Below are 288,358 nucleotides of genomic sequence, written 5' to 3'. Positions count from 1 at the left end.
AGGGAAGGAGCGCGGGGTTGATTCTTCTAAGTTTCTGTTTGAAGGGCTTTTGATTTGGCTTTAAGGGAATGGTATGTTGAATAATTGAGGTGTCATAGGACTTCGAGGCCTCATAACTCCAAGCAAAGACATCTTGTAATTCTTTGAACAAATCCACGTACTTGGGCTTTTGATCAAGAGGCAAAGATTGAGATAGTTTGATCATTTTGGGCTTCTCTGTTGTTCCAATGTTGTATTCTTCTATGGCAGTGTTTATAAGCTGCATTTTTGGCTTTTTGGGCACATCATTTGCATCAAACATGTCTTCTAGTGGAGTGAGGCCAGCAGGCAGAAAGTTATCCTTTAAATCAATGATTTCAGTCTCTGTTTTGGCTATTTCCTCCAAATGCATCTGTTTCAGCTCTTCTATGTTTTCTTCATCAAAGATGGTTGGCTGTAGCAATTTTCTAGCCGTTTCAGCTGTTACAGTTTGCTAGATTTGGTTTATTTCTTGCAGTGGATCATCCATGGCATCCATATCAATGTTTAGGCTTGAAAACTCATGCTGTAAGGTAAGAAAATTGTTGATTTGAGCATCATCCTCAAACACTTGCCAATCCTTAACATTGTTAGGGACAGCAGGCCTGTGCTTTATCTCAGCAGTAAAGTGGTGATTGGGCTCAAAAGGAAGCTTGCAAGTGCTAGCAAAAGTAGCTAGGCTGTGAGCATGCATGTTATTGCTTCTAGAAATCTTAGCAAGTTTGGATTCAGTGAAGGTATCAAGTATTGCAGTGGCAGCAGTCCTATAAGCTCTTAGCCTTCTATCATTGGTAACGAAGTTGCCCTTCATTTGTTGTATGATTAAATCGGAGTCACCTAGAATGGACACCTTTGCAGCTCCTAGAGCTTTGAGCAGTTTAAGGCCTAAAAGGAGAGCTTCATACTCTGCCATGTTGTTGGTACATCTAAAGTTAAGTCTGTAAGCATGACCCTCTGCATGGCTATTATGTGTATTGTGAATCCATATTCCTGCCCCTGCTCCTAGCTTATTAACAGAACCATCAAACTCTAAATACCATGTGATTTCTTGCTTGTGGTTAATATTAAGAGTTTCAGTCATTTTAGGATTGGGCAGACCTAGGTTTTGTGCTTCACGTGGTTCTTCTTGTATGCTGGTTGCACTGACTGTTTTGACAGTTTCCTGGGTATGGGCAACCGATTCTTGATTGATGCATGTTTCTTGTTCTAAAGGCAAAGGCCTCTCATTAGTTGGAGGACTTGTTTCATCATTAAACAAAATAAAAGAATCCATATCAGAATGGATTGAATAGATAGGGAAATTCTGGGGCTTTTCCTCACTACTTACCACATACTTCATCAGTGTTTCTCTATACAATCTCTTTGGTTTCCCAAAGACTAAAATAGTGGCATAGGAGAGGTCTAATTGGAGAGATCCTTGGAGTTTCCCCCCCCAAGATCTTGACAACAACATACCATACTTTGGTGGAATGTCAGCAACCACCACATCCATGAGGATTGTCTTGTTTGGGTATTGGACTAAGGAGACACACAAGTCTTTGATGAGGCCTAGACATTTGACTTGACTTGAGTCAAAGGAGAATAGATCTTTGTAGGGTCTTGTTACATCAAGGTTTAGCTTCTCCATTACAGCTTTGGGCATAAGGTTGTGTGAGGCACCTGAGTCAAACATTGCATTATGTAAAACTTTATCATGTATGTGTAGACTGACATAAAAGGGTAGAACAGCTCCATGTGCTGATTTGCCATCAACTTCTGGACCAAAAAGCAATTCAGGTGTATCATCTAAAACATTCACATCATCCCTATTCTCTGGCATTTGCAGTGATCTTTGGATTTGTTGCCTATACACATCATGCTTTGCAAGTTCAGATAAGGGGATGGAAATCTTAAGTTTGCTTATTTCTGCCTCTAAGTTGAATGGTTTCTCCAACGGAGTCTTTGTGTTGGCAATAACAGATTTCCCCTTTTCAAGTGTATTTTCTGCGTTTTCCTCTTGATTATCAGTGTTATGGTGAGTGATACCTTGCGGTATTTCTATTTTGGGAAGGCTTTTAGGAGTGTTATTTACATTTTCCTTTAAGGACGAAGGTAGCAGAGGCTGATCATTAGAGGGCTGCATGTCTGGTGTGTTTGTTATATCCTCTATTGTGACTTCTTTCGAATCTGGGATTGTTTGTTTGGTCGGTTCTGTGGAAACAACTCTATCCTTAATCTTCTTGGGCTGCTTTGATTCCTTCTATTTGATGGGCTCGGTTACATCAATTTTTCTAGTTATCAGTTTATATTGTTTGTGCACTTCATAAACAACTGAATCATAACCTTGTTTGAAGTCAAAAGACTCACTTGACTGGGTCTCAAATTGATTAAAGTCATGCTCATCTTGGTCTTGTTGAGTTAGGAAAATTTGTTGCTCACCCTTCAAATCCACCAAGTTCATGTGAGTGTCCTCTATGGCATCACTAGATGTGGATGCTTCTGTATAGTTTTCTTGGAAAGGAGGTCTTATATCATGGTCTGGGCTAGATCTACCAGCGTTTGAGTTCTGAGTTTTCCTGAAATTTGGGTTCTTTATGGTATTGGGCTGTTGCCCTTCCCATGATGATTTCCTCTCAACACTCTCAACTCTGTCTCCCAGCCTGTGCATGCCAGTGATAATAGCATCCAGCTTTTGGTCTAAGGCTGAGGGTTCTTCTTTGAAGGTGGTTCTTCTCTCAGTTCTAGCTCTGTTTCTTTTGGCAATTAGATTTGCCTCTACGCTTACAGCAACATTTTGCATGTCTGCAAGGCTTTGAGGGGCTCTTTCCCTTAACTGATAAGCCATGTCAGTATCAAAACCATCAGGAAATTTATACAAAGCAAGATCAGGTGGCGGTCTTAAGTTCTGTGGTATTGCATTATAAACATTATTAAATCTTGCACAATAGTCCAAGACAGCCTCCTGAGGGCCTCTTTTGATGGTGTCATATTCAGATAATATGTGCAAGGGGTCTTTCTTTTTCTCCCATCTGTTGATAAATGACTGGTATAAGGCTTCTGGGTCTGCTATGGAATTAGCTGGGAGTGCTCTAAACCAAGTCCTGACATTTCCTGTCAAACTTTGGACAAAAATCTTCATTCTTACACCATCATCGTCAATCTCATAGCTTTCAAAGTAATCTTGCATTTTCTTTGTATGCTGAAGGGCTGTGCAGGCACTTGTGCCATCAAAATATGTGATTTTAGTTTGGTAATCCTGAGGCATAGCCCCGGGATTTGCAGGTAGTTGTAAGGGTGCATATCTATTAGCCATATTAACAGGTATAAGCGGAACAACAGGGATAAATGGAACGACTGGAACAAATGGGATAATAGGAGTAGTAGTGGTAGTATGTGCAGTGAATGGAGGTGTGGAAGGAGTGCTTTGAGACGTGGATGATGAACAAGGGGAACTAGGGGTTGAACGAAATAGAACTTTGACAGGGGTTGGAACACAACATAGGTGAACTGCTTCAGGACTATTATCAGCAAAATCCTCTCTTCGCTCTAGCTTCCTGAGGTTCCTTGGGATTATATTGGGATTTTCAAAAGTTGCTGGGGGATTTGGGTCTGGATTTGACCATGTATATCGTGAATTCTTTTTGGGAGCCAGCTTCTAGCTTGCTTTTTGGGGATTTTTCTAAGAATATATGGGTTAGAAAAAAAAATTTGAAGGTCTGGTTCTTTCCCAGTGGAGCTTTCCAACTTGATTTGTCAAATTATCTGAGGATGTTCCCCAGTGGAGTCTTCTTACCTTCTTTGTGAAACTTTATGAAATTATCTGAGGAAAGTCCCCAACAGAGTTGCCATTATGTTATCACTCAGGTTGTCCTTAAAGCTCCTTAAAGGATACGGCCGAGGTAACCACAAACCAATCTTTGGACTGCAGGTCCTAGCTTACCTGCAATCAGAGAGTGCTATCTCTTTATAATTTAGCTTTGTTTTGGGTTGATTTTAGGCTAGTTATGATTTTCTTGGATTTTGTTTTGATTTTGGTGGGATGGAGGATTCTTTCAAACAAAGTTGGGATGCATAGTGTGAGAAGTTCAAACCATTGGGCATGGAGTCGTGGATTAGGCTTGCTGTTGCGTTTTCTTGGTCACAAGAGGAATACAGAGCAGGATAGCTACACATAAAACAATATCAAGCTAGAATAAGGATGTAATGAAGGTCAGTGAATGAAAGGCAACTAAGTAGCTCTCATTATGCTAACAGAGGGAAGGTGAATGAACATTTATATAGGAGCAATCAAGGATTCCTAAACAACATTCATATATGAAGGAACTAGTGTAAATCTGAGCAAATCAGTATTCATATTTAGGACTAATTCAGAGGAAAACATTGATAAATCACAGAAATTGAGAACAGAATACAACTAAGTGAGCTCTGAACTATTCTTTCTTTCTGTTATTTAGATAGTGAAACAATGATGGCATAAACACATATAAACTGTAAATAGAGATAAGAAATACTTATTGGGCTATGTCGAAGCATTAGGATTCCATAGTCACTCTTCAGTCATTAAAACACAACAGTCAGTTCATCTCCCAAACATTCCAACGATCTTTGATTATAGAGACTCTCAGAAAATACAATGCAAGTCTAGAGAGGAAGTTATCGACCAACCAACCCTTAAAACAGTGCAGAGGGTGGTTTAAATAGAAAATATTTACAAACATCCCTTGAACAGGTGTCAAGGGAGAAAATATCTCAAAATATCTATCAAAACAGAGCCAAAATAGATCTGTGCAATAACTGCTTCTAATGCTAAGTTGTGCTGGAAATAAATGCAATAAAATATCTAAAACAGGTGTTCATGAGGGAGCAGCCTCATCAAAATGGCTCTTTAGGGCTGCGCATGGTCCTGCAGCTTCAAAAATGGACTAAAAGAGTTCCTTGAGCCACGCGCTGTCCTCTGTGTGATAACTGTGCATTTAAGGAAGCAGCGCTGCTCCAAAATATGACTGGGAACAATGTCTTTGCAATAACTCTGCCTTGAAAGCCTTCATCTATGCCTTTATGTGGCTTTAAAGCAAAAAAAAGAAGTGTTGGTGAGCCTTAATGGCTGAATGATGCTTTGTTGACTTTGCTGGGCTTGCTTTGCTTTCATCTGCTTTGAAAAACTGGACTGATACTCTTTGCCGCTTCTGGAGATGCTATGGCACGCCTCTGGGCCCCTCTTGGCTTGAAAAGGCCTTTAACTACTACATCGCCCATCATGGCCGCTGTTCGGCCCCAAAAACTTGCTGTGAAGTCCTCCAGCTGCCTATGGGAGCTTATCGGCCCTTGCCGATCAAAAAACTGCCTTTAATCTGATAAATCGCTGCAAAAATGATGAAAAGGGATCGCCCACAGATTTGCCGAGGCAAAATCATGAATATTGGCACAAATAGAGCCACAAGCGATGTACAATGGGCCGAGCAAATCTGTGCTTGCCTTAGATTTGAGCGGGCGGAGGCGCCGCATAGAAACCTGCATAAACCAACCCTCCCTTTGAAACAGGCAAAATACCTTTAAAACTGCAAATTTTGATAAAAAATGGCACTTAGCGAATCACTGTTCATAACATTAAATGCTGGCCGTTGGATCCGGCGCGGGCCGATCCAACGGCCAGCGCTAAATCGCATCGGGGCGGACCATTGTTCCCAACACATAAAACCTCCAAAAAGCCGCGGACCTGATATACTATATGCTGCGCTTTATTACTTTTCGGCTCCGCTGGTCGGAGCCATATAAGAGTGATGCGATTAGATATGGGCCGTTGATCTCTGGGCCTGAATGTGCGGCTGAGATTAACTCGGCAATTCGCTATCGGCGGGGTCATGGGGTTGCCACATAAAAACGCCAAAAACCCATCGGACCCGATATAGTTTATACAGGCCCTCTTTATTTTATTTCGGGTCCGACCCATCGGCGGAACCCAAATTGGCGGTTTTAATAGAGGAATGGGTCCGCGGACCCCAAAAACCCTTAACAATGCATTTGATAACTCATCGGCTCCACCAAATCGGAGCAGTATATGGGGCGATGTGAAATGGGGGCCGCGCGACAAGATCTGGACCGTCAGGTCTGGGGCCCGATCCAACGGCCCTGGATCTGTCGGCGAATCGGCAGTCGGAGGGACCAAAGGGCGGCACATATGGAATCGCCGAATTGCGCGGACCCGATATGCTATTACCGGTCCACTTTATATGTTTTTGGGTCCGGCCCATCGGCACTATGCCCCATGCCTTGAGACTTAGCCATTTTCGCTTATATATGCCACTGCCCCCTCCCGATAGCGATATCGCATCGGAGGGGGACAAAAAAGACCTCTTTCTCATCGGAGCATGCATTTTATTAAAATGCCAAGGAAAAAAGAATTCGGAGGGGTAGCCTTTGGTGTTTTGGATGGATTCTAAGGCATCGGAAGGGGTCCGATGGCCAAAAAAGGGAGGATTTTTTCATTTGTAGAAGGTTTTTAATGATTTTTGCATGGTTTTTGGCAACTTTCATGCCTTAGAAGGAGTCCAAAGGCATTTAAGAGGAATGTGATGTGTTTTGAGAGGGTTTAGTGGCCAAAAAGAGGGTTTCATGCCTTATAAAGGCAAAACAAGGCCCAAAGATGGTTTTTATACATATGAAGGGAAATTATGCAAAGGAATGAGTCCTTATGCATTTGGAAGATGGTAAGAGGGGTCAATGAGGGTTCTTGCTGAGTTTTAGATAAACTTAGCAATTCCCAAGGATGTATATGGTTACTTTTCAACCAAGGGGAGGGATAAGTATATAGGGGAGTTATAGAGAGAGTTTTAGTAGGGGAAGGGAAAAGAGATAGGGAGTTACATAATAAAGTTAGTAGTTAATATGATAATGATGAGAAAAGCGCTAAAAATGATGTCTTAGGCTATCAATGGGGGAAAATGACTGATAGAAGAAGTGTGAACATTCCTTTAGTGAAGCAGATCTTCACCAAGGTAGATGATATGGAGAATGATGAACTTAAGAGGTGTCAAGCAGATCTTGACCTCTTTTAGGGGAAGTTAATGAGTGATTTGGGGAAAGAGGAGGAAGGGGAAGTTAGACATGCTGTTGTAGCTCTGATACCAATTGTTGTAGATCTAACCCAGAATATTATAGATCAGATATGAAAATATAAGATAATGCAAATAAACCCAGAAATAAGATGAAATGATTCTTTATTGATCAAACCCTTAAGGTAGGGCAACACCATACATTCACTCCTTAAGGAAGGAGAACACTCCACAAGCCATATGCCTGTTCATACAATAATTCTTCACTTCATATCCCTCCATGTGGAGTCTCTAGCCTCTATATAGGCCTCATACATACAATACCATGCATCATTACCATGGTTTCCTCATACCATCAACTAATACCATGGGCCCCTTACATTATTATTAGCTACTTGTGGTCCCTTACATGACATGGGTTAACCACCTTATTTATTACTATGGCCCATCCCATCATTACATTATTACCTTGGGTACCTCCCTTGGTACCCCATATTATCCCCCCTAGGTATATAACATTCCACCCCCCTAAGCATGTTTCGTCCCCGAAACATGGGAAGAACACAAATAATAAGATCTACTCAAAAGAGTAGTCCACTGATACCATGCACGTGCATCTAGCCATCCAAGAGAAAGGTGAACCCTCGATCTTGCTGGTGCCTCGCTCGCTTGAGATGGAAGTTGACCGTGGCAGCTCTTCTGTGTTGATGTGTAGTAGGTGGATCATCTCTCCTTTCTATCCGTCATGTGACTACTTGGTTTCCATCTTGATGGTTGTCTTGCGGGGTGATGTGGGTGATGATATGTTGAAGTTTTAACCCATGATGGCTTTTGCTTGACTTCACCCTGCTGTGGTGCCTGTTGGGGTGTCTTCTTTTTCAATATGACTTCAACCATTGAGCCCTCCTCTGATGTATGATCACCTGTAACCTTTTCTTCTGCAGCCTCTGTTTTTGTTTGATTGTCGATCATCAAAGGCTCATCATCTGATATGTCAGTCCCTTGAACATCTTCTGCTTCAGCCTCCATGTGCTCTACCTGTTTATGGATGGAAATATCCTGTAATGTAATTTTCTTCTTTTTATACCATAGCTTCAGGAATTTCTTCTGCACATTAATATTGATAGTACCCACGGATTCCATCCAAGGATATCCCAAAACAACATTCATATTATCCATCTCTGAAGCATAAAAATCACCATGCAACACATATTTATCCATAGAAATCTTCAAATCCTTGTACACTTGAACATCCTCGTTATCAACCTGTGTATGTTCAATTTGTTTTGCTGGGACTTGCAATTTTTTTGACAAATTAACACTGATAAAATTATGTTTACAACTAGGATTGATAGAAACAATGATCTTCTCTTTTTGAATCAATCCATGAATCTGCAATAAGGATATACCAGTAGGAATTAACCCTTTATGTGTCTCATTCTCCTTTTTCCTAGCCCGAGACCATTTGTCCAAAAAGACTTTTTCAAATTCTGCATCTGAAATTTTGTTCAACCGCTCGTAGTCAAGTAATAAATTCCATTTTTGAGCCTCACCTCTCATATTAGACAGCATTTGAAACTTCCAAAATGTCCCACATGTTGTCCCATATGTGGACTTGTATCTTTGTATGAATTCTTCAATAGTAGGACCATCATCTTTTCCTGTAAAATATAGAGTCGCCATGAAAAATTCACTTACTTGGAGAAAATTTGTAATTGTCACAGTTTCGTCAATATTGCTCAGAATCTCTATTATAACCTGTTTTTGGAAATGGAACAACCATTCTACATCTGTCCATGTGATAGAAATCCTGATTCAGACACTGGAATTTCAGATCTGCGCTGCTACTCTCCCGCTGTCACCCAAAATTTCTGCAAAAAGTGCTGATTTTAATTCAGCGATATCTCCCTCATCCGGACTCTGATTCGACTGATTTTTTTTTGAAATCATGTGTTTTTTCACAAAGATTCCAGATATACAATTAGATTTTTCATATCTGGTGCCAAGAGGTCTAGATCTGCCCTGAAAATTCGCTGCCTCGAAAATTCTCTGCAACCCTACTGATTTTTAAATCAGCGATATCTCCTTCATCCGGACTCCGATTCAACCGATTTTTTTTTTTTTGAAATCGGCTATTTTTTCACCAGGAATACAGATCTGCAATTAGATTTTGCAGATCTTGCACCAAAACGTACAGATATGATCTACAAATTCGCCACCCAAAAAATCCCTGCAAAAAATGAAAAAAAAATTCTCCACGGTTTGCCCAAGAAAGAGCTCTGATACCAATTGTTGTAGCTCTGATACCAATTGTTGTAGATCTAACCCAGAATATTATAGATCAGATATGAAAATATAAGATAATGCAAATAAACCCAGAAATAAGATGAAATGATTCTTTATTGATCAAACCCTTAAGGTAGGGCAACACCATACATTCACTCCTTAAGGAAGGAGAACACTCCACAAGCCATATGCCTGTTCATACAATAATTCTTCACTTCATATCCCTCCATGTGGAGTCTCTAGCCTCTATATAGGCCTCATACATACAATACCATGCATCATTACCATGGTTTCCTCATACCATCAACTAATACCATGGGCCCCTTACATTATTATTAACTACTTGTGGTCCCTTACATGACATGGGTTAACCACCTTATTTATTATTATGGCCCATCCCATTATTACATTATTACCTTGGGTACCTCCCTTGGTACCCCATATTATCCCCCCTAGGTATATAACACATGCCTCGCTTGAAGTCCTTCAAATGGAAAACTGCCTCAACTTGTGATATGATACATATAACACTTGACAATATGAAATGGATCACAAGCCATAATTCTGCAACCACAAAGCTACCTACCCGACCTACTCACCTAGCATTTTCTCTTCTTTTTGTTTTGGGTGCACTTGAACTAGCATACCCAGCTTTTCATTCTTTTCTTCTTGCTGTCCTCCTATCTAAATCCATACTTATTGCATCCAGGGGCTCAGATTAAGCTGTTGAGCACCCTTGTTTCTCTACCTATTTACAGATCTGCCAAGATTAAACAGTTTGGACAGATGTTTATTCTCTATATTCTAAAATAGGAAATTGAAATCTAGGGAGACCAAGATTAAGCTGTTTGGACCTCCCTTAGCTGAAAACTCATCAAAGTGGATCAACCCAAAAAAATGGAACACAACAGTGGCATTTAGACTAGCGCACTCTCATGGATACTTCTCTGGCCATCTGTAGCAAATATGGAGCATTGCAGCAAGCAAAGTATGACATATTTGGCATGTAAAAATGTCGATCATGAAAGATGATTAACCTGCTGCAGCAGGAGGCTAACATGATATTCATGTCCTTCTCTACGAACAACTGCGTGTCTACATAGATGGGCAAGTTCATTGGCACTTGTTCAACCACGTCTCCAGTGCTTCTCTCTATAGTGTCCTTTAATCTAGCTCTCTTGGAAACCATGATGCTTGTACTGTTGAGGGACTGCTCAACAACTAATGTACCTAGAGACAGAGCAGACACTCATGACAAGAAAATGTTAGTTTAAAAACACAATGCACTTCAAGGATCAATCATGCAACAAACCGAGTGACTACTGGGAAAGATTGCAAAATAGTGACTCTCAAGGCTAGGAAATTGTCAACTGGAACTTTGTATTGCATAGTCTCAGCTACCAGTGAGACCTGCTGCTGGCTGGAACTGTGCAAAGCATAGTCCAGGTGGGTTCACCGTGGACTAGAACTATGCCATGCACAATTCAATATGGCTTGACTGCTGGTTGGGATTGCGCATTGCACAATCCCAGTGGGCAAGACTGGGCACTATATTGGATAACTGCAGAGAGCACATTTGGGGGCTAGTGACAAGAAACCTATGCGCAATTCCTGGAGCCAAGATAGAGCCTCAAGTTTAGGAATGCGCAGAGCATGTTGGGGAAAGTAAGATCTGAGCCAAGGCATCCTAGATGTGGCCAAGGGAAACTTGAAAATGAGTAGATTCGAAAGTGTAAGTGAAGGATGGTGCAAACATAAGTGAATGATCATGCATGCAATTAGAACCAATGTAAGAATAAATCAAATAGACAAACAATGAAGTTGGTGGAGAGGGTTGCTGCAACGACGATCGTTAGTGCAAAAACAATTTTATGCATGCAAAACTTAAGAAAGACAATGAAAAGCTTGAAACAACCTTCCACAAGTTAAAACAAACTAAAACACCAATGTTCAATCAATAAAACATGCAAAACAACACTCACACAAGCCAAGGATATAAAACTCACAGAGAAAGCAACAAAAGACTTGAAAATCCAAACTTACCTGGAAAAGTTATGCCTACTGTGACGAAGGTTCCTAGATGCCTTGGGAATGCCAGATCTCCAAGATTGAATGTGTAGAATGAGCTCTAGGGCATCATTTAAATAGATTTGGTAGATTTAGGGTTTATGACGCACATGCCACAAATCTAGGAAAAAGCGACACTTGGCGGGAAGTTTCTAAAATCAACTTGCATGTAACTCCCAGTGCTAAAAATATATCCATATTTTTTAGGGATTGTTTTTTCTTTTTGCTTTTTTTTATTTTTTGGGAAAGGCTTCCATGCATGCATGGGAAGATTATGCAGTTCTGGAGGGAACCGGGCAACTTTCCGGCACATGCATCGGAAAATAGCTAATGGAATGCTTCTGCACAATTCCTGAGCTGAGTGGCTCTAACTATCTTGCATGCTCTGCAGAATTTCCTAGCTAAAGACAAGCTTCCAGCTAGGTCTACACAATTTCTAAGTTGAATCCCAGTGTCAGGATGTTGTGTGCAATTTCTCTGAGCAAGGTTGTCTACCGAACTGCTCTACACATTTCTAGAGAGCAGGGCTGACTGCTGGGCTGTTTTGCTCAATTCCTAAGAGCAAGGCTGGTTTCGCTCTAGGATTGCGCAGTTTTCCAAGACAACGCAAGAGCCAGGTGTGAACCAAGTCACGAGGTTAGCTTGTGGTTGGTCAATGAAAACAAGTTAGTGAACACAAGCCGCAAAGTGAAAGATAAATTGAAATAAAAACACAAGTACCTGAGTAGTGCAAGACATTTTACTAAGACTTTGAGGAGGGAGGCTCCAAAACAAAGCGAAGAAATTTTTTTGGAAGGTGGTTGTAGCCGCTACAACAAAAGGTTATATCAACATTCCAGAATGAGAAGCATATAGAACCAAAGTTTGAGGGTTATGTCCTTGAACCAGATGGACTATTGATATTTCAAGAGGGAATGTACATCCCTAAGGAAGGGGGTATAAGAACCATCCTCAAAGAGTCACATAGAGCACTTTATTGTGCACATCCTAGAGTGAAGAAGATGTATGCAGATATGAAGAAACTCTTCTTTTGGGCATGCATGAAGCACGAAATAGTCCAGTTTTTTGCCAAATTTCTTGAATGTTAACGAGTGAAGGCTGATCATCACCATCCAGCAGGACTCCTAAAACCGCATGACATCCCTATGTCTAAATGGGAGGTCATTTCTGTGGATTTTTTTTGTGGGTTTTCCACTCACTTTACAAGGCACAATTCTATATTGGTTATAGTTGATAAATTGACCAAAACTACCCATTTCATCCTAGTGAGAGACATTTACAATGTTACTGATGTGCCATGAGTTTTTATAAGAGAATTTATTTAACTACAGGGGTTACCCACAAAGATAATTTCTGATAGAGACTCTCGCTTTACATCTAGGTTTTGGACAAGTTTGCAGTCAACACTGGGGACTCAATTGAACATGATCATTTCATATCATCCAGAAATAGATGATGAGCCTTGGTATTGCAATAAGAATGTTGCAACTCCCAAAGTTACCAACTTTAAATATCAACCCGGGGTTCATACAAACTTAAGACGTATTGGCACTATATGTGTAGCATACAATGTGTCCTACCTTTGTTGTCATGATGTAATGGAGTGCATGTACTGAAGTCAAATCCTAAACTAATTGCATAAGGTGAAATGCTTGAAATGGAACTTTAACCTATTGCAAGAAAGAAAGTACAAGGAAAGAGAATGAAATCAAATGCTAAAACACACCATTTTCTAACTAACTCCTAAGAGGCTTTGTTGCAAAAGAATGCTAAGTTAACATGTATGCAATCCTATTATCCTAAGCATGCAGATTCAAACCATCAAACCTTCTACTGCTGTGCATGTAAATGAATAAAATAACTTTGTTTTTCTTTTTGTCTTTTTTCTTAACGAAAATGAGGTGGTATGCTGTAGTTCGACTACGGTTTAGCTTTGTAACCAATCAGCGTGCACAAACAAACTCTGTACGTGGATTTTCACCAAGAGGGCCCCACTTATCTGACTTTATCAAGCACTTCAATCCTTGCCATTGATCTCACTTCACTAGATCTAACAGATATCACGTTTCTCAACTCTTTGACATTATGACTAGATCCCAAATAAATTTAATCCTATTCAAAACTTTATCGCGTCTGAAATCTAGATTAAATCATGTGCAACTTCTAATGTGATTATCGTTGGATCTGACCCATCCGATCCAATGACTATCACGCAACCCACTCGCCAACTAGCAAGGTTGATCTCCACCATCGATGCTACTCGTCCAATTGAACGACCATCACGCAATCTCGTGCGAAATCTTGCACAACTATTAATTCTCTGAAAGCACGTGAGAAAATTTGTTTTCTTATGCTATGTGTCGCCTGCTAAGGGTAATCGCGTGAAATTTATGAATACTGCTTCCCACCTTTAGGGCGCGCGAGATACCACTTACCATCCTTGGAAAATCGCCCATGTGCTCAATACAGAACTTAAGGAAAACACATTTAACTAAGGGTTTAGCACTTAATCTCAGGGTTAACTCTTAACGCTAATCGATACAGAACTTAAAGAAAGATGCTTAACCAGGGGTTTAACGCGAACTCTCAATGTTAACTCTTAACGCTAATCGACTGTGATTTTACCAATAAAACACATACACAGAGAAAAACACCCGATTAAGGTCCAGAATGCCAATACACAGAGACAAATGAATTTATGCACCAGAATAGTGCATCCACACCACACTTCAATCAATTATTCAACAAAAAGGAAATTACAGAGTCTTGGCCCTCTCAGCTCGATTACAACAGTTTGTTTGACCTTTGTTTCAATCTCAAACCCTATCTCTATCACACCTCTCGCTTACTCACTCTATTCTCAATCATCTAAGCTCTTTGTCATTACATTCTTTCCTCTTTTATGAATCAAATCCTATCCTAACTGCATTGACAACTCAATCTCTATTTTTATCACTTAACCATTAAATCAATCCTACAACAAGAAACTAAATGCAGAAATAGAAAGACATAAGAACTAGAGATGCATGTGAATAAGCAATAAAAAGAAGGAAAGACAATGATACAAAAAGGGCTCTGAGGTTCCTGGGATGGCCAAGCCTAAGGAAACTCAAAGACCTATGGAGGAGAACATTATCTAGAAGCTGAACATGACACCAGTCTTCATTATATTCATCAAAAGAATTACATCTCTACCAGAAAATACAATGGAGTTGCAAAACTACAAGCTCTCTATATTATAACACTAATCAAAATCTAAAAGACTGAAGATCCCAAAAAAAAGTCCCCTAGAGGAAAATTTGACTTGGTACTTATACAAAATGATTAGGAATCATTCCCCATGAATGGAAGAAACTTCCCCACCAAAATCCCTTGATTAGTGGATCCAGTCCCTTTGATTAGTGGATCTGGTCCCTTGATTAGTGGAACACATTCCTAGATTTGCTCAATCATTGGAGTTCCACCATTTGTGCCATAATTCCATAATATCTTGTTGACTTATTGTTTATTATTGATCCTACAATAGTAGGGAATGAGTCCATAGATGATCTCCTCCTCCAACTCTTCATCATCTGCCCAATATTCTCATAATATTCCACAAAAAGAAGTAATATTAGGCACAAATATCCAATTATTCATAAACCTTCCTAATGAATATATTAAAGTTAAAAATAAATTATCTAATGAAAAAAGAGAGGTTTAATGTGCTGAAGGATGGTCATAGGCCTTAAGTTATTGTTTAATTTAGAGGCATGGGCCTTAGTTTAGGTCTAATTTAGATGCCCATCAATAGATGGGAAGATTGAAAGAGTAAATTAGATTATGGAATACATGATTAGAAGGTATGTCATGGATAATCAGACTCATTGGGAAAGGTACTTACCCTTGGTAGAGTTTTCATATAATAACAGTTACCACGGTTCAACCAGGATGCCTCCTTATCAAGCTCTATTGGGAGGTCATGTAGGATGCCATTGAGTTGGGAAAAGTTGGAGGATTGAGTAATAGTTGGGCCTAAATTGGTGCAAGAAATGGAGGAATAGGTAAGATAGATTCGACAAAGGTTAAAGGAAGCACAAGATGGATAGAAGAGTTATAATGATGCACATAGGACTGATCGAAATTATGAAGTAGGATACCAAGTTTTTATTCATATCCGACCCAAAAAAGCACCATTCGATTTGGGAAGGGACTAAACTGTCACCTCGGTTTGTAGGACCTTTTCGAATCAAGGAGAAGATTGGAATGATTTCCTTTCATCTTGTACTACCACCCCATTTTCATAAAACCCATAATGTTTTTCATGTATCTATTTTATGACATTATATTTATGATGAATCTCACAAATTGGATTGGAGGGAATTGTAGGTCTTGGACGTGGGAACCGTAATGGTCAAACCATTACACATATTGGACCATAGGGTTCGAAAACTCATACATCACATGGTGGACCAGGTTAAGGTCTAATGGGACAAGTATAGCCCAGGATCTGCTACCTGGGAGGATGAGGGGACTATATGTCGTGACTACCCCTCACTTTTTGAGCATCTATGATGCCCATTTTGACTTAGATAACTACCTATGCTAAGGCTCTATTTGTAGTTCCATGTTATTTTATTTATGAACGCTATGTAATATTGATGCATTTTAGTTGGACAGATGAAACTACTTATATAAATCATTAGATATATTAGGTATTGTTGATTAAAATATTTGATGTATGACTTATTTGATGTATGATTTACCTGATGTACGACTTACTTGGTTATGATTTATCTAGTGTATGACTTATCAAAGTTATTGTTGTTTGATGTATGACTTAAGGGGATATGATTTATCTAATGAATGACTTATCAAAATTATGATTTATCTAATGTAAGATTTATTTCCAGTATGTTGTTATGAAGTACAAAATTGACACGTGGATACTAGACTTAATAACATGATGATTAAGATCACTTATTTATATATATTTTGTTATTATGTATATGAATGAATGAGAACTAACTTGTAGATTGGAAAGAACTATATGATAACCAAGATCTATGCTTTCGATGGAGGAATGTTGAGACATCTAATTAGGAATGGTATGGTGATGATTGATGCTATGTGATCGTTCTCCACATTTCTCAACATGTGTTGCAATGAGTGCTAAGTGAACTATTTCATTTAGTCAACGACTACATGGAAATGTCATATGAATGACACTTATTATGATGCATGCGACTTAAAATGATCTACATTGTTCTATTACATTTTTGAACCTACTTGATATGCACTATTATGACATGGATAAAATGTAAATACACGTGACATGAATGCCCAATGAAATTATGTGATGACAAGTATCCAACCAACGCTATAGTGTGGTCTATATTAGGGTTTTCACCCTATTTTTTAGGAGGGGTGGAGGCATTTCCCACCATGTAACCTCCAAGCCTAGAATTGTGGCAGGGAAGCAATGGACATACTCTCCTAGATATGCGATGATGATTTCCAGTTTCCTACAGGGGAAGTTAGGTCGATATAGTTGACGCTTCCACCATGTTGGTTTTATTAGTGGTTAGATCGGTATAACTGATGCCATAGTATATTGCAACAGAGGATGGATAGGATGGGAGAGGAAGTACGTTAGGAAGGATAAGAGGTTATAGGTTAGTTGGAGACTCTTGATGGGAAGTGGTATCATTGCTTGACTTACTTAATTTGACTACTATATCTCTCTATATTTTGTTATGCCTTATTGTCAAAATTCTTTCAAACTCCTTGTGTCGTTTTCACTCTAACTTTGGGATGATTTTTTATGGAAGAGGGGTGTATGTAATTCCCTACTTAATCCTATCAAGCTAATTTTAATTAGTGTTTAATTAAGCTGCAAATATTGACTTACAATTATTAAGTAATATTGGTATAAACCTATACTTTTGAATTTGTAATTTTATTTTACTAATATGAATTTTATTATTTGTTATTATTCTATTCCCAAGATGTCTTCTCAAGTATACTTTTGGATAAGATATGGTCTTCTCCAATTTATTTCTAAATCAAATATCTATATTTCTATTCCCAAGGTGTCTTCTCAAATCTACTTTTGAATAAGATATGGTCTTTATCCAATTTATTTCTAAATCAAATATCTATATTTCTATTCCCAAAGTGTCTTCTCAAATCTACTTTTAGATAAGATATGGTCTTCTCCAATCTATTTCTAAATTAAATATGCATATTTCTATTCCCAAGGTGTCTTCTCAAATCTACTTTTGGATAAGATATTGTAAGGGAAGTCAAGGATATTAAAATAAAAGGATGAGGGGGTAGTCATGGCATTACTAGTAAGTGGTTGAGGTGGATGAAAGTAAGGGACATAAAGGGAAGGAGGATGAGAGGAGAAGGATGGGGGGTCAGTGGACAAGATCCTTGATCTTTATTTTTGGATTGGAGGATTTTATTTTGGGAGGAGGAATATGGAGAAGGAGAATGGAGAGAAAAATGAGAGAAATCAAACTTGGATCTATTGGAGAGTGTTGGTTTTAACTTGGACACACTACAACTGGTTGGACTTGGGCTCTGAGGGCTAGGAAGCTTATTGAGGTTCCTTAGGTTAGGAAATCATTCATAGTTGATTGGGAGGAAAATTCAGATGGGTATCCAAGAGGAGCATTCCAACAGAGTCAGGAGCATCGCACCCAAGCCACTGGAACATGTATTCTTCTATATGTTGCTTTATTTATATAAATTGTTGCAAATGAAATTTCTTACATGTTTAATATGTTGTTGATTAAATTTTACTTGTATTGTTTTATCAAGTTAATGTGGAGTTATAAACATGTTACATTTTCTGCTTATTGTAATTCAATTAAATGATAAATTTGGTTTAGTTAGAAGACATAGGTAAGGTCTTCACAGGTAGAGCCACGAGCAGAGGGAAAATCAATGGTTCGCTCCAGGTGGGTGTACAAGATCAAGCATGCTATAGATAACAACGTGGAGAAGTTCAAAGCCCATTTGTGGATAAAGGGTTTTCTTAGAATGAAGGACTTGACTATGATGAGACCTTTCCCCCTATAACTAAGTACTCAGCTATCAACATAGTTATCTCTATTCCAGCACAGATGAATTGGAGACCTTGTTAAGCTTCCTTTTTGTCTATTTTTCATATCTTTTTCTCTGGAATCTCGTATGTATTCACTTAGATTTTGTGGTTGTTATCATCAATTTGCATCTTTTTGAGGCTATTATTTTAAAATAGGAGTTTTATAAGGAAATATGTCATTATTTCATGAATTTCTTTGCTTTTAATGATTTAAAAGAACCTATGTCAGAATATTACTAATGATGTCTATGTGGAGTCCATTATTGTGATAGGTGTACAGTTCTTATTCAATTAGTATATTTCTTGTTCTAGCAGCATAGTTCTTGTTCATGTAGTGTAGTTGCTGTTCCTGCCTCCAAGATTATCATATATCCAACTACCATGAGGAGAATTAAGCATATGGTTTTTATGAAGCAAAGGTTCAATATCCTATGGTGTTCCTCTAACTGTGCCCATGTTTCTCGAGCAATGATCCAGACTTATACAGGAACGCACCAAAATACAGATACAAACATAAACACTAAAATATGTTTACATGCAAAATGGAAATAAACTAGCTTGAGTGATGGTAGCTTATCTCTGAGAAGAGATGTAGCAACTACATGCCTTTGAAATGCATTACAATGAGGCTTGATGGCCTTTTTATCATTGAGAAACAATGAGAAACCATAAACATCCAAAACTAACCCTAGGAGATGAAGTGCCAAAAGATGGTGTGCCCTGTTTGGGTAAGTTGGAACATCAACTTCTCGGGTTCGTAACTTTGGCATACGATCTCCATTTGGCTATCATATTACCTCATTTCGAAGATGTCAAAGATGAGGCAGAAAATAAAAAAGATAACTTGTGTAACACTTTCTTGGTCTCTTCGTTTTCTCTAAAAATGTCTTTTAGTCCCTCAAAATGACTCTGGAAGTTTAGGACCCAAAAAATGCGAAAAATAGTAAATTATGCTACAATTTAGGAATTTGAAAAGAAACAACTATGGGGGTCCAAGTGGAATATGTAGGTGGCCACCAATATCCACTGGATCATTCTAGCCCCCTCAGGAAACAATGGTCCCCATTGCATTGAGTGCCTCCATGAGATGGGGAAACTTCTGCTGAACTTGGTCCATGGTGAGCCACTTTCATTGGTGCAGGAACTGGCCAAATTTGACAACTCGATACAATTGGATCTTTTGCTGGAGAGTGTTCTTGATCTGTGTGTTCATGATCTAATCAGTTGTGGCATGTTCAATGCATTCTATGTTTAGCTTTGTTTGTGTGAGTTGTTTTGCAATGTCTGATGTGTCCAATAATGGTAGAAAGTATGGCCAAAGGAGGTCCACATTGAACACTGGGTGCAGGCCAAGGAATGGGGGAATGTTGAGCTCAAAATAAATGCCTCCCACATCCTTAGTGGTGGTGTAAGGCCCATATCAGAGTGGGTGAAGCTTGCAGTTGGCCCCAACGAGATGCTCCTTCTCCAAATGTAACCAAACTTTGTCACTCTCTTGGAACCTGTGTGGGACCTAATGTTGATCATGATGTTGCTTGTACTTAGCATTGAACCTGTCCAATATGTCATGGACCTGCTGGTGGATGTGATCAATGCGCTCAATGAAGTTGTTATCCCTGTCATCTTCAGCCTGGACATGAGTCGAATATACTTGAGTGGTTGCAAACGGTTTGGCCACATCAATGGGACATAGTGGCTGGAATCCCAATCCAACCTGAAAGGGATTGTGGCTAGTTGAGCTATGGAGAGCTCTGTTGTAACTATATTGGACATAGGGGATGCTTTCATCACATGTGCATGGCTTCGAGTTGTACATCCGTAGAATGTGCATGATTATCCTGTTGATGACCTCTATTTGGACATCAGTTTGGGGGTGCAAGGCTGTGGACTTAGTGAGCTTGGTAGCCAACATCGACTGGAGGCTTGAACAAAATGTACTTAGGAACCTACTGTCCCAATCTAAGACAATGGACTGTGGGATCCCAATGTGTACCCACACTCATTCAAAGAAGAGATTGGCAATGGATTATGATGTGATACTTTTCTTGTACATTGCCAAAATGACCATCTTAGAGAATTTGTCGACAATCAAGAAAACACAGTTGTTGTAATGCTTAGTAGAAGGAAGATCCGACATGTAATCCATGTAGATGGATTCCCAAGGCTGACTAGGAGTAGGAAGAGGAGTATCTATGCCTTGCTTCTTGATGGTTGATTTGGAAATGACACTCGCAGTGCAGGATCTGATGTACTTCCTAACATCCTGTCGAAGGTTTGGCTAATAAAAATAATTTTGTAGCATTGCCACTATTTTCTCTACTCTAAAATGTCCAGCGAACCAACTATAATTCACCTCCCAAATCATCTTGGCATGCTCGCTTGAAGGAACATAGAGGTTTCCCAAGTGGCATAATAGCGCACCCTGGAGGTAAAATTAAGAACTTTATTTGCTTTTAGGAGCATCTGATATGTGTTGTCGAATTATGTATCGGTCTTGTAAATATGTGGCCACCCCGAAGTCTCGTGTTCACAAGAGTCGAGCAGAGTGGTCAACGCCATGACCAGTAGTCAGTTAAGGAAGTCTGCAAAATTATTGGTGCTATCCTTATTATACTTAATGTTTAAATGGAACTGTTGCTAGTATGTGGACCATTTCTAATGGTGATCATTCTACAACTTTCCTTATGTCTGTATGAATTGTAGGGGCTAGTGGTCTTTATGGATGACAATTTCCTTCCCCAGAATGTAATGCTTCCATTGTCGGCAAGCCTGCACAATGGAATACATCTCTTTGTCATAGGTGGGATACTTTTAGACTATGTCTAAGAGTGTCTCATTGTGATATGCCATTGGGTGCCCCTACTTAGAGAGAATTGCACCAATAGCATAGTTGGAGGCATCTGTCTCAATCTCAAATGGTTGTTGCAGGTCTGGTAATGTGAGCATTTGTGTAGAGTAGAGACGATGCTTCAACTCGACAAACGTCTTTTGTTGGGATTCAGACCAAAACAATTTTTCTTTCACTCCACCCTTGGTGACTTGACTCAAAGGCCAAGTGATATGAAAGAACCCCAACACGAACATGTGGTAGAAATTAGAAAGACCCAGAAATCTGCAAAGCTCTATTAGAGTGGTTGGGGTTTGCCAGTATCGAATAACTTGTATCTTTCCTGGGTCAACATGCACACCCTGCTCATCAATTATCTACCCCAGATATTGAACTTGGGTCATACCAAAAGTGCATTTATCTAGATTGGCACACAATTTGTGTTATCGTAGGGTTTCAAGAACCAATAGAATATGGTGGGTGTGCTCTTCCCACTCTGGCTGAAGATCAGGATGTCATCAAAATAAAATACCATGAATGAGTTGGTGAAGGGATGAAATATGTCATCCACCAACCTCATGAAGGTTGCAAGGGCATTTGTCAACCCGAAAGGCATGACCAGCCATTCGAACAGGCCCTCCTTGGATTTGAAGGAAATCTTCCACACATCGGAGGGTTCGATTGGTACCTAGTGATAAATGGACTTCAAGTCAATATTGCATAAATATTTAGCCATATTGAGATTGTCCAGAAGGTCATAAATCCATGGGATTGGATACCTATTCTGAATAGTGATCTTATTTAGCACTCTATAGTCAATACAAAGTCTCCAGGTCCCATCCTTCTTCTATACCAACATGATCGTGCTCCCACAGGTTGATGGACTTGGCCTGATGTTGGCTACGTGGGGCTTGACCCAGGTTCAGCAGTGAGTTAGCCAAGCAAATCCCGGTACTACTGGCCCTTTCGGCAACAATCCATGGAGCGCGGATTGAGGTCTCACTCGAGGTAGTATGGGAGGGTACTGGAACCAGGTTTCCACACCCTAGGGATGTCTTGATGAGGGTTCTAGAGGTTCGTGATCCTATTCTGTGCGCTGCACTGCTCCGCGCAACTTTCTATTCTTTACAACTCCTGCGCACCTTCGTATTATTCTGATCTGATCCTTATTGTGCTATTATATTAGGGTTTAACTTAGTTTGTGCAGGCCCAATATTCTTATTACTTATTCAATTTCTAGATTAGCATGAGTACTCAAAAACAATATAAATGCATAAAGATAACTAGAACATAGAAATATAGATCTAAAAAGAAATGCACAATAATTTGAATCAATCTTATCTTTATTAATACTCGAGTTCCGTTTACAGACCCGACTCCGCCCTGTTCACTTAGCTGCAGGGGTCCACGCACTCAGCTACGGACTCTACTAGGCCTCTGCGCACTTAGCTGCAGAGCCTCTACCTACCACTATGACCCAATACACTTCAGATTTACTTCTATCTTCTAACCATGCCTTCGCACCTATCTGTTACTTCCCAAAACTAAGATTGACTTTACACTTAGAGCCTCACTCTATTTATACAATCCCATGGTCCATGGACCATGGGTAGGCCAACACACTTTACATTAAATTACATTATCTTAGGGCAGACAACCCTAGACTCTTGCGCTCTACGCCCGCATTTCGCGGGGTCTTTACATTACACTTGACCAAAATTCAGGCTTCAAGCCCAAAAAACATGCTATGGGGGGATCCGCTGCCCAACAGGCCCCCAACACAATCATCATGACTCATCCCGAGTCACTCGACTGGTGCGGCAATCTTTGCACGAAGTCCATGCAGCAGGTCTCATGCAGCTTGGGTGTCCGTAGCACACTGTTCTATCGCCTATTGTACTTGTTGCACGTGTATCTCTAAACTTTCATGAGTAGGGTCACATTCCTATCCAACCGTATACAGTTACTACATTTGTGCTAGCTTCCCTTCAATGGTAGCTGTGACTGTGAATGCTTCATTGATCCATGGTTGGATGCGTGCTTTAAGCAGGGCTTCCTTTTGGTGCACGACGTCTAATCAGTCCTTCAGTGCCCTTGCTTGTTGTAGTCTAGTGAGTCTTTGAGTAAGGGCAACCATCTGCACAGTGCCCCAGACACTGTCATACTCCTGCTGCAACTCGCGCGCCTCCTGTTTGGTCAATTTAGAGTGTCCTAAATTGCTATATTAATTCTCAATCCGGGAGTCGTAAACTGCTGAAGTGAGGCACACTATATATGCAAGATAACCAATTTCTTACTTTTTGTTGTTTTTGATTTTTAGTTTGCTTTTGGATTTATCTTTGTTGATTCCCTAATGTGAGATGGCAATCCTAAAAGACAAGTATGGATATAAATGTTCAAGGCAATGGTGTCCTTTAAAATGATTTCCAAAACTTCAAACTTTTCAAAAAGGTTTTAAAACATGCAATGATGAAATTAACTCCTAAAAGAAAATGAAACTGTGCCACTATTCTAATTAAACAAACAATGAACTATTGATCATAAAACCCATTATCCTTGCTGCTGTCTAAATACAAAAGAAACTGAACTCAAAGAAATCCAAAAATTGCAAGCAAAGTAAAGCTAAAATCAAATTACATCAACTCATATTCTGACCCCTCACCATTCGTCTCGCTCTGGCTTTCGGAGGTAATCATAAGCAACTTGAGCAATCCGATATCTAATTTGTAGAAAAATAAACTATTATCAAATTACACACTCATACTTCAATCCCTCACCATTAGTCTCGCTATGGCTTTCGGAGGTAACTGATAATGACATGAGGAATTTAATATCTAACTTGCAGAAAAATAAACTAATATCAAACTACACACTCATACTTCAATCCCTCACCATTAGTCTCGCTATGGATTTCGGAGGTAACTAAAAATGACATGAGCAATTCAATAACTAACTTACAGAAAAATAAACTAATATCAAACTACACACTCATACTTCAATCCCTCACCATTAGTCTCGCTATGGCTTTCGGAGGTAACTGATAATGACATGAGTAATTTAATATCTAATCTAACTAATAAAGCAAATGAACAAAACTGAAGTAAATAAAACAGTGCTGGAATTAAAAACTAGGAAAAATAAATCAGCAGAAAGACAAGATTGATTCCGTGTCATTAGTCATTGTAAAACTATGTGAAAATGCCCGGGTTGCCTACTGTAATCTGAAACAAAGACACTGATTAGTTAACAACATTATAAAGCATGAAAAACTATGGACAACAATCAAACGTTAATACCATAGGAAGTGCAATATATACAAGTGAATGATTATGGCATAAGGAATGTAAAGAAATAAAGCAAGAAGCTATACAGCAATAAACAAAACCTCGGTGTGTATAGGGGCCCTCTGCACAACCTCGGGCAATAAGCTATCAACCACGAATTGAGCTTATAAATAGAGTCTTCTCATGTATTCAAAATGTAGTCATAACACAGAAATAATGTCACGGCACAGTGGGCTCGTTAACAGTCAAAATTACATTACAAAGGCTAACTACTATGCGTATGAGAATGCATTATTTATAACAGAAGATGACATAACTAATTTCCTAAAAACTGTGCAGATAAAAGACACGTGAACAACCACGTCCAGGGATCTAGCATCATGGCTGCCGTGAAGATTAAATCTATTGAGGGTGGTTGTTGGATTCGCTTTATGGAGCAGTCCACAGGTGTTGATATGTCCCCTGAGATTTAGGAATGGCCACGCAAGTCTTCACGTGGTGAAAAACGGAGTTCTGTCATCGTAGGACTCTTATGTTGACCACCGCTTGACTACCTTTGACCACGACCTTCTTTGGTGAATTCAACTAAGCCAATAGGACTCGGTCCATGTCTACATCGTTTCCAACTTGCCCATGTGGCTCGATTTGCCTGAAGACACCTGCAATATAGAATTTAACAAAAAGGTTGCGGAAAGTGACAAGATTCCACAGCTCAATGAGCAAAAATCTAATTCAAACAGCAGACACAAAACATAGTTAGGAAACCACTTTATATGCTCTTTTAAACTAATATGAAATGATGTTGACAGCTTAGGAGGTCCAGGTAAATGGAAAATAGTCTAGAAAGGTGTATAGGAAAGATGCAAGTTTGGGACTCAACATACCCCCACTGTGAAGGTGTTGCATGTCCCCATGCAACCAAAATTTTGATCATCCTCCTTTTAGTCCATGTGCTCTGAAGCTTCTGCCAGTACATCCAGTCCTCTTCTCCTCTTCCTTGGTACTACTACCATCCTGGTCTTCCTCATCAAGCATCTGAATTTGAGATTGATTAATTCCCTACTCAACTTCCTGCACTTTTTCTTTAATTTCCTGTTCTTTTTCTGCCACAGTCCCAGATGTAACATAGTGTTGTGATGAATGATCTTGTCCAATCTTCTTTGCTCCTTTAATGTCTCATTTTCATTTTTAATATGTCTATTTAAAACCTCCAATTCAAAGACTTCTTGTTTCAATGATTGGACTAGAGCTTCTTGTGCTGTGTGAGGATGAGTAGATGACGTGCTTGGACCTGCAACTGTCTTTTCTAAGGATTCTATATAATCGTACATCTCCTGCTGATTTGGGTCCACCTCGGGTGTAGCCTTCCTTGGGCTGACCCCAAAACCCTGTTGAGAAGGGCTGATTTCAAACTCTGGCCGAGAAGGACTCATGTCAACATCTGGCTGTGAAATGGAAGTATGGTGTGGGCTACGGTCAGGAGAGGTTGCTGGAGGCTTTTCTGGGGTTTCCTCCCCCAAATCAATAAAGTGGGGCCTTTGGTTTTTACTGTCTTTAATTTCCCTTTAAACCTAGAGCTTCTTCTCACATGCTCTGGACTAGTATCTTCCTCCTTACTCATACTCTGTTTTCCTTTTCGTTTCTTCTTGGCTGCAGCCACTTGTTCTTTAAGATAGGCTAACCTTTCAGACAGTGTTTGGTGATCTTCTTTTTGAGAAGGCTCTGCAGTTTGAGATACAGCTTCTATGTCTTGTTTTCTTTTTTATTTTCTTTGGTTTCTATCCTTTGTTCTTTCCAGCCTCTCTTCTTGATCAACTTCTTTGGTTTTGCTAATAGGAGAATCTTGAGTTCTTACACTTTTCTCCTTTCTCCTACTCTTTCTTGGTGTACTGCTTTCAGGTGCCTCAGATGGCTCTTGAAAATAGTTTCTCACCAAAAACCGTTCCCAGGTATCCCTATTTTTCTTCAATTGGTCCTCAATTAGAATTCTCACAAGCCCATGATGATACAAATGGGGCTCTATGTCTTCTATATTCTTTTGCACTGTTGTGCACATCTTTTTCAAGCTTAGCAATAAAAAGTAGGGCAGATTGAGGGTTTGGTTCTCTAAAAAGTTCATCAATAACCGGGTATGATACATATACATTGCCCCAAAACGGCCTTCACAAGTAATGAAATTTTGAATGGTTAACAGTAAGCTGGCCCACTCCTCTTTTAAAGCATGAACAGGAATTCCTCTTTTGAATATAGTTACGTCCATACCTGGGTTGCGTAATATGACTCTCCAAGCTCTTGTTCTTGAACCAGCGTTCACCTTCCTAGGGAAGTTCTATAGCAGCTGCTATGGATGCCTCGGTGATTGTAAACTTAAGGTCCCCAATTTCCACCACCTGGTCGTTAAAAGACCTCGCAAAAGCCTTTGTAATCTCCTTGTTGTAGCCTTTGAACTTTTGAATAAACTGTAGCCATTTTTCCTTCTTCAGTATATCTTTCATTTGCGGGTGTCCTTCCAAAAATTTGGGCCCTTTTGGTTCTGCCCTCAACAACCAACCCATCCTTCCTTTTGTTCTTAAAATTCGTCTGCTTGAGGAGGGTTTAGCGGAAGTGAGACGACTGGTTATGGGAGTGAACAGAGTCTATGGAAAAAAAAGTGACTGTGAGCGGAAAAATAGAGGACAGGCAGCGGAGGTGAATTCGTAAAATGGGGTGAAGGCTTATGTGAGCACGGTGGAAATGCAGTCGTGATGTTAACAGAACAATAGGGAGAGTACAGTGCAGCCGGCGGAATTTTAAATTGGGTGGCTGCAGAGTAGACGCAAACACGTTCATGAAACGGTTGCGGATTTTGTGTGGCTGAGAAGAGCCGTAGTCAAATCGACCACGTCCTTATGATTACAGGTGGAGTGTTAAAATGCAGCCAACACAAATTAAATCCAAAGGCTAATCATTAGACCGTTTGGAAAATAAATGCATGGTTCATGGAGGAATGTCGTGGAATGGTTATGGAGCTATCACGGCAATCATTGCATATAGTGGAGCTTATGGTTTAATAACCATGCAAAAATGTGTTTTGATCAACTGCTCCTTATTGATGCCTTTAGGTGCTCCATGTCTTCATAATATGTCCTCGGTCATACCTGCATTTTCTTTCATGATTATTGAACTAACATCTTGACTGTCAATTTGAAAAACAAAGTGGTGGCTGCGGAAACTGCTTCTGGCTGCGGAAACTGATTCCAGCTGCGGAAACTGATACAGCAACCACTTGATTGAATGAAGATGGATAGATGATAACAGTCTGAGTGAAAATGGTCATGAAAGAAACTTTTATTGATGAAATGAAATGAAATGGATGAAATGGAGTGGAGTGAAATGAAAATGAAATGGAGTGGAATGAAAATGAGGTGAAGTGAAATGAAAATGGGAGAGAAAGAGATTTTTTTTTGGAAAATATAGGGTGTCAGGTGTTCCTGATTTTCACTCTATATTTTCTGTATAAGACTGCCAATCAGTGATTGGTTTTCAGGCTTATACAAATTTATTTATTATATATATATATATATATATATATATATATATATATATATATATATATATATATTTTAACAGAAAGGAACAACGACTAGGCTGGTGGAGAAGAAGGATTCTTCTTCACCAGCCTTATTGTAGAACTATCTTGAAACATTTTAACAAATTCCTCTTTTGAGAGTGGCTTATGATAGATCTTTAATCTGTGGCCATTCACAATAAGAGGAGTTTGAAATTCATCAATGGTCTTAATTCTTACCGCTCCATTGCTAAAGATTTTGTCAATCTCATATGGCCCAAGCCAATGAGTCTGAAATTTACCTTTGAAATCTTTAAACTTGGAATCAAATAGTAATGCCCAATCTCCCTCTTGAAACTTTTTCTCTTTGATGTATTTGTCATGCCACTTAGCTCTTTGATACTAAACTAGATCAGTTCTTAGGATTGCTTTTTATCTGATCTCATCTAGCTCATTCAACTGCTCCATTCTGTGCTTTTGGGCTTCTGATAGATCCATCCCCAACTGAACTGCCATCTTGAAAGTTTTGACTTGGAACTCAATGGGGAGTAGGACTTCTTTCCCATAAACATGTTCATAGGGAGAATGCCCTGTTGTATTCCTCCATGTAGTTCTGTAGGCCCATAAGGCTTCAGGAAGCCTTTTTGCCCAATCTCTTCTGTGTAGATGAACAGTTTTGGTGATGATGCCTTCAATAACTTTGTTTGTAGACTCCACTTGGCCATTTGCTTGCGGATGGTAAGGAGTAGATTTTCTGTGCTTGATTTTGTATTCTTCCATAAGCTTCTCCACCATGTTGGATGTGAATTGACTTCCCTGATTTGTCACAATTTCTCTTGGGACACCAAAGCGAGTAAAAATATCCTCATAAAAAAAACTAACAACTGAATTTTCAGTAGCAGAAAGTAATGCTTTGGCTTCTACCCATTTAGTGACATAATCAGTACATACCAATATATACTTCTTTTGTTTAGATGGTGGATTAATAGGTCCAATGAAATCTAAAGCCCATTTTTCAAAGGGTTCGATGAGTACCTGCGGTTGCAATGGCATTTCATTTGAAAGAGTCGGTTTCCCTACTCTTTGGCAGCTGTCACACCTTTTGACATATTCTTTTGTATCTCTGAAGAGGGAAGGCCAATGATATCCTAAAGAAAGGATTTTATAGGCTGTCCTTTTGTCAGCAAAGTGTCCACCGCATGGTTCATCATGACATGCCTTGAGGATGTCAGGCATTTCATCTTCCCTAACACATCTTCTGATCACAAGATCTGGCCCTGTTTTAAACAATTCGTTAGAAATCCATGAATATTTTGAACTCTCCTGAATAATCTTTCTTCTTTCACTAGGAAATAGATGTGGAGGTAGTTTCCCTGTAACCAAATAGTTAGCAATATCTGCATACCAAGGAGTCTTAGTAGTTACTGTAAATAAATATTCATCAGGAAACTTATCCTCTACAGGAGAATCTTCTTTAGTATTTTGGATCCTAGACAAGAAATCAGCTACTGTATTTTGTTTCCCTGGTCTATCCAACATAGTAATATTGAATTCCTGTAAAATTAAGAGCCATCTTGTAACTCTACCATTAGTAACATGTTTGTTGATTAGATATCTAATCGCAGAATGATTAGTATGGACAAAAGTTTCATAGCCTATTATATAATGTCTAAACTTATTGATTGCATGAACAACAACTAAGAACTCTTTTTCAGTCACAGTATAGTTCAACTCAGTGGGAGTCAAATTTTTACTGGTATAGTAAATGGCATAAGGAACTAAATCCTTTTGACCCAACACAGCTCCTAGAGCTGTATCTGAAGCATCTGTAGAAATATGGAAAGGAAGTTTCCAATTTGGCCCTCTCAAGATGGGTGCTTCAGATATTCTTGTTTTCAAAGTTTCAAATGCTGATTAACAATCAGGATCCCATTTGAATTCACAGTCTTTTGTAAGCAATTTGAAGAGTGAAGATGCTATTTTGGTGAAGTTCTTTATAAATCTTCTATAGTACCCAGTAAATCCCAAAAAACTTCTAACATCTTTTTGACAATTTGGAATAGGCAACTTGGAGATGACTTCAAATTTTGATCTATCAACTTTAATCCCATCCCCTGAAATGTGATGTCCCAAAACAATACCTTCAGTAAACATCATAGAGCATTTTTTATGACTCAATGAAAGGTTTGTTTCTTTACATCTTATAAGGACTTTTTCCAAACTCTCTAATGCCTCTTCAAATGAATTACCATAAACTGTAAAATCATCCATATAAACCTCTACACAATCATGGATTAGATCAGAAAAGATTCCTAGTACTGCTCTTTGGAATGTTGCGGGTGCATTACATAATCCAAAAGGAAGCATTCAGTAAGCAAAAGTTCCCCATGGACAGGTAAATGTGGTCTTATCTTGATCTTCAGGTGCTACCTGAATTTGATTATAGCCACTAAAACCATCCAAGAATGAAAATCACTTTTTTCATGCTAGAGTATCTAATACCTGATCGATAAAGGGTAAATGAAAGTGATCCTTCAAAGTTGCTTTATTCAATTCCCTGTAATCAATGCATACTCTCCATTTACCATTCTTTTTAGGTACTATAACCAAAGGAGAAACCCATCGACTATCTGAAACTGGATAAATGAAGTTTACATTGAGTAGTTTTTGGAGCTCTTCTTTCACTATATCCCTAAGGTTTGGATTCATCCTTCTATGAGGTTGTCTGATTGGTCTACTGTTTTCCTCGATGTAGATGTGATGAATGCAAGTCTTAGGGTCAATACCTTTCATATCAGTATACTCCCATGCAAATGCAGTAGAATGTTTTTGCAAGATTTTGGTTAGCTCTTCCTGTTGTGATTTTTCCAAGTTTTTGTTGATATTCAATGTTTTACCTAGAAAAATCTTAATGGCGGAACTACCAAATTCTTCCATAGAGTAAAGAGACATTTGTCTAGATGATAGATATTCAATGTCAGAATCTAACTGAAATTGTGTGTGGTCATATTCTGAAGATGTTTCAAAATTTTCTAATGTGTTCAGAATTTGACTATCTTCACTGATTTCAGAAATGGTAAAGACAGGTTGTATGGTGTCCTCATCATCGACCCATTCATTATCTCCTACTTCTGTAATTGCTTTTGCTGGAGGATACAAATTGAATTTCTTTGTCGAATTACCATCAGAAATGTACATATCTCCAGATCTACAACTAATGAAAGCATCAGCTGTGGCTAGCCAAGGTCTTCCTAAGATGAGTGGGTGTCCTCCTAAATTACTCTTGGGAGTCAAAATCATGAAATCTACTGGATATTTCCAAGAATCTAAGGAGACTGAAATATCTTCTAATACACCATCTGGTTTGATAATTGATCGATCTGTAAGTTGCAGTAAAGTAGGTGTAAAAAGAAGATTAGGAAGTTTTCACTGTTCCATAGTCTGTCTACTCATAATGTTGATAGCAGCCCCTAAGTCAATCAAAGTATTTGGAATTTCTACCCCATTTATATGTGTCTTGAGAATTGGACTACCGGGATCTACATACTTCTGCATGGTAATTTTTCCCATCATGATATCTGCAATTTTTCCTACTAGGTGAATTCTTCTTGTATCTCTTGGTTTCCTTCCTAGTATTTTGAGACTCAACTCCTTTATTGTTTTTGCTAGAATAGGAATCTGTCTAATGGCTTGTAGCAAGGGAATCTTGATACAGACATTCTTTAATTCATCTAAGAAATCATAGTCAGGCAGCAAGATTTGTTTTTCCACTCCTTTGTCAATTTGTAATCTTTCAAGGAAAGGAGGTGTGGATGAAGATTCAGGTTGCTCAACTATAGGAGTTGTGGGGGTTGACTCTTTTTCTTTTTCTTTTTGAGTGTTTGGGTTTTGTAGAGATGCTTCAGAACCTTTATTGGCTTCAAGAGAATCTTCCTCAGAAATACTTTGCTTTTGGGCATCTATAGAAGGTTTTTATAAAACTCTACCAAACATGAGTTGTACATAATTGAGAGGAACAATCATATAGGTAGGAAATTGTTGTCCTTCTACCATGTAAGCATTCTGAGGATTTTTATTATTGGGATTTGGCAATGGCTGGGATGGTAGTTGATTTGTCTTTTGTTGGAATGGAAGCAAGAGTTGAGAATTTGGATTTTGTTGAGAAGGTTGTTGTTGTTGTGGAAATGGCAATGAAAGTTGTGGATTTTGATTTGGAAGTTGTGGAGCTTGTTGATTTTGAAAAGATGGAGGATATTGATAGAATTGAGCAAATCTCTCATAAGGATTTTGCATACCTTGTACCCATGATTGATATGGATTTTGTGGTTGGGACCAAGGTTGTTGCCAAGGATTCCAATTTGGTGGGGGTTGAAAGTTCATGGGGTTGTTAAACCCTTGATTTTGTTGCCCCTGCCAAGGTCTCCTTGAAACAAAGCAAAGAGACTCTATTGAATTTGGATCTTCTTGAAAGACGTCTTTGAGCCCAGGAATTGAAGGACAATCCTTGGTCTCATGGCTTTCTGAGCAAATCATACATGTTTCTACAACTTTTGCATCCAAGGGGCATTCTCTTAGAGCATGTTTCTTCCTACATTTTGGACAAAAGATGGCCAAAGCTTCAACTTCTGCTTTCTGCTTGTTTTGTATTTTAAGGGTGTCTAGTTGCTCACTAAGGCTCCCTAAAATATCAGTTTTGAACTCATCAAGCATGTTGCCAATCTCTGCCCTACTTACTGATCCAGTTGCAGATTTGTTTGCTCTAATAAGAGAAGGATCTCTAGGCCCTTTTCCAGTTTTAGATTTTCCCCTTGAGAGATGGACACATAGTTTTGCTATGTCATGAAGTGGAAGTTGAGAAATATCTCCCTTTCCCATCATGTTTAAAATATCTATCCATTCATCTCTAATGGATTTTAATAGAAGGGCTTTCAAGGTCTCCTCATCTAAGTTACTCATTTTTGCTCATTTCAGGTTGTATTGAAATCTTTCAATCCTCCAAGTTTTCATCTTCTTTTTGCACCATTTTGAATACCTCATCCTTATGGTTGGTGGGCATGCAATAGTCCAGGTATCTATCCAAAAATGTTTGTTTCATATCATTCCAAGTCCTAATAGATTGAGTGACTAATCCCATGAACCATTTCAAAGCAGCTCCCTTCAATGTTGAAGGAAACAATTTGAGTTTTTGAGAGTCTTCCATATAATCATAAGTTCGGCACACGACTTCAAACTCAAATAGAAATGTTTCAGGATCCTCACTTCGCAGCCCATAAAAGTTTGGGAATACATATGGTGAGATGTTTTTCATTGTTGTACGAGATTCCTCATCAACTATAGGAAATCCAAACGAGTTATCTCCATCCCTATTTCCCCCATTGTTACCTCTACCTCCTCCATTGTTTCCTCCTCCTCTACCTCTACCTCTACCTCCTCCTCCAAATCCGTTTACTACTTCCTCTATCATGATAGTTTCCTCAGAGATTTTAGAGTCCTTTGGTTCTTCTACTAATGGCGAACGAGGAGGAATTTCTCCCTCTTCTTCTTCAGGTGATTCTACTTCTTTGATTACAATTTGTTCTCCTATAGAAGTAAAGAAAGGTTCTTTTCCTAAGTCAGATTCGGTGGATAGTGTGGGAGAGTCTCCTAATTCAACTACTGCCCCTTGAATTCCAGGAATCCTAAGGCTGGGAGTGTGAGTTGGAGATGATGGAGGTGTATCTTGTCTATGCCTTGAAGTAGATGGAGTTGTAAAAATCGAACTCTTGGCCCTAGCTATAAACCTTCCCCTAGAATCTCTTGCTCTATGCATGTCATTTTTTTATTTTTATCTTCAAGTCGGGCTAATAATTCTCTTTCTAATCTTCCATATCACTCTAGGTGCAAGAAGAGAGCATACTCAAGGAATTATTGAACCAATAACTCTCTTTTCTAATCCTACAGATCACGCTAGGTGCAAGAGGAGAGCATACTTTGAGAAGTTATCAATTTTTACCTTCCTTGAATTTTTTTTTTTCTAAGAAAGTGGCTACCTAGTTACACTTCCCCGGCAATGGCTCCAAAATGTTTGGTCAATTTAGAGTGTCCTAAACTGCTATATTAATTGTCAATCCGGGAGTCGTAAACTACTGAAGTGAGGTGCACTATATATGCAAGATAACCGATTTGTTACTTTTTGTCGTTTTTGATTTTTAGTTTGTTTTTTGGTTTATCTTCGTTGATTCCCTAATGTGAGATGGCAATCCTAAAAGACAAGTATAGATATAAATGTTCAAGGCAATGGTGTCCTTTAAAATGATTTCCAAAACTTCAAACTTTTCAAAAAGGTTTTAAAACATGCAATGATGAAATTAATTCCTAAAAGAAAATGAAACTGTGCCACTATTCTAATTAAACAAACAGTGAACTATTGATCATGAAACCCATTATCCTTGCTGCTGTCTAAATACAAAAGAAACTGAACTCAAAGAAATCCAAAAATTGCAAGCAAAGTAAAGCTAAAATCAAATTACATCAACTCATATTCTGACCCCTCACCATTCGTCTCGCTCTGGCTTTCGGAGGTAATCATAAACAACTTGAGCAATCTGATATCTAATTTGCAGAAAAATAAACTAATATCAAATTACACACTCATACTTCAATCCCTCACCATTAGTCTCGCTATGGCTTTCGGAGATAACTGATAATGACATGAGCAATTTAATATCTAACTTGCAGAAAAATAAACTAATATCAAACACACTCATACTTCAATCCCTCACCATTAGTCTCGCTATGGCTTTCGGAGGTAACTGAAAATGACATGAGCAATTCAATAACTAACTTGCAGAAAAATAAACTAATATCAAACTACACACCCATACTTCAATCCCTCACCATTAGTATCGCTATGGCTTTCAGAGGTAACTGATAATGACATGAGTAATTTAATATCTAATCTAACTAATAAAGCAAATGAACAAAACTGAAGTAAATAAAACAGTGCTGGAATTAAAAACTAGGAAAAATAAATCAGCAGAAAGACAAGATTGATTCCATGTCATTAGTCATTGTAAAACTATGTGCAAATGCCCGGGTTGCCTACTGTAATCTGAAACAAAGACACTGATTAGTTAACAACATTATAAAGCATGAAAAACTATGGATAACAATCAAACGTTAATACCATAAGAAGTGAAATATATACAAGTGAATGATTATGGCATAAGGAACGTAAAAAAATAAAGCAAGAAGCTATACAACAATAAACAAAACCTCAGTGTGTACAGGGGCCCTCTGCACAACCTCGGGCAATCAGCTATCAACCACGAATTGAGCTTATAAACAGAGTCTTATCATGTATTCAAAATGCAGTCATAACACAGAAATAATGTCATGGCACAGTGGGCTCGTTAACAGTCAAAATTACATTACAAAAGCTAACTACTATGCGTATGAGAACGCATTATTTATAACAGAAGATGACATAACTAATTTCCTAAAAGCTGCGCAGATAAAAGACACGTGAACAACCACGTCCAGGGATCTAGCGTCATGGTTGTCGTGAAGATTAAATCTATTGAGGTTGGCTGTTGGAATCGCTTTATGGAGCAGTCCACAGGTGTTGATATGTCCCCTGAGATTTAGGAACGGCCACGCAAGTCTTCACATGGTGAAAAATGGAGTTCTGTCACCTTAGGACTCTTATGTTGACCACCGCTTGACTACCTTTGACCACGACCTTCTTTGGTGAATTCGACTGAGCCAATAGGACTCGGTCCATGTCCACGTCGTTTCCAACTTGCCCATGTGGCTTGATTTGCCTGAAGACACCTGCAATATAGACTTTAACAAAAAGGTTGCGGAAAGTTGAACTAGCTGCGAAAAGTGACAAGATTCCGCAGCTCAATGAGCAAAAATCTAATTCAAACAGCAGACACAAAACATAGTTAGGAAACCACTTTATATGCTCTTTTAAACTAATATGCAATGATGTTGACAGCTTAGGAGGTCCAGGTAAATGGAAAAAAGTCTAGAAAGGTGTATAGGAAAGATGCAAGTTTGGGACTCAACACCTCCGTCTCTAGGCGCTGTAGGTTTGGGTCTTCCTGCAGGTGCGTAAGTATGGTTAGTGCTTGCTCCAACATTCCGATGAATCCCTATGTCACCTGGCCAATTTGTTCCTACCCCATCTGGATAGCATGGGCACGCTGCTCTCTGACTTCTAGGGGTGTGGAGGGCTATGCCTTTAATCGCAGCTCGGCGATTTGCAGGTTTAGCTCCAACTAAACCTTTGCCGTTTCCTCCTGGGCTTCGCGGACTCCGGCTGTCAATCTATGGACTCGCTCTACTGCTGGTAGCTCTGCCAGCACGACCAACTCTGGAACGCTCTTGCATGCATCCTCTATGGCCTGCTTTGATCCGCTAGCCTGTGAAACCAACCCATTCCTCTGGATGCTGAGCTGGTCCATGTTGATTTTCTGCTCATGCAGGACCTGGATGGCTTGACCTTCCTGGGCACAGAGTTCGACGATGACCCCATCCTATAGCTAGTATAGTATTTCACGTGGCAGGGTGGCCAAGTTCAAGCCGATGCCTTTCATGCTGCTCATCATAGCCCGGTCATCCCCACTTGCTGCTGCTAATGTGCCTTCAGGCAGGAGGAAGGTGTTACCCATGTTATAACTCAGGTTGTTCCCTTTGACTCCCAAGGGAATACGGCCGAGGTAACCACAAACCAACTTTGGATTACAGGTTCTAGCCTACCTGCAATCAGAGAGGGCTCTCTCTTTTGATTTAGCTTTGTTTTTAGGATTTTAGGCTAGTTATGAAGTATAAAATTTTTGTTTGAATTTTGGTTGTCATTTGCTGTCTGAAAAAGGGTTTGCAATGATCAAAGATGGTTTATTCCATTGGGCAATTGGAGTCCATGACTGATTATTACTTAGTGCCTGTGATAAAAGAGTGTTACTGCAGAGCCAGATAGGTATCCATGACACAAACCTTTGATTTAAGAAGAAACAATATAGAATCACACCATGAAAGGCAACAAAGATTTCTTTCTTGGTGATACAGAACATAAAAGGCTGAATCTTATTCAAGAGCAAAAGAGAATTTTCGAATAGAGTTTACCATACAATTAGAGTAAACAGGAGCATTTAAGAATTCCATATTTACAGCTAATCTTGAAGAAAACATAGTTAGTAGGAATGATTGAGTTTAGGGTGTCTTACTGGACAAATCCTGAACTATTCATTTTCCTTCCTACTAAGATTATCAAACATATAGCAGAGATGAGTTATGTAAACATATAAAACATAGACATGGTTAGGAAAACACTTATTGCATCATGAGAAAACACGAGAGTTCTGCAACAGCTAACAATCCCATAGCAACACGTCCAAGCATAGCCAAGTTGAGAAAACCAGCAGCTTCTTGTATTATACTTCTCAGAATATACAACCGAGTTCTTCAGAACAAATAAACAACAACCCCCAAATAAGCTAAGCGGGGCGTATATATACAAAACTATCTTTACAAAATATCTCAGAATGAGTCATTGACTCATAACTTTCTCTACCAACTTTCAAAAATAGTGGATACAATAGTTATTGCTATTAAAGCAGATTGATTACAGCTAGTCATTCCTGTCAGAGATCTTTGACTTTTGGAGCGTCTTGGGACGACTGAGCACCTTTGCATTGATTTTGAGAATTCTTGCGTTTATGCTGCCCTGTCATGATGTTGCTGCGTTGGACACATCAATTGCATTATCCAGCTGTACCCAGACACTGTCATTTTCATCTAGCTGTCTTCCACTGTTGCTTTAAGTAGATTTGATACATGAGTCATTCGAAAATGCTGACTTTAGGCCAAAATTAATTTATCAAAGTAAAGTTTCTATCATGTTCCTCCACCATTCTTCAGTGGGAAATTGGTGCCTCTGCATTTTGATTAGAATTTCATCAGCTTCAGTGTATTTGTAATAATTGGGAGGAACTGCAAAAAGGTGCCTGATCTCATGCTCAATAAAAAATAGATTTTCCAGCTTATCATAAAGATCCTGCCCTGATGGGGGCCCTGCTTGCTCTGGAGCACTTACAGATGCTGTCATTTGATTTGTTGCAAAGCTGTTGACCCTTTTGGCATAATGTTCATGTGATAACAATCTTCCTGCACTGGTCACCAAACTGGGGAGGCCCCTGTTATGTAAAACTGTGATTTTTGCAATAAATTCATTCACTTCTGCTTGTATTTCTTGACACTTTCTCTCCAATGTCTGGACATAACTTCTAAGGTAAGCACCCTCTTTATCAGCAAAATAGTATCAGTCCTGTCTCTAATGCCCATTCCTGCTAGCTGAAGGCCAGTCCGATTGTTAAGGATGTTTATCATTCTGTTGGCTATTTCAGGCATACTCCCTAAAGATGCCCTGGCTCTTTGATTTTCAGCTTGAGCTCTGCCCAGAAGATTCATTTTTTCATGAACTGTTTCAATGGACTGCCATTGGTCTGTAATGGATTGGCCAATTTTAGCCCATAGAATTTTCTTCACATCAGCTATAGTTTTGTTCATGGTTAATTCATTTTCCAACTCCTTTATCTTCTTTTCCAGGGTTCTTATTTCTCTTGTCCTTTCAGCCACATTCTGCTTTGATTTATCATATTTCTCTTCCAGTGTAGCCAATTTTTCTTTTGCTACCTTTAGTTCTGCCATCTATGCCTCAAGAGCCTCCAGTTCCTTCTTCATATTCTGCGTGTCAAGGCTGGGTGCCTACTCTGGTGCTGCCACATCTAGTGCTGGTGCTGAAGGGCCTGCTTCTGATGTCCTTTCTGGGGGAGGAATTATTACTTGAGGAGCATCCTCAAGATTTATAACTTGCTGAGGTGGCTGGGTCACCTGTTCTCCTTCCTTTTGCTTTAGGGGCGCCTCCAAGGCACCCTCTCTCTCCACTAGCCTTTTGTGCAAGGCCACCAGCATGGCCGTCACATCCTGATCTCTTCTTTGCTGGGCAACATCTTCAGTCTGAGGGTGAAGGGTTGGTGGTAGTTTTACCAGCCTCTTCAAAGCTGCTATGTCCTCATCTTTCTTCTTCATTAATGCTTGCACTCCCTTAGGGTCATTTGGATCATGCCCCAGTTCTATGATAATTTCTTCCAAGGACTTGATTCTGTTATCCTTGGCTTGAGAGGAAGCTTTCTCTAGCTCCAATTGAGCAGTAGTGTTATTCAGGGAGTTTTGCAACCTATGTGCCAATAGAGTCTTATCAGCCAATGTGGCATAAACCATCTCCCCTGTTTGTTTGTGCAGCTCTATCTGATCCATAGGATGGATGTCCTTGGCAAATACCTCTAGGTTAGTCCTAATATAGTCGGCAGCTGACTGGGGCTGCAGCATGGTGGGCCTAAAATGACTAAGAGTCATTTTTCCCTCTTGGATATCATAGGCCGACATAAGCCTTTCTTGATTGGTTGGCGCCATCTTGAGCAACTGGTTATAGAGTTGGATTCTGATTGGCTCATTTCTTTCTTTAATCTCTATAAACTGCTTCTTGATGCTAGGCTCGGATCTTGTCTGCTGTCCTGATGAACTAACTTCTCCTCCATGATGCATTTCTTGTTCCTGCTGAAAGGAACTGGCTGATGTTTCAATGTTGGGAGGGAGCATGGTATCAGTGGGTCTTTCAGGCATCTCCTCCTCAGAAAAGGGATTCAGCCTTTGTCTTTTCTCACCTTGTTGATCTGTTGAAGTAGTGAGAGGAGTTTCCTCCTGCCTATCTCTCTTCCTGGTTCTTTCTTCATTAGCTGGAGTTTGCAGCACCGAGGTTTCCACTGTTACCTCCTGCCTAGGAGGGACATTTTCCTGAGTTTGCTGCTCTGTATTTGAAGGTGCCTCAGCCATCTCTTCTTGCCGTTCTGCTTGCTGCTCTACATTAGAAAGTGGCTCCTCTTGTTGCATCTCTTTTCTTTTAGCTGTAGTTGCTGCTTGAGTAGTGGCTTGGGCAGATTGCTGGGGAGTAGTAGAAGAGGAAGCAGCTACTCCAAGATGCTTGAGTACTGGGGAGCAAACCTGTCCAAAAAATTCTAAGTCAACTGATTTTTCTAACTGCTTCATTTCTTTTTGTGCCATTTCTTCCCTAGAACATGCCTCCACTAGGGTGCCCTCCTTCCATTCTAACTGATTTGCATATTTTTCAATGTGTGGGATTCTGACATGGTCATAGCTGGCAAGTCTGTATCTGACTCTTCTAAGACTTATAAAATGATTGGGGTCATAGGGTGACCAAAGGAAGCTTGTTTGCAGCTGGAAGCTCTTTAGAATTTTATCTGCTTCTTGCCATGCTTCTTCTCTTTTGTTGAAAATGAATGGGCCCAGTTGGTGTTTGATTTTCAGCTGTGCTTTCTTATTTCTGCTATGAAAATGAATCATGTCTGCATTTCCAAATTGCCGGAAATACTCTAATGCAAAAAGTCTCATGGGGACATACTTTGGCAGTCTGTAAGGGGCTAGCTCACAGCCATATATTCTAATTACTGTGTGGTCTTGGTAGAAGTACCAATCTCCAATGCTATAACTCTTTGAAAGCTGGAGGATCTTCTGCATATCATCGGTGAGTCTAGGAGGAGGAGAACTCTGTAGCAGAGACAAGGCCAGATAGATGAACAGATCAATGAACTCACAATAGCTGTATGGGGAGCAAGAGATATGGTGACAAACTGATGACCAAAATACCACTGACCTCCTGTTTCCTTTTGCATCCAGCTTTCTCAAGGGAACAGGGAAACTATCAGGCTGAAAATATAATATCAAGTGATATATATAGGAAGTGTACTTGAATACCCTTTCCCTATCCAAATTCATGAATTGCTCATGAATCTTGTCAGCAATGAATGTGGCATAATCATACTGGGCAGCAGGAGGCTGCCCTGGAGTGAACATGGATAACATCACCAAGGTTGTATCATCCACAAACTCACTGGTATGGAATCCTAGAATGCAGGATATCATGTCCACTAGCAGTCTCCCTGTATCATTGAACCAAACATGTAGATAAGGAGAAGGTTGCCGGGGCTGATATTCTGGCTTCATGAACAACTGGCCAATCTTTGTGACCTCTGAGCTGGGCAACTTGGCAGCTTCTTGGAGCAGAAAATTCATAGAAAGGGGGACCAGAGGTTTAGTTGGTTTGAAGTTCAGCATCTGATTTATGGATTGAGGAGTGATGTGGAATAAAATATTCCCAGATGGACCCAAAACTGCTCTTTGTGAGGGTTCATAGTGTTCACGACACTGATGGATGAGGTCTGGGAACACATTGACTTGAGGTAGGTAATAAATGGGCAAATTAGACTCCCAGATACCTATGTCATCAGCACCACTCATGTATTTATCCTTCAGCTCACAAACAGTGTGTATGTGATATTTGGTAGTTATCTCAACTGTCTCTTTAATTTGATGATCCCGGTCAGCAAGGGCCAGCCAGTCCAGGTTCCTCTGTGGGGCACTCAGGGGAGTAATGTTCAAGGCCACAGGGGTCTCCATGCTTCACTTATCCTTTGAACTAGATTTATACTTGAATTGTGGATGAATGTGGTGAATTTTGACAGAGAAAGAGATTTTCAGAGAGAAATAGGGTAGCTTTGGCAAAATTGAGGTGAAATGCTGTCAAAGGGGGTGAAACAGGGTGAATTATCTTGCTGTGGCACGCCCTGCGACACGAAAAAACTTTGTAAAGGGTCTGGGTTGAGCACAATGCAGTGAGTGAGGGGATTTGATGAATTTGGGACCTCCAAGGGATACTAGTTCGGTTTTTGAAGGTATAGGAGTTCAGAATGCTGGATAGTGGTTATTTTGTGTTTTTAGCAGAGGAAGACTGAAAAACCAATTCGTGGGAGAAACGAGTAAATACCTGGTTGTCGCGCGACGGAGGAAGATGACCGTGCGGAATTCTGGGCGGCAGCAGCTCAGGGACGAATTTCTGGAGGCTGGCGAAAAAATGACGTAAATGCATGCAATCAACAGAGTGCTCAAACATATGAAAAATACGAAAAACCATGACTTTTGGGCAAAATATGGAAAACTTAGTTTTTTTGGCGCCTTTTTGATGGATGACGTCAGCATGACATCATTGGTGGGGTCGGGTACGGAGGAATGACGTGTCAACTGGTGATTGGGTCGACGTGGACGAGCGACGTGGCGGACAGGTCGGAACAATGGCGGAATGGAAGCTGACGCGACGCTGATACGGCAATGACGTGGTGGTGATGCAGGGATGACGTAAGGCAGAATGGCAATGGTGGTAAGCAGTTTTATTGGACCGCTTTTGGTACGGGTCTGGTTTGTGTCGGAAGCCGCCCGATCCAACAAGAAAGTGACACGTGCCTCAGGCCCTACGTCATCCTCTGACACTTTTCGGGCACTAAAGGACGGTGATCGGGGGTGGTCCGAAGTCGCCGAGGACCGTCGGATGGGAGGGCCCGGATCCGACGGATGACGGGACGCAGAGGTGGCGGAGCAATACGGCGGGGCCCGTTTAATAAACAATTATTATTTGTGGAAAATTGCGCCGGGATAAAACTTTGGATAAATGAAATTGTGGGTTTTTTGAGGTTTTCGGGTAAAAATGGTAAACGATATATCCATTTATAATGTGCGCTTAGGGTTATTAAATCAACCAGATGTTGATTCAATTCCCAAAAATAAAGTATGAACATATATTCCATGGGACTCTGACTTCATCACACTTCCAAACTTTGGGATATATTGCTAGATTGCCCAAGGGGGGAAATATATATATTTCTGGGATTTTTTGCACAATAATGCTATAATAATAGGGAATGGGAGAACTTAGGGAGCTATATAGTAAAATTAGAGGTTAATATGGATTTGAGATGAGAGAGAGGAACTGAATACTAAGTTTAAGGAGTAAACTTAGATTTAGAAGCAGATGAGGGTGAGGAATGATTTTACACAAAAAATGTGGCTTCTTTTTGGAGAAGAAGGTCACAATTTGTCATGAATTTTTTTCAAAGGAGAAATGCAAGGAGGACTATTTAGGGAGATCCTAAAGTCCTCAAGGGGATGTTAGAAAGAGAGTCTCTGGGGAAAACAAGGGAAGTTAGACATGCTTCCATATTTTATCATCAAACTGCTGCATGGATACCTCTGCCAGTGCTAATACGTGCCTTCCTGATCAAGGCCAGCAATATAAAGGAAAACAAGTTTCTGCAACCCCTTTCTACCTACCCATCTTAGTGCCTAGCATTTTTTATTACTTCAAGGAGGGTGCATTTAGACTTGAAAACCCTCAGTTCTTCTTTTTCTTTTCTTTTCCTTTTGAGTTTCTATCTAAAACTACCCTTATCACTTCCAAGGTCCTAGATTAAGCAGTTGGGAACCTTTATTCTCTACCTAATCTACTAATCTGCCAAGATTAGACAGTTTGGACAGATTCTCTTTCTCTATTCTACAACATCAATTTAAACATGGCATGATCCAGATTAGACTGTTGGATCACCCATCCAGAAGTAGGACACTATCCAAACTATATACAGACATGTTCTTCCACAGAAATATGGGATCTTTGCATCATCAAAGTAGATCATATTTGGAATTTCCCCTGCTAATCATGAAAAATGAAACCTATTGGTATAGGAGGCTAACAGTGGCTCCACTTGGGGATGGTTTTTCATATGAAAGACCAAGAACAACAGGTCAGAATGCCTTGGTCCTTAATTTCTTGCCAAAACTGGGAACTTTGCTTTTTGATGATCAACACTGAGGCTTTTTCAAAAAATGAGAAATCTTGTAATTATGGCCTTTCCTTGCCCCCTTTCCAAAATTTGTGAAGCTGTAACACCTTTTATCTGCTGAAAACAAACTACTACAATTAAGTAATAATGTACAAGGCAATGTCAGATTATATACATGGAAAATAGTCAAAATAGTGCTTTAACATCCGGCCATTTATAGGGCCCTCTTGAACTTCAGTGTCATCCAAATTTTTCAAGAAATATGTGTTATTTCCTTGTACTGCTTGAATAACAAAGGGTCCTTTCCAAAGGGAATCAAATTTGCCATGTTTTCCCTTATCTTCTCTTCTTGAGTCCCATTTAAGCACTTTATCACCAATGAAAAAGTCTTCTGCTTTTGTTCTTCTGTCAAAGATTTTCTTTAGCTTCTCTTGTAAAACTTGAACTCTGTTGTATACCTGGTCTCTGGTTTGCTGCAAACAGATTGTTTGGTTGATCCTTCTTTGCATATCATTGGGTTCAGCTTGGGTTTCTTGAAGCAACTTGATGACAGGAATCCCTAGTGATGAAGGAAATTTGGCCTCCATTCCATAAACCAACTCATATGGGCTGATCCCAATAGATCTCTTGGTTGTTAGCCTATCTGCCCATAAGGCATTTGCAAGCTTTTTATGCCAATTTTTCTTATTTTCCTCCAACATCTTCTTGATGATGTTTATAAGGCTCTTATTAGATGATTCAGCTAAACCATTGCCTTGAGGGTAGTATGCTGTGGAATGACCCAAGGTAATATGGAATTTAAGGCAAAAGTTGACCATTTTCTTGGATCTGAAAGCAGCAGCATTATCTGTAATGATTTTTTCAGGACAACCAAATTTGGATAAAATATTAGTTTCAAGGAACTGAATGATAATGGAATCATTCGCTTGTCTGCATGGAACAGCCTCAATCCATTTGGTAAAATAATCCGTGGCTGTTAGGATCCATTTGTGTTGACCTGAAGACGAAGGGTGAATTTCTCCAATGAAATCTAAGCCCCATTGCTGAAAGGGCCTTTCTGTTGAAATAGGTTTCAGAGGTAAGGGCAGTAATTTTCTTTTTCCCTCAAACACCTGACACTTATGACATGAAGTAACAAATCCCTTGACATCTCCAAATAGAGTAGGCCAATAGTAACCTGCCCTCAATATCTTATCCACAGTGGACTTCCAATATAAATGTCCACCACAGTCACCTGCATGAAAATCTTTCATAACATTGTGAGTTTCATTGATTGTTAGACAATTCAGCAATATACCCTCATGATTTTTCCACAGTAAATTACCATCCATAACACAAAATCTTGAGGCTTTCATTTTCAAAAATCTGCTTTTGGTTCTGGACAATCCTGGGGGAGCACACAGGTTTTGCAATATATAACAGATATCAGCATACCAGGGGGATTGTTCAAAGGCTATATTGATCTGTGGAGTCGCCAGCTCCGGTTCATTGTCCAGTTGATTAATATCCAAGGCTTGAAAGTTTGCTTCAGACATAAGTTTAGCCAAACCTTGTCCCTTTATCAGTTTTGTAGGTCTTATTTCAATGTCATACTCCAAAATACTAGCAATCCATTTTCCTCTTTTGCCCTCCAACCCTTCTTGAGTCAATATGTCTTTCACAATGGCATTTGGCACATAAGCAATAACATGAGAATATAGGATATAAATCCTAAAATCTTTGATGGCCTTAACCAGGGCATAAGCCTGCTTTTCCATAATCTGATATTTCAAGGGTGCATCTCTAAGGGCTCTACTAAAGAAGGCAATAGGTTTCTCATTTCCTTGGTCATCCTTCTGTAGTAAAACTGCAGCAATAGTATGTTGGGAGGCAAACGAGAAGACAATGAAATCTCTATCAAATTGAGGACTTGTAAGAACGGGTGTTTGAGTCAAAGAAGTCTTGATGCCCTCAAAGGCCTGTTTGGCCTCTAATGTCCATTTTACTTTGGAATCTTTTTTCAACATGTGGTTTAATAGCCTTATCAATTCTGCTAGATTTGGGATAAATCTTCTTAGAAAGTTGATCTTTCCCAAAAAGGCTTGTAATTCCTTAATGTTTCTTGGTTGTGGGACTTCTAGAATAGCTCGAATTCTGTCAGGGTCAATTCTAATTCCCTCTTTAGAAATGATATGACCTAGCAACTTACCCTCTTCCAGGCCGAACAGAGACTTCTTGGGATTTAAGGAAATACCATATTTCCTACATGTCAGAAACATTTGCCTCAGGTGTCTAAGGTGTTCTTGGTCAGATTTAGAGAAAGGAGTGAGGTCATCAAGATAAACAACTAAAAAGTCATGAATCTCCTTGGCAAAGGCAATGTCCATTGCTCTTTGAAAAGTAGCTCCTGCATTTTTCAGTCCAAAAGGCATTTTGACATATTTAAACGTTCCCCATGGGGTTGTGAATGCTGTTTTATCCTGATCATCAGGATGGACCAAGATTTGATTAAAACCTGAAAATCCATCAAGTAATGAGATTCTAGAAGCCCCCACCACTCTTTGGAGAATGTGATCCATTTTGGGTAAGGGATAATTGTCCTTGAGGGAAACTTGATTCAAGTTTCTAAGGTCAACACAAAGCCTAATCTCACCAGTTTTCTTCCTTGTAGGAACAAGATTGGATATCCATTCTGAAAATCTGATGGGTGCTATGATACCTGCTTCAAACATTTTTTGCACCTCTTTCTCAATTGAAGGGAGAAGTATAGGATTAATTCTACTTAATTTCTGCTTGAAAGGCTTTTGATTTGGTTTGAGAGGAATAGTGTGTTGAATGACTGAAGTATCATAGGATTTTAAATCCTCATAACTCCATGCAAATACATCTTGGAACTCTTTAAAAAGGTCAACATACTTGGGCTTCTGATCAGGGGGCAAAGACTTTGATAGTTTTATTATCTTGGGATTTTCAATTGTTCCAATGTTGCACTCTTCAATGACAGCATTTAGGGGCTGCATCTTTGGTTTCCTAGGAATATCATTTGAGTCAAAAATGTCTTCCAAAGGGGTCAGGCCTGTGGGTAAAAAATTGTCCTTTAGTTGTATGATTTCAGCCTCTGCTCCAGCTATTTTATCAAGATTGATTTGTTTAAGCTCTTGTACATTCTTATTATCAAAGGTTGTTGGGTGAAGTATTTGATTTGCTGTTTTGACTGATATAGTTCTCTGACCTTGGTTGGTCTGTGGTTGGGAGTCTTTTACAACATCAGTATCAACATTTAAGCCCGAAAACTCTTGTTGTAAAGTTAAAAAGTTATTTATCTGTGTGTCATCTTCAAATACTTGCCAGTCTCTGACATTGTTTGGGATGGAAGGTCTGTGTTTTATCTCAGCTGTAAAACAATGGTTGGGTTAAAAGGGTAATTTACAAGTACTAGCAAAGGTAGCTAGACTGTGTGCATGAAGGTTGTGGCTTCTAGATATTTTGGTCAGTTGAAATTCAGTAAAGACATCAAGTATTTCAATAGCAGCAGTTCTGTAAGACCTTAGCCTTTTGTCATTGGTGACGAAATTGCCTTTCATTTGTTGGATAATGAGGTCTGAATCTCCCAAGATTGACACTTTTGTTGCCTGTAAGGATTTGATCAGTTTGAGGCCTAGTAAGAGAGCTTCATATTCTGCCATATTATTAGTACATCTGAAATTTAGCCTATATGCTCGACCCTCTGCATGATTGTTTTGTTTATTGTGGACCCACACTCCTGCTCCTGCCCCTAACTTGTTAACTGATCCATCGAACTCAAGAAACCAAAGGATTTCTTGATTTAGAGCAGAATTAGGAGACTCATTAGGACTTGGAATCGGGAGTTGGAGGTCTTGTTTTTCATCTGATTTGTTTTCTAGAACAGTTTGATCAATTGATTGCATAATTTCAAGACCTTGGGTAGCTGATTGCTCATTTGTATGCATGTTTTGTTCCAGAGTGAAAGGTTTGTTATCAGCTGTAGGACATGTGTTATCATTGAACAGAATGAAGGAATCCATATCAGAATGGACTGCATAGATGGGAAAATTTTGAGGTTTTTCTTCACTGCTCACCATATATTTCATGAGTGTCTCTCTATATAGTCTCTTTGGTTGCCCAAAGACAGAGATAGTGGCATAAGACATATCTAATTGTAGGGACCATTGGAGCTTGGCTCCCCATGATCTTGACAACAACATTCCATATTTAGGTGGGATATCAGCTACCACCACATCCATTAGAATAGTTTTATTTGGATACTGGACAAGGGAAACACACAAATCTTTGATCAGGCCCAGGCATTTGACTTGGCTAGAATCAAATGAGAATAGGTCCTTATACGGCCTTGTGATGTCTAGGTTTAGTCTCTCCATTACAGATTTTGGCATAAGATTATGTGAGGCGCCCGAGTCAAACATTGCATTGTGTAGTATCTTGTCATGAATGTGCAAACTAACATAGAAGGGTAAAACTCCTGTGCTTATTGTCTTCCCATCAACTTCTGGGCCAAAAAGTACCTCTGGTGTATCATCCAGCACATTGACATCATCTTTATTCTGAGTTAATTGGAGGGATTTTTTGATTTGCTGCTTGTACATGTCATGCTTAGCCAGTTCTGAAAGAGGGATGGCTATCTTCAACTTACCAATTTCAGCTTCTAGGTCGAAAGGTTTTTCAGATTGGGTCTTGGCATTGTGGTTAGCAGCTGTTTCTTTCTCAACTGATTTTACAGAGGCACCCTCTTGGCTTTGAGTTTTATCTTGGGGTTTATCTTTTTTACTAACCTTTTGAGGACTATTACTTTGATTGTGCTCTGAAGGAGATGTTACCAGTTGCTGTTGACTTGGGGGGTGTATTTCAGTTACATCCTCCACTGTTACTTCGTTTGAAATAGAGCTGGTTTTGTCAATTGGTTCTGTAAAAGTAACCTTCTCCTTCGACATCTTGGGCTGTTGGTTATCTTTTGTTTTACAGGCTGTGGCACATTTATGGTCCTGCTTCTCAGCTTGTATTGTTTATGAACTTCAAAAACAATTGTGTCATAGCCCTGCTTGAAGTCAAATGACTCACCAGATTTGGTTTGGAACCGATCAACATCATCATCTTCCTGATCTTCTTGACTTAGAAAAACCTGCTGTTCATTATTTAGACCCATCAGATTAATGTGAGTATCATCTATCTGTTCACTAGAGGTGGATGCTTCAGCATAGTTTTCTTGGAAAGGAGGTCTTATGTCTTGTTCTGGGCTGGACCTTCCAGTATTTGGGTTTTGGTTTCTTCTAAAGCCCAGATTTCTGACAGCATTATTTTGTGGTCCCTCCCATGATGATTTCCTTTCAACTGATTCTACTCTATCTCCAAGCCTATGCATACCGGTGATTATTGCATCTAGTTTCTGATCCCAGCCTGAAGGCTCTTCTTTGAAGGTAGTCTTTCTCTCGGTCCTTGCCCTATTTCTCTTGGCTATTAGGTTGGCTTCCACACTGACTGCTATATCTTGCATCTCAGCTAAAGTTTGGGGGGCTCTTTCTCTCAATTGGTATGCCATGTCTGAATCAAACCCATCAGGAAAGGTGTATAAGGCCAGATCAGGTGGAGGCCTCAGATTCTGGGGAATGGCGTTGTATACATTATTAAATCTAGCACAATAGTCCAGGACAGTCTCTTGAGGACCTCTTTTAATAGAATTGTACTCAGATAATATGTGAAGCGGGTCTTTCTTCTTTTCCCATCTGTTTAGGAAAGTTTGGTAGAGGGCTTCTGGATTAGCAATAGAATTTGCTGGAAGAGATCTGAACCAGGACCTTACATCTCCTGTCAAACTTTGAACAAAAATCTTCATTCTAACCCCATCATCATCTATCTCATAATTTTCAAAGTAGTCCTGCATCTTTTTGGTATGTTGCAGGGCTGGATAGGAACTAGTACCATCAAAATATGAGATCTTGGTCTGGTAATCCTGAGGCATAGCCCCTAGATTTGCTGGTAACTGTAAAGGGGCATATCTATTAGCCATGTTTGCTGAGATAACTGGAACAACAGGAACAAATGGAACAAGTGGAGGGAAGTGGATGAGAGGGGTGTGTGTAGTTGATGGGGGAGTTGAACAAGCGCTATGTGAAGTAGATGTAGAACTGGGAGACTGTGAAGTTGTGATATGAGGATGAAAGGAGACTTTAGCAGGTGTAGGAATGTTATTCTGGAATCCTACTTCAGGGCTTGAATCTGGACTAGTTTCTTCTTTTTCTTGTTTCCTAAGAGTCCTCGAAATCAAGTTTGGATTTTCAAATACAGGTGATGGATTTGGATCTGGATTAGATCTGGTGTAGCGTGTCTTCTTATTGGGAGCCAGCTTCTAATTCTCCTGACCTCTTTGAAATTTTGTAGGGAGTATTGTGAATCGGGCAGTGGTTAAGAAATTAGTTCAGGTCCCCAGTGGAGTCGCCAATTATGTTATCACTCAGGTTGTTCCCTTTGACTCCCAAGGGAATACGGCCGAGGTAACCACAAACCAACTTTGGATTACAGGTTCTAGCCTACCTGCAATCAGAGAGGGCTCTCTCTTTTGATTTAGCTTTGTTTTTAGGATTTTAGGCTAGTTATGAAGTATAAAATTTTTGTTTGAATTTTGGTTGTCATTTGCTGTCTGAAAAAGGGTTTGCAATGATCAAAGAGGGTTTATTCCATTGGGAAATTGGAGTCCATGACTGATTATTACTTAGTGCCTGTGATAAAAGAGTGTTACTGCAGAGCCAGATAGGTATCCATGACACAAACCTTTGATTTAAGAAGAAACAGTATAGAATCACACCATGAAAGGCAACAAAGATTTCTTTCTTGGTGATACAGAACATAAAAGGCTGAATCTTATTCAAGAGCAAAAGAGAATTCTCGAATAGAGTTTACCATACAATTAGAGTAAACAGGAGCATTTAAGAATTCCATATTTACAGCTAATCTTGAAGAAAACATAGTTAGCAGGAATGATTGAGTTTAGGGTGTCTTACTGGACAAATCCTGAACTATTCATTTTCCTTCCTACTAAGATTATCAAACATATAGCAGAGATGAGTTATGTAAACATATAAAACATAGACACGGTTAGGAAAACACTTATTGCATCATGAGAAAACACGAGAGTTCTGCAACAGCTAACAATCCCATAGCAACACGTCCAAGCATAGCCAAGTTGAGAAAACCAACAGCTTCTTGTATTATACTTCTCAGAATATACAGCCGAGTTCTTCAGAACAAATAAACAACAACCCCCAAATAAGCTAAGCAGGGCGTATATATACAAAACTATCTTTACAAAATATCTCAGAATGAGTCATTGACTCATAACTTTCTCTACCAACTTTCAAAAATAGTGGATACAATAGTTATTGCTATTAAAGCAGATTGATTACAGCTAGTCATTCCTGTCAGAGATCTTTGACTTTTGGAGCGTCTTGGGACGGCTGAGCACCTTTGCATTGATTTTGAGAATTCTTGCGTTTATGCTGCCCTGTCATGATGTTGCTGCGTTGGACACATCAATTGCATTATCCAGCTGTACCCAGACACTGTCCTTTTCATCTAGCTGTCTTCCACTATTGCTTTAAGTAGATTTGATACATGAGTCATTTGAAAATGCTGACTTTAGGCCAAAATTAATTTATCAAAGTAAAGTTTCTATCATACTCCTCCACCATTCTTCAGTGGGCAATTGGTGCCTCTGCATTTTGATTAGAATTTCATCAGCTTCAGTGTATTTGTAATAATTGGGAGGAACTGCAAAAAGGTGCCTGATCTCATGCTCAATAAAAAATAGATTTTCCAGCTTATCATAAAGATCCTGCCCAGATGGGGGCCCTGCTTGCTCTGGAGCACTTGCAGATGCTGTTATTTGATTTGTTGCAAAGTTGTTGACCCTTTTGGCATAATGTTCATGTGATAACAATCTTCCTGCACTGGTCACCAAACTGGGGAGGCCCCTATTATGTAAAACTGTGATTTTTGCAATAAATTCATTCACTTCTTCTTGTATTTCTTGACACTTTCTCTCCAATGTCTGGACATAACTTCTCAGGGTAAGCACCCTCTTTATCAGCAAAATAGTATCAGTCCTGTCTCTAATGCCCATTCCTACTAGCTGAAGGCCAGTCCGATTGTTAAGGATGTTTATCATTCTGTTGGCTATTTCAGGCATACTCCCTAAAGATGCCCTGGCTCTTTGACTTTCAGCTTGAGCTCTGCCCAGAAGATTCATTTGTTCATGAACTGTTTCAATGGATTGCCATTGGTCTGTAATGGATTGGCCAATTTTAGCCCATAGAATTTTCTTCACATCAGCTATAGTTTTGTTCATGGTTAATTCATTTTCCAGCTCCTTTATCTTCTTTTCCAGGGTTCTTATTTCTCTTGTCCTTTCAGCCACATTCTGCTTTGATTTATCATATTTCTCTTCCAGTGTAGCCAATTTTTCTTTTGCTACCTTTAGTTCTGCCATCTGTGCCTCAAGAGCCTCCAGTTCCTTCTTCATATTCTGCATGTCAAGGCTGGGTGCCTACTCTGGTGCTGCCAAATCTGGTGCTGCCACATCTGGTGCTGGTGCTGAAGGGCCTGCTTCTGATGTCCTTTCTGGGGGAGGAATTATTACTTGAGGAGCATCCTCAAGATTTATAACTTGCTGAGGTGGCTGGGTCACCTGTTCTCCTTCCTTTTGCTTTAGGGTCGCCTCCAAGGCACCCTCTGTCTCCACTAGCCTTTTGTGCAAGGCCACCAGCATGGCCGTCACATCCTGATCTCTTCTTTGCTGGGCAACATCTTCAGTCTGAGGGTGAAGGGTTGGTGGTAGTTTTACCAGCCTCTTCAAAGCTGCTATGTCCTCATCTTTCTTCTTCATTAATGCTTGCACTCCCTTAGGGTCATTTGGATAATGCCCCAGTTCTATGATAATTTCTTCCAAGGACTTGATTCTGTTATCCTTGGCTTGAGAGGAAGCTTTCTCTAGCTCCAATTGAGCAGTAGTGTTATTTAGGGAGTTTTGCAACCTATGTGCCAATAGAGTCTTATCAGCCAATGTGGCATAAACCATCTCCCCTGTTTGTTTGTGCAGCTCTATCTGATCCATAGGATGGATGTCCTTGGCAAAGACCTCTAGGTTAGTCCTAATATAGTCGGCAGCTGACTGGGGCTGCAGCATGGTGGGCCTAAAATGACTAAGAGTCATTTTTCCCTCTTGGATATCATAGGCCGACATAAGCCTTTCTTGATTGGTTGGCGCCATCTTGAGCAACTGGTTATAGAGTTGGATTCTGATTGGCTCATTTCTTGCTTTTATCTCTATAAACTGCTTCTTGATGCTAGGCTCGGATCTTGTCTGCTGTCCTGATGAACTAACTTCTCCTCCATGATGCATTTCTTGTTCCTGCTGAAAGGAACTGGCTGATGTTTCAATGTTGGGAGGGAGCATGGTATCAGTGGGTCTTTCAGGCATCTCCTCCTCAGAAAAGGGATTCAGCCTTTGTCTTTTCTCACCTTGCTGATCTGTTGAAGTAGTGAGAGGAGTTTCCTCCTGCCTATCTCTCTTCCTGGTTCTTTCTTCATTAGCTGGAGTTTGCAGCACCGAGGTTTCCACTGTTACCTCCTGCCTAGGAGGGACTTTTTCCTGAGTTTGCTGCTCTGTATTTGAAGGTGCCTCAGCCATCTCTTCTTGCTGTTCTGCTTGCTGCTCTACATTAGAGAGTGGCTCCTCTTGTTGCATCTCTTTTCCTTTAGCTGTAGTTGCTGCTTGAGTAGTGGCTTGGGCAGATTGCTGGGGAGTAGTAGAAGAGGAAGCAGCTACTCCAAGATGCTTGAGTACTGGGGAGCAAACCTGTCCAAAAAATTCTAAGTCAACTGATTTTTCTAACTGCTTCATTTCTTTTTGTGCCATTTCTTCCCTAGAACATGCCTCCACTAGGGTGCCCTCCTTCCATTCTAACTGATTTGCATATTTTTCAATGTGTGGGATTCTGACATGGTCATAGCTGGCAAGTCTGTATCTGACTCTTCTAAGACTTATAAAATGATTGGGGTCATAGGGTGACCAAAGGAAGCTTGTTTGCAGCTGGAAGCTCTTTAGAATATTGTCTGCTTCTTGCCATGCTTCTTCTCTTTTGTTGAAAATGAATGGGCCCAGTTGGTGTTTGATTTTCAGCTGTGCTTTCTTATTTCTGCTATGAAAATGAATCATGTCTGCATTTCCAAATTGCCGGAAATACTCTAATGCAAATAGTCTCATGGGGACATACTTTGGCAGTCTGTAAGGGGCTAGCTCACAGCCATATATTCTAATTACTGTGTGGTCTTGGTAGAAGTACCAATCTCCAATGCTATAACTCTTTGAAAGCTGGAGGATCTTCTGCATATCGTCGGTGAGTCTAGGAAGAGGAGAACTCTGTAGCAGAGACAAGGCCGGATAGATGAACAGATCAATGAACTCACAATAGCTGTATGGGGAGCAAGAGATATGGTGACAAACTGATGACCAAAATACCACTGACCTCCTGTTTCCTTTTGCATCCAGCTTTCTCAAGGGAACAGGGAAACTATCAGGCTGAAAATATAATATCAAGTGATATATATAGGAAGTGTACTTGAATACCCTTTCCCTATCCAAATTCATGAATTGCTCATGAATCTTGTCAGCAATGAATGTGGCATAATCATACTGGGCAGCAGGAGGCTGCCCTGGAGTGAACATGGATAACATCACCAAGGTTGTATCATCCACAAACTCACTGGTATGGAATCCCAGAATGCAGGATATCATGTCCACTAGCAGTCTCCCTGTATCATTGAACCAAACATGTAGATAAGGAGAAGGTTGCCGGGGCTGATATTCTGGCTTCATGAACAACTGGCCAATCTTTGTGACCTCTGAGCTGGGCAACTTGGCACCTTCTTGGAGAAGAAAATTCATAGAAAGGGGGACCAGAGGTTTAGTTGGTTTGAAGTTCAGCATCTGATTTATGGATTGAGGAGTGATGTGGAATAAAATATTCCCAGATGGACCCAAAACTGCTCTTTGTGAGGGTTCATAGTGTTCACGACACTGATGGATGAGGTCTGGGAACACATTGACTTGAGGTAGGTAATAAATGGGCAAATTAGACTCCCAGATACCTATGTCATCAGCACCACTCATGTATTTATCCTTCAGCTCACAAACAGTGTGTATGTGATATTTGGTAGTTATCTCAACTGTCTCTTTAATTTGATGATCCCGGTCAGCAAGGGCCAGCCAGTCCAGGTTCCTCTGTGGGGCACTCAGGGGAGTAATGTTCAAGGCCACAGGGGTCTCCATGCTTCACTTATCCTTTGGACTAGATTTATACTTGAATTGTGGATGAATGGTGAATTTTGATAGAGAAAGAGATTTTCAGAGAGAAACAGGGTAGCTTTGGCAAAATTGAGGTGAAATGCTGTCAAAGGGGGTGAAACAGAGTGAATTATCTTGCTATGGCACGCCCTGCAACACGAAAAACTTTGTAAAGGGTCTGGGTTGAGCAAAATGCAGTGAATGAGGGGATTTTGATGGATTTGGGACCTCCAAGGGATACTAGTTCAGTTTTTTGAAGGTATAGGAGTGCAGAATGCTGGATAGTGGTTATTTTGTGTTTTTAGCAGAGGAAGACTGAAAAACCAGTTCGTGGGAGAAACGGGTAAATACCTGGTTGTCGCGCGACGGGGGAAGATGACCGTGCGGAATTCTGGGCGGCAGCAGCTCAAGGACGAATTTCTGGAGGCTGGCGAAAAAACGACGTAAATGCATGCAATCAACAGAGTGCTCAAACATATGAAAAATACGAAAAACCATGACTTTTGGGCAAAATATGGAAAAGTTAGTTTTTTTGGCGCCTTTTTGATGGATAACGTCAGCATGACGTCATTGGTGGGGTCGGGTACGGAGGAATGACGTGTCAACTGGTGATTGGGTCGACGTGGACGAGCGATGTGGCGGACAGGTCGGAACAATGGCGGAATGGAAGCTGACGTGACACTGATACGACAATGACGTGGTGGTGATGCAGGGATGACGTAAGGCAGAATGGCAATGGTGGTAAGCAGTTTTATCGGACCGCTTTTGGTACGGGTCTGGTTTGTGTCGGAAGCCGCCCGATCCAACAAGAAAGTGACACATGCCTCAGGCCCTACGTCATCCTCTGACACTTTTCGGGCGCTAAAGGACGGCGATCGGGGGCGGTCCGAAATCGCCGAGGACCGTCGGATGGGAGGGCCCGGATCCGACGGATGACGGGACGCAGAGGTGTCGGAGCAATACGGCGGGGCCCGTTTAATAAACAATTATTATTTGTGGAAAATTGCGCCGGGATAAAACTTTGGATAAATGAAATTGTGGGTTTTTTGAGGTTTTCGGGGATAAATGGTAAACGATATATCCATTTATAAGGTGCGCTTAGGGTTATTAAATCAACCAGATGTTGATTCAATTCCCAAAAATAAAGTATGAACAGATATTCCATGGGACTCCGACTTCATCACACTTCCAAACTTTGGGATATATTGCTAGATTGCCCAAGGGGGGAAATATATATATTTCTGGGATTTTTTGCACAATAATGCTATAATAATAGGGAATGGGAGAACTTAGGGAGCTATATAGTAAAATTAGAGGTTAATATGGATTTGAGATGAGAGAGAGGAACTGAATACTAAGTTTAAGGAGTAAACTTAGATTTAGAAGCAGATGAGGGTGAGGAATGATTTTACACAAAAAATGTGGCTTCTTTTCGGAGAAGAAGGTCACAATTTGTCATGAATTTTTTTCAAAGGAGAAATGCAAGGAGGACTATTTAGGGAGATCCTAAAGTCCTCAAGGGGATGTTAGAAAGAGAGTCTCTGGGGGAAACAAGGGAAGTTAGACATGCTTCCATATTTTATCATCAAACTGCTGCATGGATACCTCTGCCAGTGCTAATACGTGCCTTCCTGATCAAGGCCAGCAATATAAAGGAAAACAAGTTTCTGCAACCCCTTTCTACCTACCCATCTTAGTGCCTAGCATTTTTTATTACTTCAAGGAGGGTGCATTTAGACTTGCAAACCCTCAGTTCTTCTTTTTCTTTTCTTTTCCTTTTGAGTTTCTATCTACAACTACCCTTATCACTTCCAAGGTCCCAGATTAAGCAGTTGGGAACCTTTATTCTCTACCTAATCTACTAATCTGCCAAGATTAGACAGTTTGGACAGATTCTCTTTCTCTATTCTACAACATCAATTTAAACATGGCATGATCCAGATTAGACTGTTGGATCACCCATCCAGAAGTAGGACACTATCCAAACTATATACAGACATGTTCTTCCACAGAAATATGGGATCTTTGCATCATCAAAGTAGAGCATATTTGGAATTTCCCCTGCTAATCATGAAAAATGAAACCTATTGGTATAGGAGGCTAACAACCCATATGGGTGCGCAGCGGCTGTTCAGACTTAGCGGTTCCTGCTACGACAGACTAGGCCATTGTGCCTGTTTGGTGGTGCTATACCTATAACCCTTGTAGCTGCATACTGAGCGCCCCCAACATAGTGCTCTGCTCCATCCACAATCCCTGGAGTGTGTTAAGAAATTTACTACATAACATAAATAAATACTGAGAGGAATAAATATAAAATTAACCAGCAATAACCATAAACACATAAACACACATGTTTATCTCGGAAAACCACAAATATGGGGAAAAACCCAATCATAATGAAATTTCATTATCCTTGGCCAAAACCCTAGCCTATCTGGCCAAGTGAGCCTTCACCACTCACCTCCAAGCCTTTTCATTACAATGAAGTCCTTCCAGCCTTTTATAGGCTCCATTACATATAATACCATAGGCATAATACCATGGGTGCACAATACCATGTGCCCCAAAACCATCACTGTTTACCCTGGTCAACTTTTGACTCTATCCCGAGTCAAGTTTACCTAACAATTCCCCCCTTAAACTTGACTTTGGGTTCCTTGACTAACTCCAGCCAAACCTGCTAAGTGAGCCAATCCTGCTCACTCGAGCTCTTACCCCCCTCAGAGTTTTTACTCGGGGTATTGTTAACCTGACATCTCCTCTATCACCTAGGTATAACCCAGACTTTACCGGTGATCACCGAGGGGTACAAATGCCTTACTAGGTCTTACAGTAGTATGCCCATTTACATGCAATAATTTTGACTTCATTAATTTTTTTTTTTTTTTGTTTCTTTTTGCTGCGATTCTGATCCATCCTCTCTCAATTTGATTTGCTCAAAAACTTATATCAAACCGCTCCAACTGCCAGCCTGATGAGAACCTCGTAGATTCCAGCACCAGTGGCCTCACGTAGCAGAAAACGAACAATTTTTGAAGCTACATGAACCCTGAACTATTCGTCAGAATGTTCCAAACCGGTAAATATCGCAAATGCACTGCGATCCCTAGCGGTTACGACACTATTTTCCGCACATTCTCCTCGAGGTTCTTCTGCGTATGATTGTTCCACCATTATTTTCCAGACCCAGATCTGGAAAAACGCTGGATTGATATCATCAGGCACTATAAACCCCTGGCATCAAAGAATCCCTTTGAAGCCAATATCTGGCTCTGATACCAGTTGTTAAGAAATTTACTACATAACATAAATAAATACTGAGAGGAATAAATATAAAATTAACCAGCAATAACCATAAACACATAAACACATAAACACACATGTTTATTCGGGAAAACCCCAAATCCGGGGAAAAACCCAATCATAATGAAATTTCATTATCTTTGGCCAAAACCCTGGCCAATCCGGCCAAGTGAGCCTTCACCACTCACCTCCAGGCCTTTTCATTACAATGAAGTCCTTGTAGCTTTTTAAAGGCTCCATTACATATAATACCATGGGCATAATACCATGGGTGCACAATACCATGTGCCCCAAAACCATCACTGTTTACCCTGGTGAACTTTTGACTCTATCCCGAGTCAAGTTTACCTAACAGAGCGCATCCTTTGTGACTTCCCAAATTGTTTTGCTGATATCTAATAGATCACCTTCTGTGAGCATGATCAGGTCGATGGATGTCTTCGTGGCTTTCCATTTCTTCCTGGGGGTTGTTGGCTTTGGATCACGTGGCCGCTTGTGTTGTGCTGATGTCGTATTCAAATCCATGCGGCCCTCCTCCCTATCCACTTCCTTGGTATGCTGCCCCGAAGACATCTCCTGGCCTTCCTCAACCTCTCTGGTGGGTGTGGTTGTGGTTTATGCCATCTGTGCTGCTTCTGCTGCATCAGCCGCCCTCTGTCGTGTGGCTACTTCTTGTTCCTGGCACTTCCTCTCAGCTAGCTGTGCGAGGCGTAGCTTGGTGTCCTTCTTCCGTTACTGCGCTGCGATCTTCTCCATTTTTGCTAAGTCTGGGGCATGCCACTCTAGAGGCCATGACTCCATTACTACGAAGATCACATCATCCATTGCAATTAAAGGAAGCTTCACCCATGTTTGGGCTGGATCCTTGTGTGCCCGAATATACAGGTTATGCATATCTGCCTTGAATTTTTCCGCGCTTTGCAAGCTGTTATGAACTGTGGGGGACTAGCGCAACCTATGGTTAATCGATGTTCAGATGCTTGCCTCCATGAACACCTAGAACACCTTTATCTTGTGAATCCTGTTTGCATCTTTTGTAGCCTAGAGTGAGGTGTACCTCGCGGCTTTGGGCAGGTCACCCTTAGTAGTGGGAAACTGACTGTCCGCCGGCAGCTCCCCTGCAACCAACATGATGGATAAGAGAAACCATGCATAGTGGAAGGTCTTACCCTACTCCTGGGCCTCCTTGTAGTTCGTTAAGAATTCGTCACATAGGAGCTACGCCCAGTTGAACTAGACTCCCTTTACGCATTGCTCTGCCAATGCAATCACAGATGTTGGTACTTCGTAGGCGCAACATTTCCTCATTAGCTTGCCAGCCAGTAGCTGGGTGGCTATGCGCACCCCTTGGTCTTTTATACTTTCTATTGTGTACCCTCGCTTCCTCTTTTCTAGTTTATACTTGGCCTTCATAGCTTCTACGAGGGCCAAGTCGCTGCTTTTCCTAGCGATTGCCACAGGGTCATTTCCTTTGACTGGTAGTCGAGAAATTTGGTGAATTAGATTGGCCATGATGGGAATTGGCTCCTCTAGCCAGAGATACCCATCAAGCACCAGGCACAATAGCTATCTGATGAAAAAAATGGTGATGAGCACACGGTGGTAGTGGGGTATCCATTGCAAATGGAGTAACCCAACCTGCTCCACACCACGCAGCCATTTTTTATTTATTAACTTCTCTGCAGCCAACTGTGGGAACTTCTCGTTGTCCACGAGGTCCCAATATTTGAACTTCATAGTTAGTACTCATCCCAATAGCAGACCTCCAAACCTTATATCATCGGGGAGGAGCAGAATCTGGAGTGCACTCTTTGTGGCCTCCAGGTCCTTCAGTACCTTGGCTTTTCCCTTCCATGGGGGAATGTAAGGAGGTAACTTAGTCACAGAATGATTTTGGGAGTATTCCTTCGCTTCATCATCTTGCACCTCGGTTTGGGCGATCAGGGCCTGCAATTCTTCCTCCTCCTCTGTTGTTTCAATGGTGATGGCTTTTCCCTCGTATGTCATTGAAAATTTGTTAAACCATGGGTTTCTTGGGGATACCTGAACTGGCCCCATCATTTACTTGTCTTTTTGTGGCTGCGGTGTGCATGGTGATTTTGGAACTTTTGGCACAGCTGCTGCCTCTTCAGGCTCCTCATGGGCCATACGGGGCTCCGCGGTAACTTCGGCAAATCACACTCTTGTTTTAGCAGCTGTCATTGTGTTTATACTTGAGGATGGTAAGAGTAAGCGGCTCTCAATGCTTTGTACTTGCTCAATTCTCAAACAACCAAATGTTGCCTTGGAGCTAGCCCTAGGGTTTTTATAGCGATCTTTGGATTTGAATTCGACCCTTCCCCCCACTTCTACATCATTAATGCCTTCTTGGTGGTAGATCGTCCCAAATCTCATTCTTAATTCTTTTCTTAATTGCCCACTGCCCACTCCTTTTTGTCTTAAATTGGACCTCTTGTCATAAACAATGACACCAATGGTCACTTGCCAGCCTACCCGCACAGCGGTGCAACCCCTTATGCATGGCCGTGACCGCTGTGATGTCCCAATCCTATTCGCAACCTCAGTCTCGCACATCTCCCATACAGACTCTTTTATAGTCCCGCGCTCTCTTTCAACTGCTTGGAGCGCTGAGACTGTGCTTCCTATGGATAGTCAGGTGGTCACACCACCAGTGTGAGGCTTCAATTTCCCTGCTAGCCTGGGCTGCGGGCACCCCTCAATTACCCTTTCGTCTGTTAGTGTGTTGCATTCTTCCTTGTATGGTGCGCTCCCCTGTTTACTTTTTCTAGTAAGGTGCGGTCGCAGCCATGGTAGCAGGGTCACAACTTCTTCTAATGCAGTAGTATGGCTGGCTAGACCTTGTCCCATCGTGCTTAGTTTTTTGGCACAACATGCTTGCGTGACTTCGGTTTCCAGTTTGTTGATTTCTTCATCCAATGTCATGCTTTTCTTTCTCAGCCATACCTAATCTTCGTCGAGTTCGTGAAGTTTCAAGTTCCCTCGCCGAATGGTTTCCTGTAACTACATAATTCCTTTACCCAGGTCCTCGCGTACTGTCCCAACTTCGAGAACTGTTGTATGGGTATTCTTTTCTGCTCTTATGGTTTCGTCTCTTCTTGTTAGTGTTGGGGTCATTTCCGTGCTCCAGTTTTTGCTTATGGCCCTATAGGCCCATCGAACCACTGGTACATGCAGGTCTTAGTCAGTTCGTCTCGCTTGGTGAACTCTGTTCATGATTCCATATAGCCTTTTGAATGCTCCATCGTGGAATATTTGTGGTGTGTGTCGCCGCTTCTGGTTCTGGTTTTTGATCCTTAGTCTGGGATGTGCTTGCACAACACATGTCTACACCCATCGACACAAGTGGGGGCGCAAGCTGCTTCGTCCTAGCTGCTTGGCTCTAGTTCGACACTGGGGCTTCCAAACCGCAAGTGCATCTGCCTTCTACATTCGTGCCAGTTTACAATGGTCTCCTGATGTGTATTCCACCATCATGTGGGTGTGGCGCACAACGCCCATTCTAGTGCACCGTACAACTACTGTTCCAGTCCTGCACTTTCAAATTTGTCCAGGAATTCATCCACCGCTGTTACTCCATCATATGTTGGCAGTTCTCTTGCCTCTGTCGTCATGAAACATAGTAATCTAATCATCATGTTGCAATTCAACATTGTTACTTCATGCAACTAGTTCTGCCAAAGTTCTACTTCTTCGTCTGAATCCAAAGTACAGGAACTGTTGTGCTCCCATGAGATTCTTCCATCTGCAGTTGGGTTCACCCACTCTTGGTCTTGCATTGTTATTTGGTAAATACAATCGAGCTCATCATCACTTTCATAGTCATGCACTGGTTCAGTGTAGCGTTCTCCTTCTATTGGGTCTAGCAGAACTACTACGCGTAGGGAATTTTTCTCGAATATCATCTTCCGCTTCTTCAGGTTAATGACTCCATTCATATCAGTGGCCCAGTCTATTCCTAGCAATGTGGGATAAGGATTGCTGTCATCAACAATCTCTATTACTTCAAAGTCTGTCTGTGTGCTCGCGCCTTCGATATCAATTGTTACCCCTTGCAACCTCCCCATGGGAAAAATCTTCTGTTGGTTCACCATTTGTAATTGAATAGGGGACCACTATAACGTGGGCCTACCCATGCATTCCCATGTCTACTTTGGTAACACATTCACATCCAAACCCAGGTCTAGGATTACCTGATCCATTTCATACTCGCTAATCTATGCCATCAATCTCATTTCCCTCCCAGTGTGCAATGCATGCTTTCCTAGTTTTCGGACTACGTGCGGTTCCCCTGACCCTGCACACCTAGTGATCAACTCCTGTAGTCCCTTAATTGCCTTATTGTCGCACAAGAATTTCATGCATGTCTCCAAAAAGGTAGTAAGCATAGAAGGATCCATCCTTAGCTTTGGTTGATCCTTACTACCTAAAGCGGAGGCCTCCGCGAAGCTCTTCTTAGCTTCCATGAATGTCTTCTTTGCACGTTCTAAGTCAAACTCAAGTTCCTTTGTAGGAGCCTTGCGAACCCATGTATCTTCCTCGGGCTGCTTCCCCTTATCCTCCCCTATGGTTGTATCGCTTCTGAGCATCATGTTCACATTTGGGTTTTCTTCGCGTGGTTCAGACCTCATCATTTGGATATTCTGAGTCAGAGGAGGCTAGAGTACCCCTTTTTCACGCATCTGTGTGATCAACGTAGGACAATATACAATTTCATGATCAAGCTGAGCATAGTACGAACATGATAGTCTTGTTGGGTTAGTATAATTGCGGGTGTAGTGCCCTGGTCCTCCGCAATTGTAACAAATTAACTGTCCGTGGCCCCTTCCTGGTCCCACTCCTCCTTGTCCTCAACCTCACCCTTGAAATCTAGTGTGCACCATCCCCACTACTGGGTTGAGGGCTCATGTTTCTGTCTGCACTCGATAGGTTGGGGTCTAATCCATCATTAACTCATAGCTATGACAAGTACGCTCGTTGTGGCCCACTGACCTACAAAAATTACAAAACAGCTGTTGTGGAGTCTATGTATACTTCTGCAACAAATGACAATTATCCGTCATGTGCTTTCCTCCTATCTGATAGATTGCGAACCATAATGCAGATGTCATACTCGGCTCTGCCTGTGCCTCTGGTCTCAATGGCATTGCCCCCCCCCCCCCTGCTAAGTAGTTAGTGAATGCTAGACAATGATCCTTGTCATGGCCTTGGCCCTTGCATTTTATGCACCATACTTCCTCGTGCACCTCTAGCCACGGTGCCCTATCTTGCTTCAAGCTTTGTAATTCTAGGTAGATATTCTGTAGTTGTGTGTGGATTTGTTGAACTCCCAGCCCTAGATCTTGTATCGATGTCTCATGTAACCTCATTGCCATTTCCAATGCTTCGACCTGGGTAGAAAGTTTCTGTTGTGACAACGCCGTCCTCAGGTGTGGTGTCAGAGATGCCACAAATCATGCGCGATGCTGTGCATCCATGAGAGTCATATTAGCCTCACGGATCGTACTCTTCAGTTGCTAGTCCAGATCCCAGGGGGTCTCACCTAGAAGCATCGCGATCTCTTTAAATCCGATGATTGACTGTCTCTTTGATTTCAGCCGGCTAAATTATCTGTTCAACACTTTCTAGATCTCCGCTATCCCTGCATTTGGGTGGTCATTAGAGTGCTTTATATACCATGTCAACGTGCGATCCTGCAGCATGCTCACCAATGTAGCCTTCTTAATATTGTCGTCCATGACCCCTTGTGCTTCCCACACTGCTCTTACCACAAACCAAAACTGGTTCGGATCCTCATTCCCTATTCCTCTGAATACGGGTAGCTTGATCATGCTTGCCATGATGAATTGCAGAGTTGGTGGAGGTGGAGTGGGTGGATATGGAGGTGAAGGAGGTGAAATGGGTGGTCGTGTGGGTGGAGGTGGTAACTGGGGGATGTGCTTCCTTATCAAACTGATTGCATTTCTCGGAGAAATCCGAGTGAGCTCTTCCTCGCTCTCTCACGAAGGTGAAATTAAGGGACTGTTTCATAATTCCCCACTACCTTTGTATATTTTTCTTCTCTGCGTCATTCCAAACATTAATGTATTCGCATAACCCACTTTTCACATAACAACATTAGTTAATTCAGGTATTCAAAGATTTAATGTACTTACCTCGTGGTCCCTTGAGAAAACATCATTCTGCTTTGCTGTAGCTCACGATTGTGTCTACCGCGAACTCAATAATAAATCCCCCTATTATATGGTCAAGCTAATGGTCCACATCTTGCGCGATCTTATCTTTTGATGCCTCTAGTCTGCGCACTAATTCTGGATTCCACACTTTCAGTTGGTCAAGCTTACACCTACCCTGGCTTTCAACTAACATCGCGATCCACTCGTACAGTTCAGAAGGAAAGGATACGAAGAATATCTCATAGATTTCCATATACACGTAGCGATACAACCACCTTTTCTTGGATACCTACGGAGTTCTATTTTCCTGTGTCACGAACTCGTGAATCTTCTTGTCCAACCACTCTTCAATTTCCATCTTTGTTGGGTTCTAGTGGCACGACATTAGACATCCCTTAGGCAGATCCCGGTCCTAGCAATGGAACCATTTGTTGGCTACATGGGGCCTGAAAAAGGTTCAACAGTGAGTTGGCCAAGCAAATCCTGGTACTATTGGCCCTTTTGGCAAGAGTCCACGGAGTGTTGATTGAGGTCTCAGCTGAAGTAGTATTGGAGGGTGCTGGAACTAGGTTTCCACACCCTAGGGATGTCTTGATGAGGGTTCTAGAGGTTCACGATCCTATTTTACACGTTGCGCTGCTTCACACAACTTTCTATTCTTTGCAACCCATGCGCACCTTCGTATTATTCTGATCTGATCCTTACTGTGCTATTATATTAGGGCTTAACTTAGTTTGTGCGGGCACAATATTATTATTACTTATTCAACTTCCAGATTAATGTGATTACTTGAAAACAATTAAATGCATAAAGATAACCAGAACATAGAAATATATATCTACAAATAGATGCTCAATCATATGAATCAATATTATCTTTATTAATACTCAAGTTCTGTTTACAGACCCGACTCTACCCTGCACACTCAGCTGCAAGGGTCCGCACACTCACCTGCAGACTCTACTAGGCCTTTGTGCACTTAGCTACAGAGCCTCTACCTACCACTATGACCCAATACACTTCAGATTTACTTCTATCTTCTAACCATGCCTTCGCACCTATTTGTTACTTCCCAAAACTAAGACTAACTTTACACATAGAGCCTTGCTCTATTTATACAATCCCATGGTCCGTGGACCACGGTTAAGACAACACATTTTACATTAAATTACATTATCTTAGGGCAGACAACCCTAGACTCTTGTGCTCTGTGCCTGAATTTCGCGGGGTCTTTACATTACACTTGACCAAAATTTGGGCTTCAAGCCCCAAAAACATGCTATGGGGGGATCCACTGCCCAACAGCTAATGTGCTCTTTCTATAATAGCTCTTGAATCCCCCTCTTGATTTCATCATTCTCCATAATAGAGCATCGATAGATCATCCGATTGGGTAACAATGCTCCCAGGCTCATATTGATGGAGTGCTTGACCTGACAGTGTAGGGGTACCCTTTAGGGTGAGGTGAAGATATCCCTGTACTCCTCCATGACCTTGTCCATCTATTGTTTCCATGCAGAAGAGAACTATCTAGAGGTTGCGGATGTGGCCACAACCTTATTCTTTCCCTGAGGGTGAATCATAAGGAAGACAAATTTCCTAGTATGGGAAATGATTTTACTGTATTGCTTCACAGTGATCAAAGATATGGCAGTAGGCAGTGCTACCTCTGGTATTCTATATAACTTATTTTTAAAAGAAATAATAACAATGAAAGGCATAGACTCATACACAACATGATGCTTCTAAAAGTATGGTTGGCCTAATAATACATCACAAACTTCAAGAGGGGAAACATCACATAGTACCTCATCTGTGAAGGGTTTGATGCTATAGGGAAGGAGGCATTGCTTGCTAATTCAGAGATCTCGTCCTTGGTGAAGCCACCCGATGGTGTATGGCTGGTGTGGTGTGGTCAATATGTCCAACCGCTTCACAACCTCTATTGAAATGCAGTTTTTTTGGCTTTTTTTTGTTGAAAATGAATTGCAATGAAGAAGACTTCACCCACATATGTGAGTGGAAGAGATGATCCCCCTCCTGTGTATCTTTGGGCTCAATATTTCGGAGATTGGTGGTGGCAATAGTGGCACAAGGCTTCGCATTAATAGTCTGTTTCCCTTTGTCAGGTTCTGACTCAAAGTTGGAACATGCATCTAATTCGGGAGCTTTCAGCTCAACGACCAGTGACTTCTTGGTTTGACACCCACTTGTGTTGTGATTGGGGATCTTATTGAACTCACACCATTTCCCTGTGTCCTTTTTTGTCTTCGTGGTGTTGTTCTTTGCTTGCAGCTTCGATGGATTTTCTTGGGTCACCTCTCCTTGGATTTGTCCTTTGTTTCATAGTTTGGGGCACCTTTCCCTTGCTTTGGATTCATAGATCCAAAGTTTCGCTTCTTTTGTTTAAATTTTTTGCTTGATCTTGACAGCGTATTGATATGTGGCACCAAGCAAGTACATGTTTAGGAACTCCATCTCATCAAGGATGTACTTGTGTAGATAACCGTGGTACTTGAGTACCAAATTTAGCTCAAAATCCTTGATACCCAACTTCATGTGAAGCGTATGAAAAATATTTGTGAACTCTGGCACGTCTTGGTCCCTTCCCTACCGTGGCATGGTCCACTTTATGTATTTATCTTCATATCTCCCGACAGGTTAATATTGTTCCTTGATGGATTCTTGAAAATAATTCCAAGTGGGTGTAGCTAAAAATAGAGAGGATTCCCTCTCGTCCTTCAATTCACAGTAGGTTTCCCACTAGTCCTTCACATAGGGGGCGACTTTTAGGAGTGCAAAAGAAATATTTTCACGATTGGAAAAGTCATGAACCAAAAAATATCCTTCCAACAGATTTAACCATCTATCTACGACGTCTACATCTATCTGGCCTTCAAATATGGGAATGTCAAATTTGACTTGTACCTTAAAGGGAGTGGCGCCTCTAGAGTGGCTGCTGGATGAAGATGTGTCACTTGTGGGTAGCTGCTGAAGGATCTGGGAAAAGTTATCCATCATTACGTTCCTCTATCGCTTGAGGGGTTCCTCGAGAAATATTTTGAAAGTATCTCCTACCCCCTCATCTTTCTTTTCTTCTGCCATGGGAGGTTGTTGGGGTTTGTGAGGTTGGTCTTGAAATTTTATAACTAGTTCGACCCCTAACTTCTTATACCTTGACCTTGTTGGGGACATGCAAATAAAAATAGAGAAAGAGTAGACCACTTTAATACAAATGATCCAGAATTATATAGGAATGCAACAAAATACAAATACAAACATAAACACCGAGATGCATTATAAATAAAACTTCATTTCATTAATATCAAAGAATTGAAATATGCTTACATAGAGAATGGAAATAAACTAGCTCAAGAAATGGTAGCTTATCTCTAAGAAGAGATGTGGTAGCTACACTCCTATGAACTGCATTACAATGAGTCTTGGTGGACTTTTTATTATTGAGAAACAATGAGAGACCTTAAACATCCAGAAACCTAATCCTAGGAGATGAAGCACCAAAATCTTATGGGCCCCGTTGGGGTAAGTTGGAACGTCAACTTCGTGGGGTTGTAACTTTGGCATATGATCTACGTTTAGCTATCATAATACCTTTTTTTGAATATCTCAAGGAGGAGGCCGAAAAAAAAGAAAAAAGTTAGATTGGCACTTTTCCGATCTCTCGGTTTTCCCTAAAAACGTCTTTTAGTCCCTCAAAACAACTTAAGAAGTTTAGGACCCGAAAAAATACCAAAAATAGTAAGTTGTGCTAAAATAAAGGAAACTGAAAATAAACAATGGTGGGGGTCCACATGGAATAAGCCGGTGGCCACCGATATCCCCCTGGATCAAGCAAGCATGAAATTTATGGTCAAACATTAGGTCAACTTCCTTCTATGAACAATGGGTCTTCCTATGCATGAACAATATTGATCTTGTTAGTCGATTGTTTTTACCAGATTATTAAAATTAATATCTAGGTTGGGGATGTATCCTTGCATAAAAACCTAGATTAGATTATAATCCTAAAAATGAGCATAGGAATTGGTTAGTGATCCATGAAATCCAATCCATCAGTTTTTTTCATAGATGGGATTTTCATACAAATATGTGGCAAAACTTGTAATGAGGGTTAGTAGACATATTAGTAAGCAATAGAGGGAAGCTAACAAAGAAGTTTTGTTTTTCCAATGGAATGATCCTAGGAGGGGACCACTGAGACCAAGCTCTGTGCTATTTCATGCTCATGTAACAGACTTCAGGAGTTAATACAAGTTGACGCTTGATTCACATTTATTGTGTTTGAGATTTTTGGAATTGTGATTTAATTTTTATAAGGGTAATGAGCTGGGTGGTCTGGGCCTACCATACAACCCACTGTCCCTTTCGTCTTAGGATTTATTCCATTATGTTTTGATAGATGCAGAGTGTGAGGTTGTGGTTCAATTTAGTATAGGGTTGTGGTTTAATTTTACATCTCGTGTTTATATTAAAGCTTTGTGTGTTAGTTCTTTGTATGGAGTTGATTAATGAGTATATCTACAAGGTTACCTCATAGAAATGCATTGTTGTATATGGATTATCAACACATTAAATCTTTGATCAAACTCTGCCCTGTGATTGGTCTTGGTACTTCATCTAATTTTGTTTATGAAGATTTTGATGTCCTGAATATTGAAATTTTAAATACAAAGTGTGCAGATAAGTTTTGGTCTAATTTGACATAAGTTTACTAAACTTCTATGCAAAATTTGAATCATAGATTTCTCTTCTCCGAGATACCTCTGAAACTCTGGATACAGAGTTACATTCTTAAAGACTTTCTGATCAATTTGACATGTTATATGAAGAATTTCTTGGCCTCGAAGTTGTTGTGGCGATCTCGTAAAAAATTGATCAATAAGATTGATTAATCCTTTGTGGAATGCATAATCACGAATGGATATTTAATATAGAAATAACTATGGTTTTATGAGAATGATATTCACTTAGATCTACCTCTTATGAAATTAAATTTTCCTTTACACATGATTTTAATATTATATTCGATGCCAGGATCAGTATGAGAAGATAGTTTTATTCTGTAGGTTGGATTAATGATATATCGTGGATTGACAGAGTGAAATATTCTCAGATTAATTCTTTGAGACTACCTTTGGTTAAGATTGTTTGTAGGTTATGACTGATGTCTTGAGAAAACCTTGGTGTTTTTCATCACAATTTAACTTTGCATTTTTTTTAGGAGTAATGTATATACAATCTATAATTATTTTAGTAACTGTACCTTTGCGTTGAAAAAATATTCATTAATTTTCTAGACCAGGTCATCCTTCGAATCTATATGAATGTATTGGTATTGTTTGTGTGGATAATGCTTGGTTTTATTGCAGGGAATTTTGAATATTGTGAATGCTTTTGTCAACCTGAAGCTTTGAATGAGACCTACATCCCCTTGTCTCGTGGATAAACGAGACAAGATTTCTATAGGAGTTTCTCAATCGAGAAGAGGAGCCAGGGGTAGGATCTTTGTGTGCTCTCATACTTTGAAATTTTTGTTTCTTGAGTGATACCTTTGAATTTTTTGCAAGAGCTTGATTGATATTAAATAGGTTTCAAATATTTTTAAGGTATTCTTTGAAATTTCTTATGTTGCACCTTCAATCTTACACAATCTAGATTGATATATTAAATGTTGCTATATTAATTCCTCATTTATAAATCCCAACAAGAGGATTCACCAAATGGAAGTGAAGATGGTCTTCCTCAATGGCGTGGTTGAAGAAAAGATCTATATTTAGAAACCAAAGGGTTTTGAAGTACATGGGAGGAACTCTCATTTGTGCATATTGAAAATAGCATTATATGGGCTCAAGCAGGATCCAAAGGCATGGTATGCCAGGATTGATAGCTACTTCTAGGGCATGGGCTTCACCAAGAGTGAGGCAAATATGGAATTTTATTACATTCAGATAAAGGGAGAACCTCTCATTTTAGTGCTTTATCTTAATGACCTGTTTCTTACAGGTTTTGGGAGGCTCATAACAAAATGCAAGAGGGACCTAGATTTGGAGGTGTGGAAAAAATATGGAGAGATATTCCTTGGGCAAGGGAAGTATATAGATGATATCATAAAGAAATAATAGGATGGAGGATTGTAGACCCATGGCCACGCCTCTAGTGACCAACTAGAAGAAAATTGACACCTCTAAATTAGAGGTAGTGGACCCTAAGTCATATAGAGAGTTGATTGGCTCTCTCATGTGTTAGAAAATTATATATTACAGAGCAATGGAACACATAAAATATTACAGAAATATAAACACAGAAAATGCATAAAACAAGAGAGACACAGATATACGTGGTTTACCCAGTTTGGGCTACGTCCACCCTGAACAACCAGTCCTTCCTTTCTATTATCCAGCAAAATGAAGAGACACAACCTACAACAAATCCGCTGTAATATCCTCTGTTTTCTCTCACAGTCTCACCTCTCTATTTCTCGCTCACAGAATACACACCTATTACACATCCTCAAATACAATGCCCTCATACAAAGAGAGGGGTTGCCTTCTAGGGCAAAAAAAACCCTAAACTAAACATAAGTTCTACTGTCAGATCATTTGCCTAATGAATGACCCAGATTGACTAGAAATTACTATACTTTTACAAGGCAATTTTACATATGTTTTTAGCTTTGGGGGTGTTGCTCGCGAGCCCCCGCCAGGGGACTGCTGGCCCCCGGACCCCCCAGCCGGGGGGGATCGCCCCCCCCGGACCCTCATGGGGGGGACAAGTCCCCCCCGTACCCCTTCGCGTGGAGGGGTGTACAAACTTCCTGGGGTATACATCCGGCTGAAATAAAGACCTCTGAACAATCATGCTCCACACACAACAATCTCCCACTTGGAGAATGATTGTAGCAACTCCATCGCTGCTTCATTTGCTGGACAATGACTCCTCTTTGGACCTGGCTATTTCTCATCTTCATCGTCATCCTTGAAGACCAATTGAAACTGAGCATGTTCTCAGTTTCTCCCTGGTTACAACTTTTGTTAGCATGTCTGCAGGATTCTGGCTAGTGTGTATCTTTTCGAGCTTCAACTCTCCATCTTCCAACACTGATCGTATGAAATGGTACTTGAGCTGTATGTGTTTAGTCCTGGAATGAAATGCTGAGTTCTTTGCAAGATGAATGGCACTTTGGCTATCACTGTATAACGTGCCCATATCATCCTCCTTACCCAATTTACCCATAAACCTTTGTAACCAAATCATTTCTTTACTAGCTTCTGTAGTAGCAACATATTCTGCTTCTGTTGTTGAAAGCGCAACAACACTTTGGATTTTTGAAACCCAAATGACAGCTGTTCCACCAATAGTAAATACATATCCTGTAGTGCTCCTCCTGTTATCTCTGTCACTTGCCATATCTGCATCAACATATCCCTGTAGAGAAATGTTTGAACCACCAAAGCATAATGCTTGATTTGTGGTACCTTTCAAATATCTGAGAATCCATTTCACTGCCATCCAATGTTCCTTTCCTGGATTGTTCATGTACCTGCTTACAACTCCCACTGCATGTGCAATATCAGGCCTTGTGCAGACCATTGCATACATTAAGCTTCCAACTACTGATGCATATGGAACTTTAGACATATAATCCATATCTTCTTGGGTCTTTGGGCACATTTCCTTACTAAGTTTGAAATGGCTAGCAAAAGGTGTACTAACTGGTTTTGCATTGTGCATATTAAATCTTCTTAACACCTTTTGTATGTACTCATTCTGAGACAATGTTAACTTGCGATTTTTCCTGTCTCTAGTGATTCTCATACCAAGGATCTATTTTGCAGCTCCCAAATCCTTCATTGCAAAAGAATTTGCCAATTTTCTTTTGAGCACATTTATTTCCTGCCTGTTAGACCCTGCAACAAGCATGTCATCTACATATAATAACAATATAATATAGCTTCCATCATTTTTCTTTTTTCAGATAAACACAATGATCAGAGTGACATCTAGTATAACCTTGTTCAGACATAAACTTGTCAAATTTTAGATACCACTGCCTTGGAGCCTATTTTAAGCCATACAAGCTCTTCTTCAACCTACACACTAGTTTCTCCTTCCCTTTCACCTCATATCCTTGTGGCTGTTGCATATATATCTCTTCCTCCAAATCCCCATGGAGAAAGACTGTCTTTACATCTAACTACTCAAGATGCAAATCTTCAGCTGCTACTAGACTTAAAATAGTTCCTATTGAAGTCATTTTAACATCAGGAGAAAATATTTCATCAAAATAAATACCTTTCTTCTGTGCAAACCCCTTCACCACAAGTCTATCTTTGTACCTCTGTTTTCCTCCATCTTCTTCCTTCAGCCTGTAAACCCATTTATTCTTCAATGTAGTTTTTCCTGCAGGCAACCTGACTAAGTCCCAAGTCTAGTTATGCATTAAGGAGTCCATATCTTCTTCCATGGCTGCCTCCCACTTCTTCTTGCTTTCAACCTGCATTGCTTCTTCATAACGTTCGGGTTCACCAGAATCAGTCAACAATAAATAATATAATGAAGGAGAGTATCGTTCAGGGGGTCTACTTATCCTGGTAGATCTTATAACACCACTTTTAGGTGTTTGGGGCGCCTGTTGTTGTTGTGGTGGTTGTTGTTGTTGTGGTTGTTGATTATTATTATTTTCAGGCACCTTTACTTTTTCAGTGATTTCGTCAAGAACTACATATTCCTTGTCTTCTTTTTCTTGCTTCTTTTCCTGCCACTGATTTTTATACAAGACCTTTTCATTGAATATTACATCCCTGCTCCTAATTATTTTGTGATTTTCGTAATCATATAAGTGATAACCAAAATCATTAACACCATATCCAATAAAGGTACATTTCTTTGACTTTGCCTCAAGCTTTGTTCTATTTTCTTTATCAATATGGACAAATGCCTCACAACCAAAAGGCTTTAAAAAGGAGTAGTTTACCTTTTTACCTGTCCATGCTTCCTCTGGAACACCACCATCCAAGGAACTTGAAGGCCCTCTATTTATTAGATAAACAGCAGTATCTACAGCATCTACCCAAAACTGTAAAGGCAATCCTGCATGCAATCTCATGCACCTTGCACGTTCCATGATTGTTCTGTTCATCCTTTCTGACACACCATTTTCTTGTGGTGTTCTTGGAACTGTCTTCTCTCTGTGAATTCCATGCTATGAACGGTACCTATCAAACTCTTTGCTATAATATTCACCTCCATTGTCTGATCTAAGACACTTCAATTTCTTTCCTGTCTCAATCTCAACCAAAGCTTTCCATTTCTTGAAAGTATCAAATACATCAGATTTATTCTTAATACAATAAATCCAAGTTTTTCTAGTTGCATCATCAATAAAGGTAACATAATAATAAGAGCCACCGAGAGATGATACCTGAGCAGGTCCCCATACATCTGTATGCACAAGCTCTAATTTTTCGCTCTTCTTTTCTTTCCCAACTCTGAGAAATCCGACTCTCTTCTGTTTTCCATAAATGTAATTTTCACAGAAGTCCAAATCAACATTCTTCAAACCCGGCCACAAATTCCTTGAGTGAAAAATCTTCATCCCCTTTTCATGCATGTGTCCAAGCCTATGATGCCATAATGCTGCATCTACTCCTTTGGAAGTTAAAGCATTAACAGAGTTAGAAATACCATTGCATAAATACAATGTACCAACCTTTTCGCCTTTTGCTATTACCAGGGCTCCTTTGGTGACCTTCCAAGCTTTATCTGTGAAAGTTGTCACACAACCTTCACCGCCTAACTGCCCTGTTGAAATCAGATTTTTCTTTAGATCTGGAACATGCCTTACCTCCTTTAGTAGCCATTGGTTTCCATTCTGCTATTTTACAAGAACCTTACCCATTCCAACAATTTTACGGGTTTATCATCACCCAAATGAACTTGTCCAAAATCTCCTTGAACATAGTCATGAAAGTATTTCTAATCAGGTGTGACATGGAATGAGGCCCCTGAATCTACCACCCAGGAATCAGTAATATTTTCGAAAGAAAGAATCAAAGCATCTTGTAACACCTCGCCTGTCACATTTGCTTCATGATTGTTTTCTTGCTGTGCATCTCCTTCTTTTCCCTTCCGAGATCTACAGACTTTCTTTAGGTGTCCTTTCTTTCTACATTTCTAGCACACTATCCCCGATCTGGACTTGGATCTACCTTTCCTTGATTTACTGTGATATCCTGAGCTCTTTCCTCTTTCCATTTTTCTTCCCCTAGAATCTTCACTCAAATCATTACCCGGTGTCTCTCCGGATCTTTTCCGTCGCATTTCCTCGCTAAGGATAGCACCGACAACATCATCAAACTTTAAAGTACTAGATCTAGAGACAGAGTTACTAATGGCCATTATTAAACCGTTCCAACTTTCTGGCAACGAGCACAAGAATAACAAAGCTCTAACTTCATCTTCAAAGTTTACCGCTACAGAACTTAACTGACTTGTAACTGTATTAAAATCATTTAAATGATCTGCAACAGATCCACCTTCTGACATCTTCATATTAAATAACTGTTTCATAAGAAATACCTTGTTTAAGGCCGAGGGTTTTTCATATAGTTTCGACAACGCCTGAATCAAACCCTCTGTCGTTGTTTCCTTTGAAATGTTGAAGGTGATTAATGCAGCGAGGCACAACCGTATTGTTCCGAGTGCCTTTCTATCGAGAAGGTTCCATTCTTCATCTGTCATAGCCGTCAGCTTATTTGTTTTTCCGCTCAATGGTAGATACAGATCTTTCTGATACAGATAATCTTCCATCTACATCTTCCATAGCGAGAAGTTTTGGCCGTTAAATTTCTCGACCCTAAACTTACCATCTTCCGCCATTGCTCCCACTCAAACGAGGAACCCTTATTTCCTACAAGTTTATCAGCCAAATAGACCTTCGGCTCCGATACCAGTTGTTAGAAAATTACATATTACAGAGCAATGGAACACATAAAATATTACAGAAATATAAACACAGAAAATGCATAAAACAAGAGAGACACATATATACGTGGTTCACCCAGTTTGGGCTACGTCCACCCCAAACAGCCAGTCCTTCCTTTCTATTATCTAGCAAAATGAAGAGACACAACCTATAGCAAATCCGCTGTAATATCCTCTGTTTTCTCTCACAGTCTCACCTCTCTGTTTCTCGCTCACAGAATACACACCTATTACACAGCCTCAAATACAATGCCCTCATACAAAGAGAGGGGTTTCCTTCTAGGGCAAAAAGAGCCCTAAACTAAACATAAGTTCTACCGTCAGATCATCTGCCTAATGAATGGCCCAGATTGAATAGAAATTACTATACTTTTACAAGGAAACTTTACATCTGTTTTTAGCTTCGAGGGTGCTACCCTCGAGCACCCGCTAGGGGACCGCTGGCCCCCAGACCCCCCAGCCGGGGGGGATCAACCCCCCCAGACCCCCGCGGGGGGGACAAGTCCCCCTCGCACCCCTTCGCATGGAGGGGTGTACAAACTTCCTGGGGTATACATCCAGCTGAAACAAAGACCTCTGAATAGTCATGCTCCACACAAAACATCATGTATCTAGTCAACACCATTCTAGATATTTTTTTTCCAGTTAACACACTTAGTTGGTACATGTTAGAACCTAAGCGAGTTCACTAGGTAGATGCAAAACATGTGTTGAGATATCTTTGGGGAACATTTGAGTATGTGTTGAGTTACATTCAATGTGATGGAGTGATGTTGGAGGAGTGCACGAATGTAGATTGGACAGGAAGTATAGCTGATATAAAAAACACTTATGGGAATTGTTTCAATCTAGGATAGGAGAAGTTTCTTGGTTTAGTAGGAAATATAGATTAGTTGCACTGAGTTCTGCTGAGGTTGAATAGATTCCTTCCATCTTGGAAACCTTTGAGTCCATTTGGCTTTAGAAGTTCCTCATGCGGTTGTTTAATAAGGAGTTGGAGGTAACTTTTATTCATTGTGATAATCAGAGTTGCATCGAGCTCTCTGAGACTCTGATGTTTCTTGACAAGTTGAAACACATTTAGATCAAGTTCTACTTCATTAGATATTGTGTGTAGAAGGGGAATGTGAAGGTGCAATACATACCTACATATGAGTAGGTAGAAAACATCCTAACCAAGGCCTTGATGAAGGGCAAGTTTGTATTCTTTAGGGGTAAGTTGGGTGTTGTGCAAAGCTCCGTGCTTGCTAAGAGGGAGTGTTTAAACTGTAGCTAGGAAAGTGAATATGAATTGGTTAGGTGCCATGACATGCATTCAATCATATAAATTCATTTCTTCCACAAAATTTAAATATTATTAAGTCTAAACTTTAGGCTAAAGTCAGTAATTTAATTATTGAATTTTTTGATCAACTTTTAAGTCAATGGCAGGCTAAGTCATGACCGTTGATCTTAAGAGTGGAGAAGCAATCTCAACCCTCCATCTCTTTGTCTAAGAACCCTGGGTTAATATTTCATGTAATAATAGTTAATAAAGGTAAAATAAGACTACGCACAAGGGACACTTATTCCAAGTTGAATGTTGGGAAAAATATCCTAATGGGCACGAATTATTGTGTTTTGTGGCTAAGGGAAATTAGAAAAGGCAATGGATAAGGATTTGGAAAGGAAAAAAGGTAGATTTGGCACATTATTTATGAAAATAATGGAATTTAGGAGAAAAGGAAGGTGAAAGGTCACAAGTTTCATGTGAGGAGGAAAATCAAGGAAAATAATGGAAAATTGAATAAATTAGAGGCTCATCAATAAAAAGACCTTAGAGCATTAGTTGGTAACATTTTGTCAGTTCATTTTTGGAATTAGCTTCAGAGAGGAGAAAGAAAATAAGTAAGAAAGGAAAGGAAAGGAAAGGAAAGCAAAGAAGGACAAGGAAAGCAAAGGAAGGCAAGGATCAAGCAACTTCAACGGGAATACTTGCAGGTAACAGATTTCATGTGTGATTTCCTAGCTGGTTTTGACATGCATGGTATGTGCATGTTGCTATATGATTCTTTTTATATTGTTGGCATGGATTTTTCCAGGATTGAAAGTGGATTTTAGCCTAGCCTTGCCTTTTCCGAATAGCCATGGTGTGATGGGATTATTCTCGGTTTGAGCTTTGGATTGCCGAATGGTTTTGGAATCCGGGGTGAGCTAGTCTCAGGAAAATTACCAAAGGCCTAGGAATCCCTTGATAGGTAATGGCGGGATACATGGTAAAGCCTAAGGGCAAAGACAAAAAAATTCCTCAAGGATGGTCAAGAAATTTTGAGGCATCCAAGTTCGGTTCGGTTTTGCGATCTCGACATTGATTTAGGTGTGATCATGGTATGGAGAGGGTGGAGGTGGTTTAACCTCTAGATTCCCTTAGTTTTATTTGGATTGGTTATTCACATGAGATCCCACATTCATGCTTGGAATATGGCACGAGGGTGATTGGATGAAAGAAAGATATGGTTAAGGAAATCTATGGTCAAGTGGAACATGGGAGTCTTGAACCCAATCGTTAATTGCCTATTTTTAATAAAAGCTAAGTTCTCTTTCTTTTGGTATGGAAATGTATTGGTTATTATGTGGATTTAATGTATGCTCTCTTATGGATATTTATCTGGTTGTATGTTGGTTATAAGCATGGTTATATGACAGTTCTTGGTCATGGTCATGGCTCTATTCATGTTTTACTTACAACTAAATAAATAATGAATGCAATAACTAATTGATGATATGAAGACTAATGTCAGAAGGTAAAGAACCTTCTTGTTAAACCTCACTTAATTTCTCAGTCCCTTATGTTCAGACTTGCATTCATGACCTATAGGTTGCATATCTACCAAGTGTTTGAAAAAATGTCAGTCTCATTTGGAGATGGTCAAGTCAAGTCGTGGTTCCAATGTTTGGATTACAAGCATTGTCTTCATGCCTTTTATGAGTTCTAGACATTTCATGGATTTTTGGATAGAGGCCTAGCCCCATCCACTGGCACAAAAAGGCCACAGTCGCACTAATGTAGGCCTATGGGAGAGATTGGTAACCCATAGTCACATGGAGGCCTTGCCAAGGGAATGACTGGGGCTCAAAGGTCAGGGAAAACGTAATTTATCTCAGGGGTTGGACACTTGGAGGGGTTGGGTTACTCTTGGAGGTCCTATGGAACCTGAAGGAAGTCAGTAAGGTCTTTAGTTGTCAACTCCATTTCCTTAAGTTCACATAGGAGGTTGAGACATATCATAGTGAACCTCAACTCATGTTTACCCTAGGAAAGCCAGTGAAATTGGGTAAATGTGGGAGGAGGCATTACAAGGTGGTATAAGAGCGGGTTGCACTCTCTTTGGGTCATATTTGATATCACAACGTGGCATCCGATCATGGTTTTTCTCTCTTTAGATAAGTCTGATGTTGTCAAGGTTATGGTTGTCATTCATGGGATTAGGGTATACAGTTGTTATGATCATACATGATGTGGTTGTGATGTTATGTTACTACATAGATATGTTTATGATTATACATGTACATGCTAATGTGGACTAATCTTGTAGATGAGATAAGCCTCCCTTGAACATCACTCAGGTATGGATTTTATTTTGGTATCTATTTGGTTTATCTGACATGGTATCCTCGCAGGAAGAATATAATTCCATATGATAAGCCAAATGGTAGACTACAGTTCTCGTGACTCCCCTACATATTAGTTGGGCGGCAAGGAGAAGATTATTCTCCTGGTATAGAAGATACATTGAGAAGCTTGAGGGCAGAGATCAGAATTTTCAAAGTAGACAATGATAGGTTGGTTGAGGTTCATAAAAGACTTGCAATGGCTCAGGAGAAGCAGGTAGAGGTTAATGCAACAATCCTTCAAAGCTTGTCAGAATTGCTGAGACACGGATATATAACAATTAGTTAAGAGCAGGAAGAGAAAAATAATGGAGCCTATGGTAGCATATATCGGTCCGGATACAGGTTGTATAGAGGGGACACAGTTAGAGGTGGAATATCACTAGATACACCAAACAAGAGGAATGGTATGTATGGGCATCATTCTAGTTTCTCAGCTAGGAGAAACCATTACAGTCATCACTATCATCATCATTATAGGAAGGGTGAGTATTTTCCTAAGGATTTCAAGAAGGTGAAGCCTCCTACATTTGATGGAGAGATGGAGAAGACAAAAGATGCAGAGGAATGGTTGTTGGGAATGAATAAATTCTTTAGATTGCAAATATATTCAGAGAACATGAAAGCAAAGATAGCCACCTTCAGTCTTAAAGGGAAATCATATATCTAGTTGGAATATGTGAAGTTATCAAGGGAATTCAGGAAGAAGACTTGACTTGGGATGAGTTTGAGAAACTCTTTAAGAAGAAGTACTTATCAGATAGGTACTATGTTGATAGAGCTAAGGATTTTTATCAGATACATATGGGTTCTATGACAGATAATGAGTACACTAGAAGATTCTTCGAGCTGTTGAGGTATGTGCCATAGATTAAGGAGGAGAAGGCTAAGATTTAGAGATTCATCACTGGATTTCCAACAACATATAGAGACCAGATTGAGTTTGATGAGTCTATATTGTTAGAGGAATCCATCCATAAACTGAAGCATTGTTATGAGAAATAAAAGTGAAAAGATGAGCCTAAATATGACTTGAAAGGAAATGAGAAAGTCAAAGGAAAATGGCCGCCGAAGTGGGGAAGACCTCAAGATGCAGGTGAGAAATAAAATGTTGGTCCTTACAAGAAGTTTAGTGTAGTTGAGAAGGGATATGTGTTGCAGCCTGGAGAGAAATATACTAGAGGTGATAGTAGAGAATTGTTGTAGTGTTGGATATGTGGCAAAGATCATCGTAAGAAGGATTGTCCATTACACTAGGGAGGTAGGTGTTTTCTCTCCCAGAGACAACCTTGGATTTCTTACAAGACTAGTGCCAGGGTACATCTAAATCAATGTGCCTCAAATGATTCTCGAGCAGGAGGAGACACCACCTATATTCTATACATAGATATCAAAGAGTTGGTTCTTTCATTCAATGATACACGACGTATGTTTCAACATTTCTACACACACATAGTTCCCAAAAATATAATAGAAATAGTGAAGGCCAAGCACTTCAAAGACTTATAGTTTAATAAGCTTTATAAGATAAATGAGAGAAGATACAGAAAAGGGACAACTCAAGATATAGAGCTCAGAGTACCAAGAATTATATATATAAAATATAGAGCCTGAAACCATAAGATTTACTATAACTATCTGAGCAACAATAAGATGTAATGGACAAAGAAGAAATGGATGATATGCTTCACACAATATAGTTTTGGAAATATAATTTCAACCCCTCACATAGGCATATGCATTAAAAATTTAATGCAGATGAATCTGTAGACAATTCTAAAATATTAGGGTATCTATTATCGCATGAATTCAAAGAGGAAAACATACAAGATGAATGAGACAGAGTAACAGACTATAATACATCAAAGGAGGAATCACCACTATTCCTGTAATATTATGTAAGATCTATGTGACTAAGTGATACAGTTTTCACAAAAATATACGACTTTCTTTTAGATTTCAGAACCCTTTTTTAGTGCTGCGACCCCCTATTTATAAGAAGAGGGGGTGCATTTAAACATGGTCAATACATAAAATCGTGGGTCACTTTTCCAGCTTTCAAGTCAGCTTTCTCTCTCGGCTAGGGGAATTTTTGTATCCAAAAACATTAAAAACAATAGTAATGGCCTCCCAGAGGAAGGCAAATCACAAACTCGCGGAATAGGTGAGACATTAATGAAAAATACGAATGCCCCATCCCTGTAATCACTTCTGTTTCATGGTTGGATTTAGTTCATGACATATGCTCCTGCTTTGCTCAGCTAACTATTGTCATTCTGTATTTAATACCTTCGGCACTGACCTTGAGAATGAATTATGAAGAGCCATTTCTGGGGGGTGCCCATACTTTTTTTTGAATGCTTCCTCTCATGATTCACTGTTACATCTGCCTCCGGGACCACTCTGTCATTTCCACCATAAAAACCTTCTGAGCATGATTGGTGCCCTGATTTGGCCTGGGGTGAGTTCTCAGTTTAATGATGGAAGTCTCAAGGGGCACATGAATTTTACCTCTTCAAATAGGTGAAAGGGCATAGGCATTTTACCTCTGGAACAGGTGAAAGGCCGCCTTTGCATTTCCCCCTTAGCTCCACTTTATTACGGCTCCTTTTGTAGTGCTCTGTATATGACTAGGGGTTGGGACCAAGGGCTTTGTGCTTCGTTGCTAAGGCTCTCAACAGATGCATAGGGGGCCTCTTCCTTTATAACTTGAAAATACCTTCGATCGCTCCTTACACCGCATCGGCCGATTTCCCAGACCCGAAATCCGTAAAAATTACAAGACATAACATATTGCATATAATGCCTCTTTCCTGATCACAATCGTAGCCGAGGAGGTGTATTGGAGGTGGAAATAATTTTCATTTCATGCAATTTTCGACCATCGATCTTCGATACCCTGGGGTGACTTCATCATTGCCACACATCACCCTATAAGTGGTGACATGTGGCACCTGGAAATGCCCCCATATTACCCTTGAAAATGCCAAAAATGAGTGACACCTATCTAGATACCACATCAAAATCCATACTTCCATGTCATAGCTAACATTAGCTAGCATGTCAGTTTCGAGAACTAATCATATTCCGCCACGTCGCCACCTGGAGGAGAGAGAAAAAGGCCTGCTTGACCCTGTTTTCACAGGCGTTTCCTTTGTATTTGAAATTCGACCGTCCCCGATGTTTTGTTTCTATATCATAATATCAATTATTTTAAATAGTTTGTGACTACACCCTCCACTGATCGCTGATGCCACGTGGAGTAGAGAGAAAGGGGAGGCCCAACTGCCTTGTTTTGTTAACCATTTTCTTTGTAACGCTTTCAGCTTGACCCCTAGAACTTTTAATACTGCATTGCAATATCGGTCCCCCCATAAGGATTTGGAGTGTTGGCCCATTTTTTCACCGAAATGATGATTGTCGATACGTTTTTGTGCCTCGGGGGGTTCTGACCACTGATAAATGTTGGGCCCTAATTCGTCGACTGCCGATATGCAATATCGATGATTGACGGATCGTTGTTTCTCACTCTATCAGTGCTCCATACCCGTTTGAATGCCAGTATGTGATATGCGATGAGCCTCTTGGGTCTCGACTATGATTTTTTCTCCATAGCTATTTTCCTCAATTAGCTGAGGTTTTCAGGGGAAATCTTCTACAGGCTCTAACTTTTGATTCGGGAATCCCTTTTTGGACTTCTATATACCACCAGAAAGATTTTTTCGAGCATTATGCAATAGATAGGATCTCATAAAGCTCTGATAACTTCTATGGCTTAGGAAATGGACTCAATTTCACTATTCTCATGCATCCTAGATCAATGATCATTTGAAAAGTAGTGAGTGAGTAGTGAATAAGAACATTGGCTCCATCTGCGGACAATGCCTTGCCAGCAAGGTGATTAGAACTCGCACACTGCAAACTACTCCTTTGGGCATGGAGTCACTTCTTAATCAAAATATAACTTTCAAAAAATTAGATTTTTTTACAAAAAAAGAAAATTCAAATGACAATTGCATTAAAAGCACCAAATATTTACAATATGTGTAAGACAACTAATTCTTCATTTTGAAATAGAACTTGAGGAACTAACCATTCACTGGTAGTTCCAAAAATTTACCATACAAATTTTCAAGTAGAAATGTGTTGTTCCCTCTCTCTTCTACAATCTTGAAGGGGCCAAACCACAGTGGATCAAATTTTCCATGTTTTCCTTTGTCCTCCTGTTGGACATCCTATCTAAGAACCAAATCTCCTGGCTGAAGAGGCCTATCCTTGGCCTTCTTATCAAACAAATATTTCATTTTTTGTTGATAATTGGATAGTTTGGCCTCCACCTATTCTCAGTTCTCCTGAAGCTCAACCAACTGATTTATCCTCCATGTCAAGGTGCTTAACTCTTCTTCATATTCTTGTAACAACCTTGCTACTGGCATTTCTAGTTGAATCGGAAAGACAACAACCTTACCATACACTAACTCAAAAGGTGATATCCAGTGGATTGTTTAGGTGTAACTTGGTTTCCCATAGAGAAAACTTCAGTTGGGAGTCCCAATTCCTTTGGTTTTCAGTGATGGTCTTCTTTAGCACCCTCACCACATCTTTTTTTGAAGACTCAACCAAACCATTTCCTTGAGGGTAGTATGTAGTGGAGTGCCCAATAGTGATATGATATTTATGTCAGAAGCTGATGAACTTGGAAGATTTAGATACCTGGGAGTTATCAATGATGATTTTAAAAGGGAAAACAAAGCAGGACAGTATGTTATCCTCCATGAACATTATCACCACTGAGTCTGTAGCATTTCTAGCTAGGTAGGTGATTCATAGATAGTGGTATGACAGGTACATAACACCATTCACTGTTTTTCACCGCATCTCAAAAGTTACCAGCAAGAGGTATGGCGACTAATCGCAAATTTCCAAGAATTTAACATCATTGTTGTACCACGTACGCGTAATGCAGTTTCCAATGCTCTAGAAAATGTAGCTTCAAGAATGTCACCGATCAGGGATAGATTCACTATTGAAATTTGGTACAAACTATCTATCCCGGAGAACATAACTAACTTACGTGTGTTTAATTATTATCAACAGATACTGCATTTCATGGCCAACGTTGACGTCTTCAAAGATGCAGTGATAGATGATGACGAGCATGAGTGCTCTCTGCAAGCAGAAGCTAGTAACAGGAAAGGCCACCTTATAACGAAAGGTGTGGCAACATTGGAAAAGATTTATGACTTGTAAGAACGTTTCCAGGGGCTGATGAACAACAAGACCCACAGTTCCACCATGAGGCACGAACTGATCAACCTAGGAACATAAAAAGATTCGAAGTTCGTCAATCTTGGGACATGTTGCACACATCAGGAGCGAAGAGTCTTTGTCCGTTTGTTCAAACAGTACTGAGATATGTTCATGTGGACGTATGATGATCTGAAAACTTATGATACGTGGATCATCCAACATATCATCCCGATCAAAGAAGGGGTTAAGCCATATCAACAGAAGTTGAGGAAAGTACATCCATTGCTTGAACCCCTCATACAAAAAGATCTTACTAAGTTGTTGGATGCACAAATCATATACAAAATTTGTCATTCCACATGGGTTTCGAATATTGTTCATGTACATAAGAAGTCTGGGGAAATCCACTTGTGTGTCGATTTCGGGAACATAAACCGCACCTTGGACAAAGACAACTACCCCGTGCCGTTTATGGAGCACATTTTGCAAACAATATCTGGGGCACATATGTTTTCTCTTCTTGAAGGTTTCTCAAGATACAATCAATTTTTGGTAGCAGAACCTAATAGACTCAAAACTACATTCCGTACCAAGTGGGGTACGTTCGCTTACATACGAATGCTATTTGGTCTTGTAAATGTAGGCGTAACATTTCAATATACCATGGGCATCGCTTTTCGTGGACTCATCAAACAAAGTGTAGTGGTATACCTCAATGATGTGACTGTGTTCTCAAGAAGTCGAGAGGACTACATATGCCATCTGAACAAATCTTTTGAGTGATGTTGGAGATACATGATTTCCTTGAATCCCAAAAAGGGCATATTCATGGTGTCAGAGGGGAACCTCGGACACATTGTGGCCAAAAGAAAAATCAAGGTGGATCCAGACCGAGTCCAAAATATTACACATATCTCTTACCCAGCCAACAAGAAAGCCATGAAGTCCTTCTTGGGCAAGATAAACTTCCTCCGGAAGTTCATCTCGGATTATGCGTAGATAGTCAAGCCCATGCAGGACATGATCAAGAGAGACATAGTCTACAGCTGGGCAAGAGGGAGAAGTATGCATTCACCTGAATCAAGTAGGCCATTGCAGAAGCACCTACACTCTACATCCCATACTTCAAGAATGATTTCCTACTATACACCTTCGCCTCTGATAATTCACTAGTTACAGTACTCACTCAGAAAGATAAAATGAATGATGAACGTCACATCTCCTTCATGAGCAGAAGCATGAAGGGACCAAAGCTCAACCACCTCGCCATTAATAAGCAAGTGTATGCAGTGTACAAGGTGGTGAAACACTTCAGGTCCTACTTGCTGAAGAACCATTGGATAGTCTTCGTCCCTCACCTGACAGTCTGCATATTGCTTGTACAACAAGAACTGGGTGAATGATGTGTGAACTAGATGATAGGCTTGCAAGAGTATGATATTGAAATCAAGCTATTTCACATGATCAAAGGACATGGGTTTTGCAATCTTACAGCTGAAGCAGTACATGCTCTGGAGAGCGAAGAGGAGCTTGCCAGCTGGGATAAGGAAATTGAGATGTATGATATAAGGCGAGCGACACCCAGTGAAGACGAAGCCTCTTGGTACGCAGATGTGCACCAATACCTTAAGCACGACACCATACCATCTCACTTTTCCATCTGACAGAAGAGGTAATTGTGCCTTAAAGCCTTAGCATATCAGTTGGTGCACGGAGTGCTTCATAGAAAACATAGTAATGGAGTTTTTCTCAGGTGCCCGGAGGCACATGAATTAGAGAAGGTACTTCAAGATCTGCATGACGGACCCGCCGGGGGTCACTTTGTAGGAAACACCACTGTGCACAAAGTTATGTGATCTAGTTTCTACTGGTCCACATTATTCAAGGATTGACATGATTATGCACACAAGTACCTGGTCTGTCAGCGATGCACCGATAGAACATGAAGATCAACAACCCCATTGCACCTTGTTGTAGTGATCGAACCATTCGAACAGTGGGGCTTGGATATCATTGGGGAAATATTCCCACATTCTTCAAAGCAAAACCACTACATCCTAATAGAAACTAACTACTTCACACAGTGGACAGAAGCAGTTCCACTCAAACAAGTGAACGACCAGGAGGTCATCAGCTTCCTCCAACAGAACATCATCTCACACTTCAGTGTTCCGGTATCACTTGTTTTCGATAATGAAATGTACTTCATGGCTTTGAAACTCTATGATTTTTCATTACATAATGGTATTGTGCTAAAGCATTCATCTAACTATTACCTGCAAGGAAATAGTCTCGCGGAATCCACAAATAAAAACCTCATTCACATAATCAAGAAGACCTTTTTCTCTGAGCAGCGTAACTGGCATACCACCTTGATGAATGCATTATGGGCTGACCATATAACACCTAAGCCCTCTTTGAGCACCTTACCATACTTCCTATTTTATGGAAAACAAGCCATCCTTCCACCAAATATCTACTTGCCTGCACTTTAGCTTTCCCAAGAATCCCAAGGCAAGCCTTGCTAGCTAGTACAATGTAGGATCGATGCTCTCCATAATCTTCAGGAAGAAAGGATGAAAGCAAAAGAAAAATTCACACTCCACCACAACGGTATCAAGATATGGTTCGATAAGAAGTCTGCAGGGAAAGCTAACTTTGGTGTTGGTGACTTAGTTCTGAAATGGGATAAACCCCATGAAGACAAAGGAAAACATACGAAGTTCCAGTCCCTGTGGATTGGTCCGTATATAGTCCACGATAATCTTGGCCCACACACATATCATTTGCAGTCACTTGACGAGAGGATTGACAACCTTCCTATCAATGACCAAGATCTCAAGCATTACTTTCAGTAGGTCGGGCCGTGCCAGTGCCATGTACATAGTCTGCTTGTTGCTTGTTGTTTTCGCCTTGTTTGATTTTCTTATTATCTTTGTTTTCACTTTGTTTTCTTTTCTTACTATTTTTGTTTATGGTTTTTTTGTTTGCTTGGTATTTACTATCTTTGTTTCTAGAAATAAGTGTTTCCAACTACTACATTCTAGATTTTGAATAGAGTATGTGGCTAAAATTTGAAGACACTTGTGACACTGCAAAACTTGGCCTGTCTTGTGTCCGTATTCTCTATGCTTAGTTATAACCTTCGGCTGATGAAGTCTTGACGGAGAATAAGAAACATCTGCAAGGGAAATTTTGGTCCAACCATGAACCTGTGTTCACACTAGGAATCCTCATGCTTGTACTCAACCTTTTTCTCTGTGTGTCAAGCTCATCCAACTAGTAGAAACAGAGAAGGGGAAAATCTAAACAAGAAAACCTATGTCAGAGGTCTTACATGCTTCTCTGAGGAACAACCTCTTCTTCTCTCAATAAGTCGAGATCCCTCTTCCACCCCAAAAATAAGTAAGTGCCTATTCACAGTCCTCTTGAAAAATACAAAGGTGAAAGAAGAGAAAGGCTTCCTGTGCAGAGAGGTGAAGCATGCAACTCCACCAGGGTACTGACCAGGCTTGATGGCAGTGGAGAGATGTGTGTGTTCCTACGTTACTTCACTGGGGAACTGTCCAGGCCTGCTGGCAGCGCAACAACACCAGAGATGAAAAATTATAATGTAAAAATGTTCAACTCACGAGCTAAACTACCCTTCTCGGATTTGAAACACTGCGATCAAGATGAACTTTTGATTGTGTTTGACTGAGTTGACAAAAGGTGAACCACATATGTCCATGGAGCAAGTGGGGAAGCTGAAGTAACCCACACAATGTTTCAATACTCTCTAAAAGACCAATGCCCTGTGCTATCAATGAACCAAAACAGAGAAGTTGGAGTTCTACTAGTGTGTCACCAAGTGTTGTAGTGGCTACAACCACCCTCCAAAATTTTGGCGTGCACCCAAATTCAGAGCCTCCCATAAGAGTTTCACTTAACGGTTGCATACACTCGGGTTCACTCCATGAGCTTGTGTGAGCCTTCACACCCTCATTTCTTGTTCATTCCACCGAAGCTTTTGCATGTTGATGTCAATGTCTTGCTTGCGACCATGCTCTGGTCATTCTCAAGGTCTTCGCTTCATGTCTACATGTTATGTTCGCTATGAAAGCATCTGTCACACTTACACACATAGTCACATTCACTATCACACAAGCGTCATGACGGTCGATCAACAATCAATAATGAGTGTCGTGCTCATCGCCTGTACCGTCGGTCAGTCATGTTGAGCATGTGTGTCTGGTTGGTTTGAGTCGTCTCGTCATCAAGTCATGTGGGTGTGTGTTTGTAAGATCACATTTGCATCTTTCACTCATTCACACACTTAGTAATCTTGCTAAAGTTCTAACGACTGAACTCCCCTTTGACAACTAGACCATCACCCTGCTATCGACTTGATCGACTGTCACCCAAAATAACAAAGAAGCACTAAGAAAGTATTTTCAAGTTGCGCTGCCTGCAAGAAATTCAATCAAACTTCATGCTACCCACGCGGAGAGTCAGACCCAACAGCCACCCCAGGACTGACTCCCCTAAAAAATTGCACAGAGGCTATTGACCTTGCCTGCTTTGGTGATTGAGAAAAGTCCACAGACAGGCCGGACAGACACCAAGTGCCTATCCCTGTCTCCCTCAGAAAATTGTGCAGTTTTCATAGTTAGTCCTTTTGGCAGTCGACTGGCTGCTCATCTAGAAAATTTTACAATTTTCATGAGCAGGCCCTATGCTGCCTAACAATCCACTCAACTCAGAAATTATGCAGAGATGATGAGCAGGTCGACCTCCCAGCATCAGTGTAATTCCTCTTGCCAGTAGCTCCCAACAATAGACTGACAGTTCCCTCCAAGAATTGCACAATTTCTGCTACCAAGCTCCTAGTAGCTGACTACCTGTTCCCCTTGGCAATTGCATAGTTTCTACTGCTAGTGACCCAGCAGTCAGCTACCAGTTCCCTCCAGGAATTGCACAGTTTTGGCTATCCGTCTCTCGGCCAGATCCTCCAAAAAACTGTGCAAATCCTATTTGCCAAATCCTCCCTGTAGCCTGACCTGTTCCTCCAAGAAATTCCAAAAATTTTGCTGTCAGGCTCCACAGCCCATTTGTTCTGGAAAATGCACAGATTTGGTCTGTCTTTCTTTCCCGTAGCTAGGTCTGTCCCTTCAAAATTTTTCATAGTTTTGCCTTCTAGTCAAGCTAGACCTCATGGACAGTCATTGTCGTCTTGGATTGCCCATCTTCATCACCCATTGACCCTTACACAGTTTTCATCAGCAGTGCCTGGAGCCATCATCTTGCCTCGCAACCTTGTTGCCTATCTCAGTCACCTGCATCCAAAATGATCATGTGTCATGGTAGACTAGGAGGTTTTGAATTTGATGTCATCTCGTCATGAGTGACTGCAAGTACATGTACACCAACAAACATGGCGTGATGATGAATGGGATGAACGAAGGGAGCACATGCAGAAGGACGGGTTCACCAACAAACGAATGAATGATGCATGTGAAGAGATGTTCTCACGAATGGATGATCATGCGAAGATGTGTTCGTGGATGGAAAAATGAGCAAACATGCAAGATGTGATCATGAACAGAGAAACAGACGAACATGCACCTTTCACGAATAGATGAGCCTGTTAAGCCTTCCAGCATACAAGAAAGGAGAAATGTGTCAAAGCAACATCAAGTGAACCAACAACCATCAAAGACTACGTGCACTTTGCCATGCAGAGGAAGCTGTGACACACCATGAAGACATCCATCACCCAACAACACTACAACTCAACATGCACTCCAACAATAGCACGAATGTACTAGCACTGTCATGTCGAGTCATGTCATGAGTCATGTCATCCACATCTCTATTATGGGCCATGTTGTCAAACAATGTAATGTAACGTGGAAGTCCAAGAGACCCACTTATTGTACAAAGAGTTTGTAAAGTTGAAGAGTCATGGAAGTTAAACAATCATGAGGGAAGTCAAACAACCACAAGGTTTAGTTTCAGCCTTGGCTATAAATACCCCTTCATTTGTACATGAAAGGAATTTTCACCTCAACTCCTCCCACATTGCCAAGAGATTCTGTAATATTTTGTTTGAGGAGTAAGTAGTGGCTCCAATGCCTTGCACATGGGGTTACTGATGTATGGTGTAATGATGTGTTTTGGAACTTTCACTTAGTTCAGAAGCCTGCTAACAGGCCAACACGTTTTCACACATGTATTGTAATTGTTGTAAGACTAATCTTGAACACTTGTAATGCATGTTGCTTTAACCTGTGTTGAACACTTGAACTTATTTCACTTGTTGTAATGCATAATCCGTTAATGAAAATGTGTTGTATCTTCTGTTAACAATGTCTCGCCCGTAGTGGCTATCTCCTGAGACATTAGACAAACCTTTCACATAAAACTTGCTGTAACAAGCGTTGAACTCGTGTAGACTCATTTGTTGAGTGTTGTACATGTTATGTTTCATTGTGTGTTGTGATTGCCGCATCCGTGTGGATTTCTCCTACGGAAGATGTGCAAGTCTTGCTGTGTTGTGTGTTCCCAGCAGAGTTGGAGCTTCCTCCCAATTGACTTGGGACTCACTCTTACCCTCTCTCTCTACAGTGAAAGAACCTTTGACACAAGTAACACTAGCAATCACCAGGCATGTGAACCTCACTTCTCAAAGACAAAGCATACCACTCTCTTATGCTGACAAGAAAAAGTTGAGGCAAATCCTTAAGACAATGGAAACTTGGCCATCATAATAGATGGGACTCCCACACCAAATTGTGTGAGGTCTAGTTGGGACTTCATACCGGAGTGATCCCCCGAATGTTGCCAGGTCCAACACCGTCAACATTTTTGGCACTAGAAGGAGTGCAACCAGGTTTATATGGCTGAACATCCTCTCACACTCATTCATCAACCATCTAGTCAAGACAGTAACTCACACTCCCTCTCACCTACAGGTGACTCTTCAGTTGGTTACTCCTCACTGCCCAAGATTGAATAGGAGATTCCGTATCAACACCTTTGCTCTATCCATCCCATCACTCTCCAGTTCGAAAAAGCAGTCGGACTGATCCCAGGCATACAACATCTTCCATACGCATTAAGGAAGTTAAAAGCTACTCCCATAGGAGTTGTTGTATCGTCGGTGGAAGAAGCAATCCTTGCCACACTTAAAGGTCTAGAAGAATCTATTGAAGATGGAGAGGAACCTTCAGTCTTTCAGCAAGGTGAATAAGACACTCTTGTGATATTGGGATCAAACTCTGGTATTGGAGGTGGAGGGAAAGGTAGTGGAGGAATCAGAGGCAGAGATGAAACAATGGACTCAGCGTTGGAACCATCAGATTCTGAAAGAGAGGAAGAGGAAGAAGAAGAAGAAGAAGAAATGGTTGAACCAATCTTGAATGGATGACTCAGGGACCATTGGCTCTCCCAGCTATTCTGCACAATATACCAAAGTGAGCGGAGACAATGAACATCAAGTTCAACCCTGATAGTGTGGTGAAGGCAGAAGACCACTTGGACAACTTCTACCTACAACTGCAGACTCTTGAGGTATGGTATGATGACGTAGCATGTAGATTGTTCCCATGTGCCTTGGATGGTTGTGCAACTGCATGGTATCACAGCCTTCCACCAAACTCGATATGGAACTGGGGTGCATTCAAATGCATGTTCCTTAAAAAGTTTGCTAATGACAAGAACCCAACCATGCTACTTAAAGAATTGGGAAGCCTCAAGATGGAGGGAAAAGAGAAAGTGAGATTTCAATAAGAGATTTACACACATATTGAAAAAGTTTTCAGCGGACACTAAACCTCATGTCTCCATCATTGTTGATTACTACATATCCGCATGACCGACTAGAATTGCGCAGTTCTTCAAGCGAGCCACAAAGCCAAGACTCAGAAAACTGCGAAGAGGCTATTGTTTTTGAGAAATACTAGTGCGCAATTGGAGTCATCAAGGAAGACGAATCAACAAAGGACTCCAAGGACTCGAGTAGGAAGTCCCAAGCAAAGGCGAGTGAGACCCTCGCTCGCCTTGTCAAGAACTTGGCTACAGAATTGCTCGAGCTCAAACAATGGAAAACAAACACATTTACAAACATCCATCCGCCCAGATAGAGACAGGAAAGTAGCTCATCAAGCAGCAACCGGTTCGCTCCAAAAACTATGTAGAAACCTATGTTCCAGGTCGAACAGTTGTCCCTTCAACCCAATATGACAAAGGTCATGCTGCCCCTATCTTGTATTTCTTGACCTCTTCTACAAAATTGTATCTTTTGTTAACTCTGCTTGAGCGTTTGGTGCCAAATCCTGCATAGAAGGTAGGTCTTGTTCCTCTTCCTGATCTAGCATGGAAGGCTCATAGCGTTTCAAATTCTCTACATTCACAATTGAGTAAATGCACATATATGGTAGTAAACTGAGTCAATAGACATTATCACCCACCTTTTCCAATATCTAAAAGGGACCATACCTTAGATCCTTTATTTTCTTACTAGGCCCCTGCAACCTCTCCTTGTTCAACTATAGCCATACTTTGTCTCCCACATTGAATTGTTTCTCCTTTTTGTGCTGATCATGCATAGCCTTATACTTATCCTACGACTTCTGCATTGTTTCTTGCACCTGTAGATGGATATGCGTGATCTTCTCTATAAAATTTCTAGCCCTCACAACATCTCCTGTAAGATCTTCCCTCACTCCTCCTTGCTGCCCATATGCAATATCCAAAGGTGAAGGTGGAAAATATCCAAAACAAGTCTCAAATGGGGACATTCTTGTAGAAGTGTGTATTGCTCTATTATAAGAATGTTGTATATATACCAGATTTTCATCCTAGGTATTCAAATGCTTCTGGTTGTATCCCCTCAGAAAGTGCATCAAAGTCCCATACCCATCTTTTTGTGGATGGAATGTTGTAGATCTCTTCAACTTTGTGTCCAAATTCTCCCATAATGTAGTCTAGAATGCACTAAGAAATCTTCTGTCCTTATTTGAAATGATGCTCCTTAGTATCCCAAAGTGCACCTAGACTTGTCCAAAGAACAAGTTGGTTGCTTCTTGTCTGCTGATGGTAGTTTTAGAGGGCATCCTAACACACATCTTTCTAAACCTATCAACTACCATGAACAAGTAGTGATGTCCCTTCCTAGTTTTTGGTAAACCTTCCATGAAGTCCAAGGAATTTTTTTCCCAAGGACGAGTAGGTATAGGTAAGGGATGATATAGATCCTATTTCATGTTGCTAGGTTTGATGGTACAACAAAGCATGCATCCTCTTATGAACCTAGCTACCTTCTCTTGCATCTTGGGCCAATACACATACCTTTGCAAGTTAGCCATGGTATTCCCTACACCAAAGCGCCCTCTTAACGTGGAGGTGTGGGCCTCTCTAATCAACTGCAAATGCTCACCTTTAGGAAAACATAGCTTATCCATCCTGTAGAGTAACCCATCCTTGAGATGGTAGTCAACGGTGTTGTCGCCATCGTGCACATGACTTTGACTCTACAACTGCTAATACACCTCCTTGAAGTCCTTATCTTCTGAATATGCCTCTTTGTATGTATCATGGGTGAATAGCTCTATGGCCATAAGATTCCTCAAATCTATACCATTTGATGTGGGTGGTTTTGAAAGAATATCAAACAACTTGTTTGCGATTCCCTTCTTATACTTGATCACCAAATGAAAATGTTGTAAAAATCCCATCAACTTGTAATGCCTAGTTTGTGGTAGCTTACTTTAGGCCTGAAAGTACTATAACATTGGTGATTTGTGTGGATTACTGTCTCCTTTCCCATGAGATAGTGCTTCCACTTCTTCACATCTTGCACCATGGCATAAATCTCTTATCTTAGGTAGGGTAGTTAAGAACTGCCCCATGAAATACTTCAGAATGGTAGCAAACGGGCCTTCCTCCTTGCATTAAGACAACTCCCATAGCATGCCCACTTACATCTGTATCCACTTCAAAGGGTCGCTACAAGTTTGGTAATCCCAGAACTGGTGCTTGAGTTATCTTCTTCTTTAGCTCCTTGAAAGCCTTCTGCTAACCTTTTCCCCATTGGAAACTCTTTCCACTTGTTGTTATGGAGTGAAGTGGTGCTGCTATTGGGATGGGGTCCCTTGGGTCAAATTTTGTAAAGTTTCGTTAAATATTGTAAAGTCTCCACATTTTGGGGAGTGGAGCATGAGTAGCATAGGTCGATAGGAGTCAAAGGGGCTTTAGGAAGGTTAAATCCCCTTAGTTTGTTAAGAGTCAAGCTCTTGTGAGACTCGCCCATGGTTCGCAGACCATGGTATTGTAATAAAGAAGAATATAAAATGAAGTCATAGAAGAGTCATAGAAAGAAAGGATAAAAGAATAGTACATGATTTGAGTCTATTTTTGTCTATTCTATACTTGGGTGAAGGGGAAGGCTCCTGCAGTTGTGTTCGCTGAGACCTTGGTATGTCTGTTGCTGAATGCGCAGGCCCTTGCAGTTGTGTGCACAAGGTTGGAAAGAAATGTAATTAAATATCTAAAGCATAATAAAGGATTGTTTTGAAGAACTATCTTTGTATCTATGTATCATTATTTTATCTCTGAGATTGTTGTATTTATGATCTATTGAATGCAATTAATCAAGAAAAATGCTTATTATATTCGTGAAAACGTAGATCTATTTATTTATATGATGTTATGCATGTTTAGTTCAATCGGAGAAGGGCATACATATGCTAACTGTTAGTTGTTGTAATTTCCAGGTTTTAAGGGTTAGGGTTCACAAAGGTCAAGATAAAGCCCTAAGTTTGGCAAAAACACATCACATAGTCCTCTGGATGCAAAAACCTGGTTCTAGCATCCCCTAATACTGCCTCGGGTGGGACTGCAACTTGTGCTACATAGGTTGTTGCCGAAAGGGTCGGTAGTGTAGGGTTTTTTGGTTAGCACAGCTAACTCTGAACTTGGGTCCAAGCCCCCTCAAGGCAACAAATGGTTTTGTTGTTGGGATAGGGATCTATCTAAGGAATGTGTGATGTGGCATAAGTGGATACTGACTAAGAAGGAATTTGAAAAGTGGATAGATCAGAAGCTAAACGAGTTTGCAGCCTAAGAAAATAGGAATCTGCACCTGTCAAAAGAAGAGTGGTTACATAGATACTTGTATACAAAGGAACATAAAGTTTTCTTCTACTCTTTTCCATGCGAATTATACAAATGGTTGGCTAAATTGGTAGATGGTCAACCTACCTAGAAGCTGGATAACCCTATTGTGTGGACTCCACATTTAGTAAATCACCTGGAAGGACCAAGAAAAAGGTCACAAAGGCTGTCAATTATTGGATCAATAGTATTTTGGGCAAATTTATTACTGAGTTCATGATTGATACGTCTGCCAGTTATAACAAAGTTGAATGCTAGTTTTTCAAAGGAACAAGACGTAAGTATCTAAAGTCTCTGCAAACTTGGATTAAAAGGTTATTGTGCAAGAAACGGGTTATGCCACTAAATGGATGTTTAGACAAGACTCGAAGGCAACTAAGCGAAGTGGGAAACAATTCAGAAAAGATCTAGATACAATTTTTGGGTATAGTCCTCTCTTGGGAGTACTCGATAGCGAAGAAGAAAATAATAGTCCCAAGACACTTAGAGGTGCACCACGGTTAGTAGATCAGGGCACTATGGGAATACCACATCCATCCACTCCACCTCCACCATCACCTACACCTCACACACCTATGCCTCCACCTCCACATCCACCTTCGCTATTTAGTATAACAAACACTATGAAGATGTCTATATTCAAGGGTCTGGGGATAGAAGACCCTGATCAATTTTGGTTTGTCGCTAATGCTGGATGGAAGTCATAGTAGATAACAAATGACAATCTGAAGAAACCATAATTGGTCACAACATTGCAAGACAGGGTGCTAAGTTGGTATATTAAGTACAATATGACTCATTCAGATGCGTCATTAAAAGATACAAAAAATGTGTTGAATAATGAATTCAGAAAGCCTAAGTCTCAAGCCCAGTCTGTGACTGAGGTCAAATAAATTAAGTAGAAGGTGAATGAATCTACATGGGATTTTGATCAAAGGTTGAAATGTCTGTTACAATAGGCTAATCTACATATCTCGGATGAGCAACATAAGGATTGGTATATTCCTTCACTATTACCTCATTTTGAGATTACCATTATCACAGTGGAAGGTTGGATCGCAGGCTAAAGCATTGGAAATTGTTATGAAGTTGGAGGCTTCGCCTATTTAGGGTACGAAACTGGGAGTGCAATAGATTCAGTCGCAATTGGCTAGCCTACATATGGAATTGCAAGATCTCAAAAAGGGGAAAGAGGTCCAAAATGAGACCCGTGATGAAGTATGGTGCTTAAAGTGAAAATCGCATGGTCATGACAAGGATAATTGCTTGGTATATCAGAACTATCTAATTGGGGGAGGTCCTATCCCCACGAAGCCAGAAAATTCCATAGGAACAAGTAACGATGTAGTTCCATGGTGCACTATCTGCCAAATAACAAGAAAACACTTGACATACAATTGTCATTTGTTGCAAAAGTTTGTACAGACTCCCTATCAATTGTTCTACAATTTTTGTAATTCTATAGGTCATGATGAGCGTGATTGTCGAAGCTATGAGTTAATGATGGACAAAACTCTGACATATAGAGTACAAGCTGAGACACATCCTTAGCAGGATCAAGGCACACCTAGAGTGTGCAGAGGATTCCAGGGACGAGGAAGAGGACAAGGGGGAGGAGCTGGAAGAGGTCACAGATAGATTATTTGTTACAATTGTGGGGAACCAAGCCACTTTGCGTGAGATTGTTAGAACCCGACACACCCCTCTTGTCAATATTGCTGACAGTTTGACCACATCATATAAGATTGTCCTATACTTGTCGCAAAGATGAAATTAAAGATGAACCAACAACCCACTCAGAACATCCAGATGATGAGGTCAGAACCACGTGAGGATGGGCCCAGTGTTAATATAGTTACGAGAAGTGGTATAGATATCGGGGAAGATAAAGTCATAGGGAAACAACCAAAATAAAACATACGGGTGTGCAAGGTTGTTGACAAGGATACTGAATTTGATTTACATAAGGCAAAGGAAACTTTTATGGTGGTGAAAAAGAGCTTTATGGATTTAGGATCTTCCACATCAAAGAATCAGAGTGCATGAACGGAGAAGCCTGAAGAGGTCATTTTTGCTTAGGAAACAGATCGCTTAGTGTTGACATCCTTTGTATAGACTCACATGAAGCTCCTAAGGGACCAGAACGTAGTGGAGGGATTGTAAGCGTTAATAGACAACCATGCTGGCAAGGGTAAGCTGCTGCCTAAACAACGCGTAGTGTATAATGTAAAAAAAAGTAAGAAAAGGACTGGTCGGGAGATGAGCTTGACTACACAAATTAGAGAATTTGAAATGGACCAGGTGATCCTAGATTTTGGATATGATGTGAATGATTTTCCTAAATAGACCTTGTAAATAATGGGAAATTCGATGCTATAGTGGTCCCTAATTCAGCTGTGAATGGTGAACCAACAAAATATTATTCCTATGGGTGTTTACATGGAGTAACTATAGACATTGAAGGGGCACACACTATAACTGATTTTGAGGTAATTGAAATAGTGGATGATAGTAATCTCTACCCGGTTCTACTTGGAATCGATTGGGTGTTTGATATGAATTCAATTATCAACCAGAAGAAGCACAATATGACGTTTGAGAAGAAGGAACTAAGAGTCATTTTTCCATTCGATCTAGCCGAGGGTGTGCAGTACACTAAGCCAATCTAAGATTACTATGAGGAGGTTGATATTGAGCAGATCTATAAGCTTACTGCATGGTATGAAGATTGGAATAACGCTACAATAGATGGAAGAAATATAATGGGAAAAGGACAACTCTTGCAACTTAGATTCAGTTGAGGAGCTCGAGCATTGGCTGAATAGATTGCATGAAGTGTCAATGTTACGATGTAACACACTTAGTAAATCACTCCAGTGTATATCTAATGAGGTACATAATTTACCATATTATGATGATTTAGGAGATGTAAATTTGTTTCTTGATAAATTTTAAAGGGATGTAATAGAGGAGCATCGGTTCCAGGCATTGGACATCGCAATAAGAGTTACGTCTGCCAAATGGTAGGGTACATTTAAGAATCATTTTGCAGACTGGAAGGAGTACTGAAGGATGATGAAGCTGTGGTTTGGATATGCGAATACCCGCATTACTAAAAAATATACTGGGAAGGATGATCCGCGTGAGCATTTGGCTCATTGGACAGAAGCATGGGGAGAGGTACCACATCCTAAATGGGTACATATATTTTTCCACACCTTGGATAGTATTCTAATGAATTGGTATTTAGAAACAGAGTTGCGACACGGAACCATGGAGTGGGATGTTCTAAAGGAAATATTTCTGTTAACATTCAGTTTTGAGGATAGATTCGAATGTATTGATGAAGAATTACAGGAAATCAAGGTTGTGATATTCAAAGAACCTATATAGCCTATCACGTGGGTACAACTAGACTAGAGTACGCAGCTGTGCCATGCTCTGAAGTGCTGCAATGTTACCATAGAAGAAGGTGAGGAAGACTCTAGGAATATAAGTATCCCTAAGTTAGAGGGAAAACGCAAAGTCGTTGGGCCTAAGGTAGAATTTATTGACATTTCAAAACCATTGAAAACCAAGCAACTGAGCATTGGGTTGGAAGCACAACCAAAGTTCACGAATATAGGAGATTACTGGGATGAGGACACAGATGACAAGGTCACAGATTTATTGCGGGAATATCAGGACTTGTTTCCAAAAAAGTTCTCTGATCTAAAAGGAATAATAGGTGATCTAGGTGTTATGAAGATCAACCTAAAGTTGGATGTAAAGCCGGTAAAACAATGACCATACTGATTGAATCCTAGGTACACAGAAACGGTGCACAAAGAACTGGATAAGATGCTTGCAGCAGGGCATATTGAGCCTGTAGAAGAATCAGACTGAGTTAGTCCTATGGTAGTTCTAGAGAAGAAGACAAAGGGATCAATCCAGATCTACGTAGATCTAAGGAAGTTAAAAGATGCTTGTGTACATGATCCATTCCCTACGCCATTCACCGATGAAGTATTGGAAAATGTTGGTGGTCAAGAAGCTTACTCTTTTACAAATGATTCTCGGGTTATCACTAGATCAAAATCGTGCCAAAAGATCGAGGTAAGATTACCTTTGCCATAGAATGGGGCTCTTTTTTGTATACAGTTATGTCCTTTAGACTTAATAATTCCCCTACAATCTTTTCTAGGGTGGTAATTGCAGCCATTAAGAAATTTATTCACAAGTTTTTGGAGGTCTACTTTGATGATTTGTTTAGTTAAAAAGCATGTTTCAAGTCTTTGCCTAATGCTAGATACTTGTAGGAAGTATCAAATATCCCTCAATCTGAAGAAGTGCATATTTTTCGTACCATGTGGGATACTTTTGGGGCACGTTTTTTGTAAGAAAGGATTAATAGTGGATCCTGCCAAAATTGCAGTGATTAACAATTTGGAGCCCCTAAGGAATGTAAAATAGCTGCACACAACATTGGGCCATACATGATACTATACAAAGTTGATTAAGGCATAGGCGCAGATCATTGTGTCCATGGAGAAATTATTGAACAAAGATGAGACATTTTGTTGGGACGATGATTGGTAGAAAATCTTAGATGTTTTGAAGGAAAATATGGTTACAACACCTATTCTAGTGTTGCCTGCTTGGAAGAAGGAATTCCATGTACACGTGGATGCCTCCTACATATCATTAGGATAGTTTTAACCCAACCCGATGTAAGAGATATCGACCACCCAATTGCATTTGCAAGAAGAAAAATGTCTAAGTCAGAGAGGAATTACTCAACCATGGAGCATGAGGGGTTGGCAATTGTCTATGCACTCTAAATGTTTAGGAATTATTTGTTGGGTAGACACTTCAAAATGTACATAGACCATTCAGATTTGAAGTACCTGGTCAACAAGCTTATGTTGGGGGGGGGGGAATCTATAGGTGGCTACTACTATTTCAGGAGAACGGATTTGAAGTAGTTGTGAAGCCCAGGAGATTAAATGATGGACTAGATTGCTTTCATGGATTGAGAATGGTGAAGAACCTACAAGTCTTGAAGAAGGATTTCCTGATGCACAACTCTTTGTTGTGCGCGTCGCAGATGAACATTTTTCACATATAACCCAATTCCTATCTGCAAGTAATGCTCTTGAAGGATATAATATGCAACAAAAGAAAGAATTGGTGGTCAGGGTTGCGATTTCTACATCATTTCAGGGCACTTGTATAAAATGGGGTCGGATGAAGTTTTACGCTGGTATGTACCGAATTTTGAAAGTCAAAGTATCCTCACTGAAGAACATGGAGGAGTTGTTGGAGGAAATTATGTGGGAAGAGTGACTGCGCAAAAGATCCTACGAGCTGGGCTATGGTGGCCAACTGTACATAATGATTCCAAAGAATATTGTAGGGAATGTGATGTTTGTTAGAGGACTGGGAAGCCATCGTGAAGGGATGAATTGCCTCTGAACCCGCAAGTCTCGTTACAAGAATTTGACAAATGGGAAATAGATTTTGCAGGACCTATTCAACCTTTAGGAAGGAAGATGGGTGTGCGCTACATCATCACGGTGACATAATACTTAACCAGGTGGGCTGAGGCACAACCTGTAAAGGATTGCAGTGTAGCTACAACTGCAAATTTTATATTTGAATACATTTTTTCTAGTTTGGATGTCCTAAGATTTTGATGAGCGATAGGGGTTTGCATTTCTTGAATGAAATGATTGCTGCTTTGATAGAGGAATTCCAGATGTATCACCAGAGGAGCACATCATACCATCCTCGAGCAAATGGAATTGTTGAAGATTTCAATAAGATCCTGGAGAATTATTTCACAAAGATTTGTAACGTGAATAGGGATGATTGGGATGTGCGCATACCAGTGCTTCTTTGGGCATATAGAACTACCTGTAAGAAGTTGACTGGACAGACACCATTTTGATTGGTTTATGGACAAGAAGTGGGAATGCCAATAGAATACATCATGCCCAATTTGAGGATTGCTGTAGTTACGAAGATGACAGATCAAGATATAATGGAAGAATTCCTTGCGCAGATACTTGAGTTAGAAGAAGATCTATTCTTGGCCGATTTTCATTAAATGGTGCATAAGGCTAGAGAAAAGGCGTGGCATGATCACCACATTAAGCAACACACCTTTAAAAATGGCGATTTAGTACTAATGTATGATAGCAAGTTTATGGAGTTTCTAGGAAAGTTTCAGATGCATTTGCTGGGATGATACATCGTCAAGGAGATTACAGATGGGGGTGTTGTTTAGCTCGCGAAGCTGAACAGGGAGATATTTCCAGGAAGAATCAATGGGAGTCAGTTGAGGTTGTATAGGGGTGATCCCACCCTTACATAATGACTATAGTGATGTAGGATAATCTTAGTACTTCAGCCAGTTGTAAGGAAGTGAGGGACTATAAACTACGATGCCATAAGTACATTTTGGCGAAGCGAATGGGCTACTTGACGGTTAGGAGAAAGGTGCAGATGGGAGTTGCAATGAAGGAGATGTGCTAGCAAGATGGGTGCCACGTAGCCTGACTAGAAAACAATCGTTGAAAACACTGTAGATGATGGGATGGCGAATTTTCCGTTAAATGGAGCGGGGGGGAAGAATTTAAGGAGCATATCTTTGGAAATATACCACCAAAAGATCATTAATGAAGGAGATATGGAGGGATATGATGGATTTGAATTCAAAATGAGCTATAAATACAACATCCCACTCCACATTTGAACACATTTATTCCAGAGATATTGCCTTGAGCTTTTGCGCCTAATTTTGTGCTAAGACAATTGCCGCATGTCTGACGAGATTGGAAGAGATAGAAAAGGAGTTTTCCCAACAAGGGATTAGGTTTGAGTCAGATTTGTCTGAGTGATAGAAGAAACTATGCTGGGAGAGAATTGACAAATTGGCTGCAAGATCACCAGTCCCTACCACAGCTCCTAGGTCGTCGAGGCCAAAACCGACTACCTCCGTGACAGGAGAGAAAAAGGAAAAGAAGCCACAACAAGCTCTGGTTTGGCAATCGTCACGCAAAAACCCAAATTGAGGTTAGACAGAAGGGTCAGATGGATAAAAGAAAGCAACCGACGGAACCCATGGATTTGGATGAGGAAGAATTGACTATGGAGGTTGAAGATATTGACACAGAGGAAGCAATGCCAATTACTCAGATACCACCTTATGTACTCCCTAGGAAATCCATTGCTAAGGTCACTAAGGACCCTAACTCGCTGAAGTACAAAGTATTCGCACCATTGCTACTGGAAGAAGTACCTGTTGAGGGTGACCTATTGGCTCGTCTACCATTTTTGAAGATGGAGGACAAGGATTTGGGCGATCATGCAAAGTTTCTGCAGTTGGAACCCAACAAATATTTGAAATCGGTCTACTACAAGGAGTCAAGTGTCACAAGTCTGGAACCAATGAAGTGGCGGCCAAAATTGAGTGTGCAAGATTTCTTGACATGTTGTGGGTCCCACACTTTAGCCGTAGCATAATTAATACTATCTATGTGCATCAATTGTTGGTGTTGTTTCATGATGGGTGCCTCTGGTTAGGAGGGCCCATTGCAATTGATGATATGCTGGTCCATAGAATCACCTTGTTACCTTATTAGGGTGTGAACCCTGCAGATGCTTTTGTGGGGAAGTCGCAGGAGAAGAAGCTCACAGAACAGATGAAGAGCGACTTCGGGTTGGTGAAGAAGCTACGTGACTATGTCATTAGCTCCATATCAGATGGAGCTGTGTAGTTTGCTTCATAGATTTTGGCAGGAAAAATAATATGGAAGTGTCGTGCCGATGACGTGTCAGCACCAGTAGTATCTTTAGTTGCGTAGTGCAATAAAGGGGTCCAATACAATTGGGAAAAGTACCTCTGTCACTATTTCTTGGAGGATTTCTGTGAAGCTTAGGAGGATGGAAAGGAACATGGAAAAATTTACGAGCTAATATTCACAGGTGGGCTAATTTTCCATGATTTTTCCAAAAAAAAGATTCATCAGTTTCCAAATTTTATAAAAAAAAAAAATCACCCAAATTTTACAATATCAAATTATTTTACCTTAATAATCACCAAAATTATGGAGAGAGTATATATAAAATCATTATAAATTTGAATAATTTTACAAATGCATCAATAAACATTTTGTAGTTTTCATATTAGGGACTAGTGAGATTCACCAATATTTTTAAACTTCAAGATAATTTTCCATCCTTAAAATTTTCCCTGGAAAGGAATTACACTACACATGGTTACTTTTGTTGATCGCGCTGGTAGCATGGAGGATGCTTGAGAATAGCCTAGTTCCCAACATTGGATCCAAACTGGTGCGAGGTTGCAAAATTTTCCTCACTGTGGGTGATGAAGGATCTTGACTGCGTCATTGAAACAAATATATTCTGGGTATTGTTCGAGTCAGAGTTGCGAATGGTGATCAACCAATGACCGCGATTGTCACCTAGTTTACATGCACAGTACACACATATTATAGATTTCAAGGTCGGTTTTCACAACCTGTCCATATGCGCAAAGAAGGATTCTAAAGGAACATGTCATAAGTTGCCATATTTAGTCGCGGAGGATGACATTATGGGGGTCATCAACAAATGATCGAGCGAGTGGCTCACCCCATCTGGCTAAGCTACAGGAACAAGTAAGGCCACAGAGGGAGAAACAGGGAAAACAACAACTGCAACAACAACCCAGAAAGTCAAAGAGAAAGAAGCACAGAAGGCTTCTACGAAATAAAAACATGCAGATAAGGCTTCTACAAAAGAAAAGGCAACATAGAAAGAAAAGGCTTATGCAAAAGAGAAGGAAGCACCAAACGAAAAGAGTTGCGCAAGCAGCCACATTGCAGGTCACTATTGACCTCGAAGAACCTGAGAAAGATTGCATCGATGTTGAGGTTGAAACTGAAGGTGAAGAGGAAGGTGGTGCAGACCCCTATCTCAGGTTGGAGGACTTAGAGTCTCCCTTCAAGGTTAGGAAGAGGCAAAAGCAAAGTTCCATGGGACCTCATAAGAAGCAGAAGTCCGATAAGTCCATGAGTACAATGCCATTGGTCATCAGAGGGGGACCTTGATGAGATAGGTGATGTTTTTCGCTCCACCACTGAAACTATATGGGGACACTTCAAGGACTAGTACAACCAGGTATTGGAAAAAGTACAATAGGTCCTGAAGGAATTGTAGGTCTAGATAGGGGTGATCTAGTCGATCATGGGACAAGCGAGGGCAGATTAAGTGAGGGTACCAAAGTTTAGTTTCACTGAAATAACATCTGAGCTCCGAGCAGTACCACTACCAGGGGGATCTCTCTAATTTGAGACAATCGAAGACCATGATCGCGCGTAGCACTAGAAAAATATAAGTATCAACGTTGTAGCACTACCAATCCAGACCTTGCATGAGTTGCACCAAGGAGTTTCAGATGAGCTCCGCGTCTGGGAGAAACGAGTGATGTTGATTATCGACGAGGTAAAAACTAAAAATCAATAGATTTTTGTAGAGAAAGAGTAGGCTTTGTAGGCCCATGACAAGGTGATGCAGCGCAATCAGTGCTTGAGGCCACCCTTACCCAAGTAGGCAGTGAGCTCCCTAAGCTCCAAATTCTAGAAAAAGTGGCCTTAGTAGAGAAAATTAAGAAGTTAGTTGTTGCGGTGAAGGAATCCAAGGAGGAAATTGGAAAGGTGTTGTTTGAGCTACAGTTGCAGATTTTTGAGCTTCAACTGAAGCTGCAACCAACCACTCCTCCAGAATTCAGAGAGCAATGCGAGGCTCCTATTAAAGAAAACATGACCACTCTGGAAGCTGCAGTCAAGGACTGCAACCATTTTTTTCAGTAGACAATGGAGATGTGGACCTCATTGCAGGAGGATCCACACTTGTAGACGATCAAAGCAAGCATCCGTGAAAAGGAGCTACAATTTGATGCGATTAGGATGACAATGCGGACCATAACACCTCTGCAAAGGTTCATCTGACTTCAGGAAAGAAAGTTCATCTAGACCTAGATTGATGAGCTGTGTCAGAAGGCCTCCATTATCTCCTCAAGGATGCAGCCATGGGCCGACAAGGCAAGCCAACTATCACAGACCGTCCATAGCAAGTTAAAGGCTTTGCAACAAACACAGAGAACCATGGGCCTTGCAGTCGAAGGTCCAACCATGGAGAAACTGGTTGAAGAAGTTCGCTAGGCCACCGCCTAGGGAAAAACAGATCTTCAAGCATTGAAGATCAAATTCAGCAGTCTGCAAGCAAAGATTGAGGCAATGCCAACAGAGTGACTTGGGATGAGTCACGACTTTGTGTTAGGGGCCTATTGGGACGGGTCCCCTGGGTCAAATTTTGTAAAGTTTTGTTAAATATTGTAAAGTCTTTGCATTTTGGGGAGCGGAACGTGAATAGCGGAGGTCGATAGGAGTCAAAGGGGATTTAGGAAGGTCAAATCCCCTTAGTTTGTTAATAGTCAAGATTTTTTGAGACTCGCCCATGGCTCAGAAACCATGGTATTGTAATAAAGAAGAATATAAAAGGAAGTCATAGAAGAGTCATAGAAAGAAAGGATAGAAGAATAGTACATGATTTGAGTCTGCTTTTGTCTATTTTGTACTTAGGCAAAGGGGAAGGCTCCTGCAGCTGTGTGCATGGAGACCTTGGTAAGTCTACATCTGAGTGCGCGGGCTCCTGTAGCTGTGTGTGTAGGGTTGGAAAGAACTATAATTGAATATCTCAAGCATAATAAAGGCTTTTTTTGAAGAACTATATGTGTATCTATGTATCACTATTTTATCTCTAAAATTACTGTATTTATGTTCTATTGATTGAAATTAATCAAGAAAAATTCTTATTAGTCTCGGGAAGACGTAGATCTGTTTATTTATATGATGTTATGCATGTTTAGCACAATCGGCAAAGGGCATAAATCTGCTAACTGTTATTGCTGCAGTTTCCGGGTTTTAAGGGTTAGGGTTTGCGAAGGTCAAGATAAAGCCCTAAGTTTGGCAGAAACACATCACATAGACCTATGGATGCAAAAACCTATTTCTAGCATCCCGCAATACTACCTCGGGTGAGACTATAGCCTCCGCTATGGGAATTGTTGCCAAAAGGGCTGGTAGTGTAGGGTTTTTTTGGTTAGTGCATCTAACTCTAATCTTAGGTCCAAGCCCCCTCAAGCCAATAACTACTACCACTAAAAATGAGGCTATGAATTTCCTCAGGTACTGTGTTTCCCCAATGAAAATCCTAACCTCAGAAACATTAGTAGGCACCGACCATTTCATGACGACCTCCATCTTGGAAGGATCTATCTTCATCTCTCCTCCATCGATCACCTACCATAGATACACCAAGGACTGCTGCATAAACTTGCACTTCTTGAGATTTGCTAGTAGCTGGTGCTTCTTCAATGTCTCAAACACTTGTGTCAAATGTGAAATATGCTCCTCCCAGGTAGCACTATATACCAGTATATCATCCAAATAGACAATAACAAATGAATCCATAAAAGGGCACAGTACATCATTCATTAATCACATAAATATAGATGGTGCATTACATAGGCCAAATGGCATAACTAACCACTCATACAAACCTTTCCTTGTTTTGAAGGTGATCTTCCATGTATCTTCTTCTTTGAATCAAACCTAGTGATATCGAGACTTTAAGCCCATCTTGGTGAAATAATTTCCTTGCTGCAACTGATCTAGCAAATCATCTATCCTAGGAAGGGGGTATTTGTTCTTGAGCATGATTTTATTCAATGCCTTGTAATCTATACACATCCGCCAAGTCCCATCCTTATTCGGCACAATGATGATGGGTGACCCACATGGTTATGTACTTGGTTGAATAACACCTTGTTCCAACTGTTGTTGAAACCGTTTCTTCACCTATCTTGCTTCTAGAAAAGACTACCTGTATAACCTAATATTTGGTAATGGGGTGTTTGGCAATAGCTGGATCTCGTGCTCCACTTCTCTCTTAGGTGGTAACTCTTTAGTCTCTTGGAACACATCCTTGTATATCTGTAACAAATGCTCCAATTGCTGTTTCTATTTCTTAGTACACCCCTCCAGGGATCCCTTTCCTCTTATTGACTCATCTTCAGACTGACTTTCTCTTAAAAAAATAAAACATAATTTTTGCTGGAACTGATCAATTCCTTTTCCTGGTTGGCACTTACTAGTGAAATTTTTGACTTGCTTTGTTCATGTTGATGATGAATGATTTTCCATCCTTGATGAGTTGGTATTGGTTAGATCTCCTCATGAATATTTCATCACGTCTGTACATGTATGGACTCCAAAATATGACTCCACATACATCAAGGGGAACCATATCCAAATATACTTCATCAATAAAATCAACACTGATATCAAATATAATTTTTCATTGCTTTTTTACCTTCCACTATGAATCCTTATTTACCCATCCCAGTGGATATGGGTTTGGATGATCAAAAAATTCCAGCCCCAACTTATTGACCAACTCTGCTGTAATGAGATTTGCCTACGATCCTGAGTCAAATAGAGCATCAATATTTGTCTTCCTGACTTGTATCTTTATATGCAAGAGTATGGTCATTTATTTCTCTTTCGGTTGTTGAAGGCTACTGAGATTCACCTCCTTCCATAATGATGTACATATGTTCTTATTATCCATGTCTTAGCTTCTTTCAACTTGGTTGATCGAATAAGTGGCCATGAGATTCTTATTCTTATTATCTTTCTTCGTGTTCTTTGGGTTTAGCTCTAGATGCTCTGTATGGACATCAATGTTGTAGTGGTTGCTAGGATCTTTGCACTGTTGTGTGTGGCTTTCATCCTTTTATATTTTCCCCCTTTTTGCTTCTTCTTCCCCTCCTTAGAAGATACTTGTTGCTCTTTCTACTTTGATCCACTTGATTGCGCTCTTTTTAGGGCTATGTTCTCTAGGTATTGTGCCTGTACACAAGCCTTGTCCACCGATTTGGGATTGAACAACATCACTTACTCACGTAGATGGTGGTGCAGACCCCAAAAATACTTGAGGAGTACATCTGGGTGCTTTGGAGACATACCCAACATTATATCCATCTTTTCGAATTCTATGATGTACTTCTCCATGCTTTGGCCTGGATTTTTCTTGAGGTAATGCCACTGGATCCACTGGTACTCTACGTACCCAATGTGATAAAACTATGGCTTAATGATGGTTTTGAAATCCTCCCACTTAGTCACTGGAGGTTCTCCCTCCAACTGCAGGGTTTCCATGTGTCTCTCCCACCAAGTCAATGCATGACCCTCTAATTTCAACCGCGTGAATGAGATCTTTTTCCCTTCCTCGATCTGATGGACACTAAAATAAAATTCCAGTTGTTTCAACTAGTGGTTCAGCTTCAGAGCATCGATCTCCCCGTGGTACGACCTGATATTGAATTTTTATTCCATTTTGAACATGGATTGATTCATGACACACGAATTCAGTTGAATGTTTTCGGTTTCTTTCTTCGGCTGGTTCTCCATTTCTTCCCAATCTCCATATCTGCCTTTTAATTTTTTTCTCTACATTCGAACCCCCATCTTCTCCAAATATCCCCAGTTTATTTCTTAGGGACACCATGAGGACATTTACATTGCAGTTTATATCCGCTACTTGTTGTTCGATTCGTGAAAACCTCACCTTTGCAGGATCATGAGGTTTGTTTACAGATTCGTCTACCATGATTAGGGTTTTACAATTTTCTACCCCGAGATCCCATGAAAATATCAACAAATACCAAAATAAACATGGATTTCATACCAAATAGAGTTACAAAATAGACTTTTCTAGAGTCTTGTACATCACAGACATGTGGCTAGCCCCTTTTGCATGAATAATGGGGGCTGACATGACATCCTCTCGAACTATAAGTGTGAAAAGAGGAAGGTCAACTTCTGAGTGGCATAACATTTGCATACAGACTTTGATTGACGTGCTTATTGCACCATTGGAAATTTATCTATGTGTAGAATAGAATGAAAAGGTGTGGTGCTAAAGCAACAAAGTTTTACCCCCAAAAAATGTCATTTGATGCCTCAAAATGCTCCCAGAAGGTTTCAGACCCCGTTTCACCAAACCAGGTCTTGCGGGTAAAAATAGTCTTGTGAGATGATTCCTCCACTTTTTCCACTCCAAATTCATCGAGATGGATGAAACACAATATAATGATCCAATTTATATGACACCTTGCCATTTTGGGAGGCTTTTTGTCCCCAAAATATTTTACTAAATGACGTAAGGAAATTTTTCCTCACCTTTTCTCTAGTGTACCATTTAGCTTTGCCTAGAAGTTGTCCCTTTAACCCAATCTACCAAAGGCCATGCTTCCCATGTCTTGTAGTTCTGGAGATCTTTTGAAAAACTGTATCTTCTATCAACTCTGCCTGAGAATCTAGTTACAAATCCTCCACATATGGTAGGACTTTTTCCTCTTCTTGATCTAGCATGGAAGGCTCATAGAGTTTCAAATTCTCTACTTTCACAACTAAGTAAATGCGCATATATGGTGGTAAATTGAGTCGATAGACATTATCACCCAACTTTTTTAGTATCTCAAAGGGACCATATCTTAGAGCCTTGATTTTCTTACCAGGCCCCTGCAACCTCTCCTTGTTCAATTATATCCATACTTTGTCTCCCACCTTCAATGATTTCTGTTGATCATGCTTGGCCTTATGCGACTTCTATAGTGTTTCCTATACCTATAGATGGATCTGCCTGATCTTCTCTATAAATTTTTCATCCCTCACAAAATCTCCTGTAAGATCTTCCCTCACTCCTCCTTGCTGCCCATATGCAATATCCAAAGGTGAATATGGAAAATATCTAAAACAAGTTTCAAATGGGGACTTTCCTATAGAAGTGTAGACTTCTCTATTATAAGAATGTTGTATATGTGCCATATTTTCATCCCAGGACTTCAAATTCTTCTAGTTGTATCCCCTCAAAAGTTGCAGCAAAGTCATGTTGACTACTTCTATTTGCCCATCTATATGTGGATGGAATATTGTAGATATCTTCAACTTTATGTCCATATTCTCCCATAATGTAGTTCATAATGCACTGAGAAATCTTGTTTCCTTGTCTAAAATGATGATCCTTGGTATCCCAAAGTGCACCCAGACCTGTCCAAAGAAAAATTTTGTTGCTTCTTGTTTGCGGATGGTATTTTTATAGGTCATCAGAGCACACATCTTCCTAAACCTATCAACTAGCACAAACATGTAGTCATGTCCCTTCCTGGTTGTCGGTAAACCTCCCACAAAGTCCATGGAAATGTTTTCCCAAGGACAAGTAGGTACATGTAAGGGATGATATAGACCTTTTTTCTTATTGCTATGCTTGTTGGTAAAACAAAGCATTCATCGTCTTATGAACCTAGCTACCTGATCTTGCATCTTGAGCCAATACACATACCTATGCAAGTTATCCACTGTCTTCCCTACAGTAAAGTGCCTTGCAACCTTGGAGGTATGAGCCTCTCTAATCAGCTCTGACCGCTCACCTTTAGGAACACATAGCTTATCCAACATAAAGAGTAACCCATCCTAGAGATGGTAGTCAATGGTGTTGTGACCATTGTGCGCATGACACTAACTCTACAACTATTAATACACCTCCTTGAAGTCCTCATCTCTTGAATATGCCTCTTTGTATGCATCATGGGTGAATGGATCCATGTGCATAAGATTCCCCAAAGCTCCAATATTTGATGTGGGTGGCCTTGAAATCATATCAACCAACTTGTTTGTGTTGCCCTTCTTATACTTTATCACCAAATGAAATTGCTGTAAAAACCCCATCCACTTGTAATGCCTGGTTTGCTGTAGCTTATGCTAGGCCTTCAAGTAATGTAAAAGTTGGTGATCTGTGTGGATTATTGTCTCATTTCCCATAAGATAGTGCTTCCAATTCTTCACATCTTGTACCATGGCATAGAGCTTATTATCATAGGTAGGGTAGTTAAGAACTGCCCCATGAAATACTCTAGAATGGTAGAAAATGGCCCTTCCTCCTTGCATCAAGTTAGCTCCCATAACATACCCACTCACATCTATCTCCAGTTCAAAGGTCCGATTCAAGTTTGGTAATGTCAGAAATGGTGCTTGACTTATCTTCTTTGTTATCTCCTCGAAAGCCTTATGCTGACCATTTCCCCACTAAAAACTCTTTCCACTTGCTGTCATGGAGTGGAGTGGTGTTTCTATCGCTGAAAATGAGGCTATGAATTTCCTCAGGTATTGTGCTGCCCCAATGAAACTCCTAACCCTAGAAACATTAGTAGGCACCATCCATTTCATTACAACCTCCATCTTGGAAGGATATATCTTCAACTGTCCTCCACCGATCACATACCCTAATACACCAAGGACTTCTCTGAAAAATCGTACTTCTTGAGATTTTCTAGCAGCTGGTGCTTCTTCAATTTCTCCAGCACCTACATCAAATGTGAAATATGCTCGTCCCAAGTAACATTATATACCAATATATAATCCAAATAGACAATAACAAATGAATCTATAAAAGTGTGCAGTACATCATTCATTAATCTCATAAATGTAGGTGGTGCATTACATAATCCAAATGACGTAACTAATCACTCATACAAACATTGCTTGGTTTTGAAGGAAATATTCCACATATATTCTTCTTTGAATCGAACGTGGTGATATCCAGACTTCAAGTCCAGCTTGGTGAAACACTTCAATTGTTGCAACTGATCTAGAAAATTGTCTATCCTGGGTAGGGGGTATACATTCTTGAGCGTGATTTTATTCAACGCCTTGTAATATATACAAATATGCCAAGTCCCATCCTTATTTGGCACAATGATGATGGTTGATCCACATGGTGATGTACTCGGTCGAATGACACCCTGTTCCAGCAGCTGCTGCAACTGTTTCTTCACCTTAGTTGCTTCTATAACAAATTTCTTATACAACCCAATATTTGGCAATGGCGAGTCTAGCAATAGTTGGATCTCATAATCCACTTCTCTCTTAGGTGCTAACCCTTTAGGAGATCGGAACACATGCTTGTATGCATGTAACAACTCCTCCAATTTTTGTTTCTTGAATCAGTGGCCATGAGATTCTTCTTCTTATTATCTTCTTATTCTTCACGTTTTTATCTAGATGCGACTTTCAACACTTCTCCTCTGTATGGTCATAAATGTTGCAGTGGTTGCTTGGATCTTTTCTTTGGTGTGTTGTGGTTGTCGACTTGCTATATTTTCCCCCTTTTTTATTCTTCTTCCCCTCCTTATAATCTTCCTATTGCTCCTTCTGCTTTGGTCCACTTGATTGTGCTCTTTTTAGGCCTATGTTCTCTAGGTACAGTGCTTGTGTACATGCCTTGTCCATTGATTTAGGCTTGAACGACATCACTTGTTCACGCAGATGCCAGTGCAGAACCCCAAAATAATTGAGGAGTACATATGGGTTCTTTGGAGAGATGCCCACCATTATAGCCATATTTATGAATTCTGTGGTGTAATTCTGCACGCTTTGGTTCGGCTTTTGCCTAAAGTAATGGCATCAGATCTACTAGTCCTCTATGTACCCAATGGGATAAAATTGTGAGTTGATGAGGGTTTTGAAATCCTCCCACTTAGTCACTGGAGGTTCTCCCTCCAACCTCAATGTTTCCGCGTGGCTCTCCCACCAAGGCATTGCATGGCCCTCTAATTTCGGTCACACGAATGAGAACTTTTTCCCTTCCCTGATCTAATGGATGATGAAATAAACTTCCAGTTACTGCAACTAGTGGTTCAACTTCAGAGCATTGATCTCCCCATGGTATGACTTTATATCAACTTTTTCTTCCATTTTGAATAGGGATTGATTCAAAACACTCGAATTGGGTTGAATTCCAAGTTCTTTTTTTGGTTGGTTCTCCGTGTCATCCCGATCTCTGGATCCCCCTTCTAATTTTTCCTCTTCACTTGAACCCGCATCTTCTCCAAATATCCACATCGTATTGCTTACGGCTACCATGAGGAGGTTTTACATTGTATTTTATATCCGCGACTTAATTTTTGAGCCACGAAACCCTCACCTCTACCGGATCACGAGATTCGTTTACATATTTGTCGGTCGTGATTAGGGTTTTACAATTTTCAACCCCAGCGACCTAAATCCTCTAAAAATATGCACAAATACCCAAAGAAACCTAGATCTAATACCAAATTATCTGTAAACTATCGTTGATGCTCCATAGGACTGTTCATCACAACATATCTGATAATAATATATTAAAATACTCAAATTTTACAATATTACAGTTTTATTTAATTTTTAGATCTGTAGATTTATTGTAATTAGTGCACACATTCGAATGGAAATTATGCAGAAAAGTAGAGGATGAAAAAATCATCTCACACACACATAAGACACAAGATAAGCTCTCAGGGAAACCCTTTCGGGAGAAAACCCAGCTGGAAGGTGAGGCTACTTCACTCTCTTTCTTTGTCTCAAAATATGGCTGAAGATACAAAGAAGTAATGCATGTGGCTCGTGGGCTGGAATAGTGCACAAATCCTCTATGTTTTCTCTATCTCCTATCTCTCCTGGCTATCTTTGGTTAGCTACGGAAAAAAATTCTCTCGAAAGAATGGAATGCATCTTCCTCCTAGTGGCCTGGTTATAACACAACCCAATAACCTACTAGTGGTTAAGTTTAACTACATCAAATCTTAAATAGAGTTACAAAATAGCCTCTTATAGAGTCTTTTACATCAAAAACATGTGTCTAGCACCTTTTCCATGAATAATGGGGGCTGAGGCGACATCGTCTCGAACTATAGGTGTGAAAACAGGAAGGTCAACTTCTGAGTGGCATAACTTTTGCATACAGACTTCGATTGACGTGCTTCTTACACTGTTGGAAAGGTATCTATGTTTATAATAGCATGAATAGGTGTGGGACTAAAGCAAACAAATTTTACCCCCCAAAAAAAATCATTTGATGCCTCAAAACGATCCCAGAAGGTTTCAGACCTCGTTTCGCCAAACTGGGTCCTTTCGTCAAAAATGGTCTTGTGAGATGATTTCTCCACTTTTTCCACTCCAAATGCATCGAAATGGATGGAAGAAAATATAATGATATAACTTAGATCATAATTTCTCTTTTTCCTTCAAGCTTTGTTGTTGTGCCAGACTAAGTTTCATAACATAGACTAGTTCGATATAAGGAGGGTCTCTAGGCTTCCAATATCTCATTTAAATATTCAGTCCCTTTTCCAAATTTTTGGTTGAAACTGAGTTTCATTTTAGTCTTCTCCAACTCCTTCTTTAGCAATACAATTTCCCCTCTAGCTTCTCATATATCTGAGCCTTTTCATTCAATTGTTATTTTAAGGTTTCTTATATCTTCTTACATTCTTCTATTTGCAAGAATAATGGCTCTACTTCCTTAACCTTCTCTTTCGTCAGAGATTCCTTTTGGGTTTTGTTTTACTTTCTCAACCTCTTTATTTTCTCAAGTGCAATTACCATCTATCCTTCAAAATCAACTTCTCCTTCTTCATCATCAGAGATTTCCTCCACTTTTATGTTTTCTATGGCCATAATGATAAATTCCTTAGAGATTTCATCATTTTTGTCTTCATATGAGGATTGGTTGGGCTCACTATTAGAGGAGCTCTCTTCTTGAACATATAAGCCTCTCTTCTTAGCCTTCTTTCTGTCCTTTTGAACCTTCTTGAATCTTTCTTTTGGATCATAGTCTTTCTTCTTCTTTTCAAGATACTTTGATGCATAATGGCCAACTTTTCTATACTTAAAGCATTTAAATGGTAACTTACCTTTATAATTTACCGATCCTCACTTAAGATTCCTCACAAAGTTGGCTTCTTCTTCCTTTGAATCACAACATGAGTCATTATGCTCATCCCTGGACTTATTTTTTTCTTGGAAGGTTGATTCTTTGGCTGTAAACTTACCTTTAGAAATCCTCATCTCATAGGTAGTGAGTGTTCCAAGGAGTTGATCTAAGGTAAGAGTTCCTAGATTGGCCATTTATTTCATGGACGAGACCTTGGGATTAAACCTCTCAGGAAGAGATCTCAACATCTTTTCAACTACCACATCTTCATCTAACTTCTCATCAAGCCCTCTTATAGTGTTCACAATTTCATCAACACTTAAAAAATACTATGCAATATCTTCTTTATCATGCATGATCAATGATTCAAATTGGATCCTAAAACCTTAGAGTTTATATTCATTTACCTTGTTGTCTCTTTCATAGCAGTTTCTCATCTTGTCCTAGATTGCTTTGGCGAATGTGTAATCCATTAATTTGAAAAGTTTTGATTATGGTAGGCTAGCAAGCAAGGCATGCATTTCTTTAACATTACATGTGAACTCCAACTTTTGATCTTTGGTTACCACTGCTAGAGGTCTTGGATATTCTTATTCCAAAGAATACCACACATTATCTCCAAGTGGTTGAATGTAGGTCTTCATCCTCACTTTCCAGAATACAGAGTTTGTTCCATTGAACATAGGTGCCTTATTGGTAAAACCTATTTCTTGCTTTTCCATGGTCATTGATATTTATTCCAGCTATTAGATTGATCAGAAGTATCCTTCTCTGATACCAATTGTTGGAGACCAAGGCACTGTTGAGAGAGGCAATGAATCAATAGTGTACGAATTTTACCAAATTAAAACTTTATTTTACTCTGTGCACATAATTAAATACTTTAGAAATAAATTAAATAAATATAACATAGATTAATTTCAAGAATCAAAATGGAACACATAAGAACAAGTAACATTCAGAATCTATTTTCAATTCATTCATAGGAAAAGCTACAACTTGTTGTTCCTACAACCAACATGGAGCTACAACTTCCTGATTTATTAGCTACAACTAAATGGAGCTACAATTCCAAATATTCCCCAACACCCACTGGAAGGAGCACAAAACCATAATCAATAATCTACAACTTAATTTAGACACTCATTGTTCCATCTTTAATTCATTTTCATACTAGGATCAATGATCGCCTTCTCTGCTTTCAAAAACAATTAAGTCTCAGTCACCAACACCTTCAACAATTTCTAAATACTAATAAAAAAACCATACGAACACCTCATTGCACCAGAATCTTTGTCTCAAAAAATCTGTGTATATCCTACCTGATTAGGCCTGCTTTTATAGATTTTTCTTTTTGCTAACTTTGGCTTTGTTTATTTTTTAATTTGTGCATGAAGCCTTATTTTGTTTTCCTTTGTGTTGTTCACTTTTGTCCTCTTACTTTTCTTTACAAGTTCTCAGCCTTGATATACATTTTTGGGCTTCTCCAAGTTAAACCGACCTTAACTATTTTTTTCTACAACTTGAACTAAGTTTCCTTGCTTATTTTTTGCATTTTGGGTTTTTACAGGATTTAGTAGGGCACCTATGATTTTTATCGGAAATTAAGTTATCTTAACTGCCAAATTTCACTACCAAAAATTATTGTTCCATATTTCTTCCTTTAAGCCCCTTTTCTCTCGACCTCTTACCTATTTTTTCACCATAATATCGGGTCTCCCGACCATAGGATTAGGCCCTCGGCGCTAAGCCCTTTTAGGTCATGTTTGGAGCCTTTTTCTTTTGTTAACAACTCTGTGATGTTGGTCATGCTTCTATGTGAAGCAAACAAGGAGATGTCACTTAGCCACTACAAGAGCCTTTGTGACTCTTTCTATCTTCCATGCCCCCGATTCCTACCTATGGCATAGGGCCATGTGCAGGCGCTTAGCCTAATGCCCCTACTATCCTGACACTTTGATTGTGTGCACTATAATAAACCCGCTTGACTCTACCTTACAGGATGAGCTGTCCCATGGGGTCCTCTCACTACAAAAAAAGCCAATGGAACAAATTTATAGGCTTATTCATCTATCGACATGTCCTAACACCCACCACCTAGCAGTACCTCTTGTGCACTATTTTAAATCTCCCAGACTCATCGTGCTGGGATAATGCCACTCCTGCCATGCGTTGGTCTGTGAGTGGTGACATGTGTCACCTAGAAAAGGGCCACTTGAGTGCCAAAAAATGTTGAATCCACCTGCCACATGTCACGCTCCTATTGGTTTTGCTGACATCATATTTTTCTTCCATCTAGGCCAGTCATATGCTGCCACTTGTCTTATTGTCAAAGAGGAGAGAGAAGGTCCTCTAAGCCCTGTTTTGCAACCATTTTCATTTATAATTTATTTTTCTCAAAAACAGTCGGGTTCAAACCTTTTTCCCTCGACACCACTCCTAAGCAGATTGTGGTTTTGGAGGAGTGTGATGAGAGTGGATCTCCTCTATTGATCTACGTGATCACCTGTGATCGAAACCACTTCTCGTGACCACAAAGCTCGTTTAAAGGGTTGTATCCAATGCCATTGGGAAGGCACCACATAGCTCGATGCTATCCTCCTGGCACTTAGTCATGTACACTCAAAGAAAATTTCAGTCTAAACCATCAAGGTTGCCTCCGCCGGGCTAGCATCTACCATGGGATCCATTCCTCACTCGCCATTAGACAACACTTAGCTGTCGTGTCCTGGCGACTACTGCCCAATCGCTTAGACTTGGGCATTGTTAGTCAACATTTGGGGTGAACCCACGAGGTGGGCTCCGCCTGTAGTCCAACCTACTATTGCCACATCTTTCCAAAGCTCTCGCTTAGAGGTTCTGCTGGTCTTGGTGCCAATTTTGGCACTTGTGCCAACTTTGGTTGTGTGTCAAAGAATCCAACCACCTAATTATGCTATGAAGGCCTTAGGGTAGCCAAATTATGACTAGCTCTATCTTCTGGTGTAGTAAGCCTTTGCAGGACTTCCATATATGGCATTGGAAAGTATTTTCAAAGAAATTTCCATCAGGGCGGGTTACAACTACATCTTAGATGGTCTGATGCTCTAAAACTAGCTCACTAATTCTGATATTTTTCCCTTCTTGTGTGCGTAGAACCTGCTCCTTGAGGCATTTATTTAACACTTTTCCCTCCTGTTGCCACTTCTTGACATCAATGACAACATATTTCCAATAACACAAACCCCTTAAACATTCTTGGGATAAAGGGAATAATCAAAACTTTTGCATCATTAGTTTAGGCTTGTGCATGCTCAATACAATTTTACTTTTCATTTTGTTAAAATCATTCAATGAATATAAACACTCTGAAATGTGTATTTATCATTTAGTTATCAAATGAAAGAAGAATGAAAATAATTATATCTACAACTTTACTATAAATTTGGCTTGAATAAATGTTATTCGAAATGTACCCTTTTTATAGTAATTTTACATAAATTTTGATATGAAAATTTTAATACATTTTAATTAATGTAATGAGAACATACCTTTTAAATGTTAGAGATGAATTAGGAGAAACCAAGAACCCATAATATTTCTTGAACCCTTTTGAAATTAAGAAATATTGTGAATTCATTAGTTAATTAATAATTGAATTGATTAAGAGAAAAGTATAATAGGTACTCAGTTAGGTGGGAGGACAAAAGAATTCAATAAATAATGAATGTGGTATCCCAGAATTGTAGGGGATGGGGAAGTGATAAGAGATAAGTTTATATTAGAAGCCTAATCAAATTAGTAAATCCCCACCTTCTCCTGCTCTAGGAGACGAAACTAGGGGACCAAGAAGCCCTAGAAAAACGCAGATCAGTTTAGACAGGAATATTTTTCCTCTACCATTAGATATAAGGGAGAATATAGAGGTTTATGTGCTCTATGGTTTCCCGGAGTGTTTAGTTTGATAAAAGAATAAAAGGAAAAAATGGCTAAATTAAGTCTCTTGCACCTTCCCAACAAAATAGTGTGCAACGTGATCATTGTTTACATGCCCATAGCTTACTCGAAAAAGCCACATTTTTGGGCCTCACTCATGACCATCAAAGAGGTTCTTCCAAGAATAAGATGCGTCATTGATGGTGATTTTAACACAATAATCCACCTATGGGAGAAAAAGGAGGCTCAAGAATCAGGGATCCCTTTCACGAGAACATGGAGGACTTCATCTCTAGTTGGGATCTCCTTGATATCAAGCCTTCCAATTCCAAGTTCAATTAGAGCAACATGTGGTTGAGGATAGGGTACATAGTAGTTATACTTGATAGATTTTTGGTCAGTAGTTATCTATTGGAGCAGATCATATCCATTATATCTTCTCATTTGGCTAAGGGTGGCTCATGCCACAATCTCATTTCACTGTAGATCTAGCCTTCATACAACTTAGGCCCTTTCCCCTTTAGATTCAATCCTCTATGGATGTCTGAGCTAGGGTTTATGGAGTGTTTCTCCAAGGTGTGGTATGTTTGGATCGAAGGGTCACCATCTTTTATTTGGGAGAGGAAGATCAAATCCCTAAAGGAAGACCCGAAGGACTAGGTTAAAAGGCATCAAGAGGCAAAAAGAGCAATTGTGGATCATTAGAGAAATTTTGAGATAAAAAATGGAATTTAAAACAAAAATGTACAACAAAAATAAAATTTATAAGGACCAATAGGATTCAATATGATTATGTCATCCATGGGGGATGATTCACCATATTTGGAGCAAAAAGGTAAAAAGATAAAAAAAAAAGAAACTACTTTTTCAACTCATATTTTCAACTTATCTCCCTAGGATTTTACACAAATTTTGAGGAGGATAAATAGTTGGATGTGGAATTAATTTTTCATCTGAGGAGTACCCGTGTTGCATACTTTTGATGGACCCTACTATATGAAAAATGTGAAATATATGAAAAACGTGAATGCAATCACAATTTTATTATTATTATTATTATTATTATTATTATTATTATTATTATTATTATTATTATTATTATGTATTTCACATATTTTGTGTAATAGGGTCCATAAAAAGTATGAAACATGGGTACTCCTTGGATGAAAAATAATTTTTTTCATCCAACGAGTGCTCCCACACGAAATTTGAGTAAAATCATAAGGAGATAAGTTGAAAATACGAGTTGAAAAAGTAGTTTTTTTATTTTTTCACTCCAAAACTTGATGAGGTAATATAATCTTATTTTATTATTTCCGATATTATTTTATAATAATCCTTAGGAAGCTCATTTTCGACCTCAAAATTTCTCTAATGTCATATAGAAATGAGTTGGAGGAGATTTTCTATTAACTAGAATGAGTGGAGGTTTTAGATGACCTTCTAAAAAAGGAAAAAGAGTTTTTTGTCCAACTCCGCAAACTCATCAGAGAGGAAGAATAAGTGTGGAGGTTAAAATCAAGGAGCCTTTAGTTGAATGCAAGTGATTAGAACAAGAAATACTTCCACCAAAAATCCAAAACGCATGAGTGGAATAAAAGAGTTAATGTTATCATTTTCAAAGGGAATAATTTAACCTCTCTGGAGGAAACTAAGGAGGCCACCTTCCAACATTTTGAAAATTTATGTAGAAAAATAGGGGAAGGCACGAAGCTAGATATGGAGAAATTTTCGCATCATATTCCCAAAATCATAGGGGAAGAAATCAACACTGTTTATGGGTCTGATCACTAAAGAAGAGGTCAAAAAATTTGTTTGGTCATTCAAACTAGAAAAGGCTCCAGGACTAGATGGCTTCACCGGCGATTTCTATCATAAATGTTGGCATATTATAAAATATGTTCTTTGTAGGTTAGTGGAATCCATTAGGAACACAAGGTTGGGATATGGAGTGAAATATTCCTTTTTAGCACTGATCTCTAAAGAGGTAGCCTCTCCTACTTCTCTCATTTGATATCAATCTCTTTATTTAATATGTCATATAAAATCATCCCTAAAGTAATAACTCTTAGACTCAATCTAGTGCTTCCTCGAATTATCTACAACAACCAAGAAGGGTTTGTTGGAAGTATATAGATCATGGGTAATGTGTTTTTGGTCAAAGAGGTCATCCATTCTAGAAAATTATCCTGTGGGGATAAATGAATTCCATCAAACTTGATATGTAAAATGCCTATAATAGGGTTCAACACTCTTTCCTGTATGCAATTTTGTGGAGATTGGGTTTATGCTGTAAGTTCATTAGTTAGGTGTCTACATGCATTAAAGGCCCCTAGATATATCTTCTTATCAATAGTAGAACCTTGGGGTTCTTCAAATCCTCGAGAGGGATATGCCAAGGCCTCCCTCTTCCTCCCTTCTTATATATCATGATGGTAGATGCTTTAATATGGAAATTAGAAGTAGAGAAAAATTACCATCAACTGTAGGGCATTCGATTGATCACAGGGGTCAAGAGTATAAATCATGTGATATTTGTTGATCATACTATTTTTTTTGGAGGGGCATCCATAATCATAAAAACGAGTTTCAAGAAGATCATAGAAAACTTCCTTATCATTTTGAGATGATTGTTGAATGAAGGGAAAAGACACTTGTACACCTGGAATGTGGGTAAGAACTATCACATCGCATTATAAGGGTGCTAGGCATTAGATATAGAGAATCTTGGTCAAATTTTTAATACGTTGGAATTACAATATGTCTTAAATGCTATTTCCACCCCCTCATGGCTATTGATTTTTGATAATTCAAATTGTAATTTACTCGACGAGAGGTGCAATGGTTAAACCCTATAGGAAGAATGATTTTGTTCCAATCTATCCTCTCCTGCCTTCCAATATTCCAGTTCTCCACCTTGTCGATGGTAATGGGAGTCTAATATATAATAGCCCAGGAAATATATAATTTCATGTGGTAAGGAGGGAAGTCGAACATAAAAAAGTTCCATTTGTTCAACTAGAAAAAAAAATGCATTCCTAAAGCATTAGGTGGAGTCTGTATTAGAGAATCATTGCACATGAACCTCACCTTCAGAGAAAAAAGATTAGAGAATTATATCGGTCCCATGTGGATGGTGGAATACCATCCTCCTGTTGAGGCCCCAAAAATTGTTGCATCAACACGTGGGAAAACCACCCAGTCCGGACCTTAAGACAACTCCTTTTTCGTTTAGGTAGTGGCTCCAACTGACCAATTTCCCAATGAAAGGTGATTGAATGAGCGTGTAATGATTATAGTGGAGTGAAATAGATGGATTTGCAATAATGAATCAAATGGAAAACATATGCATTAATCTACTCCATAACCTAGGATTGTTTAACATTTATCTAGATGCGATCTATAATGATTTTCCTTAGTAAATGACAATATAGATTTCTCAAACACCAATGGAAATGAAAAATTTCAAGATGATTATTTTGATTAAATAGTTAATCAAAATAATGTGTATAACTCATAGCACATTTAGAATATCAAAGAAAATTTCTTAACATGTATTTAAAACTATCAATGGCATCATGATCAAAAATGGATACATGTAGCACTGCTCTTTAAATACCATGTAATAAGCAATTTGAAAAGATAATTTCACTATTTATTTATGAACAAAACATAGGTACAAAGATAGAAATACCAGATGCACGTTGCTTATTTCATAAAAGAAATAACAATAGTTTAGTCCTTCTCACAAAGATGATTTCAGGAGTACAGAAATGCAACTTCTCAAAATTCTTTATGAAAATTCCTAAAACCATGTTTGAGTCGTTCTATTGAGAAAAGTATGAAAGTACAATAGTGTGAGCTTTCATAAACCTTCCTTCCTAAAATTAAAGACCTTAATTTCATACAACAAGCAAGCTCGAATAGTAGAAAAACAACTAAATGTATTGTACAAAGCGTTGAGGGAATTTAAACAGATCCCTTCAATAACGATTAAAGGAAAAAAGATTTTTGGTAGGAATTTTTGGATGTGATTTGTTGTCTACATCGACTTTGTTTGTTCCATTGGATTATTCGGATGTTTGTCCGTCTATTTTAACTAAACTTCCACTTATCAGCACAACTATCCTCTTTTGTCATGAACCTAAACATGGAAAACAAGAATCAATAAGCTAAAAATAAATGGGACTGATAAGCGAGTTTCATTTGAAACAAATCACATTTTTCAGGAAATTGAGATAAAAATGTAGAGCATAATAAATCCCAAAACAGACTTTGATGAAAAGGGGAGGCTTAGCCGTTTTTTTGGAGGATGTTCAAAGTGGTAAGTAGTTTCTGAAGAGGGTAGTCTGAAAGAACAAAGGAGTGACACGTAGATATAGGGCTAGACGGAAAAACCACTTTTTGGACCCCCCCTCTTGGAGAAACTTAAAATTGAGTGCAGAGGGGGTCCGAAATATTCTTTATCATTAATTCGGGCAGATTAGATCTGAGTCATTTATTTTTACAAGATAAGTTTGGATTTTCGTATTATCACAATTGGCGTTCTGAGCGGAGGCAAAGGAATGGGTAGGACTATGAAAGTTGTGAAGGACCCGGATGCAAAATGTTATAGATAACTTTTAAATTATGTGTCAGGTCCAATCCTTATATTGCAATCACAATTGGTGGTACGTAGCGGGGTAGAACCTTTAGACTTTTGCGATTGCAAAAACGTGGGGTTTGTTAAATGGAGTGTATGACCCCGTCGGGTCCGGTTTTATCACATATTGCAATTGGTGGTGTGGAGGACTTGAGTTTTTTAGAAATTTTGAGATAGTCATAGACACGGGGATTTATTGATTGCATTGTATAATCCTGTCGGGTCCGGCGATATCGCATATCACAATCGGCATGAGGTAGGAGGCATGACATTTTTGGATTTGTGATAGCCGTGGGTGTGGGATTTTATGAATTACGATTAATTTTCCTGTCAGGTCCAGGGTGATATCGCAATCACAATGGAGTTGGCAGAGGGGTCTTTGCCTTATGGAACTTTTGCGATGTGAGGAAGTAGTGAGTCAGAGTTTATAAATATTTTGACCTTCGGGAATTTAAAAAAAACTCCGATTATTTAAATAACCCATTATTATTTAATACTTAATGTTTTTTGAAGCCTAAGTATAGTTTTGGTCTTGGGGGCTATTTTAAAATTTGGTTTTTGGATAATCAAGGTTTAATACTTGGGTTTTAATTAAAAAGCTTAAGTATTAAATTTTGGTTATGGGATTTTATTAACAATTTTTTATGTTGGTTTTCTATTTTTTAATTTTTGGTTTAAAAAAAAAAATAAAATCAAAGACTTTTATAAAATTAAAGGGTCCCTATTTTAATATAATAACTTTCATAGGAAATTTATAATATATTAAAATGGGGGTTGTTGAATAGTACAAAAATTGATGATTCATTCGAAGAACCAATTATCTATGATAAATGATGAATTCCTTCAAAGATTTAGTAAAAATAATTTAGGAAGTGGAAACTACTTTTTGAAACATTTAGATAAATAAAATTACTCTTACTATAAAACTCATTAAATTGCAATTTCTTTTAAAAACCTTTTGTGAATGAAAAACACCTATTTACTTGTATCAATCATTAATAAGTTTATAAAAATAAAGTAGGGGGCCTTTTATGACTTGGTTTGTAGTGTACTCGTTTGTCATAGGTAGAGCCATTGCTGGCAGCAAGTGTTCATCACCTCGACAAGGTTACCTTTTAACCAACAACAATCCAGTGTCCCATCCATTTAATAGTGCAATAATTAGAGGTAAGTTTATTTTTCTTTTCTTTTCTTTTCTTTTTTGTTTTAACTGATGATAAAAATCCATTATCCTAGTTTGGTGGCCAGATAACGATAGTGTCATTCACTGGTAATAATCAAACTGAACAAGTTGGCTCGTGATGAGACCCCTTGTCCTATTGAAAAATCATAAGCCATTACCCTAATTTGGTATTCAATATGGTAATTTCAGTTTAATTGTTTCCCTATGATCATGGTAAGCAGGCTCGTGATGAGACCTCTCATCTTTTTAGATTTATTATATTTCAGAATTACACTCTAAAAATTCTCTTTTTAATGGATGGGGAGGATCATTGACTCCTTAAGAGTTTTGGATGACAAATCCAAGTTGAAAGTGCTTTAGTCGTAAGCCAACGTTTACTTTTTAAGGATAACCTTTTTTTATTGAAACTAGAGTAAAAGGATATAATTTTTGAGGTTTTTAAAAGATTTCACAACTTAATAGAAAAATTTCAGAGTTATAAAATTTTTATCTAGTTTTCAATTTTGGTAACCACTTCTTTAAAAATTCCTACCTTCAAAATGAAAAAATGAAAAATAACTTCGAGAGATGTTTGGAAAGTCAATAGAGTACTATTTAACATTTTTATTAAAAAAAAAATTGCGAAGGAAAAATAAATTGCAGCGGGATGTACAATGGAAGTGATTTGTTTTTTTCGTTAATTGTTTTTTAAGAAAATAATTTCTTTAAGATGAGCCCATTTACAGGAAGAGAATCTCTCTTTCCTGATAAATATTGAAGTATAAATGTAGATGGGCTTATCTATTCAACAATCTGAAATGGACCAAGCCATAATTTCTAAAATTTGGTATGTTTCCGTTTTTCTTCGTGTGCGTTGTCCCACTTGAGAACTATATCTCCAAATTGGAAGGGTATTTGTGTGATTAAACTTGCATCAAAAGAATCTTTCACCATCTGCTGATGTTTGGTGCGTGTGAGTTTGGCCTTTTCCCTTTCTTCTTCTAGTTTTAGGATTTGTGAATTTCTTAATTGCAAGGAAGAAAAATGTGTTTCTTCAATAAATTTGGCTAGGGCTAATGAAGGAAAAACTAAATGTGATGGAATTGTTAGAGCCTAGATCAACCTCAGGCTGAAGGGAGGCAATCCTAGGATAACCACAAACCAAGCTTAAATTGGTAGCTAGCCCTACCAAGCCGGGAGAGGGCTCTCTCCTTGTGAATTTCAGTCAAGATGACTGAATCAAATATGGGTTTTAGGCTAGGTATAGTAGCTCTAGGGTTTTTGATTGATTTTTGTTTTGGGTCAAAACAGAAAGAGAAAGGATGATTTGGATTATAGCATCAATGTCAATTTCTGCCAACAAACCTAGGGAAAATTAAGTGTCATATTCAGCCAAGTGAAGATTGTAAATGTGAGAAGTATAAGGGAGAAACCCTTAGATGAAAGAGAATAATGAGGTTTCTCAACAGAGCATCTAACAACAGATGAATTCTGCTAAAACTACCACTACAACTAACAGCAAAATCATCATGAAAGGAGCATCATTATGGATGAATTCCTAACATATCACTTAGATAATGTTGAAACAAAGGAGAAAAACATAATGTGTAAACGAATTATAGGAGAAAAAACATACTAAACATTTAAGCATCGTGAAGAATCCCAGGCCTAAAGGGCAAAAACTGCTTTATTATGATATTCAATAAAACTTTACATAGTCCAAATGATTCTTTACTACCAAAATCCAACCTCTACACTATGAAATTCATAAAATATATACATTTTCTCATCCTTGTACTAAGGGAATTGAGCTCAACCATTTTCTTCAAAATAGAATTAGTTACATTAAATTTGGACTGAATTTCTAAAAATAGGTGTTGAAGAGGAACTCGTATCTCCTAAACCATATCACTTTTTACAAAACTGAAAGAGGTTTTTGTAGAAAAGGCCGTGTTGGAGAAAAACCTCTCTCAGATTTTGGAAATTCGTTTCCAGGTGCTCGTAATATGTGCCACAAAATCATCTCTAAAACAGAAAATCATTAAAAATTTAAAACTGTGAAAATGAGCTATAAAGATCTAGTCACATATCCCAATTCATGATACCTGTGAATAAAATGAAAGAGGTTTTTGTTATATGGCATGTGATGGAAAAAATTCTCTTCCACTTTTTAAAATTCCTGTCCAAACTGATTTTGTTGTAAACTTGTCCCTATGTGCAGCGACTGACCTCAAAACATGCATAACTAAGAATCAATCATTCATTTCGATCATATCTTCTAATTCAGGAGTCGATTACGGGAGTGTGATATACCATTGGAAATATCTTTCTGATCTACTCCTGATGAACACACTTGTGACATGTTTGTTTTTTGTTTTTTTTTGTTTTTTGTTTTGTTGTTTTGTTTTGTTTTGTTTTGTTTCTTTTTTGTTTTTTGTTTTTTGTTTTTTGTTTTTTGTTTTTTGTTTTTTGTTTTTTTTCCTTTTTTCTGAATATCATGTGCAAAAAATCTGACCAAAACCAAAAATAGTAAGAGCTCATATTGATCCCCAGTGACAGGCTGCAAAGATTGGAACTAACATCGGCCTTATTGGGGATGGAAACTCCTTGGAGGTGTCAAGAACACCGTATACCAAGTGCCTCATCCATTGGGAAATACGGTCAAACAACTGCAAACCCAAAAGAACTCATACCAATCCAAAAACATATACATACTACAACCTGTACATAAACAAATATCAAAAACTGAAATGTTGCCTCAGGTAGCTTATTTATGTACAAATCTAACCTATTTTGCTGCAAAATCAATGGATCAAGTGATGTTGTAATTCCATATCAACCATTCAAGTAATTGTGACAAAGAATCTTCTTGGAAATGCTTGAACAAGGACACAACTGGAAATTCTTCCAGCAATATATACCCATAGTACCTCTGGCTCTGTAAAAGGCAACCTAGTTTTTCTTTCAACTTAAAAATATATTCCATATATGCTACTATGGGATCATAGTAACTAGATTCTATCTATTTCCCCAGCTCATTAACATATGCTTTTGGCTGGAGATTGGGACATCCTCACTGTAAATCATAACATCCTTCAATCCAACCATCCAAGGGCAGCCTTATCTTTTCTTCTTTGGGAAGAGGGAGTGTTTCCAAGAATTGTTTTGGGTCTTGGAATTCAAGTGATTTAATTTGAACATCCAATAATTCAATTTCATTTTCCAATCCTTCAACCACTAAGCCAAGAAAACAATATTTATTCTCAAGTGTGAGTCGGCTGGATTTCAAGCTAAGAAACAATGATGTTAAAAAACTTTGATCAATCTGAAATTTTGCTATCTCATCCCTTAAAATCAATAACATTTCACTAGATAATGGATTTTCCACATACCATGTCATCAGTGGTTACCATCAACGTTCTAAAAACTAGATTCTTTGGTAGTGAAGTCAAAGCTTAGGATCTTGAACATTGGAGTCATCAGGTATATGATTTCAGCCTTCATATGTGTCTGACTACTGTCCACCATCAGCAATCAGATCTGCAACTTGAATGATCTTTCCCGGAGAAGATCTATCACCTCTTCCCCAATGGAGTCACCACTATGTTAGAGCCTATATTGACCTCAGGATGAAGGGAGGCAATCCTAGGATAACCACAAACCAAGCTTAACCTGGTAGCTAGCCCTATCAGGTCGGGAGAGGGCTCTCTCCTTGTGAATTTAAGTTAAGATGACCAAATCAAATATGGATTTTAGGCTAGGTATAGTAGCTCTAGGGTTTTTGATTGATTTTTGTTTTGGGTCGAAACAGCAAGAGAAAGGCTAATTTGGATTATGGCATCAATGTCAGTTTCTGCCAGCAAACCTGGGGAAAATTAAGTGTCATGTTCAACCAAGTGGAGTTTGTAAATGTGATAAGTATAAGGGAGAAATCCTGCTACCCTGTAGGCATCAAACAAAGGATGGATCTGCAGCAACAACTTTAAATGAAAGATAATAATGAGGTTGCTTAACAAAGCATCTAACAACGGATGAATTCTACTAAAACTACCATTACAACTAACAGCAAAATCATCATGAAAGGAGCATCATTATGGATGAATTCCTAACATATCACTTAGATAATGCTTAAAAAAAGGAGAAAAACATAATGTGTAAGTTAATTACAGGAGAAAAAACATACTGAACATTTAAGCACCATGATGAATCCTAGGCCTAAAGGGCAAAAACTGCTTTATTATGATATTCAATAAAACTTTACACAGTCCAAATGCTTCTTTGCTGCCAAAATCCAACCTCTACACTATGAAATTTATAAAATATATACATTTTATCATCCTTTTACTAAGGGAATTGAGCTCAACCATTTTTTTCAAAATAGAATCAGTTACATTAAACTTGGACCGAATTTCTAAAAATAGGTGTTGAAGATGAATTCGTATATCCTAAACCATAGCACCGGTTACAAAACTAAAAGAGGTTTTTGTAGATAAGGTCATGTTGGAGAAAAACCTCTCTCAAATTATGGAAATTTGTTTCTAGTTGCTCGTGATCTGTGCCACAAAATAATCTCTAAAACAGAAAATCATTAAAAATTTAAAACTGTGAAAATGAGCTATAAAGATCTAGTCACATATCCCAATTCATGACACCTGTGAATAAAATGAAAGAGGTTTTTGTTATATGGAATGTTATGGACAAAAGCCGCTTCCAATTTTGTAAAATTCCTTTCCAAACTGATTTTTTTGTAAACTTGTCCCTGTGTGCAGTCACTGACCTCAAGACATGCATAACCAAGAATCAATCATTCATTTCAATCATATATTCTAATCCGGGAGCTGGTTATGGGAGTGTGATATACTATTGGAAAGATATTTTTGAGTTGCTTCTAATGAACACACTTATGACATGTTTTTTTTGCTGAATATCATGTGCAAAAAATCTGACCAAAACCAAAAATAGTAAGAGCTCATATTGATCCCTGGTGACAGGCTGCGAAGACTGGAACTAACAGGAATGATGGTTTCCTTCCCATATACTAAGTTGAATGGAGAAATTCCTATAGATGCTTTCTGAGTTATCCTATCAGCCCATAGAGCAAATATTAAAGCTTTGTGCTAGTTTCTTTGATTTTGATCAACAATTCTTTTGATTATTCCAAGGATATTTTTATTAGTGCATTCTGCCAAACCGTTTCCATGGGGATAGGAAATAGCAGAATATTTTAGTTTAAATACTCTCCTAATTTCAAATTCAATCATATTGGTACTTGAAAAATAAGATGCATTATCAAATATAAGTGCAGAAGGTAAACCAAATCTTGTAATGATAAATTGATCAATAAATTTAATAAAAGATTCAGAATTGACTAATTTTAGCGGAATTTATTGCACCCACTTAGTGAAGTAATCTATAGTAGTCATAATATATCTATGTTGTTTATAAGAGTGAGGAACGATCTCACCTATGATATCCAATCCCCATTGTTTGAAAGGTTGTTCGATGTTGATTGGCTGCAGAGACAAGGTTGGTTTTCGTTGTCCTCCAGAAGTATTTTGGCATGTTTTGCATTTCCTTATGTATGCGTGAGTATCTTTGAAGAGAGTGGGCCTGTAGTATCCAACATGTAAGATTTTGTGTGCAGTAGTATCTCCTCCAAGGTGTCCACTTGCTGGTCCATCATGAAGTTCCTACAAAACTGTTTGTGCTTCAAACTATTCAAGGCATATTAACAATATGGAAACATAGTTTCTCCTAAATAACACGTTATCAACAATCTCATAATGATTTGCATTTAATCATAAATCTCTTTTTCTTTTATGATTGAGTTTGGGAGGAGCATATCCATTTTTCAAATAAAAAATTAAATCAGTGTATTTAGACTCATAATTAATTACACTTACCTCAGAAATGTGTTCATTGTTACTTGTGTCCTCTTCAGTTGGTACGTTGGATTCTCTTGTAAGAAGCTTGCAAAAACCTTGCCCTCTAAAATTTTTGGCTAGTTTAATTTCAATATCGTACTCCTACAGAGTTGTTACTCTCTCTTTTCTCCTAATTCTTTCTGCATTAGTAATTGCCTCACTGCTGGGATATGACTACTACTTTCGTGTGTTTTTTAAAAAGAAAAGGTATAAAATGCTTTATAGATTTATATACAGAAAATTCTTGTTTTTCTACTTCTGAATAATTTAATTTAGCACCCTAAAAATTTGAATTGAAAAAAGATATGGGTGCTTCAATTTTCTGATTATCAATTTGTGTCAAAACATTGACATGAGACATTGAAGAAGTAAAGGTATATAAGATGAAATGATTAGAGAAATTCAGAGTATTTAAATAAGGAGCATTGATAGTTACATGTTTTATTAAATCGAATGCTTTCTTTTCATGTTGACCCCATTTAAAAACTGTGTATTTCTTAATCATTTGTTATAACGGAGAAATAATTTATGAGAAATTAGGGACAAACCTTTTGACAAAATTGATCTGTCCAAAAAATGATTGCATGTTTTTTTTGTTATATGGTGGAGAAATTTTTGAAATTTCTATCAGGGTCAATGTAAATTCCATTTTTTGACACAATTAATCCTAAAAGTTTCCCTTCACTAAGAGCAAAAAAAGACCCTTTTTTTTTTGGATTTAATGAAATCCCATATTTTCTACAACATTAAAATTTTTGTCTTAAGTCCTGCAAATGTTTATTTCTGTTCTTTGAATAAATAATAATGTCATCCAGATAAACAAAAACCATTTTGTTTAACAGACCTTTGAAAGCTATATCCATGGATCGTTGGAAAGTGGCCCCTACTTCTATTAAAACCGAATTGCATTTTTTGGTAGGCATAAGTTCCCCATTTAGTTCTGAAAATAATCTTTAGCCTATCATCTGGGTGGACCATGATTTGATTATATCTTAAGAAACCATCAAGGAAAGAAATAAGTTTAGAACTAGCAACTGATCATACAATATGTTCCATAGTGGGTAGCGGGAAATTATCCTTTTGACAGGCCTTATTAAGATTTCTAAAATCTATACAAATGTGAATATCACCATTTTTCTTCTTAATAGGTACGAAGTTGGAAATCCATCTTGAATACCTAACATGAAAAATGATTTTAGCCTTAAGGAGTTTATTCAATTCAGTTTTGATATGATTTTCTAAGTTAGAGTGAATTTTCCTTAAATTTTGTTGGACAAGTTTATCATTTGATAACATCAGGATTACATGTTGAATGATGGAAGTGTCAAATGCTTTGAGATCTTCATAACTCCAAGCAAATACATCCTTATATTTTTTAAACAAATGAATGAAGGATAATATTTCTTTAGACGAGAGACCATGTCCCAAATTGATGTTCTAAGGTTTAAGATTTGTCCCAAGGTCTATTAATTCAAATCTCAAAGTTGAACTCTATAGTTTTGAATTAGTAACTCTTTTAAATCCGTCTTTTAAATCATAGAGATCCTCAAGTTTTACTATAGATTTGGGTATGGGATTATCATCAATTTTCTGTTTTAATTTATCATTGTGTTCATCCTCATCAATTATTTGGCCATCGTATGATTTTTTAGAAGTTAAGAAGCTTAAAATGTATTCATCATCATTAAATACTCTCCAATTGGTGATATTATTATGAATGGATGGTCTAATGATTAACTCTACAGAAAATCTGTTAAGACTGTAACCTTCGGATGGGATCGGTTTTGATGCAACATTAGCAAGAAGGTCAATGTTGGCATTCTAAATCCTAGGAATAGCAAAAATGTTAAACACTAAAAATTGTGAAGTGAGAGACTGGACCAAAGACTGATAATGCTTCAAGTGTGTAGAGATAAAATGCATCATGTTTTTTACTTGTATAATTACAATTTCTGGATATCAAAAAACTTGAAGGTATTTAACATCAAGGCTAAGTGCTTTGTACATACCTTGGACCAATGCTTCATATTCTACAATATTCTCTATGCATTTGAATTCCAATATGCAAGTCAACATTGTCTTCACACATTCAGGATTAATCAATATGCAACCTTCTCCTGCACCCTCACTTGATTTTGACACATCAAAATACAATGTCCAGAATAAAGAATTAACTAATGGTTTTTCTAGCATATTTACATCTCTGGAAAAGTCTGTCTGTGAAAAATTTTCAATTTGAGAAGTTACAAAATTACTCAAAAATGATGACATTTGTGCTTTAAAATTCTCAAAGAATGGTTTAGTAAAGTATTTTCCAAGAAAGTTGTTATTAAATGCTACTGCCTCATTTTCACCTTCAAAATCTGTTACCAAATGTTTCATGTGTTTTTCTCGGTTGATTCTAATTGGAATCAGCTTTCCATTAAATGGGAGCCATAAATGAGACCAATCAATGGAAAAATAACCGTATAGTTTTTTTGACCAATCTATACTAAGAATTAAACTGTAGAAATCTGGGATATCAGCAACTAGTATATCAATTATTTGACAAACTCCAAGATTCGAAGATAATATAATAAGAACTGAATTCATTTCTCCTATGAATTTGAATTTTGTCCTATCAAGTTGCACAATGTGAACTATAGTTTTCTAGGATGACATGTTTAATTTAAGACAAATTGAAAACGACATGATATTCGAAGAAGCCCTTGAATATACCAAGCAATTATGTACATTTTTATTATATATTTCAAAAATCAAAAGAAAAGGAGGGGTATGTGAATTAGACTTGTCACCTATCAGAATAGCATCAGAGGAATTGAATAATGAATGACCAAAAGGTTTACCCATTCCGTTAGAACTGACAAGACCTCCTTTCTATATATAGGAGTCTAAGGGGTCATAATATAATTAGAGCTGACATAACAATAATAATGTAAGGGTACAACAATAGCAGTAGTGGGCTTCTATGGGGCACAATAATAACAATATGGGGACTACATGGGCACAAAAATATAATAAGGGGGTTGCACTAATAACAATGAGGGGTTACACTAGTAGTATAGGGACCTAACATGCCTCTCTCCTTCAAAAAGTGTTGTCCTCAACACTTGAGTAGTTCTGGATGTTTCTGTATAAAATTCTCGTCCTCCCATGTGGAATCTTTAGCGGGTAAGTTCTTCCACTTGATGAGATACTTTGTGATCGATTTCATAGCTGTCAGGTTCTTGTTTCCGTGACTACTTCATGTTCCAATATGATTTTTCCTTCCTCATCAAGTTCCAACAATATTGTTTGAACTGGGAGATTGTCACTTATAACCTTCTTTAAGCATGAAACATGGAAAACTAGGGGCACTCAGGAAGATGCAAGAAGCTCTAATTTGTATTCCATAGTACCAATCTTTTGCAGCACCTTGTAAGGACCATAGTAATTTGGTGATAATTTATTATCCTTCTTAGCTTGCTTGAGGGAAATTTCTTTGTATGGTTGTATTCATAAAAATACCCAATCACCTACATCAAAACTTCTTTCACTATGATGTTGATCTGCATGTTGTTTCATTCGATTCTACACCAAAGTGGGGTTATCCTTTAAAAGTTGGAGAACTTGTTAATGCTCAATATGATATTTCACTGCTTGAACCTTTTTCTTCTTGATATGTCCTTCTATCTTGAGAGTTTGAGGAGTGTTAATTCTTTCCATTGCATTACAAGATATGGTTGGCTTCATTTATTGATGCTCTATGTGATCTTTCACTTCTTGAACCTTTTTCTTCTTGATATGTCCTTCTATCTTGAGAGTTTGAGGAGTGGTAATTCTTCCCAATGCTTTACAAGATATGGTCAGATGTATTTCTTCTTTCTCTAGGGTTGGTTCTTGGTGTATATCCTTGTATTTTGACGTTTCATGATCATTTTCTTCCTCCCCTTCAAATCTATGTAAAATAATTTCTTCTCAGCACACTTATGACCTTTAGTGTATTTGCTATCACAACTGTAACCAAGCCCTTTTTCTCTTTTTTATTCCAATTGTTGTGGTGTAAACCTTGTAGGTTGTGGAAGGTTAGGAGAAAAAACACTTCCATATGTATAGTTGTGAGTGGCAAGTTTCCTTGTTTCCATAATTCCCCTTTCAATTTTTCTTGCCAACCTAAATGCCTTCTCCAATGAATTAGGTTCCCAAAGACAAACCTCATGTTGAATGTTATCTGTTAAAGTCCCTATGAATACATCAATCCTTTGCTTCTCTCAAATATCATTTACCCTTATATTCAATTTTTGGAAGACTTCAACGTGCTCTTTCATTGAACCCTTTTGTTTGAGATTTATCAATTGGCTAAAGAAGGTTTTTCTCTTTGTATCCTCATAATGTGCTACCATTTTGTCCATGAAAATTGACCAGGTGATAAGTGGTTTATGAGAACAAAGCCCTCTATACCATACAAATTGATTTGGTTCTAAATATAAAGATGCAATATGTACCTTTTGTAATAGTTGTACATCATGTAGATCAAAATATTGCTCCATTTGTAGTATCCAATATACCAGATCCTTGCCATCAAACTTCCTCATATCATTTTTTCTTGATTTTAGGAGCTTGATCTAGAATCTATTGTATCTCTGAAATTTCAGATCTCCATGGTCTGAAATTGTGACCTTCAGTAGCCCTATGCGTCCTCTTTCCAATTCCATTAGTTTCATCGAAATTGGATTCTCCAAGAAAGAGTTATGCCCAATCTCCTAAGATGACTTGATTACATACTTTTTCAGTAGAGTGAAATTGTATGAAGTGCCACATGTCACTGTTTCAACCTTGAGACCTAAAACTGTTAAAAAGAAAACTATAGGCCATTCTATTTCTGTAACTTCTTATGAAATGTCAATATGATACTCAGAGAGAAAGTTATGACGATTTTCACAACGTCACCTATTTGGGATGTAATTTGGGAGCCTGCAAAAACCCTAACTTCCTTGGACCCTATATCTGAAAATATAGCAAGAAAAGATCTAAAATTTGAACCTGAGCTTCACCACGAGTTTGGCTCAAAAGAGTTTTAATTTCAGAGTCTGAACTTTCATAGAAAAAATGTTATAGTGAACATGCCATGATGACCTGTTTGAGATGGAATTCGGGAGCTTGCAAAAACCCTAACTTCCTTAGATCATATTTCGGAAAATATAGTGAGACAAGATCCGAAATTCGGACCCACGGTTTAGACCATCCTAGGCTCAAATGTCTTTTTCTTTTAGCTTCTGAAACTTCGTAGAGAAAAATTTATAGCAAAAATTCCACGATGACCTATTTGGAGCAGCGAAACCCTAGAATCCAAAGCTCTGATACCAAATGTTACGTAACCAGCACAAAAAGATAGAAACAAAAGATCAACACCTTAGAAATCAGACTCTTTGAGGGGGAACCTCCTTTACATTACACAAATGAATAATTCTTGGATGATACAAATGACAAGACCTCCTTTCTATATATAGGAGTCTAAGGGGTCATAATATAATCAGAGCTGACATAACAATAATAATGTAGGGGAACAACAATAACAATAGTGGGCTTCTATGGGGCACAATAATAACAATATGGGGACTAGATGGGTAGAAAAATATAATAAGGGGGTTTTAATAATAACAATAAAGGGTTACACTAGTAGTATAGGGACCTAACACTTTGGATACCACAATAGCAGGAAGAGGAGAAGCAGGTACTGCATTCAACTCTTTCAGTAAAACTTTCTGCTGTTGTTTGAGTTTAGTGAGTTCATGAACGGAAATGTTTTCTTTTATTTTCTTCATATCGTCAACTATATTGTACTCAATAGTATTTGAAACTACTAAGGTTCTAGGTGAAGATGGATAATTGGATGAAGACATAATTACTTGGGGGGAAGTGGAAGTGGATTTTTTAACAACTTTATCTTTAGCAATGGAAGTTGAATGTTTATGTTTTTGAATTGGTTGTATAGGATCAACTGGACCTTTACTTCTTGTGCCAATAGGTAATGCTTCATATTCATTTTCACTATCAGAAATAGGAAGAATAAAATCCCACATTCCATTTAACTTAGCTATTTGTTCATCTTGGGATTCATCAACAGAAAATGTTGCTTCCTCCTCATCTTCATCATCAGTTTCTGCATTAGAGATCGTGTTTGGAGGTTGTGGATTAGGTGGCTGATTTCTTCTGTATGTTCTAAAAGGTTTTTTGGAAGAGGATTCGGGTACTTATTTTTTGATCTCTACCATCTCGCTAAACAAAGTTTTAAGGACTTGTTGCAAACCTTCAAGATCAAAGGGATCTTTAAGTTCTTTCTTTTTAGATTCATCCTTAAATGTAACTCTTTTTAATTTTCTGTCTTCCTGATCCTTTTTCTTTTCTAGTGCATTTATCCCCTTCTCTACAGACACAACTTCTTTCATGTTTTCTACCAAGGTATTTTTATTAGCTCTATCTAAAAAGATTGCTACGTTATAAGGAAGAGATGAAATATACCATTCAGTTTGTCCATCGACACCAGGTCTAGAAGTAGCGGGGATTTTATTTAACAATTTGTTAAATTTGGAAATGAAATATTTTATCTTTTCCCCTAAATTCGTTTTTAAATTGGAAAGGTCATTGATAAGAGACGCAGTTGAGCAATCATCAACAAATTTAGTCAAAAATTGTTCTTCAAAAATATCCCAACTAGTAATAGAATTGGCTAGTAATGAAAAGTACCAAGAACCTGCAGATCCTGTAAGGGTGTATGGGAATAATATAACAACAACGTGTTCTTCAACTACCTCATTAAAATTGATGGCTAACACATAATTATGAAGGTGATCTTCAGCAGGTAACCCATCATCAAGATTGAATTTGGGAAGCTATCTTTTAAGATGTTTTTGGTGGCATTATGATATAGGTATGATACAGGTGTTGTCCTTGATGGCAACTCACTCAGATGAAAGATCTATATATTGTAGGGTAACAGCAAAAAATTACAATTCATGCCACATAAAATGAAGAAAGAAAGGTATACGCAGGTTCACCTTGACCAACCCACATATACATGCAGGTTCATTGAACAAAAGGAGCGTATATGTATTCACGCACTTTCACGAAAGGAAAGGCACGTACATGTTGGAAATCTAAGATTTGGTTCATGATATTGATCCATGGTATTTTGGTATTGATCCATGGTATTTGAGTTGAAGTGTTGACGCCAGATATTTGGTCCAAGGTATTGAATCTAAGTGGTTTTGGACCATGGTATTGAGAGAGGCCTAAACTTATATAAGGAGAAGAAGATCATTAGGCCAAATAAAAAGTGTTCAAGTGATGAATATCTGATGAAGTGTGAGATCAAGAATGCAGGTTATGGGTATGTGATGCTTTGGATGCACCTATGTGGCGAATGAAGGTTGATGGACTGAGATCATGAAGACTAAAATGCATTATCATTATATGGTATGATCATGAATAGTTCAGATTTGAATACTGATGCATGTCTTATCCTTTATATCTTATGTTCTGGCTATATCTAAAGTTGAAAATTGTAGCAAAGGTATAAGTAATTATTTTTAGATCTGTACGCGGGTTCCCTTTGGTGAAAGAGCATATACACGTTGGTTCGACAGAGCCAAGTAGCATATACATGATGAGATTTGATATTTGAGGTTGCTGTTGGTTCTAGTGGTTGTTGCAGAGTTCTGGGTTCTGCTATATGTTCTGGTGACTGTGCTTTGTTTTCAGGGTTTCAATGATTCAGTGTTGGGTGATTCAGAGATTGATGATGTAGATATAGTTGATGGTTGTATTGCAGTGGTGATTGTTTTATATTGATGGATCCATTCTGAAAATTTATGAAACATGGTCCCTGGAAGTAAAGAGAAGATCGTAGGTCGGCACCTACGTACCAGTAAACATATCGGCTAGTACAAGAGCCAAGGGGTTGTAGCTCTCTTCCAGTAGTAGCTGGAGAATGAGAGAAGATTGTAGCCTTCTGCAGGTGGGTGCTTGCATACTGGTATGAGTGTGCGCATGGCGCATGATTGTAAACAACTTTTTCTTATCTTAAAGAAAACAACAACAGGTGGTTTTTGTCCCGCATTGGGTTTCCACCTTATATCATGGTGTCCATGTGTGCTTCTTATGTGTGATGATATGTTTTGTTTTACTACACCTGTTTACTATTTATATGGTTAATGAAGTTTTGATGCACTGATTAAAGGTCAACATATAATGGATTAACTGAATCATAAGTTTACTAGATATACACTAGTTTCCTTAAACACAGTTGCGTATAAACGCGGGTTCCTTTAACTGAAGTAGCGTATATGAATTTGAATATGGAAATGAAAAGTGTTTAATTTGCTAATACTGATTCACCCCACCCCCCCGTATTATTTCCAACAGTTTTGGTAGAGGATGAAGTGGTGTTGGCATTTTAACAACTCTCGGATTGGACCACGATGTAGCCGCCATTGTAACAGTTGGGGAGGTGGATGTGATGAAAGAAGAAATGGAATTTGTGAGAGTACTCCTTGAGGAAGCACTAGTCATTTGTGTAGAGGAAATGGAAATAGATGAAGTGATCGTTAGAGAAAGAGGAAGTGAAAAAGGAATAAATGGAGATGTTTGTGAATGAGAGAATGAGGTAATCTCACTAGTAGATGTTTGGGAATTTGATCTAGCAGTTTTAGTTCAGCAGGATTGAAGTGGAAATTCAAATGGCAAGATGCCAAGTTTTGCACTTTGGGATCGAGTCAAAACACCAGTTCCATGAATAATAGAAGTTATACTTCCTTCAGAAACTTCGGATGATTCAGCATTTTCTGCTGAAATGGAGATGTCTTCCAATTTATTTATCACAGTAGTAATTTTTGGTGATTCTAGAGTATAATCTGTAGGGATTACCTCACGAAGTATTCTAGGAGACTTTGGAGGCGATTGTACAACTCCTTATCTAAAAGTAGGAGATTCTGGGGAGGATTTGGAGGGGAAATGACTCTTTGAATGGCCTTTTGTTTTTGGATTGGACTTAATTGCCATTCATAGTCTACAGGCCCTCCTTCTAGTACCAAAAGTGTTGAGGCCTCAAAAATCGTTGCGTCAACAATCGGGGAAACCACCCGGTTCGGACCTTAAGACAACTCCTTTTCCGTTTATGTAGTGGCTCTGACTGGATATAATAGGACTAATTTCCCAATGAAAGGTGATTGAATGAATGCGTAATGCTTATAGTGGAGTGAAATAGATGGATTTGTTGTAAAGAATCAAATGGAAAACATATGCATTAATTTACTCTATAACCCAGGATTTTTTTACATTTATCTAGATGTGATCTATAATGATTTTCCTTACTAAATGACAATATAGATTACTCAAACGCCAATGGAAATGAAAATATTTCAAGATGATTATTTTGATTAAATAGTTAATCAAAATAATGTGTATAACTCATATTTCATTTAGAATATCAAAGCAAATTTCTTACCATGTATTTAAAAATATCAATGGCAGTATGATCAGAAATAAATACATGTAAGTTTGTTCTTTAAATACCATGTAATAAGCAATCTGAAAAGATAAATTCCCTATTTATTTATGAACAAAACAAAGGTACAAAGATAGAAATACCAAATGCACATTGCTCAACTCATAAAAGAAATAGCAGCAGTTTAGTCCTTCTCACAAAGATGATTTCAGGAGTACATAAATGCAACTTCTCAAAATTCTTTATGAAAATTCCTAAACCATGTTCCAATTGTTCAATTGAGAAAAGTATGAAAGTACAATAGTGCAAGCTTTCGTAAGCCTTTCTTCATAAAATTTAGGACCTTAATTTCATACAACAAGCAAGCTTAAATAGCAAAAAAACAACTGAATGTATTGTGCAGAGCATTGAGGGCATTTAAACAGATCCCTTTAATAACGCTTAAAGGAAAAAAAAATTGGTAGGAATTTTTGGATGTGATTTGCTGTCTTCATTGACTTTGTTTGTTCCATTGGATTATTTGCATGTATTTCCATCTATTTGAACTGAACTATCACTTATCAGCACAACTGTTCTCTTCTGTCATGAACCTGAACACGGAAAGCAAGAATCGATAAGCTAAAAATAAATGGGACTGATAAGCGAGTTTCATTTGAAACAAATCACGTTTTGTAGGAAAGCAAGATTAAAATGTAGAGTGTAATAAATCCTAAACACATACATCATGGAGAAGAATGCGAAGTGAGGTCTATGATAAGAGAGGTGGACTTTACAGTCTTATCGCAAATTGAAAAACAAATGTTGATGAAAAGGGAAGGCTTAACGGTTTTTTCGGAGGAGGTTCGAAGTGATAAGTAGTTTGTGAAGAGGGTAGTATAAAAGAACAAAGGAGTGACATGTACATATAGGGCTACATGGTAAAACCACTTTTTGGACCCACCCCCCCTCACTTGAGAAACTTAAAATTGAGTGTAGGGGGGTCTGAAATCATCTCTACCAGTGATCCGGGTGTTAGAGCCTAGATTTACCTCAGGCTGAAAAGGTAAGATTCTAGGTCCACATCAAACCACGCTCAACCTCGTAGCTAGCCCTACGAGGACAGGAGAGGGCTCTCTCCGGGTCAATCTCAGCAAAATATAGTCAGAGGGGGGCTTGAGATGACTGATTTAACAACTAATCTTAGGCTAGGTATGAAGTGCAAGGTTTTGATTTGATTTTCTGGGAGTTTTGTTGGAATCAAGGGAAAGGCAAATTTGCGTTCGGGGATGAGGCCAAATTTTTGTAGAGTTCCGGTTGGGGCAAGGTAGGCAGTAGTTTTGATGCTTTAGATTAAGTGAATGAATGGAAAAGACCATTGAGGAGCTGAAGAGGGTAAAAGGCTGCAAGAATCCTCTCCAAAGTGATGAAAACATATAAAACTAAACAAATTATAAGGCAGAGCACAACAAACTCATGAATTCTGTTAGAGTCGGTCTAGTTATCCCTCCGTCAGAGATCAAAGCTCTTTTGCATTTCATGATTAGGTGTCCCATCAGTTTTGATCAGTTGCGTTTCATTAGGCATGCCATAACTCTGATGGAGTGGGTTGTGTCACTCATTCCCCTCGTGCTTGGCACTGCTGGTTCAGGCCTGTTTATTAAATAAGTCTTCAAAGGTCATTTACAATCATGTTTTACATTTTGAGGTCTTAGGTCTAGGGTTGAGTCAATTTTGTCTTGAAAAGTCTTAGAAGACCAGCAGGCCAGAGGGATGTCTTTGATAGATCATCACTTCAATAATTTTCATCATCGTACAGCTGAATTAGGACTTCTCTTCAAAACTCTATTTTGAAGATAAGTCGCCTTCTCTTTTTTGTAAAAATTGTCAAAATTTTCAGTTCTTCAATCGTTCAAGTGCAGCCTTGGTCTCCTTTGCCAGAGCATATCAGAGCTATCCCTGCAAAAAATTATCAGAGAAAATCATTATTTCAACCAATTTTAAAGGGGAAACCAAAAAGGTCAAAGCCTATTAATTTTCAAAAAGTGTCAACAACCAAACATAAGAAAATGGGTTTTGGGTTAAGCAAAAATCAACAAGGAGTCTATATGAAGATATTTCTCCTCATTTGCAACCCATTCCACATTCCAAGAGCAAAGAGCATTGTTCTAAGGCGATTTTGTGAGTTTGTGAGCAAATCGGGCCGTTTCCAGGGCGTGCTACGCATCAGGTTGGGCGCGCGATGCACTAGTGGCGCGCTACGCATCAGGCAACAATTTTCAGTGTTATTTTACACGGGTGAGGCGCATCAGGAGAGCGCGGCGCGTTGGGTGAGGCACACGGTGCATTGGAGTTTATGCCCAGAACTTTGCCTGAAACACACTCAAACACCTCTTCTCACGCATCAAATCACAGCATTTTGAGGAAAAGAAAAAGTCTACAGTCAATTTTGCACACAGTTGTATATCAGCATATATATATTCGAGCTACCTTGTTTTTAAAGAACATGTCAGAGACCGAGTCAGCTTATGAGCAGGATTATGATAGTGATTCTACACCAGAGGTAAGTGTGCCAAGGAGGTATCACAAAGGTGGCAAAGGTGGTCGGCATGTCAGGGAGGAGCCTACTTCTTTGGCTCAATTGCAAGCTTGTCCACTTGCAATGGACTATTTTCGGTATCAATCATGTTTTGAATACTGTGAGCGGATCTCACAAATCCAGCATCATCGGGAACTAGTCCGTTTATTTGTTCTACATTTGCAGGATGGTCATGTAAACCTTGCCGGAGTAAATTTCACCTTGTCACCCGAGATTATTGCTCAGGCCACTGGGATACCAAATGTAGGGGAGGAATGGAGTAAACGCCAGCAGTTAGACAGATTTCACTATGAGCCATATATTAAGCCAGGGTGTATAAGACACTTGACTGTAATTTTTCCTTTCAGATTCCTAAGGGATGAGTATGTACCATTGATGAAACTCATCATTCGATATTTCAGTTGCGAGGGCAGATTCTCACGTCTCTATGCGTACCATGTCCGTTTGTTGATGCATTTTACTAGGGTACGTATGATGAACATTCCATTTTTCATGTGTCACAACATAGAGAGGATGGTGCCTTTAGTACAAAGGAAAAGCCCAGCACATCAGCATAAGAGCATCTATCATTATGCATTGATCAAAATTGTAGTGATGCATTAGTTAGCACAGCAGGGCATTACTTGGGAAGATTTCATCTCCCGTGATTAATTTGCACCATTACAGCCACCTCCCGAGATAGTTCATGATGAGGGAGGACCTTCACACCAGCCAGACATTCCTGAGACTGAGCATATAAGTGCTCCTCCATATGTGACATATCAGCGAGGTCACAGGGCATTATTTGCATCTACACGATGAGTACTATCTCCACCTGGGGTGGAAGGGGTCTCGTTGACTTCATCGGCACAACGAGTTTTATCTCCACCTCATGCGGAAGGGGCCTCGCTTTCGACAGCAGCACCGCAGGTACAGGATAAGGGCAAGAAGCCCAAGCATGAGGAGGGACCTTCAGGTGAGCCATCCGGGTTTGTTGCCATTCATGATGAGACAACTTCAGAATTAGAGAAGAACCAATATATCAGGTATCCAGAGCAGCGGAATAAACAGCTTGAGGACCAGCACATGATCATAGAGCTACAGAACATCCGTGAGAATCGCCAAGCTGCCCAACATAGGCAAATTGAGTTCACCTCTCTAGAGCAACAGGTAAATGAGGATCGAGAGGCTAATCTCGAGAGGGTCAACATCTACTTGGAGGAACGGCTGAAAAGGGTCGATAGAGATCATGCATTATTGAAACACATGGTTATGCATTACAAGGTCCGAAACCTGGTTTGCAAGGCGCGAATTAGGAGTCTTAAGGCAAAATTGAGGAAAATGGTCAAGAAGCAAAAACGACAAAAGGAGCTTGATCATCTTTGGATTTTGGCCGAAGCCTCTTTTATTGAGCATAGTACTTGATTGGGGACCCCCAACCCAAATTTCAACAAGTTTGGGGAAAATTTTGTCAATTTTGAAATTTTTGTGTAAAAATAGGTTTTTTAGCTCAACGCGTAGCACGCTGCGCGCTACCCTTAAGATTGGGAGATCCAAATCACGAAAGGTTTGCATTTTTGGATTTTTCATGATGAAATACACATGCTCAGCTACTACCAAGGCATTTCATCAAGGTTTGGGTCCCCAAAAGGTCAAAAAACATGCAAAAAATGACCTCACTGCCCCTTTTTGGACACACAGGTAGCAGCCTTGGGAGAATGCACTTTTGGAGGGGAAAATGGACATCAAATTGGAAAATTCCACTTGGGTTGGAAAGTAGACATCCAGGGCTTTCCAACAAGCCAACTTGAGCTCAATTTGGATGCCGGGAAGTGCCCCAAAAGCAGGTGGAAAGGCGCGCTACGCATCAGGATTTTTTGCAAAATTTTCATCTTCAGCTCAGGAAACGAAGCCAGTTTGACCAGTTTTGACTTGTGATGGGATTTTTCACCCTCCTTGATGTAATTAATGTAAATTTATGTTTACTTGACACTTATTTACCTATTCTAGTTGATTCATTCATAAAATAGAAAAAATTTAATGAATGAATAGGTTTCCTAGCTTATAGAGGCAAGTTGTCTTGACTGCCTAGATTGTAGTGCTTTGTTTAGAATTGGTTGAAACAGCTCCTAAGATGATGAGATAGACCCCTAGAGGCAAGGGAATTTGTTATCTTGCCTATATTATGTATTTTCTTAGTCATTTTCAGGGTTGGACTCTTGGGAATAGCTGGATACACTATTGTACATATTTTATCTGCAATTTTGCCAAAGGATAGACCAGGGTTTTGCAGCACTCTTTGGGATTCATGTGGCCTTATGTGTTGATGGTGTGTTTCTCTCAGTACTTGTAAGTTGTGTATGTGTACCAATTTCCTTATTTAATCTTCTGAAATTAAACAAATGAAGTGTTAATGTAGAATCCATAAATTTGCTATGCTCTGCCTTTTAAGTTTGTTTAATTTTCCATGTTTTCTTCAGTTTAAGGAGAATCCTTGAGACTTCCTTGCTCTCCTTAGCTCCTCACCTGTTAGGACTATTCATTCACTCACTTTAAAGGCATCAAAACAATCGCCTATCTTGCCCCAAGTAGACCTCTGCAAAAGCTGTGCCTCATCCCCGCACCCAAAATTGCCTTTCCCTTGAATTCAACAAAACTTCAAAAAATAAATTCCATAATCCTTGTACTTCATACCTAGCCTAAAATTAGTCATCAATTCAGTCATCTCGAGCCTCTTTGATTACCTTTTGCCAAGATTGACTGGAGAGAGCCCTCTCCTATCCTCGTAGGGCTAGCTACGAGGCTGAGCGTGGTTTGATGTGGCCTCGAGTTTTGCCTTCCTCAGCCTGAGGCAAATTCGAACGCTAACAAATTCTACCTTTGTCACTCAATTTGTTTAATTTCAGAAGCAAAGAGAAGGGAAATGGCATACATAAAACAACAATGAACATACGATTACATGAAGAAATACACCATCAAAACATAGAGCCACAAGGATCCCAACAAGTGCTGCAAAACCCTGGTCTTTCCTTTGCCAAAAATGCAGAAATCAGATGTACAATGGAATGCCAAGCAATCCCAAGTGTCCAACCCTAAAAATGACTGAGAAATTACATGATATAGACAAGCCTAACTCCTTCCCATGCCTCTAGGGGTCGAGCTCATCATTCTAGGAGCTGTTTCAACCATATCTAAACAAGGAACTGAAAAATAGGTAAAGAAACAACTTGCCTCTATATGCTAGGAAACTGATTCATTCACTCACATTTCACCTTTTGGTGAATGAATCTACTAAAACAAGTAAAAATGTGCCAAAATTACATCATGGTCATGAAATTATATCAAGTTAGATCAAGAGTAACATCAAAAAGTGAAACTAGTCAAAACTGGCTGAAATTCTGAGCTGGAGAGTGAAAAATAGGCCAAAATTCTCTATGCGTCGTGCCCAAAATCTCTATGCATAGCGCAACTTTGGAGCTGATTTTGAGGCCCTTCCCGAAGTCCAAATTGAGCTCATGATAGCTCGTTGGAAAGCCCTACCTGTCTACTTTCCAACCCAAGTGGAATTTCTAGATTTGGTGTCCATTTGCCCCTCCAAATGTCCAATCTCCCAAGACTGCTTCCTGTGTGTCAAAATAGGGGCAGTGAGGTCATTTTTTGAGTGTTTTTTGACCTTTTGAGGGCTCAAAACCTGCCCAAATTTCTTGGCCATAGGTAGGAAAACATAATTTATCATGAAAAATCCAGAAATGCAAATTTTTTTGGATTTGGAGCCCTCTAGCGAAAGCGAGCGCCACGTGGCGCGACGCATAGGGAGGAAAACCCTGTTTTTTAGTGCAAAAAATTTTCAAAATGAAAAAATTGCTCCAAATTTCTTGAAATTTGGGCTGGACCTTCTTCATCAAGAGCTATGATGGGCCAAGGATGCCTTGGCCAATATCCGGAGTCGATCATGCTCTTTTTGCCTCTTTTTCCTTTTTGATGCCTTCCTTAGTTTTGCCTTTAAATTTCTTATTCGTGCCTTGCAAACCTTGTTCCGCGCCATGTAGTGGAAAGCCATGTGTCTCAGCAATGCTTTGTCCCTATCAGCCTTGTCCAATAGTCTCTCTAAGTGGATGTTGACTCTCTCAAGCCAAGACTCCCGATCATCATTAATCTCTTGCTCCAATGAAGTGAATTCAATCCTCCTCCTTTGGGCAGCTTGACGATTCTCCCTTATTTTTTGTAATTCCATAATCACCTGCTGATCTTCAAGCTGATTATTCCTTTGCTCCAAGTATTTTATAATCCACTTAGCCCTCTCCAAGTTGAGGAACAAGGCTTTGATCTCTGTCTGCTGCTCTTCGATGATATCTCTAAGGTTGGCACTTTGCGGGCCCATGTCTGTATCGTCATCTTGAATGAGAATGAAGTCAGTTTCTCGTTCACCTGAAGGCACCTCATCTTGCATTGGCCTCTTGCCTTTGTCTTGTACCTGTGGTGCTGATGTCGGAAGTGAGGCCCCTTCCACCCTAGGTGGAGATAACACTCACTTTGCTACTGCAAATAATTGTCTAACACCCTTCCGATAAGTAATGAATACTGACATAGTAGCAGTATGTGTCTCATGACCTTCATGCTGATAAGAAGGTCCACCTGTCTCATGTCTAGCCTCTGAAGATCCCTGTGAAGCTCTGAAAAAGTCACGAGAGATAAAATCATCCCAAGTGATGCCCTATAATCCAAGCTGATGAACCACCACAATCTTGATGAGAGCAAAATGATAAACACTGTTAAACTGTTGCTGAGGGGTCTTGTGCTGCACAAGGGTGGTCATCCTTTCTATGTTTCGGCATATGAAATAAGGAATGTTCATCATTTGTACCCGAGAAAAATGCATCAGCAGCTTGATGTGATAAGCATACAAGCGAGAGAACCGGCCCTCACAGCTGAAATACTTCATGATCAGTTTCATTAAAGGCGCATATTCATCTTTAAGGTACCGAAATGGAAACACTTTCTTGAGCTATCTCAAAAGGCCAAGCTTGATGTACGGTTCATAATGCTGCCGGTCAATTTTCTGCCTCTTGTTCCATGGTTCTCCAATGTTTGGTATGCTGGTTGCTAATGAAATGGAATCTGGTGTTAGTGTGAAAGTAACACCCACTAGAGTGGCTTGGTCACCATGTAAATGCAGTACAAAAAGACGAGCCAACTCATGATGAAATTGAACATTAGCAACCTTCTCACAAAACTCATAACATGACTAATGCTGGAAACAAGAGATGGCAAGAGGGCAGGCCTGTAATTCAGTAAGGGTGGTTGGTTCTTCTCTGATATGTATGCCACCTCTATGAGGCCTCCAGGGTGCATGTCCTTCTGCAGGTGAGTCACTTTGGGTCTCCACTTCATAATCAGATGAAGGATTAGATGCCATGACTACTGGTGGAAAAACTATCCCGAAGAAATGGGTGCTGATGTGTCAAACTGTGTTGGTCTGTCTTTAATAATTGTGCAACCTCTGCTACTAAGGGAAAACAATGAAACAAGGGACTGCTAGGAGAGGGAAAAATAGTGGGAATTTTTGGGACTGTTGGGATAAATTTAGATAGGGAAAATATGGGATGTTTGGGAGCTTTTGTATAAGGTTAGGGTTTGGGATTTTAAAATAGGAAATTTGGGAAAGGGAACTTGGGATAGGGGATTAGTGAGTTTAGGGGATAGGGGAACTTAGGGAACCATGAAAACAGGGAAAAATGGGGTAAGGGAATGATGGAGGGAAAATGAACTTGGTCAAAAAAAAGTTGATCAAACCCTAGGCAGCAATTTTTGTTTGAGGAATTTGTATTGATAGGGTTTAATCATTTGTTAAAAAATTCACCACATCAACCATCATAACATCAGCACCAAACTTGGATAAACAGCAGAAGTTAAGCTCAACCTACTTGGAACAAGGTGAACTCGTGCGATTTTGGCGATTGGAGGTCATTCTGGTGATTTTCAGGCTTCCTGGCTGTATGCACCACGTAGCACGCCCAATGTTCCACGCCTCCCCAGTGCACCGCGCTTGTGTAAAATAACACTGTGTTCTGAAGCCCAGTGTGCCACGCCTCACCAGTGCGCCACGCTGGTCTTCTTACAAAGATTTTTGCCCAATGCTCACACTCACTCACCCAATTTGCTCTTTCTTGCTTCTCTTTTGCAAATGAGCTTATCACATGAAGGAATCACTTATAAACAAAGAGTTTTTGAAATCTTGGCTTATGAAACCCACTTTTATAATGTTTTGCATTTGACTTCATTTTACAAACTCTGTTTTTGGACATTTTTCACTGCTTTTTCACTTTGTGATGAATTTAATGACCATGAGCTTGCTTGTTTTGCAGGTGTTGGAGCTTCTAGACTAAAGAAAGAAACCAGGGTGCAGATGAATGAATTTACAATGAGGGAAACAAAAACTTTCATGATTTTGTACAATAAATGCTAAATACTCTGTTTTTCCTCAAAATAGAGTTTTGAGGAAAAACACATTTGTAAACACTTGGCGATGAAATTTATTGATGTTGAAACATCCTCATGGCCTGTTGGCAATTATTGAACACTCTGACACATTTTTTGACGAAACCCTAATAAAACCCTAGAACTAAGTGACCATGAAACCCTAAAGACAACTTTTGCAATTTTCAAGATAAAAAGACTGTATATGTTTTTTTTAAATGAACACACATGAGCCAGCAGGTAGATAACATGAGGGGAATGTGTGACAAGGCCCTTCTGTCAGATTATGGCATGCCCCTAATGGAATGCAGATGAATGAACTGTATGAGACACCTAAACAATGAAATGCAATAAGAGAAATGATCTCTAACGGAGGGATGTAAAGACCGACTCTAACACCGGGCATATTAGATCTAAGCTGTTTATTTTTACAAGACAAGTCAGGATTTTTGTATTATTTTAATCGACTTTCGAAGCGGAGGCAAAGGAATGGGTAGTACTATGAAAGTTGTGAAGGACCTGGACATGAAATGTTATAGATAACCTTTAAGTTATGTGTCAGTTCCGATCCTTATATCACTATCACCATCAATGCTATGTAGTGGGGTAGAACCTTTAGAATTTTGTGATTACGTAGATGTGGGGTTTGTTAAATGGAGTGTATGACCCCATCGAGTCCGGTTTTATTGCATATCACAATCGGTGGTGTGGAGGACTTAAGTTTTTTGGAAATTTTGCAATAGTCACAGATGCGGGGATTTATGGATTGAATTGTATAATCCCGTCGGGCTTGGCTATATCGCATATCGCAATTGACATGAGGCAGGAGGCAGGACCTTTTTTGTTGCGATAGCCGTGGATGCTATATTTTATGAATTACGATTAATTTTCCCATTGGGTCTGGGGTGATATCGCAATCACAATGGATTTGTTGGAGGGGTCTTTTCCTTACGAAAATTTTGTGATGCGGGGAAGTGGCGAGTCGTAGTTTATAAAGATTTTGACCTTCGGGAATTAAAAAAAAAACTCTGATTATTTAAATAATCCATTATTGTTTAATACTTAAGGTTTCTTGAAGCCTAAGTATAGTTTTGGTCTTGGGAGCTATTTTAAAATTTGGTTTTGGATAACAAGGTTTGATACTTGGGTTTTAATTAAAGAGTCTAAGTATTAAACTTTGGTTATGGGATTTTATTAACAATTTTTTATGTTGGTTTTCTATTTTTTTTTGTTTTTCTTTTTTTTTTAAGAAATAAAATCAAAGGATTTTCTAAAATTAAAGGGTCACTATTTTAATATAATAAATTTCATAGGAAATTTATAATATATTAAAATGGGGGTTGTTGAGCTGCACAACACCTCCATGGGAAATACTTTCAATGAGACCAAAGAATTGTTGTAACACACCTCCTTGTCTAACTAGAGGTGGTCACTAGGTTACCTGACTCTCAAGTTACATTTATAAGAAAGGGGAAAGTAATTTATCCCATTTTTGTTGAGAGATGCATCTTATATAACTTTAAATTATTACATCATGGACTAGAGATACGTAGAGCAACATGATAATAGTGTTAAATGGGTTATATTATTACACTAATATTCTTACAAAGATACATTGGAAGACATATGAACTGTGTGTCATCAAGATAGGTTACCCATATTTACTCTAATGTCCCTTGGGAGAGGAAATTTCCAAGAAGGCAGAATTGTAAGCTCTTGGCATACGTGCATATCCAAACTATATGCTCAATAGTCTCATCCCTTACAACAAAGTATGCATGTAACATTCATAATACCATATTTATGGAGGTATAGTCTTGACAGCCAATCCTTGGTGATGGTAAAACATAATCCACAACCATTCTTTGCACTTCAAAGATTAGTGAGATTTCCATATGGGTGAGTAGTTCCATAACTAATGTGCTTCAAGATCCCTCACAACCCAACATTTGTTCACACATGATAAAATGCTGATAAAATGTTAATTGACACCATAAAGGTACTTTTCTACATAGATGTAGAAGGGTTTTGGCTATGCCATCTCTAATTCCTCCAAAACAATCCTAATTCATGGAGTTTCATCTTAAAGAGACAAGTATTAGGAATAGTAAGACAAATAATATCATATGAATTTTTTCTAAATGAATGAGCTAAGTTAATATCATGTGAAGAATACCATCGTTGGTGCTCGGGGTTCCAAAAATATTTCCAATAGAAACAACTTTTGAAGGTAATCTCTTCAACACAACTATAGTCAAGAGACCTCAATCACTGCCAATAGAGTAAAACATACAAACATGTTTTGATCCCAGTAATCCTAGGGACTCTTAAATTTCCATGTAAGAAAATGAGAAATTATCTACCATACCACACAACCACATTTAAGAGGAGTTCAGCCTGAAAGATGAAATACCTGAATTTTGCAAATCAAGTCACATATATTTTTGTTCATAAGGTAAAAGGTGAGATTCAAGGTCATTTGTATTCCATATGACCATTAGATTAGATGAGAAAGGATGGTACAAAGACACACCAATATATTTCTCTCAAAAAAATTTCACCTATAGAATTTACATGTTGGAATTATGATGCATGTGTTGTCCTTGATGGAAACTCACTTGTAACAGAATAATTATATGGTAACTAGATGAATCCATAGGTCAGTTCAGAGGTGACAAAGTGATGGAACAAAATAATAGAATGATGGGACAAAGGTTTATATATCAGAATCCGAAATTTGATAAAGGTGAGTGTTAGCCCTGAGGTGCAGTGCTGCTATGTTGAAGGCTAAAGGAAGGAAACAGTTTGTTTTGTTGTCATGAAGAGGTTCCCACACGGGCCATCACCCCACTTTCCTCACTCTTCCACTTCCATTCTCGTCTGCTCATACCCTAACCCAACCCTCACATCCTAACAAACCCACTTTCGCCTTGGCCCTCCGTAAATTAACCCATGCACTAATGTGCAAAAAACCCCATGAAAACCTTACCTTTCTGCCATACACTCCCTTCGCACATTTCTTGAGGACATCCCGTACCTCCGTGGCCCCCCACCGTCGATCTCCCCACCGATCTGACAGCCCTCACTTCACCCGACTGATGAGACCTGCTCAATCAATCTTCACCGTTAGATCATCCTTGCCAGATCTAACGACTGTCGTGCATATCGTGTGGACAAAAAGTGAGATGGATACTCGCCCGATAAAGGTGGTTTCCTCTCTCTCCTCTACTACTACGTAGCATGCGATGAATGGCATCGGGCTGGCTCTGACCTTTACCGCTTCTCGCTCGATGGCCGCCTGATAGAAACCATTCCCGCTTAAATGAATCTACCCTTGGGAATTATCTTTTGAGCACCTCCTCTACCCGATAGCCATCTAATTTGTTCATCTGAGATCTGATGGCTCAGACTTATTCCACTCCCGCCATGACTTCAGGCCTCCTACATTCAATCTCCTCCATCCATTTCTCTCGATCCAACAGCCCTCATTCACTATCATTGTAGTCCACCCTTCGCTGCCTGAGCACCATCCTAACTGTTGATCATCCCATTCAACGGCCCATATGCCTCTGTACCCCGCTTCCCATCAGTCACCTGGGGAGGAAAGTGGTTGGATCTGTCAGTGTTTGTGACAGTTGAACAATTGAACTGAAATAATGGAATCCATGGCTAAAAGGGGAAATAAGCAACAACACGATGCAGCCAAACTATTAGAAATTATTGTGGAACATCACAGTGCATGCAAGCCACCTGTTAGCATGGAAAAATTATGGCATTAGGTAGTTAGAAGCCAGAGGGTATAGATTAAGACATCTCGAGCCCTAGAGAGCTTGAGAGCATTGTAAAAACCCTATAAATGGCTGAAAGTTAGAAGGAATAACGGTTCAACTTTTGGAGACTGTGGATACTCTGTTCCTCTCAGCGTCTCATCTTCATTCTAGTAATACAAGCTTCTTTTGCTGTTACATGTTCAATTTACATCTTCTCCTCTATTCTAAGCTTGCACTTGAATAGGTTATTCATGTTTTCTTCTGTGTCTAATGCAGATAACTGTCATCTTATTTCTACGTTGATAAATTAGATTTGCAAGCTTCATTCACTTTCTGTAGCCCATTCATATATGTTTATATATGCATCTACTGGTATAGTCAGTATTCTCCATCTATCCATTCAATCTATAAACTATTGAGCATTAGTGGTCTAAAGCCTTGTCAAGCTGAGGGTGTTCATGCATGTTTGGAGTGAAAACAGAGTTGAAACTATCATCTAACTTGATCCAAGCCTTAATCCATTCCAATAGTTCAGAGAACAGTGTTGAAGATTTATATGTTACCAAGCATCTCCGAGCTACAACCTAGGAGAGCTTCCTAGAGGGATAACATAATTGGCGTTGTTGCCCAGGAGAGGAAATTGAAGCTCAGCTTCCTTGTGAGATGACACAGATCCAGCTTTGATGATAGACAAAGTTTGGGCACTTTTTCAGTTGTAATCATGTATCTGGTGACTCTATTGGAGTACAAACCTCTTGGTGACTCCACTTCATAGTTCTAGCTTAGTTTGTGAGGCATACTTGAAGAAATCCTCAGAAGCCACAAGCTGACCTAGTATCTGACCCTGAAAAAATCATCAAGGAAAGAAATGCATTGCAGAAAGGAGCATCAGGTTCAGGTAGCTCTAAAACATATTCTATATCTCTTCAAGAAAATCCTATAATAGAACAAATACATGTTGAGAGTATAGCATCTAATGCTAGTAGTGAAGAAAAAATCTCAAAGATTCATAAAGCTCCTTATTCTTTAGGTTCTCTTTTTGTTGCAAGCCCAAAGGAAACCTCTCCTCCTATCCATCACACTCCTTTAGTCTTATCACTCACTCTTCAACCCTCTGTCATTCAGACTTCCAGTACTCTTATAGCCACCACAGCTATGGCAGGCCCACAAGCACCTACCAAAATGGAAAGAATCATAGCTGCAAGGTATGGACCTCTAGTACTACCCACTCCTTTGAATGCCATGCCTACTGGAGAATATCAAAAGTATAGGCCTAAGTTCACTAGGACTGAAGGTGTTATAGCTGAAGAACAACTTGAATCATACCATAGCTATGCCGATAACCTAGACATTAGTGAAGATGATGTATGGATGAGAGTCTTTGTCCAAAGTCTAGATAGGGAGGCCAAAAAATGGTTCAGAGAACTGACCCCAAGGTCTATAGTAGACATTGAGGCTTTAGATGATGCATTCCTAAAGCATTGGGGGGATAAGAAGGATCTACTCTATTACCACACCGAGTTTGGCAACTTTAAAAGGGAAAATGGTGAGTTGTTGTCTAATTTTAATAAAAGGCTTAACTGCATGTATAGCAAGATACCAGCAAAAGTAAAACCAACCACTACCTCTGCTAAACTCACCTATGTCAGTGCATTTGACTCTGACTTCTTTCTAATGTTGAGGGAGAGGCGATGTGCTACCTTGGCTGATATGCAGGATGTAGCCTTGGAAGTAGGATCAAACATCATGGCTGCAGAGAAGCTCAAGGGGAATGTTGATAGAAGGAGACAAAGGGGTGAATATTCATCATCTTCAGATCCCAAGATAGATAAAATGACCAAGATGATAGAGTCATTAGCCTATGAAATCTCCAAATTAAAGGTTGACCAACACCCTGGGAAAGGAAGAGTTCCTAATACCTTTGCTCCTAGAAATCCAAATCCATATAGAAGAGCTAATGAGCAGCTGCAGATTCTGCAAAGAATAAAATATGCCAATGAGGACCAAAGGGTGAAGACCCCTTTCCAGAATGTAGTCATGGAAGAAGAGTAGTTTGATGAAGATGATGAGATCCATTGTATGGAAGACAAAGGCAGTGCCTCCTTTTTGACCTTAGTTGCCTATGAAAAGTCATTATTCAATGACCAGATCAACCAAGAGTGGGATGGTGGAGTTGTTCTGCAAACTAATGATCAGCACATACATGATCTGATGTCGAAGATGAATACTGTCAAGGAAACTCCTATTCAGAGAGTTGCTGTCCCTGCAATACATCAAGATAATAAGCAGAAACGATTAGTAGTTGATCCCATTATCTTGAAATCTCCAACTCATGAGGTAGGAGGCCTTGGCAAGTCTCCTTCTCCTTTCAGTTTTCAATCAGAAATGCAAAAGCTAAGGATACCTATACCTCTGATTGAACTAGTGAAGAATGAGTCCTTCAAGAGATCTATCCTCGAGTCCCTTGAGCCTAATCCCATCCAAGCCTCCCCTGAATATGTAAATCTGCAAGATGACAAACCAGCTGTTGTTCTCAGCCCAGTGATTGAAACTTATGATGACAACTCCCCCATCATTCTATGTCTCTTTGACTATCCACGACAAGATCCTTCATAACTTCCTTTTGGACACAGGAGCCAGCCATAATATAATGCCAAGGATGTCATGGATGAGTTGGGTCTTGACATTACCAAGCCTTATCATGACCTGTTTTCTTTTGACTCTAGAAAAGTGAAATTCTTGGGATTAATCAAAGACCTAGCCATCACCTTGTCTCAGCTTCCCATGAAGAGCATGATGATAGATATTGTGGTAGCAGATGTGCCCCCCAAGTTTCACATGTTGCTTTCTAGAGGTTGGATCAAGAGATTAGGTGGAACATTGCAAAATGATCTGTCCTATGCTACTGTCCCAATTTTTGGAGGTGAGAGTAGGAGATTATATAGAGAAGCTTAGTTGGCTTATAGTATCAGTGATGAAAAGAATCCCACTATTCATCCCATCTATGTTGTCGACACTGATTTTGGAGCCTATGTTCAAGAATCCCAGTTGGCCTCCATGCAGCTTAGGAAACCGATTTTCCAGATCACAGAGGAATAAGGCCCACAAATTTGAGACATGTTCTTTGATGGAGCTTGCTCTAAAGAAGTTGTAGGGGTAGGTGTAGTCCTTGTATCCCCCACACAAGAGTGCATTCATTTATCTTTCAAGCTAGATTTTCAGGTGACAAATAACATAGTAGAGTATGAAGCTTTGATATTGGGCTTAAACGCTGCTAAAGAAATGGGCATCAAAGGACTAAAGGTGTTTGGAGATGCAGACCTTATCATTCAACAGGTGAACAAAACTTTCCAAGCAAAGAATCCAAGGTTGAAAGCATACAAAGATGGGGTATGGAAGCTCAAGGGTTCTTTCAATAGTTTCAGCATTTCTTACATCCCTAGAATGAAGAACCAGCTTGTTGATTCCCTTGCTATGTCTGCTAGCATGTTTATTCCTCCTTTGCCTCCTAAATTGACTTATGAAGTTCAAGTGAAATATAAACCATCTCTACCTGACAATTTCAAATACTGGAAAGTTTTTGAAGATGACCATGAAATTAATAGGTTTTTACAAGTCATTGATGAATTCTCTGTAATGGACATTGACCAAGAAAATGAAACCATTGAAGAATGCAACCGGCCCAAGCTAAAGGATGACATTGGTTAGGATAACATTGTTCAGCTGCCTAGTAACCATATACCCAAAGGATTGGTGCCCCTAGAGAAGTTGTTTGATCATAATGATGTACCTTATAAGCCTGCCAAAAAGGAAAATGAGTTTGTAGTTCATAGACATAATATAGGGAGCCCAGATCATCCAAAGTACATAAATCTATCCACCCACTTGTCTACTGCCCAAAGTTCTGAGTATTGCACCCTGATGAAGCAATTTGCCAATATTTTTTCTTGGGAGTACAGTGATCTTAAAACCTATGACACAAACATCATTCAGCATAAGATTCCACTAGAGAAGGACACCATCCCTTTTAAGTAGAAGTTAATACCTATCAACCCTCTCTTACTGCCTTTGATTGAAAAGGAAATTAAGAAACTGTTGGATGCCAAGATCATAGTTCCCCTAAGGTATTCAAAGTGGATAGCTAACCTTGTGGTAGTCAAAAAGAAGAATGGAGAAATCAGGCTTTGTGTTGACTTCAGGAATTTGAACAAAGGCTCTAGAAAAGACAACTACCCCCTGCCTAAGATGGAACACTTGTTGCAAAACGTTTCAGGGGCTAGAATCATGTCTTTGTTAGATGGATTTTCAGGTTACAATCAGATTGTTGTACATCCAGAAGATTAGGAAAAGACCACCTTCACTACTCCTTGGGGCAATTTCATGTACTACAAGATGCCTTTTGGACTGATGAATGCTGAGGCTACTTTTCAGAGGGCCATGGACATAGCCTTTGTGGGAGAGAAGGACAAGTTTGTCCTTACTTACCTTGATGACATAACAATATTTTCCAGTAGTCACAAGGACCATTTGTAGCATTTAAAGAAGGTGTTTTTAAAGTGCAGACAATTTGGAATTTCTGTGAACCGAAAGAAGTCATAGTTTGCTCTAGAAGAAGGAAAACTTCTGGGACATATTGTTTCTGTTGAGGGTGTGAATATTGATCTAGCAAGAGTTCAAGCAATTCAGACATTGTCCATCCCAAGATAAAAAGGGACATTTAATCTTTCCTGGGTAAGATTAACTTTGTTAGGAGGTTTATTCCAAACTTTGTAGAGCTCGTAAAGCACATCACTTCCATGCTAAAGAAAGGATCAGAAATAAAATAGACAGATGCTGCAAGAAGCTCTTTTGAAGCCATCGAACAAGCTATCATGGAAACTCCCACTCTAATCATCCCAGATCACACCAAGGAGTTTTATATCTTCTTTTTTGCCTCTTATGATACACTTGCAGCTGTGCTATTGCAAAAAAATAATGAAGGTGTAGAGCACCCTGTGGCCTTTTTCAGCAAAACTCTAAGGGATGCTGAACTAAGGTATGACCTTATTAAAAAAAAGGCTTATGCTCTCATAAAATCTTTAAAGGCATTCATAATTTATATTCTGCATTCTAAAGTGGTTGTGTATGTACCTTCAGCCTCGGTAAAAGATGTCCTAACTTAGCTAGATGTTGATGGAAAAAGAGCTAAATGGATTGCAAAATTCATAGAGTTCAACATAGAGGTGAAGCCCACCAAGCTTGTCAAAGGCCAAGGCTTGGTTAAGCTTGTGGTTGAGGAAAATTGTAGTTTGGTAGACATCAATTACATGGTTTCAAATTTAGGTGATGAGTATACAGAGGAAGCAGTTGAAGAGCAAGAGCAAAATCAGTCTTTGGCTGAAAATCTAGCCACCTGTGAATGATATTCCAATATAGTTCATTTTTTGTAGAAGCTAGAAGTCCCTCCAAGGCTTAGCTCAAGTCAAGCTTGAGCCATTAAGATCAAATCAACCAAATTATGCATTTATAAAAACCTGCTTTATCGGAGAGACCCATCATGGATCCTCTTGAGATGTCTAGATAAAGGACAATTTGTGGAAGTCATGCACCAGTTCCATTCTATCATTTGTGGAGGGCATCATTATTGGAAAACGATAGCCCACAAAATCCTGAGAGCCAGGTATTATTGGCCTACTTTGTTCTCTGATGCATTTTCTTTTGTGAAGTCTTGTGACAAATTTCAGAGGTTTGCAGGAAGACAATAGCTAAAATCTTTTCCTTTGAAGCTAGTACATGCCAATGGTCCCTTCTAGCAGTGGGGCTTGGATTTTATAGGTGAGATCAATCCACATTCCAGTGGCCAGCACAAATGGATCTTGGGAGCCACTGATTATTTCACCAAATGGATTGAGGCTATACCCACTAAAAATGCTAATCATCAGGTTGTCATAAAGTTCTTGAATGAGAATATTTTCACTAGATTTGGTTGCCCAACCAAACTAGTCACTAATAATGTAGTAGCTTTTAGGTAAAAAGAATTGGTGGACATGTGCGAATCCATGGGCATTCAATGGTGCATTCTACCTCATATTATCCTCAAGGAAATGGCCTGGCAGAATCATCTAACAAGAGTCTTGTAAGGATAATCAAAAAATTGTTGGAGGACAACACAAAGAGCTAGGATTCCAAGTTGAAGTTTGCACTGTGGGCTGACAGGGTTACCAACAAGAAGTCCATAGGAAATTCTTGATTTAAGCTGGTTTATGGCATTGATGTTGTTTTTCCTATCCCATTGATTCTCCCTATGGCCAAGTTCTTGCAAGAAGAACATGATGAAGAGAATGACATGGCAAGGAGGATGAGTAACTTGGCTGAATTATAGTAGATCAGAGAACAACTGGTTGAGAAATCAATAGTTCATCAGAAGAAGATCAAAGAAACATTTGATAGAAAGGAAAATGTGGATAGTTTTCAGGTTGGTGACTGGGTTCTCAAATGGGATGCATTGAAGGAAAAGAAGGGAAACCATGGTAAATTTTATGCCTTATGGAATGGACCGTTTGTCATTGCTCAAGTTCAGATGAACAATAATTTCATTCTGCAAAATTTAGAAGGGGAAGGTGTTTTTGATGGCCCAGTCAATGGGTGGTTTTTGAAACCTTACTTCATATGAGTCTTTAAGGCCTTAATATTGTAATAGGTTTTTCAGTTTTTGTTTTTATGCAAATAAATTCCATGCCTAATGGAACACTAGGAGATAAGTTTGTTTTGGTTGTTACTGGAAAGGCAGTGATCTATAGTTCTTGAAACCTCACTGGGAGGCTTTCATCCCCAAAAGGAGCCAATGTTAGCCCTGAGGTGTAGCGCTGCTATGTTGAAGGCTAAAGGAAGGAAATAGTCTGTTTTGCTATCATGAAGAGGTTCCCAGATGGGCCATCACCCCAGTTTCCTCACTCTTCCACTTCCATTCTCGTCCGCTCATACCCTAACCCAACCCTCACATCCTAACAAACCCACTTTCACCTTGGCCCTACATAAATTTACCCATGTAATGCACAAAAAGCCCCCCAAAAACCTTACCTTTCTACCATACATGCCCTTCGCACATTTCTCAAGGACATCCCGTACCTTCGTGTCTCTCCACCATTGATCTCCCCACTGATCCGACGACCCGCACTTCAACCAACCGATGAGACCTACTCGATCAATCTTCATCGTTAGATCACCCCCACCAGATGTAACGGCTGTCGTGCATATCGCGTGGACAACAAGCGAGAGGGATACCCACCCGAGAAAGGTGGTTCCTCTCTCTCCTCCGCTGCTACGTGGTGTTTGATGAATGGCATCGGCCTGGCTCTAACCATTACTACTTAATACCCGATGACCGTCTAATAGAAACCATTTTCACTCAAATGAAACCACCCCTGAGCATTATCTTTTGAGCACCTCCTCCGCCCAATAGCCATTCGATCTATTCATCTAAGATCTAACGGCTCGGACTTCCGCTCCCACCACGACTTTAGGCCTCCTGGGTTTGATCTCCTCCATCCATTTCTCTCGATCTAATGGCCCTGGTTCACCATCACCGTAGTCCACCCTCCGTCGCCTAACCACCATCCTGACCATCGATCCATCCATCCAATAGCCCATATGCCCCCATAGCTCGCTTCCCATCAGTCACCCGGGGAGGAAAGTGGTTGGCTCTATCAGTGTTTGTGATAGTCAAATAGTTGAACTGAAATAATGGAATCCATGGCTAAAAGGGGAAAAAAGCAACAACACGATGCAACTGAACTATTAGAAATGATCACGGAACATCACAGTGCGTGCGAGCCACCTGACAACGCGGCGAAGTGACTAGAATTTGGTTATTGCGTTTTTTAGAATTAGAGCCCCTGTGCTCATGCTTGTCTAATTATGGCATCAAGTAGTTAGAAGCCAGAGGGGATAGATTAATACATCTCAAGCCCTAGAGAGCCCGAGAACATTGTAAAAAGCCTATAAATGGCTAAAAGTTAGAAGGAATAAGGGTTCAAGTTTTGGAGACTGTGGATACTTTGTTCCTCTTAGCATCTCATCTTCATTCCAGTAATACAAGCTTCTTTTTCTATTACATGTTCAATTTCCATCTTCTCCTCTATTCTAAGCTTGCACTTGAATAGGTTATTCATGTTTTCTTCTATGTCTAATGCCAGATAACTGTCATCTTATCTCTACGTTGATAAATTAGATTTGCAAGCTTCATTCACTTTTTGTACCTAGCCATTCATATATGTTTGTGTATGCATTTGTTGGTACAGTCAGTATTCTCCATCTATCCATTCAATCTATAAACTATTGAGCATTAGTGGTCTAAAGCCTTGTCAAGCTGAGGGTGTTCATGCATGTCTGGAGTGAAAACAGAGTTGAAATAGTCATATGAGTAGATCCAAACCTTAATCCATTCCAATAGTTCACAGAACAATATTGAAGATTTATATGTTACAAAGCATCTCCGAGCTACAACCTAGGAGAGCTTCCTGGAGGGATAACAGTGAGTATTGAAGATCTATACACGGGTTCGTCAAGGCCAACTCGAGTATACATGCAGGTAAAAGAAGCAAATTATCGGGTGAATATTTGAAGATCTATATGCAAGTTCATCAAGGCCAAGTTGCATATACACACAATTTTGGTGAAGCAAAGTCGCGTACAGTTTCTACACCATGGTATTCTAAATACCAGGGGTCTTTACCATGATACTGGCCCATAGTAATGCGTGCGACAATGGTTACTTGATCCCATCCAAGATTACCACTGGCGGTAGTGTATTTTTGACCCATGGTATTAGATAAGGCTCTAAATATATAAGGAGGTGAAGATCAAAGTGATAAGTGTGCATGTGAAAGGGTTTTTGATTAATACTTCAATTTGAAGTATATTTGCATTGTGAGGGCCATAGTTGACACATAGATCTGAAATAAGTATGCACCAATGAATAGAGTGATGGATGAGGATCATGAGACCTGAAACGACTTTCCATTGTATGATCTGCTCATGGATTGACTAGATCTAAGTACTGACGCATGGTTTTATCTCTAAATATTATGATCTGGGTCTCTTTGAAGTCTAAAGAGTTGCACAATTTTAGGTCAAAATTTGTAGATATGTATGCAGGTCGGTCTCGGTGAAGTTGCGTATACACGCGGGTTTGCTTCTTCAAAGTTTCATACATAAAAGAAGGGTTTCTGCAAAATTTGCATATATGTACGTAGGTTGGTCTCGTTGAAGTTGCGTATACACACATGTTCATTTCTTCAAAGTCGCGTATATAAAGGAAGGGTTTTTGTTCATAAATGATTGATCAACTTGATCAATGTTGTTGATTCTCTAATGTTTGTCAATGATGTCCTCATGTTGATCTAGGTTGAGTGATAATCTCTGATGTAGAACTGATTGAATGATGAAGTTGAATTTGGTTACATGTTGATTGGTTGAAAAGTTTATTGATGCTGCTAACTGTATGAGGGTTTTGTAAACTAACAAAATATTTCAGAATACCTCTGGTCAACTTTGTGTCTGATTCAGAATTATAAGTATTTAGTGTATTAAGATATGTATGCAGGTTTCTCTACAGAAAAGTGTGTATACATATAGGTTTCCTTAAGTGAAGTAGCATATACATGTTGGCATATTAATGATTAGGGTTGCAGTTGATTCTGTGTGTTGATGCAATATTTTGAGTTCAGTTCTGTGTTCTAGTTACAATGATCTCACTGTTCTATTTGAATTAAGTTGGTGTTTGCTTCAGCTAATCTACAAGCTATGATGTATTAAAGAAGGTGGATCCAGTGTGACAATTTATGAAATGTTGTCCACAGATGTTGCTAAGGGTTGTAGCCTTCAGTGAGGAAGTTGAAGATTCCTACCAGTAGTAGTTGGTAATCTGATCAGGGGTTTGGGGCTCCCTTCTAGTAGGAGCTAGAGAACAAGTGAAGGTTGTAGCCTTCAGCAGGTGGGTTCCTATGTACTAGCATGAGTCTGCACCAATACAAGAATGTAAGAAGTTTTTTATATTAATAAGTTTGAAGACTAAGACGACAACAATGGTGGTTTTCCCCCACATTGGGTTTCCACCTTAAATCCTGGTGTTCATGTGTGTTGCTTATGTGTGATACTTTATTCTGTTCTTACTACTTATCAAATGTCTGATAAATATTTTACATTCTGGTTTAAGTTTAACAGATAAAAAATTAGTTGTTTTACAAGTTTACTAGAATACGCTAGTTTCTTTTACAACAGTTGCGTACATACATGAGCTGGGTTCAATAAAGTCGCGTATATATTTAAGAAAAATAAAATATTGTTGTGAGCTTTTAAAATACTGATTCACACCCCCCCCCCCCCCCCCCCAAGTATTTTTCCCAACAATTGGAATCAGAGTAGGTCCTTTAAAAGAATCTTGATGGCTTGAAGGAAGATCTCCTAAGATGAGAAATCAAGACGTAACATCATCTATCAGACCACCAATCTTCAACGGAAATAATTTAATATATTGGAAGAAAAGAACCATATCCTATCTTCAGTCCCTTGGAGAAGATGTTTGGGAAATTGTGGAAGGAGGTTACCAATATCTAGCTGTAGTTACCATAGATGCAACAGAAAAGAAGAGGTATGAAACCAATGCATTATTGGGAAGATTGACAGAATCAAAATCTGTCAAATTTATGCAGTTAAACACATCAAAAGAAATATGGGACATAATCATTCAAACCTATGAAGGTGATACCAAGGTAAAAAGTGCTAAACTCCAAAATCTTAGTATTCAATATAAAATTCTCAGAATGCATAATGATGAAAGTATTGCTAGTTTCTTTCTATGTATAGATGATATTGTAAATCACATGAAAAATCTAGTTGAAGAAATAAAGGACAAAACTTTAGTAGAGAAAATATTAAGATCTCTAACTCCTAAATTTGAGTCAAAAGTGTCTTCCATTGAAGAGAAGCAGGATGCAAAATCTTATTGTTGTTCAACTTCACTGGATCCTGACTACTTTTGAAATGAGGAAATGAGGTCCTTTAGAAGTCAAAGAAGCCACATTTAAAGTGTCTGCAAAAGGAAACGAAAAGGAAAAACACAAGGAATCAGGATATATATCAGAAGAAGATGAGGTGAACTTTGTAAAGAAACTTCAAATGGACACCAGAAGGTTCAGAGGTTTGTTTTCCTGCATCTGATCCTTATACAAAACCTTTTCATGAATATGAGATCTCTGCTCCTAATTATTTTGTGATTTTCAAAATCATATAAGCGATAACCAAAACCATTAACACTATCCAATAAAGGTACATTTCTTTGATTTTGCCTCAAGCTTTGTTCTATTTTCTTTATTAATGTGGTGTTGAGCCTCCATTGTGTCAAGATTTTCAGGCTTTTTGCTGAATAACTCTATGCCTGTACTGGGTTTTTATAGTCATTATTATCCTTTTTATGCACTATTGGGCTGTTATCTAGAGGCATTCAGAAGTAACAATTACTAACCTATGAATTCTTCTTGTTTTTTTAATTTGAAAAGTATTTAATGTGAAAATGTCATTAATAGTAGGCTCTCTTTGTGGCAAATGAAAAATTCCTATTCTAATAGTTCAGTTCCTGTTCCAGCAGTGCAAATCCTATTCTCACCTCCACGATTTTCATACTTTAGGCTGTCATGTGTAGAGACGGTGATGTGTTCCCATGATCACACCTAGGTCTTCTAAATAATGCATAGAGTGAAATTCAAAGAATACGGTCAAAATATTTCTAGAATTTAGAGAGTCGTTAGTAGTGTGATACTCTCATGAAGAAGATCTCATGCCTCGACACTAGTTGTTATGATTATCTCCAGATCAATACGAATCTAGCTAAAAGTTAATTTTCTTATTCTTATACAAAATTCGATTTTCAAACTCTAAAAATATATGCACCCACAACCTTTGGTCTGAGTAGATGGGAGGCATCACTATTGGACGAGGAGCATACAGTGTGGTCTGCTCAGCACTGAAGAAACCAATGAGTGAGTTGCATTAAAAAAATATCCAATGCCTTTGACAATTTAATAGATACAAAGTAGACCCTGCGAGAAATAAAATTGCTTCGACACATGCAGCATGTGAGGATTAACATACATACATTCAGAGAATGCATCTTGCATCAATTGGAACCCACTCAAAATTGAATCTCCTTATTTTGGTTCTAAATTATTTCGTATTCACGTCCATTCTAAACTTGTATGCATGTGACCCAAGTAATTGGGCAGTGCTATTGTTATAAGCATGAGGGCTGCGTACTGGAAGGGAATCCTAAATTATATCCTATAGATTGCATTTTTTGCAGAAGAGGGGGGTCAAATTCGTTGTGCGGAGAAGGGAGGAGCATGTGTGCCTAGTGGGATGATCCCTAGAGGGGACCATTGGAGCCCACGCTGCATTGTTTAGTGATTATGTAACAAGATTAAACATTAATCAAAATTAGCATTTGATTTATGTTTTCTATCATTCTAAATCTTCTGGTGTTGTAATTTAACTGCTGCAAGGGAAACGAGCTAGGTGGTTTGGGCCCACTAGCCAGTCTGTTTCCCCATACCTCTTAGGATTTCTCTGCATTTTATTTTGATAGATGCATGGTGTGAGTGTTATTTAATACAGATCTGCAATTTCATTTCACAACTCTTTCCTATGCTTTGATTATTTGACTTGTGATTTTATTCCACATTTCTTTTTCATAGCTTTGATCATCCGAGTTCGATTAATAATATTGTCATGTATTTTTATAAAGACTGAGGTAGAGGATAAGAAGTGAATGTTTACTTTCAGAATATAATGATAAATGAATCTATGGTTTATTAAGAGTTATGGTTGATTTAACTCATTATGCATTCATGACTGCCTTAAAACTATTATTTGAGATGTGAAATTGATTCTCGCACTTTGGAGAAAATAGCATTCATTTGTGAAATCTTGATAATTAAATGCCAGGGTCAACTTGAGGAGAAATTGCAATCTTGTTTTATTGGCAAAGTAAAGTGCTCACAGAACTCTTAGAATGTCTTGAGGTTAAAAGTTGTGATTAATATTCCTTTCCTCATAATTGAATATTTCTATGTTGAAGAGAAAGTATTTAATGATTTTATAAGATCAGGGTGAGCTTGAAAGCAACATAAATGTATTTATCTTATTTGTTTCTATTGCACACTTTCCTTACAGTTGAGTACTGAATTATTTCCAGAGAAGCAGTGCACATATAGTCTAGATTCTTTTTAAAGCATTCAATGATTTCCTTAGATCATTTGGAATGAAGTTGCTTTATGCTTCCTAGTTTTATTTCATGCTTTCCATTTTTATAAAATATAGCATGTAATCCTTAGTGAGGTTTTGAAAATTGAATCACATTCTTTTGAGTGGAATCTACATTCCCTTGTCCCTTGGACAATTGAGGAAGACTTTTTGCATGAGTCAACTCAACCCAAAAGAGGAGCCCAAAGTAGATTCACAATGTGTTTACTTTGCTTTGAAGAGGCTTGTTCCTTTTTCCAAAATTATTCGTTTTTGAATTGGTTTCAAGATCTTGATTCCAAAGATCACTAAGGTCTTCTTCTGGCATATATTGTGCTATGCCTCTAAGTTTACCAACCTGGATTGACAATTTAAATGTTGGTGTAAATCTTGTATTTATACCGCCCCACATTTTGGCAACATTGCTAGGGAGGCATTATAGGATAAGGCCTCACGATTTTTCATGCTTTTACCTTTCCTTCAGAATTGAATTTTTAGATTAAAAAGATTCCCCTTGTTTAATGAAGGATACTAGATGGTATTGCCAGAGAGCTCATAGGCCAGGTTTTCTTTACTGCAAATGAGTGATTTCCTTTACTGCAAATTGTGATGCCTGATTTGTTTCTTTTACTGCAATTGAGTTTTTAAGAGTAATTTTATTTACTGCAAAGTGTGATGCTAGGTTTCTTTCTTTATTGCAATTGAGATTATTTGATTTATTTTTCCGCAAGTGTGATTTTCTTAGTTTACAATCTTGGTTTGTTCCTTTAACTGCAGTTGAATTTTTGAGTTAATGTGTTTCTATTTTTCTGGTGTTAAAAGAACCCCTCACTCTAAATCCATGTGCTAACAATACCTTCTGCTAGCAGGCAAATTCTAGGAAGTGTGATGCTATTCCAAGAACTATCTCAAATTCTAGCAGAAGCTAGGGTCTCTGCCTCATAGAAAGAACACATTTTGGCATCAATTAGAGATAGCTCTATTCCTCTGGAAGAAAAGACTCATGAAGATCTAAAATACCTTCCAACAGAAACCGAGAAGCTATGGATCATTCCTAGGGAAACTGAGAAGCTATGGATCATGCTTGATGAGGATAAGGCATTAGAAGCAGATATTAAAGAACACCAATCTGATCCAACTTGCACTTTAGGGGATAAACAAAGAAATTTGGAGGATTTGCATGATGCACTGGATGTTTCCCATGAATCAAGTGACCAAGAGTATATGGATCCCATAAAATCTTGGTTTCAGATGACTTTCAGTGTCCACTCCTCCTTTATTATTCAACAATTTGTAGCATCACATGAGTTAGTTCAGTTGGGTCCTCATGTTCTGGTATTTTCTCAAATATACTTTTAAAATTTGAACATGAGTAGGATTATCCTCTTGTTGTGCACATGGTTGCATTGGAAGTACTCCTATACTTAAAAGGGAGTCTTCCGCTTCTTAGGGTAGAGTAGGGTAGAATAATAAATGAATTCCATGAATAAAGATGTTACAACAATGTTATTAGGGGTTTGACTTCCAAAGTATAGCCATTGGAACTACTTTTGATCCACATTGGTTGTTAACACACACATCTGTGACAAGTCTTGTTGAGTATGATTCACTCTAATACATCATGATTTTTCAAAAGTGACCATGATTAATCACTCTAATGAGTTGTAATATTAGATATATATTTCTAGTTTCCCTTAGAAGGCACCATTAGAGAGCCTCCTGTGGTGGACCACTGTTGTAAAGATCATAATGAGCTATTCATGAGAACACTAGCATTATTAACTCAAAGAATCTTTCAATCATTATCTGGGATCTCTTATTAAAATAAGTCTTTAGGGTAGAGGAACTAGCCAGTAATGATTAGTCATTAAAAACTTTTCATGCCATCCCGTACTCTTAAGGAGTAGATCTTCCTCCCCACTTATTAAGTAACCTTTGAAGTTAATCATAATTGGAGTTTAAAAAGGATTGATTGGAGGATAGGAGGTCTCAAGATGAGCTAACCTACCATGATCATGAGATCTAACATGTATGACATTACTGCGACTGGTCACCAACCCAGAGTAATGGCTTTTAGTCGAAAAGCTGGAAGACTGGAGGTCTCATCATGGGCCGACCTGTTCATCCATGTTACTTCTTGTGATTGGCACTGCCATTAGTTGGTTACCAAGCCAGGACATTGGCCTTCATATACTTTTTAAATTAAATAAGATAACTCTGAATCTATATCTAGTAAGTGGGACACATGCATTTCGCTAGGGTCAAAAGACATCCCTACCAAGGCTATAGATTCCTGTGGGAAGCAGGGTTATGTCTATGGTATTAAAGTTAATTGCATGCTATGATTTATTCAGCTATCTCTCTTTCCCTAAAAATCATCATTTTATTTCTTGGACAATTGTTTTAAGATAATTTGAACATGATGCTTTGAGTTCTATTTTACAAAAATTAGGAATCTTTAATGATGTGGTACCCTTAGCGAAGGTAATTCTTTGTATTGGATTAAGAATAATTTTAGTTTTGCATCTAGATGATAACAAAATTTAGAGTGTTCAGTGAAGAAGTGCTGATTGGTCCAGGAAGGTGTCATCTTGTTCTATTTTTATTTCCCTAGTATCATAACTCACTTTAATTTTTATGGTATTTAGAGTGATGAATTACCCAGTGATGATTGCTCACAAGGTGTTGAGGGACAAAAATGTGTGTTGATTATGGATGTCTCTAAATAAGCACTACATGGCCTAGGTACAAGATTTATATCAAAAGTGCATGAATCTTGTGGTACTTTCTTGAAATTGCACCTTTTCAACAAAGATTTGAATTTTCTTATCATAGATGTTAATAAGAATATGAGCAGAAGAAAAGAATTCTGAAAAATAAATCTATGACAAGCAGGGAGTTCATTTGAGACAGGACAACATGTATGTAATATCTATCATAAAGGTGCAATACTCTTTTTTTCATAATGTCTTGTACAAGGCATTTCTTTCCTATACTTGATCTTGTTGCATCGAAATTTTATCATTCCTGCACTCGATATTTTCATAAGGGTTGTAACATGGTTTATTTGGAACTATAATAGTCATGTTGCAGACTTGATGAATGCTTTAAAAATGATGACATACCAGGTATCTTAATATTTCCTTGCTGGAGATTTTTTTTGACACTTTTATCAAGAAGCATACTACAATCATTAATATTTAAGCATCCCCCCTACCTACTTCCATGATTTTATAACCTTATGGTTTGGCTTGCATGAGGACATGCAAGAAGGTCAGCGTGGGGGAGTGTTGAGCCTCCATTTTGTCTAGATTTTCATGCTTTTTGCTGAATAACTCTATGCCTGTACTGGGTGTTTATAGTCATTATTATCCTTTTTATGCACTATTGGGCTATTATCTAGAGGCATTCAGAGGTAACAATTATTGATCTATGAATTCTTTTTGTTTTGTTAATTTGAAAAGTATTTAATGTGAAAATTTCATTAATAGTAGGCTCTCTTTGTGGCAGATGAACAATTCCTATTCTAACAGTGCAGTTCCTATACCAGCAGTGCAAATCTTGTTCTCACCTCCATGATTTTCATACTTCGGGTTGTCATGTTCTCGAGATGGTGATGTGTTCCCTAGATCCCACCTAGGTCTTCCAGATAATGTGCAGAGTGAAAGTCAAAGAATATGGTCAAACTACTTCTAGAAGCCACAAAGTCATTAGTAGCTTGATACTCTCATGGAGAATATATCATGCCTCAGCAATGGTTGTTGTGATTATCTCCAGATCAATACGAATCCAACTAAAAGTTAATTTTCTTATTCTTATACAGAATTTGGTTTTCAAACTCTAAAAATATATGTGCCCATAACCTTCGGTCCGAGTAGCTGGGAGGCATCATTATTGGACGAGGAACATATGGTGTGGCTTGCTCAACATTGAAGAAATCAATGAGCGAGTTGCATTAAAAAAATATCTAATGCCTTTGACAATTTAATAAATGCAAGGTAGACCCTACGAGAAATAAAATTGCTTTGACACATGCAACATGTGAGGATTAAAATACCTACATTCAACAAATGCGTCCTACATCAATTGGAACCTAGTCAAAACTAAATCTCCTTATTTTGGTTCTAAATCAGTTTGTATTCACGTCCATTCTAAAATTGTATGCATGTGATCCGAGTAATTGGGCAACACTGTTGTTATAAGCATGAGGGCTGCGTACTGGAAGAGAATCTTGAATTATATCTTGTAGATCACATTTTTTTATAAAAGAGGGGGATCGATTTTGTTGTGCAGGGAAGGGAGGAGCATGCGTGCCCAATGGGATGATCCTTGGAGGGGACCACTAGAGCCTAGTGCTGCATTGTTTAGTGATTATGTAACAAGATTCAACATTAATCAAAATTGGCATTCGATTTATGTTTTCAGTCATTCTAAATCTTCTGGTGTTGTAATTTAACTTTTGCAAGGGAAATGAGCTAGGTGGTTGGCACCCACCAGCGAGTCTGCTGCCCCATACCTCTTACGATTTCTTTGCATTTTATTTTGATAGATGTATGGTGTGAGTGTGATTTAATACAGATCTGCAATTTCATTTCACAGCTCTTTCCTATGCTTTGATAATTTGACTTGTGATTTTATTCCACAGTTCTTTTTCATAGCTTTGATCATCCGAGTTCGATTAATAATATTGTCATGTATTTTTATAAAGACTGAGGCAGAGGATAAGCAGTGAATGTTTTTAACTGCATCTCTTATTTATCTTACAAGTTAAGTGTGACACTTACCTTGATCCTGTTTGTTGCATAACAAGGTTTACTTTCAGAATATAATGATAAAGGAAACTATGGCTTATTAAGAGTTCTAGTTGATTTAACTCATTATGCATTCATGACTGCCTTAAAACTATTATTTGAGATGTGAAACTGATTCTCACACTTTGGAGAAAATAACATTCATTTGAGCAATCTTGATAATTAAATGCGAGGGTCAGCCTGAGAAGAAATTGCAATCCTGTTTTATTGGCAAAGTAAAGTGCTCAAAGAACTCTTAGAATGTCTTGAGGTTAAAAGCCATGATTAATATTCCTTCCCTCATAATTGAATATTTCTGTGTTGAAGAGAAAGTATTTAATGATTTTATAAGATCAGGGTGAGCTTGAAAGCAGCATAACTGTATTTATCTTATTTTTTTTCTATTGCACACTTTCCTTATAGTTTAGTACTGAATTATTTCCAGAGAAGTAGTGCAAATATAGTCTAGATTCTTTTTAAATCATTTAATTATTTCCTTAGATTAGTTGGAATGAAGTTGCTTTATGCTTCCTAGTTTTATTTCATGATTTCGGATTTTGCAAACATAGCATGTAATCCTTAGGGATGTTTTGAAAATTGAATCACATTCTTTTGAGTGGAATCTAAATTCTCTTGTCCCCTGGATAACTGAGGAAGACTTTCTGCAGGAGTCAACTCAACCCAAAAGAGGAGCCAGAGGTAGATTCACAATGTATTTACTTCACTTTGAAGAGTCTTGTTCCTTTTTCCTGAATGATGCCTTTTTTAATTGTTTTCAAGTGCTTAATTCCACAAATCCCTGAGGTCTTATTCTGGCATATATTGTGCTACACCTCTAAGTTTACCAACTTGGATTGAAAATTTAAATGTTGGTGTAACTCTTGTATATATACCGCCCCACATGTGGACAAAAGCTTCATAACCAAAAGTCTTTAAGAATGAGTAGTTTACCTTTTTACTTGTCCATGCCTACCTCCATCCAAGGAACTTGAAGGCCCTCTGTTTATTAGATAAACAATAGTATCTACATAATCTTCCCAAAACTATAAAGGCAATCCTAACGACGATTAAACAATGGGTGACATTGCCACCCCATTATGAATCGGGGTCCAATGCGGTGATACCTTTGAACAAAGAAGATAATCAAGCTCCACACCCAACAATCTCCCACTTGGAGACTGATGATAACAACTTGCCCACTACTTCATTTGCTGGAAAAAGACTCCACTTTGGACTTGGTTGTTTCTCATCTTCATCATCATACTTGAAGACTAATTGAAATGAAGCAGAATCTTAGTTTTTCCTTGGTTACAACTTTTGTTAACATATCTGCAGGATTTTGGCTAATGTGTATCTTTTCTAGCTTCAACTGTCCATCTTCCAACACTGGCCATATGAAATAGTACTTGAGATTTATATTTTTAGTCTTAGAATGAAACGCTAAGTTCTTTGCAAGATGAATGGAACTTTGGCTATGACTGTATAACCTGCCCAACTCCCACTTCTTACGAAATTCATCTAGAAACCTTTGTAACCAAATCATTTTTTTAAGCCTTTGTAGTAGCAACATACTTTGCTTCCATCATTGAGAGTGCAACAACACTCTGAAATTTTGAAACTGAATTGACAATTGTTCCAATTACAGTAAACATATACCCTATGGTGTTCCTCCCATTGTCTCTATCACCTGCCATATTTGCATCAACATATCCCTGTAGAGAAATGTTTGAACCACCAAAGCATAATGATTTATTTTTGGTACCTCTCAAATACCTGAGAATCCACTTCACTGCCATCCAATGTTCTTTTCTTGGATTGTTCATGTACCTGGTTAGAACTCCCACTGCATGTGCAATATCAGGCCTTATGTAGACCATTGCATACATTAAGATTCCAACTGCTGATGCATATGGAACTTTAGACATATAAGCCATCTCTTCCTAAGTCTTGGGACACATCTCTGTACTTAGTTTGAAATGGATAGCTAAAGGTGTGGTAACTAGTTTTTCATTCTGCATATTAAATCTTTTCAACACCTTTTCTATGTACTCACTCTGAGACAATGTTAATTTGCGATTTTTCTTGTCTCTAGTTATTCTCATACCAAGGATTTGTTTTGCAACACCCAAATCCTTCATTACAAATGAATTTTCCAATTTTCCTGTTTCTTTTCCTACATCTAATCCTTATACAAAACCTTTTCATTGAATATGACATCTCTGCTCCTAATGAATTTTTGTTTTTCATAATCTTAAAAGTGATAACGAAAATCATTAATGCCATATCCAATAAAGGTACATTTCTTTTATTTTACATTAAGCTTTGTTATATTTTCTTTATTAATGTGAACAAATGCTTCACAACCAAAAAAAAATAAAAATGATTAGTTTGCCTTTTGTTAGTAAATTATATATTACGGAGCAATGGAACACATAAAATATTGTAGAAATATAAGCACAGAAAATGCATAAAACAAGAGAGACAAAGATATACGTGGTTCACCCAGTTTGGGCTACGTCCATGGAGAAACAGCCAGTCCTTCTTTTTATATTATCCAGCACATTGAAGAGATACAACCTACAACAGATCCGTTGTAACTCCCTCTTCGCTGTCAATCTCCTCTCTCTTCCTCACTCAGAATATAAATTTACTTAGACGCAATACAATTCCCTTATATATAGCGAGGGGTTGCCTTCTAGGAAGAAAAACCCTAAATTAAACATAACTTCTACTGTCAGATCTTTGCCTAATGAACGGCCTAGATTGACTATGAAATTACAACATTTTAAAAAGCAATTTTACATCTATTCTTAGCTTCGGGGTTGCTGCCCCCAACCTCCCACCAGGGGGAGGCTCCCAAAAGGTCACAACCGCCCCCCTCTAGACCCCCCCTATAGCGAATATTTTACGGGTGGCGTTGCCGCCACATTTCGAACTGGGGTCCAATGTGGCGATACATTTAACTACAGAAGATAATCATGCTCCACACCCAACACCTTTTTACGTGTCCATGCCTCCTCTGGAATACCACCATCTAAGGAACTTACTAGGACACCAAGCACCATGTCTATATTGAGGAATCTAGAGCCATTGCCAGGGTTGATCATTTCCACCATAGGAAGCTTAGGTGTTGGGTTGTGTTATATTCTTTCCACGTAGTTAATAGGGTGTTTGAGGGGTACCTGTAACCCCACTTGATGGGGTCTGGGGCAGCGCCCCAGAAAATTTTGATTTTGGACCCTATTTTAGGTTGGGCAGACCCACCTATGGTTTTAAGCATGATTTTTGCACATGTTTTTTTGGACGCAATGGTTTTTCAGTCCATGGTATTGGACGCAATGGTTTTCGGTCCGTGGTATTGGATGCTTTAGCATGTATAAATATGTATTGTAACATTGAAAGGAACATAATGAAAAATCAAGCTGGTAGTCCCGATTTTGGGATCCAGGGCAAAATTTCTATGTATATGTGTTTTATGTGTTATGCTCTCGCATTATTTATTTTCTGTATTTTAGAATTCATATGCAGGTAATTTCTATACGGGGTTAAAACCTACATTTGGTATCAGAGCTGTTTTGGCTTCAAGGGGATGCCTTTGTTGCTGAGGGGTTTCTCTTGGGCCTGTGGTAGACCCTATTCAGTGGGAGATCTGCGAGATCGATTCTGGTGGTAAAAGAACATGGCGAGTAGTGGAAAGATAGAGATCAAGAAATTTAATGGTCAAAGTTTTGAGTTGTGGAAATTCAAGATGGACGATCTGTTGGTGGATAAAGATTAGTGGACCATGGTAGATCCAGGTACTAAACCAACGGGAGTGTCCGATGAATAATGGAAGAAGCTTGATCGAAAGGCAAAGAGCACAATATGACTGTGTGTCTCAGATTCAGTATTACTGAATGTATCAGGGGAAGCTACGGCAAAGGCTTTGTGGGAAAAGTTAGGGACTTTGTACCAATCTAAGTCTTTGGTGAATAAACTGTTCTTGCAGAAAAAGCTGTATAACCTAAGGATGAAAGATGGAGACTCGGTGACAGAACATCTGAATGCATTTAATGCTGTGGTAAGTCAGTTGTTATCTATTGATATTAAAATTTCAGATGAAGATAAGTGCATCAGTTTGTTGTGTTCTCTACCAGATTCGTGGGATAGTCTGGTTATTGCAATAGGTAGTAATGCAACTGCCTTGAAGTTTGATGAAATAGTCTCATCCTTGCTGACAGAGGAGATGAGACGAAAAAACATAGAGAGCCAGAATGGTGATGCCTTGTCTGTATGAGGACGGTCCCAGAACAGAAACAAAAATAAGTCATCGAGTGGGAGATCTAAATCTAGAGGGAGATCTAAATCTCTAGGAAAACCTATAAAGGTGGTGTGTTGGAAATGTGGAAAGAAAGGGTACTTCAAAATGGACTATAATCTAAAGCTCCTGATAAAGGAAAGGGATCTGATGATGCTCCTTCTATAGAGGCGAAAACCACCTCAGATGAAGGTGGGGATGTGTACTTGGCTTCTTCAAGTACACATGTAGATCATGAGGCATGGTTGATTGACTCAGGTGCATTCTTTCACTTCACTCCCTATAGAGAGTGGTTCTGTGAGTATGAGAAATATTATGGTGGTGATGTTTTCTTGGGGGGTGACAGGAAGGCTAGAATCATTGGTCATGGAAAAGTAAAGTTGAAGTTGCAAGGTGGAAGGGTTAGAACACTTCCGGGTGTTCTACATATTCCTGCATTGGCCATAAATCTGATTTCTGTAAGCAAGATGGATGATGCAGGTGTAAAAATAGTGTTCGAGAAGGATACCTGCAAGATGGTTCGGGGAGCACTAGTATTGATGCGGGGAGTTCGAACTGGAACTCTGTACAAGCTGCAAGGTAGCACTGTTGTTGATGGGTGCAATAGTTTTGTGGTTCCTGAAAGTGGAGTAGAAAATCTAGTCGTCTCTGGAGAGAGGACCATGCTGTGGCATCAAAGGCTTGGACATATTGGAGAGAAGGGCTTTCGAATACTTCATGGTAAAGGTATGGTAGAAGGTATGAGTAATAGATCTCTGGATTTTGATTTCTGTGAAAATTGTGTGTATGGGAAGCAAAATTGAGTGAGTTTCCCCTCTAGTAGTAAGAGGGCAAAATAGGTATTAGAGCTTGTGCACAGTGATTTGTTTGGACCTGTGAAGGTTCCATCACTAGGTAAGTCTATGTACTATGTATCATTTATAGATGAATTCTCAAGTAATACATGGATATATTTCCTTAAGAAGAAATATGAAGTCTTTGATAGGTTTAAAGAATTTAAGGCTCTGGTGGAAAACCAGACAGAGAAGAAGATAAAGGTGCTAAGGACAGATAACGGTGGAGAGTTTTGCAGTAAGGAATTTGAAGAATACTGTAAGAAGTGTGGTATAGCATGGCAGAAGACTACTCCATATACACCTCAGCAAAATGGAGTTGCAGAAGGAATGAACAAGATGTTGATGGAAAGGGCAAGAAGCATGCTCAGTGGTGCTAGGTTAGGATAGGAATTATGGGCAAAGGCGGTGGAGACAACATGTTACCTAGTAAACAGATCACCTTCATCAGCGTTGGAGGATAGGATTCCACAAGAGGTATGGACTGGTAAGAAACCCTCTCTTTCACATCTGAGGGTATTTGGATGTGATGCATATGTACATGTTCCAAAGGATAAAAGAACCAAGTTGGATAGTAAATCTGAAAAGTGCATCTTTATTGGGTATAAGGATGGTTTAAAGGGTTATAAGCTTTGGAACCCAGTAACAAGGAAGGTTGTGTACAGCCGAGATGTGGTGTTCAGAGAGGTGAAAGATGTTATTAAACATGAAATCCAACCAAAGGAACCCGAGAAGATAGATTTTGAGCTAAAGGAGGAAGAATTAGACTCTACAACAAAGGAGGAATCAGAAGATGAAGAGCCACAAACTCCGGCTGTGAGAAAATCAGTTCGAGAAAGAAGGCAGCCAGAAAGGTATAGTCCATCTGCTTTCTGTTCAAATTTTGCTTTTTTTGTTACTGATGATGATCCCAGAACTGTGAAGGAAGTAGTGGATTCAGAGGATGGAAAACTTTGGAAAGAGGCCGTGGTTGATGAAATGGCATATTTGCACAAAAATGAGGCTTGGGATCTAGTGGAGTTGCCGGCTGGAAGGAAACCCTTTGGCAGCAAATGATTTTTCAAAAAGAAGACAAATGCAGAAGGAAAAGTGGAGAAATACAAAGCTCGGTTGGTAGAAAAAGGTTATTCCTAGGTGCTGGGAATTGATTTTGGTGATATTTTTTCTCCTGTTGCCAAGGTAACTTCTATTAGATTACTTTTATATGTTGTTGCTGCTTTTGATTTTGAGGTAAAACAGATGGATGTGAAGACAACATTTCTTCATGGGGATTTGGAAGAGGAGATCTACATGAAACAACTAAAGGCTTTACGGTGAAGGGTAAGAAAGAACTGGTATGCAAGTTAAAGAAGTCTCTGTATGGGTTAAAATAGTCACCAAGGATGTGGTATCAGAAACTTGATACATTTATAAGGGGACTTGGATTCACCAGAAGCAAAGCAGATCATTGTGTGTATTTTAAATTAATTGGTGACTGTGTTATTTTTCTGGTCTTGTATGTGGATGATATGTTGCTGGTTGGAAATGACAAAGAAATTATCCAGGATTTGAAGACCCAGTTATCCTCTGAATTCGACATGAAAGATCTTGGTGCTGCAAACTATATTTTGGGCATGTAAATTAAAAGAGATCGAGAAAAGAGGAAGCTATGGTTAAACCAGAGGAAGTATGTCGAGGCAATAGTGCAGAGGTTTAATATGAAGGATAGTAAACCGGTGAAGGTTCCTATTCCTGTTGGTGTAAAGTTATCTGCTGAACAGTGTCCCAAGACATAAGAAGAGGAAGAGGATATGTCCCGTGTTCCATATGCAAGTGCAGTTGGTAGCCTGATGTATGCAATGGTTTGTACTAGACTAGACATTGCACATGCAGTGGGAGTATTGAGTAGGTTTATTTCAAAACCAGGAAAGGAGCATTGGACAACAATGAAGCAGGTTTTCAAGTATTTGCATGGCACTAGTGATTATGGTTTGTGCTACCAAGGAAGTCCAAGATTGGACAAAGTGTTGGATATTCATGGCTTTTTTGATACAAACTGGGCTGGAGATCTGGATTAGAGAAGATCTACAAGTGGGTATGTGTTTAACCTATTTGGAGGTGCAGTCAGTTGGATGAGTAAGAAACAATCTGTAGTGGCACTATCAACTATAGAGGCAGAATACATGGCAGCCACTCATGCAAGCAAGGAATAATTTTGGTTGTAGATATTGTGTTCAAGTATGGGGTTAGTACAGGAAGCTATAAGGATAGATTGTGATAGCCAAAGTGCAATTTTCTTGGCAAAGAACCCTGCATATCATTCAAAGACAAAGCACATTGATGTTCAGTATCACTTTGTGAGGGATATGATAGAAGAAAAAAAGGTGTTGCTGGTAAAGGTGGACACTTTGAAGAATACTGCAGATGCATTGACAAAATCTGTGAGCTCTAAGAAGTTCTCCTGGTGTAGAGAAACAATGGGCATTTCAGGGCTGGAAAAATGACTAAGCTCTCCTGTGGCCCCATGTGGAAAGAAAACAACAAGTGGGAGAATGTTGGGTTGTGTTATATTCTTTCCACGTAGTTAACAGGGGGTTTGAGGGGTACCCGTAACCCCACTTTATGGGGTTCAGGGCAGATCCCCTAAATTTTTTTATTTTGGACCCTATGTTAGGTTGGGTGGACCCACCTATGGTTTTGTGCATGATTTTTGCACATGTTTCTTTGGACGCGATGGTTTTTCGGTCCATGGTATTGGACACAAGGGTTTTCGGTCCATGGTATTGGATGCTTTGACATGTATAAATATGTATTGTAACATTGAAAGGAACATAATGAAAAATCAAGCTGGTAGTCCCGGTTTTGGGATCTAAGGGAAAATCTCTGTGTATATGTGTTATGCTCTCGCATTATTTATTTTCTATATTTTAGAATTCGTATGCAGGTAATTTCTGTACGGGGTTAAAAAATACATTAGGGATTCTATTGAGATTGAGAGGCATGCTAGGAATCTCAACAGAGATGATGGTTGGAAATTGAGTAAGAGTTGGATTCCTGCCCTCTCCTTATGATCCTCTTGTCTCTTTCCCTTTTTATTTATTTGTTTATATCATATTATTATTTTTAACATAATTATAATAAATACTCAAGCTCCTAAGTACTTTATATTAAAGTAAATCCCCTCCTTTCTATATATTTTTAACATATATCCTTATTTTGATTTATTTTTTGACCCTATTTTTAACTTAATTAAAATAAATTATTAAACTCCTAATTACTTCATTAACATATAGCCTCTCTTTATGTTATACTTTATCTTATATTATATTATATTTTAGATCTAAATCTTATTAGTATTTAATATTATTTATAAACTCCTAACAACTGTTTTTATTAATATTTATAACTTATTCTTAACCCCCTTATTAATTTATGAGTATTCTTAACGATATATTATTCCTAAATGCTAATTTATAACTAAATTTATAATATTAATTAATTCCTATCCCTTTTAGATTATTTTGAAACCTGCTCTTAACCTCTCTTTACCTTATTCGTTATATTAGAGATTATTTTGGAACTAAACCTGATAACCTTATAACCTAATTATTATTTAATATTACATAACAACTATTTTTTATAACTTATTCTCAACTAACCCCCTTATAACTTTATTATTGTTTAATAACAACTATTTTATTAATAACTTATTCTTAACCCCCCTTATTAATTTTCTTAACAATATTCATACTCCTAACATCTATTTTATAGCTAAATTTAGAATATTAAAAAATTTATAACTAAATTTAAAATATTAAATCTACCTTTTTAAAAAAATTTACTTGTTTAACTAATCTCCAATGGCTAGTTTTCAATGGTTGACCTTGTGCAATGATGCATCCTTACTATTTATTCATGAAGATTGTATGATTTTTTCACCTTGTCCTTAGGATGAACCACATTAGTTGGTTTGAAATGTCACCAAATCCTAATGATGTGATTAATCTGAAAGACATTTATCGACCCTTTATTTATTGGATAAATAACATTATCTACAACATCTACCCAAAATTGTAAAGGCAATCCTGCATGAAATCTCATGCACCTTTCACGCTCCATGATTGTCCTGCTCATCCTTTTTGACACCATTTTCTTGTGGTGTTCTTGGAACTGTCTTCTCTCTACGAATTCCATGCTCTAAACAATACTTATCAAACTATTTGTTGCAATATTCTCCTTCATTGTCTGATTTGAGACACTTCAACCTTTTTCCTGTCTCATTCTCAACATAAGATTTCCATTCCTTGAAAGTATCAAATACATTAGATTTATTTTGAATACAATAAATCTAGGTTTTTCTGGTTGCATCATCAATAAAAGTAACATAATAACGAGAGCCACCAAGAGATGATACCTAAGCAGGTCCCCATACATGTGTATGCACAAGCTCTAATTTTTTGCTCGTCTTTTTTTTCCCAACTCTGAGGAATCTGACTCTCTTATGTTTTCCATAAACACAATTCTCACAGAATTCCAAATCAACATGCTTCAAACCTGGCAACAAATTTCTTAAGTGAAGAATATTTATCCCCTTCTCACTCATGTGCCCAAGCCTATGATGCCACAACATTGTATCTCCTTATGTAGAGGTTAAAGCATTAACATAATTAGAAATACCACTGCATAAATACAATGTACCGAGCTTTTCTCCTTTTTCTATTACCAAGGCTCCTTTAGTGACCTTCCAAGATTTATCTGTAAAACTAGTTACACAACCTTCACCTCCCAACTACCCTGTTGAAATTAGATTTTTCTTTAGATCTGGAACATGCCTTACCTCCTCAAAGAACCATTTGTTTCCATTCTACTTTTTTATGAAAACTTTACCCATTCCAATGATTTTACAGGGTTTATCATCACCCAAACGAACTTGTCCAAAATATCCTTGAACATAGTATAGTGATGTTTTAATCAACCTTAATTGACTCAGACTGCAACATTAATTGTCAACCCAAGGTAGGTCTTGTTGTTTCAATGGAGTTCGCACTACCTATGTCGATACACTCAAGCCAAGCAGAGAAAATGCAGAAAACTGTAAAAGATGTCGCTGATCTAAATTTCTAAATCAAACCATGCGTGTAGATAAAAAAAACACTCTACAGAATTAAATCACAACTTGCAACTATTAAAGTAAGGGTGCACCACACAAGAACTAACATCTACTCCAGTTGGTTACTACCACTCTAATGATTAACTCAGTGTAGCAACATAATATGAATAGAAACAACAACGAATGTAATCCACGATTTGTACAACAATAGCGAGAAACCATAAATCAATGAACTAAACTAGAATGTACACTACCTATATCACTGCAATCCCTGCCAAAGAGGAGGGCCCTTCCTTCTTAGCAGGGCGTCGGAAGAACACGACAGTGATTAACGAATCAGTTGGAAAGCAGTAACAACATCACTGTTCTTTTTGATATTAAAATAAATTCAGAATTATAGAAACAAAGTAACAATACTCTTCTATATGTTGGTTTTTTGATACATAAAAAGTCGAGTATTTTATAACTAGTACAACCCGAAAATTAGAAATAGATCACTCATGAGAATCTCCCGATTCTCATGCTGATCAAAAATAAAGAAGTTACAACCTATTGCTAAATAAATATACATTAGTTGCAATTGCTAGAGCCTTGTTACTTCTAAAATAAACAATCTATACTGCCGATAACTGTTATGTGGAATAGTACCCACATCTCCAGCCTCAGTACAACATAATTGAGTGAATGGTGATTCGAGATGATGTGACATAACTGACGACAACATTGTTGGTGTAACGAAGGATCAACGTGAGGTGTAACAACATCCAATGTATAACAACAATCTGTAACAACATCCAATGTGTAACAACAATCTATAATAGCAGCAATCTATAAGAGCAGCAAGTGTGTAGCAGCAACCTGTAACAACACTCGGGGTGTAACAGAGAATCATTCTGCCCCTTCCTGCAATTAATCCTTGCTGCTTATCTACTTCATAGCCTCATTATTGTGAGCCAACACCTGAAAACTTCCCAAAATATTTCTTCAATGCTCTCCCAGTTAGCCACAAAAAGGAATAAAGCCTCGTATTATTTGGTAAAATAAAAAGTAACATGACAGTAAAATGGATTAAAAAGGTAAGAAAAAAGGGTGTTTGGTCACATAAGGGCACAAGATTGGAGGATAGAAAGGTCAAAGTAGGGGAAAGAATGTGTAGAAAATAGGTAGAAAACCACACCCAACATCTCCCCCCAATTGAAACAACTACATGTCCCCATGCAGAATCTCAGTTCCTTCTGCTCTGCCCTAGGTGGAAATTTGTGAAATTGTAGGCACCATCAGTATCATCGCACGGAGCTCAAAATCCTTGATTTTCCATTAACTCACATGGCCAATATTCCTCTTTGTAATCACATAAATGATAATCAAGTTGATACTCCTCCAATGGAAACCATATCAAAGGAAATTTAAACATGAGGCCAATCCAGAACACCCCTAGTGTCAGCACAATCTGAGCATATTCTGGCACCCGTGTAACAGCAGCCCCAAAGTTCTTGTACTCAAAGGGGCCCCCTTCCTACAAGTTTGCACTATAGGCCTCAGTGCCCTTGAGACATCCGACTAGCACTTGGCTCTTCATATTTGCAAACAAGTTGAGGCAGATCCTCATGATTCTTCTTCTGTAAATGGATGATTGATCTTTGATTTCCAGATTTCTCAGGAACTACCTGAACTCTCACCAGAGTTTGTAAGCCATTCCTGGTTTAGCCCTGACCCACAATTCTATCTTTTCCTCATTGGTCTTTATTATTTTCTTGGCTGGTTGCCACTCAATCTGATTCCTCATAAATAAGAGGAATGCCCACAACTACAAGTCTCCCATGAAAGAAAGGACACTCACCACCTTCCTCATGCTCACATGTTCGCACATCATATTGTGTAAGAACATCTCGCACATCAAATTCTGATTATCAAAATCATAGGAATGGAAAATTTCCAAAAAGGTGCGGGTTAAAGAGCCTAGATAGGACCTATTCTCATAAACTTCCCTTAACTGAAATAAGTAGTCACATTCCCATAGGAACACAGGGTATGACGGGGACAGCCACCTACATGCTAGTAGGTTTAGAGCAAGGTCATGGAGTTTGGTCTTATCAAACGTTAGGTCGGAGACCTCTCGATGCAACTGATGCAACTGTTCATCCTTTTGCTTCATAATTTCTTTATGCCTCCATGCCTCTTCTTATCTTTCCCATTCTTGTTTTAGCCATTTTTCTCTTAGGGAATCCATCATTCTTTTAATAATCCTGAGTGGAATCACTCCCTCCTATAGAGAGAGCGCTAGATGCTTCCACTTTTGCATCTCTGCCAATAACAACAATTTCTCAAAATGCCATCCTTCATCATGTCTCTACGTTCTTTTGCATGCGCTATCAATTGAGGGTGTAGCAGCTTCCTGAGGGTGAAACTATCCGACCTCGGCTATTGGTTCTTGTGTAATAACAACTATGTCAGTTGGTTTTATCACAGTTTCTTTACCTTCCTAGTTAGCTTCCATTTTCACTGCTAGTTCTTGTGTGGCAGTAGTGATATCCATAGGCTTCTGTTCATCGATTTCCTCCAGACCAGCTTCGGTCTCTACTACTGGTTCTTGTGTAATAGCAACATTCATCGTTGGCTCATGGATATTATCTTTCTCTTCCTCCACTTGGCTGATTCCCCCCTCCACTGCTAGTTTTGATGAAACAACATTGTCAGCCAATGGTTCTTGTGTATCCATTGCTTGATCACTCTCTATGGATTGTGTTGTCTTGATTGCTGGTTCTTGTGTAGCAAGAATGCCCTTGACAGGCTCTGGTGTAATAAATTCCCAGATTTTAGTTTGAGTCCCCCTCGAGGTAGTGTCTACTACACAGACTTTGAATCTTGCTTCCACCAACTTCTCAGCACAGGCTACGCATAGAGTGCCTGGGATTTCTCCCCTTATGTCCCTTTCCATGACCTCTGCCAAAGTATCTAGCCCTGGGGCTCTTGTCTTTTCCTTTCCTACTCCTAGCTATTCCCTCAATTCTTTAATTTCTTTTTTTTAAATTTTAATTTTCGATAGCAAAGACTGGGTTTCGCTCTTACCAGGTGAAGGAGGTTTTTCTGGCTGAGCTTGCTCCTCGTCCTTCTGCTCGACTACTTATTTGTTCTTTCTCGACATGGATGGGGACTTTGGGTGCCCATTAACCCTTATTATTTTCTTCGGCCTTCTGTCACCAATCGATTTATCAACTGACTTCTTGCTAACCCTCACTGTCGAGGGTTGGGGTTGCTCCTTTGTATCTTCTGGAGTTTTCCCAGCCGTCTCTGTTTGCCTTCTGCGAGTGGTCTTGGACCCTTTTCGCATGAACTCTTCCTAATTCTTGCCATGTTGGCTCAAGGCGTCTGGCACAATGAGTTTAATAAGGCCATGATTAGTAACACATGTTTGTGGATGTGCAGCCATTTTCACAGCCGCGACCATGTGCCTAATATTTCCCAGCAAGAAATAATGAAGGTTGATCAACTACTAATGTCGAAGATGGTTTACTAATGGAAAATGATAATTAAACACAATTGTTGCCCTTCCCTCACAAGTAATTTACTTATTGAGGTAGAGAGCAACATCCGTTCATGGTTGGTGGAGTGACAGTCTATCAATTCCCCTGCCTTTCTTAACTAGCAACTCGCTTTCCTGGAGAAAATCCCCTTTTAGTGAGGGGTCATTAACCTTCCTAGTAAACCATCTCTTCCATTCTATTGGAAATATTCTTACTCTAGCAATAACTTCTTCCATGACCTCCAATTTCAACCCTCTGACTTCCATCTGGTTTCTCTCCAGATTCTTTGCAAATTCCATGGCTATACCATTGTTTCGTCCTTCCAATCTCTGGAAGAAATCGAACCAGCCTGCATCTTTGAAAACCTGGCATGCTTCAGGGCAATCTTCCAGGGCTTCTATAAACCTTGGCTCATGCCGTATTGTTGTTCCTCCCATTGCTTATGCAATTCAGTGCTATTTCACCTGCTTATCCTTCCCTTTGATGCACACTCTAGCTATTTCAGCCTATACTGCTATCTTCCTCCTCTTTGAACACTCTGAATGGGGATTCAATACTTCCAGTAGGGGTAAATTGTAGGGTGGTAGGGTGGCACAATTGAATATTTTGGATTAGGATTTGCACGCATGGTTCGTACTGCACAATGAATTTTGCCTTATTGGTGAGTCATGGAGAGGTCTCGTCGATGGTGCACTTACCCTTTTTGGTATGATTTAGAATTAAGTAACAATAATCACTGGATCACATGCTTTAATTGCTGGATTTTTCAAATAATTACAAATCATGCGACAATCATGTTGCAATATGATTCATTTCCCCCCCATCTTAATTATGACAGCCATCCTCAGCTGTCAATATTCATTTTAAGTTGCCATAATTACAAAATAAAGCGAATTCAATATTACCTTTTTGATGACATACTTGGGTGACGTGGGGCGAAGTGATGGGTGACGCAACGTCGAATCATACTCGGGCAGCGAGATGCACGAACTGAATTCTAATGAAGAGGATCAAGGTGATGTTATTGCTATTTATTACAATAAGATATCTCATTCTATTCCTGAAAAGTCATCTGCTGTTATAAATGTAACAGCCAAGACGACTGATATATATTTATTTTATTTCTACAAAAAGATAAAGAAGAAAATATCATGTAACAACACTTATCGCATGATATACTTTGGAATAACAAATGTTGTTATAGAGGGTGTAACAGCCGCCACCATGTGGTTTTCAACTACTACAAAAGTATCTATCTACACCCGAGAAAGGTTTTCATAGGCATATATATATATATATATATATATATATATATATATATATATATATATATATATAGTTTGAAGGTGTAACAGCCGCCACTAGGTGGCTTTCAGTTGTTACACTTATTGGAATTATTATTATTATTATTTTTTTATTTTTTTTTATTTTTTTTCAGCACAGGGGGGCTTTCCCCCATTCTCGTAACCTGTAGATCCGAATTTGTGACAATGTTGACAAATGAATTATTCGAGGTAGGTTTGTGATACAATTGAAGACGGTGCCCATTTGCAAGTAATGGTGTACTCACACTGTCATTGGTCACCAAATTTACGATCCCACTGTCAAAGACTGCATCTACCTCATAAGGACCTAGCCATTTGGTGCAGAGCTTACCCTTGAAGTATTTAAACCTTGAGTCATATAAGAGAGCACAATCTACTTTCTGGAACTACTTCTTCTTTATAAATCTATCATGCCACTTAGCTCTCTCTTGTTGGATAATATTTGTTTGCTGGATAGCAACCAACTGCTTTTCCTCTGATTCATTGAGCTGGTTCAATCTCTGCTTTTGTTCCGTAGCCAAATCCAAATTGACCTGCATTGTTGTCCTTAGTGTCTTAATTTCAAATTCCTTGGGGAATAAAGGGTTCTTTCCATACACAAGTTCATATGGTGAGAATCCAGTGGTGTTCCTCAATGTAGTCCCGTATGCCCATAACACTTCTGGAATTTTGTCAGCCCAATTTCTTCGATGACTAGCCACAGTCTTAGTAAGGATCCCCTCAATGAATTTTTTAGTGCTTTCTACTCGGCCATTTTCTTGTGGATGATAAGGCATTGTGATTCTGTGATGGATTTTATATTTCTCGACCAACTCTTAGATCTTATGAGATGTGAACTGTGGCCCTCCGTTTGTGACTATCTCTCTGGGTTTGCCAAACCGGATGAAGATGTCTCCAAACAAAAATTCTAAGACAACCTGCTCCATGGCTTTGGTTAGTGCCTTCACCTCAACCCATTTTGTGAAATAGTCAGTATAGACCAAGATGTAGGATCTCTATCTAGATGAAGGATTGATTGGTCCCACAAAATCTAGAGCCCACTTCTCAAAAGGTTTTATGGCGATCTGGCATTGTAATGACATCTCGTCTAATTGCAGTGGTTGGCCCATCCTTTAACAACTATCACATGTCTTCACAAACTTCTTGTCATCCTGGAATATTGTTGGTTAGTAGTACCCTGTTGAAAGGACTTTGTATCCTATTTGTTTGTCTGTGAAGTGTCCTCCGCAAGGTTCCTCATGGCAGGCTTTGAGAATATCAAAGACCTTGTCCTCTCTAACACAACATCTGATCTGGAAATCAGGTCCAGTGTTGTAGAGGTTCCCATCTATGCAGGTATATGTAGCACTTTGTTGTATGATTTTCTTTTTTTTCTTTGGAGGACAAATACTAGGGAAACTTCCCTACAGCAAGATAATTGGCTATATTTGCATACCAAGGTGAGTACGTAGAAATAGAAAAAATATATTCATCAGGGAAAGAATCTTCAGTAGGAGTGTAGTTTTCATCAATAGTTAGCCTAGAAAGAAAGTCAACTACTACATTATCTTTTCAAGGCTTATCTACAATAGTGATATTAAATTCCTGTAACAACAATAACCAATGTGTAATCCTACCATTTGTAATTGGCATATTCATTGGAAACCAAATGGTAGAATGGTCAGTGTGTACAAATATTTGATACCTAGTGATGTAATTCCAAAATTTATTGATGGCATGCATGACTACTAATAACTCCTTCTCGATCACTGTGTATTTGAGCTCAACTGGAGTTAGATTTTTACTTATGTAGTAAATAGCGTAAGGTTTCTTATCCTCCAGTTGGCCCAAAACAACACCTACAACAATATCTGATGCATCTGTAGCTATGTGAAATGATAGTTCCCAATTAGGTCCTCGCAAGACCGGAGCTATTGATACACAACATTTAAGCTTTAAGAAGTCCTGCTCTCACTTCTGTATCCACAAGAAATCAACATCCTTCATGAGCAAGGAAAATAATGGCGATGCAATTCTTGAAAAATTTTCTATAAATTTTCTGTAATACTTTGCATGCCCCAAAAAAATACGTACCTCTTTTTTCCTTTTGGGGCTTGGGATTTTTAGAATTAGCTCTATTTTTGTAGGGTCTACCTTGATTCCTTAAGTAGAAACATAATGTCCAAGCACGATCCCTTCAGTCATGATCATGTGACTTTTCTCAGTGCTCAAGACAAAATTAGTCTGTACACATCACTCTAACACCTTTTCCAGATTGACTAATGATGTTTCAAAAACATCTCCATAAGGTGTGAAATTTTCCATGAAAATTTCCAGACAGTCATTCAATAAGTCAGAAAAAATTTGCATTATTTCCCTTTGAAAGGTTGCTGGCGCATTATAGAGCCCAAAAGGTAGCACTCTGTATGTGTAGGTTGCCCAAGGTCAAGCAAAGTTCGTTTTATCCTGGTCTTCTAAGGAAATCTGTATCTAATTGTAGCCACTATATCCATCCAAAAATGAAAATAATTTCTTTCCAAAGAGAGTATCAAGGACCTGATCTATAAATGGTAATGGAAAATGGTCCTTCTGAGTGGCCTTGTTGAGTTCTCTATAATCAACATACACTCTCCACTTTCCATTATTTTTAGGAATGATGAAAAGTGGTGACACCCACTAACTGTCAGATATTGGATAAATAAAATTAGCACTCAGGAGGTTTTGTAGTTCTTCTTTCACCACTTCCTTTAGTGCAGGGTTCATGCGGCCTTGTGGCTGTCTGATTGGTTTGCAGCCACCCTTCAAATAAATACGGCGAGTGCATAGGTTAGGGTGGATCGCTTTCATATTCATATAATACCATGCAAATGCCTTTTTATACTTATGTAACAACGTAACAACCATTGATTCTGTTCAGCAGTCAAATTGGGATTAACATTCAAAAACTTTCTAGATTCAATCTCAATTGGACTGCTAGCAATATTCAGAGTGGTTCTCATTTGTTCAAAATCTATATCTTCCACTTCTTCCTCCTTGTTTTCATTTTTAATAGAAGCAACAGAAAGTGAATTACAAATAAAACCATTAATAACATCATCTTCTATCTCATCTTTGAAATACTGGGCTTTCCCTAGAGGGAGGAGTGGTAAGGAAAGATCTAACTCAGGTTCAAAATCATCCCACCAAGCATTGTACACACCCATATTTGGTATTGGGGGATAAAGATTAAGGTTCTGTGTTTCCTGACCATCTGAGATCACCATGGATCCCATCGTGTAGCCTATATACACATCTGCAGTGGCCAACCAAGGTCTCTCTAGGATCAAAGGATACCCCCCCAAATTGGATTTGGGTTGTAGGATAAGGAAATCAGCTGGATATCTCTAGGAAGCTATCATAATCACTATATCTTCTAACATCCCCTTGGGTTTAACACGTGACCTATCTACCAATTCCAGCACAGTAGGACTATGTCTGAGTCCTTGTAGCCTGAGAGCGATAAAGAGATCTTTTGTCATTACATTAATGGCAGTCCCAAGATCAATCAATGTATTGGCTATGGGTTGGTCATTAATGTAGACAATGACTATAGGATTTCTTGGATCATTGTACTTAGTAAGTAGAGGTTGAGAATACACTAATTCAGATAACTTTCCCATCACATGTATGGTGGCAAGGTCTTTAGGCTTCCTCCTAGGCTTCTTGATGCACAAATCTCTCACTGTCTTGACATAGATGGGTACTTCTTTAAGGGCTTACAGCAGAGGAATTTGTATATACAAATTTTGCAACTCCTTAAGAAAATCAGATTTAGGCTGTGAAGTCATCCTAGGTTTGGCCATTCTCTAAGGGTATGGGGGGTCCTGCATAGCAACAATTGAATCTTCTGTTACAGATGTATCAACCTTCCCCGAATTCGTTGTTACAGATGTAACATTTCTTCACAGGTCGGCTGTTACAGATGTAACAACTTCCTCTATATCAGCTATTGTAGGTGCAGTAGCCACCTTAGAGCCTCCGACTTCTCCTTTGGATGGTTCACAATCCTCCTCTGTAACGATAGGGGAGTGACTAGAGTTAATTACCGTGCCCGATTGCAATTGTATTTCATTAAGTTCCACGGGGGTAATAAGGTAGGTCTGGAAGGTCATAGGAGCCTCTATGCTCTGAGCTTCTTTATTTTTTGGGTTTGGGTTAGGTTGCATAGGTAGTTGGGGTCACACAGGTGGTGGAGGACCATGAGCTTGGAAAGGAGGTAACTGCAGCTGTTTCTGCATGGGTGGTGTAGGAAGAGCTAAATTTTTGGCATTTCCTCTCTAGTTCTGATTCCATGAGTATGGTTGGGATTGAGGATATTTAACAGGAGGAGATGGAGACCATTGGTTCTAGGGTGAAGAGAACTATGCTGAATGAGGGACAGAATATTGCCATGGGTATTGTTGGTTATTATATGCATTGTTCCACAAATCAAAATAGGAAAAGTCTTGAGACATACCTGGAGGTCACTATTTCCATGGCCTCCTTGGTGCGATGAAGTAAGAGGACTTCACCTCTTCACTTAATTCTATGAGAACTGCCTTTAGCCTAGGAAGCTCCGAACACTTCTCTGTCCAATGCTCTAGCTTGCAGATATTACACAAGTTGATGCTGTTCAATTCACATTCCCTGTGAGGATGTTTCCTTCGACAAGTCGAACAGAACACGACGAAGGGTGTATCATCTTTTTCTTGTGTCTTTTTTATCTGTGTTGTTGTTATCTGGGCTGAGAGAGTATTGAGGATATCGGTCTTGAAATTTTCAAACAAATTTATGATCTCCACTCTAGTTACTCCTCCACCTGCAGATTTTTGTATGCGAATAGAGGCATCCCGAATTGTACTTCTTCCTTTAGACGATCCTCGAGAGCATCGTAGGTATAGCTTTACAATTTCAGTGAATGGAATTTGTGATATATCCCCTTTTCCTAATAGGTTCAGGGTATCAAGACAGTCATCCCTCATTCCTCTGATGAATATATATTCAAGATTTCAGGGTCTAAATCGTTGTGTCTCAACCTCTGCAGATTGTAGTGGAACCATTCCACACAATATTCCAGGCTTTCTTCCTCCTTCTGTGTCATTCTAAATATCTCTTCCCTTAATTCCCTAGTCCTACAATAGTCCAGGTGCTTTGACAAGAAAATCTCTTTCATAGCATTCCATGTTGAAATGGAAGCAGGGCCTAATCCCATAAACCATCTCAAGGATGATCCTTTTAAGGTAGCACTAAATAGATTTAAATTCTAAGAATCTGTTGTATAATCATAACTTCTACATAGGACATCAAACTCAAATAGAAATGTATCTAGATCTTCCACATTCATCCCTTGGAAGGATGGTAAGGATGATAGAGGAATATTTTTCATATGAGCTTCACCTCTGATATTCCTGATTGGGAAGTCAAAGGTAGTGGTAGTGGTGTCTGTTTTATCATTGTTATCATTGTTGTCTCCCATGATTAACTCTTCTAACCATTTTTGTAGTAGACGTTCTTCAAGCTACGTTTGTGATGGCCCTGCATACGTGATTAGCGCCACAGATACCCCTGGGGCTAGCTATTTCACTGCACTACCCATATCCGGATATTGATAAATCAATAGGTGATTTTCCATCTCAGGTGTCCGCTATTCCCCCTCGGTTTCCCCTTGCCCTTCGATCCTCAAATTCTGGCTACTAACTTCCCCTTCTTGCTCATAAATCAAATCCTTGATCTTGGGGGTATGAGTGCTAGCCTTAGAATGATACGGTCCCAAGATGGAGGGATTGGAGGTTTCTGCTTTCGCTATGGGAGTAACAGCCTTCTGTGGCCCTGTTTTCCTTGCATTCCTTTGAGAGTTGGACTGTTCTTTTTCTGCCTTGGAGATTAATTCTTGGATAAATGTCTTCCTTCCCAAATCTTCACCCTTTGTTGCCTTTTTATGACCCGTTGTTCCTGTGACTTATTAGAGTGGGGGTGATTTCAGTATCTCTCTAATTCCTACAAGTGCACACATGGACCCTATGTGTATTAAATCACACTTTAAGTATCTCAGTCTTTGACAGTGGCGAGCCTGCCCAGGTATCTTAGAGCGATGCGTAGGTTCTTACCTCTCGTCTTATCGCCCCACGACTGAAGAGTTGAAGACACACTAACAAAGAATCAAAATGTCCTAAGTGTCCTAGTAATCACAATGGTGAGCCTGCCCAAGTATGTTAGAGCGATGCACAGGTTCTTACCTCTCCTCTTACCACCTAGCAACTCTGGACTAGGAGCACTCTCTATCAAACATAAAACTTGGTTGACTATATCATCAACTTGCCATCCCCAACAATGACGCCAAAATGTAGTGCTGTTTTAATCAACCTTAATTGACTTAGACTACAACATTAATTTTCAACCCAGGGTAGGTCTTGCTGTTTCAATGGAGTTCGCACTATCTGTGTCGATACACTCCAGCCAAGTAGAAGAAAATGTAGAAAACTGTAAAAGATGTTGCTAATCTAAATTGTTGAATCAAACCATGCGTGTAGATAAAAAAACACTCTATAGAATTAAATCACAACTCGCAGCTATTAAAGTAAGGGCACGCCACACAAGAACTAACATCTACTCTAGTTGGTTACTACCACTCTGTTGATTAACTTAGTGTAACAACATAAGATAAATAGAAACAACAACGAATGTAATCCACGATTTGTACAACAACAACGAGAAACCATAAATCAATGAACTAAACTAGAATGTACACTACCTATATCACTGCAATCCCTGCCAAAGAGGAGGGCCCTTCCTCCTTAGCAGGGCACAGGAAGAACACGAAAGTGATTAATGAATCAGTTGGAAAGCAGTAACAACATCACCATGCTAATTAATATTAAAATAAATTCAGAATTACAGAAACAGAGTAATGGTACTCTTCTATATGTTATTTTTTTGATACATAAAAAGTCGAGTCTTTTATAACCAGTACAACCCAAAAATTAGAAACAAATCAGTCATGAGAATCTCCAGATTCTCATGCTAATCAAAAATAAAGAAGTTACAACCTATTGCTAAATAATTATACATCAGTTGCAACTGCTAGAGTCTTGTTTCTTCAAAAATAAACAATCCCTACTATCGACATCTATTATGTGGAATAGTACCCACATTTCCATCTTTAGTGCAACATAATTGAGAAAATGGTGATTTGGGATGACGCGACTTAACTAACGAAAACATTGTTGGTGTAACAACGAATCAACACGAGGTGTAACAACATCCAATGTGTAACAACAATCTGTAACAACATCCAATGTGTAACAACAATCTATAACAACAACAATCTGTAACAACAACAAGTGCGTAGCAGCAACTTGTAACAGCACTTGGGGTGTAACAATGAATCGTTCTACCCTTTCTCGCAGTTAATCCTTTCTGCCTATCTACTTCATAGCTTCGTTCTCATGAGCCAACACCTAAAAAGATTAACTTCCCAAAATACTTCTTCAATGCACTCCTAGTTAGCCACAAAAAGGAATAAAGCCTCGAATTATTCAGTAAAATATAACAAAGTAACATGACAGTAAAATGGATTGAAAAGGTAAGAAAATAGGGAGTTTGGTCACATAAGGGCACATGCTTGGAGGATAGAAAGGTCAAAATAGGGGAAAGAATGTGCAAAAAATAGGTAAAAAAACACACCCAACACATAGTCATGAAAATGTTTCCTATTAGGTGTGGCATGGAATGAGGCACCTGAATTTACCACCCAGGCATCAATAATATTTTCTAAAGAAATAATCAAAGGATCTTGAAACACATCACTTTTCACATTCGCTTCATGATTTTTTTCTTACTGTGTGCCTCCTTCTTTTCCCTTCAAACACTTACAATGTTTCTTCAGGTGTCCTTTTTTCCCACATTTCCTGCACACTATCCCTAATCTAGACTTGGACCCGCCTTTCCTTGACTTACTACGATATCCTAGGCTCTTTCCTCTTTCCATTTTTCTTCCCCTAGTCTCTGCAGTCAAAGCATTACCTAATGTCTCACCGAGATTTTCTGTCGCATTTCCTCCCTAAGGATTGCATCAACAACATCATCAAACTTTAAAGTACTAGATCTAGAGACAAATTTACTAATGGCCATAACTAAACCATTCCAACTTTCTAGCAATGGGCACAAAAATAACAAAGCCCTAACTTCATCATCAAAATTTACCCCTACAGAACTTAACTGACTAGTAATTGTATTAAATGCATTTAAATGATCATCAATAGATCCACCTTCTGACATCTTCATATATAAATATCTTATTAGAGGTCAAGGGTTTTTCATATACTTTGGCCAATTTCAAAATTAAACCCTCTATTATTATTTTCTTTGAAATATTAAAGGCTACCGGCATTGCAAGGCACAACCGTATTGTTCCAAGTGCCTTTCTGTCGAGAATATCCCATTCCGTGTCTGTCATACTCGTCAGCTTCTTTGTATTTCCACTCAATGGTAGGTATCGATCTTTCTGATAGAGATAATCTTCCATCTGCATCTTCCACAATTGGTAGTTTTTGCTGTTAAATTTTTCGACCCTAAACCTTCTCATATTTCGCCATTTCTCCCACTCGAACTAGGAACCCTTCCCTCCTGTGAGTTTATCAACTAAATAGACCTTCAGCTTTGATACGAGTTGTTATAAAATTATATATTACAGGGAAATCAAACGCATAAAATATCACAAACATACAAACACAAAAATGCATAAAACAAGAGAGAGACACAAATATACATGGTTCAACCAATTCAGGGTACATCGACGGAGAAACAACCAGTCCTTCCTTTTATATTATCCAACAAAATGAAGAGATACAACCTACAGTTGATCTGTTGTAATTTCCTCTTCGCTCTCACACAATCTCCTCTATCTTTCTCACTTAGAATACACATATCTCCAGCTGCAATAAAATTTACTCACATATAGTGAGGGGTTTCCTTCTAGGGCAATAAAACCTAAATTAAACATAACTTATACCGTCAGATCATCTGCCTAATGAAAGACTCGGATTGACTATGAAATGAAAATATTTTACAAGGAAAATTTACATCTATTTTTAGCTTTTGGGGGGCTCATAAAAATCTTCGTCGACCCCCCTGGACCCACTTGGCAGCAAACAAAAGGTTGGAGTTTCCACCCTATTATGAACTAGGGTCCAATGTGGTGATACCTAAGATAATCAGACTCCACACCCAACACTTTCGACTATACATTTCCAACTGATGAAAGTATCATGGAGGTCATGACTTTGGATTAGATTCCATGGAATGATTACCATCATCGTCCATATTTTGTACCTAACCCTGATAAAATTGAGAATGTTTTTTCAACTATGTTTTCATCTGAGATAGTTGATCGTAAAAAGTCATCCACTTCAGTTTTTCAAACTGCATTTAAAAGGAATTTGGGGAGTATATATGCAACAACTACCATTGACATCTCAGTTAAAACAAGAATTGTTGAAAATATTCACATAGGCCCCTCATTCTCAATCAAAGAAATTTGAACATATAAGGCCCTATTTCAAGAATTCTGTGACATTTTTTTCCTAGTCTTATGAGGAAATGCCAGGAATTGACCCAAGAATTGTGGTACATGAAATTAACACTTACCTAGATGCCAAACCTATCAGACAATGATTACGTCTGGTGCATCCATGAAAAGATATTTCGATAAAAGTAGAGGTCAAGAAACTGCTCAAAGAAGGTTTCATCTATCTAATTCCCTTAACTTATTAGGTGTCCAATATCATACCTGTTAATAAGAAATAGGAAACCATTCAAGTATGCATTGATTACAGGAATATCAATAAGGCTTGTCCAAAATACAATTATCCTACTCCCTATGTCGATCAAATCATTGACGAATGTGCCAGAAATGAAATGTTTTCATTTATGGATGGATTTTTTGCCTACAATCAAATCAAGATGCTCCCAACTAATCAAAACAAAACCACATTCATCTGCCCATGGGGGAATTTTTCCTATCGAAAACACCCATTTGGTTTGAAGAACATCGGTGCAAATTTTCAACAAGAAATGTCTTATGAATTTCATGATATCAAGCATATTGTGCAACCTTATTTGGATGAGTTTCCAACTCATTCATTGAGATGGGAAGACCATCCAATGCATTTGAGAGCAATCTTTATCAAATGTTGCCATTACAATATTCACTTGAATCCACATAAGTGAGTTTTTTTGTTTTCAATCTGGTCAATTCCTAGGATTTGTCATTTCAAAGGAAGGCATTCGTGTCTATCCATTGAAGGTTGGGGCTATTTTGAATCTGCCTTCCCCTTCCAATATTCACCAACTCCAAAGTTTGTAAGGGAAAGAAATCTTTGTACATCGATTTATCCAGAACTATGTTGAGTTGACTAAAGGTTTTACCTCAATTTTGAAAAAGAGCCTCTCATTTATTTGGGATGAAGTGGACCAAAAGGCCTTTGATGCACTTAAATATGCGTTGACTCATACATCCTTGTTGCATCCTCTCGATTATCACCAAGACTACCTTTTATACTTAGTTGCGTACAATGCAATTTTTGGCATGGTTCTAGTTTAGGAAGATGAATTGAATGAAGAGAATGTGATATATTACTTAAGTCGTAATTTGACCAAAACTGAAGCAAAATATGCATATGTGGAGAAATTGGCCTTGGCAGTTGTTCAAGTTGTCCAACATTTTCATCACTACAATTATTGCACAAGACTACTATGATTTTTTATTGCAACCCCATGGTTTACATTCTTACCAGAAAATTGTTCGGGGGAAAGTATTCCAAATGGATAGTCATCCTATAGGAATTGGATTTCGAATTTATTAAATCCAAATCTAAGAAATCTTTGGTATTTTTTGAACTATTGTGTGAATTTCCCCGTACTAAAACCGAAGACGTGGCAAAGGATTCTCTTCCAGATGAATCTCTCTTTCTGATGAGTACTTTAGATCCATGGTATGGATATATCATCATTTATCTTTAGAAGAAGACATACAACCAGAATTTAGTTGAACTGATCGTCGTCATATCGGGTATCAATCCCAACAATACAATATTGTTGGTGATACACTTTATTGTCTTATTGCTGATTCTATTTTCCGACGATGTTTAACTCACAAGGAAGTTGAAAAGGCATTAAATTATTGCCATTCTGAAGCTTGTGGTGGTTGCATGTCAGGGTTTTCCACTACTCAAAATATCCTATGCGTAGTGTATTTCTGGCCTTCTATGTTCAAAGACTGTATAACTGCGGTTCGGAAATTCCATAATTATCAAATATATGATCAAAAAGTTCATGCACATCCAACTCCTCTTCACCCAATCACTAATTTTGGTCCTTTTTCTAAATGGGAAATTGATTTTCTTACATGTAACCCTCACTTGGCCTGGGGGTGTGGGTACATTATCCTTGCGGTAGATTATTTTACAAAATGGGCCGAGGTGATGCCTACATACAAGAATGATGGTGAAACAACATCCATTTTCAGGTTCAATCATGTAATTTCTTGGTAAGGAGTTCCACAAGCTATCGTCACAAACCATGGCAGCCATTTTCAAAACTATATGATGACCAATCTTACCACAAATCTAGGCCCGCATCATGAAAGTGCTACTCCATATTACCCGCAAGAAAATGGACAAGTGGAATATGTTAACAAGGTTTTAACTACCATGATTAAATGGACTATCGAGACTCATAAATGAGATTGGCATCTAATGCTTTATCTAACCTTGTGAGCATACCGTAACACAACAAAAACTTCACTGGTTTTACTCCTTTCCAACTTGTCTACAATATGGAAGCAGTTCTACTGATTGAATGCAAGATACCATATTTGAAGCTGGCAATTGAATTAATACCAGCCACTTCTATTGAAGAGGAATGCTTCCTGTACTTAGCACGTCTCGATGAGACTCCCTGTGATGGTGCATTAGATAATGACGCCAAAAAAAATTGAGTTAAAGCATAGTATGATAAAAATTTCAAACCTCTTTCGTATGAAGAAGGTGATTTAGTGTTGGTCTATGATCAAGAGCATGATAAGTTAGGCATTGGTAAATTCAAACCTATGTGGAATGACCCTTATATTACAAAATGTGCACTTATAAAAGGGGCCTATGAACTAGTTGATTATGACAGGATTCCTTTGGGAAAGCCCATAAATGGTCTTTACCTAAATAGATATTATGCTTAGATTGTTTGGTGTTTTTTTTTTTCTTTTTATATTAGAGTACCATAGTTTATGTGTGACAATTTTTAGTAGGTTTTAGGGATTTTTTGCTTCTTCTCCTGCTCATGTTGTATTACACTTGATTTGCACATGTCAACACTCCCTCAAACTTACATTGGCTTTGTTGATAGCACTAGTCATAGTACTCAGAATTTGTCTTCTGTAGCCTGGGTTACTTATTAACCCATAGATGAGTTAGTTTCTATTCATGGGATGTGCCTCAGTCGAACAATGAGGAATATTGTAGAATATAACGCAGTGATTGAGCTATTATTTGATGCCATTACATTTGGAATTCGTCGGTTGATCGTTAGGTTAGATTTGAAACTCGTGGTATTACATTTGAATGGTGTTTATTCAATTAGAAGTGCTTCCATGTTAAGGATTTTTTTTGCAGGTTCATCTCTTGTAAAGAGAATTTGATTATAATGAGTGTCAACATATTCCAAGAAATTTAAATTCATTAATAGATGCATTAGCTAATTATGTGTTAAATTGGCACTTGTAAAACATTTTGTAAATAAATCAATGCGATATTCATTCATATATTATACGGGATAGACAAAAATAGAGGTAGTAGCATTAATTAGATAAAAGTTTGTAAATAGTGTGGCATTTACAAAAATGTCATCCAAAGACATAAGGCCCCATGGCCTTTATTTTCCATACATGTTGATGCATCATAAAAATTAAAAAAAATCTATCCCTCAAACAAGTCACTACGCATGATGATGATCATGGTAGCATACAACAGCACGTGCCACTCGTCGTAGCAAATGGCTAATAGGTCTAGGAACAACTGCAATATGCCTTTGTTAATGGAGAGGTAAATAATCTATAACAACATCTAGGATGTCGAAAGTCAACCTCTCAAGGTTGTGCTCTATCTCTTCCAATGTCTCTGCTACCTCTGGGTTTTATACTATGGGAGTTGTTGGCTACTCACCACGCCGATCATACCTATGTAATCTAATTGGTCTCACTGGGGCCAAATCTACATGATCATTCGGATAATTAGCTTTGGATGCAAAAATAACAAAAAATGAAAATTTTCAAAAATCAAACAAAATGTGAAGTTTTACCTATAGTACCCCACTACATCCCATGAGGAAGTGGCATGTCTAGATCTCCTGTGTAGTTCATCCTTACATACAGAAAATATTATATCACAATGATTTGGTTTTCCAACCACTCGAAGAAGTCAAGAGTAAATCTGATTGTTGGTCCTTCACCACCTCCATGGCATGTCATAAGTGTAACCCATTTCAACATGCAAGGGTCACGGGGCGCTCATCTCTCTATAGCTACCTATGGAGCCAAAAGAGGAATCCGCTCCAAAATAAATGAAATAACGAAGGAGCCATACCCAAAGTTTTTGAGTTTTCCCATTCTGACCTTGGTTAGTTGCCCCTTAAGATTGGCAACTATAGCCTCACTCCAGTTAAATATGGTACCTTGAAAATGATCCATAATAGTTTTCATTTGAGCATTTGTGAGTAAATAAAAATCTTCACTACCACACAGTTGTGCAATAGTGAACCCAATGGCTTTCAAATTAATTTGTGATATGGCCTTGATGTTAATCCTGCCATCTTTGAGAGATGCCCCATAAGTACAATGTTGTAGAAAATAGGTAATATTTGTCATCACCTATGCCCATATAGGATAATTTCCACCCCACAGCGTGGAAGTCCACTCAGGAAGTAAATGTCATCAACATCAATGACAATTCTATGGTGTTCGACTATGAAACATTCTTCCTGAACATTCCACTTTCCTACCATCTATTCTAGCAAGTCTAATTGGACCTTCATGCCTCGAATGATAAAAAACTTGTACAAGCCACAATTTGTCAAGGCTTGTATGGTTGCTGGATCATTTAGAGTAGTTATATCTTTCTCTTCGTGCTCATGTTCTCTCCATTCCATGTTTGTCATTCAAAACCCTGCAATTAAACATAAAATATCATTAGAATGAATCATGGAGAGAATTAGCAAAAAATTTGGGAATTTTCTATATTATTTTTCTTTCCCTCGATGTTGTGCGCTACTAACTATTGTGAACAGTGCACATGTACATGGTTTCTTCCTTTGAAATTGTGCACATAGTGTTAAAAAAGAATTTGATGTGTGCAGGCCCGATAAGGGCAACCTTCGCACATCGAGGGCGAAAATCATTCTAAAAATCTAAATAAATGGCATGAAAATGAAAAGCTTAGAAATACCATCTACTTGGAGAAGATGGCTCACGATTTCGTCCAATGGTTTTTCCATAATCAACTTCAGAAGTTTATGGTAAAAATGATTTCTATCACTCTCAAAAGGATAAAAACACAAATGGTGATTTTTTTTTTACTTTTTGGGATTTTTATAAGTTTTTAGGGAAAATTAAATATTATTTTTTTCTATTGACTTTTAAACATTCAATTTTATAAATGTTTTCATGCTATTTTTTGAGGAGAGATAATTATTTCAAGTTTAAATGTGCAAGTTACAGGTTATTTACAAAAACAAATTATTTTGGTATTGAGTACATTTATATCACTTTTTCAAAATAATTAAATCTTATGCAAAAGCGAAACCATCAAGTTCTCTTTACACACTTTTCAGACTCCTTAAAAACAAAAAGATCATTGAGTACTTGATTGTTCGAACTCGTAAACGTAAATAAATAATTGTCAATTCAGTATAAGATTACCCCTTTTACGGACTGAACTAGACTATTTTTGAAAAAGGTATATGCTGAATAATCATGGTCAATAGAGTTCTCTCCTACATTATTTTATCCTTTTTTAGGCTTGAGGGACTAAATTTACGAAAAATAACATTGTGGTGTTTACTTATGTTTTTATCCTAACTCCCTAAAATTGAATAACATTGAGATTTACTTTCTCTGGGGTGGTTAAAATTTACACTAAAGGAGTTGAATGAGTTTTTTCTTTTTTGTCTTTTCAAACTTTTTAAACATGAAAATGACATCAAGTTACTCCTTTACTGGACTCATAAAATATAAATAGTACAAGACTTTTTAAGCACGATGAGACCAAACCACTCCTTCTTAGGGTTCGTTAAAAATACTTCGGAGGACTCATATGAAGGATGAGCTTACAGGACAACCATATGTTATCCTCCTCAAGCTTGTAAAAAATAAAGAGGTACTTTCCAGTAATGGTGGGTGTAAAGTAAGAAATAATATATTTTTTTTTGTATTTGTAAAAGGAAGTATGTCGCTTTTGAACATGACACTTTGTCACTTTCGTGTTCGGGTTGGGAAATCCATTTGTCTCTTAGTTGACTATACCTCATTGAAAGTATTTAGTTGGTTTAGGTTTTATTTTTTGAGTCAAATGTTGCCAATTGATTATGTCATGTCTTTGATATGTTCAAGATAAGTTCAACCTAAGTCAAATTACTTTTTCAGTCTTAGCCTTTAGTTGCATCGACCATCCCTGAGTCAATATTGGATTACTCCAAACTTTTTTTCGTTAAAACTTGACAGGAGTTTCGTGTCATAGGCCCTCCTGCAAAGAATCGCTCCCTATCGACTTCAGTACATTATCTAGGAAGTTAATCTAGAAACCTCCAGTACCTCGAGGCCTACATGTTTTAATGGTAGGTTTCTCACCTTCGACAATAGGTTTTCATTAATGACTTTCGATCGAATGATTCAATGGGTGTTCGACATCAACACATCTATTTTCACTTCATATATTGTACTTGAAGTACCTTGAGATCCATTGTCATTATTGGTGGTGTTTCTCACACTTGTTAACAGTTCACATCATTCATCGGTAATCAAGTGGTTTCTACCATGTTTGACTATGAGACATTCACCTGCATGGCTATATTTGTACTACAGAACAAGAGATGGAGATCAAGACCCTAGATCTAGTTTCATCCATCTAGGCTGTGTGGAGTTATTAAATATTCATGATTGTAAACATAGATCCATTTATGTCTGAATTGATACTATTTCATCTATTGACAAGGATATTTAGATGTATTTTCATAGTCTTCTTTGAGACATTTATGTTCTAAGTATGGGAATTCCTGAAAGATGGTATTTTATATGGAATTGTAACATTTCTTTGATTGTTTCAGGTCTCCGATTGTAGTCTCTAACCCAAACCTTTGAATGACAAAGCACTTGAGTCATCAAAATATTTCTTTTGACTTTGTGCTTTAGGGGGGAATCTGTTACATGTCATTTTCTTGCATTAGGAAAATGACCATCGGTTTGGATCTTTCACTATCAACAAATGTGCCTCAGAGAATTCCCCTGCAAAATTTAAATTTAAATCATCCCAAATAATGTGGAATTTCTGGATCCTATGGTATAAAACCTTTATTTTCTCTACCTACATAGTTCCCTAGTTGATTTCTGCTCATACGCAAGGAAAGACCACTAATAGTTGCACATAAGTATGCAATGTCTTCTACTGTGACCTACAAACATGACTTAAAGTCTGTAAAAATAAATGTAAAGTATAGAAGTATTCTTGGTAGCATATATCCCAACCAATGAGATTTGAATGGGTTCCTATTCAATATTGATCCCTCGCATCATGGAGTAACTCTCCTTCCTTTGTGGAACCTCTATCCCACTAATAGTGGATCTCATCCCTTGGAGAATGGATCCAAAACTTCCCATTCTTGGCATATAAAGCTACTACAGGTCTGAGGATTGGGAGAGGACTATTGGAAGTAGGTTTATGTTGTTGAGATTAGGTTGGAAGGATTTTCTTCCAAGGGAGAGGGTTGGAGATTGTAGAAGGGACTTGCAACATCAAGGCAATATGGTTGTAAGGCTTTTCTCTAGTTTTATGAATATAAAAGCAATTTTTTTTTCTCAATTACATCTTCATTCATTTAATTTGTATGATTCCTTGATCACCTAGATGGATTTTATTTGCATATTGATAAGTTTATGAGATATAATTGGTTAATTAGTCCATTTATCTCCTTGATTATATGTTGTATGCTTTGATCTCTTGTTTGTCTTTGATTTTGTAGATCTCTTTCAAGATGGTATGGATAAACTATCAGGAGAAATGAGAGGACATCTAAAGCATCAAGGAGCTAATGGCTGAAATCTTTGAGGGACTTCGTCAATCATTTCCTTAAATTGGTAAGAGGCCTCTACCATTCTATTTGCTTTTAGTCAATTAGAGTCTAAAGAAAGGTAGTAGTTCATGTTTGTTTGTTACTAGGGTTCTTTGAAGCCTAGGGATATTTCTCTTGTACACAAGAGGGATAATGCCACATAATAACATTGTTGTTGCAAACATTAAATCTTATCTCATGAGATTTCTTATAGTGCTTTGCTCCCTTTTACATGTTGGGTTAATTGTCGTCTTTTGGCATGTTTGGCTATCGTGCAATGTTTGCAAGCCTATTTTGATGGTTTCAAAGGTATATCTTTGTGTATATGAGTTTTTCTAACTATGTAAACATTTTTCACACCCATACAAAAAATCCTGAGAACTGTCGAACAAGTGTCGTTACTATCATCCCAAAGTCTATCTTAAGTGTCATGCTTATCGTATCTTATTGTAAAGTAGTCACATGGAGGTAAATATTTGCTCATGTGTTCGAATGATCTATGTTGTCATGTCATTAAAACATTCTAAGTGTGTGATCACATTCAAGGTTCATAAAAGTTCATCACGTATCTCATTAATCCCGCACTTAGCTATTTTTCAGAAAAACTTCCCAACCGAACAACCTAGCCTCTCTAGGGCTCTCCTCATTTGTGAATTGTGTAGTCTCAACCCTATAGCTATGACATTGTTTCTTGTCATTTCACAATGCACAGTTCCTGTCTCCCAGTTCTGTTGCATTTTTTAGTTTCTGTGCCCAAGTCTTGGCCTTGACCTCTAGAATTGCGTAGTATTGTCCCCCATCCCAGCTTAAACTATGCACTTCACATCCTCAAGCCTTAATATCATCCCCTGAGTACTTGAAATGTGTAGCTGTGCAAAATCCTAACCTCCCTATACTCCCAAAATTGTGGAGTTGTCTCTCCTAGTGTCCATTCCCTCAGCCTAACCCCATTGGCTTTGGAAATTGCGTAGTCTTGTCCTTCATGCCTCCCTGAGATGCACACTGTACAGTATCAAAGTTTAAGATTTTCCCTTGGCTTATGGAATTTCACACTATGAATTCACTGAGTCCCTCTTCCCAGCCTATCACTTGTTATGGGCTTAGTTGGTGGATCAGAATGCATCATCTTAGACTAGGGAGTTTTCAGATTGATTTCATCTAGTCATCATGAGTGAATTGAAGGAATAGGTACCCTATCATCTCATGGGAAGATGATGGAGAAGGAGAAGAATAAGGGAAGCATGCCTAAAGACTCTCTTATAGTTGAACTAACAAGTTGATCAATCAAGAGAAGGTGAAGGGACACAAGTTTGAGACCACTATCTAAGACTGGAGATCATTGAAGATTCTGCATCATCGAGCCATGCAAAGGTGAAGAGAAAGCATCTTCAAGAAGAAATCCAACACTTAGCAGAAATAATTACTTTACATTTCCACGTCATCAAGCAATCCATGTCAACAATGCCATGTCATGTCATGACTGGTCATATGCCACCTCACTATTGTGGATCATGTATATTGTATTCAAATGTATTGTAAAGTGGTAGTCCAAAGGACACACATGGAATGTAAAGAGTCATGTAAGTTGAAAAGTCATAGGAAGTCAAACTGTCATGAGGGTAGTCAATGAGTCACCATTGGTTATATATACTCCCTTATTGTATGAGCAAACGACTTTTCACCTTGGCTATTCCCGCAAGGAGTTAGAGAGATCAACTAGTCCTTTGAGGAGCAAGGAGCGGATCTAATGCTCCAATACTAGGACTAGTGATGTAAATTATAAACACGTGTCTTCGAAATTTTACTTAATAACATAAGCCTTCAAGGTCAACATGTTCTTCATCCATGGACTCTGAATGTTTGTAAGAATATTTTGCAGATGTTTGTATTTCATGTTTGCTTTCACATGTGCTAAAGTTGAACTATTTCGTTTATTTTAGTACTTATCTTATTGAGAATGTGTTGTAATGGTTTTTATTGTTGTCCCATCCTTGTGGATTATTCGAGAGATATTAGATAGATCTTTCTTTATTTGTTGGTTGTAACAATTGTCACATCCGTTGTGGACTATTCAATTGGATGTTAAACAGACCCCTCTAGTTCATGTGTGTCTCTTATTGGGTGGTACTATTAGCTCCTTAGAGGCTCACTTTTATCCCCCGCTTTGTAGTGGAGGAACCTTGACACTAATGCAATTGAACACTTACCCGGAACACCTTATTTCTTTTCGAAGATACCATTGCATCCCTCTCTCTCGCTGATAGTTAGAGCCAAGGAAAATCTGTAAGAATTTGACAACTGGGACATTATACCAAATGGGACTCCTACACCAAATGGTGTGACATCAAATTGGGACTTCACATTAGGGAGATCCCCTGAATGTTGACAGGTCTAGCACTATCAACATTTATAGCGCTAGAAGGAGGGCAACCAATGTTTTATGGTTGATAACCCCACTGACCCCAAAATCTCATATTCTTGTCAAGGAAACAATGTTCATTGAACCTACCCTACTCATGTTTCTAACGTTGGTGAGTATTCACAGAAAAGCCTGAATGGACTTGTGAAATATCATACGATCATATTTGGACCATCCATCCTATAACCCATCAATTTGAAAAAGTTTTTGGATTGATCCCGAGAGTAATCAGTCTTCCATATTATCCGAAGAAGAATAAGACCACCCCCACAGGGATATTGGTTTCTACTCTTGAAGATGTGGTTCTTACCAGTCTCGAAGAATTATAAGACTTTTTTGAAAGGGAATAAGAGCCTCCACTCTTTCACGGTTGTGATGGAGATAACATTTTACTCTCAGACACAACTTTTTATGGGTCGGGCGTAGAAGAGGAAAAGAAATAAGAGCCATTAGATTCTGACAAAGAAGAGGAGGACAATGAAGAAGAATACATGGCAGCCCAAGATAGATATTGAATGAATCAGGGCCCACTTGCACTTCCAGGTGTTCTACACAATATTCCAAAGTATTTGGAGAAGCTCTTAATGAAGCATGACCCTTATAAAACAGTGAAGGTTGAAGACCATTTGGACAAATTTTACCTACATCTCAAACACTTTAGGTATGTCATGATGATGTTGCATGTATAATTTTTCCATGTACCATGGATTGTAGAGAAGTTGTATGGTATCACATCCTTCCTTCGAACTCCATCCAGAATTGGAGAGGGTTTAAGAAGATATTCCTTGAAAATTTTGTTGATGATAAGAACCTTTCCATGTTATTGAAATATATGGGTAATCTCAAGATGGAGAAAAAGGAGAAAGTGAATGATTTCAATCAGAGGTTCAACTGTGTCTTAAAAAAATTCTCGCAAAACAAAAAATCTCATGACTCCATCAGAATAGATTACTACAATTCTACCTTTCTAGCAAGCATTGCGAAATTTGTGAAGCAAATTGCAAAACAAACAAATGGAAAATTCTGAAGAGACTATCATTGTTGAGAAGGACTTTCACGAAATGAGAGTCATCTCAGATGATGAACCAAAAAAGGACTCCAAAGACACGGGTAAAAGGTCTAAGGCCTCCGTGAGCAAGGCCAAAGAGAAAGAATTGTCTCATCTTGAAAGATTGACCTGTCTTGTCAAGGCTCTATCGAATAAGATGGCAGAGTTCAAACAGAGGTTAAGCAAGACCACCATGACTGGCAACCCTCCCATATTCAACTTGTTTATAAGGACTCGAAGTTCTGGTAGTAGCAACAAGCAACTGACAAAGCCTGTGCAGAGCTCTAAAGTTGTATTGAATATTGAACACTTGGTCATATATCAATATTGTTCACATCATTAAGAAAATCATTCTGAGAAAAGAATCCCATAGTGGAATCAAGCCATGAGCATGCTTTCTATGCATCTTATTGATGCAGTAATGGCTAAGGAGAAGACTAAGCCTATAGAAGAAAAGGAAGAACTTGTTGTAGTCGATGAAACTCCAAGTGTCGGGCATGCAATAAACATGTTCAACTATATACTCATAGCCCAAAAGAGTACTGCTGATAAGAAGCCTCCGAGTGAGAGTTTGGCCTAGAAACATACCAAATGGTACAACCTAAGAAGCCAAGGTCTAGCCACTACATTTGAGTTGTCAAAGAAGAAATTTAAAGAAAATCAGTCCATTGGTCAACTCAATGCAGGACACTCAGAGAAAGTATTGGAGTGTAGTCTCAACAAAAGGTGCTTCCGCAAGAAGTAAGGACAAAACCATCACTCCAGAAGTTGCATACCAAGTTACATATCTAGAAACTTCATCCATTCTTCTTGATGTGGAATACAACATAATTGATGAAATGAAGAAGGTTCATGCAAACATTTCAATGTTTGAGCTAACAAAGATCATGAGCCAGCGGGACATCCTTTTACGGGAACTTGGGAAGACCACCACAGGTAATGTTGCCTCTTCAGAAAAGGGATTTGGTAAGTATTCTGGTTCTCTCGAATATGTACTTAACACTTTAATGATGGATGTAAATACTCTCTGCCACCTTTTCTGTTAACTTTTGAAATCTTTAATTTCAATGTACACAATTGCTTGGTTGATTTTGGTGCATCAGTGAACATAATTCCATTATCTGTTGCCAAGAAAATTAATGCAAAAATGGGACAAAACAGATGCACAGATTATTCAACTAGATAGAACTCATGTCCATGCAATTGGTTAACTCATAGATGTCAACATCCTCTTATCATCTGATAGACGAGAGCCCACCATTGTATCACCATAGTGATTGTGGACATTTCGGAAGCATACAAAGTGTTGTTGAGAAAAGACTAGTATAGCAAGCTACAAGGGTACTTTTCCACATACTGGTCACATCTATGGCTTCTGTATAAGGGTAGAAATAATTAGATCTGGGTGGATTCTGAAAGATATATGAAACACACTATCACTCCCTTAAACAAACAAAATGAGCCGATGGCTTTTGTAGAACTAATTTTCGGAAATTTCTTCCAGGAAACCCAATTGGGATGTTATCTTGCGCAACCATCCCCAATACAAATAGATACACATTTGGAGCCCCTTCCTAGTCCAACTAGTGAAAATGACCTTTGTACACTTATAGTAATAGTAGCAGTACTACTGTAGTTCCCAATCCCCATGCATATGATATGTGCACTTTGTACTTCAATGTTTCCAAAACGCAAGAGGGCTCTAGAGCTGGTTGCATTTTAGTAGACCCACTACAGAGAAAGCATTTGATCTCTATCCACCTGGAATTTGAGTGAACGAACAACACTATATAGTATGAGGCACTCATCTTAGGCTTGCAAAGAGCCATTGACCTAATTGTTTTCATCCTGAAAGTGGTAGGTGACTTAGAAATTGTGGTGCGATAGGTACACAATACCATACATTGTGTGTCACCTCATATTAGAAGTAATCAACAAGAGGTATGGTGTCTGATTTCACATTTCCAAGCTTTCAATATTGTTTATGTTCCAAGAATGTGTAACGCAACTATGGATGCATTAGAAAATGTTGCTTCTAGTTTGTCACCATTGAGGGACTGTTTTTTTGTTAAAATTATTTATGAGCCTTCTGTCCCTGCCAATATCACTAACTTACACGTTTATGATGATGAACAACAGATATTATGCTTCATGTTGAAATCTGATGTGTTCAAAGATGCAGGGATCGATGAGGACGAGCATGAAAAGTTATTGTAGGATACAACCAGTGCAAGTAAAAGAAATCTCATCCCCAAGGGTGTGGTATCATTGGAGAAGTTGTATGACTTGCATAATCTCTTCTAGGGATATATCAATGCTAAGACCCACAGTTCCACATTGTCACATGAATAGATTAACTTAGGAATAGAAAAGGATCTGAAGTATGTTAATATCAATACTTGTTGTACACCACAAGAGCCACAAGCCTTTATCCACTTATTCAAGAAATACCAATATGTGTTCGCATGGACGTACGATGAGCTTAAAACATATGACACATAAATCATCCAGCATGTGATACCGATAAATGAAGGGGCCAAGCCATTCCAGTAAAAGTTGAGAAAAGCACATCCAATGCTTGAGCCTCTTATTCAGAAAGAGTTTAGGACACTGTTGGATGCCTGGATCATATACATAGTTTGAAACTCAATGTGGGTGACAAATCCAGTCCTCGTGAGAAATAATTAAGGGGAAATCCGCTTGTGTGTAGATTTTCGAAATCTCAATTGCACCTCGAACAAGGAAAGCTACCTCATGTCATCTATGGATTGAATATTGAAAACAATATTGGGGTTTGAAATGTTTTCTTTGTTAGATGGTTATTCTAGATACAATAAGGTTTTGGTTGCAAAGCCTGACAAACTTAAGACCACCTTTCGAGCGAAGTGGGGCACGTCCACATTTATGCGAATGCCATTTGGGTTGATTAACATTGGTGCAACATTTCAATGTGCTATGGACATCACTTTTTGTGGATTGATTGAACAAAGTGTAGTGGTTTATCTTGATGATGTAATAGTTTTATCCAAATAGGGGTCAGACCACATATGCAACTTAAGGTAGATTTTTGAGCGATGTCACAAGTATGGGATATCCCTAAATCCCAAGAAACGTATCTTCATAGTGTCTGAGGGTAATCTCTTAGGCCACATCATTTCCAAAAGTTGGATTAAGGTAGACCCAGATAGGGTCAAGACAATCACCCAGATTCCCATCCGGGTGACTAAAAAGGCTATGCAATCCTTCTTGGGGAAAATCAACTTCCTCAAGTTCATCTCCGACTATGCTTAGATTTTCAATCCCATACAAGAGATGGTGAAGAAGGATGCAAATTATAAATGGAATAAAATGGAAAAGGATGTTTTTCCCATATTAAGCAGTTTATAATAGAAGCACCCACATTGTACAACCCATAATTCAATAAATATTTATTTCTCTGTACTTTTTCTTCGAACACTTCTCTCATCATTGTACTCACTCAAAAGGATGAATTGAATAACGAGATGCTTATATCCTTCATGAGTGCAAGTCTACAAGGACTAGAGCTTAACTACCTCGCTATGGAAAAACAAGCTTATGTGGTATACAAGATGGTAAAGTATTTTCAGCCCTATCTATTGAAAAATAATTGTGTTATCTTTGTCCCACACCCAATATTCAGATCACTACTCGTTCAATAAGAGTTAGTTGAAATGAGAACGAACTGGATGACTGGGTTGCAAGAATATGATATAGAAATAAATCTAGTTCACACAATCAAGGGCCATGGTATTTGTCGACTAGCGGCACAAGCAATAAACACAAAGGAAGAAGAAGAAGATATGTTAGGATGGGAGCAAGAAATTGAGATGTGCAATGTTGAGTGAGCCTCCCCCACTATCAGCACAAACTATTGGCACATGGATGTGCACCAATACCTTGCGTATATTAGAGTTCCCTCCCACCTTTTTGCACAACAAAAGAGGGCACTCAATATTAAAGAATTATCCTATCATTCGGTGCATGGGGTGTTTTTTAGAAAGCACCACAATGGAGTACTGCTCAGGTGTTTGGAAGCATGTGATTCAGAAACGTTATTGTATGATCTCCATGATGGATTAGCCAAGGGTCACTTTGTGGGCAACACAATGACACACAAGGTCATGCAGGTTGGATTTTCCTAGCCTACATTATTCAAAGATGCTCATGCTTATGCTCGCAAGTGTCTGGGCTATCAAAAATGTGCCAGTAGAAACAAGAAGTCAATGGCCCCAATGCAGCCCATTGGAATTGAAGAACATTTTCAATAGTGTCACTTGGAAATTATTGGGGAAATTTTCCCACATTCCTCAAAGCAGCACCACTACATCCTTACTACCACAGAGTACTTCACATTGTGGACAGAATCAATTTCGTTCAAACAGGTGAATGATCAGGAAGTCATTAGCTTTCTGCAATAGAACATCATTTCCAGGTTCAACATTCCTACTTCACTTGTTTTCTCCAATGAAACATAATTCTCATTGCTAATTATTATCCACACGGGAATGGTCTTATTGAATCCATGAATAGGAACCTAATCCTCATTATCAAAAAGACCATATTCTCTAAGAAGCGAAACTGGAACTCTGCTTTGGTAAATGTCTTATGGGTTGACCGAGTCATGTCGAAACCTTCACTGAACACCTCCCCTTACTTCCTGGTGTATGGAAAAGAAGCCATCCTCCTACCCAACATCTACTTTCCTACTCTCCAGCTGTCACAAGAATCCCAAGGCAAGCCATGTCTATTAGTACAACATAGGATGGATACACTTCATCAACTACAGGAAGAAAGGTCGAAAGAAAATGAAAAAGTTTCACTTCATCAGAATCATATCAAGATGTGGTTCAACAATAAGTCTAAAGGGAAAAATAACTTCAGTGTGGGAGACCTAGTCTTAAAGTGGGATGAAACACACGAGGACAAAGGCAAACACACTAAATTTCAGTCCCTGTGGATTGGTCCATACACGATGCACAAAAAGTTTGGCCAACACACTTATTATCTTCAATCATTTGACGAGAATATTGGCTCTCCCCCTGTCAGTGGCAAAGAGTTAAAAATTTATTTTCAATGAATATCTGTGGTTGTGCCTACATTGTGTACATATTCTTTTCTTTTGTTGTTTGTTTGTTTCTTGAGTTTTGTTTTGGTTTTTGTTATGTGAATAAGTGTTGTGAATGAACAATTTGTGGCTTCTAAATATGTGTGTGGCCAAACTATAAAGAGTCTTGTGACAATTCAACATTTGGCTAGCCTTTTGTCCATCTTCCTCCTGTTGGTTATATCCTTTGGTCGATGAAGATCCGACGAAAAATATGATTCGTCTGTAAGGAGAGTTTTGGTCCAACCATGAACCCATGTCTAGTCTGGAAACCTCATGCCTACACCCAGTCGTTATATTTTGGTGTTTTCAAGCTTATCCAACTAGTAGAAACAAAGAAGGTGAAAAATATAAATGAGCAAACCTAAATCAAAGATCTCTATTTTATTCTTTGAAGGAAAAAATTCTCCTTCTCTCAATAAGTCAGGATCATTCTTCCACCCCAAAATAAATAAGTTTTGATGCATAGTTCTCTTTAAAATAAATAAATAAAGGTGAAATAAGAGAAAGGCTTCCTGTGTAGAGAGGTGAAGCAAGAAACTCCAGGGGGGTACTATTCAGACTCGTTGGCAGTAGAGCAATGTTTTTCTTTCTATGTGACTCAATCAAGGTACTGTCCAGGCCTGTTGGAAGTGGAGCAACACCAGAAATAAAAAATTATACTTTAAAAATTTTAAGCTCACGAGCTACACTACTCTTCCTGACTCGAAAAAATTGTGATTTTGTTGAATATTATGTTGTGTTAAATTGAGAAAGGTATAGAGGGGACCATGTCTATTCATGGGGTAAGTGGGAAGGCCAAAGTAATATTCATGATGAATCAATACTCCCTGAATAATCAAAGCCCTACATAGAAGAATTTAACCAAGATAGAGAAGTTGGAGTTCAACCAGTGTGTCACCAAGTGTTGTAGCTGCTGCAACACCCTCCAAAATTTTGGCTTACACTCAATTTCAGAGCCTTCCTTGGTATTGTACATTTTTGTTTGCAAACATTAAAGCTTATCTCATGAGCTTTCTTGTAGTGCTTTGTTCACTTTTTTATGTTGGGTTAACTGTCTTCTTTTGGCATGTTTGGCTGTTACATAATGTTTGTAAGCCTATTTTGATGGTTTCAAAGGTTTGTCTTTGTGTAAATGATTTGTTATAACTATGTAAGCATTTGTCACACACATACACAAAGCCCTTAGCATTATCACACAAGTGTCATCACGGTCATCCCAAAGTCTATCTTAAGTGTCATGCTTGTCGTATACTGTCGTAAAGAAGTCACATAGAGGGAAATTATTTGTTCATGTGTTCATATGATCTATGTTGTTTTGTCGTCAAAGTATTATAAGTGTATGATCATAGTAAAGGTTCATCACAGTTCATCACCTATCTCATTGGTCCCACACTTAACCATTTTTGGAAAAACTTCCCGACCGAGTGACCTAGCCTCTTCAGGGCTCTCCTCAGCTGCACACTATGTAGTCTCACCCCTCTAGGTGTGACCTTGTTGATTGGTATTTCACACTGTGTAGTTCCTATCTCCCAGGACTGTTACACTGCGTAGTTTGTGCCCAATTACCGGCCTTGACCTCTAGAATTGCGTAGTCTTGTCCTCTAGCCTAGCTTAAACTACACACTTTGCATCCTCAAGCCTCAAGCACATCCCCGAAGTACTTGAAATTCATAGTTATCCTTAAGCCTCAAGTACATCCCTTGACTACCAAAACTACGTAGATGGCTCTCCTAGTGTCCATTCCCTCAGCCTGACCCCACTGGTTCTACAAACTGTGAATTCTTGTCCTTCAGGCTTCCTCGAGCTTGGCATTGTGTAGTATCAGAGCTCAATATTTTCCCCTAGCTACTAAAACTATGCACTGTGTAGTCACTGAGTCCCTCTTCCTAGCCTGTCACTTGTTCCTGGCTTAGTTGGTGGATCAGAATGCATCATCTTAGACTAGGGGTTTTTTGGATTGATGTCATCTCTTCAGGAGTGAATTGCAAGAATAGGTACCCTATCATGTCATGGAAATATGATAGAGAAGGAGAATAAGAAGGGAAGCATGCCTAAAGACTCTCTTGTAGCTGAACTGACAAATTGATCAATCAAGAGAAAGCGAAGGGACACAAGTTTGTGACCATTATCTAATACTAGAGATCATTGAAGATTCTACATCACCAATCCATGCAGAGGTGAAGAGAATGAATCTTGAAGAAGACATCCAAAACTTAGGACCAATAGTGACTTGACATTGCCATGTAATCAAGCAGTCCATGTCAACAGTGTCATTTCATGTCATGTCATGAGTGGTCATATGCCACCTCACTATTGTGGATCATGTATATTGTATTCAAATATATTGTAAAGTGGAGGTCCAAAGGACATACATGGAATGTATAAAGTCATGTAAGTTGAAAATTCATAGGAAGTCAAATAGTCATGATCACGGTAGTCAAAGGGTCACCCTTGATTATATATACTCCCTCACTGTATGAGAAAAATATTTTTTACCTTGGCTCCTCCTACAAGGCATTAGAGAGATCAGTTAGTTCTTTTAGGAGAAAGGAGTAGCTCCAATGCTCCACTAATTGGGCTAGTCATATACATTGTAAACATGTGTCTTGGAACTTTTACTTAATAACATAAGCCTTCAAGGCCACACATTCTTCATGCATGTACTGCAAATGTTTGTAAGACTATTATGCACATGTTTGTATTTCACATGTTCTTTCACATGTGCTAAGATAGTTGAACTATTTCGGTTATTTTAGTACTTATCTTATTGAGAATGTGATGTAATGGTTGTTATTTCTTTCCCATCCTTATGGACTATTCCATGGGATATTAGACAAATCTTTCTTTATTTGTTGGTTGTAATGACAATCAAATACACTGTGGACTATTCCACTGGATGTTAGATGGACCCCTCTAGTTCATGTGTGTCTCTTCATGGGTGGTACTATTACCTCTCACTTAGAGGCTCACTTTTCTCCCACCCTTTGAAGTATAAGAACCTTTACATGGTTACAACTGAACACTCACCAGGCAGACCTTCTTGCTTTTCTAAGACACCATTGCATCCCTCTCTCTTGCTGACAATTAGAGCTAAGGAAAATCATTAAGAATTCGACAATTAGACCTTTTTACCGAATGGGACTCCTACACCAAATGGTGTGAGGTCTAATTTGGACTTCACATCAGGGAGATCCCTTGATGTTGGCGAGTCCAACACCATGAACAGGTCAAAATTAGCAACGTAGTGGACTTAATTGGGAAACTCCTATTTTTTAGGAATTCCAACACTACTTTTTCAGGAAACTGCTCATTCACACTAGAATAAGTGATTGTGTGATTCCCAGGCTCAAGGGATTGTGCAATTCTTTTCCTCAATGAATTGTGCAGTTTCTGAGAGGAAGGGAATGTCTTTATTAATTTCTTGGCTCGAGATTGGTGTGACTTCCATGATTGCGTAGTTCATATCCTCAAGGCCTAACACAATTTCCAGAGACAATGGATTGTGCAGTTTGAAGAGGAAAGACTCGCAATGCTGCAAGGTCAAGGTAGGAGAGGGATTGTGCTAGAAAAAGCTCATATTAGGGTCAAAAGAAGACATCACAAGCACTCGAATGAAGGATAAGTCTTCAACGTCGACATGAATATTTGATGACAATGAAATATGAGTCCTTGTAGATAGAAGGTAGGATCCAAAATCAAGGCATGGGAAAAATTTTGGAGGGGGCTTGTAGCAGCTACAACAACTCGCTTTGTTAATGAAGACTTAATAGCCCAAATGGTAGGTGTAATGATAATGGTAGGTTCAACACTATGTGTGTGCAGGTGATTGTCTCCATTATAAGTGGTTACAAAATCACAAGTTATTCCACAATACTAAAATATGCTACAATAAATTGCCTGGCCAATGGTCTCTAAGCACCCCTTGTAAACTCATCCAAAGCCTCCTTCATCAAGGTGACATTTAGGTTTGAAGTTCCTGGTAATTGATGCAACTCTAGAAATGTAAAAGTTTGAGCAAAAATATTAGAAGAGGGGTCATACTTGATAGATAAGGATCCTCTTACTACTGTTATTATCAACACCAGGTAGCATCTTGAAATATGACATGGGAAATTCAATCAAAATAGATGATCCTTTATGTTTGGGTCATATAAGTTGTTAGCAACCCTATGAGAAAAAGATGATTTTCACATTATATAGTAGTGAGCCTTATTCAGATGTAAAATAATGAATTAATTTCATAATGTTTTCTTAGATGCTATGTTCTACCCATACCAAAACTACAAACATACTCAAGGTATAAAACCAATATCTACTTGGGTAGGTTGTTTCAGTCTCTTTCTCTAGAATAGGTTGGATTTTTTCCATAAAATTGTTGTTGATCATGTAAATGAAATCTAAGGGTCAATATGGCACTCCAACAATATTCCACATGTCAAAGCAACTATTGGAAAATATAGAAGAACTGATTTATGATGCCAAGATATGCTGAGTTCCAGACCTAAGCAAAGCTATGGAAGCTTGTGAGTTTCATCCAAATTTGTGAAATAGCTCTTATGTTCCTGATCACTTCATATTTTTCTTGATTGAACCCAACTTCACAAGTTCTATGACCAGAACCCTTATACAAATTTAACCCCTCTAAAAAAAATTAAAATTTGATATATGGCTAAAAGTTTGTCATGTTCAAAAAAGCTCCTTATGGGATGAAATCTCAAGGACTAATATTTAAAGGTGATTTAAAAACATGTATGTGAATTGTGTTCAAAATCCAAAGTTGATTCAAATTGGTTTGCTCAACAATTACAAACCAATTGGGAATCCCTTGAAGAAATGCATAATAAATAAATAAAGTAAATTAGATTAAACCCTAGATGAAGTGCTCTCCTTTTTAATTGAGCCACACTTCACTGAGTTGCATCAATTAAATTTCACTATATGAGAGTGAATAAAGCATGAATTAGATAACACTGAACTCAACCAATTGGGAGATATTCCCTTGCAAATGGGGCACAATTGGGGCACATGTAGGAAGGGAGTTACACTTATGTGAGTGCATTTTATTGGGAGTTACATTTTCTATTGTTTGCACATGAGGAGCACTTCACCTTGAGATTATTCCTAACCTTATTTGCAACCTCCTCTATCTTTTGTTATATAAATGAGAGGAGGGTGCACTCGTTAGAAGGTTGTGAGATTCCAGTGTGAGCTTGTGAGGATTTGTTATGCTAGTGTATGAAATTGTTGTAATCCTTATTTCAGAGTTGACTATTGCTATAGAATTTTAGCATTCCGTTTTGAATTTTCATCGTTCTCATTTTTCTTTGTAGATCTACATTCTATTTTTTGATAGATTGATCTAACCTTTTGATCTAAAATCCTATATTTGTGTTTATACCAATCTGAAGCTCTGATGGGTGTTCTCTAACCTTTAGATTTCAGTGGTATGAGTTATTCTTTAAGTGTGTGTCTCTTATCATGAGGTGAAAGCCTTAACATGTCTGCTACTAATTCTACGATTTTTGCATATTAAAAAATTAGACAAACTATATTCAACTTTAAAAGCAAAGAAATGCATATTTTCAAGTTCAACTGATGTGAAGTCCAAACACTATAAAACTAGCAGCAAAGAACTTGACATTGCAACTTTTATTATTTTTTCTTAGTGTGTTCTCAAATACATATAACTTTATTGACTGAATAAATCCAATTTTTTGTTTTGGGAATGAACATGATGCCTATCATGATGCTACCTTCATTATCTCCCAAATAATTCTATTTGTAATTAAGAATTGATTTTCTAAGGCTTTCTAGCATCCACACATATTTTAATTTTTCAAGAGGTAAAATCTAGTCATGACATTTCAACCATAGCTTATTGGACACTTGGAACATATTTGGATCATGCATAAATTTATATGGTAGACACGTTGATGCCTAATGATTTTTTTTTTTGTATTTAAGAGAGTTGAATACCTGTATAATTCAGGTGAAATGTTAGAAAATTTTAAATCTACCTCTCCACCACCCAGAAATAAGAAAGTAATGTATAGATTTCTAGCAAGTGTATCATCATATCACTAATATGTCGATCCATCATGCTAGCGTGAGAGGAAGAGTAGACCATAGTTAAATTTACAATGTTGTGGTGTGGATGATGTTTCTACTTTTAAGGGCTTTTTAGCCCTTCGTTTACCATATTTTAAGGTTTAGATCGAACCCTTTGAATGGTTTTTGAGGGTTGATCACATCCACAAGGACATAGAATGAAAGGTAAAATGCATGATTTTGCACTGGATTCCTATGCCCAGTTTCAAGGCTAGTAGTCCAACACATAACCTAAAAAAAGAAACTCATAAAGATGAGCTAGTATGTTTGAACCCTTTCAATTGCATTTTTCTTTTGTTGAACGATATTAGGGATTCTTAGGCATAGACCTAGCGAATGTAGCCTATGACAAGTTCAATCCATGAAATGAAATTCCTTTCATACATTATATCAAATGCATTACAAGCACCCTAACAATTTTGTAGACATACTAATGATTTCACCTGGAGGTCAGCGTTTTCAAGAAAGGAGCTTATGAATCTCAAGATGGCTACTAGCAACCACAATATTAAGAGGAGTACAAGACAAATTGGAGAAATGGGTTGGGCTTTTAACTTATGCCCCTTTTGTGATAGAACCCATTAGGTCCAAGTGTCGTGTTCTGTAACTAGAATGCAATAAAAGAAGCAAAAATAGATCAACGTCTTGAAAATAAGCCTCTTTGAGGGGAAACCACCTATTACATCACATAAATGAACCATTATTGGATGATTCAAATAACAAGACCTCCTTGGTATATATAATATTCTAAAGGGTCAAAATATAATTACGGCCTACATAATAGTAATAATGTAAGGGATCGAGAATAACAATAGTGGGCTTTTATGGGGCACAACAATAACAATATGGGGGCTACACTATTATTATAGGGACACAACAATAACAATATGGGACTACACTAGTATTATAGGGAGCCAACAAGCCCCTCTCCTTTAAAAAAGTGTTGTCCTCAACACTTGAGTAGTTACAAATGCTTCTGTATGAAATTTTCATCCTCCCATGTGGAATATTTGGTAGGTAAGTTATTTGACTTTATTAGATACTCTGAAATTGATCAACTATGTAGTTTTCAGATTCTTGTTTGTGTGATTGCTTCATGCTCCAATATTATTTTTCCTTCCTCATCAAGTTTTGGAAATATAGTTTGAACTCGGAGCTTGTCACCTATAACCTTCTTTAAGCATGAAACATGAAAAATGGATGTACTTGTGAAGATGCAGGCAACTCCAATTTGTATGCCATAGTACCAATATTTTGCAAAACCTTATAAGGACCATAGTACTTGGGTGATAAATTATTATCATTATTGTCTTACTTGAGGCAGATCTATTTGTATGGTTGTAGATGTAAAAATACCCAATCACCCACATCAAAACTTATTTCACTATGATGTTTATTTGCATGTTGTTTCACTCGATTTTGTGCTAGAGTTAGGTTATCATTTAAAAGTTGGAGAAATTGTTGGTCATGCTTAATGTGATTTTTGAGTTATTGAACCTTATAATTGTCTCTTAAAGATGATGTGATCGATGGTGGATGATATCCATAAAGAGCCATAATTGGGTTATTTTTGTTGTGGTGTGGAAGGAAGTGTTATATAACCATTCTATCAAAGGTAACCACTTGACCCATTGTGTTTGTTTATCAGATACAAAGCAATCAAGATATCCTTCCAAACATTTGTTCATTATCTTAGTCTTCTCATCGGATTGAGGATGATAAGATGAGCTATGAGATAACTGAGTACGAAGACAAGAAAATAATTTTGTCCAAAAATTTATAGTGAAAATGGGATCTCTATCATTTATAATAATATTTGGGTTTCACGTAGCTTTTGAATTGTTTCCAAAAATGTTGTATAGGCTCTACTAGCTTTGAAAGGATGAGATAGTGTGCAAAAGTGTGCATACTTGGTAAGTCTATCAACAACCACCATCATGACATTCTTTCCTTCAAACTTTGGTAAACCTATGATAAAATCCATTGATAACTCCTCCCAACACTGACTTGGAATGACTAATGGTTGTAAAATACCTAGCATCTCAATTGTCTTTAGTTTATTTTGTTGAAAAACCAAACACTTTGCTGCAAACTTTTGAATATTAGATTTAAGGCCGTCCCAAAAAAAAAAATTCTTGACCCTGTGGTAAGTTTTTAAAAATCCTGAGTGCCCTCCTATAGGAGAGGTGTGTAATTCCAAATGAACCTTTTGTTTGAGTTGGGAGATCTTACATAGATATAAGAACTTGTTGTACCATAGTGAATCATTTTTCCAAATAAATGTATCAAATGCATAAGGATCTTGTCACAATTTTTGAATGGATGTCTACATATCTTCATCATTCTTCCATTCATCCATTTCTCTAGTTATCCAATCAGGTTGGGTAATAGAAATGGCATAGAGAAATGCTTCCAAATACCCATCCCTTCTTGAGAGTGAATCTGCAACAACATTTTGCTTCCCTTTGTTGTAGATGATTTCACATTCATAATCCAACATCTTTGTGACCCATTTTTATTTCTCTTCCAAAGATAATATTTTTTCCAAGAGGTATTTAAGACTATCATGATTTGTTTTTATCTTGAAGTGTCTTCCCATTAGGTAAGGATGCCATTTCTTTAGAGTATGTAGTATTGTGAGCATTTCTTTCTCATAAATAGGTTTTCGTAAATACTTTCCCTTGATTGGATGACTTTCAAAAGCAATGGGTATTCTTTCATGCATTAAAACAACACCTCTTCCTTCTGTTAGAGCCTAGATTTGCCTCACGCTGAAAAGACAAGGTTCTAGGTCCACATCAAACCACGCTCAGCCTCATAGCTAGCCCTACGAGGATAGGAGAGGGCTCTCTCCGGGTCAATCTCAGCGAAAAGTGTTTCAATGGGGCTTGAGATGACTTAAAATGGGAAACTGATTTTAGGCTAGTAAATAGATATGAAAGAGGTAATTTATTGAATGACTGAATTTTCTGGGCTGGATGGGACAAAGGACAGCCTGAGTTGGGAAATTAAATCAAAGACACAGAGTATTTCGTGAGGCAATATAGGCAGGAGGTTTAGCAATCAAATTTAAATAATATGGAGTGGAAAGACCGTTGAGAGGTTGAAAAGGGCATAATAAATGAATCCTTTTCAAACAGAAGAAGAGACACAAAGCATGAATGCCTTCCCAAGGCAGAGTAGTAAACTGGATTCTACCTTTCTTACTTTAAAGCATTCAATTGGAAATGATCATGAATGGACAGTAAAACATAACAAGATACATGAAACAGAAAGAAGAAACATATGCTAAACTCATACCACATGAATCTCATGAATCAGAGCTGCATCATTTTATTAATCTCCTGGCCAAACTATACAGTGAAGCGCTGAGTTTTTCTTCCACACCTTTCCCAGAACTCAGACCCTTACAAATGATTTTCAATACAATAAATAAACTCCACTATGAGAAAATAGATCGACCAAAAATGAGGGATTATTTAATCATCATTAACAAACAAAAGATGAAGAGCCAACCATCTGTTCTGAAAAGGAGCAGCGTTACATGTGAAATCTGTTTGATGACCAATGAGTAGGCAGAAACTGTAGCGTAGACCCTTTGAATCATAACTGAAGTCAAAATAGGTAATCGAATCCTATTTCTTTGCTAAATTTTGAGCCTAGAATCGTGTAGTTGCTGATTTTAGGCCTAAAAACTCTACTTCTTGAATGCCACTTTGCACATTCCTACACAACTGCCCTCAAATTTCTGGAGATGCGTTTGCCACTTTACAGAAATTGGGAAAAGGTCTCCAATATTTTAATGCTAAAATATGGGTCAAATCCGCCACATATGTTCTTTAAATCTGAAGATGAATCGAATGCCCAAGTATTGCAATGACTGCCACCTAGGACATTTTTCAAGCCTTGCTGGAGGTCAAATACTTTTGATGGGTTATGACTAGACACTTATGCAACGAACTTTTCCAAACAGGGCACTGTAATTACTAAATTATGTTAATTCTGACAAAGAACTCCTTGTATGTTTGGCAAATATTATGAAATCGCAAATGGATATCATTTGCTTGACTGTCAGTTATTCAACGAAACCACGATGTTGGCCTGCTCCAAAATTTCTGCCAATGCCTCAGATGCAGCTTTCAGATGTTCCTGATTGCTTAGCACAAAGCGCAGAGTTGAGATCTTCAAGACACAAGATATGATATCATCATAGACTTTGAAGGCTTGGCATGGATAGCTGGATGAAATTCGTACAACATTTATCAGATAAAACTTTATAGGAATGCAGGACCTTCTAGCTTCAGTATCTGTGACAGAATGCAAATCAGTGCTACCCACTGGAGACTGCAGTATCCATAATTCTGCCGAAAGCTTCAACGAATCAGTGGCCAGAGATATCAGGGTTAAAATAATGTTTGATATGTTCACTTTGCTAGCCATAACCTCCTTGCCAACCTCTAGTTGTAGCAAGGATACAACGCCTTTCCATGATATGTCCAGAATTGTAACTAAATTCCCTCCACCTGTAGCTGCTAATATTCCCAGCTCATATAAATTTTCTATTGTACAGGATGCTATATTAACAATATGAGGCATAACTTCCTTTCTACCATCATTTACAGAAATGCCATCTTTCTGATAAGTTTGCATCAGGTCAGAATTGGAATTGATGCTCCTGCAATAAATGGATGAGTCTTATTGCTGCACCAAGGAGCTCCTGCCATGCTTTAAGAATTTCTGAACGAAAATAGTCATGTGGTTTTCCTCATTTGAATCTTCTGTTGTAGAAAATGAGTGGAAATGAATTCTACACCATTTGCTTGCCTTTGTGGAAAGAATGACATATTGAGAAAAAATGTCACAAGCATCAGCATATTGCAAGTATTGTTGTGCCACATGTAAGATAGAGGTGTTACATTTGCAGTGAGAGACCCCAGAACATGAATTTTCTTCCCAAACAGCTACAAGGCCTTCAACAATCTGACGCAAGTTAGAGGCGATTGTTGGAGTTGAGGTCCCTAGTTGATTAATAAGCTCAATGCGATCCTCAAACATTTGTCACAAGGCGAATTCACGCGTTTTTGGGCGATTGGAGTGAGTTTGGGCAATTCTCGGGCTTCCTGGCTATGTGCACCGCGCAACACACCCAATGCGCCGCCCAGGCTGTGTGTGCCGCGCTGGAGTAAATTCACACTATGCAGAGGCACCCAATGCGCTGCGCTCCTCCAGTGCGCCGCGCAAGTTGCCCAGTGCGCTGCGCACTGATCTTCAACACAATTTCAGCTTCTAAACTCTGTTTTCACTTCCTTGATTTGTCTTGACTTTTGTTGATGTCTTTGGCGTGCATATGGATCATCGAATGTGAAAATAACTCATGACAAACCCATTTCTGCAATATTTTGAACTTTGACACTTTACACCTTTAATACATACTCTGTTCTTTGTTTCCACTGATTTTTGAGCTGATGATGAATCTTGTCAACTTTTGCAGGCGTGGTGGCATCGGATTTTGGCAAAAAATGACCAGAGGCTGCATTTGAACATTTTCAACCGAAAAACCTTGAAAATATACATGGCAATTATTTCAAAAGACGAAAAGACGACTTTTTCTTCAAAACAAGGTTTTGAAGAAAAGTCATGATTAATCAGTATGACAATGAAATTTTCGAAATGAAAACATATTTTGAACCTCCCTCGGGCCTGCTGGCATTATTTGACATTCTGAAGACCAAACCCTAGACCTAATGACTAAAATGACCCTTTTACTGACCAAGAGACCAAATAGGATTGTGAATGACTTTAAAATTGATTTTGATGTATAGACATGGAGCAGCAAATACATGACATGAGGGAGATGAGTGACAAGACTGTTCCGTCAGAAAATGGATGCTCCTAATGGAATGCAAATGAATGGACTAAATGAGACACCTAAAAATGAAATGCAACAAAAGAGATTTTGATCGCTGACAGAGGGCTGAATAGACCGACTCTAACACCTTCTTTCATTAAAACAACACTAATGCCATTTCCTTAGGCATGACATTCCACAATAAAGGTTTTGTGAAGTCTAGTGTAGCTAAGACCAAAGCTTGTCACATTGCCTCTTTAAGATGTTTAAAGGCCTTAGTTTCTTCTGGAGTCCCCAAAAATGCTTCCTTCTTCAGTAGTGTTATCATTTTCCCTTATTTCTTAAAAAACTTCTGATAATAACCGGTCAACCTAAGAAATCATCGAAGATGCTTTAAGGTTGTGGGGATTTTCCATTCCTTTATGGATTTAATTTTTTTAGGGTCTACCTTAACACCTTCATGAGATATAATATGACCCAAATATTCCACTTCTTGCACCCCAAAGAAACATTTAGAGGGTTGTGCACACAATTATTTATCCTTCAATAGTCTAAGCACCCTCTCAACATTTTGAACATGATCTTTCCTAGACTTGGTTTAGATTAGTATATCATCAAAAAATACTGACACAAATTTTCTAAGGAAGATTTTGGAAAAGAATTCATTAAACCTTGAAATGTGGAAGGTGCATTAGTAAGACCAAAAGGTATGACCAAAAATTCATATTGACCTTCATGAGTTAGGAATGTTACTTTTATAATATCTTTTGTCTTCCTTCTTGTTGACACCTAATCATAGGGATTGGGTGAACAACTGTAATTAATGTAAATAAATAATAGAAAAGATGGAGAGTCACTAGGAGATGAACCGAACAATCACTTCCTCTTGTATATAATAATGAACAACCTAAATGAATAACATGATTTGATTTGAGGAGTTACCTCTTGGTCTGACATGGTATCAGAGCCAACACCATTTTTGGTTTCCCTCTTTAATTTGTAACTCCTATTCTGCCTATTCTGCCTATGTTATGAATCCTATGCAGACTGACATCTCTCTCACTATTATTCTGCCGATTCTAACTAGCCTAGCAGCTCTGATGCTTCCAATGGTCTGACAATTTCATCAGTAGAACCATACCTCTCATTCGAGAATACACAGTTGTGGTATAACGCTTCCTGTGTTTGGAAATCTATGGTATCGCTGCTTGGCATTCTGTGGTAACGCTGTTTGGCATTCCACTACTTCCCTACATCTTCGTGAACCTTAATGCCTGCTTGTAGATCTGTTAGGCTGCCACATGCATTAATTATAGAAATAAAAGCCAATTTGTCAGGTTTTATCCCTACGTGTGACATTTCATAATACATCCTCAACGCTTCCTTGCAGAATCCATTCCTAACATAACCTCTGATCATGTCATTCGATAACAAAACATTATTTTGTTTGTATTTGTGTAAATTCGTTTGAGTACATTGGATTTGGTTGCCATATGCATTTGCCGTTGCTGAAACTTGTCTCTTCTTCTTCACTTTAATCACCCACCGCTGTTTAAATAAGTCTTCATGTACTCCAATATTATAGTGTGCCACAACATAGTGAGCGAATTCAGGTGCTTTACCTTTGTCTTTGTCATTAGTTTTACCTTTGGGTTGGTTTCTTTCCTACTCAATTATGTCCCAAGGTAGCTTGCATGTGGATGCATCATGTGATCCATCTCTTTTGTAGCATATGCAATGTAAATCTGACTTTTCTCCTTGAGAGTGTCTGCCCCCCCTGCCTCTGAAATTTCTTCCTCTTCCTCTTCGACCACTTCTTCGTCTGGAAGAATCTTGAGAAAGACTCTTTTCTTTATGAGTAAGGCACATAGCCTTTTCAGAAGACTCAGGAGCTGTCTTCTTGCCAAAAGATTTCTCTCTTTCAGCAATTTTTTTTCACAAGGGAGTCAAAGGTAATATCTTTGAGGTTTCCATTTTCTTGCAATGACTCAAGATAATTTGAGTAAGTGGGATAAAGTTCCTTGAGAAAAGCTGTCAGAGGAATATCTAGTTCAACATTAGTGACTTTGATATCATTCATTATAGATTTTACTTCTGATGCAAAAGGAAGAGGATCATTATTTTGTAATTCAAAGGTGAAAAGTTTAATCATGAGTTGAACAACTTCAAGTGCAGAGTGTGAGTCATAGAGTTCCTTCAGTTTTTGCAAGGCTTCAAAAGCATTTGAAAATGGCAAAATATGGCAACTCACCTCTTCATTTACTAATGTTGTAGTCAATGCATAGGCCTTGCTATTCTTATTTTCCCAAATGGCGAACTCCTTGTCTGAGGTAGGTTGTTTTGGCTCTTTGTCTCCATCTCCAACACACACTCCTTTCCACAACTCATTGAAAATGAGGGTGTGTTTTATCTTCCAAGACCACTCAGGATAGTTCTCCTTGCCAGTGAGAACTACTCCCACAATAGATATGATTGAATGCATTGTAAAATCTGTGTACTATGGGAAAAAAAACTTCTGCTGCAAAAAAAATTGATTCTGATAGAGGTATTATGTGTTATATCATGTCAGACAACGTTATTATGATGGAAACACAGTTGAAATAATACCAAAAGATAAACGCAGTTGAAATAATACAATGTATATGAACAACATTCAACTTAGAGGTATTATTGCTGGGGCAGCTAGTTTAGCAGCCTTGGCTGGCTTGGAGCCTTCGTAGACTTGATGGACGGAGCAGCATGATACCAACAACGTATCAACCATGCCAAGTTGATGATGATCTTGAGGCCGATAAATGAGTGAATAATGGTGGTCTGATCGTAGGCCACCTCCTCACAATGAATTGTTCGCCATTTTCCCAATCTTCATCTCCAACTGCGAATGAAACTTCATTCAATACATACATGCTTCCACATCTGCCCTTACGTCTGTGTACTCATTCTTATACTTTCTATTCTTATGGCCCTCGTCCCACTCCCACCTTCACTATTGTGGCACACTGTAATATTGGTGTAAATGAAGACTTATTTAATGCTTCACTTGCTTCTTGGAAAAATGATTGGCTACTTGATTCAGGAGCAAATTTCCACATGACTTTTAGAAAATATTTTTTTGAAGAATTCATTGACAATGTTGATGGAGCAGTATACTTTGCAGACAAATCAAAACTCAAGCCATTAGGGCTTGGCACAATCAGGCTTAAATTGCCTTATCTTCCAGACTTTCTTCTGCATCATGTTCGATATCTCTCACAGCTGAGGAGAAACTTGTTGTCCTTGGTCCACATCTGCTAGCAAGGACACTCCATTCATATGTTTTATGGAAATCTTGAGGTGAGAAAAGCTTCAGACCACTCACTTGTCATGACGGGGATAGAAGAAGAATGACTTCTCAAGATGCAGGGTACCTTTGCTTGTGCACAAAATTTCTCATACAATTCTCATTATGAAGAAGGTACATTTCCATCAAGTTTATTATGGAATGCTAGATTTGGACACTTGAACTATGACAACCTCTGCTTGTTGAAGAAAAATGGTGTTACTGGTTTGCCTACAATTCCTAGGAAACTTAAGAAATGTGATGCTTGCATTCTAGGAAAGCATAGTGAACAGTCTTTTCATGATTGATATTCAAGAGCACATAGAAAACTTGAACTCATTCATTCAAATTTATGTGGTCCAATGCTTGTTCCTTCTGCAAATGGAAATAAATATATGATGACATTTATTGATGACTACACCAGAATGTGTTGGGTTTATTTATTGAAGAACACATCTGATGCTTTTCAAACATTCAAGAACTTTCATACATGGATTGAAAATGATGCACAATCTCATATTGGCTCTATTCGCACTGATAATGGAAAGAATACACTTCAAATGAATTTGAAAACTATCTTCGCCAACATGGGATCAAACATCAAACAACTATGCCTTATAATCCCCAACAGAATGGAGTAGCTTATAGAATGAATAGGATAATCTTAAATATGGTACGCTCCATGATGTTTTTCAAAAATGTAAAATTGATGTTTTGGGCTGATGCAGTTCTATGTGCTGTATATGTAAAGAATAGATGTCCATCTAATGCTATTAGAAACAAGACTCCTTATGGAATGTGGTATGGGCACATTGCTTCAGTAAAGCATCTCAGGGTCTTTGGTTCCACATGTTATGCCTTGATACCAAAGGTACATAGAAGCAAACTTGGTGCAAGAAGTCATAAGTGTATCTTCCTGGGGTATTCAAACACCTCCAAATCATACCGTCTCTATGATGACGTCAATAAAAATTTTGTTGTATCTAGAGATGTAATCTTTCTTGAATCATCCAAAATTGACAATGTTGTTGAGTAGCAACTTGATCACTTGGATAGATTCGCAAATGCAAAATCATTTCAAGAATTTGATAAGCAGATTCCACATCTTGATCACTTGGATAGATTCGCAAATGCAAAATCATTTCAAGAATTTGATAAGCAGATTCCACATCTTGAAGGGGGGATTCCTATACTATATCAACTTGTGGAATCTTCTTCTGAAGCACTCTCTCCTGCGCATGAAACTCCAACAATGGATGATACTTTGAGTGATGTGATTGACAGAATTGGGAGACTCAATCTTGATTCAGTCCCAACTCAATCAACGGAGCAGCCTAGACCATCTGAGAAAGGTCCCCCAAAGTGGCTGACAAAAACACTTGAAAGTGTTCATCCCGATGAGGTTGGAAAGACAGGAAAGATGAGGTTAGAAAGATGAGGTTAGAAATTCAAACTGGCAAAATGGAGGTGATGTAGATGACTCTGATTCACCTATTGGTATGGATGTCTCTTATGATTGTGAATTGAATTTGTCTACTGATTTTGAAACAACTTCCTTCAAAGAAGCTGCTTCTCATGATGAATGGAAAGAAGCAATGAAAAAGGAGTATGATGCCCAGATAAAGAAAGGCACTTGCAAGCTAGTTGATCCTCCATTGGGAACCAAACCAATTGGCTGCAAATGGGTCTACAAGAACAAGTATAAAGCTGATGTCTTACTTGACAAGCACAAAGCTAGGCTTGTGGCAAAAGGTTTTGCACAGAAGGAAGGGGTTGATTATGAGGAGACTTTTTCCCCCACAGTAAAATGGGCTACCATTCAGACTCTCTTTGCCCTAACAGCGCAGAACGGTTGGAAAGTCCATCAAATGGATGTAAAAACTGCTTTCTTGAATGGAGATCTAAAAGAGAATGTTTTTATGGCCTAGCCTAAAGGATTTGCTATGAAAGGACATGAACATAAAGTATGCAAACTTGTGAAATCCTTGTATGGCATCAAACAAGCATTGCGAGCCTGGTATGAAAAAGTAACTGAGCATCTTCTGAAACTCAATTTCAAACATTATGATCTTGGTGATGCAACTTTGTTTGTCTATAAGGTTGGAAAAAGAATTGTATATCTTGTGGTATATGTAGATGATCTTTTGATGACAGGGAATAATGAAAGCTACATTTCATCCATAAAGAAGGAATTGAGGAAAGGTTTTGAAATGATTGATTTGGGCTATGTTCATTACTATCTTGGTATTGAAGTAACTCAACATCCGAAGCCCATATTCCTTTCTCAAAAGAAGTACATTGGAGATATTTTGAACAGGTTTGGCATGATTGAATGCAATCCTTTGACTACTCCAATGGAACAAAACTTAAAGCTCACATCCATTGAAGGAAAAGAATTTGAGGATGCAACAAATTATAGACAGCTTGTAGGAAGTCTCAACTACCTAACTACTACCAAACTAGACATTTCATTTGTTGTTGGAATCCTCTCTAGGTTTATGCAAAAGCCTTGTGAGGGACATTGGTCTGCTACAAAAAGATTTCCAAAGTACTTGAAGGGAACTCAAGACTTTGGAATCAAATATACATAGGTGGGTGACTTCAACTTGATTAGATACTCTGATTCAGACTTCGATGGAGACAAAGAAACTGGGGTATCTACTTCAGGTTATGCTATGAGTCTTGGATCAGGAGCTGTCTCCTACAGATCATGCAAACGATCAGTTCCAGTAGATTCCACAATAGAGGCAGAATATGTGGCAGCAGCTGAGGCAACAAAATAAATTTTGTGGCTCAGGAAAATTCTTGAAGATTTGCAGGTAAAACAAGTACAATCGAATCCAGTCATGATTGAAAATACCTCGACAATAAAGTTGGCCAAGAACCCAATGTTCCATGATTGAACGAAGCACATCAATACTAAATATTATCTGATTCGACATCATGTTGAGGCAAAAACAATCCATCTCCGCCATTGTTCCACTAACGAGCAAATTGTAAACATCTTCACCAAAGCGCTTGGAAGAGAAAAGCTTGAAATATTCAGAATGATGTTTGGACTCACCAATATCCCTTCAGATTAAGGGGAGGAATGTTGACACCTAATCATAGGGATTGGGTGAACAACTATAATTAATGTAAATAAATAATAGAAAATATGGAGAGTCACTGGGAGATGAACTGAACAGTCACTCCCTCTTGTATATAATAATGAACAACTTGAATGAATAACATGATTTGATTTGAGGATTTACCTCCTGGTCTAACACTTCTAATTTGATGATATCCTAAGTGAAGATCTAGCTTGGTGAAGTAAATTGCTCCATGTTGTTCTTCCAACAATTCATCAATGAATAGAATGGGAAATTTATCTTTAATAGTGAGATTATTGAGCTCTCTATAATCCAAAAACATATTCCATGATCCATCCTTCTTGTGAACCAATACTAATGGAGAAGAGAAATAACTTTGGCTAGGTTGAATTATACTTGCCTCTAGCATTTTTGCAACCATATTTTCAATTTCACTCTTTTTGGCATAAGGATATCTATAAGGTATAATATTTGGAGGAACACTTCCTAGAATCAATTGAATAGCATGATCATTATCACGAATAGGTGGGAGACCTTTGAGAGTCTCAAATACCTTGGAATAATTTTGAAATACTCTTTGGAGATCTATAGAAATTGATGGCTTAGGTGTTTGAATGTCCAGTGGACATAATTGTGCAATTATCCCTTGTTGTTCCTTCTTCAAAATATTTTTCATGCCATTAGATTTAATTATATTCCCAGGTTTCCTTGTGATACCTCTTAATTCAATTTCCTTTCCTACTGAAAAAAAAAATTCTTAAAAATTAAAAATTGTCATCCCCAAAGAATATAACCATTGGACTCCTAATACAACATTCACACCACTCATTGGAATGGAAAGAATTGGACTATTCAATACATATTCCCCCATGGTTAGATTAATATTATGGCACTTCCCTGAGTAATTTATAGTTCCTCCGTTTGCAACCATCACTTGACACTTTGGTGCTGGATATAGAAAGAAATTCAAATCCTTGGCTATCTTACAATGAATAAAATTTTGAGTATTACCTAAATCAATTAGTACTATTACCTTTTTCTAGTTAATATATCCTTTTATATTGAGAGTTTGAGGAGTCTTAATTCCTACCAATGCATTACAATATATGGTTGGATTCAATTCTTCTTTTTCAGCCCTTGGTATTTGTTCCTGGTGTATATCTTCTTCTTTTGATTTTTCTTGTACCTTTTATTCCTCTCTTCACAATATATGTAAAACAATATCTTCTCACCACACTTATGAATTTTAGTGTATTTTCTATCACAAATATAAAAAAACATTTTTTTTTCCTCCAATTGCTGTGGTGTTAACCTTGTAGGTTGTAGGAATCCAGCAGCGAGAAGACTACCATATTTATAGTTGTGAGTTGTAGACTTGCTTGTTGCCATAATTTTTCTTTCAACTTTTCTTGCCACCCTGAATGCATTCTCTAATGACTTAGATTCCCAAAGGTGAACTTCAGATTGGATATTATCCTTTAAATTCCACATTAAGACATCAACCAGATGCTCCTCTATAATATCAGTTGCCTTGATATTCAATCTTTGGAAGTCCTCAATGTGCTCCCCAATTGAACCCTTTTGTTTGAGATTTATCATTTGGCTAAAGAAGGTATTACTCTAAGTATCCTCATACTGTGTTATCAATTCCTCTGTAAAAAATTTCCAAGTGACAATTTCTTTACAAGAACAAAATAAATATGTAATGTGTACCTTTTGCATGTGTTCCAGATCATGTAGATCAAATAACTGCTCCATCCGTAGTTTCCATGTTACTGGATCCTTGCCATAAAAATTCCTCATATTGATCTTCAGAATATGGATGTTATTATGCCCATAGTTGGAGTCTCTAAAATCATGATTCACATTCCTTTTTTTTCTTATCGTGGGTTTCAAGTAGTATCTTGTTACCCATAGGAAGCCTTTCTTGCAACAATTTTGTTAATCCTTCCAACTTGACATTCATCGGAATGTCTACTTTAAAAACTCCCATGTATTCTTTTAAACCATCCTTCAAACCTTCCATGCTTTCTTTTAAACCATCCAATTCATTTTTTGTTTCTCTTTGTGAGTGTGAAATTTGCATGAAATTTGTTGCACTTGGTCCCGTAGTCATGTTGCATTTCTTCCCCTTCTTCATGCATCATAATAAAGCTTTCTATTGGCTTACTAGGTGTATCCATTTTTTTTGTTGCGAGGCATATTGGAACCAAATAATGATATCTATGTTTTATTATACCCTTTGAATCACTTCAAACTATTTTTTCAAACAAAAGTTGTGAAAATTTAAAAAATACACACTTTTTTCTTGTTTTTTGGAGCTTTATCTTAAAACCATTGTATTTCTATAATTTTGGCCTCCAAAGGTTTGAAAATTGTTCCTGAGGTATTTATTTGTGTTTTCTTTCCAACCCCACCAGTTATATTGAAATTCATATTATCTAGGCATTCCCTTCTATGGATAGAAGTGATCCCTCCAGTCCAATGAGTGGATCTAGTAACAACCGAAACAAATACATGAAAAGATCTCCTAGTTTAAATCAGAATGACATGAGAGAGGAAAGATTACCTACCTCACTCCTATGTCACCACTTTCTGATGTCAATCTCAATCTCATCACTTCCAATCTCGATCCTCGCTATTTTTTTGCAAATGAATACCTGTAAGGGAGATCAAGCAATGACAAGAAAGGAAAAGCATAGCATATGCATTCTAATGTAAACCATATGACAGATTAAGAAGCATCATATTAAGCAGATAGTCATTTACACACCTATGTAAAGTAAACATGCAATGTCTTAATAATAAACACAAGAGGGAAGCATACAACCACTGGATTGATGTTGGAATCCTCCTTCGGGATGTGTTTCCAAGTCCAAGCCAAGGCTTCTCAAGGTCTCCTTTCTCCTTCACAAATTGGCAGTAGTTAGGCACAATTTAGCAACATCATGACCAATCTAGTTTGACCATCCATTTGAGGGTGTAAGGGAATGCATTTATAGGGAAGAAGAGGGAGTTAGGGATCCACAAAATGGGGAAGAAGGTCCACATATTAAGCGAAAGATCCCTAAAGGTAGGATTAAGGACTCAAACCGGGAGAAATTGACAATATCCTTATTCAACAATAACCATCTCACCGTTCTCGAGGCTTCTAGTAAGAGAAGATTTTACTCCATTTTTGGAGAAACTTCCTGAAGATGATCAACGTGGATTTTCCTATCCAAATTCGCACTGTCATCACTATTCACTAGTTAGACCAAAGGTTACCAGCACGAGTTTGCCTGCTAGAAGTAGTGTTGGGCTTGAAAATATGGTTTTTTGACAAGCTCTTCCAAAATTACTCCAAGGAATTTCTTCTTCTTTTTTTCAGGGATTCTTTGATCAATGTTATTGGTGAATTCATTGACAGCTTTTGTCGCTTTGAAAAATTTTGGGCAAAGTTTGACACCTCAGGGTATGAGACAGGGAGTGCAGCAAATTACTTTATAACAAATTCCCCCTAAAGCATGAAGTCAAAACAAGAAGTGATGGTTGATGTGCTTTATGAGTGAAGGCAAGGACTTTGGAGAAATATTGTCATGAGACCTTCAAATTAAACATAATACAACATATATGAAATCTCTGAGTAGACATTTAACAATACATGAATCCACAACATGGGTGCAACCATCCGAATAGAAAGGATCATGTGTATGGATCCATGGCATGGATGCAACCATTTGACTAGAAAGGATCATATGTATGGATCCATGACATGGACGCAGCCATCCGACTAGAAAGGAACATGTATACCATCATGAATACTAAATAACTCCATGCAACCTGGATTTATCAGATGAAATCCAAGTTCTTCATCTCTATCCTGATCCAACCAAAGTACAAATGTAACCATGTGAATAGATGTGTTAAAGTTGAACATGGTAGAAACCACCTGATTATCAGTCAATGATTTGAATTGTTAACAAGCATGAGATAAATCACCAATAATGTCAATGGCTCTCAAGGTACAACAACAAAATCCACAAGTGTGAAAAGGGAAGCTAAAGTTGAACACTCGCATAATCATTTGATCGAAGGCCAGTGATGTGAACCTATCATCAAATGCGAAGAACCTACCATTGAGGCATGCAAGCTCCAAGGCACTGAAAGGGAGTTTCTAGATCATTTTCCTCGATAATGAGTTGGATTTGACAGGAAGTGATTCGTCAAAGGAGGGCCATAATGTTTCCCACATCATCGACACAAAACAAAGGAATTTGTAAATTTGGTGAGAGTGATTCAGGATTGTAGCAAAGAAGATCAAATGGGGTATAAGAGGTTTTAATTTGTAGACAGAACTTCTCTTGAACATATCAGCGACACGACTCTGGAGTTTGGCAACATTTGACTGAAAATGGGATCAGTGGTCATGATGACGATAGGATATTATCGAATGAGAGGTAAATGGATTTCCCAAACCCATGAAGGAAAGTGACTGAGTGATGATATCCCAAACCTGACACGAAATGCAAATGAGTGTCATGTTCAAGAGCGACATGTTTCCTTTCGTATAGAATACAAGAAACATTTACTTCTATTTCTCCGCCTCTATTTCTAATGAGTACCTCTTTATTGTTAATCACAATATTAAAGAGGATACCATATGCTTGTCGTATAAGTTCATCCTTTAGATGAATCCATCCTAGTAAGTTTAAAGATCCCTAGGAAGGAGTATCTTGCTCTCGTCATGGTGAAAAGTCCTGTGTCGTTTAAGTTTTACAAGTCCGACGAAGGGGTAACTCGACATCTTTTTCATGTTTAGAGAATTTTAAAAAGAGGCAAAAATGAAACTCCAAAGGTCCCTTTTCATAGGTAGTCTCTCGAATTTGAAAAGGTAGAAAACAATATTGAAGAGAACCTCTTAGCCATGTTCAATTAAGGTATTCCTTTTTCGTAGCTAGTCTATCTTAGTCTAGAAAAGGTTTAAACTTATATTGAGTAGGCATCTTTTCATTTACTTTTACGAGTTCAAAAATACTAGTGTTCAACAATATTTTCATATTTTTGGAGTCTGAAAAGAGCTTAAAGAGGACTCCTCCTAGAGGAATGAGTAGTATAAAAGGATAGCAACTAGTTTCGGTCATGATGGAACTGCTCAAAAAGTGTAAAGGTCAAGAGGCTGGCTAATAAGGATACTCAATGTAGATGTTCCTCAGGAAAGGGTAAAAATACCAAGTGTATGATTGGCCAAATAGATGGTGACAATGGAATGAAAAACCAAGGTTCATATAGCAAAAATAGGTTGATAAAGATGGAAATCATGAGAGGTAAAGTGAGAATGGTTTGATTTTTACACAAGCTTGAAACATAAGAAACTATACTTGAGTATACTTAAAGATGGTTTCATTTTTTCACAAGATTGAAACATGAGAAAAAACTATGCTTAGACTTGGTTTCATTTTTACACAAGCTTGAAACAAAAACAAACTATGCTTGGATTTGGTTTGATTTTTACATAAGCTTGAAACAAATATAAACTATGCTTGAGTTTGCTTTCATTTTTACACAAGCTCGAAACAAATATAAACTATGCTTGAGATAAGTTTGCATGCCCCTAGCATAATGACTCAATTCGAGGTACATGCCCCCCAAGCTTCATTTCATTCACCTAAGTATACTGATGGATACTAATAGGTGGATGGAATGAAGGTTCACTTACGAGATCAAGTGAAAGACTCTACTGTGAATTTACGAGATCAAGTGAAAGATTGGTATTTTATGAGATCTAATCAAAGACTCGAATTGTAAGGGGATTTGTTTCATTTTTTAATGAGCTTGACATAGGAAAAGAAGCATGCTTATGACACTATGTTTCATTTTTTACTGAGCTTGACACAAGTAAAGGAACTATTCTTATAGGGACCTATTTCATTTTTTAATGAGGTTGACATATTAAAAGAACTATCCTCATGGGAACCTATTTAATTTTTTAACGAGGTTGACATAGTAAAAGAACTATCCTCATGGGAACCTATTTAATTTTTTAATGAGATTGACATTGTTGCATTTAATTACGAAATGATCTATTGCTTTGCGATCTCATGCCCAATTGAGATCACTAGAAAACAAAATATAATGGCTAATACAATATAATAATGATCCCCAATCCATATGGTTATGCATGGAGAAAGCAGTTGGATCTATGCTATAATGATAAGAGATCACACCTGGAACCCTCACATGTTTGGGAAAGGTTTTGAGTTCGATTCAGATCTTGTGCTCCACTTGAGCAATCTAGCATGTCTGCACCAAATATCTATCCCTACACACAAACACAACTAAAAAGGGACAACAATTTATCTTCCTTAGAAGATCGTCAGATGAAAAGTAATAGATACGATCATATAACATACTGAACACAAATTTTTATTAACCATATAAATGAAATTACATCAAATGTATACCTTCAACAAATAAGATTCTCTCCTCCAACTTGCAGTATGATCTCCTCTCCCAAGACAGCAGAGCTCTCGCACTATATTTTGGATACTTCATTTAACCCCATTTCCTCTTGGTGAGATTATAAGGCTCATTCTATCCTTCAGGAGAATGTATCTAGACACCTAGGGGCTTGAGAAGTTAGGAAACTTCTACAATAATGGACCCCTAGCCAACTCATACTCAAGTGGGTCAAGTTGATCTCCTTGGGAATGCCAAACTCTAGAAACCTTTTAGAAAATTATGAGATTTTTATCAATTATATCAATTATGAAATAATTATTATCTCATAATTATACTATTTTGGAAAAATAATTATGAGAAATTCCTCCACTATTTAATTTCACCCATTTATCATGGGATAAATCTCACATAAGTAAAAGAAAAGATGAAAAGGGATGCATTTAAGCCAAACAACTGAGGTAAGTTGATATTGGGTTTCTCTCACAATAATGGAGTGGAAAATAGGGTTATAACATACATAGTAAAGGAACTATCCTCATGGGAACCTATTTCATTTTTTAATGAGGTTGACATGGTAAAAGAACTATCCTCATGTGAACCTATTTCATTTTTTAAGGAGGTTAACATAGTAAAAGAACTATCCTCATGGGAACATATTTCATTTTTTAACGAGGTTGACATAGTAAAATAACTATCCTCATGGGGGACTATTTCATTTTTTAACGAGGTTGACATAGTAAAATAAGTATCCTCATGGGGACCTATTTCATTTTTTAACGAGGTTGACATAGTAAAATAACTATCCTCGTGACACCTATTTCATTTTTTAATGAGGTTTACATAGTAAAAGAACTATCATCATGACACCTATTTCATTTTTTAGTGAGGTTGACATAGTAAAAGAACTATCCTCATGACACCTATTTTATTTTTTAACGAGGTTGACATAGTAAAAGAACCATCCTCATGACACCTATTTCATTTTTTAATGAGGTTGACATAGTGAAAGAGCTATCCTCATGACACCTATTTCATTTTTTAATGAGGTTGACAGAAGGAATTATCCTCGTGACACCTATTTCATTTTTTAATGAGGTTGACATAGTAAAAGAACTATCCTCATGGGAACCTATTTCATTTTTTAACGAGGTTGACATAGTAAAAGAACTATCCTCATGGGAACCTATTTCATTTTTTAATGAACTTGATACAAGAAAATAACCATATGGTTTACATTAGAATGCATATGCTATGTTTTTTCTTTGTTGTCTTTTTTTTTATATCTCTTGCAGGTATTCGTTTGCAATATAATAGTAAGGATCAAGCTTGGAAGTGAGGAGATCGAGATTGACATTGAAAATCGACTGAATAGGAGTGAGGTAGGCCATCTTTCCTCTCTTATGTCATTCTGATTTAAACAAGCATATTTTTGCATGTATTTGTTTCAGTTGTTACTAGATCCACTCATTGGACTAGAGGTATCGCTTCTATCCATAGAAGGGATTGCCTAGAGAACAAATTAGCAACTTCGCTGGGGATGGGTTTCCAAGTCCAAGCCAAGACTTCTCAAACTCTCCTTTCTCCTTCACAAATTGGCAGAAATTATGCATAATATAGCAATAGCATGACCAATCTAGTCTGACCAACCATTTGAAGGTGGAAGGGAATGCTTTTATAGGGAAGGAGAGGGAGTTAGGGACCCACAAAAGGGGAAGAAGATCCACATCTGAAAGGGAATATCCCTAAAGGTAGGATCAAGTACTCAAAATGGGAGAACTCAACCATATCATTATTCAACAATAACCAACTCATTGTTCTTGAGGCTTCTAGTAAGAGAAGTTTCTGCTCAATTTTTAGAGAAACTGCCTAAAGAGGATCAGCGTGAATTTTCCTATCCAAAGTCACGTTGCCAGCGCTAGTCACTAGTTAGACAAAAGAGTACTAGCATGGGTTTTCCTACTAAAAGTAGCATTGGTCTTGCAAATAGGATTTTTTACAAGATCTTCCAGAATTACTTCAAGACATTTCTTCTTCTTTTCCTTACAGATGCTATGATCAATGTTTTTCATGGTGAATTCATTAACATCCTTTGTCACTTTGTGATATTTTGGGCAAATTTCGACAACTCAGGGTATGATACAAGGAGTGCAACAAATTACTATATAACAAGTGGATTCTTCAAGATGAAGTTATGCCAAATATCCTACGATTACCTGATTATGGATTGGTTTAGTAGAGGAAACTTGTAGGGTATTCCATGCATCACTGTTTTAACCTTCGGCCCTAAAATTGATATAAGAAAAACTATAGTTTCTTTGATTTCAGTCGCTTCTTACAAAATTCAAATATGATGCACAAAGAAAAGTTATGATGATTTTCTCTGGAACACCTATTTGAGAGTGAATTTTGGAGCATGTATAAATCCTAACTTATTTGGACACATCTCTAAAAATATAGCGAACAAAGTTCCAAAAATTTTACACAATGCTCACCAAGGTTTCAAACCCATGTGGTAAAATTTTTAGCTTTTGAAGCGTCGCATAAAAAAACATTATAGTGAAAATACCAAGATGACATGTTTGAAGCAGGAAGACCCTAGGATCCAAATCTCTGATGCCAAATGTTGTGTAACCATATCCCAAAAATAGAAGAAAAAATAAATCAACAACTTGAAAATAAGCCTCTTCGAGGGGGAAACCTCCTTTTACATCACATAAATGAAAATTTCTTGGATGATTCAAACGATAAGACCTCCTTGGTATATATAGGACTTTAAATAGTCAAAATATAATTAGGGCCTACATAAAAATAACAATGTATGGGATTAATAATAAAAATAGTTGGATTCTATGGATCAATATTATTATTCTTACTGAGATACATTGGAGGATAGCCAAACTGTGTGTCATCAAGATAGGTTATCCCTCTTTACTTAAGTTTCCCCTAGGATAGGAACTTTCCAAGAAGGAAAAATTGTAAGCTCTTGGAAGATGGGCATCTCCAAACTATATTGTCAATGGTCTCATCCCTTACCACAAAGCATGTATGTAACATTCATAATACCAAATTTATGGAGGTCTAGTTTTGAGAGCCAAGTCTTGGTGATGGTAAAACATAATCTGCCACCATTCTTTTCACTTCAAAGATTAGTGAGATTTCAATATAGATGATTAGTTCCTTAGCTAATGTTCTTTAGGATCCCTCATAGCCCACCATTTTTTCACACATGATAAAATGCCTATTGACACCATAAAGGTCCTATATTACATATATGTAGAAGGGTTTTGACTATACCATCTCTAATCCGTCCAAAACGACCCTAATCCATGGAGTTTCATGTTGAAGAGACAAGTCTTAAGAATCGTAAGATAAATAATCTCATACGCTATTTTTCTAAATGAATGAACTTAGTTAAGTTCATGGAAAGAATTTAATTGTTGGTACTCTAGGTTCCACAAATCTTTCCAATAGAAATACCTTTTTAGGGTAATCTCTTCAACAAAACTACAGTAAAGAGACCTCACTCACTGCTAGTAGAGTAAAACAGCCAATTTTTTTTTTATGCCAAATCCCAAGCATCCCAAGGGCCTTAATATTTCCATGTAAGAACACAAGAAATTATCTATCATGCATCACACCCCCATTTAAGAGTGGTTGAGCCTAAAAGACAAAAGGCCCCAGCTTTACAAATCAAGTCACATATCTCTTTGGTTAGAAGGTAAAAGGTAAGATTCAAGATCAATTGTATTCCATATTACCATTAGCATAGATGGCAAAGACTGATATGAATACACACCAATTTGTTGCACTCAGAAACCTTGTGTAATCTACAATTATTGGGCCAACAAGACGCAACAAAAGTCACAGAGAAATTATTGCTATTATGACATACCCAAAAGGAAAGATAGAGATGAGTAAAAATATCTAGATATCAAAAATCTAAGTTAATATTTTAACATCTTATATTAACATATAACAAATAAGCTTCTTAGAAACATAGAGAATATAAAATTGCATAAATAAATATTACAAGCTAATCAAACATGAACTTGTGCCACCTAGAAATGGATGTTATTAAACTCCATTCACAAGCCAATTTGGTGACATAGCAGAGGAGATGCAATATGTCATGCAGTGGCTTGTCATTGTTGTCTTTTAGTAAAATTGGGCTTATAGAAGCTACTAGCTTGGTGATATCGGTGTCAAGCCGTCTAGTGTCTAGCTTATGTAGTAAATTTTTTCACTCGAAACCTACTTGCTGTCACTAACCAGACCAAGGGAACATTAAAAAATATTTTTAGTCTTCCAATCACAAAATTACATTGTTTCTACTAGCCTTCATGACAACTAATGTATCTATTGAAGAGTTCTTTATGGAAGGAGCTTATGTGTATAATAAATATCTAACCTACTGTAGCAGCTACAACCACCCTCCAAAATTTTTCCTTGGCTTCATTTTGGAGCCTCCCTATCAACCTTCCTTAGCAACATGCCTTGCCTTGTCAAGTACAAAAGCTTCAGTGATTTTATAGCAGATTGCCAGCTTGTGCATCATGGCTTGTTACACCCCCCTCATAAGCTATTTCTTCGGACTTGGTCTAGCTACAGGATAAGCAACTCCCTCAAGAAATTGCGCAATTCTGGAGGGGAACTGACCTTCCCTCTAGAAATTGCACAATCCTATATGGCAACCTACTGGGCTCCAGAATTGCGCAAACCTTCTTGTCACCCTTCATTCGAAAAGTTGCACAATTCCTCCCAGCAAGGCTCCTCAACCTAGAAATTGCGCAATTCTGGGTAGCCATCAGCTTCTCAGCCTAGAAATTATGCAATGTGCAAATTTTCCCCTAGCTGGGAAGTCATCCTAGCTCCCTCCTAGAAATGCGAAAATTTTCCCCTCAACTGCGCAGACTATTGCATGTCCCATTAAGTTGACCAGTTACACCCGGGACTGGGAAAAATTGACTTGCATGCATGGGATTTTTTTTCCTAGAATAGCGAAAAGAAACATGGAAAAAGCATTCCCTAGATTTTAGGGAGCTATTTTTAGCAATTGGAGGTTAAGTGCAAAGATCGTTTTAGAATCTTTCCTCCAAGTGTCGCTTTTTCCTAGATGTGTGGTATGCGCGTCATGAGCCTCAAACTTATTTATTCAATGCTTTAGAGCTCACTTATTCACATCGATTTTGGAGATCCAACATCCTGCATCACATCTAGGAGTCTTTGACAAATCCAACTCATCTATTCATAGGTAATTCGGATTTACTTGTCTTTTGTAGCATTTTTATCGCTTTTTGTGTTTTCTCTTGTGTGAGTGTTTTTTTCTTGATTTATGTGAACACTTGTTGTCGTTTGCATGCATACTAGCTTGTACTAGAACTATTTTAGTTTTTGTTAACATCTCATTATTGTTGCATGCTTGAAACTGTTTTGCATGAACGATTGTTGATTCAGCGACTCGCTTCACCCACATGCATGTTGTTCCGTTTTCTGAATATTTCATTCACCATTTTCATGCATGATCATTCACTCCTACTTACACTCAGTATTGCAATGCAATCACATTCACATTTGCTTTCAGTTTCCTGTCGGCAGGTTTAGGTAGCCTTAGCTCGGACTCTACCTCACCAAGACAACATTGTGCACTCCTGAGAGGGAAGGATCTGTCTTCCTCTCAGAAAATATGCATTTCTACGTAGTGACTATCCTCCAATCTAGCATTGCACAATTTTGAGGGACAGTGACTGCTGGCCTAGAAAATTGTGCAATGCAGTTAGTGGGCCTGCAACCATTGCCAGATGAAATTATGCATTGCAAAATTCCAACATCCAACAAGCCAGCCTAGATTGTACATTGTATAATTCCAGTAGCCAACCAACCTCCCTAGGCAACCTAGACTACCTTTTGTGTAGTTCTAGCAGCCAGTCTCCCAGCCTCCCATGAAAAATTGCACAATCCTGTCCAGTCAATCCCCAAGTATGTTGCATGTCGTTCCTCAGTTTGCTTTGATTTTAGCTGGCAGATTTCTTGCCATGCACATCACTTTGTCTCCAGATCTAGTAGGTGTTCATCTACCTATTTGTAGTTTAGGATCAATGGCCTCTAAGAGAGAAGGATCAAAGGACACTGACGGAAGTGCAACTGGAGCAGCAATTGAGTGAGTGTCTACAAGTTTGCTGATCTATGAAGACACCGGGCTCATTGTAGACAAGGCCATCAACGGAAATGGAAAGAGGTCAATGATGCATTTGCAGGCACATTTGGTGAAGACCTCGAAGACCACAAAGTCTATGTGAACATCCACAAGTCTGGTTTGTACCGGATTGCATGCAGATATCCCATTCTCCCATGTGCGGACATGATACATTGGATCGTCTCACACACTGATCCTGAGACAATGACATTGAGAAGTGTTAGTGGGATGGAGATTGCTACCTTTAGGGCATAAGATTATGATGAGATGTATCAGATGTCGAGGCTCCTGATCACCATGGAGACACCCTTTATCATACCTAATAACAATGCCAACTCCAGAGATATGTTGAAGAACTAGGTGAAGGAGCTGGTTAAATTCAGGATGACACCCAACTAGGCCTACGAGACGAAGATACTACAAAATGCGTATCAATACTTAGTCATCTTTGCATGTCATCTATATGGCCAAGAAAGCATGGAAACATTCCCACAGAGTTGGGTGATCATGTTGGACCAACTGGCTAGAGAAGGCAAAGCATGCAACTGGTCTGACATGTTGGCTCGCCACTTGAAGGAACAGGTAACGAGGGCTCGACAACCACCCAAAAGTATGCAAGTGAGAATCTACATGTCCTCCTACATCTTGGATGCAATCTATTCCCATCAAGATTTCTCGGGCTTGAAGTGGGCATGGACACTGGTGGAGACCTTTGTGAAAATTTATTGTAAGATGTTGTCTGAATGCAGCTTCAGAGGAGTTATCACACAACTGTCTGATCATTTTTTCACCCTAGTTTATAAGATGATATTCGAACAGGATCCATCCTGCATGTCAAAGGCAACAATGGAGGCACTGATCGACATAGCTAATTGGTATACCTCATCGTCCGACATCTTCATACGTATGTACAACGTGGAGAAGCCTCCGCGTGTTCTACCTAAGTTTTCCTTGGACAAAATTGTCATGTAGGAAGTAGCATATGACATCTCGGCAGGGTTATCAGCTAGGTTGCATCTGAAGAAGAAGGCACCTTGGTATGCTCTTCTATTGTGTATTGGGTTTAACGAGATATAGAATTTCAAGCATGCAGATATTGAAGTAGAACAAATGAAGAAATATCCATTCGACACCTAAATTTACAATCCATATGACCCACATTTTCATGTGAAATACCACTGCAGTACAGTTTAACTGGATCCATGAGGCATGTCATTGAGCAGAGGAAGACCCATGAAGATATTGTTACAAATCCTCCAAACTCATTGAATTGGTCGACCTCTTTGTGGAATGGATAGTGAAGCAGCATCCAAGAGAGCACTAGAAGCAGCAGCAACAGAGGTAAACATACCAGTGCACGACAAGGGCAAGATGAAGATTGTCAATAGCATGGAGGAAGAACAAAGCTACAAATTCTGAGTAGACCCACTTGTGCAAAAAGTAGCTTTGGAAATAGAGGCAAAGAGGCAACAACGCATCAGGAGAAACACACAAAGGCAGAGAGAGAAATGATGAATGGAGGAAACAGAGAAGGAGTTGCATGAGTTGAAGGAGCAACTCTGGAAGGAACAGGATCTACCTAGATAGGAGAAGGAAGCGCAACATGAATAGGTAAAGCAGGGGGCACAACTTGTGTAAACAGATGAAGTTGTGCTCATATAGATAGTAGACTCATTAGAATAGCTAGCATTAGGTAGACATGGTGAACCATCACATGATCAGGACTTTGCTCAAGAGATAGAGAAAGAACATGAATAGATGGATACAGATATGGAACAACAGGGGTCAGAGTAAGACATCAGCCTCATGCCTCACCACCAAGAGGTCAAACCCCTAGCTTCACCACATCTAGAAGAGGAGCAAGCCCCAAGCAACCAAGGAGACACTAAAATCCTTAGAGACAATCCAGAGGAGGAGATGCACAACATCTCATTCGATGAGTCTCAACATAGAGTTGTGCAATCTCATAGAGTGTTGACTCTGGATGATCATACATCTCCTAAGAAGTTTGAGGAATGAGTGATCATGTCTGATGTCTGAAAACATCCAAAAACATTGGCTGATGCTACTAGAGCATATGCCGAAGCTACTAGCTCTAGTGTTTGCTTCCTAATAGTTGAGAATGAGAGAATAGCTAAGGAGCTACAAACAGCCAAGCAGGGAGGGGAATTAGTTACAGAATCCACTCAAGAAGAATTGAAGAAGGAAATATTGGATGAATTATTGTCCCTTGACACAATCATGTGGGCGTTGTATTCCAAGTTTGGTACTATGCATAAGGCAGTCGTCCATCGCAATGGTTGGCAACAACGATGTGTTAGAAGAGAACGTATCCTATCAAATGTGCATGACGTTATTGATTACATGAAAACATGGACGATGAGATACAATGGAGCCCCGCTTCACTTGCCTAATATGATGAAGTCCAAAGCAATCGAGCTAAAGGCACACATCCGGAGTCAGATCCAAAACTATGAAGATCTCCCGCAGCTCATCACTAGTATACAAGCTTCCCATGCATGTGTATTCAAGAGTATGGATGTTTTTAGGCAGGAACATGTGATCCCATCTATTAGGACACTCACCTAGGCAAAGACAAAGGCACAAGTCTGACTAGAGCTTGACTCATACTTTGACGAGTTGATGCACATAGCCACTAGCCCAGACTTGTCAATTATTGTAGACACCATGCACAAGTATGTTGTTGGTCCAGCTGCACTCAAGACAATGATGCACATACTATCAGAAGAGTTGGATAGAGGAGCTCGAGCAGTGTGCTCGGATGCTATGGAAGCAAGGGTTCATTTCCAGAAAGATGTCACCTTAGAGTACATAGACACCATTGCATACTATCGAGCTTGGCATTAGTTCGCTATTGTCGATCACTGTGAGTATGTCGAAGAGTTAGTCTTCCAACAGTTTTCCAAGTCATAATGATGTCTTGCATGGCTTTCTCAAGCCATTTTGTCTCACATGGGTACATGTGCATTATAATGTAATGTCTTGTCAAGTGTAAGTTCAAGTGTCGATATTTGGATGTAACAATCATAGAGTAGATGAAGAGTCATGAGGGTAGATGAACTGTCACAAAGGGGAATGTCAAGGGCCACCCCACCCTTTGCTATAAATAGTCCCTCATAACTCATTTTATAGGCTTTTGGTCAGCTAAACTTTCGATAGGAGTATCTTAGAGAAAGCTTGGACAATATTGTAATGAGCCTTGGCTTCTCCACTACGTAGAGCTAGTATGTCTCTTTGGAGGAGCACGTGGTTGTGGTTGTAACATTCTGCTATCGAAACTAGTAGTTGGACATGGATGTATCGTATGACTAGAACTTACACTTCTTAATATAACAGAGCTAATACGTTTCATTCATATGTCATATTGTATTTCAACTATCTTGTTTACTCTAAATGATATATGTATCTGTTTGCTTACACATGCATGTATAACTATTTTTTGTATATGTATGTATGAATCTTTATTAAATATGTTGTTGGTTTAACCATCACTTTGGATTGCTAGCTTACTTGCCTTCCATGTTGTGATGCATATTTGCTTGTGTGTTCCCTTCTTAACTCCGTGCTATCACAGGTTTCCAAGGGGCGCACTCACCTCACCCTCCATGTGTTAGAACTGCTCATGCACCTTCCTTGAATTACTACATATGTCACACCCTTGCTACCAATAGGGACATCTTACTTGCCTCTGAGTGAAATTGTGGTCAAGGCATTACCGTACGACCCATTGCTGGGACTCCTACACCAAACGGTCTGAGGTTTAATTGGGAATACTTACCAGGGAGATCCCCTGACATGTTGGCAGGTCCAACACCATCAACATTTATGGTGCTAGAAGGAGGGCCAAATGACAAGCTGTGTCTTGTCATCCTATTTTGAACCCTCACATATATATCGTGGAGTCTTGCACTCTCAACCATCCATGATTTTTTTTGCATGATGAATGTGTCCACATCTCGAGGGAGTTTTTGGATCTCTTGTCTACATACACGTATGATGGTGAAGGTGAAGTGGCTTGGCTTGTGTTCTTACGTGAATTCCTTTCCATGCTTGACAAGGAAGATGGATGTTCTGATGAATAGGCCAGTCTATTTCTTTCATACACACTTTGCAAATCCCCACAATGGTGGCTGTGTAGCCTACCAGCAGACAACGTGCACTCACTTGAGCACTTTTGTGATCTCATTGAAGATACTTTCCATCATTTTGATCCAGAACATCTTGACCAAAAACTATTACAAGAACAGAAGGGTCCACATGAATCGCCTATGGATTTTTGGCAACACTTCCATGAGTTGTAGTTTCAAGGTCTGAAGAGCCAGATGAAATTTCCTTATCTTTGGGATAGATTCGAGTACTGTCTTAACAAATAAGTCCATCCCAAGAATAATTTTGAGCCCAAGCCTCACTCAACATACTTCAGTGATGGATTTGTGCAATCACAGATGGATATGGCCACTATCACAAGTGACCGCCTATCATCCCCTCATCAAACAACTCCACCACTACCAAGTGATGCGGGAGATCAGGCACATACATTAGCTCAATTGTCACATCATCTCAACATCACTTCGCTTAATTTTCGCACATATTTGGTTGTGATTCCATCGATTTTTCGTATGCATTCTATACCACAACCTCTGTCTTTGTACTCAGATGATCCTCCAGATGATACTGTCTTGTGTTCATCCATTCCAGACTCTACACTTGTTGTGAATGAGGATCAAGCCATTGATGAAGTTGGTGTTGCACAACCACCATGTGTTGTCATTCATGAAGAGTATGACTAGGAGCATGAGCATCAACACTCGGTGAAGGATGACTCCCTTCGGTCCGAGCCTCCTTTGTTCTTTCCTGACATCTTTGGTGAAACTGTTATCCATGATTTCACATGTGTATCTTCATCTATGGATGCACCCATTGTTGATCACTCACAGGACACATCGCACGTCAATCCTTCCTTCAAAAATGGAGAGGATAAATTATTCATTGAAAATCCACTTGACCTTTCATCTTCCTTTTCTAGAAACACAGAGGATGAATTTGTTCACTTCTCATCTATCCCTCTGTTTGATATATCAAATCATGAGGATGCCAATGAAATCATTGATTTTTCTGATTGTAGTTGTCGAGATATATTTACTTCCATACTCGATCATGATCATGATTCTATCGCAGTTGATTTTTTGAAGCCACCTGTGTATGATGATCTATCTGATGACGAAGTCAAACACCCCAGGTTGTCAAGGCATTTTAGCCTGAGCTGATGGTTATGTCAGACCCTTGCTGTCCTAAGGTTGGTTTCACTTCCGATCAGGAAATTGTTGAATCAAGCAAGGCTCCTCATCACTCATCTGTATGTATTGAAGATCAATCTCACACACATATCATGCTTCCTCCACTTGAATCACATGATCCCATCGCTCATGCATTGGAGGAATCTTACATTGCAATCACATGTGCATGACGCAAGTTTTCTTTGTTTCTTTCATTCTACTAAATGTCACAGTTAAGAGTATGTGCAGGCTTCACAGCTGCACACAGTGTCGCACATCACCATGACAAGTCCACAGACCACATGTCATGTACTTGCACTCACTTATGTCCTATGGACACTTCTAAACATGAAGTGTGCTTGTATTCATTGTTATATCTTTCTTGTTTGCTGGTTTGCACAACTGGGTTGCTCACAGACCAAGCCCTCACTAACATGGTTCACCCAATGCCCCAGTAGCTGCATTGGAAATATCACTTCATGTGATCAGGCCCATGCACCTTTAGCTTAGGAATAAGAGTAGTGTTTTCTTTTAGTTTTTCTGCTTGCATGTCTATTTTCTTTCTTGATTTGCATGTTTGATTATTTGCTTGCTTTTTTCTTACTTACTTTGCTTTCACATTTAATCCTACTTCTTCTTTGCTTTATTATTTGTTTCCTTGTTTTTCTCGTAGTTTAGTTTCACATGAAACCGTGCGTGACTCTTGAAATGAGCTAGGTAAAGTACAAGAGGCCTTGTGCAGCTATCACTACTTGGTTATCTGTCATCCTGCCTCTGTTGTGAAGAATTTATTACTTTTGGTCCATGATACTTTGATGGAAAATATGTACTATTCGAAGTGAACCTTGGTGAAAACACAATGCTTGCATGCTAACTAGTGTCACATACTCTAGTCAGTTATTTTTGGTTTAACCCTTGCAATCTCAGTCAAGTAGAGTAAAGTGAGGGGGAAATCCTTAACAGGCACGTCAGAGGTATATAATAAACTAATTCTCTAAAGGAACAACCTCTTCTTCTCTCAATGATTCAGGATCCCTCTTCTACCTCTGAAATGAATAAGTGCTATGCACAATAATGAAAAAATGAAAAGTGAAAAATTTCGAAAAAATGAAAAATAAATAAGGCAAAAGAAGAGAAAGGATTCCTACAGAGAGAGGTGATGCAAGTAACTCCGTTGGGGTACTGATCAGGCTCCCTAGCAGTAGAACAATGCTTGTGTTCCTGGGTGACTCCGTCGGGGTATTGTCCAGGCTTGCTGGTAATGGAGCAACACTAGAGATGAAACTAAGACTCTGACAACTATATTACTTGTGCACCAATATACCCCTCAACCCTAATCGAAACAACTATGCTGACATGGCTTGGAATGATTGTCGACTGACCAAGGGCTTGGCAGATGCTACACCTTACAATTAAGCAAGTGTGGAAACCAAGATAAACTGAGGACTAGACAATACTTCCTGAAGTGTTAGACTTGCTTTTCAAGAACAAGGTCCATTGAGAGAACTGGAGTTTTACCAGTGTGTCGCCAAGTGCTGTAGAGGCCACAACCATCCTCCAAAATTTTTCCTTAGCTTTGTTTTGGAGCCTTCCCACCAACCTTTCTCGATAGCATGTCTTTCCTTGTCAAGTACACAAGCTTCAGTGATTTTCTAGCAGATTGCCAGCCTGTGCATCATGGCTTGTTGCACCCCCCTCACAAGTTGTTTCTCTAGACTTCATCCAGCTGCAGGCTAAGAAACTTCCTCAAGAAATTACACAATTCTGGAGGGGAACCAACCTTCCCTCTAGAAATTGTGCAATCATGTCTGACAGCTTGATGAGCTCTAGAATTTCACAAATCTGTTTGTCACCCTTCACTGGAAAAGTTGCGCAATTCCTCCCAGTAGGTTTGCTCAGCCCAAAAATTGTGTAATTTTTGGTAGCCGTTAGCTACCCAACCCAGAAATTATGCAATCCTTCTAGGCAATCATCCCAGATCCCTCCCAGAAATGTGAAAATTTTCCCCTCAACTGAGCAAGCTATTGCATGTGCCATTGAGTTGATTGGTGCCACCGGGGACTAGGAAAAATTGACTTGCATGCATGGGATGCTTTTTCCCGGAATAGAAAAATGCAACATGCAAAAATCATCCCTATATTTTAGGGAGCTATTTTTAGCAGCTGGAGGTTACATGCAAAGATCGTTTTAGAATATTTCCTCCAAGTGTCACCTTTTCCTAGATTTGTGGCATCCGAGTCATGAGAAACAAACTTATTTATTTGACGCTTTAGAGCTCACTTATTCACATCGATCTTGGAGCTCTGACATGCCACAACACATCCAACTCCGCTATTCATGGGTAAGTCGGCTTAACTTGTCTTTTACAACATTTCTATCGCTTTTTGTGTTTTCGCTTGTGTGAGTGTTTTTTGCTTAATTTCTGTGAACACTTGTTGTTGCTTACATGCATACTAGCTTGTACTAACACCATTTCAGTTTTCATTAACATCTCACTATTGTCACATACATGAAAGTATTTTTCAGGAACGATCACCGATTTGGTGACTCGATTCACCCACATGCATGTTGTTCCATTTTATGAATCTTCCATTCACCATTTGTATGCATGATCATTCACTCCTACTTACACTCAGTATCGCCATGCAATCACATTCACATTTTATTTCAGTTGCCCATCAGCGGGTCTGGGCATCCTTGGCCCAAACTCAACCTCACCAAGAAAACATTGCACAATCCTGAGAGGGAAGGCTCTATCTTCCTCTCAAAGAATATGCATTTCTTCCCAATGACTTTCCTCCAGTCTTGCATTGCACAATTATGAGGGACAGTGGCTGTTGGCCTAGAAAATTGTGCAATGTAGTCACTAGGCCTGCAACCATTGCCATCTGAAATTATGTATTGTGCAGTTCCAACAACCAGTAGACCAGCTTGGATTACACAGTGTGCAATTCCAACAACTAGCTAGCCTCCCCAGACATCCTAGACTACCTTTTGTGTAGTTCTGGTAGCCAGTCTCCCAACCTCCCTAGAGAAATTGTGCAATCCTTGCTAGTCAATCCCTAGGTATGTTGCATATCATTCCTTAGTTTGCTTTGGTTTTAGCTGACAGATTTCTTGCCATGCATGTCACTTTGTCTCTAGATCTAGTAGGTGTTCATCTGCCTCTTAACAGTTCAGGATCAATGGCCACCAAGAGAGCAAGATCAAAGGACACTAATGGAAGTGCAACTAGAGCAGCAGTTGAGAGAGTGTCTACAAGTCTACCAATCTATGAAGATACCAAGTTGATTGTAGATAAGGAAATCAAGAAGAAATGGCAAGAGGCCAATGATGCATTTGCAGGCAAATTTGGGGAAGACCTCGAAGACTACCAAGTCTATGTGAACATCCACAAGTCCAGCTTGTATTGGATTACATGCATATATCCCATTCTCCCATGTGCGGACATGATACATTGGATCATCTCGCACATTGATCCTGAGACGATGACATTGAGCAGTGTTAGCAGGATGAAGATTTCTACCTTCAAGGCATAGGATTATGATGAGATGTATCAGATGTTGAGGCCCGTGATCACCATGAAGACACCCTTCAACGTACCTAGCAACAATGCCAACTCGAGAGATATCTTGAAGAACTGAATGAAGGAGCAGGATAAATTCAGGATGACACCTAACTAGGTCTATGAGATGAAGATATTATGGAAGGCGTATCAATACTTGGTCATCTTCGCATGATGTATGTATGGCCAAGAAAGCATGGAAACCTTCCCATAGAGTTGGGTGATTACATTGGACCAACTGGCCAGAGAAGGCAAAGCATGCAACTAGTTCAACCTGTTGACTCACCAGCTAAAGGAACAGGTAACAAGGGTTTGACAACTGCCCAAAGCTATGCAAACAGGAATCTACATGTCTACCTACATCTTGAATGCAATCTATGCCTGTCAGGAGTTCCCGAGCTTGAAGTGGGCATGGACATTGGTGGAGACCTCTATGAACACTTATTGTAAGATGTTGCTCAAATGTAGCTTCAGACGAGTTATCACATAGTTGTCCGATCATTTCGTCTCCGCAATTCACAAGATGATGTTTGAACAAGATCCACCCTGCATGCTGAAGGCAACAATGGATGCACTGATTAACATAGATGATTGGTATGCCTCAGTGTCAGTCACCTTCATATGGATGTATAGCGTGGAGAAGCCTCGGCATGTTCTACCGAAGTTTTCCTTGGACAAACTCGTCATGCAAGAAGTAACATATCACATCTTGATAGGGTTATCAGCTAGGCTACACTAGAAGAAGAAGGCATCTTGGCCCGCTCTTCTGTTGCGGATCGGGTTTTATGAGATATAGTCTTTCAAGCATGTGGATGTCGAAGAAAAACAGATGAATAAATATCCATTCGATGCCTAAAGTTACAATCCATATGATTCGCATTGTCTTGTGAAAGACCACTGCATGAGAGTACAATTTAACTAGATCCACGGGGCATGTCATTGCACGGGGACTTCATTCAATGAACCTATGACATAGCACGTGCATTCATGGCATACTAAACAATACCCTTAATTTGAGTACATATTGGAAAATACCACTAAAAATCACATTATTTAACCCCCTACCAATATGAATCCAATATACCTTCCCAATTAAAAAAACCCTACTTTCACTAGATATTGTAGGTATCCATTTTTTCATTAACATTTTTTATACCCCTTTATATTTTTCCATTATATTTAAGCTCCATTTTTTATGGCTACCAATATAAACACCCTTTACCCCCTATTATATGCTCAATATATTATGTCATCTTTTCCTCAAAATATATTCCCCAATATGAATGCACGTGGTATAGTATTTCTCCCTGAGTGAAGCCTCCGTGTGTCATTGGGTGGAAGAAGACCCATGGAGATATTTTTACAACTCCTCCAGACTCAATGAACCAATTGGCCTCATTGTGGAATGGATAGCGAAGCAGCGTGGAGTAGTATCCCGAAGAGCACCAAAAGCAGCAGCAACAAAGGTAAACATACCAGTGTGCGACAAGGGAAAGAGGAAGATTGTTGATAGCATGGAGGAAGAATAAAGTTGCAAGTTCTGAGCATACCCATTTGTGCAGAAAGTAGCTTTGGAAATAGAGGCAAAGAGACAACAACGTGACAAGAGAAACGCGCAAAGGCAGAGAGAGAAATGGAGAATGGAGGAAACAGAGAAGGAATTGCATGAGTTGAAGAAGCAACTTCAGAAGGATTAGAAGCTGCATAGATAGGAGAAGGAAGTGTAGCAAGAACAAGTACAATAGGGGGTACAACTTGTGCAGATAGATGAAATTGCACCCGTACAAATAGTAGACTCATCAAAACAGCTGGCATCAGGCAGATAGGGTGAACCATCGCAGGATTAGGACTTCTCTCAAGAGATAGAGCAAGCACTTAAATAGATGGATATGAATATGGAGCAACAAGTGTCATAGTAAGACATCATCCTCATGGCTCGCCACTAAGAGGTCAACCCACCAACTTCACTACGTCCAGAAGAGGAACAAGTCCCAAGCAACCAAGGAGACATTGAAATCCTTGGAGACAATTTGAAGGAGGAGATGCACAACATCTCATTCGACGAGTCTCAACATAGAGTTGTGCCATCTCATAGAGTCTCGACTCTAGATGATCATACATCTCCTAAGCAGTTTGAGGAACGAGTGATCATGTTTGACGTGCACAAACTTCTAGTAACATTAGCTGATGTTACCAGAGCATATACCAAAGACACTAGCTCGAGTATTTGCTTCTTGATAGATGAGAACAAGTGAATGGCTAAGGAGCTACAGACAGCCAAGCAGGGAGGAGAATTGGTTACAACATCCACCCAAGAAGAATTGAAGAAGGAAATACTGGATGAAGTGTTGTCCCTCGACACAGTCATGTAGGCATTGTATTCCAAGTTCGGTATTGTGCACAAGGCAGTCGTCCATCTCAACGGTTGGCAACATTGATGAGCTAGAAGAGCATGTATCCTGTCGAACGTGCATGCTACTGTTGATTACATGAAAAAATGGATGATGAGATACAAGTGGGCCCTACTTCACTTGCATAAGATGATGAATCCCAAAGTAGTCGAGCTGAAGGCATGCATCTAGAGTCAGATCCAAAACTATGAAGATCTCCCGCAGTTCATCACTAGTCTACAAGATTCCCATGCACATCTATTCAAGAGTATGGATTTTGTTATGCGTGCACATGCGATCCCATCTATTGGGACACTCACCCAGGTGAAGACAAAGGCACAGGTCTGACTAGAGCTTGACTCATACTTTGATGCGTTGCTGAGCATAGCCACCATCCCAGACTTGTCAATCTTTGAAAACACCATGCACAAGTATGTTGTTGGTCCTACCGCACTCAGGACAATGATGTGCATACTATTAGATGAGTTGGATAGATGATCCCGAGCAGTGTACCTAGATGCTATGGAGGCAAGAGTTCGTTTCCAGAAAGATGTTACCTTAGAGTACACGGACACCATCGCAGACTACCGAGCTTGGCATTAGTTCGCTACTATCGACCACTGTGAGGATGTCGAAGAGATGGTCTTCTAACTATTGTCTAAGTCATAGTGATGTCCTGCATGGCTTTCCCAAGCCATTTTGTCTCACATGGGTACATGTGCATTGTATTGTAACATCTTTTCAAGTGTAAGTTCAAGTGTCGATAGTTGGATGTAACAGTCATAGAGTAGATGAAGAGTCATGAGGGTAGATGAACTGTCACAAAGGGGAATGTCAAGAGCCACCCCACCCTTTGCTATAAATATTTGCTCATAACTCATTGTATAGGCTTTTGGTTAGCCAAGCTTCCAATAGGAGTATCTTAGAGAAATCTTGGACAATATTGTAACAAGCCTTGGCTTCTCCACTGTGTAGAGCTAGATTATCTCTTTGGAGGAGTAGGTAGTTGTGGTTGTAACATTCCGTTGTTGGAACTAGTGGTTGGACATGGATGTATTGTATGACTGGAACTTACACTTCTTAATATAATAGAGCCAACACGTATCATGCATATGTCGTATTGTATTTCATCTATCTTGTTTACTCTAAATGATATATGTATCTATTTGCTTACGCATGGATGTATAACTATATTTTGTATATGTATGTATGAATCTTTATTAAATGTGTTGTTGGTTTAACCATCACTTTGGATTGCCAGCTTACTTACCTTCTATGTTGTGATGCATATTTGCTTGTGTGTTCCCTTCTTAACTCCGTGCTATCACAGGTTTCCAAGGGGCGCACTCACCTCACCCTCCATGTGTTAGAACCACTCATGCACCTTCCCTGACTTACTACATATGTCACACCCTTGCTACCAACAAGGACATCTTACTCGCCTCTGTGCGAATCCGTGGTCAAGGAATTACCGTACGACCCACTGCTGGGACTCCTACACCAAATGGTCTGAGGTCTAATTAGGACTTCTTATCAGGGAGATCCCCTGACATGTTGATGGGTCCAACACCGTCAACATAACCTTACTAGTAAACTCACGCACTCAAGGTATCCCCTTGTCGGCACCAATTATCCCAAAGAAAAGCATGGAAAACATCCCCTTGATTTGCACCCACCAAAATTAGATGTTAATATGCCAAATCAAAAACTTCATTTTAGAGAAATATCTCTAGCAGTAAACCTAATGCAATAAGATGTTATTTGTTACCAAAAAACCTAATGCAAGAAAATATCAACTTTGTTTTAGTAAGCATAATGCAAAGCACAAACTATAGATTGGTTGTCTGCTAGTGTGATGATAACAAAGTATCATTAACATCATCTCTCTTCTAACAGTGGTCAATTTATAGACATGGGCTAATGGAAGGAATGGGTAGAACGTTGTATGTCATTAATTGTAGCAACTCATTTTTCTAATTATTGCAAATTGATCTTCAATTCAATGAAAGCAACCGTCACATATGACGTGTGCTTTCTGCTCTGAATGGAGCCTCGACACTTGAGCTCCAATACCATTCAATATTGGCATGATTGCTATGGATCATTTCATTGTTTTACCATTGGTTCATCCTATGACATATTTAAGATGTGTTATGTGTCAAAATGCTGCCCAGAATCACACAATCACGATATATAAAAAGCTATTAACTTCTGCACAATATCATCCCCTTATTGCCAGTGTTGACGAGCTATATATCCCATGTAGAGAAAGTAAAAATACAAAGAAATACTACATGCAAGGGAGAACAACTAGATCTTAGCTCTAACCCTATCATAAGGAATGCAGGCTTAAGGAGAAAGGGTGCACTTTCATTAAATAAATTAATTTATAGACATAATACAAACATATATATAATTTGTTCCAAAACTATCTATCTATTGAACATAAAGAGTTATAAACAAAAAAAACCGCATGGACAAAGGTTATTCCATATATGTTTATCTATTACGCATAAAGCTAGTGACAAAATACCCATATGGACAGAGATTGTTCCAATGAATTTCACTGATTGACAACCAAATTTACCAAATCAATGTCCCCAAGGACCAAGGATGATGGTATTCTTGTTGGCTTTGGTCACAGTGGTCTTGAAATTTTGGGTCGTGTTATATTCTTTCCATGACTACCCCATGCGTGGGGGGGACACAGCGGGTGTGGTAGCCCCCCCTATACATTGTGTACGACGTTTCTGGGGGGTCATAGTGGGGGGTGGCTGACCCCTTGTCGGGGGGTATATAAGGGGGCATTAGCACCTCGAGAAATTTTTTTTAGACCCTATATTAGGTGGGTGGACCTACCTATGGTTTTGTGCATGGATTTAGCACATGGTTTTAGGCACGATGGTTCTCAATCTATGGTGTTTTGTCGATTCGGTCAAGGGAACCAAGGTTATGTTCTAATCCAGGGTTAATGGATTGGGGTTTATGGATTCTTCGGCATGTATATATATGTATTGTAACATTGAAAGGAACATAATGAAAAATAAATCTGGTAGTCTTGGTTTTGGGATCTAGGGGAAATTCTCTGTGTATATCTGTTTTATGTTTTATGCTATTGCCATTGTTTATTTTCTGTTTTTTGAATTAAAATCCAAGTAATTCCTGTATGGGGTTAAAACTTACATTTGGTATCAGAGTTGTTTTGGCTTCAAGACTACGCCTTTTTTGCTTAGGTATGTGGCAGACCCTGTTCTGTGGGAGATCTGCGGGATCGATTGTTGTTGGGAATGAAGATGGCGAGAAGTGGAAAGATAAAGACTGAGAAGTTTAATGGTCAGAGTTTTGAGTTGTGGAAACTCAATATGGAGGATATCCTGGTGGATAAAGATCAGTGGATTGTGGTAGATCTGGGTACTAAACCAACAACATTGTCAGCTGAAGACTGGGTGAAGTTGCATCGGAAAGAAAAGTGCGCAATATGATTGTGTGTCTTAGATTTAGTATTGCTGAATGTATCAGGGGAAGCTTCGGCGAAGGCTTTGTGGGACAAGTTAGGGACTTTTTACCAATCTAAGTCTCTGGTGAATAAATTGTTCTTACAAAAAACATTGTATAACTTGAGGATGAAAGATGGAGACTTAGTGACAAAGCATCTGAATGCATTTAATATTGTGGTAAGCCAATTATTATCTATTGATATTAAAATTTTAGATGAAGATAAGTGCATCAATTTGTTGTGTTCTTTATCAGATTCATGGGATAGTTTGGTTGTTGCAATAGGTAACAATGCAAATTTCTTGCATTTTGATGAAATAGTCTCATCCTTTCTATTGGAGGAGATGAGACGAAAAAATATGGAGGGACAGAATGGTGATGCTTTGTTTGTACGACGATGGTCCCATAACATAAACAAGAATAAGTCCTCAAGTGGGAGATCTAAATCTAGAGGGAGATCTAAATCTCTAGGAAAACCTGTAAAGGTGTTCTGGAAATGTGGAAAGGAAGGGCACTTCGAAAGGGACTGTAAATCTAAAGCTCCTGAGAAAGGAAAGGGATCTAATGATGCTCCGTCTGCAGAGGTGAAAACCACCTCAAGTGAAGGTGGGGATGTGTACTTGGCTTCTTCTTCAAGTACACATGTAGATCATGAGGCATGGTTGATTGACTCAGGTGCATCTTTTCACTTCACTCCCCATAGAGAGTGATTATGCAAGTATGAGAAATATGATTGTGGGGATGTCTTTCTAGGGGATGAAAGGAAGGATAGAATCATTGGTCGCGGAAAATTCAAGTTGAATTTGCAAAGTGGAAGGATTAGAACACTTTCGAGTGTTCTTCATATTCATGCATTGGCTAGAAATCTGATTTCTATAAGCAATCTTGATGGTGAAGGTGTAAAAATAGAATTCGAGAAAGATACCTGAAAGATGGTTCGGGGAGAACTGGTATTGATGTGGGGAGTTCGGATTTGAACTCTATACAAGCTTCAAGGTAGAACTATTATTGATGGGTGCAATAGTTTTGTGGTTCCTGAAAGTGGAGCAGAAAATCTAGTGGTCTCTAGAGAAAAGACCATAATATGGAATCAAAGGCTTGGACATATTGGAGAGAAAGGCCTTCGAATACTTCATGGTAATGTTATGGTAGAAGGTATGCTTAATAGCTCTTTTGATTTTGATTTTTGTGAAAATTTTGTATATGGGAAGCAAAATCGGGTGAGTTTCCCCTCTACCAGTAAGAGGGTGAAATAGATATTAGAGCTTGTGCACAGTGATGTGTTTGGACGTATGTCATTTCCATCACTGGAATACATGGAATACTTCCTTAGGAATACATGGACATATTTCCTTAGGAATAAATCTAAAGTCTTTGACAGGTTTAAAAAATTCAAGGCTCTAGTGGAAAACTATACAACGAAGAAGATAAGGGTGTCGAGGACAGATAACGGTGGAGATTTTTGTAAGAAGGAATTTGAAGAGTTCTGTAAGAAGTATGGTATAGCACGGAATAAGAATACTCCATACACACCTAAACAAAATGGAGTTGCATAAATAATGAACAATATGTTGATGGAAAGGGTAAGAAGCATGCTTAGTGGTGTTGAGTTAGGACAGGAATTCTCAGTAGAGGTGATGGAGACTACATGTTACCTGGTCAACAGATCACCTTTATCAATGTTGGAGGATAAGACTCCACAATAGGTATGGAATGGTAAGAAAACTTTTCTTTCACATCTGAGGGTATTTGGATGTGATGCATATGTACATGTTCCAAAGGATAAAAGAAAAAAGTTGGATAGTAAATTTGAAAAGTGCATTTTTATTGGATATAAGGATGGTTTAAAAGGTTATACACTTTGGAACCTAGAAACAAGGAAGGTAGTGTACAATCGAGATGTGGTGTTTAGAGAGGTGAAAGATGTTATCAAATATGAAGTCCTACCAAAGGAACTTGAGAAGATAGAGTTTGAGCTAAAGGAGGAAGAATCAGACTCTACAATAGAAGAGGAATCAGAAGATGAAGAGCCACAAACTCTAGCAGTGAGAAGATCAGTTCGAGAAAGAAGGCAGCCAAAAAGTTATAGTCCATCTACTTTCTATTCAAATTTTTATTTATCTATTACTGATGATGATCTCAGAACTGTGAGAGAAGCAATAGATTCAGAGGATTTCAAACTATGGAAAGAGGTCATGGTTGATGAAATGGAATCTTTACACAAAAATGAGGCTTGGGATCTAGTGGCGTTGTTAGCTGGAAGGAAACCCATTGGAAGCAAATGGGTGTTTAAGAATAAGATGAATGTAGAAGGAAAGGTAGAGAAATACAAAACTTGGTTGGTAGAAAAAGGTTATTCCCAAGTGCCGAGAATTGATTTTGGTGATATTTTTTCTCCTATTTCCAAGGTAGGTTCTATTAGATTACTTTTATCTATTGTTGTTGCTTTTGATTTTGAGCTAGAACATATGGATGTGAAGACAACATTTCTTCAAGGGGATCTGGAAGAAGAAATCTTGGAAGAAGAAATCTACATGAAGCAACCTAAAAGCTTTGTGGTGAAGGGTAATAAAGAAATGGTATGTAAGTTAAAAAAGTCTTTGTATGGGTTGAAACCTACATTTGGTATAACAACATATCATCCACATACAAGACCAGATAAATAACACGGTCACCAATTAATTTAAAATACACACAGTGATCTACTTTTGTTCTGGTGAAGCCAAGTCCCTGTAAAAATGTATCAAATTTTTGATACCACATCCTTGCTGACTATTTTATTTATTTGGTCTTGTATGTGGATGATGTGTTGCTAGTTGTAAATGACAAAGAAATATCCAGGATTTGAAGACCTAATTGTCCTCCAAATTTGACATGAAAGATCTTGGTGCTGAAAACTATATTCTGGGCATGGAAATTAAATGAGATTGGGCAAAGAGGAAGCTCTGGTTAAACTAGAGGAAGTATGTTGAGACAATACTACAGAGGTTTAATATGCAAGATAGTAAATTGGTGAAGGTTCCTATTCTTGTAGGTGTAAATTTATCTAATGAACAATGTCCCAAGACACAAGAAGAGGAAGAGAACATGTCTCATGTCCCATATGCAAGTTCAATCAGTAGCTTGATGTATGCAATGGTCTGTACTAGACCAGATATTTCACATGTAGTGGGAGTATTTAGTAGGTTTATGTCAAAACTAGGGAAGGAGCATTGGAAAATAGTGAAGCGGGTTTCAACTATTTGCATGGAACTAGTGATTATGGTTTGTGTTACCAAGGAAGACCAGGATTGGATAAAGTTTTGGACATCCATCGCTTTGTTGATGCAGACTGGGCTGGAGATCTAGATCAAAGAATATCTACAAGTGGGTAGGTGTTTAACCTATTTGGAGGTGCAGTTAGTCGGATGAGTAAGAGACAATCTGTAGTGGAACTTTTAACTACAGAGGCAGAATACATGGTAGCCACTCATGCAAGCAACGAAGAAGTTTGGTTGTAGAGATTGTGTTCAAGTATCGAGTTAGTACAGTGAGCTATAAGGATAGATTGTGATAGACAAAGTGAAATTTTCTTGGATAATAACCCTGCTTATCATTCAAAGACAAAGTACATTGATGTTCAGTATCACTTTGTGAGGGATATCGTTTAGTAAAAAAAGGTGTTGTTGGTAAAGGTGGATACTTTGAAGAATATTCTAGATCCATTGACAAAGTCTGTGAGCACTAAGAAGTTCTCTTGGTGTAGAGAAACAATGGGTGTTGCAAGGATGGACTAATGAATAAGCTCTCTTGTGGTCCCCCATGAAAAGAAAACAACAATTGGGAGAATGTTGGGTTGTGTTATATTACTTCCATAACTACTTGTTGCGTGGGGAGGTCACAAGGGGGGGCATACCTACATATGGTTTTATGCATGGATTCAACACATGTTTTGGGCATGCTGGTTTTTATTCCATGTTATTTTGTAGATCTGGTCAAGGGAAATACAGTTATGTTCTAATCCAGGGTTAATGGATTGAGGTTTATGGATGCTTCAGAATATATATGTATGTATTGTAACATTGAAAGGAACATAATGAAAAATCAATCTGGTAGTCCTAGTTTTCGGATCCAAGGGAAAATCGTTGTGTATATTTGTTTTATGTTTTATGCTCTCGCCAATATTTATTTTTTGTTTTTAGAATTCGTATGCAGCTAACTCTTGTACAGGGTTAAAACCTACATGAACATCATAATCCACCATGGCCCAGGTGACAATAACACATTTGCTCCATGCTCCAAAGAAACTTGTTTAAAAATCAAATGCAATAGAGGAAACACCAAATGGAGATAGTCTCCGAGCTTCTCCAAAAGTATTCACAATTCAAGTGAACAAAGGAAAAATTTCTCTTGGAATACACATCGCATTTAGTTCGAACATATTATAAACCAGTCCATTTATATGTTTGATTATGCATCACAGTTGATAATGTATTTACTATGTGTTTATCACAGGTAAATCCAACTTCCAAGTGAATGGTTACCTGGACAAGTTACTCACACAGGTCGTGCCCGTGTGTGCTTAGGATCTAGGCCTACATGCTTATAAACATTTTCCTCTATAGCATACATGTAACACCCTCCTCCCATATCTACCCAAGTAATTGGCCAAATGGGGTATACATGTGATGAGAAGTTACTATAATATGATTCGACTTCCTAAGTCACATTAAGGAAATGGAACTGGCAGACACACACCATACAAACCTTCAACATCAACAATAGGACCCCTAGGAACCATCCAAATCTTTCTGTTAACCATTTGTCGGGTACCAATGATATTTTAGACTACTTAACCCCTGGAAACTCCCACGATATGAGCATGAAAGTGTCCAAGAGGCTCTGGATGATCTCATGACAAGACATGCCAGTGTCCATGGACTATTTTTCTTAGTGTTATGCCAGCGTCCCCTGGAGAGCCACTTTTTTAGGTCCAGAACCTACATCACTGTTGAGAATTAAATTACACCTTCATAACAGAAAGATAACAAGGAAACAATGATGCAAGTGAAAATATTTGAACAAGCCCTTGACTGGACCCCTACTAGACATGACAGCCATTTCTTCAAACATACCACAAATATGTAATCTACAGGTGTAATAACATATCTAAGCATATGGATCTCATACTCATCTGAGAATCACTAAGAGACATTGATGCCTCAACACATTAGCTACAATTTCACCCATTAGGTCATAGACACGTTGTTCTTTCATTTACAAGTAAAAACATGATGAAAGCCATACATAGCTACTGCCATAAAAAATATACATAACCAGCATAATAGGAACAAAAATACCAAGGAAATCACAGTTATATGATCCACATCTAAATCAATATAATACTCATAGAAATACAAGGAGAAATAACCTCATATTGATGATGAAAAATCCAAACCTAGGATGGGACTACCACATTCCACTTGACCATAAAATAGATGAGCCAAATATCTCTTAAGTAATTCACCATCGTGCCATACTGAAAGCATGAATGTGGGATCTCGTAGAACACATCAATCCAAAAAAATTCAGGGCTGCCAAAGGCCAACCACCTCAACCCATCAAACAATGGTTCCGCCTCACGGTCAGACATCACAAATCCATCATTAGATTGGTCTCTACCCAAGCCTTCCATGCATCTAGAGTTTTTGTTCCAACCAAGGCTTCTAGGACTAGTAACTCAACCCACAACTTATTCCAAGCTTCGTGAATGTTTTTCCAACCAGGGCTTCCAAGACTATTAACTCAACCCACCTAGGGCTTCCAAAGTGTTTTTCCAACCAAGGGTTCCAAGACTAGTAACTCAACCTGAGCTATTATAGGGCATCCAGAGTGTTTGTCCAACCAGGGCTTCCAAGAACTATTAACTCAACCCAAGCTAAAGGAAACATGAGAACCAACAAAAAAAAATAAATAAACCCACAACACCATGGCTATCTAGGAAATGGAAAGGATAGACAAATCTACTATCAATCTAGGCAATTCTCCATGTCAATGACATATCATGACCAATAAATGACATGTATGTGCCATGCATGCCAAAACTAGTGAGGAAAACATACATGAAACTCGGTACCAACAACCAAAACCCGTTGTAGTTGTTGATCCCGATGTCTTCTTATGCTTTCTTGCTCTTCCTTTGCGTTATTTCTCCAAAACCCCAAGTATGCCAAACTTCTCCAAGAGTGCTCCAAGAAAACTCTAAGTGTCCAAGAGTATGAGAGAGAGAATAGAAGAGAGCTCCACCAAAATTGAATTGACCAAGCTTTTCCATTGATCCTCAGAAGCCTTTTAATTGCTCAGGCCTCTATTTTCTTCATTTTCCATTATTTTCCTTCATTTTCCTCATCACATGAAACCTTTGACCTTTCACCTACCTTTTCTCCTAATTTCCTTTATTTTCATAAATAAAGTGTTAATTAATGCCTAATGCCTTTCCAAATCCTTTTCCATTGCATTTCCTAATTTCCTTAGCCATAATAACTAAAATGAACACCCACTAGGATGTTTTTTCCACCATTCAGCTTAGAATATGTGTCCCATGACCATGGTCTTATATATTTTTACATGTATTTTTAATCATGGTTGTTACAGAACCCTCCCTCTTGGGGGAACACCTTCCTCGGTGTTCAATTACACCTATAATCAACAAGACTGTTGGAAAAAAACATACTTCCCATGGAGCTTTATAACATAGCTTGTTGCAGATGACCATCGGTTAAAACATGACAAACATGCCATTTATTGGAGCTTTATAACACAACTCATTGCAGTATTTATAATCCACATATACTTATACACATTTTCTTCAACCAACAAATAACTATACTATCTATGGAGCTTTATAAACTAGCTCGATATAGTATTTACTATAATATACATATATATACTTTTTCTCAACCAACAAATAAAAGGATACGATGCCCGTATCAATCAACAAGGGAATATGGAGGTTCACACCTCCACCCTCAAAGGTAGTACCAAGATTCACCTTCTTCCCAGGAAGTCCGTAATCCACTATCAAAGTCAAAGTTGCATCCAATGTCCAGCACTACAATCCTGTGCCACTTGTCCTCTCAGGGAATAGTTACTAGCTCATTGTTCCAGGGTGTAATCCCACCGTGCATTTGATTCCATCTGGCAATGCTAATGGCCAAAACAAATTCATCCCTAGTCTTCCCTTCTTTGCTACACAATCCCTCGGGCAATCCATTCATCCCCTTCCATGTAGTCATTCACCTTCCAAGTTCCAATGGCACACCCATCCCAGGAAGTCCATCCCTTGACAAGGCTTCCTTGCATCGAAAGATACAAAAACAAAGGAATATACCTGCCTTAAAATAATCATATCGGTCATAGCATGAACATGGAAATCAATGGACACTATTGGGTACCAATGTCCAACAATAGCCTTGCTCCTAAAGTTCTTTACGAGCATACTGCTACATGTTCTAATTCCTTTTGCTATTGTTAAGTCTTGCAGTTTCTTTCAACCATGAAACTGGGAATTTTCATGCTTTCTTGTATCAAACACATAATTTCCATTTGACTAAAAAACGAATTGAAATAACTTCAAATCATACCTCATTAGTGGTCCTTCAATAAGGTATACTTGCAATTTTGTTCACTTCCTGTTACAACAAGTCAAAATACATTGATCGAAATCATAAATCACATATAACCACCATAAACCATAATCTAAGATCACATGTAATCATCATAAACTAGAATCATAAATCACATGCATAATAAAAATGAAATAAAATATTGATACTTATCCTTCATTGATCCTTCTACCTTTGTTCTTTCTTTACACACACCAGATTAGTCGCCACACCCGAAAAGCATCCAATTCCTTCTCCTCAACCAAGTGCACATACACATAGTGTGCATCACACACATATAACCACACACAACATACAATGCCATGCAATACATGCACCTACACCTGCCATACCACACATACACATACACCAAGTGTATAACATAACATAATACATACGCCTACATTTGGTGTACACCACAATACATATACGTACACAAAGTACAACACAATGAATACACATGTCATGATACCACGACTACACAATGCACGTACATTGTACCACATGCCTGCAGCACGACATGTACGACATGCACACAATACCACTTATACACCAGTACCATATGTACAACATGTACATAGTACCATCTGTACAAATCACCACATGCAAAATGTGCACACAACATCACATGTACATGGCACCACATGCACAACATGTACACAACACCATATATACATCACATCACATGTACATTGTGTACACAATACCATACATACACAACACCATATGCATGACATGTACACAACACCACATGTACACAACACCATATGCATGATGTGTACACAACACTACCTACACACAGCACCATATGTACAACATGTACATGACACCACATGCACACAACACCACATGTACAATCATGCACACAACACCATTTGTACATAGTACCCAATGTACAACAAGCACTGTTATGAAACCAGCTCAAGAAAAGATAGAAAAGATAGATCAACAACTTAGAATTTAGCATCTTCGAGGGGGCAACCTCCTTTACATTACATAAATGAACAATTATTTGATGATACAAATGAAAAGACCTCCTTTCTATATATAGGAGTCTAAGGGGTCATAACATAATCAAAGCCGACATAACAATAATAATGTAAGGGCACAATAATAACAATAGTGGGCTTCTATGGGGTACAATAGTAACAATATGGGCACTACATGGGTACATCAATATAATAAGTGGGTTGTACTAATAACAATAAGGGGTTACACTAGTAGTATAGGGGCCTAACATGCCCCTCTCCTTCAAAAAGTGTTGTCCTCAATGCTTGAGTAGTTCTTGATTCTTCTGTATAAAATGCTTGTCCTCCCATGTGGAATCTTCAGCAAGTAAGTTCTTCCACTTGATGAGATACTCTGAAATTGATCGATTTTGTAGCTGTCGGGTTCTCGTTTCTATGACTGCTCTAGGTTCCAATATGATTTCTCCTTCCTCTTCAATTTCTGGCAATATTGTTTGAATTGGGATCTTTTGCGACTTTTGAATAAGTGGCCATACTTCTTCATCCTTCTTCCATTCATCCCTTGCTTCGTTTATCCAATCTGGTTGGATAATAGAAATAGCACAAAACAATGCTTCCACATCCTCATCCTTGAAGAGTCTTCCCATTCGGTAAGGTCGCCATTTTTAAAGTGCATGTAGTATTGCCAACATTTCCTTCTCATAAATAGCTTGCTTGAGATGTAGGAGTAAAAATACCCAATCACCTACATCAAAACATTTTTCACTATGATGTTGATCTACCTGTTGTTTCATTTCATTTTGCATCGAAGTAGTGTTATCCTTTAAAATTTGGAGAACTTGTTGTTGATGCTCGATGTGATCTTTCACTGCTTGAACCTTTTTCTTCTTGATATGCCTTCTATATCTAGAGTTTGAGGAGTGGCAATTTCTTCCAATCCTTTACAAGATATGGTCGAATTCATTTCTTGATGCTCGATGTGATCTTTCACTTCTTGAACATTTTTCTTCTTGATATGTCCTTCTATCTTGATAGTTTGAGGAGTGGTAATTTCGACCAATGAATTACAAGACGTCTTGAACCTTTTTCTTCTAGATATGTCCTTCTATCTTGAGAGTTTGAGGAGTGGTAATTCTTGCCAATGCTTTACAAGATATGGTCTGATTCATTTCTTCTTTCTTTGGGGCAGGGTCCTGGAATGTATCTTCTTCCTTTGATGTTTCTTGATCCGTTTCTTCCTCCTCTTCATATTCTATGTAAAATAATTTCTTCTCAGCACACTTATGACCTTTAGTGCATTTTCTATCACAATTGTAACAAAGCCCTTTTTCTCTTTTTTCTTCCAATTGTTGTGGTGTAACCCTTGTAGGTTGTGGAAAGCTAGGAGAAACAACACTTCCATCTTTATAGTTGTGAGGGGTATGCTTCTTGGTTTCCATAATTTTGCTTTCCACTATGTCACAAAGCCTTTTTACTCTTTCCAATTGTTGTGGTGTTGCTCTAAAGAAGGTGTTGCTCTTTGTATCCTCATAATGTGCTATCATTTCCTTCATGAAAATTGATCACGTAACAAGTTGTTTACGAGAACAAAGCCCTTCATACCATAAAAATTGATCTGGTTCTAAATATGAAGATGCAATACATACCTTTGTAACAGTGGCACACCGAGGAGATCAAAATATTGCTCCATCTGAAGTATCCAATTTACCGGATCCTTGCCATCAAACTTCCTCATCTTGCTTTTTCTTGATTTTAGGAGCTCGATATAGAAACGACTGTAACTCTGTACTTTCAAATATTAAGTTTTGAAATTGCAATCTGTAGTAGCCCTCTATGTCCTCTTTCCAATGGCACTAGTCTGATCCAAATTGGATTCTCCAAGAAAGAGTTATGCACAATCTCCCAAGATGACCTAATTATAGACCTTTCCAGAAGAGCGATTATGAAGTGCCATGTGTCACTGTTTCAACCTTTGGCTCTAAAAAATATACAAAAGAAATTATAGTTTGTCCTCTTTTTTTACCTTCTTACAAAATTTCAATCCGATGCTCAGAGAGAAAGTTATGACGATTTTACCTAGGTCACCTGTTTGGAATGTAATTCAGGAGTCTGCAAAAAGACCAACTTCCTCAGATCATATCTCTGCAAATATAGCACGAAAATCTCTGAAATTAGGACCCGGGCTTCAGTGCGATCTTGTCTCAAATGGGTTTTTTTTTTTAGCTTCTGAAACGTCACAGTAAAAAAGTTATAGCGAAAATGCCACGATGACCTGTTTGGAGCAGTGAAACCCTAGAATCCAAAGCTCTGATGCCAAATGTTATGAAACCAGCTCAAGAAAAGATAGAAAAGATAGATCAATGCCTTAGAATTTAGCCTCTTCGAGGGAGCAACCTCCTTTACATTACATAAATGAACAATTCTTTGATGATACAAATGAAAAGACCTCCTTTCTATATATAGGAGTCTAAGGGGTCATACCATAATCAAAGCTGACATAACAATAATAATGTAAGGGCACAATAATAAGAATAGTGGGCTTCTATGGGGTACAATAGTAACAATATGGGCACTACATGGGTACATCAATATAATAAGTGGGTTGTACTAATAACAATAAGGGATTACACTAGTAGTATAGGGGCCTAACAAGCACACAACACCATGTGTACTTAGCACTGCATATACAACATGTACATAGCACCCTATGTACAAAGCACTGCTTATCCAACATGCACACAAAGTCATATGCACACAACACCACATATCCATCATGTGCACAGTACAATATGTACACAACACTGTATATCCAACATGTACACAGCACCATCTATACCCAACACTGCATATGAAATATTCACTCAACACTATCTGTACCACTTGGTACATAACATTGCATAAACAACATGTACACACACTATATATACACAACATCGCATGTGCACAACATCACATATGCAATATGTACAACATATACAACATATGAACAACAATAATACCACACATCCAAAACCAAACTATCTCTACAAAGCAACCTTGCTTCCCATTTCTTATCCATGCTTGTCCCAACATGTCACAAACCACACTGCTTTCATTTCGCTGATGTATCCCTTGGTATAGCCTATCCATAACATAGACATAATATAATCACATAGTATCAACTCATAACCACATGATAGTGACCTCATAGATTTGTCATGACTACTCTTCCACTTGATTCCTCATAAATTAGGAACCTCTTCATACCATTCATCAACATAATCAATCATTCTTCCATAAGAATGATCCCTGGTGTCCCTGTCAGATAGTGACATAGATACATAGATACATACACATATATATACATATAACATCAACATAAAAAAAATATGATCCTTTCAGATAACAACATACACACACACACATATACATATAAAAATTATCCTTAAACAACCATGATCCATGATGACCTTGTCAAACATGACATACATACATACATGTATACATATATAGAAATCAACATAAACCAGATATCATAACGTCGAGGTTAAGAGAAATCCCCTTATCTGTTCAGATCATGCACAACATTGAGAACAATGATTCCTAACATAGCCAAGGCATGTGACACTTCAAGTCCATTTACTTTACCTTTCCTTATTACTTTTCTCATGACTATCCTGACATCGTCAATTTACACTGATGGACACAACCCATCCAACTAGTTATCATACTCTTTCCTTCGACTGCCCTTATACATGCACTAGCTTCATTGGAGCCTTACATTTCCTGCTGGATTTTATTCATCTCTCCCTGAGCTCCACTAACTTTCCTCTTTTCCCCACCAATTCCCAAGACTCTCAAAACATAAAAGAAATACCAAGAAGCAAGCAGGAGAAAACCAATAACAATATGACACCATAAACAAAGTGGCATGGCCATGCACAAGATGCAAACAAAACCACAATCAAGGACAACAAATAACCAAAATACTAGAGTGCAAGACTAACAACATATTCCATGACTCAATCCCCATGGTTGCTAGTGATTCCAAGGGAAAACTCAACCTGAGTCTTTTCATAATTTCATTGAAATTTATTTCCATGCAATCCCGTACATCATACTTCCATAAACACGTAATTTTAGTGCATAAATAAACATCGCAATATAATAGTTATCTTACCTTGTTGTGCCAAGCACATTTCTAGAAACTTAACACATCCATGCCATCTCTTAAGGGACTCTAATTCCCTTGACAGATCCACCTATAACTAGAGACTATAATATACCTCTCAAATACATGTTCGTGAATCTAGCACATATCCACATAACGTCAGACAAGATTATGGTTAAGAATAGTTCTTGTATGCAAAGTACTCATTCGTTTGGAATTAGGGTTTCCAACATAGTGAAAGGAATTATTTCCCAACTCCTTTCTTCTACTTTTTTACCTTGTTGTAGCTGATTCTTACTATATGCTATCACTTCACCCAGTTGTTAAGTATATATAAGAAAATCAATTGTTACCTTGTCATGCTAATACCAAGCATGTTTCCTGTAATTGTTTACACATGTCAACCACATGTTCCAAATATCAACACAATCATATCTATCAATTTGAAATCAACTTTTACAAACAATCATGTAATAATCCATAGTCAACTCATAGTCATTAGACATAATGTTACAACTACCACCTACAACACTCAAGTACATATCAATTGTCTCAACACATATGTGTGAGTAAAACCATCTTAAAACAAGACCATTTCTTCATGCAATCTTACAGACACATATTCATATCATTCAATTAATCAAACATTCATACAACATATAGAAGGCATAATAGACACCAAACACTCAAACACCAAATAAACGACATAGTCAAACATTCAAACAACAAATAGATGACATAAGAAAACTCACACCTTAATATATCTCAGGGGAGGCTATCTTGTCTGCACAATCAATCTAGTTAGCAGCGATATAACTTTACAACACATCAACTCAAGCAGCAATAAGATCATGATATCCATAATAGTCACTAGCCAACATACTCACATCATAAACTCATAAAAATTTATCATTCACACATAATAATTGCATATGCACCGTCAATCTAGACTAGTATGATATAATATCACAACATATTAACTCATACCTGAATGTCATAACCCTAACCATTTGCATAGACTAATCCAACTTAGTATGATATATATAACATCAAGATCTTAATGTAATAACCCTAATCATCAAGTTTCTAGCATGTAACAACAAGAAGTTAGATATAATGCTCATCAACAACATATAACCTAATCATCAAGATAAATATCATATAACAACAATAAGTTAACCTATAACATACTCATACACAACATATAAAATAATCATCAAGTTATCTAACATAAAACAAAATAGAAATGCACACAACCATAGGTTACTATCATTCATGATTATCTGACACGTGCATATGACTACACTAATCAACTAGAATTTATCATACATGTAATCATAATAACAATAAAATGAAGGGCATACACCTGACCATAATGCATATAACAATCCTTAACCTACATACCTGCATGCCCAACATAAAAACTTGTATGAAGACATGCTTTTGGCTCGAGGTCCGACACTACAACTTCACTTTGATGGTCTACATCTCCTACTCTATATCATTGAAAACATTAGCATCATAACATACCAATATCACCATGATGATCTAATTACATACAATGACCTCACAATGCATAGTTGACCTATTATGCATGCATAACCATAACCATGATAGTACATGCATAACAACATATAGACACTAACATACATAACAAATGCATATACAACCATACCCTCATGATGACACATTCGACAACAACACCATCAACCTTCACATGGTGACATCACTAAAACCGTGATAAACACTAAGAAAATGTAATAAGCACATGGAGTACAAGCATAAGGAACACATATGCAACCGACATGAATGCATGACCAACACACCGCCCATCCAGTCTGAAGGGTGAACCATGCTGTGATACTATAACACCCTCCTCCCACATCTACCCAAGAAACCGTCCATCCAGGTTAAACATATGATGAGAGGCTACCATGATATGATTCAACCTCCTAGGTAACCTTAAGGAAATGGAATCAATGAGAACACAACATACATACCTCCCTCAAGTGCTTAATGACCCGAAGGAGACAATCAACCACTCCAGGTGCCCAACCCCTAATTTAACCTATCATTTAGATGAATTAAACCCAAATTCACTCCCATTACAAGGCATGGATGTGACTAGCAACCCAAATTCACTCTCACAGGCTTGCCTGCCAGTGACCAAAGACCCAAATTGTCAGTGCTATGTCAGCCACTCCAGGATTTGAGCCATTTTTTAGGCCCAGAGCCCAGGTCACTAGCTAGAATTGAACCATCTCTCTAAATCAGTAAAATAACATGGAAATGATAGTACTAAAGAAAATACTTGGTCAAAACCTTGACTGGACCCCCACTGGTCATGATAGGAATTTTGTCAAACACTTAGTAAATATGAAATCTACTGGTCTAAATAACATATCCAAGCATAGGGGTCTCACACTTATTTGAGATTTGCTATGAAGCATTGTATCATTATCACATTAGTTGTCATTTCATCCATTAGGTCATAGATACATTGATCATTCAATAACAAGTAAGAACATGATGAGATCCACTCATGGTTGTTGTCATAAAACATGTAAATAACCAGCATAATAGGGACAGAAATATCAATGAAATCGCAACCATATAAACCACATATAATCCATCATAATACTCATAGAGATACGAGGATAAATAACCTTTCATTAATGATGCAAAATCCAAACTCTGGATGGGACTTCCACATTCCACCCGACCGTAGAATGGTTGAGCCAAATCTCTCTTCAGCCATTCACCCCCATGCCATATTCCATGCATGAATGTGAGATCTCATAAAACACATCAATCAAAAATCATCCAAGACTTCCAAAGGCCATCCACCTCAATCCATCAAACAGTGATTCCACATCAAGATCATATGTCACCAAACCATCATTAGAGCATCTTTATCCTAGCCATCCAGGGCTCCAGAGTGTTTGTTCCAACCCGGCTCCTAGGACTAGTAACTCAACCCAAGCTAAAGGAAAGATGAGAACCAACCAAAAGAAGCACTGAAAGTAAACCCAAAATCACCATGGCTATCGACGAAATGGAAAGGCTAGGTAAATCCACTATCAATCTGGGCAATCCGCCATGCCAGTGATAGATCATAATCAAGAAATCACATGCATGTGCCATGCATGCGAAAGCTAGTGAAGCAAACATACATGCAACTGAGTACTTGCAAGCAAAACTATTGTATATGATCCTCCAAGAATCCAAGTACCTAAGTCTCCAAGAATATGAGAGAGAGAGAGAATAGAAGAGAGCTCCAACACTTAACTGACCAAGTTTTACCTACTGATCCTCATAAGCCTTTTTATTCATGACATCTCTATTTTATTCATTTTCCATTATTTTCCTTCAATTTCCTCCTCACATGCAACCTATGACCTTTCACCTTCTTTTTCTCCTAATTTCCATTATTTTCATAAATAAAATTCCAATTAATGCCTCATGCATTTCCAAAGCCTTAGCCATTTCCCTTGCCAATTTCCTTACCCATAAACAACCAAATGAACACCCACTAGGATGTTTTTCCCACCATTTATCTTGGAATATGTGTCCCATCAACCGTGGTTATTATATATTTTACATGTAATTTTTACTAGGGTTGTTACAGAACCCCCCCCCTTGGCAGAACACCATCCTTGGTGTTCAATGACACCTATAACCAACAAGACTATTGAAAACAAAACATACTGCCCATGGAGCTTTATAACATAACTCATTGTAGTGTTTACAATGACATTCTGCTAAAACATGACAAACATACTATTTTCTGGAGATTTATAACACATCTCATTATGGTATTTACAATATCAACATATAAACATACACATTTTCTTCAACCAACAAATATCCATACTATCTATGGAGTTTTATAAATCCAGCTCGATACAACATTTACAATAATATACACATATACACATTTTCTCAACCAGCAAATAAAAAGATATGAATCTTGCATCTGTAACAAGGGACTCCAAAGCCTCACACCTCCACCCTCAAAGTAATACCAGGATTCACATCCTTCACGGAAGTCCAGAATCCATTGTCAAAGTCAAAGCTGCATCCAATGTCTAGAGCTACAATCCAGCACCACTTGTCCTCTAAGTGAATAGTTATCGGCTCATTGTTCTAGGGCACACTCCTAATGTGCATCTGATTCCATCTAGCAATGCTAATGACCAAATGAAATCCATCCCTGGTCTTCCCTCATCTGCTATACAGTCCATCAGGCAATCTAGTCAACCCCTTTTGTGCAGTTACTCACCTTCCAAGTTCTGTTGCCACCCCTATCTCGGGCAGTACATCCCTTGGCAAGGCTTCCTCACATCGAAAGATACAACAACCAAGGCATATCCCTGTCTCAAAACCATCATACTAGTCATATCATGCTCATGGAAATCAATGGATACTATTGGGCACCAGTGTCCCACAATGGCTCTTCTCCTGAAGGCTTTACCAACATATTGTTTCCTATTTCAATTCCTTTGCTACTGCTCCTATTTCTTGTAGTTGATTTTGACCACTCAACTGGGCATGTTCATGCATTCCTGTTCCAAGAACATAATTTCCATTAGATTCAAAATAAATTGAAATAACTTCAAATCATACCTCATTGGTGGCCCGTCAATAAGGTACATTTGAAATTATGTTCACTTCCTGTCACAACAAGTCAAACTAGCATATTTGACCAAATCATCATGTATAAACATATCACATCAGGTTAGCTCAAAACATAACCATCATAGATCAAAATCATAAATCACATGTAACCATCATAAACCAGAATCATAGATCACATGTAATCAACATAGACCAAAATCATAAATCACATGCATAATAAAACTAAAATGAGATACTTATCCTTTAATCAATCCTTAGCTTCTGCCTTTGTCCTTATTCCATATGCACTCTGGATTAGTTGCCACACCTGACAACACCCAATGCCTTCTCCACAACCATGTGCACATACCCATAGTGTGCATCACACACATACAACCACACACGACATACAACACCATGTGATACATGCACCTACACCTAATATACAACACATACATTTATACCCAATGCATAAGACAATACAATACATACTCCTATGCCCGGTGTACAACATGACACAACACTTATATGTATAAAATGTACATCACAAGACATGCATCCACACACAACGTGCGACACCACAAATGCATACACATACACCCAATATACAACACAACTCATACATCTATACCTGATGTACATCACCACACAATACATGTACTTACACTTGGTGTACAACACAACAAAATACATGTACTACACAAAGTACAACACGGGGAATACACATGTCATGATATAATGTCTACATAATTCACATACATAGTACCGCATGCCCGCAACACCTCATATATGGAATGCATGTAATATCACATGTACACCAGTACCATATGTACAACATGTACACAGTACCACCTATAGAAAACACCACCTGCACCACGTGTGCATAGCATCACATGTACATGGCACCACCTACACAATGTGTACACAACGCCACATGTACACTGCACCACCTGTACAATGTGTACACAATACCACATGCACACATGTACATGACACTACATATACACAATGCCACATGCACGAGATGTACACAACACTACCTGCACACAACGCCACTTGTATAACATGTACACAACACTACATTCAGACAACACCACTTGTACAACCATGCACACCACACCATATGTACATAACACCACATGTATAATGACACGCAACACCAGATGTACATAGCACTGCATATCTAACATGTACATAAGATCATCTATACACAACACCAAATATCCAACATGCGCAAAGCACCATATGCACACAACAACGCATATCCATCATGCACATAGTACAATATGTACATAACACTGTATATCTAATATGTACATAGCACCATCTATACCCAGCACTGAATATGAAACATTCATACAACATTATCTGTCTAACACCTTGTACATGATATTACATAAACAACATGTACACACACTACATATGCACAATATTGCATGTGCACAATCATTACAAATACAACATGTACAACATGTATGACATATGCACAACAATAATACCATGCATCTGAAACCACACTACTTATACCAAGTAACCTTGCTTCCAGTGTCTTATCCATGCTTGTCCCAACATGCCGCAAACCAAACTGCTTTCATTTTGATGATGTATCCCTCGGTATAGCCTTTCCATAACATAGACATAATATAATCACATAATATCAACTCATAACCACATGATATTGATCTCATATAATTGTCATGACTATTCTTCCACTTGATTCTTCATAAACTAGGAACCTCTTCATGTCATTCACCTGCATAAGCAATCATTCCTCCGCAAGAATGATCCTTGAAAACTTGTCAGATATTAACATAGATACATGGATACATACATATATAATCATAAACATAAAACAATCATCATCATGTCAGACAACGACATACATACATACATGTAAACATATATAAGCATCAACATAATCATGATCTTAACATAATTACTAGATAACATGAAGTCTAGGTTAAGAGAACTTCCTTTATTCATGTACAATATTGAGAACAATTGTTCCCAATCATAGCCAAGAAATATAACACCTTAGAACCATTTACTTTACCTTTTCTAATTATCTTTCTCATGACTATACTACCACTGTCCATTTACACCAGTGGACCCAACCAGTCCAACTGCCAGCCATAGCTTACCTTGCGTTGTGCTTACTAATGCACCGAGCCTCATCCATGTCTTACATTACCTGTTGGGTACCACACAAATCTCCCCGAGCTCCATTAAATTTCCTCCTTTCCCAACCAATTCCCATGACTCAAAACATAAAAGGAAAGCTAAGAAACAAACGAAGAGGATCATGAAAACCAATAACAACAATACTACACCACAACCAAAGTGGCATGGCCATGCACTAAACATAACAAAAATGAAATTAAAGTGAAATAAAATCACAAAAGACCAAAGGCACAAGACTAATAATAGACACCATGTCTCAATCCCCGGTTCCCAAGGAAACTCAACTAGAGTATTCCTCAAGGTTTCATGGCAACCTCTCTTGCCATGCAACTCCCTGCATCATATTGCCATAAACACATAACTGTTAGTTCATAAATAAATATAACAATACACTAGTTACCTCATTTTTTTGTGTAAAGAATGTTGCTCGCAACTGAACACATCCATGCCATCTCTCAAGGGACTCCAAACCTTTGATAGATCCAGTTATAACTAAACGTTACCTAATATACCTCTCAAGTACATGTTCATAGACATAGAATGTATCCACATAATGTTAGGCAAGATTAAGGTTAATAATACTTCTTGTAGGCAAAGCACTCGTTCGTTTGGAGTTTGGGTTTCCAAACATTGCCAAAGAGATTCTCACATGATTCCTTTATTTTACCTTTAGCCTGTTGCAACTGAGTCTTACTGTATACTGTCATGTCACCCAACTATTATTTATATAAACACATCAATTATTACCTCATCATGCTAATACCAAGCATGTTTCCTACAAATTCTCACACATGTCAACCACATGTTCCAAATATCAAGACAATCATATCTATCAATTTGAAATCAACTTTTACAAACAACCATGTCATAATCCATAGTCAACTCAGAGTCATTAGACATAATGCTACAACTATCATCTACTACACTCAGGTACATATCAACTGTCTCAACACATAGTGTTAGTAAAACCATCTTAAAGCAAGATCATTGGAACACATACTCATATTATGAAATTCATCAAACGTTCAACCAACTTGCAAACATGCCATGTTAAATCAATCAACTAGGCACCAAACACTCAAACACCAAATAGGCATCATAATCAAACAACCAAGAACCAAATATATGACATAAGAAAACCCATACTTTAATGTATATCAAGGGAGGTTATCTTGTCTACACAATAAAGGTAGGTTAGCACGGTACAACTTCACAACGTATATAATCAAACACAAATCATGATATTGATAACAATAACTAACTAACATGTTCATGTCATAAGCTCATTAGCATTTTTCATTCATGCATACCAATCACATATGTAAAATCAATATAGATTAGTATGACACCATATCATAAATGTGTCCGCTCATACCTAAATACCACAACCATAACTATCGGCATAGGTCAAACGAGGTTAACACAATACATATAACATCAAGATCTTCAATGCAATGAACATAACCATCATGCATATGACCAATCCAAATTACAACATCAAGATCTCAATGAAATAACCATAATCATCAAGTTAATAGGACATAACAACAATAAGCTATATTTCATGCTCATCAACAACATAAAACCTAATCATCAAGCTAACTATCCTTTAACATACTCATCAACAATATGTATCATAATCATCAATTCATATAACATAAACAACAAAAATAGTGCATACAATCACATGTTACTATCACTTGTGACTATCTGACAGATGTACATATAACTACACTAATCACCTAACATATATAATGAATGTAACCATAACATCAAATACATGTACATAAACCTAATGTATATAACCCTAATGCATATAAAAATCCTTAACTTACATACATGCATGCCAAACATATAATACCTATATGGCAATCTTCTCATACCCCAATGTCTAATGCCGCAACCTCACTTTGATAGTCTACATCTCTTTCTCTATCTCAGCCAACACATTAACATCATAACAACCAATAGTGCCATGAAGACCTAGATTTTCATACAATGACTTCACAAGGCATTTTTGACCTACTATTCATACATAACAATAACCAAGACCATACATGCATAACAATTGCATATATATATATATCTATATATATATATATATATATCACATGAGTACAAAACCATATACACATCATTCTAGCTAGAGTCCAGTCATCAATGCATGACCATATCGATTACACAAACCATGACCTCATGCATGACAACAATCATTAATCCACTATACAAATTGCCACATGCAACCAATAGTATACATAAGCAATGCCAAATCAACTACACCTACACATAAACGCATGTAGTCGAACATAATCTTGTAATCAACCTACAAGACTAATACATGTAATCCAAATATTCAAGAATGTAACCTAACATACAAGGATGTAAGTAGGCACTATAAAATCAACATGTAAGAAACATAAAATCCATACATAGTCAGTCACATACTTCATGACAAAACCTTCAACCTTCACATGGATACATCACTACAATAATGATCAATACCATGCAAATGCAATAAGCACATGGACTACATGCATAAGGGTCACATATGCAACCAACATGAATGCATGACTAACACACAGCCCAATGAGAGCTTAACCACACTCTGATACCACTCTGTAACACCCTCGTCCCACATCTACCCAAGCAATTGGCCAGTCGGGTTAAACATGAAATGAGAGGCTACCATGATATGATTCAACCTCTTAGGTAACCTTAAGGATATGGAATTGATGGAAACACAACATACAAACCTCCCTCAGGTGCTTCAGGACCCCAAGGAGCTAATCCACAACTCCAAGTGCCCAACTCCTAAGTTAACCTATCATTTAGAAGAATTAAACCCAAAGTCGCTCCCATGAAAGGCATCCATGCGACCAGCAACCCAAAGTTGCTCTCACGGGCTTGCCTTCCAGTGACTAAAGACCCAAATTTTCAGTGCTATGCCAGTGACTCTGGGATTTGAGCCACTTTTTTAGGCCTAGAGCCCAGGTCACTACCCAAAATTGAACCATCTCTCTAAATTAGTAAAATAACATCGAAATGATAGTACTAAAGCAAATACTTGTTCAAGACCTTGAATAGACCCCCACTATCCATGATAAGAATTTTTTCAAACACTCAGTAAATATGCAACCTATAGGTGTAAATAATAGATCTGAGCATAGGGGTCTCATACTTATCTGAGATTCATTAATAAGCATTATCTCCTTATCACATTAGTTGTCCTTTCATCCATTAGGTCATAGATACATTGATCATTCAATAACAAGTAAGAACATGATGACAGCCACTCATGGATGTTGTCATAAAATATGTAAATAACCAGCATAATAGGGAAAAAAAACACCAATGAAATCACAACCATATAAAGAACATATAATCCATCATAATACTCATAGAGATATGAGGAGAAATAACCTTTCATTAATGATGCAAAATCCAAACTCAGGATGGGACTTCCACATTCCAAACGACCATAGAATGGCTGAGCCAAATCTCTCTTCTGCCATTCACACTCGTGCGATATTCCAAGCATGAATGTGGGATCTCATAAAACACATCAATTAAAACTCATCCACGGCTTCCAAAGGACCAACCCATTAAACAGTGATTCCACCTCATAGTCGGACATCACCAAACCATCATTAGATAAGTCTCTATCTGAACCATCCAGGGCTCCAGAGTGTTTTTTCCAACCCAACTCCCACGACTAGTAACTCAACCCAAGCTAAAGGAAACATGAGAACCAACCAAAACAAGCACTAAAAGTAAACCCACAAGGAAAGGCTAGGCAAATCCATTGTCAATCCAGACAATCCTCCATGCCAGTGACAGATCATAGCCAAGAAACCACATGCATGTGCCATGCATGCCAAAGCTAGTGAAGGAGACATACATGCAACTCAGTACCTGCAAGTAAAATTGTTGTAGCTGCTGATCTCAATGCCCTCTTACGCTTTCGTGCTCTTCCTTTGCCTTCTTGCTCCAAGAATCCATGTATGCCACACCATCCAAGAGTGCTCCTAGAAAACTCTATGTCTCCAAGAATATGAGAGAGAGAGAATAGAAGAGATCTCTAACATTGAACTAACCAAGTCTTGCCCACTGATCCTCATAAGCATTTTTATTAATGACGCCTTTATTTTCTTCATTTTCAATTATTTTCCTTCAATTTTCTCCTCACATGAAACCTATGATCCTTCACCTTCCTTTTCTCCTAATTTCCATTATTTTCATAAATAAAATGCCAATTATCCAAAGCCTTAGCCATTGCCTTTTCCAATTTCCTTAGCCATAAACAACCAAATGAACACCCACTAGGATGTTTTTCCCACCATTCACCTTGGAATATGTGTCCCATCAACCATGGTTATTATATTTTTTACATGGAATTTTTACTAGGGTTGTTATAGATACCACTCTGTAACACCCTCCTCCAAATCTACCCAAGTAATCGGCGAACCAGGGTAAACATGTGAGGAGAAGTTACTATGATATGATTTAACCTCCTAAGTTACATTAAGGAAGTGTAAATAGCAGACACACACCATATAAACCTTCAACATCAAAAATAGGACCCCTGGGAACCATCCCATCCTTTCTGCCAACCAGCCCCTGGGTCCCACTAAGATTTTAGACCACTTAACCCTTGGATGCTCCCCTGATATGGGTATGATAGTGTCTGCGAAGCTCTGGACGCTCTCATGATAAGGCATGCCAACATCTAGGGACTAATTTTCTTAGTGTTGTGCCAACGTCCCTGAGGTTTAAGCTGCTTTTTCATGCCCAGAGCCTAGGTCACTGCTCAGAATTGAATGACACCTTCATAACAAAAATATAACAAGGAAACAATGATGCAAGTGCAAATACTTGAACAAGCCCTTGACTAGAGCCATACTATCCATGACAATCATTTGTTCAAACATATCACAAATATGTAATCTACAGGTGTAAATAACAGACCTAAGCATAGGGGTCTCATACTCATCTGAGAATTGCTAAGAGACATTGATGCCTCAACACATTAGTTGCAGTTTCATCCATTAGGTCATAGATACATTGTTCATTCATTTACAAGTAAAAACATGATGATAGCCATACATAGCTACTATCATAGAACATATACATAACCAACTTAATAGCAATAGAAATACCAAGGAAATCACAACCATATGATCCACATATAAACTAGTATAATACTCATAGAAATACAAGGAAAAATAACCTCATATTGATGATGCAAAATCCAAATCTAGGATGGGACTACCACGTTCCACCTGACTATAGAATGGCTAAGCCAAATCTCTCTCCAGTCTTTCACCCTCATGACATATTCCGATTGTGAATGTGGGATCTCATGGAACACATAAATCCAAACCATTGAGGTCTTCCAAAGGCCAACCACCTCAACCCATCAAATAATGATTCCACCTCACAATCAAACATCACAAAACCATCACTAGATTGGTCTCTAACCAAGACTTCCAGGGCTCTAGAGTGTTTGTTCCAACCAACGCTTCCAAGACTAGTAACTCAACCCACATCTTATTTCGAGCTTCTAGAGTGTTTTTCCAACCATGGCTTTCAGGACTAGTAACTCAGCCCACATAGGGCTTCTAGAGCATTTGTCTAAGCAAGGCTTCCAGGACTAGTAACTCAACCCAAGGAGTTACAAGGCTTTTAGAGCGTTTGTCCAACCAGGGCTTCCAAGAACTATTAACTCAATCCAAGCTAAAGGAAACATGAGAACCAATCATAAAAATAAAGAATTAAACCCACAATGCCATGGCTATCTAGGAAATGGAAAGGCTAGGAAAATCCACTATCAATCCAGTCAATCCTCCATGGAAGTGACATATTGTGACCAATAAACCACATACATTCCCCACACATGCCAAAACTAGTGAGGAAAACATACATGCAACTTGGTACTTGCAAGAAAAACTTGTCGTAGTTGTTGATCCCAATGTCCTATTGCACTTTCCTACTCTTCCTTTGCCTTCTTGCTCCAAAACTCCAACTATGCCACACTCCAAGAGTGCTCCAAGGAAACTCTAAGTGTCCAACTCTTCCTTCGCCTTCTTGCTCCAAAACTCCAACTATGCCACACTCCAAGAGTGCTCCAAGGAAACTCTAAGTGTCCAAGAGTATGAGAGAGAGAGTAGAAGAGAGCTCCACCAAAATTGAACTGACCAAGCTTGCCCACTAATCCTCGGAAGCATTTTATCAGTGAGGCCTCTATTTTCTTCATTTTCCATTATTTTCCTTCATTTTCTTCCTCACATGAAACATGTGACCTTTCACCTCCCTTTTCTCCTAATTTCCTTTATTTTCATAAATAAAGTGCCAATTAATGCCTCATGCCTTTCCAAAGCCTTTGCCAATTTCCTTAGCCATAATAACTGAAATGAACAACCAATAGGAAGTTTTTCCCACAATTCAACTTGGAATAGGTGTCCCATGACCGTGGTCTTATATATTTTTAGGTGAATTTTTAACTAGGTTGTTACAATAGGAATGTACACCTAAAAAATCATGATTTATTACTCAGAAATTCAATTTTGTTCAATTTTAATATGCATTTGCAAGAGGTTTATTGCACACACCAATATGAAACCACACACAGTACATTATAGCCATCAACCACATCATCAACATACAGATGGAGTCACAATATGTAATACAAACAAAACCCTAATGACATTATTTTAGTTTGATTAGAATAGGCAAGAAGGTGACAATATGAATTATTGGATGAGGTACTTATCTCAAATGAGAAAGGGAAATTGAGTCAGGGATGAAAGCTCTCCTCCCAACCTTAGGCAGACTACAAATAAACCTCCCTCATGTAGTTTCCACCCTCGAGCCAGACTCCATGGCGTAAGGGGACCGCTTCAAGAACACAGTCCAAGCTCTGCATCATTGCAAGATGGATACCAGAAAAATAATATGTGTGTGCACTCATATGATGCTTTTATCAGTCTACCCTTTGCAATTGTGTTTTACTGCCTTCCTCCCGCAAGTGATTCCCTCCTAAAAATTTATATGGACCAACCTTCCCTCTTGAATTTGTTTCTCGGTGGTTTTTTCCAGTCTAGACTCATTTCATTTGACCAATCAACATAAATCCAACTGCCCTTTTCCCTATGAGTTTTGTGGTGGTTTGCCTAGTCATCAATGGTTATTCTTGCAAGCCAATGATGCCCATGTCATTTTCCATTTTTCCCATTTCTTGCCATATGTCCCAAGCAGCATGTCCACCTCAGCCTTGGAATCAATTATCCCTTTTTACTTAGTCCAAATTTAATTTATTTAATTTACAATAATGGAAAAGATAAATGTGGTTGTCACAACTACCTAAATTCACTCCCAATCATCAAGGGGATCTATTGTTTGTAAGCTTATTCCAGCGGCCATTCCAATTGTCAAATTCAAACTATCTTGGAGGAATGGAAATAGTAAACAGATAAAAATATAGAATGAAAGTGTGCCGGGGAATCCCCCTATTGACCTGAGTATTAACTATGTAAAATTAAAGAAATGGTTGGAACGTTCAGAGAAAACAATATTGTAAGATATATCCTGCTAGTTGCATTCTGGAAAATGAACTAGTTGGAATTGGGGACACCCACCCCCCCATATTAGACTGAAGTGTGAATAATTCCAATTAAGCCTTGTGAATTCATGTCCCCCTCCACTTGGAAGCATAGGACAATAGAGGACGGGGAAATTTAGTCTATTTGATGAAGGAAGGATATAGAGAAATCCTCTTTGTATAATGACCCCCTACAAATTGAAAATTTAGACAAGGATATGGAATTGTGTCTGCCTACCTAAAATCAACATTTTTTATTGGGTGCTGGCTCACATGAATATTTTGATGGTAGGAAACTTGGGTAAAAGAGGAATTATAGCTCCACCAAGGTGTGAACTATGCAAGTGCAATTAGGAGACCATAAACCATCTATTTCTCTTCTTCCCCTTCGCCAAGAAATTTTGGACAAACGTTTTCCTTAAGATTATATATCATGTAAGGCAATCTTAAAATATCCAAGATCTATTGAGGAATTGGGAATCCTGCTACAAAAATACTATGAAGGATAAACATCTATTCAAAAGGGTCTAATATACCCTCCCCAAGTTTGTGGTTTGGAAACTCTGGCTTACATGCAATAGACAAATATTTCTTGGTGAACAAGCATATTATAGGAAGATTGTTGGTAATGTGCTAGCCCTCTTGAAGGAGACTTTCATTTCCAAAAGAATTCAACTAATATCTACTCAGTAGTTGGATATAGTAGAGAAGGCTTGTCTTAACTCTCTGGGAATTATGGAGGACATCTTATTCTCCCCCTCATCCTTGACTACTTGGAAAATTAGATTCACATAATATGGATTTGAAAAATGGATAACATAGCATCCTTTTCATGTTCTATAGTTCAATGTGTCATCTAAAAACAATCCAAAAATGGAAAAAGTATTTTGGCAGTTATTTTTCACTAGAATACACCTTCGTATGGGGCTTAAGAACAACTACTAATATCTAAGAAGAAACCTATGTGCTTTGACAAAGTCTCCACTTCGTGGTTGAAAGAAATATCTAAGAAATCACTTTCATGGGGCACTCTACAATCCTTTTAAACCTTCTTATCAGTAACTCCCTTCTATCAGATTTCAAGCTTCAAACTATCATCAAAAGGATTTATCAAGCTCTTGAAAGGTTCAAAACATAAATTTTTCCATATTCATCTTCACATCAATAAAAAAGATAGCTGCCTTGCAAACGAGGGGGCCCTCATAGAAAAAGGAGTGTTGAAGTGTGGAGAGGAGATATTCCTTTCCCTTTATACCCTAAACTCTCCATGAGTAATTCCATTTGCAAGGCCCAAGCCATGTTGGGCACCATGTGCAAGGATCAAGGCATGGACCAAGGCTTGCTTGGATATGAGTTCGAGGCTCAATCAGAAGGAGGCAATCCTATTATTGTACATGTTCATGGATTTTTGTTTCAACAAAACATGTTTCAAGGTCTCAAGGAGAGCATTCAAATCATGCTAGAGAACATCAATCAGATTGGGAAGAACCAACAGTTGTATGCTGGTTCCTCCACCACTACATGGGAGGCAATGATTGAGTTGTATGTGAGGGTTATCAGAATGGAGGATGAGTTGGTGCAACTCAAATGGACAATGGAGGAATTGAACTACAAGGCTAATTAGGATGCAACTAAGTTTGGTGGCATATGTTTCCATTACTTAGAATGTCTCGATCGTCAAATGGGTAGCTTTGAATATCCAGTTTCAAGTCTCGTTTTCCTCAATGATGGGGCTAAATAATCTCAATTCTTATGTTATGTAAGGTTTTATGTATTATTGGTATATTTTAGAGATTATATAAGTTAGCCATTCTAGAAGATTATAATGCTTATATAATCCATTCCAAGGATAATTTTTGTACTTAGACCATAATCTTGATAGCAAATCTAGATAGGCAAGTTAATGTGTAATGCCTATATCGATTTGGCCCCAACGTAGGCTTGATCTAATATGATATATTTCAATTCAGGTTGAAAAAAAAATGATAGAAAAAAATGAAGTGATTAAATGTTTATATTGTGAATTCATTAGTCAAATAATAATTAATGTGATTAAAATTTCATATTGTGAATGTATTAATTAAACAATAAATGAAGCAATATAAAGTTTTTTTATAAGGCTCTGAATCGTCTTCAAATATGATACATTTAATCGGTATTACTTGAATTAATAGGATTTTAGAAAAGAGTATCTAAAATACCTATTGTTGATCATCATTATCTTTTTTTAAATCATAAACTACAAAAAAAAAATATCTATTACACAAAAAATTATAAATTTTATTTAAAAAAATGTATTTATGAATTAAAATGAAAATATAAATTTAATAAAAATAATAATAAAGATTTCCAATGAGGTCATGAACCAAGCTAACAATGATATCGAGGTAATGCATGGGCATTCATGAATACCACATGGCCGAAGGCAAGGACCGGCCTCCCTGTCCTCTCAATGCACCTTGTGTAAGGGAGATGGTAATGTAACTTGTGTGAGATCTCAATCAGTCTTGAAACTTGTGAGAGGTGATGTCTGTCAACAATTTATGGAGGGTGGCAAGGTTTTCTATCAAACATTCTGGGTTTGGTCTTCTTATGGGAAGTGTAGTTTGAGATTTCAGCAAGGGAGCAACTGTTTACGAGGGCACCCTATCTGGGAGAGGTGGCATCTTCGTTGTCAAAATCCCCTTCGCTACTTATGGGTGTGAAATTTTGTTAATTCGCAGTTTAGTAGTCGGTTTATGGTCATCACGCGCAAGAAAGATTCAACTTTTTGGA

Source organism: Pinus tabuliformis, chromosome Q (genome assembly GCF_031772625.1).
Source record: "Pinus tabuliformis cultivar Carrire ecotype Pingquan chromosome Q, CPIR1, whole genome shotgun sequence".
Taxonomy (NCBI): Eukaryota; Viridiplantae; Streptophyta; class Pinopsida; order Pinales; family Pinaceae; genus Pinus; species Pinus tabuliformis.
The sequence above is the reverse complement of the archived record's forward strand: the minus strand, read 5'-3'. Positions refer to the sequence as shown.